This window comes from Crotalus tigris, unplaced genomic scaffold, assembly GCF_016545835.1.
Source record: "Crotalus tigris isolate CLP2741 ecotype Arizona unplaced genomic scaffold, ASM1654583v1 scf7180000018765.387419, whole genome shotgun sequence".
NCBI lineage: Eukaryota > Metazoa > Chordata > Lepidosauria > Squamata > Viperidae > Crotalus > Crotalus tigris.
The window spans coordinates 110,001-387,419 of record NW_024097188.1 but is presented as its reverse complement, the minus strand read 5'-3'; the positions used below and the strand labels follow the sequence as shown (position 1 = coordinate 387,419).

Genomic DNA, 277,419 nt, shown 5'->3' with positions numbered 1-277,419 from the left:
ACTATTGGTACTACCCTTGCTTGCTATTGCCACAGTCTTTCTATTTCTATTTGTAGGTCTTTTTATTTTGTTATCTTCTCCAGTTCTTTCTCTTCTATTCTGCTATCTCCAGGCACTGCCACGTCCACTATCCAGACTTTTTTGTCTTTCTTATCGACAATTGTTAAGTCTGGGTGTTATGTTGCAGGTGCTTGTCTGTTTGAATTCTGAAGTCCCAGAGCAGTTTAATTTTATCATTTTCTATGAATTTCTCTATTTTATGATCCCACCAGTTTTTGCTTACAGGCAAATGATATTTTTTGCAGATCTTCCAATGCACCATTGTTTCTACTTTGTCATGCCGCTGCGTGTAGTCAGTCTGTGCAATCTCTTGCAAACAGCTTAAGGTGGTTCCACTGTTTTCTCAGCTTCTTTGCATAGCGCCGGCACCTTACTTCATTGCTGTCTTCTCAATTTGACTTTGTATGCATTTGTCCTTAAGGCTTGGTCTTGTGCAGCCAGAATTAGTCCCTCGGTCTCTTTCTTCAATTTTCCTGCTCTTAGCCATTGCCAGGTTTTATTATTATCTGCTTTCCCAGCTATTCTTTTCATGTATTGGCCATGTAGTGCTTTGTCTTCCCATGCCTCTATTCTGTTCTTCATTTGGTCTTTCTTGTAGGCCAGTTTGGTCTCTCCCGTAGTTAGTAAGCCTTCCTGATATACTAATTCAGGAATCGAATTTTAATTCTTATTAAATAAAAACTTTATTATTATTAGTATTATGGATCATCGCACAGTCAGCCAGATGTTCAGACTGGATTTGGCATTTTGTCTACCTAGCGAGTCCTTACCCAGGACCTGGGATAGGCAGATGTGGATGTTTGATGGTATTCCAGATATCGTCGCAGGATGGAAGCAGTTCCTAGTAAGGCCGCCTTTTGCAATTGACGAATAGCAAATTTGTCAATGCCAATGGTGTTCAAGTGGTGCTCCAGTTGTTTTGGGATTGCACCCAAGGCGCCTATGACTATTGGTACTACCCTTGCTTGCTTTTGCCACAGTCTTTCTATTTCTATTTGTAGGTCTTTGTATTTTGTTATCTTCTCCAGTTCTTTCTCTTCTATTCTGCTGTCTCCAGGCACTGCCACATCCACTATCCAGACTTTTTTGTCTTCCTTATCGACAATTGTTAAGTCTCGGGTATTATGTTGCAGGTGCTTGTCTGTTTGAATTCTGAAGTTGTTGTTGTTGTTATTAAGTTGGAAGGGACCTTGGAGGTCATTTAGTCCAACCCCCTGCTCAGGCAGGAAACCCTTGACCATTTCAGACAAATGACTGCCCAGGCTCTTAGAACAGAACAGAGCTGGAAGGGACCTTGGAGGTTATCTAGTCCAACCCCCTGCTCAGGCAGGAAACCCTATATCATTTTGGACAAATGGCTGCCCAGTCTCTTAGAACAGAATAGAGCTGGACGGGACCTTGGAGGTCACCTAGTCCAACCCCCTGCTCAGGCAGGAAACCCCATACCATTCCAGACAAATGGCTGTCTAGTCTCTTCTTAAAAACTTCCAGTGTTGGAGCATTCACCACTTCTGGAGGCAGGTGGTTCCACTTGTTCTCACTGTCAGGAAGTTTCTCCTTCGTTCTAGGTTGCTTCTCTCCTTGATGAGTTTCCACCCGTTGCTTCTTCTCCTGCCTTCTTCAGGTGCTTTGGAGAATAGCTTGACTCCCTCTTCTTTGGGGCAGTCCCTGAGATACTGGAAGACAGCTATCATGTCATCCCCCCCCCCCGCTCGTCCTTCTCTTCCTTAAACTAGACATACCCAATTCCAGCAACCGTTCCTTATATGTTTCAGCCTCCAGTCCCCTGATCCTCTTTGTTGCTTTTCTTTCATCTATTGCTATAGATGATTCAGTAGTTTAATAAATATTTGATTCCTCCCTGCTGAATTATCCTCAGCCAGAATGAGGGATCAAAGGGAGAATCTGCCCTTGCTCCACTGTCTTGTTTTGTTCCTCAGCTATCTTTCTATGGAAAATTTGCTAGCTAGGCCCAGCTTGTCGAGAAGGGGAATAACGTCTGTCAATGGGGGTTTGGTTTTCATTGTTATTTCTCAAATTTAGATAGCCAGCTATCTCACACAAGTTGACTCTGGGCAGCATACACAGTGAAAATATAAAGTATTTTTCTTTTAAACGATAAGGAGTCAGTCTTGTTTACAGGATGTCTGGCCTGGCCCAAGGTCTCCTACGCTGAGGCTCTGGAATCAGCTACTATCTGAAGCTACTGATCCCTGGATCACTTTGCAAGAAAAACGAAAAAGATCACGTGAAGTATTAATACCACTCTTCAAGGCCTTGGTAAGGCCACACTCGGAATCCTGCATCCAGTTTTGGTCACCACGATGTAAAAAAGATGCTGAGACTCTAGAAAGAGGGCAGAGAAGAGCAACAAAGATGATCAGGGGACTGGAGGCTAAAAAAGATAAGGAACGGTTGCTGGAATTGGGTCTGTCTAGTTAAGTGGTTCTCAATCTGTGGGTCGGGACCCCATTTGGGGTCGAATGACCATTTCACGGGGGTCACCAAACCATGCTGTCCGCCGTTTTTTTCCCTTTTCCCTAGCTGTCCTACTCCCTCTTATTGGTGGCCACGCCCACTTGGGGGTCACCACAACATGGGGAACTGTATTATGGGGTCACGGCATTAGAAAGGTTGAGAATCACTGGTCTAGTTTAACGAAGAGAAGGACGAGGGGGGACAGGATAGCAGTATTCCAATATCTCAGGGGCTACCGTAAAGAAGAGGGAGTCAAGCTATTCTCCAAAGCACCCGAAGGCAGGACAAGAAGCAACGGATGGAAACTAACCAAAGAGAGAAACAACCAGGAACTAAAGAGCAACTTCCTGAATGAGAGAATAATTAACCAGTGGAACCACCTGCCTCCAGAAGCTGTGGATGCTCCAACACTGGAAGTTTTTAAGAAGAGACTGGACAGCCATTTGTCCGAAATGGTGTAGGGTTTCCTCCCTGAGCAGGGGTTGGACTAGATGACCTCCAAGGTCCCTTCCAACTTTACTACTATTACTACTTTCGGTCACTTTTGCCAAGTGCCCATAGGTGGAGGTAAGTGCTAAAGCAAACCTTCGCAATGCACAACATTTGCTGAGCAGTAAATAATTGATCCTGTGTAAAACAGTTCATTAATGAAGATTTCCAAAACAAACACGCTATTCCAGACTGAGCACAGTACACTAATTCAGACAATTCTATTTAAGTTAAGTTGATCCCTATATCAGTGGCCTCTTTCTTTCTCCCTACCAGCTATCTACAACAATGCCAAAAAGCTTCCCATTTATTATGCTTTGGTATGTGGGCCATTGTCAGGTTCAAAACTTGTTAAGGTGCCAGTTAAAATTTTTAACTTGTTTTCAGCTTATTTTCTGGATAAGCAATAATTTAGGGAGGGAGGGAAGGGAAGAAAGGAAATAGGGAGGGAGGGAAGAAGGAGAGGGAGGGATATGAAGAAAGGAAGGTATATGAAGATCCATCCCATGGGCCAAACACTCAAACTTAATAATATAATAGTAGTAAAGTTGGAAGGGACCTTGGAGGTCATCTAGTCCAACCCCCTGCTCAGGCAGGAAACCCTACACCATTTCAGACAAATAGCTGTCCAGTCTCTTCTTAAAAACTTCCAGTGTTGGAGCATTCACCGCTTCTGGAGGCAGGTGGTTCCACTGATTAATTGTTCTCACTGTCAGGAAGTTTCTCCTTAGTTCCAGGTTGCTTCTCTCCTTGATGAATTTCCATCCGTTGCTTCTTGTCCTGCCTTCAGGTGCTTTGGAGAATAGCTTAATTCCCTCTTCTTTATGGCAGCCCCTGAGATATTGGAATACTGCTATCCTGTCCCCCCTCGTCCTTCTCTTCGTTAAACTAGACATACCCAATTCTAGCAACCGTTCCTTATATGCTTTAGCCTCCAGTCCCCTAATCATCTTTGTTGCTCTTCTCTGTACTCTTTCTAGAGTCTCAACATCTTTTTTACATCGTGGTGACCAAAACTGGATGCAGGATTCCAACTTACCGTAGTTTATTAAACTGAGATATGACTGCATGACAGCATACTCTTAAAATGCCTTACGTGCCAAAGAGAAAAAAAACTCTGTTACTCCAGCACAAAAGACTGAAACACTCAAGATGTATATAATTGTGTATTTGGGGACCAAGAAAACCAAGATCATAGCATCCGGCCCTCTCAATTCCTGGCAAATAGATGGGGAAGAAATGGAGGTAGTGACCGATTTTATCTTCCTGGGCTCCAAAATCACCACAGATGGGGACTGCAGCCAAGAAATTAAAAGATGCTTGCTCCTGGGGAGGAAAGCTATGGCAAACCTAGACAGTATACTAAAAAGCAGAGACATCACCCTGCCAACAAAATTATGCATAGTCCAGGCCATGGTTTTCCCAGTTGTAACGTGTGGCTGTGAAAGTTGGATCTAAGAAAGGCTTAGCGCCAAAGTATGGAGGCCTTTGAACTCTGGTGCTGGAGAAGACTCCTGCGAGTCCCCTGGACTGCAAGGTGATCCAACCAGTCAGTCCTGGAGGAGATCAACCCCGACTGCTCTTGAGAAGGCCAGATCCTGAAGTGGAAACTCAACTACTTGGGCCACCTAATGAGAAGGAAGGACTCCCTGGAGAAGAGCCCAATGCTGGGAAAGATGGAGGGCAAGAGAAGAAGGGGACGGCAGAGAAGAGGTGGCTGGATGGAGTCCCTGAAGCAGGAGGCGTGAGCTTCAATGGACTCCAGAAGACGGCAGAGGACAGGAAGGCCTGGAGGAACGTGGTCTATGGGGTCGCGATGGGTCGGACACAGCTTCGCAACTAACAACAAGAACAAAGCCAGGCAAGCAACGACTTCACATTCCAACTTCTAATTTTCCAGGGAGAGATTTTAATCTATCTTCAACATAGTGGTACTTTCGGTCAGCAGGAGACCTAGTGCCTGGATCTTTACCACACTTAGCTGCTTGCTCAATACGTCTGCAGTGCATAGTCCTTTTCTTGGAACTGGCTGCAACGTGGATTAAACCCGAAACACTAGAGAAGGGGTGAAAAATGCATAGGTAAAATGCACAGGCCGTCCTTGACTTATAACCATTTGTTTAGTGACCATTCAAAGTTACAACAGCACTGGAAAAAGTGAACTAACGGCCGTTTTTCCTGCGACCGTTGCAGCAGTTAGAACAATTAACCAGGGGAACCATTTGCCTCCAGAAACGGTAAACACTGGAAGTTTTTAAGAAGAGACTGGACAGCCATTTGTCTGAAATGGTTTAGGGTTTCCTGCCTGAGCAAGGGGCTGGACTAGATGACCTCCAAGGTCCCTTCCAACTCTATTCTATTCTAAGAGACTGGACAGCCATTTGTCCAAAATGGTATGGGGTTTCCTGCCTGAGCAGGGGGTGTGTTATGTTATGTGTGTGTTATGTATGTGTACACTTTTGAGAGCAGGCAACAGAATTTCATTTTTAATGTGTGCCAATATGCCCACAGTAAAAACTGAAGATAAAGGTTATCTTAACTCACTGTCCCGTTTTCTAGTCTGGTGTTGGCACGTGTGCAGTCTCCCCCCTCCCTCTATGTATAAAAATACTATATGTATGTATGTATGTATGTATGTATGTATGTATGTATGTGTTTGTTTGTGTGTGTGTATACACACACACACCACACACATACACAGATGCATGCATACATAAGGATTTGTTCATAACCAAATAACCACCACAATTCTGCTAGATCAAAAGAACAGCCACTGCATCAGAGAGAAAGGAATGTGATATGTAATTTTGAATATATATTAGTAAGAAGAAGAAGAAGGCTATGGAGTGATGAATTAACCTATTGTTTATGACAATTAACTATATCTATTATTGTTAGTTAAATGCGTGTACCCAGACATTGTGCCGTTTGCTAAATATTGAAAATGTTATTTGGAAAAAAACCCAACCCCAACCCTAACTCCAAGCCAACCCTATAAAAACTAATAAACTCATAAAATCTACACAGAAAAAAGAAAAAAAGAACAGCCACAGCAGAGAATGCCCACCCGGGCAACCCACAAGAATTAGGGAAGCAAACATCGAGCAGCGCAGAACTTCGTCCACAAAACAGAACGCAGCCACGGAGATTCCCTGGTGCCTGAATTTGAACTTTCTTCCAAAAACGCCTATTATGATTTATCAGCCCATCTCAAACTGGCTGCGCATTCTTCCCAGCGAACCAAAACACAAAGTCAGCACGTGCAGGGCAGGCTTTTGGAGCATGACCAACTCTGACTCAAGGAGAAGGAAGTCCAGAGTTGTTTGCGTGCTTCCAAGGTGATCCACGATCTCTTGACCTGCTCCGTTCTGGTTTCTATTAGTTCGTGTTGATATTACTGTACAGCAAGTCCTGCTGGAGACAGCTTTTCAATCCTGGGCGCACAAACACAACCTCTTCATATTTCAAATACTCAGAATTAAGATTTTTTTAATAACTCCACACACGGGCAATTCAATGAAAAGAGGAGAATGAAAGTCTACGGGACTTGGGTTTGGCTAGTCTAAAGAAAAGAAGAAACAGGGGAGACATGGTAGCAGTATTGCAGTATTTGGGGGGCTGCCCCAAAGAAGAGGGGGTCAGGTTGTTCACCAAAGCCCCTGAGGGAAGGATGAGAAATGATTTGAAACTGATCAAAGAGAGAAGCAACCTGGAATTAAGGAGAAACTTCCTGACAGTGAGGACAGTTAACCAGTGGAACAGCTTGCCACCAGAAATCGTGAGCACTCCATCACTGGAGGTTTTTAAGAAGGGGGTAGACCAGTGATGGTGAACCTTTTAGAGACCGAGTGCCCAAACTGCAACCCAAAACCCACTTACGTTATCGTCGGGGGCCGGGTGGGCGTGGCCCATTGGATGGGTGTGGCCCATTGGGTGGGCGTGGCTTTGGCGGTAACGGCAGACTGGGTGGGACTAAAAAGTTCAATCAATCGATTCCAAGATCTTTTTTTTTTTCCTGTGAGAGGTTGAAATTGACTGATTGATTGAACCTTTTTTTTTTTTTTGCACACGCGGCGGAGGCCTAAAGCGAAAAGGTTTTATAAAACCCAGCTGAAGGCCTAGGACTAGGGTGACGGCGCACGTGCCCACAGAGAGGGCTCTGAGTGCCGCCTCTGGCACCCGTGCCATAGGTTCGCCACCACGGCCCTATTGCATCGCTGTCACAGACTTCCTTGGAATATTCCCCTTTGCCCAAGATTAAAAAAAAGGGAAAAAAAACAGATAAAACAGACACGCTCCCTTCGCTGGCAAGGACAGCACTTCCCGCGCTGAGCATGGCTGTTTCTTAACAGGGCCACGCAACCGTCCTTTGAGTTCATTCCTAAATGGGTTTCCTCAGGGGTTTACTCCACTTAAATCTTTTTTTTAAAAAAACAAACAAACAAAGCACCACTTAATATTCTAGCAGTCTCAGGAAAAAAAAAACAAATCTTCTCTATTGTAATATTCCTCCAGGAAGCTCAGAAGAGCAAGCCTTTTATTGTTTTATTCTGTAAGGGAGGTGAAGCCAAGTTCACCGGTAACCCCGAGCACTTTTTTTTTTTTCTGAGAGCTACTTAACAAGATTGGGCAAATCTGTTTCCTTGAACGCTGGGTGCCTAGTCAACAGGAAGGAGCTTGTTGACATTCTCCACAAGGCCAACATTTCCAAAACAGTGCCAGCTCTTGCTTTCTCCCTCAGATAAGTGGCCCTTTAGGGTAAATCCCTGGTTCTTCTAGGCTAGTGAAAACCTGCCCGCAACCCAAGGTGAAAGGGACAGAACAGCAACAGCAAAAAAAGAGAGGTTGAGACCACTTTAATACCACTGGGCTGGGCTGCATTAACAAAGGGAGAGAATCAAGATCACGTGAAGTGTTAATACCACTTTACAAGGCCTTGGTAAGGCCACACTTGGAATACGGCATCCAGTTTTGGTCACCACGATGTAAAAAAGATGCTGAGACTCTGGAAAGAGTACAGAGAAGAGCAACAAAGAGGATCAGGGGACTGGAGGCTAAAGCATAGAAGGAACGGTTGCTGGAACTGGGTATGTCCAGTTTAACGAAGAGAAGGACGAGGGGGGACATGAAAGCAGTCTTCCAGTATCTCAGGGGCTGCCCCAAAGAAGAGGCAGTCAAGCTATTCTCCAAAGCGCCTGAAGGCAGGACAAGAAGCAACGGATGGAAACCCACCAAGGAGAGAAGCAACCTGGAACTAAGGAGAAACTTCCTGACAGTGAGAACAATTAACCAGTGGAACCAGCTGCCTCCAGAAGCGGTGAATGCTCCAACACTGGAGGTTTTTAAGAAGAGACTGGACAGCCATTTGTCTGAAATGGTAAAGGGTTTCCTGCCTGAGCAGGGGGTTGGACTAGATGACCTCCAAGGTCCCTTCCAACTTTATTATTATTATGGACTTCAACTCCGAGAATCCCCAGCGTAGACTTTGTATATAGATGCAACAAAAGCGGCAACTTTTCAGATGTGTGGACTTCAAGTCCCAGAATTCCCCAGCCAACCATGCTGGCTGGGGAATTCTGAGACTTGAAGTCCACACATCTGAAAAGTTGAATTCTGAGAGTTGAAGTTATAATAATAAAGATGGAAGGAACCTTGGAGGTCATCTAGTCCAACCCCTTGCTCAGGCAGGAAACCCTACACCATTTCGGACAAATGGCTGTCCAGTCTCTTCTTAAAGACTTCCAGTGTTGGAGCATTCACCGCTTCTGGAGGCAGGTGGTTCCACTGGTTCATTGTCCTCATGGCCAGGAAGTTTCTCCTTAGTTCCAGGTTGCTTCTCTCCTTGGTTAGTTTCCCTCCGTTGCGTGTCTAAAGTGGAATTCTGGGAGTTTGCTAAGTCCACACGTCTTCGTGTCGAATTCTGGGATCTGAAGCTCGTGCAGCTTCAAGTTGCCACGTTTGAGAAACACGGCTTTAGACGCCCCAAGGATGTATCAGAGGCAAACGTGGTATTAAACCATGGGTCTTTTTTGTTTGTTTGTTTGCTTTTCCAAATCCAGGTTAGGGCTTTCCCACCCTGTGGGGCAATGATGGCATCTGAGGTCATACGAGGGGGGGAGAGGACAGAGGGGGGGGCTAGGGGGAGACACACCGCTTTGAACCTTCACAATGGCTCTGACACTCACCTGGGTGGACTGGATCACGGTAAGATCGTTGATGTAGCAGAAGCCGGCCCCCATGGCGGAGCGCAGGCCGGCGGTCCCAAAGGTCAGCCGGCGGCAGAGACGGTCCCGTAGCTCCTTATTCTTCCCATTCCGTAACAGGCTTTCGATCTGCTCTTTGGTCTTAGGGTTCTGCGAGGGAAAGGAGGAGCAGGGTCAGACTTCGCAGGGGCTCGGGAAAATGGGGAGGCGCGCACTCCTGGAGGGCTGACGATCTGGTGAAGGAACTCATGCTATCTGGGAGAGACGGTGCTAGGGGGGAATATCTGTAGCTCAGGGTTGAATGGTGGGCTGCCTGGTGCTCTCGGAGCTTGGCGGTTTTCTTGCAGACATTTCATGACCCAACTAGGGAACATCAGCAGTGCTAGAAGGGAGGAGGAGGAGGAGGAGGAGGAGGAAGAAGAAGAGGAGGAAGACTGTGGGGTCCCTGGTGCTCTCTGAGCTGGTGGCTTTCTTGCAGACCTTTCATGACCCAACTAGGGAACATCATCAGTGCTAGGAGGAGGAGGAGGAGGAGGAAGACAACGACGACTGTGGGGCCCCAGGTGCTCTCTGAACTGGGTGGTGTTCTTGCAGACGTTTTGTGACCCAGATAGGGAACATCATCAGTGATAGAAGGGAGGGGGGTTTGCACGCACACACACACACACACACACACAGAGAGAGAGAGAGAGAGAGAGAGAGAGAGAGAGAGAGAAGGAGGAGGAGGAGGAGGAGGAAGACTGTGGGATCCCCGGTGCTCTCTGAGCTGGGTGGTTTTCTTGCAGACCTTTCATGACCCAACTAGGGGACATCATCAGTGCTAGAAGGGGGGAGGAGGAGGAGGACAACGACTGTGGGGTCCCAGGTGCTCTCTGACTAGGTGGTGTTCTTGCAGACGTTTTGTGACCCAGCTAAGGAACATCATCAGTGATAGAAGGGAGGGCGGTTTGCACACACACACACACACACACAGACAGAGAGAGAGAGAGAGAGAGAGAGAGAGAGAGAGAGAGAAGGAGGAGGAGGACGACGACTGGGGGGGGTCCTTGGTGCTCTCTGAGCTGGGTGGTTTTCCTGAAGACGTTTCATGACCCAACTAGGGAACATCATCAATGCTAGGAGAGAGTGGGAGTTTATAGAAAGGAGGAGGAGGAGGACTATGGGGTCCTTGGTGCTCTCTGAGCTTGGTGGTTTTCCTGCAGACAGTTCATGACCCAACTAGGGAACATCATCAGTGCTAGAAGGGAGGAGGAGGAGGAGGAGGAGGAGGAGGAGGAGGAGGAGGAGGAGGAGGGAGGAGGAGGACAACGACGACTGTGGGATCGCTGGTGCTCTCTGAGCTTGGTGGTTTTCTTGCAGACATTTCATGACCCAACTAGGGAACATCATCAGTGCTAGAAAGGGGGCCCTTGATGCTCTCTGAGCTGGGTTGTTTTCTTGCAGACATTTCATTAGCAAACCAGGTAACATCCTGAGTGCTAGAAGGAAGTGAGGTTAAACAGCGAGCAAACCCTACATCCTTCTAACACGGATGATGTTACCTAGTTTGGCAATGAAACATCTGCAAGAAAACTGCCCACCTCGGAGAGCACCAAGCACCCCAGAGAAAGCCAGGCTATCTAGTAACTCGGCCACCTACGATCGAGCAAGCAAACCACTTCAGCCAACATCAGCTTCCGTTGTTATATCCCACTGCTTGGAAGAGTGAGGGGGAAGCAGGTCTGACTCAACCCAGCTTCCAGCTTCCCCAGCTGTGCATCAGCCTGAAAACCTCTGGAGCTATTGTAAGGTTTGTCTCCGTTGACTCTTCCACACTGGCCTTTCCCTTCATTTATTCAAATTTGTTATAGCCGTCCAAATCCGACGGGACCTTGGGCGGCCTGCAAAATAAAATAAAATAAAATCCATTAAAAAAAGAGATAAAACATAAAAATACGCAGAGAGCCTGGAACTTAAACGATCTTAAAGACAGGATTTTATTATTTTCCAAAGCTCCTGAAGGCAGGACAAGAAGCAACGGGTGGAAACTCATCAAGGAGAGAAGCAACCTGGAACTAAGGAGAAACTTCCTGACAGTGAGAACAATTAACCCGTGGAACCACCTGCCTCCAGAAGCGGTAAATGCTCCAACACTGGAAGTTTTTAAGAAGAGACTGGACAGCCACTTGTCCGAAATGGTCTAGGGCAGTGATGGCGAACGTTTTAGAGACCGTCCAAACTGCAACCAAAACCCACTTATGCATTGTTGGGTGCCGGGTGGGTGTGGCCCATTGGCTGGGTGTGGCCCATTGGCTGGGCGTGGTTGCGGTGGTGACAGCAGACTGGGTGGGACTAAAAAGTTCAATCAATCAATTCCAACTTTGCAAGATCTTTTTTTTCCCCGCGAGAAGTTGAAATTGACTGACTGACTGAACCTTTTTTTTTTTTGCACACGGCGGTGGAGGCCTAAAGCGAAAAGGTTTTATAAAATCCAGCTGAAGGCCCAGGACTGGGGCAATGGCGTGTGTGCCCACAGAGAGGGCTCTGAGTGCTGCCTCTGGCACCCGTGCCATGGGTTCACCACCACTGATCTAGTTGAATCATGAAACATCTGCAAGAAGACAGTCAAGTTCAGAGAGCACCAAGAGAGAATGAGAGAGAGAGAGAGAGAGAGAGAGAGAGAGAGAGTCCTAGTAGACAATCACCAAAATTTCTTAAAAAAAGGAAGTTTTTAAGAAGAGACTGGACAGCCACTTGTCCGAAATAGTGTAGGGTTTCCTGCCCGAGCAGGGGGTTGGACTAGATGACCTCCAAGGTCCCTTCCAACTTTAGTAATATGAACAAAATATGAGCCAGCAATGTGCTGCAGCTGCCAAAAAAGCCAACTCAGTGCTGGGCTGCATTAACAGAGAATCAGGATCACGTGAAGGGTTAGTACCACTCGACAAGGCCTTGGTAAGGCCACACTTGGAATACGGCATCCAGTTTTGGTCACCACGACGTAAAAAAGATGTTGAGACTCTAGAACAGTGGTTCTCAACAGTGGTTCTCAACAGTGGTTCTCAACAGTGGTTCTCAACAGTGGTTCTCAACCGCGACCCCATAATACAGTTCCCCATATTGTGGTGACCCCCAACCACTTATACATCACCGGGTGCCAGGGGCGTGGCCAAAGAAAAGGGGGAAAAAATGGCAGACAGCCTTGTTTGGCGACCCCCGTGAAATGGTCGTTCGACCCCAAATGGGGTCGCGACCCACAGGTTGAGAACCACCGCTCTAGAAAGAGTGCAGAGAAGAGCAACAAAGATGATTAGGGGACTGGAGACTAAAACATACAAAAAACAGTTGCTGGAATTGGGTATGTCTAGTTTAATGAAGAGAAGGATGAGGGGGGACATTGATAGCAGTCTTCCAGTATCTCAAGGGCTGCCCCAAAGAAGAGGGAGTCAAGCTGTTTTCCAAAGCCCCTGAAGGCAGAACAAGAAGCAACGGATGGAAACCGATCAAGGAGAGAAGCAACCTGGAACTAAGGAGAAACTTCCTGACAGTTAGAACAATTCACCAGTGGAACAACCTGCCTCCAGAAGCGGTGAATGCTCTAACACTTAAGAAGAGACTGGACAACCATTTGTCTGAAATGGTACAGGGTTTCCTGCCTGAGCAGGGGGTTGGACTATTTGACCTCCAAGGCCCCTTCTGACTTTATTATTATTATTATTAACCATATGAGGTGGGTTGGGCCGAGAGAGAACCACAGGCCGAAAGTCACCCAACCAGCATTTCATGCCTAAGGAAAGATTGAGAGAGAACAGTCCAGCACCTTCATCACCGTACCAAATCAATTACATCCCTCACGGGCTAACACTACTGTACAACTGGGCAAGGAGAAGGAAGCACAAAACACATCACAAAACCGTCTACAATTCCCCACCAAACCCCGCGTTAACGATCAATTTGGTAACCAACGATCGTTCAAATGTCAGACTTTGTAGAAGTCTTATGAAACCGCTTTGATTGCGGTTCAATAAAAGACCAGAACAAGCCAGAATTTGTTATAATATTTTTTGCTGCCGATCTCAGAAAGCCTTAATACGTGCTATTCTTTGCTTTGCCAAATTCTTTCCGCGAAACCCGGGACGATTTGCAGAGCTGCAAGCTCACGCTTTCATCTTTCTGCCAAACATGAAGATGGCTGGCTGATAGCGGAGCAGGGGGAGCGGAATTTACATTGCATAACACGCCCTGCAGCTTTCGATTTATGTGCTGTTGCTGAAGCACAAGCATGCGTGATAAAATCGGCTGTGGATCATGCGAGCTGATCTTTGCAGCTCCCGGCCTCCTCGCAGGTCACTTTAGAAAGGCGATGGAATCTAGTAATCCCAGGGATGAGTGAGAAGCTTGACCTTTACCACAAAGAGGTCAGCCAGGGACTGCCAGCTATTGATCAGCTGGTGGAAATTGAGAAATACAGTTCTTTCAAAGACAGAACGTTTTCATTTTATTTGTTAATTAAATTTATTTGCTGCCCACCGCTGTTTCGCTGAGTTATTTGGGGTCCGGATCTGGCTGACCTTCTCTGAACAACTCCACCGACATCAGCCTTGAATAAAAGGACATTCTCTCCTGTTTAAATCGTGAAATTTGATGGAGCTGAGCATGACTCAGGGTATCATTTGCACATGAATGAGATGAAGTAAACAGGCTCTATCCAATTCATCTGCAAATGATGTTCTGAGTCATGTTCGGTTCCGTCAAATTGAAGTAAAAATGCACGCTGCCTTGAACAGGGAAAAGAGGAGAAAATACATTTTACCTCCGAGTGCGTGATCAAATCTAAATAACTCAAGATTCACGTGTTTCTGTCTGGGATGGCAGAAGAGGGGGGTTCAATTCGATCACAGAACAATGTGTGTTTCCAACAGAAAGAAACGCTGTTCTATTCTTCAACATTTCTTGCAAAAAATAATAATAATAATAATAATTTGGAATTAATCTGTGCAAAGATCCATAATCTCAAGTTTTCTGTTTTTCTATCAGTTAGCAATTCTTCTTGTTGTTGTTATGCCATATCCGTTATGGGACGTTGGCGATCCTGTTGGCGATCCTGTTTTTATCAGCAGCCGCACAAAAAAGTGCTGCTGAGTTTTGTCCAAACCGGTCCCTTAGATTTTGAAGCCACGATGTTCTTCTTCTGCCTGGACCTCGTTGGCCTTCCATCTTTCCCTGGAGGATTAAATGGAGTAGGCCGTATTTTTCTGGGTGTCGCATCATGTGTCCGAAATATTCTAATTTTCGTCTTTTAATTGTTTTGATGATTTCCCTGGGCTTTCCCAGGCGGCTTATCACCTCGTTTCTGATCTTGTCAACCCAGCTTTCTTCGTAACAGCCTGTCAATGCACATTTCCAATGCTTCTCCTCTCTTCAGGTGGCCTCCTGTCAGAGACTGTCAGCAATTATATAGTTTAAACGTGCAACTCATGGGAAACCTTGCCCATGGAGGCATGAAATAATACCTCTTTCTCTCTGAGAACTTAAGGGAAAGTAGACGGTGCCTACCAATCGGACGGCGCTTTAAAATGGTGCTTTTTCCTCCCATTTCCAAGAATCACTGAAAAAAGCAGATGATCGAAGAAAAGGAGAAGAGCACAGGTGGCCCTCGACTTAAAAGACGTTCGTTTGGTGACCATTTGAAGTTGCGTCATTGAAAAAAAAAGGGACTTATGACTATTCGTCAAGCGGACGAGGTTGCGGCATCCCCAGGGTCACGTGATCAAAACTGGGATGCTTGCAACCGGCTTGTATTTATGCCAGTTCCATGAATGATGTCCTGGGGTTCAAGTAATAGTAGTAAAGTTGGAAGGGACCTTGGAGGTCATCTAGTCCAACCCCCTGCTCAGGCAGGAAACCCTACACCATTTCGGACAAATGGCTGTCCAGTCTCTTCTTAAAAACATCCAGTGATCGCCTTTTGCGACTTTCTTTCTTTTCGACTTCAGACCATCCTGATAAGATTTGGCAGATCCTAAATCTCTTATCTGGGGTTCGACATAACGATATGTTTAGCCAGCAACAAAATTCCAGCTCCTGTGAAAAGAATGCCCCCACTGGCACTCGTACAGAGTTCTCTGTCCAAATATTAACAACATGGGAGAATTCAGCCTCTTGTTGATAAGGATAGTAGCTGAGCCTCGTTAAGTGTGGCAAAAGTATTAAGCCAGCTTGAATTTCCTTATTAGAAGAATATATAAATAGGCCTTCCTTCCCTAAGAAATGCAGGTAAGATTGCAACACAGGTGGTCCTCCACTCACGTCCGCAGCTGAGACCTGGATTTCCATTTGCTAAGCAAGTGCACTATTTTACAACCTTTTTGACCACGGATGTTAAGCGAATCGCTGCAGATGTTGTGTGAATCACACAGCCAGCTAAAACATATAAGAAAAGGCTGCTGGAATTGGATATGTCTAGTTTAATGAAGAGAAGGACGAGGGGGGACATGATAGCTGTCTTCCAGTATCTCAGGGGCTGCCATAAAGAAGAGGGAGTTAAGTTATTTTCCAAAGCACCTGAAGGCAGGACAAGAAGCAACGGGTGGAAACTAATCAAGGAGAGAAGCAACCTAGAACTAAGGAGAAACTTCCTGACAGTAAGAACAATTAATCAGTGGAACTACCTGCCTCCAGAAGCGGTGAATGCTCCAACACTGGAAGTTTTTAAGAGACTGGACAGCCATTTGTCTGAAATAATAATAATAATGATGATAATGATAATGATAGTAGTAGTAGTAGTAGTAATAGTAAAGTTGGAAGGGACCTTGGAGGTCATCTAGTCCAACCCCCTGCTCAGGCAGGAAACCCTATACCATTTCAGACAAGTGGCTGTCCAGTCTCTTCTTAAAAACTTCCAGTGTTGGAGCATTCACCGCTTCTGGAGGCAGGTTGTTCCACTGGTTAATTGTCCTCACTGTCAGGAAGTTTCTCCTTAGTTCTAAGTTTTAAGTTGCTTCTCTCCTTGATTAGCTTCCATCCGTTGCTTCTCATCCTGCCTTCAGGCGCTTTGGAGAATAGCTTGACTCCCTCTTCTTTGGGGCAGCCCCTCAGATACTGAAACACTGCCACCATGTACTCTCTCGTCCTTCTCTTCATTAAACTAGACATATCCAATTCCAGCAGCCTTTCCTTATATGTTTTAGCTTCCAGTCCCCTGTTGCTCTTCTCTGCACTCTTTCCAGAGTCTCAACATCTTTTTGACATCTTGGTGACCAAAACTGGATGCCGTATTCCAAGTGTGGCCTTACCAAGGCCTTGTAAAGTGGTATTAACACTTCACGTGATCTTGATTCTATCCCTCTCTTGATGCAGCCTAGCACGGTGTTGGCCTTTTTGGCAGCTGCAGCACAGTGCCGGCTCATATTTAAATGATTGTCCACTAGGACTCCGAGATCCCTCTCACAGTTGCTACTATTGAGCAAGGTACCCCCTTATACTATACCTGTACAGTTGGTTTTTCTTGCCTAAATGTAGAACCTTCCTTTTTTCACCATTGAACTTCATTCTGTTAGATAGCGCCCAGTGTTCAAGTCTGTCCAGATCCTCCTGCAACCTAAGCCTGTCTTCTGGAGTGTTGGCTACTCCTGCCAGCTTGGTGTTATCTGCATATTTGATGAGTTCCCCATCTATCCCCTCATCCAGATCGTTGATGAAGATGTTGAAGAGCACTGGGCCCAGAACAGAGCCCTGAGGCACCCCACTACACACTTCCCTCCATGTAGATGCGGTTCCATTGAGGACCACATGCTTGTTTGTGCGGCCCAGTTGCTGGCATGCCGCGCCCCGGTACCAGCCCACAGACCAGGGGGTTGGGGACCCCTGAACTAGAATCTAACAAGCTAAGCCAAGATCCGAATCTATGATTAGCTGCACATTAAAAGTCAGTTCTCTGCGTCTGCCAGCATCCACGAAATCCCAAGCCATGGCTTTCACTTTCTCCTCTATCTGTGCATCTGGTGGCATGTTATTAATCATTTCCTGTATCCCATTTTAGAGACAGCTGCAGCCTAAAATAGGCTTCCCAGCCGGAGGGAAGTTCTTGAAGCAAGCAAATTGAACAGCTCCACAGTTTGAGAAGATGTCACTTGGGTGGCCCCTCCCTTTGGGTTCATAATCTCTGAAAAGATCCAACACTGATATAGGATTCAGTAGAATGCTAAGCATTTGGGGAACTGAAGTCCACCTATCTTAAAGTCGCCAAGCTGAGATACACCGTATTAAGCATTCTCTCCAATGTTTCCTTAGGAAAACATCAGCACACAACGTAACAAGATTGGTAATGGTGCCAGCCAATTCTGCAACCTGTAAGACATTTTTTTTTTCCACATGAAGAAGCTACACAGTTCATGGAATTTTTCTAGTTATTACAGAATGTCTAGGATTCCTACAGGTCTAGTCTTCTCAGCATCCTAAGATGTAAAAGTCAGCAGCACCAAAGGCTATTTTTTTTTAAATCCATAACATTCAATAACTCTCATTTAAATCCCTCTAATGGCAGCTTTTTAAAAGCATATATATATAATTTGCTCCTAGAAGCACGAAGCCGAAAACACCAGCCTGAAGATGACGAATGGGACCATCGAAACGTCGCCAAGACACTTCAAATTTGATGCGGGAGAAAATCCGAATAACCAAAGACCTACAAACCTCAGAAAACACACACACACACACACACACACACACACATATATAATGCTATTAATGCTATTACACACACACACACACATATTTGTGTGTGTGTGTGTTTTCTGAGGTTTTCGCGGGTGTTTGTATGTAGGTCTTTGGTTATTCGGGTTTTCTCCCGCGTAAAATTGGAAGTGTCTTGGCGATGTTTCGACGAAGTCCCATTCGTCATCTTCAGGCTGGTGTTTTCGGCTTCATGCTCCTAGCTTGCTTCTAGAAGCACAAAGCCGAAAACACTAGCCTGAAGATGACAAATGGGACTTCGCTAAAGGGGTTGGTGTCGCCAAGAAAACTTTGGTTTCTGGATCATGGACTGCATTTCCTTCGCGAAGGATTCTCGGCAAGCGACGGGCTGCACCTCACAAAAAGAGGGGGGAAATGTACTCGGAAAAAGACTGCCCCAACTCATCAGGAAGGCTTTAAACTAAAATTGAGGGGGGGGTGACCAATCTTTAGAATCTCTAGAACCCACAACCAATTATAAATCCCAAGAAAACAAATCAAACAAAGAGGTGGGCAGGGACAAGAAAAAAGAAAAACTCAAACAACATTCAGGAGATGCAGGAAACACACCCACAGACAGGCATAAAAGTCTTAAATGCTTATATACAAACGCTCAAAGCTTGGGGAACAAACAGGCTGAACTAGAAGCAATAGTACACGAGGAAGGGTATGACATAGTTGGCATTACAGAAACCTGGTGAAATGAAACCCATGAATGGAATGGACTAATGCAGTGGTTCTCAACCTTTTTAATGCCGCGACCCCCAACCGGTCGTAAGTCGAGGACTACTCAACTGGTCGTTAAGTCGAGGACTACTCAACGGGTGCAGCACCTTTTGCAGAATGGGACTTTTGGCGGGCTCAGCAGGGCAGAGACAGCCTGGACAATTCCTATTGGCTTTTGAAAGCCAATAGAATGAGACTCTATTCAAAAGAGTTTATTCTATTGGCTTTCAAAAGCCAATGGAATAAAAGGGAGTAGCACAGCTAAGGAAAAGGGGGAAAAAATGGTGGACTGCGTTGTTTGGCGACCCCCGTGAAATGGTCGTTCGACCCCAAATGGGGTCCCGACCCACAGGTTGAGAACCACTGGACTGATGGATGGATACAAATTGTTCAGAGGAAACAGGTCTACAAAAAGAGGAGGGGGCGTTGCCCTATATGTAAGAGAACATTACATATCTCCCGAAATGCACATGATCAAAGATAGTCTCTCCAGAATGCATATGGGTCAATATAAAAGAGGGGGGAAAAACCGGCATCACCATAGGTGTATATTACAGACCACCCCACCAATCAGAAGAAATAGAGGAACTCTTTGCCAACCAGTTAATAAATGTATGTAGGAAACATACCGCAGTAGTAATGGGAGACTTCAACTATCCAGATATCAACAGGGAGACAAGCTCTGCAGTGATTGGGAGATCAAACAGATTCCTAACCAACCTAGCCAACAACTTTGTCACTCAAAAGATGGAGGAAGGAACCAGATGTAAATCCATACTGGACTTAATCCTTACTAATAGAGAAGAAGCGATAGCTGAAGTTGCCGGAACCTTGGGTGAAAGTGACCACGTCATACTGGAATTTAATATAACGCAAACACTAGCAACAGAAAACAATCCAACCAGCGTCTTAAACTTCAAAAGAGCTGACTTTAACAAACTCAGAGAGAACCTAGGAAAGATCCCATGGATGAAAATCCTAAAGGGCAAAACAATCCAAGAAGCATGGGAAACTCTGAAAAAATGCAATCACAAAAGCCCAGTCTAGCACAATACCACTGAAAGACAAAAACAAGAAATTCAAGAAGAAACTAGCAAGGCTGCACAAAGATCTCTCTGACAAACTGAAAGACAAAAAGGACAAATACAAAAAAAAAATGGAAAGAGGGTCACATAACTAAGGCCAATTATCAGCCAGAACATGCAAAGATGAAGTCAGGAAAGCAAAGGCTCAGAACGAACAAAGACTTGCAACAGAAATCAAGAATAATTAAAAAAAAAGTTTCTTCCAATATGTGAACAACAAGAAAAAGGACAAGGAAACTGTGGGTCCACTAAAGAGAAAAGATGACAAGGAAATAACAGGCAACAGGGAGAAAGCAGAACTGCTTAACTCATACTTTGCATCAGTCTTCACACAAAAAGAAACCATAGCACAACATACCAAAAAAAAAAAAAACCACTGCAAAAGAGAAATTAGAAACAAAAATTAAAATAAGCAAGAAAATGATAAGAGAACACCTATCCAACCTTGACGAATATAAATCACCAGGACTTGACAGATTACATCCCAGAGTTCTGAAGGAGCTGGCAGATGTTATCTCAGAACCATTGCACCACACATCTTTCATAAATCCTGGAGCACCAGGGAAATACCCGAAGATTGGAAAAGGGCTGATGTGGTCCCCATCTTCAAAAAAGAGAAAAAAAACAGACCCAGGAAACTACAGACCAATCAGTCTGACATCAATACCTGGGAAGATCCTGAAAAAGATAATAAAAAAAACAGATCTGCGAACAACTAGAAGCAAACAAAGTTATAACTAGTAGCCAGCACAGCTTTATCAAAAACAGATCATGCCAAACCAATCTCATCTCATTCTTTGATAAAGTGACTAAACTAATAGACCAGCGAAACGCAGTGGACGTAGTATATTTAGACTTCAGTAAGGCATTTGATAAGGTAGACCACAACCTATTCCTTGGTAAGCTAGAAAAATAGACAACATCACCATCAGATGGAGCTGTAGCTGGCTGGCAAACTGTACTCAGCGAGTAGTCCTCAACGGCACTACATCTATATGGAGAGGAGTAAGCAGTGGGGTACTACAAGGCTCCGTCTTAGGCTCAGCACTTTTCAATATCTTCATCAATGACTTAGATAACTGAAGGGGAACTCATCAAATTTGCAGATGACACCAAACTGGCAGGAATAGCCAACACCCCAGAAGACAAGCTCAGGATCCAAAAAGATCTTGACAAACTTGAACAATGGGCCCTATCCAACAAAATGAGTTTCAATGTGGAGAAAAGCAAAGTCTTACATTTAGGCAGGAAAAACCAAAGGCGCAAGTACAGATTGGGCGAGACCTGGATTAAAAATAGCCACTGTGAGAGGGACCTTGGAGTCCTAGTGGACGATCACTTGACCGTGAGCCAGCCGTGTGCAGCAGCAGCCAAAAAAGCTAATGCAATCCTGGGTTGTATAAACAGAGGCATAGAATCAAGATCACATGAAGTATTACTACCGCTTTATAAAACCCTAGTGAGGCCACACCTGGAATCCTGCAGCCAATTTTGATCACCATATCACAAAAAAGATGTTGAGAGTTTGGAAAAAATTCAGAGAAGAGCAACTAAGATGATCAAAGGCCTGGAGACTAAAACATATAAAGAAAGGCTGTGGGACTTGGGTTTGGCCAGTCTAAAGAAAAGAAGAAATAGGGGAGACATGATAGCAGTGTTCCAGTATTTGAGGGGCTGCCGCAAAGAAGAGGGGGTCAAATTATTCTCCAAAGCACCAGAGGGAAAGACAAGAAATAATGGATGGAAACTGATCAAGGAGAGAAGCAACCTGGAATTAAGGAGAAACTTCCTCACAGTGAGGACAATTAACCAGTGGAACAGCTTGCCACCAGAAATCGTGGCGCTCCATCACTGGAGATTTTTTAAGAAAAGGCTAGACAGTCACTTGTCTGAGATGATATAGGTTCTCCTGCTTAAGCAGGGGGCTGGACTAGAAGATCTCCAAGGTCCCTTCCAGCTCTATTCTATTCTATTCTATTCTATTCTATTCTATTCTATTCTATTCTATTCCATTCCATTCCATTCCATTCTAAAATGATGGCACTAAAATGTGGGATATGGACAGACTAATGGACTGCCCATTGCCAGATACCGGAATTTTAATATTTGCTCTCCAGTTTTACTTTGCAATGCAGGCACACAGATCCTTCCTTCTGCCAGTTATCCACAGATAATGTCCATTAATTTCCAAAATGCAGACTCCTGACTTTTAGACAGCTCTCATTCCTATGCATATATTTTTTTTCCCTCTTCCATACTAACAGCTTTCCTATGAGGTCATCAAACAGGCTGGAAAGGAGAAACCTGAAACAAGGTCGCCAAAAAACTAGAAATGGATGCCAATTGGAGGTTATTTCCAAAAGAGGGGGGGGAAAGGAAGCATGCAAAAGGTTATAAATAGATAGCATAGAAAGCACGAATTCAAGATACATATTTGCTATCCATTTCTAAAATGTCCTTAACTTCCAAAAATGAGATGAAACAATAGGTTTCTATATAGTCTCTAGATTTAATACATTTAAATATTGAATTAATCTTGCATTAATATTTTATACAACTTATTCTGTCCTGGTTTTTTTTTTCAATTTATGTACACTTGTAACACATGCAAGGGGTTTTTTTTAACCATACAAGATCTGATGTATTTTTTTATATTGTAATAAAAAAGTAGATTGAGTTGAATTTTGTAAGGAAAGGAGCTTTAAGACAAAGGCTGTAGGGTGTGTGTGTGTGTGTGTGGGTGGGTGGGTGTAACTTTTTTATACATATGTTCTATTCTTCCAGAGAGATGTCATAAAACCTGTGAGCAGCTTAAGACAAATCGACTTAATCTCATGTTATTTCATAGCACCCCAAAGGCAAATAGCATTTTAAAAAAAAAATACTAGCTATCTCCTGCTAGAAAAAAAAATAGATTTTTTGTTTGATGCGGAGAACTGCAAAGCATCCATTCCCCCCTCAGACATTTTCCCTCACTGCCTATCCTCCTGATAAGATTAACAAGGCTACATTGCACTGTGTATTTCTTAAATAATACCCTTTCAGGATGTGGTGTTGCAATCACATAAAGCCGGTTTTGAGTCGCTCTGGAGAAAGAGGAAAGCATTTCCAAACATATTACAATCTCCCCCACACACAACCCAAATCAGACAGTCTGTAGCTCCTTTTTCCTCTGTTAAAAGGGATGGAAGCTTTTGCATACGATTTGATGGGTCAAAAAAAGGAGGCACAGAGACCTTGATTTTTTTTTCAGCAAAGGAGAAAGCCCATTTTGGCACAAACAAGCCATTTGTAAAAGATAACAACAACCTGCTGTGGTCCTGGCTTGGCGGTCGTTCCTCCAACATCCTTCCCACTTCAGACTCTGCCAGGTAGACTGGGTTGGCATTGCCAATGCCCACCTGCCCCCCCCCGCACTCAACCCCCCCAAGGCCAGCTAGATAACCTTTATTGTCCTTTTTTTACTGTGGGCACACTGGCACACATCCAAAACGAAATTCTATCGCCTGCTCTCAAAAGCGTACACACACCTAACACGCATATAGACACGCTATATGCACACATATGTATACACCTATACCCTTATCTATAAATAAATCTCCATATGAATCCCTGTGTGTAATTTATGCAACCTGCTGCGGTCCTGGCGTGGAGGACCTTCCTCCAACATCCTTCCCAGGCTGGATTCTACCAGGTGGGGGCTGATGCCCAGGCTGGGTTGGCATTGCCAATGCCTCCTGCCCCTCCCCACTCAACCCTCCCCCCCAAAAGGCCACCTAGATAACCATTATTGTCTTTTTTTTTACTGTGGGCACACTGGCACACATTCAAAACGAGATTCTATCTCCTGCTCTCAAAAGCGTACACACACCTAACACACATATAGATATGCTACATGCATGCACACCTATAAATAAATCTCCATATGAATCCGTGTGTGTAATTTATGCAACCTGCTGCAGTCCTGGCGTGGAGGACCTTCCTCCAACATCCTTCCCAGGCTGGATTCTGCCAGGTGGAGGGCTGGTGCCCAGGCTGGGTTGGCATTGCCAGTGCCCATCTGCCTCTCCCCACTCAACCCCCCCAAAAGGCCACCTAGATAACCTTTATTGTCCTTTTTTTACTGTGGGCACACTGGCACACATTCAAAACGAGATTCTGTCGCCTGCTCTCAAAAGCGTACACACACCTAACACGCATATAGATACGCTACATGCATGCACACCTACATACCTATAAATAAATCTCCAGATGAATCCCTGTGTGTAATTTATGCAACCTGCTGAGGACCTTCCTCCAACATCCTTCCCAGGCTGGATTCTGCCAGGTGGGGGGCTGGTGCCCAGGCTGGGTTGGCATCGCCAGTGCCCACCTGCTTGCTCTTGCCAGGACCCCCCCACACACACACCCTACACACACACACCCCAAAAGGTCACCTCTCTTTCCTGATCGATGTATTCCGTGCAAATTCTTATTTTTGGCCAGCTGGGGAGGGTCTCTCTCTCTCTCCCCCCCCCTTGCAAGGGGTGGGGGGTTTCCCTTCCCCCCCTCCGTGCCCACACCCACCTTGTCCCAGCTCAGCCACTGCCCCACCGCCCGGTCCAGCTGGGCGTCCCCGGTGCTGCAGCCGATCAGCAGGTTGGAGTTGACATCCCCCACCCGCACGTCCCGGGGGTCGCCCATGGCTGGCTGGCTGGGTGGGTGGGTGTCTCCAGCGGGCAAAAGAGGGAGGAAAAAAAGGGGTGGGTGGGTGGTCAGGTCGACCCAGCTGCGGCGGCGCTCCCGCTCACACGTGCAACTGCGGGCTGCAAACCTGCGGGCGGGGGGGTGAGGAGGGAGGGAGAGGAGGGAGGGAGGGAGGGGGCGGGGGAGGGAGAGAAAAAAAAGGAGGGAGGAGTCACGTGACCGCCCCGCTCCTCCTCCTCCCCGCCCCTCCCCCGGCCTGGCGGAGGGGCTCTCACAGGAAGGGCGGGAGGCGGCCGAGCGAGGGGAGGGGCTTCCCTAAAAAAAAAAAAAAAATGGGCGGGGGAGAGGCCTCTCTCAAAAAATAAGTAGGGGAGGGGGCTGTCAATCTCCCCTCGGCCCACCCACCTCCAGACTGTGTTTTCTGCTCTTTTTTCCTCAGAGGGATTGTTTTGGGAGGGGGGTGGGGGGGAAAGGGGGAGGCCTCCAGAAGCGTTCCGAAAATATTTATAATATTTATAGAGGTAGCCAAGACCCCCTCCTCATCGTAAAGGGACCCTCCTCCTCGTTTCCACCCCACCCACCCCCCCCGCCACACGACCACCGGCACCGCCGCGCCCCTTTCGGCCGGCAAGTGCCGCTGAGGCGAAAGCGGGCGCGCATGCGCGCTGCCGACAAGCCCCAGCGCGCGCGCCCAGCGGGCGGCTTAGTAAGTGAGAGCGGTGGGTGGGCGGAGAAACCCGAAGGCGCCGCCGTAAAGCCGTGAGGTCCCGCCCACCCGCGCCTTCGCCCGCTCGACCCGCGGGGGCTGCTGGGAAATGTAGTCGGGGTGTGTTTTCCCCAGCACATCTTTCTGTGCTTTCTTTCATTTTCTTTCTTTCTTCTTCCTTCCTTCCCTTTATTTTCTTTCTTTCTTTCTTTCTTTCTATTAAATTTTTATGCCTCCTATCTTCTCTAGAAGGTAACTGGGTGGATTACAAGTTCTTTCTTTCTTCTTTCTTTTATTTTCTTCTTCCTTCCTTCTCTTTATTCTTTCTTTCTTTCTTTCTTTCTTTCTTTCTTTCTTTCTTTCTTTCTTTCTTTCTTTCTTTCTTTCTAGTAAATTTTTATCTCCTATCTCCTCTAGAAGGTAACTGGGTGGATTACAATTTCTTTCTTTCTTTCTTTAATTTTCTTCTTCCTTCCTTCCTTCTCTTTATTTTCTTTCTTTTTCTTTTAAAATTTTATGCCTCCTATCTCCTTCCTTCCTTCCTTTCTTCTTTTCTTTCATTTTCTTTCTTTTTCCTTCCCTTTATGTTCTTTCTTTCTTTCTATTAAATTTTTATGCCTCCTATCTCCTTTAGAAAGTAAGTGGGCGGATCACAAGTTCTTTCTTTCTTTCTTTCTTTCTTTCTTTCTTTCTTTCTTTCTTTCTTTCTTTCTTTCTTTCTTTCTTTCTTTCTTTCTTTCTTTCTTTCTTTCCATCATCAAACAGAAAACAATACCCTAATCAAGGCACTATCAAGCAGAAACCCACAATCCCAACCATACTGGCTGTGTGTAAAGGTTCCACCTGTATCTCTTGAAAATCCAAATCCCGACTCTGCATTCAGAGTCCATCGATCGCTAAAAAGCTTAGAAAGCTAAAAGCTTTAAAAGCCCCTCCTCACTCAGCTTTCTTTTATCTCAGACACGCGATTGCAAAGGACATGTTTGATGTCGGGCGATGGGAGTTGTAGATCAAGGCACCTGGAGGGGCGCCAGCTTAAAGCTTGCCTCTTTTTTTCCAGACCTATCTGATGACTTGAGCGCATTCGAAAAGCAGCTGGTGAATGAAATGGGCACGAATTGCCCCTATAGCTGTATATTTATTTTCCAGGCTGGTTGTTTTTGTCTCTTTCTTCATTGCTTATTTAACAGGGCCCGTCTGTGTTTCACCTGCCCGCTCAGGTGACACACGATCAGAGTCCTTTGCTGTTGCCCCATCTTTCCGGCAGCGGCCTCTTTGTCATGTTTTCCAGTGTAATTTTAAACCTATGTTGTGATCGAAGGACATCCGGATCTCCTTGCAACCAGAATACAGAATAGAAGAACAGCATAAGAGTATAGGAAGGGACCTTAGAGGTCTTTATAACAATCCCTAAAATATTAGCAAACTGTTATATCATGTCACCCCTGGTCCTTTTTTTCACTAAACAAAATAACAGAGTTGGAAGGGACCTTGGAGGTCATCTGGTCCAACCCCCTGCTCAGGCAGGAGACCCTATACCATTTCAGACAAATGGTTGTCCAGTCTCTTCTTAAAATCCTCCAGTGATGGAGCACCCACAACTTCTGGAGGCAAGCAGTTCCACTAGCTAATTGTTCTCACTGTCGGGAAATTTCTCCTTAGTTCTAGGTTGCTTCTCTCCTTGATTGGTTTCCATCCGTTGCTTCTTGTCCTGCCTTCTTCGGATGCTTTGGAGAACAGGTTGAACCCCCCCCCCTTCTTTGTGGCAGCCACAACGGGTGCCGTAGAAACTCCCGCCAGATGTGCAGATGCCAAAGAGTAGTGAAGTTCATGGAGTGTGGTTCAACCATCAATTCGGACGTCTACTGTGAAACGTTACAAAAACTCAGATGAGCCATCCATAACTAGCGTAGGAGCATGCTGACGTCTGGTGTGGTGTCTGTTTACGACAGTGCTCGTCCGCACATCACTATTATTATTCTGTTGGAATTATAGTAGTAGTAGTAGTAGTAGTAGTAGTAGTAGTAGTAGTAGTAGTAGCAGGAAAATTGAAGAAAGAGACCAGGGGACTAATTCTGGCTGCACAAGACCAAGCCTTAAGGACAAATGCATATAAAGTCAAAATTGAGAAGATAGCAACAGACAGTAAGTGCCGCCTACGCAAAGAAGCTGAAGAAACAGTGGAGCACCTGGTAAGCTGTTGCAAGAAGATTGCACAGACTGACTACAAGCAGCGGCATGACAAAGTAGCAACAATGGTGCATTGGAAGATCTGCAAAAAAAATCATTTGCCTGTAAGCAAAAACTGGTGGGATCATAAAATAGAGAAAGTCATAGAAAATGATAAAATTAAACTGCTCTGGGACTTCAGAATTCAAACAGACAAGCACCTGCAACATAACACCCAGACTTAACAATTGTCGATAAGAAAGACAAAAAAGTCTGGATAGTGGACGTGGCAGTGCCTGGAGACAGCAGAATAGACAAGAAAGAACTGGAGAAGATAACAAAATACAAAGACCTACAAATAGAAATAGAAAGACTGTGGCAAAAGCAAGCAAGGGTAGTACCAATAGTCATAGGCTCCTTGGGCGCACTCCCAAAACAACTGGAGCACCACTTGAACACCATTGGCATTGACAAATTCCCTATTAGTCAATTGCAAAAGGCGGCCTTATTAGGAACTGCTTCCATCCTGCGACGATACCTGTAATACCATCAAACATCCACATCTGCCTATCCCAGGTCCTGGGTAAGGACTCGATAGGTAGACAAAATGCCAAATCCAGTCTGAACATCTGGCTGACTGTGCGATGATCATCAATAATAATAATGTAATAATAATAAAATTGGGAGGGACCTTGGAGGTCATTTAGTCCAAATTTTCTGGCAAAAAATCCATCAATCGCAGGGACTTGATCACGGTGTGCCAGTTGCTGAGTGCCCAAAATGCAATCACATGATTGTAGAAGCAGCGTGTGGGGGGGGGGTAATGTCAGACCTTTGAGACCAAGTTGTAAGTCCCTTTTAGGGAGTTCCATCATAGCTTCAAACTGTTTGTGAATGGCCAATTCAGTGTACACAGAATTGTGTTTCTCAACCTTCACAACAACAACAACAATAATAATAAAGTTGGAAGGGATCTTGGAGGTCATCTAGTCCAACCCCCTGCTCAGGCAGGAAGGCCTATATCATTTCAGACAAATGGCTGTCCAATCTCTTCTTAAAAACTTCCAGCGATGGAGCGCCCACGTCTGGTGGCAGGTTGTTCCACTGATTAATTGTTCTAACTGTCAGGAAATTTCTCATTAGTTCTAGGGATGTTTCTGATCACACACACACCCCGTAGCCCAGATTTGGCACCGAGTGACAACTACTAAGGAATTTCAAATTGCGTTATGACAAGTATGTCGAAAAGTCATGTCATGTTGCAGTTTTCCAACGTGGCTAATAAAAGTTCTGTATCCGCGAGTGTCTGTCACAGATAACCAAATGGAGGTTTATTTTAGAATTGCCCTCGTATCTCTTTCTTATCCATGCTATGCAAAGACAGCGTAATTCCATGTGTTCAATGTTTCATTTAAAAATTGAGGTGAATTCTTCTTTTGAACACTCTATAACACATTTGTTATATACAGTATATATATATATTCATCATTTATTTATTTATTAAATGTATATGTTCTGATGAGGCTGTTCTTTTTTCTCCCCTATTTTTAATTGATATTTATTTACTTACTTACTTACTTACTTACTTACTTACTTACTTACTTACTTAAAGAAAAACCAAATGCACAAGTACAGCATAGGTGGCACCATGCTCAATAGTAGTAACTGTGAGAGGGACCTCGGAGTCCTAGTAGACAATCACTTAAATATGAGCCAGCAGTGTGCTGCAGCTGCCAAAAAGGCCAACACAGTGCTAGGCTGCATTAACAGAGGGAGAGAATCAAGATCACGTGAAGTATTAATACCACTCTTTAATGCCTTGGTAAGGCCACACTTGGAATACTGCATCCAGTTTTGGTCACCACGATGTAAAAAATATGTTGAGACTCTAGAAAGAGTACAGAGAAGAGCAACAAAGATGATTAGGGGACTGGAGGCTAAAACATATAAGGAACGGTTGCTAGAATTGGGTATGTCTAGTTTAACGAAGAGAAGGACAAAGGGGGACAGGATAGCAGTATTCCAATATCTCAGGGGCTGCCATAAAGAAGAGGGAGTCAAGCTATTCCCCAAAGCGCCTGAAGGCAGGACAAGAAGCAACGGATGGAAACTCAGCAAGGAGAGAAGCAACCTAGAACTAAGGAGAAACTTCCTGACAGTGAGAACAATTAACCAGGGGAACAACCTGCCTCCAGAAGCAGTAAATGCTCCAACACTGGAAGTTTTTAAGAAGAGACTGGACAGCCATTTGTCCGAAACGGTGTAGGGTTTCCTGCCCGAGCAGGGGGTTGGACTAGATGACCTCCAAGGTCCCTTCCAACTTTACTATTATTATTATTATTATAAATGATTTCTATAGCCAGCCATATATATTATAGTTAAATATATTATATATTACAAACATATTACACTCTATAGCCAGCCATATATATTACAGTTAAATATATTATATATTGCATACATATTACATTCTATAGCCAGCCATATATATTACAGTTAAATATATTATATATTGCATACATATTATACTCTATAGCCAGCCATATATATTACAGTTAAATATATTATATATTACATACTACACTCTACAGGCAGCCATATATATTACAGTTAAATATATTATATATTACATACATATTACACTCTATAGCCAGCCATATATATTACAGTTAAATATATTATATATTAGATACATATTACACTCTACAGCCAGCCATATATATTACAGTTAAATATATTATATATTACATACATATTACACTCTATAGCCAGCCATATATATTACAGTTAAATATATTATATATTACATACATATTACACTCTATAGCCAGCCATATATATTACAGTTAAATATATTATATATTACATACATATTACACTCTATAGCCAGCCATATATATTACAGTTAAAATATATTTTAAAAAGAATAAAACCACTAAATGCTATGTCTTTTTTGTCTTTCTTCCCCCCCCCCCCCATCGTCATAGGTAAGCAATAAAAGGAATAAGGGTGGAATAACTAGTTGAATTGACCCAGAAAAATCCTCTCCTTTTTCATATTTTGGCTGCATGGAAACTCATAAACCAATTTTTTTAATTAAGAAAAAAAAATTAAATGAGAAATGCAAGGTCTGATGTCAGCCACCCCTCCTCCTGGCTTAATACGGGGAGCTATCATTATCAATAAATCAGAACTGAATTTCAACTCTACTTGGCAATCTTTGAAGGCCCTGTTGGTTTCCATCTTGGAGCCCTCTGCCTTGAGCCCCATACCTCTTGGTCCTTCCTTTATTACCTGTGTAATTATTACCTAGCAACTCTGCCCTGTGGTTTCCAGGGTGACCCACATCTGCCTTCAAAATGTGGTGGGACCAAAAGCTTCTGAGCCAATTGGCTGGACTCATCTGAAGAAGACCAGATCTTCTGCTAGCAGAAAAGTAAGTGTTGGTTCCATTCTTCGTTTAATGAAGAGAAGGACGAGGGGGGACAGGATAGCAGCGTTCCAATATCTCAGGGGCTGCCCCAAAGAAGAGGGAGTCAAGCTGTTCTCCAAAGCGCCTGAAGGCAGGACAAGAAGCAACGGGTGGAAACTCATCAAGGAGAGAAGCAACCTAGAACTAAGGAGAAACTTCCTGATAGTGAGAACAATTAACCAACAGAATGGAAGTTGCCTCCAGAAGTTGTGGGTACTCCTATCACCGGAGGTTTTTAAGAAGAGACTGGACAGCTATTTGTTTGAAATGGTATAGGGCAGTGGTTCTCAACCTGTGGGTGGGGACCCCATTTGGGGTCGAACGACCATTTCACGGGGGTCGCCAAACAACGCAGTCCGCCATTTTCCCCCCCTTTTCCTTAGCTGTGCTACTCCCTTTTATTCTATTGGCTTTGGAAAGCCAATAGAATAGACTCTCTTGAATAGAGTCTAATTCTATTGGCTGTCAAAAGCCAATAGGAATTGTCCAGGCTGTCTCTGCCCTGCTGAGCCCGCCAAAAGTCCCAGTCTGCAAACGGTGCTGCCCCAGTTGAGTAGTCCTCGACTTACGACCGGTTGAGTAGTCCTCGACTTACGACCAGTCGGGGGTCGCGGCATTAAAAAGGTTGAGAACCACTGATCTAGGGTCTCCTACCTGAGCAGGGGGTTGGACCAGATGACCTCCAAGGTCCCTTCCAGCCCTATGATTCTAGGATTCTATGATATATAGGTAGGTAGGTAGGTAGGTAGGTAGGTAGGTAGGTAGGTAGGTAGGTAGGTAGGTAGGTAGGTAGGTAGATAGATAGATAGGTAGATAGATAGATAGATAGATAGATAGATAGATAGATAGATAGATAGATAGATAGATAGATAGATAATATATACAGGGATTAGATAGATATATGGATAGATGGATGGATGGATGGATGGATGGATGGATGGATGGATGGATGGATAGATAGATGGATGGACAGATGATGGGTGGGTGGGTACATAGGTAGATAGATGATAAATAGATAGAAGATATAGAAAGATAGATAGATAGATAGATAGATAGATAGATAGATAGATAGATAGATAGATAGATAGGTAGATAGATGGAGAGACAATAGATACATAGAGATAGATGATAGATAATATATACAGAGATTAAATAGACAGACATACAGACGGATGGATGGATGGATGGATGGATGGATGGATGGATGGATGGATGGATAGATGGATGGACCGATGATGGGTGGGTGGGTAGATACATAGATAGATGATGGGATAGATAGATAGATAGATAGATAGATAGATAGATAGATAGATAGATAGATAGATAGATAGATAGATGATAGATATAGATAGATAGATAGATAGATAGATAGATAGAGAGAGAGAGAGAGAGAGAGAGAGATAGGGAGGGAGGGAGGTAGGGAGGTAGGTAGGTAGATAGATAGACAGACAGACAGAGATATGGATGGACGGACACACCATCCTTGACTCCACTGTTTGTGGATGATGGGAGTTGCAACCCGGCCCGCTCTTGGCAGAGCATATAAGAGAAGCCTGGATCGACCTATTGGGGTGCATCTCCAAAAGGTCTCTCAAACCCCCCACCCACCCACCCACACTCCCCCCCCCGTCCTTGTCTCCATCGCAGAATGGATTTGTGCAGCTTCCTTGAGGATGACGATGACCTCCTGAAGCGGATGGTCCCGTTCCGGTGGGAAGACTCGGACCTGTCCCTAAACAGCCTGGAGCTGGGGCAGGAGGATTCCCAAGAAGACATCCCGGGGGACAACGGCGGGCCACTCCTCCGCTGCCTCAAGAGGATCTACCGGAAAACCAAGAAGGAAAAAACAAGACGGAGGAAAGCTCTCAGCTCGGGTAACGGCACGGGGCAGGATCGGAATCTGGGGTCCTCGCGGGTCAGCCCTCTCCTTCCTACTGGAATTAGGAATTCCTGGTAGTCCTCGACTTAACGACACAATTGAGCCCAACATTTCCGTTGCTAAGCGAGACGGTCGTTAAGGGGGTTTTGCCCCGTTTTACGACCTTCCTTGCCATCGTTGTTAAGTGAATCACTGCCGTTGTTAAGTTAGTCGCACGGTCATTAAACGAATCCGGCTCCTCCGTTGACTCTCCTCGTCAGGAGGTCGCCAAAGGGGATCACGTGATCCCGGGGCACTGCGACGGTCGTAAGTGCGAGTCAGTTGCCAAGTGTCCGGATTTTGCTCATGTGACCACGGGGAGGCGGCAACGGTCGTAAGTGTGAAACATGGTCCTAGGTCACTTTTTTCAGGGCTGTTTAACTTTTGAACGGTCACTAAACGAAAAGTCGTAAGACAAGGACTATCTCTAGTCCAGGGCTTTTCAACCTTTTCACCCATTGTACCACTTTTAGGATGTGGCAACATCCGAGTACCACCAGTCGCCTAGCAAGGGGTCAAAAACTTGATGACCCCCCCCCAAAAAGGAAAAAAGTGATGAAGTACAGGTAGTCTTCAACTTACAACAGTTCACTTAGTGCAGTGGTTCTCAACCTTTTTAATGCCGCGACCCCCAACCGGTCGTAAGTCGAGGACTACTCAACCGGTCGTAAGTCGAGGACTACTCAACGGGTGCAGCACCGTTTGCAGAAGGGGACTTTTGGCGGGCTCAGCAGGGCAGAGACAGCCTGGACAATTCCTATTGGCTTTTGAAAATCAATAGAATTAAACTCTATTCAAGAGAGTCTATTCTATGGGCTTTCAAAAGCCAATAGAATAAAAGGGAGTAGCACAACTAAGGAAAAGGGGGGGGGGGAAATGGCGGACTGCATTGTTTGGCGACCCCCGTGAAATGGTCATTCGACCCCAAATGGGGTTCCGACCCACAGGTTGAGAACCACTGATCTAGCCCAAAATGATGACCAAAAGAAAAAAGTGATAAAGCACAGGTAGTCCTCGACTTACAACAGTTCGCTTAGTGACTGTTCGAATTTACAATGGCACTGAAAAAAGTGCCCCCTAGCCACAGCCGAGCAAAATACCGGCCTGCCCGCCCGGTGGCGCTCTTCCTCCTGTCCGAGGTTTTCATTGTTGTGAGCATTTCTGTTGGGGATTGGCAGTGGGGGTGAGGTGGGGAGTATTTGGTTTTTATTCCCCCCGTCCGCTGGGTGGTTGCAGCAGGTTTGGGTCCCTTCACATGACCCTGGGACACTGTGACCGTCATAAATATGAATCAGTTGACAAGCATCTGAATGTAAATCACAAGACCCTGGAGAGGCTGCAACATTCCAGCTGATCGGCGCTTCTTCTGGGCTCAGCAGAAGCACCAGGATCAGCGCCGAGCTCCAGCTGGATCCTGGTGCTGATCCTGGCGCTTCCACTGAGCCCTGACAGCCCCGTAGGAGCGCCAATCAGCTGGAAAGCGGCACTAATCCTGGCGCTTCCACTGAGCCCCGACCGCCCTGCAGCTCCAGCCGTCTCTCGCTCAGGCTTGTGTGGTGCTGCCCCCAGTTCAGCTCATTCCCTCCCCTGCTAGCACTTTTCTAGGATGTACCCCCTGCCAGGGGCCAATGGACCACAGGTGGTACCCGTACCACTGGTTGAAAAGCCCTGCTCTAGACTTACCGAAGAGACGCTTCCCCACAATATGTCCTGATTAATAAAACATTGCAGGGAGCCTTGATTATTATTATTATATTATTATTGTCTCCTGCGTTTTGATTCCACAAAGGTCTCCACCATCTTTGCATGGAGTTGGTGGCATCACGTTCCTCACGACAGGGCTGGCCCAAGACTTGAAACATCCCTTGTCCCGTTTCTTCAGCTGCTTGTGCATCTGAAGGAGCTTGGAGAAGTCCTCCAAGTCTACAGCTCCCAGCCCAGAACTTCTGGAATTTGCCTCTGGGACATCCCCTGGTTCTCCTGGCGAGGGGGCCGTTCCCACCCATTAGAGCAGTATTTCTCAACCTTGACCATTTTAAGGCATGTGGACTTCAACTCCCAGAATTCCACAGCCAGCATTGCTGGCTGTGGAATTCTGGGAGTTGAAGTCCACATGCCTTAAAATGGTCAAGGTTGAGAAACACTGCATTAGAGGAAGGAATTAATGCCATTTGTTTTCTTCCCTGCTCCCTTCGTCGCTGTAGGGTTGGTCCCTGACCTCTCAGCCATGGCGACGATTTGGGAAGAAACGGATGACCCTCAATCTGCCCAGGAACCTGAGCTCTTGCTGGCCTCGTGGAGGAGCAGCATGGAGTATTTCCACAGCAAAAAAGAGGTATGGAAGATCTTCACCTTTTTTAGAACATAGAATAATAGAGTTGCAAGGGACGTTGGAGATCACCTAGTCCAGGGATAGGCAACCTCGGCTCTTTAATGACTCGTGGACTTCAACTCCCAGAATTCCTGAGCCAGTATGAGGGAACTATGGCCCCTTCATGACTCGTGGACTTCAACACCCAGAATTCCTGAGCCAGCATGGGGGAACTATGGCCCCTTCATGACTCGCGGACTTCAACTCCCAGAATTTCTCAACCAGCATGGGGGAACTATGGCCCCTTCATGACTTGCGGACTTCAATTCCCAGAATTCCTCAGCCAGCGTGGGGGAACTATAGCCCCTTCATGACTCGTGGACTTCAACACCCAGAATTCCTGAGCCAGCATGGGGGAACTATGGCCCCTTCATGACTCGCGGACTTCAACTCCCAGAATTTCTCAACCAGCATGGGGGAACTATGGCCTCTTCATGACTCGTGGACTTCAACTCCCAGAATTCCTGAGCCAGCGTGGGGGAACTATAGCCCCTTCATGACTCGTGGACTTCAACTCCCAGAATTCCTGAGTCAGCTTGGCTGAGCTTGGAAACCTCTCCCTTTCCCCTCAGCATGGCTGGCTCAGGAATTCTGGGAGTTGAAGTCCACAAGTCATAAAAGAGCCAAGGTTGCCTACCCCTGGCCTAGTCCAACCCCCTGCTCAGACAGGAAACCCTTTACCTATTTTAGACAAATGGCAATGTCTTCTTAAAAACTTCCAGGGTTGGAGCACCCACAACCTCTGGAGGCAAGGAGTTCCACGGGTTAATTGTCCTCGCTGTCAGGAAATTTCTCCTTATTTCTACGTTTGTTTCTCTCCTTGATGAGTTTCCATCCATTGCTTCTTGTCCTGCTGCTTTGGAGAATAGCTTGACTCCTTCTTCTTTGGGGCAGCCCCTGAAATACTGGAAGACTGCTATCATGTCCCCCCCTGGTCTTTCTTCTCATATCCAGTTCCTGCAACCGTTTGGGCCTCCAGCCTCCTAATCATTTCTGTTGCTCTTCTTTTGGTGTTCCCAAAAGTCCCTAGAAGATTTAAGCAGAAACAAGGAAGGAACACCTAATGGGTCTTTTCATCCTTATTATATCATCATGGCCATGATGATGGCGGTGATAATGATGTTTCCACCAATAGATGTAGACTAATCAAGGAGAGAAGCAATCTAGAACTCAGGAGAAACTTCCTGACAGTTAGAACAATTATCCAGTGGAACGGAAGTTGCCTCCAGAAGCGGTGAATGCTCCAACACTGGAGGTTTTTAAGAAGAGACTGGACAGCCATTCGTTCAGAATGGGATAGGGTTCCCTGGCTGAGCAGGGGGTTGGACTAGATGACCTCCAAGGTCCCTTCCAACTCTGTTATTCTGTGTTATAAGGAGAAGGAAAGAGGGATAGATGAGCAAGGAAAGAGAAGGAAGGAAGGAAGGAAGGAAGGAAGGAAGGAAGGAAGGAAGGAAGGAAGGAAGGAAGGAAGGAAGGCCGGACTGTGGGGTCCTGGATGCCCTCTGAGCTGGGTGATTTTCTTGCAGACGTTTCATGACCCAACTTGGTAACTTCATCAGTGCTAGAAGGAGGGCGGTTGTGGAAAGGAGGAGGAGGAGGAGGAGGGAGGGAGGGAGGAAGGAAGGAGGGAGGGAGAGAGGGAGGGAGGAAGGGAAGGAAGGAAGGAAGGAAGGAAGGAAGAGGAAGGAAGGAAGGAAGGAAGGAAGGAAGGAAGGAAGGAAGGAAGGAAGGAAGGAAGGAAGGAAGGAAGGAAGGAAGGAAGATTCTATGTTCTAAGCAGTGTTTCTCCACCTGTGGGTGCTCCATCACTGCAAGTTTTCCAGAAGAGACTGGGCAGCCATTTGTCCAGAATGGTATAAGGTCTTCCGCTATAGCAAGGGGTTGGACTAGATGACCTCCAAGATCCCTTCCAAGTCAGTTATTCTGTTATTCTGAATGACTTGCCTCCAGAAACGGTGAATGCTCCATCACTGGAGGTTTTCCAGAAGAGATTGGACAGCCATTTGTCTGGAATGCTAGAGGGTTTTCTTGCTTGAGCAGGGGGGTGGACTAGATGACCTCCAAGGTCCCTCCCAACTCTGTTATTCTGCTCCGTTCTGTTACCATCATCGTTGCCGTCGTTGTCATCCCCACCACTATTATTATAATTCTTCTTGGGCCTGCGTTTTCTATTATGAGTTTTCCCCCCCTCAAAGAATGCTCAATGGACAGAAAGATATCTACCGCTCGCCTAAGCCAAAAAAAAAAAAAAGTAATTTTCTTCTTTTAACTCGCTCTTTTTTCTCTTTCTTTTTCCCCCTCTCTCCCCCCCCCCTCTACTCCCAAACCCCTTCCAGGATGACGTGATGAAGAAAAGTTTCTTTAAATTCTTATCCGTTCTCAGCAAGACGATTAACTGGAAGAACATGACGGAGTTCTTTCTAGACAATTTCACTTCGGATGTCGTGGGAGCCATAACTGTACGTCTTGGGTCTTTACGCCCTTCTTCCGGGGCTGTCCGCAAGGCGTGGTCAAAAAAGTCAAGATAATAAAAGGAATAGAAGTTAATAAAAAAGAATATAAATTAAGGGCCTTCGCAGATGATTTGGTGGTTACCTTATCCCAATCTACTTATTCTGTAGTAGAGCTACTACAATTGATACATCAATATGGACGGGTTTCGGGTTTAAAAATTAATAATAATAAGACTAAAACATTGCCCAAAAACATGACTAATTTAGACAAGCAGACTTTGGTTAACCTGACAGATTTTGAGGTTGTTAATAAGGTAAAATACTTGGGGGTTATTTTATCTGTTTCTAATGTAAAATTGTATAAAAATAATTATGAAAGGCTGTGGGTCAATATACAAAGAGATTTGAAAGATTGGAAGAAGTTGCAATTATCTCTTTTGGGAAGAATTGCGGCGATTAAAATGAATGTTTTGCCAAAGTTTCTTTTTTTATTTCAAATGATACCTATTTTAAAGAATGAGGTTAATTTAGATGAATGGCAGAAAGGTATTAATAAATTTATCTGGGCAGGGAAAAAACCAAGAGTAAAACTTAAAAATTATACAAGATATTCGTGAGAGAGGTGGACTCAAGGTACCGAATTTGAAATTGTATTATGACGCTGTGGTCTTAACATTAATAAGTGATTGGGTCAATTTAACAAATGTAGAAATACTCCTCTTGGAGGGTTGGGATCTACTTTTTGGATGGCATGCCTATTTAATTTTTAACAAAAAGGTCGATAGGGTCTTTAAATCTCATATTATAAGGATTTCTTTACTTTGGGTTTGGAGGAAATATCATAGAAGTGATTTTAAAATTCCATTATGGGCCATACTATGGCATGCGATAGAAGGGATAAGGAGAGGAGTTAAGATGGATAGTGCTTCTTACGCACAATTACTTAGATGGGATGGTAAAAATTGGCAGTTAAAATCTTTGGAAGATCTAGCACAAGAAAATATTATTTACTCATGGTTCCAGTATAGACAAATAGTGGATAGGTGGAAGATAGATCGTAATGTGGGTTCGCTTAGAGAAGATGAGAATTTGTTAAAACAAATAAAAGATCAAAGACGAACTCATATCAAGAGAATTTATGGGGTGTTAGTAGAATTGGACTCAGAAGTAGAATTAGTCAAAGAATGTATGATTAAATGGGCACAAAATTTTGGTGAACCAGTTCTACTAGATACTTGGGAAATTATTTGGGTGAGGAATGTCAAATTTACACAAGCCCAAAATTTAAGGGAGAATTTTTACAAAATGTTTTATAGATGGCATCTTGATCCACAAAAAATCTCTCGTATGTATCCTGACTTACAGCCTAAATGTTGGAGATGTGGATGTTTGGATGCTACTTACTATCATATCTGGTGGTCGTGTAAAAATATAAAAGCTTTTTGGATTAAGATATGGTGGAATATTCAAAGAATTTTTAGAAGGAGGGTAAAATTTACCCCACAATTGTTTTTGTTAGGTATTGTTACTGATTGTGATCCTAAAGAGACTATATTGATGTTAAATTTAATTACAGCCGCAAGGTTGTTAGTAGGGCAATGTTGGAAGAAGGAATCTTTGCCTACTTTGCAAGAGTGGTTCTTTAAAGTTTCTTATTTGGCGGAAATGGCAAAGATTTCGGCTTTCTTGAAGGATCAATCGCAAGAGAAGTATTTTGTGGTATGGAAAAAATGGATAGATTTCATACAATATAAGTTGGATATAAAAAATATTATTTAGTTTTTCAATAACTTATATTTAAAATTTAAAATATTTCATAGATTTTATTCTTTATTTTTATTTTATCTTTTTTATCTTTTTCTTTTTTCCTCTCCTTTATTCTTTTTTTCTTTATGCATTTTTTTGTACTTATGTTTTTTTATATATATATTATTGTTAATTATCTTATAATTTGTTTAATTAATGTATTTAGATTTATTTATGGTTTACATCTTTTTTAAGATTTTTTGAAGAAATTTCAATTAAGCCTATATTCAGCTCTGGGAAGGTCGGGGGAGGGAATGGGAGGGTTGGGGAGGTTTGGGGAAGGGTTGTTTTGTTTTTGTAAAACTTTAAAAATTTTCAATAAAAAAAAAGAGTCAAGATGGCCCCCATGGGAGCGCAGGAAGAGCAACACACACACAGCAAAGAGGAAGAGTTTAGATCCCACAGGGGGTTGGACTAGAAGACCTCCAAGGTCCCTTCCAACTGTTATTCTGTTCCAGTGGTGGCGAACCTATGGCACGGGTGCCAGAGGCAGCACTCAGAGCCCTCTCTGTGGGCACGCGTGCTGTCGCCCCAGTCCTGGACCTTCAGCTGGGTTTTATAAAACCTTTTCGCTTTAGGCCTCTGCCACCGTGTGCAAAAAAAAAAAAAAGGCTCAATCAATCAGTCAATTTCAACTTCTCACGGGGAAAAAAAAGACCTTGCAAAGTTGGAATTGATGGATTGAACTTTTTAGTCCCACCCAGTCTGCAATTACCACTGCAGCCACGCCCACCCAATGGGCCATACCCAGCCATACCCGCCCACCCGGCACTCAACGATGCACAAATGGGTTTTGAGTTGCAGTTTGGGCACTCAGTCTCTAAAAGGTCCGCCATCACTGTTCTATTCTCTTCTCTTCTCTTCTATTCTATTCTATTCTATTCTATTCTATTCTATTCTATTCTATTCTAATCTCTTCTCTCTTCTCTTCTCTCTTCTTTTCTCTTCTCTTCTCTTCTATTCTCTCTTCTATTCTATTCTCTATTTGCTATTCTATTCTATTCTATTCTATTCTATTCTATTCTATTCTATTCTACTCTCTTCTATTCTATTCTGTATTTCTATTCTATTCTCTATTCTATTCTATTCTACTTTCTTCTCTTCTCTCTTCTCTTCTCTATTTGCTATTCTATTCTATTCTACTCTGTATTTCTATTCTATTCTATTCTATTCTCTATTCTATTCTACTCTCTTCTCTCTTCTCTATTCTATTCTCTATTTGCTATTCTATTCTCTTCTCTTCTATTCTATTCTATTCTATATTTGCTATTCTCTTCTCTTCTCTTCTCTTCTATTCTATTCTATATTTGCTATTCTATTCTATTCTCTATTCTATTCTATTCTCTATTCTATTCTCTATTCTATTCTATTCTACTTTCTTCTCTCTTCTCCACTCTTCTATTTTCTATTTGCTATTCTATTCTATTCTCTTCTACTCTATTCTATTCTATATTTGCTATTCTATTCTATTCTCTATTCTATTCTATTCTATTCTATTCTATTCTATTCTACTCTCTTCTCTCTTCTCTACTCTTCTATATTTGCTATTCTATTCTATTCTCTATTCTATTCTATTCTATTCTATTCTATTCTATTCTATTCTATACTATTCTATATTGAGGTGGGTGGGAGATTCGTGAAAGAGGGAACTCCTTCCATTGGTCAGAGGTGGCAGGCTGAGGAATTCTGGGAGTTGAAGTCCACAGGTCTTAAAGTTGCCAAGGTTGAGGACCCCTGCCCTAACTAACCCAAACTAGCAGAACCCAAAGTTATCTGCTCAACCTTGTACCCTCAGCAGAATCCTAACTAGCAGAACCCAAAGGAGGTGGGGTCTTCAACCTTTCGAAGTTCTCCTTAGCAGAGCTGAGGTCGTCTGACAGGCGACGCGTCTTTCTCGTTGACAGGAGATGGTGAAAGAAGAACTTCCAGAGCCCAACATAATCTGCCTCCAAGCAATGAACACCGTGACTGACTTCAGGTACGTTTGCTTCTCCCTCGATCTCGTACATGACTTCATGTTGGTGGTCCAGAGTGGTCAAGCCATCTGCCTCTAAACTTCTCGCTCACCTTCGTAAAAAAAAAAAAAAGTCTACTTGGGTGTCCAGGAAAGTAGATGGCCAAAGGTTGAAAACAGTTGCCATGACAGATGTTCTGTCTCCATTGATTTACTGTGGGGAGGCAGTTTGGTCTAGTGGTTAAGGTGCTGCCCTAGAAACTAGGTGAGTTCTAGTCCCACCTTAGGCATGACAACCAGTGGGGTGACTTTGGGCCCATTGCCAGGAGACGGTGAGTTCTAGTTTGCCTTAGGCATGAAAGCCAGTTGGGTGACTTTGGGCCAATCACTAGGAGATGGTGAGTTCTAGTTTGCCTTAGTCATGAAAGACAGCTGGGTGACTTTGGGCCAATCACCAGGAGACGATGAGTTCTAGTTTGCCTTAGTCATGAAAGACAGCTGGGTGACTTTGGGCCAATCACCAGGAGATGGTGAGTTCTAGTTTGCCTTAGGCATGAAAGACAGCTGGGTGACTTTGGGCCAATCACTCGGAGATGGTGAGTTCTAGTTTTGCCTTAGGCATGAAAGACAGCTGGGTGACTTTGGGCCAATCACCAGGAGATGGTGAGTTCTAGTTTTGCCTTAGGCATGAAAGACAGCTGGGTGACTTTGGGCCAATCACCAGGAGATGGTGAGTTCTAGTTTTGCCTTAGGCATGAAAGACAGCTGGGTGACTCAGGACCAATCACCAGGATATGGCGAGTTCTAGTCTAGCCATGAAAGCCAGCTGGTTGACTTTGGGCAAGTCTCTTTCTCTCAACCCAGCCCACCTCACAGGGTTGATGTTTTGGGGAAATTAGGAGGAGGAAGGAGTATTAGGTCAGTTTGCCCCTTTGAGGTATTTCTAAAAAGAATAAAGGTGGGATATAAATTAAAATAAACAATTCCTCCAAAGTCAACGCAAAGGGTGTTAAGGATGGTGCCTCCCAGTTGCTGTAACCCTTGGGTCCTGTTTCAAAACAGTGCAATCATACAAAATTCCTTGCTTTGTCCTCAGCCAAGATTTCTGGCTGCAGGTAGCTTCGACTAACACTTAATTGGCTAATAAATTCAAATAAATAAATAAATCGTGGCAGATTACAGACTGATGATCTGCCCCAGTTGCCGAGCGCCCCCCTCAAATGCGACGTAACCCCAGGACTGTCTCTGATAAATCCGTCACATTTATCTTGTCCTGCTAAAGGAATAATGATGATGATGATGATGATGATGATGATGATGATAATAATAATAATAATAATAATAATAATAATAATAATAAAAAGTTGGAACAGCATTGGCATTGACAAATTCACCATTAGTCAATTGCAAAAGGCAGCCTTACTAGGAACTGCTTCCATCCTGCGACAATTTCTGTAATACCATCAAACATCCACGTCTGCCTATCCCAGGTCCTGGGTAAGGACTCGATAGGTAGACAAAAATGCCAAATCCTGTCTGAACATCTGGCTGACTGTGCGATGATCAATAATAATAATAATAAAGTGTGAAGGGACCTTGGAGGTCATCTAGTCAAACCCCCTGCTCAGGCAGGAAACCATATACCATTTCAGACAATTGACTGTCCAATCTCTTCTTAAATATCTCCAGTGTTGGAGCACCCACAGCTCCTGGAGGCAGGTTGTTCCACTGGCTAATTGTTCTCACTGTCGGGAAGTTTCTCCTAAGTTCTAGGTTGCTTCTCTCCTTGATTAGTTTCCACCCGTTGCTTCTTGTCCTGCCCTCAGGGGCTTTGGAGAATAGCTTGACTCCCTCTTCTTTGGGGTAGCCCCTGAGATATTGGAATGCTGCTATCATGCCCCCCCCTCGTCCTTCTCTTTGTTAGAGAGCCTCTGAGTCATAAATGGCTTTGGGAATAATTTAGGAATCCTTTCTGGAAACAGGATGTGGGTTCAGACAAGGACAACCGTGTTTGTTCTCCTGGTTATCATTAAGAAATTCCCTAAGCAACAACTGCGTCATGGGAAAAACTGGAAAGATGCTGTTAAACAGTTAACAAAATATTTTAATTTCTGCTCCGGGTTTATTTCTTTGGCTTAGAAGCCAGAAAGAGAATATCAACCTTGTTACAGAGGACCACAGTCCTGGTTAGTTCAGCCACTTTCTTCCAGTTTGGAACAGGGCTTTCCAACTTTAAGACTTGTGGACTTCAACTCCCAGAATTCCTCAGCCAGCACGGACACTACGGCGGCTGAGGAATTCTGGGAGTTGAAGTCCACAAGTCTTAAAGTTGCCACGTTTGGAGAGTCCTGTGTAAGATCCTCACAGACTTAATCTGGTTTTAGCTAACTGTCATAGGAACCCAACCGTCACCTTTGCAAATTATCCCTTCAAAGGATCCCAGCCCTTGTGATTCTTTCCCTCAAACCATGGCTTAGAAAGATGGGCAAACTCAGTCACCGTCTCCTTCCCAGAATGGGGACATGGAGATAGTCCATGGATGTATAAGGTACTGATTGCCACTGGACCATGATTGGTGTCTTCTGTTCATACCATGTCATGCTGGCTGGGAAGTTCTGGACATCAGAAGTCCACCATCTTAAAAGTTGCCAAGTTTGAAGAGCACCTAAACCAGGGGTAGGCAACCTTGGCTCTTTTATGACTCGTGGACTTCAAGTCCCAGAATTCCTGAGCCAGCCGTGCTGAGGGGAAGGGAGAGGTTTCCAAGCTGAGCCATGCTGGCTGAGGAATTCTGGGAGTTGAAGTCCACGAGTCATGAAGGGGCCATAGTTCCCCCATGTTGGCTCAGGAATTCTGGGAGTTGAAGTCCACGAGTCATGAAGGGGCCATAGTTCCCCCATGTTGGCTCAGGAATTCTGGGAGTTGAAGTCCACGAGTCATGAAGGGGCCAAAGTTTCCCCCATGCTGGCTCAAGAATTCTGGAAGTTAAAGTCCACAAGTCATGAAGGGCCAGATTCCCCATGCTGGAGGAATTCATGAAGAGGGCCATAGTTCCCCCATGTTGGCTCAGGAATTCTGGGAGTTGAAGTCCACGAGTCATGAAGGGGCCAAAGTTTCCCCCATGCTGGCTCAAGAATTCTGGAAGTTAAAGTCCACAAGTCATGAAGGGCCATGATTCCCCAATGCTGGTTCAGGAATTCTGGGAGTTGAAGTTCATGAGTCATAAAAGAGCCAAGGTTGCCGACCCCTGCACTACACTATCCAAATTACACCGTCTCCATTCCTAGATCCAGATTCTGAAGAGACCACTTCAGAGCCTAAAAAACTCACACTGGAGCTTTTGTGGGGTTTTGAGAATCTTCGTCCTTCAGCAGGAGTAGCCAAAAGAGGCCATTTTTCATTCCAACTTCTTCTAACTTGGCCAACACGGTCAACGTGATGAACTCTGGTGTGTGTTTTCCATTGTCCCCATCAGATTGTCCTACGGCGTCCCAAAACAATTACGATTTCTTTTCATTTCCTTCAGCAAGAAGCACATCATGAAAACCATGGGGTCCTACAAGAAAGGTCTTCTCCTCCGGACTTTCTTCAAGAGTGTCTTCTCGTTGTCACCTGTGAAGGCAGGACAGGAGGAAGAAGGAGTGGAGTCTTCTACTGTTCAGTACACAAAGGTGCCCTGGGTTTTCCTTTTCAGATCCAGGATTTGATCACTTGCTTACTATCATGCATGGATGTCTTCTTCTCTCTCTGCTTTGCTTCTAGCAGCGGCTTCGGTGCAAATGTATGTGTTGATGGCTACTCTGTTCAATGTTCACCTCTAGCACAATGAACTAAAAAGCCAATCCTTCCTCAGCCACAGATTAACAAAACAACCAGTCCAGGACACGAGAGTTAGCAGCTCCATGGTGTTCACAGAATCAGAGAAGTGTAGAGTTGGGAGGGACCACAAAGATCCACCAAGATAATCCATCTAATCCAGGGTTGGGTGATTTTGTCCCCTGTGGACTTCAACTCCCAGAAGTCACCTGTGGACTTCAACTCCCAGAATTCCTGAGCCATGCTGGCTCAGGAATTATGGGAGTTGAAGTTTATAGGAGATTAAGGGGCCATAGTCACCCACCCCAATCTACTCCAATGTTTCTCAAACACGGCCTCTTTAAGACGTGTGGACTTCAACTCCCAGAATTCCCCAGCCAGCGTTGAAGTCCACACAGCTTCAAGTGGAGAAGGTTGAGAAACACTGCACTACATTTTGTTTTGAGGAAAGCTATCTGGATTTTGAAGGATCTGGAAACTAGGCCCAATGAGGAGAGTTACAAGACCAGGAACAAGACATTGTCTAGATTTTTGGGAGAAAGATAAAGTTTACCCCACAATTATTTTTATTGGGTGTTATTGTAGATTGTGATGCTAAAGAAATTAATTTGATGTTGAACTTGATAACAGCTGCAAGGTTATTGGTAGGGCAATACTGGAAGAAGGATTGCTTGCGTACTATAGATGAATGGAGGCTTAAAGTGTCAAATTTAGCAGAAATGGCAAAAATTTCTGCTTACTTGAAGGATCATTCACTAGACTAGAGCAGTGTTTCCCAAACTTAACAATTTTAAGGCATGTGGACTTCAACTCCCAGAATTCCACAGCCAGTGTTGCTGGCTGTGGAATTCTGGGAGTTGAAGTCCACATGCCTTAAAATTGTCAAGTTTGGGAAACACTGGACTAGAGAGATATATTTCAGTTTGGAGAAGATGGATAGACTATATTCAGAATAAATATAGGACTAAAAAGTTCCATTTAGTTTATGAGTAAATTTTAGAGTATTATTATTATTAATAGTTTATTATAGTTGAATTTTTATTAGTTTTATTATTATTTTTAGTATTAGTATTGTTTAACTATTTGGATATTGTATTGTTTAATAATATCGACTTGTTTATACTATTATATTTATTTTTAATTTGTTTATACTTATGTTAAAGGGGAGTTAAAGCGCATTATGGACTTGGTTATTTATACAGTTGGTTAATGTTAGTTAGAGTTTGATTATTATATTTTTTAACCCTGTACTCAGCTCTGGGAAGTGGGGGAGGGAGAGGGGGGGCTAGGGTGGGTGGGTTTTGGGGTGTATACTGTAAGTTTTATAAAACTTTTCAATAAAAAAAAAGACACGTCTAGCTTACACACAAGAAGATGGAGATTTGAGATAAGACTGGTCTTCCAATATCCTTAAAGGGCAAGCTTGGGTGTGTGCTGTTGAAACCAAGAACAGGAAATGTTTGATGGGTTGAAAATAAAATAATGGAGATACAAGCCAAATCTCAGCAGGAATTTTGGGTGGGAGTTGTTGAGCAATCAAACAGCCCACATAAAATGCAGGGGAGGTGTCTTGGCTGGAGGTTCTCAGTTGGGGACTGGATAATCACTGGTCAAAGATGCTTTGCACAGAGGTTGGGTTAGAGGACCTCTAAGGTCCCATCCAACACAGACAACTTAACATTTTTTGATTACCTGGGTTGATACTTTGAGTTAGTTGTTAAGATCAAGAGCGTGACCCAAACCATCAAGCTATGATGGCTGGGGACTTCTGGGGGTTGAAGTCTACCTGTCTTAAAAAAGCTAAAAATAGCTGAAGTAGACACACACTAGCACAGGGGTCTTCGCGCTGGCTGAGGAATTCTGGGGGTTGAAGTCCACCAGTCACAAAAGGGCCAAGTTTGAAGACCCCTCCACTAGCGGACCGTTTTCTCCTAGGACAGGAGTAGGCAACCTTGGCTCTTTTACGACTTGTGGACTTCAATACCCAGAATTCCTGAACCAGCCACTCTGACTCAGGAATTCTGGGAGTTGAAGTCCACAAGTCATAAAAGAGCCAAGGTTGCCTACCCCTGGCCTAGGAGATCTTTGACACCATCTGAGCCGAGGTGGCGCAGCAGTCAGAGTGCAGTACTGCAGGTCACCGGCTCAAGGTTAACTCAGCCTTCCATCCTTCCGGGGTAGGTAAAATGAGGACCCAGATTGTTGGGGGCAATGTTATATATATATATATATATATATATATATATATATATATATATATATATATATACACATTGCTTACTGGTGTACACCGCTTAGAGAGTGCTTGCACTGAAAGCGGTATATAAGTCTCATAAATAAATAAATAAATAAATAAATGACCATAGTTCCCCCATGCTGGCTCAGGAATTCTTGGAGTTGAAGTCCACCAGTCATGAAAGGGACATAGTTTCCCCATGCTGGCTCAGGAATTCTGGGAGTTGAAGTCCACAAGTCATGAAGGGGCCGTATTTCCCCCATGCTGGCTGAGGAATTCTGGGAGTTGAAGTCCACAAGTCATAAAAGAGCCAAGGTTGCCTACCCCTGGCCTAGGAGATCTTTGACACCATCTGAGCCGAGGTGGCGCAGCAGTCAGAGTGCAGTACTGCAGGCCACTTTAGCTGACTGTGTTCAGCAGGTCAGTGGTTCAAATCTCACCGGCTCAAAGTTAACTCAGCCTTCCATCCTTCTGGGGTAGGTAAAATGAGGACCCAGATTGTTGGGGGCAATGTAAATATATATATATATATATATATATATATATATATATATATATATACACATTGCTTACTGGTGTACACCGCTTAGAGAGTGCTTGCACTGAAAGCGGTATATAAGTCTCATAAATAAATAAATAAATAAATAAATGACCATAGTTCCCCCATGCTGGCTCAGGAATTCTGGGAGTTGAAGTCCACGAGTCATGAGCCGAGGTGGTGCAGCAGTTAGAGTGCAGTACTGCAGGCCACTTTAGCTGACTGTGTTCAGCAGGTCAGTGGTTCAAATCTCACCGGCTCAAGGTTGACTCAGCCTTCCATCCTTCCGGGGTAGGTAAAATGAGGACCCAGATTGTTGGGGGCAATGTAAAAATATATATATACATTGCTTACTGGTGTACACCGCTTAGAGAGTGCTTGCACTTAAAGCGGTCTATAAGTCTCATAAATAAATAAATAAATAAATAAATGACCATAGTTCCCCCATGCTGGCTCAGGAATTCTGGGAGTTGAAGTCCACGAGTCATGAAGGGGCCACAGTTCCCCCATGCTGGCTGAGGAATTCTGGGAGTTGAAGTCCAGGAGTCATGAGATGGCCATAGTTCCCCCATACTGGCTTAGGAATTCTGGGAGTTGAAGTCCACGAGTCATGAGGGGGCCATAGTTCCCCCATGCTGGCTCAGGAATTCTGGGAGTTGAAGTCCAGGAGTCATATGAGCCGAGGTGGCGCAGCAGTCAGAGTGCAGTACTGTAGGCCACTTTAGCTGACTGTGTTCAGCAGGTCAGTGGTTCAAATCTCACCGGCCAATGTCCTTCATTAAACGAGGGATGGAAATTTGGTCTTGGGGAAGGGAGAGAAGTCCACACGGGGTGGAAAGATCTCATCAGACTTGTGGGTAGACTTGGGTTGAGACGTTGGGGACATTTCATTTATTCATTTATTTTTCATTGGCTAGGGTTGATGTAGAAGACCTCTAAGGTCCTTTCAACCCTATGATTCTACGTACAAAGTCTACGCTGGGGATTCTGGGAGTTGAAGTCCATAATAATAATAAAGTTGGATGGGACCTTGGAGGTCATCTAGTCCAAACCCCCCCCCCCCGCTCAGGCAGGAAACCCTATACCATTTCAGACAAATGGTGTCTCTTCTTAAAAACTTCCAGTCTTGGAGCATTCACCGCTTCTGGAGGCAGGTAGTTCCACTGGTTAATTGTTCTAACTGTCAGGAAGTTTCTCCTTAGTTCTAGGTTGCTTCTCTCCTTGGTTAGTTTCCATCCGTTGCTTCTTATCCTGCCTTCAGGTGCTTTGAAGAGTGGCTTGACTCCCTCTTCTTTGGGGCAGCCCCTGAGATACTGGAAGACTGCTATCATTTCCCCCCTCGTCCTTCTCTTCATTAAACTAGACAGACCCAATTCCAGTAACTGTTCCTTGTATGTTTTAGCCTCCAGTCCCCTGATCATTCTTGTTGCTCTTCTCTGCATTCTTTCCAGAGTCTCAACCTCTTTTTTTCATCGTGGTGACCAAAACTGGATGCAGGATTCCAAGTGTGGTCTTACCAAGGCTTTGTAAAGTGGTATTAACCCTTCACCTGATCTTGATTCTCTCCCTCTGTTAATGAAACCCAGCACTGTGTTGGCTTTTTTGGCAGCTGCAGCACACGGCTGGCTCCTATTTAAGGGATTTAAAGTTGTTAACATTGAGGAACACTGCCCTACAACATCTGGAGATGATGTTGCCCCCCCCCCAGGCTTCTTGAATTGTTTGCAGAAGACACCATTGGCCAAAAACCTTCAGGGCTGACCAGTGGGTGGACATTTGATAAGGAATTCAGTGGTCTCTCTCTCTCTCTGGACTGCTCATAGCTTCCAAAGTCTTTATTGCCTCTGTCCTGAAACTTGCTATTTGTATCTCCTAGAATCTCTTCATTGGGACCTACCAAGCCTTCAGTGAAATGCTCCAGCAATTAATGGTGGAGAATCCAATTCCTTCAGAGCTGGAAAGGATCTTGCAAGTAAGATTACATTTGGGAGGAAAATCTTATTATTGGTTCCTCACTCGTATCGCAATGAAGACTCCCTGATCCAGGCCAAAAGTCTCCAAAAGGTGAAGTCATGGGAACTGAACCAAAATAATAATAATAATAATAATAATAATAATAATAATAACAAACATCCACATCTGCCTATCCCAGGTCCTGGGTAAGGACTCGATAGGTAGACAAAATGCCAAATCCAGTCTGAACATCTGGCTGACTGTGCGATAATCCATAATAGTAATAATAATAGAGGCATGGGAAAACAAAGCACTACATGGCCAATACGCGAAAAAAATAGCTGGGAAAGCAGATAATAATAAAACTTGGCAATGGCTAAGAGCAGGAAAATTGAAGAAAGAGACCGAGGGACTAATTCTGGCTGCACAAGACCATGCCTTAAGGACAAATGCATATAAAGTCAAAATTGAGAAGACAGCAACAGACAGTAAGTGCCGCCTATGCAAAGAAGCTGAAGAAACAGTGGACCACTTGGTAAGCTGTTGCAAGAAGATTGCACAGACTGATTACAAGCAGCGGCATGACAAAGTAGCAACAATGGTGCATTGGAAGATCTGCAAAAAATATCATTTGCCTGTAAGCAAAAACTGGTGGGATCATAAAATAGAGAAAGTCATAGAAAATGATAAAATTAAACTGCTCTGGGACTTCAGAATTCAAACAGACAAGCACCTGCAACATAACACCCCAGACTTAACAATTGTCGATAAGAAAGACAAAAAAGTCTGGATAGTGCCTGGAGACAGCAGAATAGACAAGAAAGAACTGGAGAAGATAACAAAATACAAAGACCTACAAATAGAAATAGAAAGACTGTGGCAAAAGCAAGCAAGGGTAGTACCAATAGTCATAGGCGCCTTGGGTGCAATCCCAAAACAACTGGAGCACCACTTGAACACCATTGGCATTGACAAATTCGCTATTAGTCAATTGCAAAAGGCGGCCTTACTAGGAACTGCTTCCATCCTGCGACGATATCTGTAATACCATCAAACATCCACATCTGCCTATCCCAGGTCCTTGGGAAGGACTCGATAGGTAGACAAAATGCCAAATCCAGTCTGAACATCTGGCTGACTGTGCGATGATCCATAATAAAGTTGGAAGGGACCTTGGAGGTCAGCTGTTTCTTTTCCTTTCAGAGGAAGAGAACTTAGATCCTAGCATGTTGTTATGGTTCCGGCTAATGAAACACTTCAAAGTACTTCCAGGCATTTATTTTCCTAAAAGTCAGTGATTGTTACAAAATGTCGGCACGGGCATAATGGAGGGATGCTAGGATCTAAGTTCTCTTCCTCCGAGCAGTTCCCTCCCTAAATTAGCCATCATATATCACATTATCCAATTAGTGTGAAGGTCATAGGTTTTCTTCCTCTTTCTTTCCCGGGCTTTACCCCCACCCCCCTTCTGCTCTGTATTAACCCCATAAATACCAGACAGTTCTGCATATTGTCAAAAGCAAGAATATACAATATCTGCAGCGTTGACATTCACTCTGTTTTTTGTTTTACTTCTGTACCATCAATACACAAAATACAGAATTATGAAATTGCATGCAGAGTTTTGATGGCCCCGTCCTGGCTCCCTTCAATGGCACCTTTCTGGCTGCCATCTTGACTTTTTTGACCACATGCTGCAGAAGCACACCTTGGCTGCTTTTGTATCCCGGGGATTGCTCTTTGCTTCTTTTCCACGGGCACTGCGTGTCTGGTTGGATCTTCAGTGTGTCAACATCCAGCTCAGGAATCCAAATAATCACCAGGATCATTTTGGTTCCGAAATTCTGACTGTTTATTGAATACACGGCATAGTATCGTCGAAGCAAAATTCACACTGAGGTTCCAGACACCAGATCAAAGAATGAAACAATTGCTTCTTCGCCCAGGCCCCCCGCCCTCTCACTTTGTAAACAATTTCCCTTTGTTATGGGAACCGTCTGTTTTTCTTCCACACTTGCTTCAGTGTCCTTGGAAGTGAGTCAGGCTCTCACAGCAGAATCAACAAGACTAAAAGAAGAGATGCGTAGCTGCCAAAGTTTCATTCTTGACACAGGGACCGCTACGAGTGCCCAAATGAGCTGGGACACCCCCTCTAAAGTTCTGTGTTTTTTCTTCCTCTTTCCTTTCCTTTACTCCCATGTAGCTCATGGTTCCTTGGCTGCAGGCCCCGGAGGCTGACCTGCGTGAGAGGGCCATCTGGAGCAGCGCCTCGCTCCTCAACTTTGTCGCCAACAAATTGCAGCTGGAAGTGAGTCACCACGAATTTTGTAGTTTATTGATTACTCTTTTGTAATTTATTTCATGCATTCATTATTCTTGGTTTATTGTTGCATTATACTATTGTTTAAGGTGGTGTCGCTCAACCTGGCAACTTTTAAGAGTTGCGGGGTGGACTTCAGCTCCCAGAATTCCCCAGGCACCATGGCAGTTGCTAAGGTTTCTGGGAATTGAAGTCCACATATTTCCAAGTGGCCCAACTGGAGAATTCTGAGAGTTTAAAAATCTGCAAAGATTTGGACCTATTTTGAGTCTGCTACGTTTTACCCCAAACACACTGCTGGGTAGAAATGATAGATCCCAGTTCACTTAGAATAGCAGAGCTGGAAGGGACCTTGGAGGTCTTCTAGTCCAACCCCCTGCTTAGGCAGGAAACCTACACCATTTCAGACAAATGGCTGTCCAGTCTCTTTTTAAAAACTTCCAGTGTTGGAGCATTCACCACTTCTGGAGGCAGGTGGTTCCACTGGTTAATTGTTCTAACTGTCAGGAAGTTTCCCCTTAGTTCCAGGTTGCTTCTCTTCTTGATTAGTTTACATCTGTTGCTTCTTGTCCTGCCTTCAGGTGCTTTGGAGAATAGCTTCATACACACACACACACACACACACACACACACACACCTCTTTGTGGCAATCCCTCAAATACTGGAAAACTGCTAACATGTCACCCCTGGTCCTCCTTTTCATTGAAATAGACATAACCCATTCCTGCAACCGTTCTTCATATGTTTTGGCCTCCAGTCCTTTAATCAGAATAGGGAATGCCAGAGCTGGAAGGGAGCTTGTAGGTCATCTAGTCCAACCCCTTGCTCAAGCAGGAGACTCAATACTATTACAGACAAATGTCCAGTCTCTTCTTAAAAACCTCCAGTGTTGGAGCATTCACTGCTTCTGGAGGCAGGTTGTTCCACTGGTTAATTGTTCTAACTGTCAGGAAGTTTCTCCTTAATTGCAGGTTGCTTCTCTCCCTGATTTAGTTTCCATCCATTGCTTCTTGTCCTGCCTTCAGGCGCTTTGGAGAAGAGTTTGACTCCCTCTTCTTTGGGGCAGCCCCTGAGATACTGGAACACTGCTATCCTGTCCCCCCTCATCCTTCTCTTCATTAAACTAGACAGACCCAATTCCAGCAACCGTTCCTTATATGTTTTAGCCTCCAATCCTTTAATCAGAATAGGGAATGCCAGATCTGGAAAGGAACGTGGGGGTCATCTAGTCCAGTGGCTCTCAACCTGTGGGTCGGGACCCCCTTTGGGGTCGAACGACCATTTCACGGGGGTCGCCAAACAATGCAGTCCACCATATTTTTTCCCCTTAGCTGTGCTCCTCCCTTTTCTTCTATTTGCTTTTGAAAGCCAATAGAATAGACTCTCTTGAATAGAGTCTAATTCTATTGGCTTTCAAAAGCCAATAGGAATTGTCCAGGCTGTCTCTGCCCTGCTGAGCCCGCCAAAAGCCCCATTTTGCAAACGGTGCTGCACCAGTTGAGTAGTCCTCGACTTACAACCGGTTGGGGGTCGCGGCATTAAAAAGGTTGAGAACCACTGATCTAGTCCAACCTCTCCTCCCTTCTTCTTTGTGGCAGCCTCTCAACGCCACGTTCAGTACGGTGCAAAATCAGAGATCACCCCTCTTTGCTTCTAACCCTCTGGTCATCTCTCTCCTCTTAGACCAAGTCCAAGTTCTCCCACCTCGGTCATCTGGTAGCCATTTTGGGAATCTGCTGCGGTGACCCGATCAAATCGATCTGTTCGAAAGCTGCCAAGAGCATCCATCTTCTCCTTTCCATCGTGCTGGGGCAAAAAAGTAAGAGGGTTAAGCGGGAATGGATGTCCACCAAATCCCCAAGATTGCAGGGGCGCCTAGAGACCATCGGGTCCAGCCTCCCCGCTCAGTCCAGCTTAAATCCCAAACGGATCTGGACTCTCATAAGTACTAGCCAGTTGACCGCGGGGACGCTGCAACGGATGTAAACGTGAAAAACGGTCCTTATTTTTAGTGCCGGCGTCATTCCAAATAGTCACTGTTGCAAGTCGAGGACTAACTGGGCTGGTCCTTCTGTGGGCTCCTGGTGGGGGGCCTCTGCCAGCCTCTCAAGCTAGCTTGCAAAACCCCAGGGAAGTGGTGAAGGGTGTTGTGCGAAGTCAGCCCGCTCGTCGGAAAAGTCCGAGAGTAACGCTGGATTCTGCTCTGTGTGCCAGTTGCAAAGTTAGACCAGAAGAACGTCCACACCGAAGTCATCAAGTGGAAGCACCAGGAATTTCTGGAGACCTGGAATCCCATGGTTTTTCTCAAAAATCCTTCCAGAGTCGCTGAGGTAAATGGGATGGATGAAGGCCCACGTTGGGAAGGGGAAGGGGAAGGGGAAAGGGGAAAGGGGAAAGGAAAGGAAAGGAAAGGAAGAGAAGGGAGAGGAGAGGAGAGGAGAGGAGAGGAGAGGAGAGGAAGGGAGGGGAGGGGAGGAGAGGAGAGGAGAGGAGAGGAAAGGGGAAGAAAGGATAGGATAGGAAAGGAAAGGAAAGGAAGAGAAGGGAGAGGAGAGGAGAGGAGAGGAGAGGAGAGGAAGGGAGGGGAGGGGAGGAGAGGAAAGGAAAGGAAAGGGGAAGAAAGAAAAGGAAAAGAAAGGAAAGGAAAGAAAAGGAGAGGAGAGGAAAGGGGAAGAAAGAAAAGGAAAAGAAAGGAAAGGAGAAGAAAGGAAAGGAAGGAAAGGAGAAGAAAGGATAGGAAAGGAAAGGAGAGGAAAGGGGAAGAAAGAAAAGGAAAAGAAAGGAAAGGAAAGGAAAAGAAAAAGGAAAGGAAGGGAAGGAAAGGAAAGGAGGGGAGGGGAGGAGAGGAGAGGAAAAGAAAGGAAAGGAAAGGAAAGGAGAGGAGAGGAGAGGAAAGGGGAAGAAAGAAAAGGAAAAAGGAAAGGAAAGGAAAAGAAAAAGGAAAGGAAGGAAAGGAAAGGAGGGGAGGGGAGGAAAGGAAGGGAGAGGAAAGGAAAGGAAAGGAGAGGAGAGGAAAGGGGAAGAAAGGAAAGGAAAAGAAAGGAAAGGAAAAGGAAAGGAATGGAGAGGAAAGGAAAGGAAAAGACCAGAAAAGAAAGGAAGGGAAGGGAAGGGAAGGAGAGGGGAGGAGAGGAGAGGGAAGAAAAGGAAAAGGAAACGGGAAGGGAAGGGAAAGGAAAGGGAAGAAGCCAAGCCAAGCCCCTCCTTCCTGCTCTCCCTTCTCCAGGTGTTCAGTGTCTACTTCAGCCCCAGAGAGAAGACGGATTTCCTTCTGACCGTCCTGGATGGGCTGACCGAGGCCTGCAGCAATTTCTCTCTGGCAGCTACAGAGTCTCTTCTCGCCAGCATCGCGAGGACCTGCGGTCCAGAAATAGAAAAGGTAAGTGAGACCCCCACCCCCACCCCAAAGCCAGGGGAAGCTCCTGGATGCCTCCCTCGCAGCACCTATTCCCAGATGCCTCGGTGACCCAGCTGCACCTGTTGTAGAAATCAAAGACTTGAATCAGCTCTTTGAGGAAAGGGAAGTTTATTGCATGCAGGTTCAGAGAGCCATCCTGGCTTAAACAGTCTGAACTCAGATTGTACTTTGATGACCACTTTTATAACCCTTTCTGGCGGGGGTTATTTTCGGGTCACATTACATTCTATAGGTCCTTATTCTAACATAGAAAAACTACTAGACAGATCTATAATCGATAGCTCCTCGTTTACATTGGAATGTTTTTAGCAATCAGCAATATATCAAGTGTTAAGCAATTGAGATATACCATGTGACAGGCAGTTAGTAATATATCATGTGCAGAGCTGGGAACAGGATGTCTGGCCATCCTAAATTTAAGAGTTGTCTTGTAAGCAAAACAAACCCACATTTTTGTTGGGCCATCTGCTTTTTATACACATCCTTTGTCGGACCAGTATTTTTCCAGGTACCACTTTACACCCACTGCTAAATTGGGCTGTTTTCTCAAGGCCATTTATATACAGAGCATTGCATAACTTCAAGAGGGCTGAACGCAGGGATTCCTTTGCGACTGGATTGAACGGAAGAACGAGAGGGATCTCGGAGTCCTACTGGACGATCCCTTCAATAGGAGCCAGCCGTGTGCTGCAGCTGCCAAAAAAAGCCAACACAGTGCTGGGCTGCATGGCTGGCTCAGGAATTCTGGGAGTTGAAGTCCACGAGTCCTAAAAGAGCCGAGGTTGCCTAGCCCTGCTATATACTGTAGTAAGCAGTGCTCAGTCCTTGCAGGGTGCAAAAAATGGCGACTCACACGTAGCAGTTTATTGTTTATATAGTGTTTTCAAGCAGCAAACGTTTCTACGTGACAATAGCATTTCATTGGCTAAACTCCCAACCAATCCTCAAGAGTATAGAAGCCAGAGGCCAGAAACAGGGAATAGTAATGGCAATAACATCTTGTTGATGCGAGCTAGCTGTTATCAGACAGGCAAGGTCAAACAGAGCTGCGCACTTTCACATCGCCATGGTAATGTGAAGGGGGGAGATAGATCTAGAGCAGTGTTTCCCAACCTTGACAATTTTAAGGCAAGTGGACTTCAACTCCCAGAATTCCACAGCCAGCATTGCTGGCTGTGGAATTCTGGGAGTTGAAGTCCACATGCCTTAAAATTGTCAAGGTTGGGAAACACTGCTCTAGAGAAGAAGAAGCACACAGGCGTTGGAGGGGCAGTTTTCCACATACAACCTTTGCCTGGCCCCCACCTTTACAATATACCATTCCAGACAAACAGCTGTCCAGTCTCTTCTTAAAAACTTCCAGTGTTGGAGCATTCGCCGCTTCTAGAGGCAGGTGGTTCCACTGGTTAATTGTTCTCACTGTCAGGAAGTTTCTCCTTAGTTCCAGGTTGCTTCTCTCCTTGATGAGATTCCATCCGTTGCTTCTTGTCCTGCCTTCAGGCACTTTGGAGAAGAGCTTGACTCCCTCTTCTTTGGGGCAGTCCCTGAGATACTGGAGGACTGCTATCATGTCCCCCCTCGTCCTTCTCTTCATTAAACTATATTCCAGTGGTTCTCAACCTTTTTAATGCCGCGACCCCCAACCGGTCGTAAGTCGAGGACTACTCAACCGGTTGTAAGTCGAGGACTACTCAACTGGTGCAGCACCATTTGCAGAATAGGACTTTTGGCGGGCTCAGCAGGGCAGAGACAGCCTGGACAATTCCTATTGGCTTTTGAAAGCCAATAGAATTAGACTCTATTCAAGAGAATCTATTCCATTGGCTTTCAAAAGCCAACAGAAGAAAAGGGAGTAGCACAGCTAAGGAAAAGGGGGAAAAAAATGGCGGATTGCATTGTTTGGCGACCCCCGTGAAGTGGTCGTTCGACCCCAAATGGGGTCCCGACCCGCAGGTTGAGAACCGCTGCTATATTCAGTGGTGGGATTCAGCCAGTTCGCACCACTTCGTTAATTTTTTGGTTGCCCAGGCCCACAGAATGGACTTCCGGAAGCGGCGTCCACACAGAGAACCGGTTGTTCACATATTTGAATCCCCACACTGAATATATTGCAATAGCAGAACTTTTTGGAGGAAGCTGAGTTTTGAGGGAAGCAGTGATTTCTTGGATGAGGGACAGGGCTACATTCAAAAACTCCTCTTGAAGCTTTCTCCGTTCTCGTCCTCTCCTTTCAGGTCCCCGATATTATAGAAGGGATCTGCAGCCGTCTGAACCTGATCCGTCGACCCAGCACCAGAAGGCTGTTGATGAAGCTGGTGGGGCTGTTGGCGGGCAGGACCGAGCATTTAGACACCGTTATCTCAACTCTTCTGGAACATTCCTTCTCAGCAGACAGGTGCCAAATGCCTCCTTCCAGCCCTCGTACGGAAATTGTTGCAATTTCTGCGTTTCTGTGGCAACTTGTGTTATTCCTCATTTGAGTTTCCCAAACCTGGCAATTTCCAGGCATGGGGACTTCAACTCCCAGAATTCCACAGCCACTGTGGCCATGGAGGAGAATTCTGGGAGTTGAAGTCCCCACGCCTGGAAATTGCCATGATAAACAGGGCCTACATCAATCCCAAGCATAAGGCTCGGCCTAAGACCTCCTTCAGAGGTGTGGTGGTGATAACTCCCATAATTCCCAGCCTGAACTGCCCAGGATGTTCAGGAGTTGTAGTTTAGGATGTATTTGGAGCCCCCCCCCCCTCAGGAGAAAACAAGATTAGACTGGGATTTAATTCATTTAGAGCAAGAGTCCTCAACCATGGCAACTTTAAGACTTGTGGACTTCAATTCCCAGAATTCCTCAGCCAGCTTTGCTGAGGAATTCTGGGAGTTGAAGTCCACAAGTCTTAAAGTTGCCATGGTTGAGGACCTCTGATTTAGAGTCTTCTTGGATGCCTTAACACAGGGGTCTTCAAACTTGGCCCTTTGATGAGTTGTGGACTTCAACTCCCAGAATTCCTAAGCCAGGCACGTGTCATAAAAGGGCTAAGTTTGAAGACCCCCTGCCTTAACAGATCCAACCAATCAATTTAGGAGGAAACATGTCTCATTGTGACCCATACATGTAATTTGGGTCACTAGTAAGGAATGTTATTGCTGGTTTCAGATATGTTAAACCCATATTACTTGGAGGGGGGGGACAACAAAGTTGAGTTTTCATAACATTGGCACTACATTAAGTACTTCTACTAAGTATCTCTGTATGTCTAAGGTCCATGTGTATTTACCCATGTAGTATGGCTGTAGTATTATTGTTTATGCTTCTTATTATCTTCTTTATCCCTCCCCCTCGTAACTGATATTATTCTGCTGTCTTGTGTGTACATTAAGAGCTTTTGCACTGGAGGCAAATACCTTGTGTGTCTAATCACACTTGGCCAAATTCAGTTCAATATTATAAGCTTCAAAACCATGTGTAGGTTGAGCTCACACAACATGCTGGTCTAAGCTACTATGAGGCTGGATTACTAATGGATGTGAGAACCTGAACATTGTCTTAGTATGGGTGTGTGAACTACCCCATCACCATTAGCTATTTTTTTAATTAGCTTTTTTTAAAAAAAATCAGGTCACTTCCATCCATTGGGAGGGATGTGTTGTGATTCCTGAGTCTGAGGACTCAGAGGAGGAGGAGGAGGAGGAGGAGGAGGGGTCTGGAGTGACATCAAAGGAGGAGGAAGGCTCTTCCAGACTTACAGTCTGACAAGGAGCCTGGCCCGTCTACTCGCCCTCTGGCTGAGACACAGCTTTGCTGGGAGTCTGAATTGGACAGTGATGAAGAACAGCTGGGACAAATCCCGGATGCACGAAAGCGCCGGCAGGCAGAGAGTGTAGGACAGAGGGATGCAATGGGGCGGCTCCAAAGGCAAAGGAGAAGGCATTAGGAAGCCACACCTTGGCTGCATCATAAAAGGGAAGGTGTGAGAAGTGCTGACTGCCGAAAGCAACCGTTAGTGTTGCGGATCGAGTTTGTGTGAGCTGTGTTTGTTTGCCTTGGACGTTGACTCAGGTCTGTGAATAATAAAAGGGGACTGGTTTTTTCCCGCGGTTCCAGCCTGCTTGTTGGAAGAGGGGCTTCTCCTTGTGAGCTTAACACTAGGCTGGGACAGAACGGGTTGTGAGTGACATGCCCCTCAAGGAGAGAGAGACCAAGTTCTAACAAGCATTCAACTTTGGCCCTTCCTTCAACCTTCCTCCCATTGGCAGCAGTCCATCTGAGCTGTGGCGATCTCTTTCCACGGAGGAAATGATCGAAGAACAACTTCTGGAGAACTTGCTCACCAGGCTGCAGAGCCAACATAAGACACAGCTGCAGCCTCCATCCTTCTCCCTCTCTGTGAGTTGGACCTTGCCTTTCTTTCAGGGAGAGCTGGGTTCTAAGTCCTGGTTGCACTGAGAGAGTGCCATCAGTTGGGCTTCTTTGGGCCAAATTCAGGGTCACCGAAATGGCTGACCGTTGATTTGTTCTTCTCTTGTAACTAGTGGACCATCCCTTAAATAGGAGCCAGCCGTGTGCTGCAGCTGCCAAAAAAGCCAACACAGTGCTGGGCTGCATTAACAGAGGGATAGAATCAAGATCACGTGAAGGGTTAATACCACTTTACAAGGCCTTGGTAAGGCCACGCTTGGAATACGGCCTCCAGTTTTGGTCACCACGATGCAAAAAAGAGGTTGAGACTCTAGGTCAGGGGTAGGCAACCTTGGCTCTTTTATGACTCATGGACTTCAACTCCCAGAATTCCTGAGCCAGCCATGCTGAGGGGAAAGGGAGAGATTTCCAAGCTGAGCCATGCTGGCTCAGGAATTCTGGGAGTTGAAGTCCACGAGTCATGAAGGGGCCATATAGTTTCCCCCGATGGCTCAGGAATTCTGGGAGTTGAAGTCCACGAGTCATGAGGGAGCCATATAGTTCCCCCATGCTGGCTCAGGAATTCTGGGAGTTGAAGTCCACAAGTCATAAAAGAGCCAAGGTTGCCTACCCTGGCTCTAGGTCAGTGGTTCTCAACCTGTGGGTCAGGACCCCTTTTGGGGTCGAACAACCATTTCACGGGGGTCGCCAAACAACGCAGTCCGCCATTTTTCCCCCCTTTTCCTTAGCTGTGCTACTCCCTTTTATTCTATTGGCTTTTGAAAGCCAATAGAATAGACTCTCTTGAATAGAGTCTAATTCTATTGGCTTTCCAAAGCCCATAGGAATTGTCCAGGCTGGCTCTGCCCTGCTGAGCCCGCCAAAAGTCCCATTCTGCAAACGGTGCTGCACCCGTTGAGTAGTCCTCGACTTACGACCGGTTGGGGTTCGCGGCATTAAAAAGGTTGAGAACCACTGCTCTAGGTTCTCCTGCTTGAGCAGGGGGCTGGACTAGAAGACCTCCAAGGTCCCTTTACCAGCTCTATCCTGATGGAATTACATCCCGCTTTCCTTGTCCCCCGTCCCCCTTCCAGTTAACCCAGGCTCTCTACGAGGTGATCTCCGTCCTGGAATCCAGGGACACCATCCGAGGCCTTTTTCCGGAGCTCCTGGTGACCTTCCTTGTCGAGCTTCATTTCAGCAGTCAGAGGGACGCCCTGCCCGACGTGGACTTCCTCCAGCAGTGCGGGCAGGTCAAAGGTCAAGTCAGGTGCCACTTCCTAGGGAATCCTCATCTCCCCATCTCCGTTCCCAACCTTTGTGGCGTTATGAGCAGTCCTTGACTTACAACAGGGTTTGTTTAGTGACCGTTTCGAAGTTACAACAGCGTTGGGAAAAAAAATGACACACGACCGTTTTTCACGCTTAACGACCGTCGCAGCCTCCCCGTGGTCACGTGATCAAAATTTGGACACTTGGCAACCGATTCCGATTTACGATGGTCACAGTGTCCTGGAGGGGGTCACGGGATCCCCTTTGGCGACCTTCTGGCAAGCCAAGTCAATGGGGGGAAGATGGATTCACTTAACAACTGTGCGACTGACTGAACAACTGCGGTGATTCATTTAACGACTGTGGCAAGAAAGATTGTAAAATGGGCCAAAATCACATTGAACAGCTGTCTCTCTTAGCAATGGAAATTTTGGGCTCAGTTGTGGTTGTAAGTTGAGGTAGTCCTTGACTTTGCTTGTCTGAAGGCCACAAAAGAGGATCACGTGACCCCTCGGGTCATGGCAACCGTCGTAAATATGAGTCAATTCATTGCCAAGTGTGTGGATGTCAATCTCCTGACGGTCATAAGTCACTGTTTTTAGTGCCGTTGTAACTTCGGTCACTCAGTGAACTTCAGTGTCGAACTTTGAACGGTCACTAAATCAACCGTTGTAAGTCAAGGACTACCTGTTGTGATTCCTCGCCGGCCAGTGGACCCAGCAGCTGAGTCTGAGGAATCAAAGGAGGAGGAGGAGGAGCGGCCTGGAGGGTCATCAGAGTCAGAGGAAGACTCTGAGGAGCTCCAAGACTTACAGTCTGACCAGGAGCCTGGCCCCTCTACTCGCGCTCAGGCTGAGACACAGCTGTGCTGGGAGCCTGAGTTGGACAGTGATGAAGAACAGCTGGGACAAATCCCGGATGCACAAAAGCGCCAGCAGGCAGAGAGAGTAGGACAGAGGGATGCAATGGGGCGGCTCCAAAGGCAAAGAAGAAGGCATTAGGAAGCCACACCTGGGCTGCATCATAAAAGGGAAGGTGTGAGAGGTGCTGACTGCCGAAAGCAACCGTTCGTGTTGCGGAATCGAGTTTCTATGAACTGTGTTTGTTTGCCTTGGACATTGACTCAGGTCTGTGAATAATAAAAGGGGATTGGTTTTTCCTGCGATTCCAGCCTGCTTGTTTGGTAGGGCTTCTCCTTGTGAGTGTAACGAAGACTCATGTGGGCTGGGACAGAACAGTCCCTGTATAAGGAACAGCAGCCCTGAGCGAATCCTTCTCTGCCCCTTCAGTTTCGCCGTGGAGGCCATCAAGATGCTGCTCATCCGGATCGGATGCCGGTACGAGGTGACCTTCATGGAGAAGACGCGAGGCTGGTCGATGCTGCAAAGCGGCCGGGAACTCCTCCAGGGAAGCACCCTCCTGGCCAGGTGAGTCTGTCCCCCCCCCCCAAAAGACGGTGTGGTTCTTTGATTCAGAAAGTGGACATCACCTCCACCCAGTTGTCTGTGCAGCTAAGCAACCCAGGTTGAAGACCCGAGCATGCTGAGAATGGGTGAGCTCCCGTCTTCACCTCAGCTGTTGCCCACCTAACCTAGCGGTTCGAAAGCGTGCAAAGGTGAGTGGATAAATACAGGTAGTCCTCAACGCACGACAGTTCGCTTAGTAACATTTTGAAGTTGCAACGGCACCGGAAAAGGAGGCTTAGGGCCAGTTTTTCACAGTTACGACCGTTGCAGCTGCACGTGATCAAAATCCAGATGCTTGACAGCTCGTTCATATTTACGACGGTGGCTGTGTCCCGAGTCACACGATCCGCTTTTGCAACCTTCTGGCAAGCAAAGTCAATGGGAGAAGCCAGATTCACTTAACAAGGGTGTTACTAACTTAACAACGCAGTGACTCACTTAACAACTGTTAACGGATCTTTTGTCTTTTTCAGAGCCATGCTCCATTTTTGCTGCCCGGAGATTATCAGGGTCCTGGATTTGCTATTCTCTGTCCTCAGCAAAAGCAGCGAAATGCACAAGCCGACAATCATTGCCTTCTTTGTCGAGGTAAGGAGCGGGTGGGAAAAATCAGGTGTGTGATTTCTAGCTTACTTTGCACCGCGCACAGGCCTCCTCACAATCCACCTCACTATTCAAATCAGAACACATACACAGATCGTTCAATTCAGCGAGCAAAAATAAGCTTGATGTTTATTCACGCAACCTGAAGTTGAAGTCCACCCCTGGTCTAGTCCAGGGGTAGGCAACCTGGGCTCTTTTATGACTCGTGGACTTCAACTCCCAGAATTCCTGAGCCAGCCATGTTGAGGGGAAGGGAGAGGTTTCTAAGCTGAGCCATGCTGGCTGAGGAATTCTGGGAGTTGAAGTCCACGAGTCATGAAGGGGCCATAATTTCCCTATGCTGACTGAGGAATTCTGGGAGTTGAAGTCCACGAGTCATGAAGGAGCCATAGTTCCCCCATGCTGGCTGAGGAATTCTGGGAGTTGAAGTCCACGAGTCATGAAGGAGCCCTAGTTCCCCCCATGCTGGCTGAGGAATTCTGGGAGTTGAAGTCCACGAGTCATGAAGGAGCCCTAGTTCCCCCCATGCTGGCTGAGGAATTCTGGGAGTTGAAGTCCACGAGTCATGAAGGGGCCATAGTTCCCCCATGCTGGCTCAGGAATTCTGGGAATTGAAGTCTGTAAATCATGAAGGGGCCATAGTTCCCCCATGCTGGCTCAGGAATTCTGGGAGTTGAAGTCCGCGAGTCATGAAGGGGCCATAGTTCCCTCATACTGGCTCAGGAATTCTGGGAGTTGAAGTCCCCCAGTCATGAAGGGGCCATAGTTCCCTCATACTGGCTCAGGAATTCTGGGAGTTGAAGTCCCCAAGTCATGAAGGGGCCATAGTTCCCCCATACTGGCTCAGGAATTCTGGGAGTTGAAGTCCGCGAGTCATGAAGGGGCCACAGTTCCCTCATGCTGGCTGAGGAATTCTGGGAGTTGAAGTCCACAAGTCATGAAGGGGCCATAGTTCCCCCATGCTGGCTGAGGAATTCTGGGAGTTGAAGTTCCCGAGTCATGAAGGGGCCATAGTTCCCCCATGCTGGCTGAGGAATTCTGGGAGTTGACGTCCACGAGTCATAAAAGAGCCAAGGTTGCCTACCCCTGGCCTAGGGTGATGAAAAAAAGATCTCCAGATCATGCCTTCTTGCATTTTACTCTCCCCTTTCATGATTTTTCTCACTCCCTCACCCAATCCCAACTCAATCCTCCTCTAAAGAGTGATTTCAGCCCTGAAGACCAAAAAGACAATTTCTTCTGGTGGTTCCTTGACTTTGAGAAGATGTTCTTCCAGGTGAGGCCACCAAAATAAATTCGAACCGTGGGAAGACATCTCCTATTGACCACTACGGATCCTGTCCATCCTCAAGTTGCTTTTTTCCCTGAGGAACTTGATCCTCTTCTCATCCCTTCGGTCTCTCGTGACGGATTCTCACTTTGACCTTCAGCTACTTCACTCCCAAGACATCGACCAGTTTCCCACAGAACAGATCTTTGAGAACCTGGAGGAATGGACCCAAAACCCCAGCCCAGATGTTCGCTCTCTTGCCCTACGGGCCCTTGGCATCCTGGTCATCCATCCAGACAAGGTGAGGAAGCAGCTGAGAAGTGACCCCAATGGTTGGGAGGGGTTTTTCATTCCAGATTATAGACCCATAATTTGGTTTTTCGGCAAAAGACACTTTGGCCCCCGTTCACAAGTTACTCTTCCCTGTAGATCTAGGTGCCAGGGAGGGCTTGAGAAAGGATGTCCCCCCCAAAAAAAATGGAGATGTCAGAAGCTGTTGAGATGTTTCTCCTAGCCTACCCAACGTCTACGTAACAACCTGGGAAAAAAAGCAACTTATTTATTTATGAGACTTATATACCGCTTTGAGTGCAAGCACTCTCTAAGCGGTGTACACCAGTAAGCAATGTATATATATATTTACATTGCCCCCAACAATCTGGGTCCTCATTTGACCTACCCCGGAAGGATGGAAGGCTGAGTCAACCTTGAGCCGGTGAGATTTGAACCGCTGACCTGCTGAACACCGTCAGCTAAAGTGGCCTGCAGTACTGCACTCTAACTGCTGTGCCACCTCAGCTCTTATGACTGTTTTCCACACTTAACAACCGTTGCGGCCTCCCACCGTATTCAAAATTGTGACACTTGGGCACCTGGCTCATATTTATGACGGTTGCAATGGTCCCGGCTTGACGTGATCCCTTTTTGTGACCTTCTGACGAGCGAAGTCAATGGGGAAGCAACTCCCGTAACAATTGCAGTTTTTTCGCTTAGTAACTGTGAGAAGAAAGGTCCTAAAATGGGGCAAAACACATTTAACAACTGCCTCACTTAGCAAACAGAAATGTTGGCCTGACTCGCAGTCGTTAAGTCAAGGGTTACTATCTGGAGATCCATTCCAGAGCTAGCTAAGTTATTTATGTGTTGAGAACGTCATTTGGAGAGTCAGATGAAAATCTGGATCAGTGGTTCTCAACCTTTTTAATGCCGCAACCCCCAACCGGTTGTAAGTCGAGGACTACTCAACCGGTCGTAAGTCGAGGACTACTCAACGGGTGCAGCACCGTTTGCAGAATGGGACTTTTGGCGGGCTCAGCAGGGCAGAGACAGCCTGGACAATTCCTATTGGCTTTTGAAAGCCAATAGAATTAGACTCTATTCAAGAGAGTCTGTTCTGTTGGCTTTCAAAAGCCTATAGAATAAAAGGGAGTAGCACAGCTAAGGAAAAGGGGAAAAAAATGGCGGACTGCGTTGTTTGGCGACCCCCGTGAAATGGTCGTTCGACCCCAAATGGGGTCCCGACCCACAGATTGAGAACCACTGATGTAGATCATTTGACAGATCAATCAATCAGTAAGGCACGGACGACGATGGGCACTTCCTGTTTGCAGGTGGAGGAAGTCAAAGCCTTGATGCCCACCCTCTTGGCTGGCCTGGAGGAAACGGACAACGGGGTCATCCTGGAAGCCATCACCGCCCTCCAAAATGTTCTGAAGTTCATGCAGAGGAGCGACGTTGTAACTCTGGCAGAGAAGCTCCTTCCGTTGTTTAGCGCTGTAAGATGATTCACCCAGGTGGATTCCCAAGACCTTATCACTGTGATTCTCAGCCTTGACCACAAGGGATGGACTTCAACTCAATCAATCAATCTGTTCAATCCCAGCCTATTGCCGTTAAAGGCACAAGGACCAAACCCCTGTTGATAAAGTAGACCAAACCCCTTTTAATATGGGTGACAAACTTGCCAAATAGTCCAAAACACAAACAGCAAAACTCAATCCAAATGAAGGAACTAGTCCACAGGAAACCCGATACAAACAGAAGAGTAGTCACAAGCAAGACGAACAAACCAGGATCCCAAGAAGCACTTTGCAAACGGTTGCCTTCAGCAACCAGCACTGCCCACACCTCCTCTTTTTATACAGCAGTCCCAAGGCGTTGCCTCTCAGTGCCTTCTCCTTTTACTCTGGAGTTGCCGTATTGACTGCTGCTGATTTACTCTCGCTAATTGACGACGTGTGCGAGCATCAATTAGCAGGTCCATCAGCTGTGAGTTCTCCCAGTCTGACTCATTCTCCTCACACAGCTGAGCTTCATCAGGAACACGACTGGAGGGCCCAGGCTCTGCATCAAACTGTGAGTCCTGTAATTCATCCGAGCCTCCCTCTGCCCCCGATGGCCCTTCAAATGCCTCCTCCACCTCTTCCTCAGATTCCTCGGACTCCGCTGTTGGGAGCACAGGCTGGCACGGAATCACAACACAATCTAGAGCTGGAAGGGACCTCGGAGGTCTTCTAGCCCAACCCCCTGCTCAAGCAGGAGAGCCTGTACCCCTTCAGACAAGTGGCCGTCCAGCCTTTTCTTAAAGGTCTCCAGGGATGGAGCACCCACCACATCTGTTCCACTGGTTAATTGTTCTCACTGTCAAGACGTTTCTCCTTAAATCCAGCTTTGCTGGCTGGGGAATTCTGGGAGTTGAAGTCCACCCATTTTAAAGGTCTCTTTAAGACTTGTGGACTTCAGTTCCCAGAATCCCTCAGCCAGCCATGTTGGCTAGAGAGTTATGTGAGTTGAAGTTGACAAGTCTTAAATTCTGGGAGTTGAAGTCTATCCATCTTAGCGGTCAAGGCTGATGAACACTGTCCTCTCCCCAGTTCTGTGGTTCCTTGAGTCCTCTTTCCTCTGAGGTCTTCTCCTGTGGTTGGCTTTCCTTGGTCTCCTCTCCCATACTAGCCACTACAAAAGGAGACACAGGTCAACAAACCACCATAAGACCCAGATGCACAATAGATTGAATCAATATTTAGAACCAGAACAACAGAAACCAGATTTTCAACTAAAAAGACATCTCCTGGAGAACATCGGGCAGAAATTGAGGTGGGAATGACCGCTTCCCTAAAAAACAGAGGTCTCCAAACTTGGCAACTTTAAGATTGTGGACTTCAATTTCCAGAATTCCCCAGCCAGCCATGCTGGCTGGGGAATTCTGGGAGTTGAAGTCCACGAGTCTCACATTCTGGCGATTCTGGGAGTTGAAGTCCATGAGTCTCAAAGTCTGGGAATTCTGGGAGTTGAAGTCCATGAGTCTCACATTATGGAAATTCTGGGAGTTGAAGTCCACAAGTCTCACATTCTGGCAATTCTGGGAGTTGAAGTCCACAAGTCTCACATTCTGGCAATTCTGGGAGTTGAAGTCCACGAATCTCAAATTCTGAGAATTCTGGGAGTTGAAGTCCACAAGTCTCACATTCTGGCAATTCTGGGAGTTGAAGTCCACGAGTCTCAAATTCTGAGAATTCTGGGAGTTGAAGTCCACGAGTCTCAAATTCTGAGAATTCTGGGAGTTGAAGTCCACGAGTCTCAAATTCTGGGAATTCTGGGAGTTGAAGTCCACGAGTGTCCAATTCTGGGGATTCTTGGAGTTGAAGTCCATGAGTGTCCAATTCTGGGGATTCTGGGAGTTGAAGTCCACGAGTCTCACATTCTGGGGATTCTGGGAGTTGAAGTCCACGAGTCTCAAATTCTGGGGATTCTAGGACACGAGTCTTAAAAGTTGCCCCGTTTGGAGAGCCCTGCCTTAAAGTATCACAAAGTTGTTGCATTGTCTGATTCTCAGGGATGCTGGTGTTTGCATGTTGGGACCACAAGACAGAGTGGTGTGGTTGTCGTTAGGAGGATAGGTTTATCTGCTTCCCTGCTACAGGCCAAGTTATGCCGGTTAGGGCAAAGGCCACAGGCATCATAACACTCCACGGTGCTGCTGATGCTGCTTCTTTTTCGCAGGCAGACCCTAAAGTACGCAGTTCCGCCATCTTTCTCTTTTCTGAGCTTACGAGTTTGGTGAAGAAGAAGGAGAAGTATCTAATCCAGGAGCAAGTTAATCAAAGTCTGGTCCCACTGTTACTTCACCTGCAGGACGAGGAGCCGGATGTTGTGAAGGTGAGTGGAGTTGAGGAACGGAGTTGGGGAACGCTGCGGGAATTGGGGGTGTCTAGTTTAACAAAAAGAAAGACTAGAGGGACGGGATAGCAATGTTCCAATATCTCAGGGGCCGCCCCAAAGAAGAGGGAGTCAAGCTATTCTCCAAAGCCCCTGAAGGCAGGACAAGAAGCAATGGAGGGAAACTAACCAAGGAGAGAAGCAACCTAGAACTAAGGAGAAACTTCCTGACAGTGGGGACAATTAACCAGTGGAACTACCTGCCTCCAGAAGCGGTGAATGCTCCAACACTGGAAGTTTTCAAGAAGAGACTGGACAGCCATTTGTCTGAAATGGTGTAGGGTTTCCTGTCTGAGCAGGGGTTTGGATTAGATGACCTCCAAGGTCCCTTCCAACTTTATTATTATTATCGATCATCGCACAGTCAGCCAGATGTTCAGACTGGATTTGGCATTTTGTCTACCTATCGAGTCCTTACCCAGGACCTGGGATAGGCAGATGTGGATGTTTGATGGTATTACAGATATCGTCGCAGGATGGAAGCAGTTCCTAGTAAGGCCGCCTTTTGCAATTGACTAATAGCGAATTTGTCAATGCCAATGGTGTTCAAGTGGTGCTCCAGTTGTTTTGGGATTGCACCCAAGGAGCCTATGACTATTGGTACTACCCTTGCTTGCTTTTGCCACAGTCTTTCTATTTCTATTTGTAGGTCTTTGTATTTTGTTATCTTCTCCAGTTCTTTCTCTTCTATTCTGCTATCTCCAGGCACTGCCACGTCCACTATCCAGACTTTTTTGTCTTTCTTATCGACAATTGTTAAGTCTGGGGTGTTATGTTGCAGGTGCTTGTCTGTTTGAATTCTGAAGTCCCAGAGCAGTTTAATTTTATCATTTTCTATGACTTTCTCTATTTTATGATCCCACCAGTTTTTGCTTCTTCTTGTTGGACTTGATCTGTAGTAACAGATCATTATTTCTTTGTTTTCCATCACTGTGTATCTGCGACGGGTAAACACCTTTTCTTCCAGTAGTTCTGCAGCTGCTGGCCCTGGTTGCTCAGCCAACAGTCCTGAGTCCTGTAACCCATTTTTCACCAGATATCCAGGAACTCCAATATCTAGTGCGGACCTTGTTAACCCGGGCGACGTCCGAGCCGGTATGGCATTCTGAAATTTACGTCTCACCATATTTTTTATGGGAGAGACACTCTTTGTCTGACTCCTCTGATGAGACCTGTCCAGTATGGTTGAACCTCTGGCATAGCTCTCATCTTCCTCAGAGTACACAAGCCCCACAACCACGTCAAGGTAGTGCCTCACTGGGGGCTTATTATTATTATTATTATTATTATTATTATTATTATTATTATGTCTAGTCTAATGAAAAGAAGGACGAGGGGGGACAGGATAACAGTCTTCCAGTATCTCAGGGCCTGCCCCAAAGAAGAAGGAGTCAAGCTATTCTCCAAAGCGCCCAAAGGCAGGAGAAGAAGCAACGGATGGAAACTCATCAAGGAGAGAAGCAACCTAGAACTAAGGGGAAACTTCCTGACAGTGAGGACATGAAATGGTGTAGGGTTTCCTGCCTGAGCAGGGGGTTGGACTAGATGATCTCCAAGATGAGAGAAGAGCAACAAAGATAATCAGGGGACTGGAGGCTGAAACATACAAGGAACGGTTGCTGGAATTGGGTATGTCTAGTTTAACAAAGAGAAGGACGAGGGGGGACAGGATAGCAGTCTTCCAGTATCTCAGGGGCTGCCCCAAAGAAGAGGCAGTCAAGCTATTTTCCAAAGCCCCTGAAGGCAGGACAAGAAGCAACGGATGGAAACTCCTCAAGGAGAGAAGCAACCTGGAACTAAGGAGAAACTTCCTGACAGTGAGGACAATTAACCAGTGGAACCATCTGCCTCCAGAAGCGGTGAATGCTCCAACACTGGAAGTTTTGAAGAAGAGACTGGACAGCCCTTTGTCTGAAATCCGTTGCTTCTTGTCCTGTCTTTGGGTGCTATGGAAAAATAAGTTGACCCCCTCTTCTTTGTGGTAGCCCCTCAAATATTTGGAAACGTGCTGTCATGTCATCCCTAATGGAGAGTTAATATCAGTTCTACAAACCTTTCAAGGGCTTCTACAACATAGAATCACACAGTTGGAAGGGACCTTAGAGGTCTTCTAGTCCAGCCCCCTGCTCAAGCAGGAGAATGTCTCAGACAGGTGGATGTCTAGTCTCTTCTTAAAAACCTCCACCGATTTCTGGAGGCAGGTGGTTCCACTGGTTAATTGTCTTCCCTGTTAGGAAGTTTCTCCTTAATTCCAGGTTGCTTCTCTCTTGGGTCAGTTTCCAACCACTGTTTCTCGTCCTTCCCTCTGGTGCTTTGGAGAATAGCTTGACTCCCTCTTCTTTGGGGCAGCCCCTCAGATACTGGAAGGCTGCTCTCATGTCTCCCCTATTTCTTCTTTTCTTTAGACGAGCCAGACCCAAGTCCCGCAGCCGTTCTTCATATGTTTTAGCTTCCAAGCCTTGGATCATCTTTGTTGCTCTTCTCTGGACTCTTTCAAACATCTCAACATCTTTTTTGTGGTACGGTGACCAAAACTGGTTCCATTTTTTTTCTCCGTGTCCCCACAGGGTTGTCAAGATGCTCTTGTCAAGTGTTTCCGCTTTCTGGGTTGGTCACTTCCGAAGAAGGTCAGCAGCAAGAAAGCCTGGCACGATCACCCCTTGATCCCAGAGACCCTCTGCCGTCAAATCGTGAGTCACGCTTCTCCTCCATTTTTTTAAAATCATTATTACTAGAACAATTAACCAGTGGAACTGCCTGCCTCCAGAAGCGGTGAATGCTCCAACACTGGAGGTTTTTAAGAAGAGACTGGACAGCCATTTGTCCGAAAGGGTGTAGAGTTTACTGCCTGAGCTGGGGGGGGGTTGGACTAGATGACCTCCAAGGTCCCTTCCAACTTTATTATCATTGTTACAGTGGTAGCTCGGGACCATCTCTGGAGGCTTTTAAGAAGAAACTGGACAGCCATTTGTTTGGAATGGCATAAGGTCTCCTGTCTGAGCAGGGGGTTGGACTGGATGACCTCTCGGGTCCCTCCCAACGCTGTTATCCTGATTCCATGGCGAGAAAAATTATTGTTTCCTTTCTCTCTCGTGTCCTTTGATAGTCCTGGAAGGTAAAGACCATCCCCGCCATCTTGCTCCAGTGCCTGGATCATCTCCAGTGTCCCCAGGTTGCTATCCGGAGAGCGGCGGCCATCTTTATTGGTGAGCTGGGGAATTCTGGGAGTTGAAGTCCATCCACCTCAAGCCATTTAGCCTGGGGGATTCTGGGAGCTGAAGTCCACCCCCCTCGAGCCATTTGGCCCAGGGAATTCTGGGAGTTGAAGTCCACCCACCTCGAGCCATTTGGCCTGGGGAATTCTGGGAGTTGAAGTCCACCCACCTTGAGCCATTTGGCCTGTGCTGTATTGGATTTATCCCAAATGACCATTAAGGGCCTAATATTATTTCGGTCTGCACAGCCCCGACTTGAAATCTTCCAGCTGTGGGCGCAAACATCTGGGTATCCTTCCCTGTTCCCTTTCTCTCTATTGCAGGCTGTGTTGCTCAGTGTGCAGATCCTGTGGCCATCACTGAAGAGAACCGGGACTTGATATTCATCTGTAAGTACCTGCAACAAGTCTCTTTCTTTCTTTCTTTCTTTCTTTCTTTCTTTCTTTCTTTCTTTCTTTCTTTCTTTCTTTCTTTCTTTCTTTCCTTCCTTCCTTCCTTCCTTCCTTCTTTCCTTCCTTCCTTCCTTCCTCCTCCTCCCTTCTAGCCCTGATGATGTTCCCTAGTTGGGTCATGAAAGGTCTGCAAGAAAACCACCCAGCTCAGAGGGCACCCAGGACCTCATAGTCTCTTTCTTTCTTTCTTTCTTTCTTTTCTTTTCTTTCTTTCTTTCTTTCTTTCTTTCTTTCTTTCTTTCTTTCTTTCTTTCTTTCTTTCTTTCTTTCTTTCTTTCTCTCTCTCTTTCTTTCTTTCCTTCCTTCCTTCCTTTCCTTCCTTCCTTCCTTCCTTCCTTCCTTCCTTCCTTCCTTCCTTCCTTCCTCCTCCCTTCTAGCACTGATGATGTTCCCTAGTTGGGTCACGAAACGTCTGCAAGGAAACTACCCAGCCCAGAGGGCTCCCAGGACCCCTGGGGTCGACTCCCCTTCTCCGTCAGCTGCTGACCTCCGCCATTTCCCCTCCTTCAGCCCTTTCCAAACTGCAGCACGATCCGGATCCTTCGGTCCGGGTGGCCGCCATGGAGGCCATGCAGATGGTCCAGGAGGCCTGCGGGGGCCCCTCCATCGCGCTGCGAAGCCAGACCCACTTCAGCCTGGACAGGGAAGAGCGCCTCTTCTCGCAGGGACACTGGGAAGTGCCGGATCCAGCCCTGACCCATCGCTGGAACCCATCATCCCCCGTCTCCCACCGGATCGTCACTAGCCACGTCAGGAGGCGACAGTCGGGGCCCGCCCGCCAAACCTGACCCACAGCCGGGGGGGGCAGAAGGCAGACCACGCCAGGCAGCGGATTCTCCGAGAGGCCGGAGGGCTGCAGCAGAACCGATCCGGAACCTCCGATCCAGAAGGGATCCCCGCGGGAAAGCCGGCGATGGAGGTGGTCCAGTCCCGCGGTTGTGTCTAGATCTGCGAGGGTGAATTTTGCGGCGATGCGGGTCAATGTCCATGCTGAGTGGCGCTCACTCCTTTACATTTCTTCGGAAAAATGTCCGCTTTGCTCCTGCCCCAACTCGGAGCAACTTACAAGGGCGAGGAACGAATTGAGAGGAGAATGGAAACGACCGGAAAGAATCGGGACGATTGAAAGCCGCCGACTCAGACTCAAATTCAGGTAGGTCCTCGGCTTACAATCTTTCGTTCAGTGACCGTCCCAAGTTACAACAGCGCTGGGGAAAAAGGGACTCAGGACCAGTCCTCACACTTACGACCCTTGAACCCTCCGCGTGGTCACGGGATCAAACTTTGGGTGCTCGGCAACTGACGTGTACTTATGACGGTTGCGTCATCCCGGGATCGCGCGATCGCCATTCGTAAGCTTCCCAGCCGGCTTCCACCAAGCCAAGTCAATGGGGGAGGGGGGGAAAGTAAGTTTCGCTTAACAACCGCACGATTCACTTAACAACCGAAGTGATTCGCTTAACAACGGTGTCCAGAAAGGTCCTAAATCGCTTAACAACTGCCTTAACGTTGGAAATTTGGGGAGCTCATTGGGGCCGTAGGTCCAGGGCTACCTGTCGCGGTGGCCATTAAGTGAGACACCCCCTCACCCCGTTTTCCCTGATGCGGTCATTAAACAAATGTGCAGGTCGTTAAAGGGAGCTTTCCGCAGCACTGGGCAGAACAGATCAGACAGCCACGTGGTGTGATTGCAGAAGTAGCTGCCATAACCCAAACTAGACTGTTGTTTCTCTGTGTCATATAATATATGTGGGTATATGCATAATTCTGTATTTATTTATTTATTTATTTATTTATTTTTGTCATATTTATGTAGTGAATATCAGAGATAGTGACCCTTTGAGAGCTGAATGCAACGAAATTTCATTTTAATATATGTCAATTAGTGTACACTCAAAGTGACAATAAAGTTATTGTTCTATTTTATTCTATTCTGTTCTATTCTGTATTTGTATTCTATTCTATTCTATTCTGTTCTGTTCCGTTCCGTTCCATTCCATTACGTTCTGTTCTGTTCTGTTCCGTTCCGTTCTGTTTTGTTCTATTACATATTTCTATTTATTCCATTCCATTCCATTCTATTCTATTCTATTCTATTCTATTCCATATTTTCTATTCTATTCTATTCTATTCCATATTTCTATTCTATTCTGTTCCGTTCCGTTCCATTCCATTCCATTCCATTCCATTCTATTCTATTCCATATTTTCTATTCTATTCTATTCTATTCTATTCTATTCTATTCTATTCTATTCTATTCTATTCTAATTCTATTCCATATTTTCTATTCTATTCTATTCTATTCCATATTTTCTATTCTATTCTATTCTATTCTATTCTATTCTATTCTATTCTATTCTATTCTATTCTATTCTATTCCATATTTCTATTCTAGTCTATTCTGTTCCGTTCCGTTCCATTCCATTCCATTCCATTCTATTCTATATTTTCTATTCTGTTCTGTTCTGTTCTGTTCCGTTCCGTTCCGTTCCATTCCGTTCCATTATTTTCCGAGTGACCGGAAGTCAATGCAGCCAATCGACCAATGGCCGCCACATCTGGAGTAACACCACATGGGTGCCCAGATTGCAAAGTGCTGCAGAAAACTCTGGAGCTCCAGAAATCCTGATGGGTGATGGTGGGTAAAGAGAAGGCTACCTGGGGACCCAGGGATGGGGAGGCCTCCGGGACCCCATGGGAGATGGGAGGAAATAGGCAAGTTGCAGCATCTCTGTGGTCAGTTGTAAGGGGAAATGACCACAAGGGGCATTGCAGTGGTCCTAACTTTGGAACTAGGTCATAAGTAGCAACCGGTTATTAAGTGAGGACTACTGACAGCTGCAACGAGCAAGGGCTTTCAGAGTTGTGATGCAATTCTTGCCCTTCTTTGCTAGAGAATTGGGAACCGCAGGAAGTTTTTTGGGAATTAAAACAACTGGGAATCTGCTGGCGAGCAGAGCAAGGAACTTCATCGTGGTAAGATCAGCTTCATGGTTTCCTGTGTGCCTGCCCGCGCGCGCGTGCACTCACACTCACACACACACACACACAAACACAAAGTAAAGAAAAGAAGAAATAGGGGAGACATGATAGCAGTGATCCAATAACTGAGGGGCTGCCACAAGGAAGAGGGAGTCAAGCTATTCTCCAAAGCACCAGAGGGAAGGACAAGAAACAAGGGTTGGAAACTGATCAAAGAGAGAAGCTAACTGGAATTAAGGAGAAACTTCCTGACAGTGAGGACAATTAACCAGTGGAACAGCTTCCCTCCAGAAATCGTGGGCGCTCCATCAAGAAGAGACTGGACAGTCATTTGTCTGAGATGATATAGGTTCTCCTGCCTGAGCAGGGGGCTGGACTAGAAGACCTCCAAGGTCCCTTCCAGCTCTATTCTATTCTATTCTATTCTATTCTATTCTATTCTGTATTTCTATTCTGTATTTCTATTCTATTCCTATTCTATTCTGTTCTATTCTGTTCTGTATTTCTATTCTGTATTTCTATTCTATTCTATTCTATTCTATTCTGTATTTCTATTCTATTCCATATTTTTTATTCTATTCTATTCTTATTTCTATTCTATTCTATGCTATTCTGTACTTCTATTCTATTCTATTCTGTATTTCTATTCTATTCTGTATTTCTATTCTATTCTATTGTGTTCTATTCTGTATTTCTATTCTATTCCATATTTTCTATTCTATTCTTATTTCTATTCTATTCTGTATTTCTATTCTATTCTATTCTTATTTCTATTCTATTCTATTCTGTTCTAATTTCTATTCTAGTCTAGTCTAGTCTAGTCTATTCTAAACACCAAAAACACACAAACAAACAAAAAAATCTGGAAAATAACAAAATTAGTCATTGCTGCCCTCGTGTGGCCAATCCAGGAACAGCATGTAGTGGTTATAAAAGCTACAACTCTTTTCCCCAAAAGTGCATTATTATTTTTTTTAGGAGGCAACTGGGTTTGTTGTTTTGCTTTGAAGCCATTTCCCTTCTTATCCAAGAAGCTTCTTCAGTTCTGACCGGATGGCGGAGAGTGGAAGGATTTATCCTTCTTGCAGACAGCTGGTCATTTGCATCCTTTTAGAGAGTCGTTGAGGCCATTTGGAGGCTTATCTGTCCCCTCAGGGTCACCTGAGTGGTGTAAATGGGTGTGGAGTCTTTTCTTTGAAGACGTTTCACTTCTCCTCCAAAGAAGCTTCTTCAGCTCTGACTGGATGGTGAGGAATGGCAGGATTTATACTCCTTGCAGAAAAAGTGGTCATTTGCATTCTGTTAGAGGGTCATTGAGGCCACTGGGAGGTTCGCCTGAGTCCTCAGGGTCACCGGAGTGGTGCAAATGGGCGTGGGCCTCCTTGGGACTGCTGAAAGGACCGTGTTGTAGACTGGAGATAGAGGATGTCATATCCCCCACCCCTCTATTGAGGGAGGTCTGCTCCATTTTGACCTCTTGCACCCCTCTTTCAAACCAGCGGTCCTCTCTGTCCAAAATGTGGACTTTGCTGCCCTCAAAAAAAGTGGCTTTTGTCTTTTAAAGGCAGACGGACGGACCGCTGATGGGTTTGTTCCCCGATGTGGCGCTGTGCGTTTGTGAAGTGGTCGTTTCGTTTCCCCAATGTGCAGATCTGCACGGGGCTCGCTGCATTGTACAGCATACACCACGTTGCTCGGTTTGTGTCTGGGCGTTCTGTCCGTGGGGTGGACAAGCGTCTGCCTTAGTGTATTCGTGGATTTGAAGTGTGCATGTGTGTTGGGGGAGGGATACAACACCACTTATCTCTGTTTACAACACAGACCTTTGAGCAGTTCCGAGAAGGCTCCACACCCATTTGCACCACTCAGGTGACCCTGAGGACACAGGTAAATCTACAAACTCTCTAAAAGAAGGTAAACGACCAGCGGTCTGCAAGGAGTATAAATCCTTCCATTCCCCACCATCCAGTCAGAGCTGGAGAAGCTTCTTTGGATGAGAAAGAAAAGAAAGAAAAACAACAAGGAAGTCCAGTTGCCTCATGGAAAGAAAAACAAAGCACCTTTGGAATAATCATTTCCATAGGCATTTACAACTCTTTTTATTTCTTATTTGTTTGCTCTGAAACGAATATTGATCCCTTCGTTCTGTTTTCCAGCCAAAGGCCCCAGATTGGGCCCTTTGTCAAATTGGGGGTGTCTAGTTTAATGAAGAGAAGGACGAGGGGGGACAGGATAGCAGTCTTCCAGTATCTCAGGGGCTGCCTCAAAGAAGAGGGAGTCAAGCTATTCTCCAAAGCACCCGAAGGCAGGATTAGAAGCAACGGGTAGAAACTAACCAAGGAGAGAAGCAACCTGGAACTAAGGAGAAACTTCATGACAGTGAGAACAATTAACCAGTGAAACCACCTGCCTCCAGAAGCGGTGAATGCTCCAACACTGGAGGTTTTTAAGAAGAGACTGGACAGCCATTTGTCGGAAATGGTATAGGGTTCCCTGCCTGAGCAGGGGGTTGGACTAGATGACCTCCAAGGTCCCTTCTAACTTTATTATTATTATTATTATTATTATTATTATTATTATTATTATTATTATTATTATTATTATTATTTAAGTTACAATTATAATCAAAATTTGGCCATCAATGAAACAATTCAATAAATAAAATATTGAATAAATATTACATTATCGACTTAAAAAGCCCAACTTGCTTACTACAAAGTCATCTAGTCCAACCCCCTACTCAGGCAGGAAACACTATACCATTTCGGACAAATGGCTGTCCAGTCTCTTCTTAAAAACCTCCAGTGTTAGCGCATTCACAGCTTCTGTAGGCAGGTTGTAAATAATAATAATAATAATAATAATAATAATAAAGTTGGAAGGGACCTTGGAGGTTATCTAGTCCAGCCCCCTGCTCAGGCAGGAAACCCTGTACCATTTCAGACAAATGGCTGTCCAGTCTCTTCTTAAAAACTTCCAGTGTTGGAACATTCACTGCTTTTGGAGGCAAGTAGTTCCACTGATTAATTGTTCTAACTGTCAGGAAATTTATGTATGTATGTATGTATGTATGTATGTATGTATGTATGTATTTATGTATGTATATAATTTCTCTCTCTCTTTTTTCCTTTAATTAGAAGCAGCCTCCTGAAGAACAGATCCAACCGAGACTGCAAAACCTTAATAATAAGTGATAGAAAACCCAGAAGAATTCAGAAGAATACCCTATAAATAAAGATTTCAAAAGTATTCACGGATTGCAGCTGCTTAGATGGGCCTAGGGCAAAATTTGCTAGTTTTTTAATCCTGCTCTTTTGCAGACAGGAATCACGGGCTGATTCTACTTCGCTCCCCTTCTCTTTATCCCCAAAAATTTATTTCTTCATTCATTCAAGTTGGAATAAATCAATTCCATCCTCCAGGCAACTGTCAGTGCCAACCTTTGACACATCGAAAGAAACAGAAGGAAAAGCATAAACTAGCTGCCAACTTCTGGAATAAATTGACTTTGAGTTGGTTCCCAAGATGCATAAATCAATTGGGTTGTTCTTTTCTTTGATCCATGCATGGGGGAAAGTTTTAAAGCAGGTAGATTTATGAGTCCCCTGTTTTCTAGAGTTTTCCAACATGCAGGCTGAGGAATGCCAAGAACTTGATCGGGTTCTGTGAGATATTACAAAAAAATTAAAAAGTGCATCCGAATGCAGACTGTTTACTACCATAGGCACTTCGTCCCTTACTCTTCAAGTCTTGCAATCTCATTTTTAACTAGCTAACATAGGGGTCTTCAAACTTGGCCCTTTGATGACTTGTGGACTTCGACTCCCAGAATTCCTCAGCCAGGCACGCTGGCTGAGGAATTCTGGGAGTCGAAGTCCACAAGTCATCAAAGGGCCAAGTTTGAAGACCCCTGGACTTCAACTCCCAGAATTCTTCAGTCAGGCACGCTGGCTGAGGAATTCTGGGAGTCGAAGTCCACAAGTCATCAAAGGGCCAAGTTTGAAGACCCCTGGACTTCAACTCCCAGAATTCTTCAGTCAGGCACGCTGGCTGAGGAATTCTGGGAGTTGAAGTCCACAAGTCATCAAAGGGCCAAGTTTGAAAACCCCTGAGGTAACAGGTTCTGCGGTCTGAAAAAACTTTAAAAATTCCTGCTCTTCCTTTAGTCCTCAGGTTACGACCATAATGGAGCCTGGCCATCATTGGGGGGTAATGTGCGACAGTTGTAAAATGGCTCGCTTGACAACGTTCTCTGCCACGGTCATTAAGCAAATCAGCAGGATGGTGGCATTTTAGGCTCAGAGGCATCTCTGTGTGGTATGTGTAAGTGAGAGAGATAGAGAGGGAGAAAAACACACACACACACCACAATCTTGTTCCAGTATCTCAGGGGCTGCCCCAAAGAAGAGGCAGTCAAGCTATTCTCCAAAGCGCCTGAAGGCAGGACAAGAAGCAACAGACGGAAACCAATCAAGGAGAGAAGCAACCTGGAACTAAGGAGAAACTTCCTGACAGTTAGAACAATTAGCCAGTGGAACAGCCTGCCTCCAGAAGCGGTGAATGCTCCAACACTGGAGGTTTGTAAGAAGAGACTGGACAGCCATTTCTCTGAAATGGTATAGAGTTTCCTGCCTGAGCAGGGGGTTGGACTAGATGACCTCCAACGTCCCTTCCAAAGTCGTCGTTGTCGTCGTCCTCCTCCTCCTCCTCCTCATTATTATTATTATTATTATTCTCCTGTCCCAGTAACCCACCCCAATTTTTAAAGGTGGGGATTGCGGTGACTCAGAAACGGGTCGACAAATAAATACCTTGAGCTCTTCCTCCTTTCCTACTGGTTTATTGATCGGAAGAGGCAGATCAATCAAGTTTTCCATTAGGAAAGTTTTTAAAACTTTATCCCTGGCTAGTTTAAGGCAGGGAATTTCAGGCTGGGCCTCTTTGCAGGCCCTGCTCTCCGAATCCCCCAGATTTTCATGTTCCTGCTCAGACGTTGCTCAAGCCCTGAGTTCGAGACTCGACACACGCTGCAAAAGAGCTCCCCGTCATTCCCAAAAGGCACGGAGGGAGGAGTCCGTGGCTCCTTCTCCTTCCCTCCTCCTCCTCCTCCTCCCCCTCCTCCTTCAAATCATGGTCACCCGGTTCTTGATGTACATGTGGTAGGGATCGCTCGGCTTGTCCACTTCTCGGGACCGCGTGTAGCTGAGGATCAGGCTGCCAACGGTCAGGGCGAACAGGAGCATCATGAAAAGGATGTACATGTAGGCGTAGCTGTCTTTCTCCTCCTCGTCGGCGTTGCTCAGTCGAGGACAGGGCTCCACGCGGGAGACGGTACGGTTGAGGGCCTTCAGCATCACCTCCAGCATCTGGAACCAGGTCTCCGTGTAGTTAGCTGCCATCGTGCTCTTGGGCCGATGCTGGTGGAGCAAAAGAGAAGGAAATTAATGAAGAGAAGGACCAGGGGTGACACGATAGCATCTTCCAAGCTCTGAGGTTCTGCCACAAAGAAGAAGGGGGCGGGTGTCAATCTGTTCTCCAAAGCACCAGAAGGCAGGAGAAGAAGCAACGGATGGAAACTCATCCAGGAGAGAAGCAACCTGGAACCAAGGAGAAACTTCCTGACAGTTAGAACAATTAACCAGTGGAACAACCTGCCTCCAGAAGCGGTGAATGCTCCAACACTGGAAGTTTTTAAGAAGAGACCGGACAGCCATTTGTCCGAAATGGTATAAGGCAGTGATGGCAAACCTTTTAAAGACCGAGTGCCCAAACTGCAACCCAAAACCCACTTACGCATCGTCGGGTGCCGTGTGGGCGTGGCCCATTGGGTGGGTGTGACCCATTGGGTGGGCGTGGCTGCAGTGGTAATGCCAGACTGGGTGGGACTAAAAAGTTCAATCAATCAATTCCAACTTTGCAAGATCTTTTTTTTCCCCTGCGAGAAGTTGAAATTGACTGATTGATTGAATCTTTTTTTTTTTTTTTTGCACATGGCGGCGGAGGCCTAAAGCGAAAAGGTTTTATAAAACCCAGCTGAAGACCCAGGACTGGGGCGACGGCGCGCGTGCCCACAGAGAGGGCTCTGAGTGCCGCTTCTGGCACCCGTGCCATAGGTTCGCCACCACTGGTATAGGGTTTCCTGCCTGGGCAGGGGGGGGGGTTGGACTAGATGACCTCCAAGATCTCCCTCAATTCTGTTATTCTATTCTATTCTATTCTATTCTATATTCCTATTCTGTTCTGTTGTGCTCTGTTGTTTTCTATTCTCTATTCTATTCTATTCTATATTTCATTTCTATTCTATTCTATATTTCTATTCTATTCTATATTTCATTTCTATTCTATTCTATATTTCTATTCTATTCTATTTTATATTTTTATTCTGTTGTGCTCTGTTGTTTTCTATTCTCTATTGAATTCTATTCTATTTTCTATTCTATTCTATATTTCTATTCTATATTTCTACTCTATTCTATTCTACTTCTGTTCTGTTATTATCTAATTCTAGTCTATAATTCTATTCTGTTCTGTTTTGCTCTGTATTCTACTCTCTCTATATTCTATTTTCAGAATATCAGCCACTTCCCGAGAGAACAGTACTGACTCCCTAGTCACGTAGGGGTTCTCAACCTTGGCAACTTTAAGACTTGTGGACTTCAACTCCCAGAATCCCTCAGCCAGCAAAGAATTCTGGGAGTTGAAGTCCACAAGTCTTAAAGTTGCCAAGGTTGAGAACCCCTGCGCCTAGTGAGTATTTGGGGGGAAGGGCCTCCGCAGCCACCTGGAGGTGGGCAAGACCATAGGCCTCCTCTAGGGAGCCCCCCCCCCCCAAAGTTTGACCATCTTCCTCCTTTGTGATCCTCAGGAGATATTCAAACACAGGTAGTCCTCGACAAACCATCACAACGGAGCCCACAATTTCCAATGCCAAGCAGGGCAGGTCTTAAGGTTTGATCCAGTTTATGACCTTTCTTGCCGCAGTCGTTAAAGGAATCACTGCCGTTGTTAAGTGAGTCACAGGGTTCTTAAGCAAATCTGGCTTCCCCATTGACTTTGATCGTCAGGAAGTCGCAAAAGGGGATCATGTGACCCTCCGGGACACAGCAACGGTCGTAAATACGAGTCAGTGGCTAAGCGAATGAATTTTGATCATGTGATCACAGGGATACTGCAACAGTCATAAGTATGAGAAGTGGTCCTCTCTGTGTCACTTTTTTTAAGTGGGTCTAGGTTGAGCAATACCTGTACTATTTTATTTCACTGGATTTTCAACCTTAGCAAAGTTTTATTAGTCTACATCAGGGGTCTTCAAACTTGGCCCTTTGATGATTTGTGGACTTCAACTCCCAGAATTCCTCAGCCAGGCACGCTCACTGAGGAATTCTGGGAGTTGGTCCATCCATGCTGACAGGAATTTTAGATGAAGTCCATCCATGTTGGCTGAGGAATTCTGGGAGTTGAAGTCCATCCATGCTGACTGGGGAATTCTGGGAATTGAAGTCCATCCATGCTGACAGGAATTTTACATGAAGTCCATCTATGCTGACAGGAATTTTAGATGAAGTCCATCTATGCTGACAGGAATTTTTAAATGAAGTCCATCCATGCTGGCTGGGAAATTCTGGGAGTTGAAGTCCATCCATGCTGACAGGAATTTTAGATGAAGTCCATCCATGCTGGCTGGGGAATTCTGGGAGTTGAAGTCCATCCATGCTGACAGGAATTTTAGATGAAGTCCATCCATGCTGGCTGGGGAATTCTGGGAGTTGAAGTCCATCCATGCTGACTGGGGAATTCTGGGAATTGAAGTCCATCCATGCTGACAGGAATTTTACATGAAGTCCATCTATGCTGACAGGAATTTTAGATGAAGTCCATCTATGCTGACAGGAATTTTTAAATGAAGTCCATCCATGCTGGCTGGGAAATTCTGGGAGTTGAAGTCCATCCATGCTGACAGGAATTTTAGATGAAGTCCATCCATGCTGGCTGGGGAATTCTGGGAGTTGAAGTCCATCCATGCTGACCGGAATTTTAGATGAAGTCCATCCATGCTGGCTGGGGAATTCTGGGAGTTGAAGTCCACCCATGCTGGCTGGGGAATTCTGGGAGTTGAAGTCCATCCACGCTGGCTGGGAAATTCTGGGAGTTGAAGTCCATCCATGCTGACAGGAATTTTAGATGAAGTCCATCCATGCTGGCTGGGAAATTCTGGGAGTTGAAGTCCACCCCATGCTGGCTGGGGAATTCTGGGAGTTGAAGTCCATCCACGCTGGCTGGGAAATTCTGGGAGTTGAAGTCCATCCATGCTGACAGGAATTTTAGATGAAGTCCATCCATGCTGGCTGGGAAATTCTGGGAGTTGAAGTCCATCCATGCTGGCTGGGAAATTCTGGGAGTTGAAGTCCATCCATGCTGACAGGAATTTTAAGGCAAGTCCATCCGTGCTGACTAGGGAATTCTGGGAGCTGAAGTCCACAAGTCATCAAAGGCCAAGTCTGAAGACTCCTAGTCTACATCTTGATAGAACAGGCTTGATTATTCCTGATTTACTGTTATTATTGTTTTCATGCATTTGATTTTTTTTTGTATGGTTGCGATAAGGATTTTGTTGTGACTTTTGGAGTAAAACCGGCTATATAAATACCAAATTAATGCAATTTTAAAGAAAACTTCCAGGTCACTCATGATCTTTTTTTTTTTTTACTCTCCGTGTTTATTTATTTTCCAATATTGTTGTCCAACTGGGGAGACTGCTAGCAGGGTACAACAGAGGCTAGCGATAAAATGGGGGAAAAAAGAATTTACCTTGCCATAAAACCGAAGAACAGAATAACGGTGTTGGAAGAGACCTTGGAGGTCATCTAGTCCAACCCCCTGGTCTGGCAGGAAACCCTATCCCATTTCAGACAAATTGCTGTCCAGTCTCTTCTTAAAAACCTCCAGTATTGGAGCATTCACCATTTCTGGAGGCAGGTTGTTCCACTGGTTAATTGTCCTCACTGTTAGGAAGTTTCTCCTTAGTTTCAGGTTGCTTCTCTCCTTGATTAGTTCCCATCCGTGGCTTCTTGTCCTGCCTTCAGGCGTTTTGGAGAACAGCTTGACTCCCTCTTCTTTGGGGCAGCCTCTGAGATACTGGAAGACTGCTATCCTGTCCCCCCTCGTCCTTCTCTTCGTTAAACTAGACATCCCCAATTCCAGCCACCGTTCCTTATATATTTTAGCCTCCAGTCCCCTGATCATCTCTGTGGCTCTTCTCTGCACTCTTTCTAGAGTCTCAACATCCTTTTTACATCGTGGTGACCAAAACTGGATGAAGGATTCCAAATGTGGCCTTACAGTGGTGCGGTGGTCCTCTCCACCTTGTGTTAGAGGAAACCTCGACTTACAAAGCACTCAGAGGAGCTTATAACAGATCCTATTTTGTTCCTGCATTGTGCACTGGAAGCACTACTCCTTTTTCTTTTATGCCTAATCTCAAGATTGTCCACCAAAGTCTTTTTTTTTTTTCCCCAGCCGATCCGGTTCCTGTTTACCTCGCTGTTCTTTCCCAATCTTCTTAGTAACCCGATAACAGTCATACCTGGCCTCCAGGTGTGTGTTTGGAAAACTTGCCCCCTCTTGCAAAGCATTACAGCTTTTAAGGGTGTAGGGTTTGTTCCCCTCTTAGTGTGTGTTTCTGAAACTTGGCCACTTTAAGGCCTGTGGACTCCAATTCCCAGAATTCTGGGGAATTCAGAAGATGTGGGTGTTCCACCACGAGAGATTTTCAAGAAGAGATGGGACATCAGTTTGTCTGAAATGGTATAGGGTCTCCCGCCTCTGCAGAGGGCTGGACTAGATGATCTCAAGATGCATTCCAACTCTGTTACTCAGTTATTCTGTTAAGACGAGGGGGGACGAGGGGGGGACATGATAGCAGTGTTCCAGTATCTCAGGGGCTGCCCCAAAGAAGAGGGAGTCAAGCTGTTCTCCAAAGCCCCTGAAGGCAGGACAAGAAGCAACGGATGGAAACTAATCAAGGAGAGAAGCAACCTGGAACTAAGGAGACACTTCCTGACAGTGAGAATGATTAATCAGTGGAACCACCTGCCTCCAGAAGCTGGGAATGCTGGAAGTTTTTAAGAAGAGACTGGACAGCCATTTGTCCAAAATGGTATAGGGTTTCCTGCCTGAGCAGGGGGTTGGACTAGATGACCTCCAAGGTCCCTTCCAATTCTATTATTATTATTATTATTATTATTATTATTATTATTATTATTATTATTATTGATAATCGCACAGTCAGCCAGATGTTCAGACTGGATTTGGCATTTTGTCTACCTATCGAGTCCTTACCCAGGACCTGGGATAGGCAGATGTGGATGTTTGATGGTATTACAGATATCGTTGCAGGATGGAAGCAGTTCCTAGCAAGGCCGCCTTTTGCAATTGACTAGCGGCGAATTTGTCAATGCCAATGGTGTTCAAGTGGTGCTCCAGTTGTTTTGGGATTGCACCCAAGGCACCTATGACTATTGGTACTACCCTTGCTTGCTTTTGCCACAGTCTTTCTATTATTATTGCTGTTGTTTTATTATTATTGTTATTATTGACAAACAGGACACCGGGGAAAAATATTTTTTTCTCCTCTAAGAGATCAGCCTTAAATATTATAATTCATGCCTTTCCTGGACTAGGCAGGTTGTTATGAACCAGCTTGGTGGGAACACTTAAGGTTCCTGCCAGCCGCCAAACAAAAGCTGATGGATCACTTGGTGCAAATTTGCACAACTGGGTGAGATCGGTTACACACCGACACAAAACGCTGTTCATTCCTTCAAACCCAAGTCCCGTTGCATTCAATGCGACTTGCTCTTTGCAGGCTAAAACGCTCCCTTTTATGACTACTGAACCGCAAGATGCAATTAACCTCAAGATTTTGTCGACTTCCCTAATAGCAAAAGTCTAGTTTAGGCTTCTTATTACAAAAAAACAACAACAAGAAAAAAAAACTAGTCCGACGAGTTTCAGATCTTAAAAGTTTCATTTCTGCCAATCGCTTCCTGATGGCTGCAAGAATCAAGGGCTCTTTTGTGCAATTCAACACACACACACACACACACACACACACACACACACACACACACACCTGCTAACTTTCCATCTTCCCCTCAACAACTGCATGGGTTTTGTTCAACAACCGTGGCCCCAAAAAATAAATAAAAAAAATAAGATCACAAAATCAGCACGACTCACTGAACCAACCGCCTCGCTTAGCAACGGAAATGCCGGTCCCGAGCCAAGTCGTATCTGGAGGACTGTCTGTGCTTCTGCTCACCGAAGAAGGGACGGGTGAGAAAATTATCTCTGCCGTAGGCAAAGCCCAAAGCAGAAACCTGCGTAAAATGAAAAGCAGAAACGGTGAGGGAGGCTTTTTATCTTCCAGACAGAACTAGATCCTCCCTCCAGGCAATTGTCTGTTTTGGTTAAATGCCCTGGAACACCGGATCGTCGGATCGCCGAATGAATTATCCTGGCGAGCTTCTGATATGTCATTAAAGGTTTAAGCCAGTCAAGATTCTGTCAGACTCCGCCTGATTTCTGGTTACCCTAACGCGGCTCTCTTTCTACAAATGGTTGCAAGACTTGAGTATCTCAGGATAAGAGAAGAACAGGGTGGGAAGGGGCCTTGGAGGTCATCTAGTCCAACCCCCTGCTCAGGCAGGAAACCCTATACCATTTCAGACAAATGGCTGTCCAGTCTCTTCTTAAAAACTTCCAGTGTTGGAGCATTCACCGCTTCTGGAGGCAGGTGGTTCCACTGATTAATTGTTCTCACTGTCAGGAAGTTTCTCCTTAGTTCCAGGTTGCTTCTCTCCTTGATGAGTTTCCATCTGTTGCTTCTCGTCCTGCCTTCAGGCGCTTGGGAGAATAGCTTGACTTCCTTTTCTTTGGGGCAGTCCCTGAGATACTGGAAGACTGCTATCCTGTCCCCCCTCGTCCTTCTCTTCATTAAACTAGACATCCCCAATTCCAGCAACCGTTCCTTATATGCTTTAGCCTCCAGTCCCCTGATCATCTTTGTGGCTCTTCTCTGCATTCTTCCTAAAGTCTCAACATCTTTTCTGCATTGTGGTGATCAAAACTGGATGTCGTATTCTAATAATCTCCTTCGCTCGGATATTCAGCCATTCAGCCATTTAACAAGATCACTGATCTTGCAGAGACCTGTTTGTTCATTTTTAAACGCTGCCTTCGGGATCGCGGTTGAAGTAGCTCTTTCGTTTTCAGCGGTTGGTCGATTGGATGGATGACCATGTGTCCATTTATTGACTTATTGTCAAATTCTCTTTCTCTCCTTGATTTCGCTTGGGTGACAACTGTGGTCCCGGTTAGATCAAACATGTGTCCTTCTGAATCTTTGTGGACAGACATGAGGGACAGTGGGTCATGTCTTTGGACAGCCAGGACGTGTTTGCATATTGCTTGAGCAGGGGGCTGGACTAGAAGACCTCCAAGATCCCTTCCAGCTCTATTCTATTCTATTCTATTCTATTCTGTATTTCTATTCTATTCTATTCTATTTCTATTCCATTCTATTCTAATCTATTCTACTCTATTCTATTCATCATTATTCTCTTCTCTTCATTATTTTCTTCTCTTCTCATCTCGTCTCTTCTCTTCTACTCTACTCTACTCTATTCTATTCCATCTTCTATTCTATTCTACTCTCTTCTATTCATCATTCTTCTCTTCTCCTCTCCTCTCCTGTCCTCTCCTCTCCTATACTATTCTATTCTATTCTATTCTATTCATTCTTCTCTTCTTTTCTATTATTCTATTTTATTCTATTCTGTTCTGTTCTGTAAATTCTCACCGTTTTTGTAAACTATTTCTATTTATTTATTTATTTTACAAAGACTGATGGAGCCAGCAGAGGTAGCTAAACTGACTGAACGGATTAAAGAAAAAAAAATACAAATACTTTTATTGGCACATGGAAACCACTTCTAGATTTTGTTCTTGAGATGAGGGGGGAAAATGAAATTTTGATTGTGGACTTTACCAATTATTGACAGAGTCGATTATACTGAAATGGCTAGTTTATGTTATTTTGCAAAAGTAAGACTTGGTGGAGGTTTAAAGTTGTTATTCTATTGCACTACAGAAAGCCCAAAGTCAGTGCCTTTTTTAAACACTTTTTTTCTCCCTTACCTCACTTTTCTACTCCCTTTCCTCTCCCCCATCTTTCCAGCTGTTTATTTTGCATTTCGATTGTATCGTGTGTTATAAACTAATAAAACTTTGTAAAAAAAATTCTGATTTTCCAGAAATCTTCAGATCATCCATATAAGGCAAATGGGAGATTTTATTAGCTTTTTTTTTTTTTTTGCTATTATCAAGGTTTGTTTTCTGCAAAGTTACTGAAACTGGGATCAGGGCAATGACAAACAATACGGTTGATGCCTCTCCTGATCTTGACAATCCCATATTTTTCACTTCCAACCACCTATTCTGATTTCCACCGCTTTGTTGCTTTTTCTATAAACATGCTGATGTTTTTAGTGACACTGGCTATTTCCAAACATTTGATGGTCCAACTATGGGCTAATGAATCAAATGTCTTTCTTTCTATTGTTTTAGCTCACATGCTGTTCCATTTTGGAGCACATTGCCTCAAGACAAAATGTTTTTGATAAACATTAAGAACACAATACACACACACATACCCACACACACACACACACACACACACTCATATACACAATGCACTGCCGCTTGGGAGCAACCTCACATCCACGATTGGAGGGGGCAGAAGGACAAATGAAATCATAAGCTCAATGCAAATTGGGATGATGTTCCTAGAATATGAAATAACAGAGTTGGAAGAGACCTTGGAGGTCATCTAGTCCAACCCACCACTCAGACAGAAGATGAGACCATTCCAGACAAGTGGTCGTCCTGTCTCTTCTTAAAAACTTTCAGCGATGGAAAACCCACAACTTCTGGAGGCAGGTGGTTCCACTGGTTAATTGTTCTCACTGTCAGGAAGTTTCTCCTTAACTCCAGGTTGCTTCTCTCCTTGATTGGTTTCCATCCGTTGCAGGACAGAGAGACAGAGAGAGAAAGGAGGAGAGTGAGAGAGAGAGAAAGCAGAGAGAAAAGACAGAGAGAAAAGAGAGAGAAAGAGAATGAGAGACAGAGACAGAGAGAAAGAAAGAGAAAGCAGGAGAGTGAGAGAAAGAGCGAAAAGAGAGAGAAAGAGAGAGAAAGAGACGAAGAGACAGACATAGAGACTGAGAGAGAGAGAGAGAGAGAAAGAGAGAGAGAAAGCAGGAAAGTGAGAGAGAGAAAAGAGAGAGAGAGAGAGAAAAGAGAGAGAAAGAGACAGAGAGACAGAGAGACAAGAGAGACAGAGACAAACACAGAGACAGAGAGAAAGAGAGGGTGAGAGAGAAAGAGTGAAAGAGAGAAAGAGAGAAAGAGAGACAGACAGACAGAGAGACAGGGAGAGACAGAGTGAGAGAGAGAAAGCAAGAGAGAGAGAGAGAGAGAGAAAGAAAGAAAGAAAGAAAGAGAGAGAGACACACACAGAGAGAGTGAAAGAGAGAAATCAGAGAAAAACAGAGAGAAAGAGAGAGGGTGAGAGAGAAAAGGAGAAAGAGAGACAGACGGACAGACAGGGAGAGACAGAGAGAGAGAAAGAGAGAGAAAGAAAGAAAGAAAGAAAGAAAGAAAGAAAGAAAGAAAGAGAGACAGAGACAGTGAAAGAGAGAGAAATCAGAGAAAAACAGAGAGAGAGAGAAAGAGAGAATCCCTGTCCCCAGAATTAATCCCTCTCATGAGCTTCTTCAGAGCTGCAGAGGTCAGCGAGTCCAGAGGTCAAAGAAGCCGATGGACAGATTGCACCTTCCTTTCTGGAACCCCGCAGGGAGTCCAGAAGGAACAGCCACACCTGCCTTTCTCGGGCCCAAAACCCTTCCTGGCACCTGGGGGGGGGGAATTAAAAAGCCACTCTTTTGCAGAGGACATTGGTGCCCACCTGGCTGGTGGTCAAGACGTTGGCCTAGCTTGAGGAGACCCACCTTGGAAACAATCCAAGGGAGAGCCCACCTGGCAGGGTCATTGTTCCAGAAACAACGTGAAGACCGATTGCCACAGAAACCACCCCAAGGTCCCGGTGAAAAGCTGAAATCTAGGGAGTCCTCAACTTACGTCCACTCATTTAGTCACCATTCAAAGCTACAACAGTAACCGTTTTTCACACTTACGACTGTCACTGCACCCCCCCCTTCACGGTCACGTGATCAAAATTCGGACGCTCGGCAACTGACTCACATTTACGGCGGTCGCAGCGCCCCGGGGGTCACGTGATCCCCTTTTGCGCAAGGACCACCTGTACAAGAGCCCACCCACCCACCAAATCTGTAAAACAGTGGTTCTCAACCTGTGGGTCGGGACCCCATTTGGGGTCGAACGACCATTTCTCGGGGGTCGCCAAACAACGCAGTCCGCCATTTTCCCCCCCTTTTCCTTAGCTGTGCTCCTCCCTTTTATTCTATTGGCTTTTGAAAGCCAATAGAATAGACGCTCTTGAATAGAGTCTAATTCTATTGGCTTTCCAAAGCCAATAGGAATTGTCCAGGTTGTCTCTGCCCTGCTGAGCCCGCCAAAAGTCCCATTCTGCAAACGGTGCTGCAGCAGTTGAGTAGTCCTCAACTTACGACCGGTTGAGTAGTCCTCGACTTACAACCGGTTGGGCGTCGCGGCATTAAAAAGGTTGAGAACCACTGCTGTAGAATATTAGCCTGGATGTAGAACATCGATCGAAGAAAAATCCCGTTTTAAGAAATGCATTTGCGGTTGACGCAGCAACTCTTAAACTAACAATATCTAAAAAAAAAAGCCCTGGGAAATGGGAGGCAAATTTCAGCCTTCTGAGATATATTGCCCTGTGTTCTTAAGAGAACCGGAGACAGGATGTTCACCCACTGGTTGCGCAACTTGTGACTGCTCAGGTGAACTTGACACCCACACCAAGTTTCGTAACTTTTTGAAAAACGTCTGACTTGAAAGGTACAATTTCTCCTTTGCCTGTCCCAAGAGATTAGCTTTATTGCCATCTCTCTAGAACAGGGTTTCTCAACTTTGGCTGCTTTAAGCCTGCTGGACTTCAAGTCCCAGAATTCCCCAGCCAGCCTGCTTTAAGACAGATGGACTTCAAGTCCCAGAATTCCCCAGCCAGCCTGCTTTAAGACAGATGGACTTCAAGTCCCAGAATTCCCCAGCCAGCCTGCTTTAAGATGGATGGACTTCAATTCCCAGAAATCTCCAGCCAGCATGCTTTAAGACAGATGGACTTCAAATCCCAGAATTCCCCAGCCAGCCTGCTTTAAGACAGATGGACTTCAAGTCCCAGAATTCCCCAGCCAGCCTCCTTTAAGATGGATGGACTTCAAGTCCCAAAATTCCCCAGCCAGCCTGCTTTAAGATGGGTGGACTTCAATTCCCAGAATTCCCCAGCCAGCATGCTCTAAGACGGATGGACTTCAATTCCCAGAATTCCCCAGCCAGCATGCTTTAAGACCGGTGGACTTCAAGCCCCAGAATTCCCCAGCCAGCCTGCTTTAAGACAGATGGACTTCAAGTCCCAGAATTCCCCAGCCAGCCTGCTTTAAGATGGGTGGACTTCAATTTCCAGAATTCCCCAGCCAGCCTGCTTTAAGACGGATGGATTTCAATTCCCAGAAATCTCCAGCCAGCATGCTTTAAGATGGGTGGACTTCAATTCCCAGAATTCCCCAGCCAGCCTGCTTTAAGACGGATGAACTTCTATTCCCAGAAATCCCCAGCCAGCTTGCTTTAAGATGGATGAACTTCTATTCCCAGAAATCCCCAGCCAGCTTGCTTTAAGACGGATGAACTTCTATTCCCAGAAATCCCCAGCCAGCTTGCTTTAAGACGGATGAACTTCTATTCCCAGAAATCCCCAGCCAGCTTGCTTTAAGACGGATGAACTTCTATTCCCAGAAATCCCCAGCCAGCCTGCTTTAAGATGGGTAGACTACAACTCCTACAATTCTCCAGCCAGGATGTTTTAAGACAGGTGGACTTCAACTCCCAGAATTCCCCAGCCATCATATCTGGCTGAGGAACTCTGGGAGTTGAAGTCCACCTAAATTAAAGTAGCCAAGATTGAGAAACATTACTCTACAAATCTAAGAGACTTCCGTTTTTTCCTCCAGTGATGTGAACCAGGACCAAAGCTGGCTTGTCTGTGTGCTATTTAAAATTTTTAAAAATCCACCACATGTGTGCATCCGTTCACCACTATCACAACCTCCCTGTTATCACGCCCGTCTGTTCTGTGAATGGCCCCTGTTCATAAAGTAATTATTACAGCTTCTGTTTCCTGCTTTTCCTCTCTGGCTGACCTCAGTGTTTACAATTTCCACTCATTCCAGGACGGGTGTGTAAATACAACCTCAAGGTGCCTCTAAATGCACCGACAGCCAAAGAGAGCTGGAAAAGGGTCCCTGCAAAGAGGCTGATGCCAAAGATGGGGGGAGCAGAGTATTCCATAATAATCAGAGTCATTGGGCCCTTTGCAAGTTTATAATTTCCTATCAAACCCAGAAGCAGAATCCTTTGCAGAGGGTGTTCATTAGCTGTCCAGAGTTGCTCTGAATAGCCACGTAAATAAAATAAGGCAAAATATATAAATGTAAATGAAAGTAGGATCCAATGAAATACGAATGAGATAAACCAAAAAAGTAAGTCAAACAAAACAAATAAAATTAAGTAATATGAAAGAAAAACAGCTTGCATCCTGCAAGGATATCAGTAACACCCTCAAAGGTCCACATCTTGCCCATTCTGGACCCTTTGAGAAGGACACAACAGATGGACCTAAATGTCAAATCCACTCTGAACATCTGGCTGACTGTGTGAGGAACAACGAAGTAAAATAAAAATAAAATTACGTGAAACGAAAAGCAAAGCAAAACAAAAGAAAACGAGATAAAAGAAAATAGTAAAATACAATAAAACGTAACGTAAAATAAAATATGGTGGAAAGGCTGCACAATTTCTGCACAGGGGATGGATGGATGGATCGATGGATGGATGGAGAGAGAGAGAGATAGGAAAGAGAGAGAGAGAGGGAGGGAGGGAGGGAGAGAGAGATCAATAGATAGATATAGATATGGATGGGAGGGTGGATAGGGATAGATAGATAGATAGATAGATAGATAGATAGATAGATAGATAGATAGATAGATAGATAGGAAAGAGAGAAAGGGAGAGAGGGAGGGAGAAAGAGAGCAATAGATAGATATAGATAAGGATGGATGGGTGGACAGAGATGGTAGATAGATAGATAGATAGATAGATAGATAGATAGATAGATAGATAGATAGATAGGAAAGAGAGAGGGAGGGAGGGAGGGAGGGAGGGAGAGAGAGATCAATAGATATAGATATGGATGGGTGGGTGGATAGGGATAGATAGATAGAGATAGATAGATAAATGATAGATAGATAGATAGATAGATAGATAGATAGATAGATAGATAGATAGACAGATAGATAGATAGGTAGACAGATAGATAGATAAAGATAGGTAGATGATAGATATAGATAGAGATAGAGATAGATAGATAGATAGAGAGATAGAGAGATAGAGAGATAGATGAGAGAGGAGAGATGATAAATAAATGATAGATAGATAGATATAGATAAAGATAAGTAGATGATAGATAGATAGATAGATAGATAGATAGATAGATAGATAGATAGATAGATAGATAGATGAGGAGAGATGATAAATAAATGATAGATAGATAGAGATAGATAAAGATAAGTAGATGATAGATAGATAGATAGATAGATAGATAGATAGATAGATAGATAGATAGATAGATAGATAGATAGATGAGAGAGAGAGAGAGAGACAGACAGACAGACAGCTTTCTGAACAGGTTGTAGCCTCTTTCTCACACACACATTGCTCACTCTGAGCTGGGAATCCACTGACCTCAGTCCAGTCCTGATTGTAAGGAACCGTCTAGTTTCCCACGGGTGCTTTTTAATCCTCCACCTGGCTCCCTCCCCATCCCTGGATCTGCCTCGCAAAGAGACCCTACCTGGCTTCCGTTCCAGTTCACACGACCTTCTAAGGCTGGGAGTTCCCGTCCCTTGGCAACTTCAAGACGGTGGGGGGGGGGACTTCAGCCCTCAGAACCCCCCAGCCCTGGGAGTCGGAGTCCACCTGTCTGAAAGTTGGCCAGGTTGAAGAACCCTCTTCTACCTAAGCCAGGGGCTGCGTTCCCACAACCCTCCCCCAAACTAGACCGACTCGGGTTCCACCTGACCATCTGCGGAGCCTCTGCGGGCAACCGGATCAGCACCACCCCCTCCCCGAGGCTTCTCGCCTGCAGACCCCGGCCCGGGCCGAGCAAGCGAGGGGCGCTCTGCACGTGCCCAGAGGCGCCCTGGCCGGACCGCCCAGGCTGTCCTCCGGCTCCGATCTACTCACCCAAGCGCCGGACTGGGCGCTTGGCCCCTCCGACCCGGATTCGCACTCACCTCTGCCCCGCGGCGCCCTCCAGATGCGACTGGCCCAGCCCCGTCCGCGGGCGCCGCCTCGGAGCGCAGGGCGTGGGGGGGGGGTGGAGAGGCGAAGCTCCGCCAGCCCTTCCTCCGCCGGCGGATCGGGGATCCCGGATCAACTTCCCCGGTGGAACTCCTGCCTGGCGGGCTGCAGGGACGGGGGGGGGGGGGAAGCCCACGGGCGCCAGGAGCAGGCGGCGAGCACGAGCCGCGGGCGCAGGTTGCAGATCTATCAGCCAGCCGCTTCGTGTCGGTTCCCAGGGGTCTTCGCACGCCCGCCCTGCAAGGTAGGCCAGGTGGCTCAAAAGACCTGGCTTTGGAGGAGGAGCTTCAGGTTCGGGGGTGGATAGATTCGTAACAGATCCCCCCCCCGTTCCCCTCCCCTTATTCTACAGTCCTCGAGTTACGTTAAGTTAGTGTCCATTGACTTGTGACCGTTTTTTCACACTTACGACCGTCGCAGTGTTCCCCCCCCCAGGGTCACGTGATCAACATTCGAACGCTGGGCCACTGACTCGTAGTTATGACGGTCACGGCGTCCCGTGGAGGGGGGGGGGGTCGCACCTGATCCCCTTTGACGACTTTCCGACCGGCAAAATCAATGGCGAAGCCAGATTCGCTTAACGACCGTGTTTACTTAACGTCTGCCGTGATTCACTTCACAACTGGGGCCAGCAAGGTGGGGAAAAACTCACTTAACAAAAGGGTCTCGCTTAGCAACAAAAAATTGGGGCGCACTCGTGGTCGTAAAGCCGAGGACTGCCCGTGCCCCCTCCCACCCCATCTTTCAACTAGGGCCGTAAATCACATTTTGCATTTTTCCAATCTTTTACTTAACCCGTCTCTATTGTTTCATATTGTAAGTCGCTCCCAGCTACTTTGTGTGTTAAGTGTAATAAATAAAATAAAATAGGTCGGCAGGGGCGCTTTGGGGGGATAAAGGGGGGCTTAAAGCTGTGAATTGCAACTCCCCCCCCAAATTGATTGGGCACATTCCCATCCCCCCCAACCCACTCCTCCGGCCTCTGGTCTCTGGTTATTCGAGTTTTCTATAATAACCAAAGACCTACATACAAACACTCGCGAAAACCTCAGAAAACAATATCTATGTATGTATGTATGTATTTATGTATGTATGTATGTATGTCTTTGGTTATTCGGGTTTTCTCCCATGTAAAATTGGAAATGTCTTCGTGCTCCTCGAAGCACGAAGCTGAAAACACCAGCCTGAAGATGACGAATGGGACTTCGTCGAAACGTCGCCAAGACACTTCCAATTTTACCCCGGAGAAAACCCGAATAACCCAAGACCTACATACAAATACCCGCGAAAACCTCAAAAAACAAATATCTATCTATCTACCGTAAATGCCGGCGTACAAGGCGACCCGGTGTATAAGACGACCCCCGTCTTTATAGCCGGGCCGCATTCCTAGAACGTCATCTTATACGCCAGAAACTACCAGTATTTCCGGCGTATAAGACGACTCGGCGTATAAGACGACCCCCGTCTTTGGCGCCGATTTCAGCGCTCGTGGAAGTCGCCTTATACGCCGGCATTTACGGTATCTATCTATCTATCTATCTATCTATCTATCTATCTATCTATCTATCTGTCTGTCTTTGGTTATTCGGGTTTTCTATAATAACCAAAGACCTACATAAAAACACCCGCGAAAACCTCAGAAAACAATATACATACATACATATATGAAGCATTGGACTACAAGATCCATCCTCCCCAGACCACACGGCAGGAGGGGAGCTGAAAACCATCCAGTCCCTCTGCATGGTAGCTGATGGTAAAGAGAGACAGACAGACAAGACAGTGGTCCACCCTTCGTGAGACTACAGTTCCAACGATGCTGATTCTTAGCAGGCCTGGGCAGGGAGCATGGCCATTGTAGTTGCTGGGAGTGGGGGGGAGGGGAATCAATACTGGGCAACAAGGGATAATGCATCTTAAGTCCTCCAGCCATTTGTCCAAAATGGTATAGGGTTTCCTACCTGAGCAGAGGGTTGGACTAGATGACCTCCAAGGTCCCTTCTTCTTCTTCTTATTCCTTGGGAATGCAAAAATGGCTGGACTACAACTCCCATCAGCCTCAGCTGACGGCCCACCTGTCCACCGTGCAGCACGTTGACAGGATGAATATGGTCGCTGAAATAAATTGTTTTATGTCGAATGGATGAATTATTTTAATCCACGCATTTACGTCGAATGTACAAATCGTTAATAAATAGAACTTTTTATGTCGAATGGATAAATGTTTAATAATAAATATGCTTGTGCTGAGGCTGCCGCCATGTTTGTTGCGGATTTTTAATGTTTTCACCTGTGAGTTGGGAAGACCGATATATTTAATTATGAATAAATTGTGCTTCGTAACTTTTCTGCCCCTTGCACCCTGCAGCATGAAACCGCAATTAATCCACCACGCTGAGTTGATGCCACTTGCTTCTCTTGTCGCCAACAGATCCAGGTTTAGAACTAACCAACCTTGATAATTAATTGAGGGGTCGCAGAAACGGTGGGGGAAAGCCATTCTTGATTTTAAGTCAAATGGGTGTCTTGGAACTCAAAAACTGTATTTTAATGAGTTCCAAGCAACAACAAAAAAATTCCCAAAAGGCAGGAGAAAAGCAGCTCTTTGGTTAATAAGGAACTAATTAAACATATAAGGAACAGTTGCTGGAATTGGGTATGTCTAGTCCTGCTGGCTCAGGAATTCTGGGAGTTGAAGTCCACGAGTCATAAAAGAGCCAAGGTTGCCTACCCCTGGTCTAGTCTAATAAAGAGAAGGACGAGGGGGACATGATAGCAGTCTTCCAGTATTTCAGGGGCTGCCCCAAAGAAGAGGGAGTCAAGCTATTTTCCAAAGCGCCTGAAGGCAGGACAAGAAGCAACGGAGGGAAACTAATCAAGGAGAGAAGCAACCTAGAACTAAGGAGAAACTTCCTGACAGTTAGGACAATTAGCCAGTGGAACCACCTGCCTCCAGAAGCTGTGAATGCTCCAACACTGGAAGTTTTTAAGAAGAGACTAGACAGCCATTTGTCTGAAATGGTATAGGGTTTCCTGCCTGAGCAGGAGGTTGGACTAGATGACCTCCCAGGTACCTTCCAACTTTATTATTATTATTATATTTGGATGTACAAATGCTTCCATTGTTGAGAGCCATCCTGGAATCTTCAAACAGATCTTACATTTTATTTTATTTTATTATTATTTTGTTTTTTATGGTATGGAAAAATAAAATAAAATACGTAAATACTTCCAAAACCACTATGTTAGAAAAGCACTATTGCCAACAGGCCAAATTTAGGTTTTTAATCACATAAGCGTTTTTTCCAGTGCCGTTGTAACTTTGAAACGGTCACTAAATGAGTTAAGTCGAGGACAGGCTTCAACGGGGCTCCTCCCTGGAGGGAAATTCAGGTCAAACGTGTGTCGATGCCCCCGGGGAAGTGCCGAGTTCGAAAGACGACTCGGTTTCTTCCAAAGTCCTAAATCGAAGCTGGGCAGACCTCATTCCATTCCTGTCCAGACAGAAGCAGTTAAAGAATTTGAACTGGTTTCACTTCACTTTCGTCCAAAGTCAACCACAACGTTGGCGAAACAACCGGCCTGCGTGAAACATTTATCTCCTGCACCAGGTAATCCTCGCTTTACGATCCCAATCCAGCCCCAAATTTCTGCGGTTAAGGGAGACCTGTCTTCAGTTGGTTCTGCCCCGTTTTACGACCGTTCCTGTCGCCGTCGTAAAACGAATCACTGCAGCTGATAGTCAGTCACCTGGTCGTTAAGCGAATCGGGCTTCCCCTGTTGACTTTGCTTGTCAGGAGGTCACAAAAGGGGGTCACGTGACCCCTCCTCCCCGGGACACTGCGACCGTCGTAAATATGAGTCAGTGGCCAAGCGGGTTTGAATTTTGATCTCGTGACCCTGGGGGTGCTGCTGCAAAGGTCATTAACTGTGAATAATGGTCATAGGTCACATTTTTCAACGCCGTTGTAAGTTTGAACGGTCACTAGTTGAGGACTGCCTGTATTGTATTGTCCACATACTCTCTCTCTATTTGATGATGCTTTATTTAAACTAAATCTCTATATATCAATGACTGCATAAGCTCTGGAGGTGGATCTTGTGGTCTCCTTTCCTTGAGGCCGTCTGCTCCACGGCCCACTCCAGGTTGGGCACATTCGCAAAGTGTGGTTTTATTTATACAAAGCCAAAGTGTGTGATTGAGAGGCAGTTTGGCTTAGTGCAGGGGTAGGCAATCTGCGCTCTTTTATGACTCGTGGACTTCAACTCCCAGAATTCCTGAGCCAGCCATGCTGAGGGGAAAGGGAGAGGTTTCCAAGCTGAGCCAGGCTGGCCCAGGAACTCTGGGAGTTGAAGTCCACGAGTCATGAAGGGGCCATAGTTCCCCCATGCTGGCTCAGGAATTCTGGGAGTTGAAGTTCCCAAGTCATGAAGGGGCCATAGTTCCCCCATGCTGGCTCAGGAATTCTGGGAGTTGAAGTCCACGAGTCATGAAGGGGCCATAATTCCCCCACGCTGGCTGAGGAATTCTGGGAGTTGAAGTCCACCAGTCATGAAGGGGCCATAGTTTCCCCATGCTGGCTCAGGAATTCTGGGAGTTGAAGTCCACTAGTCATGAAGAGGCCAAAGTTTCCCCCATGCTGGCTCAGGAATTCTGGGAGTTGAAGTTCCCTCATGCTGGCTCAGGAATTCTGGGAGTTGAAGTCCCCGAGTCATGAAGGGGCCATAGTTCCCCCATGCTGGCTCAGGAATTCTGGGAGTTGAAGTCCACCAGTCATGAAGGGGCCACAGTTCCCCCATGCTGGCTGAGGAATTCTGGGAGTTGAAGTCCACCAGTCATGAAGGGGCCATAGTTCCCCCATGCTGGCTGAGGAATTCTGGGAGTTGAAATCCGCGAGTCATGAAGGGACCATAGTTCCCCCATGCTGGCTCAGAAATTCTGGGAGTTGAAGTCCACGAGTCATGAAGGGGCCATAATTCCCCCACGCTGGCTGAGGAATTCTGGGAGTTGAAGTCCACCAGTCATGAAGGGGCCATAGTTTCCCCATGCTGGCTCAGGAATTCTGGGAGTTGAAGTCCACTAGTCATGAAGAGGCCAAAGTTTCCCCCATGCTGGCTCAGGAATTCTGGGAGTTGAAGTTCCCGAGTCATGAAGGGGCCAAAGTTCCCTCATGCTGGCTCAGGAATTCTGGGAGTTGAAGTCCACGAGTCATCAAGGAGTCCATAGTTCCCCCATGCTGGCTCAGGAATTCTGGGAGTTGAAGTCCACCAGTCATGAAGGGGCCACAGTTCCCCCATGCTGGCTCAGGAATTCTGGGAGTTGAAGTCCGTGAGTCATGAAGGGGCCATAGTTCCCCCCATGCTGGCTGAGGAATTCTGGGAGTTGAAATCCGCGAGTCATGAAGGGGCCATAGTTCCCCCATGCTGGCTCAGGAATTCTGGGAGTTGAAGTCCACGAGACATAAAAGAGCCAAGGTTGCCTACCCCTGGTCTAGTGGTTAAGGTGCTGGCTTAAGAACTAGGATACAGCTTCTAGTCCTGCCTTAGACATGAAAGCCAACTGGGAGACTTTGGGCCAATCAGCAGGAGACAGGGTTCCAGGCCTGCCTTAGGCGCGAAAGGTTGCTGGTGGCTTTGGGCCAATCACCAGGAGATGGTGAATTCTAGTCCCGCCTTAGCTATGAAAGCCGGCTGGGTAACAACCGACTCACATTTATGACGAGTCCCGGGTCATGTGATTCCCTTCTGCAACCTTCAGACAAGCAAAGTTATTGGGAAACTCTGTTCCTAACTTAACGGTGGTAGTGATTCACTTAACAACAAAAAGCCGTGAGAAAAGTCGTAAAATGGGGTAAACCTCACTTAACAAATTCCTCCCTTAGCAGCAGATTTGGGGGTATCTTGTGGTCGTACGTTGAGGACTACCTGTATCCGAAGACCTTGCGTCATGTCCACCAGGAAGAAAACCCACTAGCCGGAAAAATCCAGAGTTTAATCATTTCAGAACAGACAAGCCAGGATCCCGCGCCGCAACCGGCCTCTTCGTCCCTCATTCCTCCAAACCAGGTTCCTCGCTTAAACTACAGTTAAAGACTTCCTGGAAGACTTCCAGGAAGGGCTGCGTGGCCTCTTCCACCGAGACGTGTCTCTGGAGTTCCTGGCTGAGGGAGGTGACCCCCAGCCCCTCCAGGCCACACGGGACGATGTGGTCAAACCAGGTTAAGTCAGTGCAGCAATTGAGGGCCAATCCGTGCGAGGTGATGTGTCTCCCGCAATGTACACCTGGAGGCAAGCAGGAGAGATGCAATATTGCATTTAATATTTTAATTAATATTCCTACCATATTAATAATCCTTGACTCACAACAGATCATATAATAATAATAATAATAATAATAATAATAATAATAATAATAATAATAATAATATAGTAATAAAATAATAATAATAATAATAAAGTTGGAAGGGACCTTGGAGGTCATCTAGTCTAACCCCCTTGCTCAGGCAGGAAACCCTAGACCAGTGGTTCTCAACCTGTGGGTCGGGACCCCATTTGGGGTCGAACGACCATTTCACGGGGGTCGCCAAACAACGCAGTCCGCCATTTTTTTCTCCTTTTCCTTAGCTGTGCTACTCCCTTTTATTCTATTGGCTTTTGAAAGCCAATAGAATAGACTCTCTTGACTAGAGTCTAATTCTATTGGCTTTCAAAAGCCAATAGGAATTGTCCAGGCTGTCTCTGCCCTGCTGATTCTGCCTAAAGTCCCATTCTGCAAATGGTGCTGCACCCGTTGAGTAGTCCTCGACTTACGACCGGTTGAGTAGTCCTCGACTTACAACCGGTTGGGGGTCGCGGCATTAAAAAGGTTGAGAACCACTGCCCAAGACCATTTTGGACAAATGGCTGTCCAGTAATGACCATTCAAAGTTACATCACTGGAAAAAAAAAAGCGACTTAGGACCGTGTTTCACACTTACGACCGTCGCAGCGTCCCCATAGTCACGCGATCAAAAGTCGGACGCTTGGCAACTGACTCGTACTTAGGACGGTTGCCAAGTCCTGGATTTACGCGACTGCCTTTTGCGACTTTCTGACGAGCCAAGTCAAGGGGAAGCTGGCTTCACTTAACAACCGACTTCACCCCTGCAGTGATTCACTTAACAACGGTGGCAAGGGCAAGGGAGGTCGTAAAACAGAGCCAAGCTCACTAAACAACGGTGTTGTTTAGCAAATTGTGTTTGTTAAGTCAAGGATGTTGTTTGCAAATCACAATCTGTGTCATTTGGGGGGGTGGGATGACTTCAGTCGGCCCCATAAGCTGTCCCAAAATTGCCTTTCCCTTCTCTGCTCCCTTCCGGAGTCCTGGGAAGGAGTCTGCGGGATGAAAGGGAGGGAAGCATGGGTAGGGTAGTCCCCTCTCCATGGGCATAGCAGTCCCTTCTCTCCCAGCACTGGAGAAAGCCAGAAAGGCTGAGGTCAAAGGGCAGGGTAGTCCATTCTCCATTCGCAGCCTGCAGACATGGCTGGTTGGGCACCATGGGCCTGGTAGTCCCTTTCTATCACCTGTTCTGAAGCCCCAAGGTGGCTGAGTCCACAGGCATGGTAATCCCCTCTTCATTTGCAACATGCAGACAGGGCTGGTTGGGCACCATGGGCTTGGCAATCCTCCTATCACAGATTATGGAGCCCCAAGGTCGCCAAGAACCATGGGCACGGAAGTCCCCCTCTCTGTTGGCATCCTACAGAGTGAGCTGGCCAAGCACCATGGGTCTGGCAGTCCACCTATCATAGATTCTGGAGCCCCAGGGTGGCCAAGAACCACAGGCACGGTAGTCCCATCTTCATTGGCATCGTACAGACTGAGCTGGCCAGGCACTATGGGCCTGGCAGTCCCTTTCTATCACCCGTTCTGGAGCTCCAGAGTGGCCGAGAACCATGGGCACGGTAGTCCCCTCCCCATTCGAAGGCTGGGCACAATGCGCCTGGCAGTCCCTTTCTATCACCCGTCCCGGAGCCCCAGGGTGGCCGAGAACAATGAGCACAGTAGTCCCCTCCCCATTCAAAGGCCGGGCACCATGGGCCTGGCCGTCCCTTTCTATCACCCTTCCCGGAACCCCAGGGTGGCCAAGAACCATGGGCACAGTAGTCCCCTCCCCATTCGAAGGCCGGGCACCATGGGCCTGGCAGTCCTCCTCCTATCTCCCGTCCTGGAGACCCAGGGTGACCAAGAACCATGGGCACGGTAGTCCCCTCCCCATTCGAAGGCCAGGCACCATGGGCCTGGCAAGTCCTGGAGCCCCAGGGTGGCCGAAAACAATGGGCACGGTAGTCCCCTCCCCATGGGCCTGGTAGTCCTTTTCCTATCCCCCGTCCCGGAGCCTCAGGGTGGCGGAGAACCCGGTCCCCGAGCCGTCCGGGCCCCGCGGGCTCACCGATGGCGCAGAGCTTGCGGTCTCCGAGCCAGACGCCGGTGCGGGGCGGCGGGAGGGCGCGGGCGGCGGGCAGGCCGAGGCGGCGGCAGGCGTCGCGGCCCAGGCGCTCCAGGGCGGCCACGTAGGCGCGCAGGGCGAGGCGGCGGCGGCGCAGGTCCAGCACCGGGTAGGCCACCAGCTGGCCCGGCCCGTGGAAGGTCAGCCGCCCGCCGCGCCCCACGCGCGCCACCTCCGCGCCCAGCGCCCGCAGCCGCGCCGCCTCCGCCGCCTCCGCCGCCGCGCCGCCGCCCGCCCCGCGCAGCCCCGCCGTGTAGAGCGGGCCCCGCGGCTCCCACAACACCAGCCGCTCCGCCGCCCCAACCCCCGCCCGCAGCAGCGCCGCCGCCCCCGCCTCCTGCGCCCGCAGCGACTCCGCCAGCGACGCCCGGCCCAGCCGCACCAGCCGCACCGCCGGGCCCCGCATGGCAGCCGGGCCTTTTGCAGCCGGGCGCCCGCGGGCCACGCCCCCCGGGCCACGCCCCCCAGCACGTGTCTGCGCCCGGGGAGGGGAGGGACTTTCTCTTTCTTCATCCCGCCCCTCCCTTCCGTCCTCACTTTCACTTTCACTTCACTTTCGCCTTCCTTCTTTGCTTGCCTCCCTTCCGTCGTCCTTCCACCCTTCCGCTTTCCTTTCACTTTCTCCTTCCTTCCCTCCCTCCTCTTCCTTCCTTCCTTCCTTCTATCTCTCTTTCCCTTCCTCTCCATTCCCTTCCTCAATCTTTCTCCCTCCCTTCCCTCCCTCCCTCTTTTCCTTCCTTCATCCCTTCCGCTTTCCTTTCACTTTCTCCTTCCTTCCCTCCCTCTTCTTCCTTCGTGCCTTCCTTCCTTCTATCCCTCCTGCCCTTCTTCTCCTTTCCCTTCCTCAATCTTTTTCCCTCCCTCCCTCTTTTCCTTCCTTCATCCCTTCCACTTTCAATTCACTTTCTCCTTCCTTCCCTCCCTCCCTTTACTCTACTCCCTTTCCTTCCTTCCTTCGACCCTTCCACTTTCCTTTCACTTTCTCCTTCCTTCCTTCCTTCCTTCCCTCCTCTTCCTTCCATTTCCTTCCTTCCCTCCTTCCCTTCCTCAATGTTTCTCCCTCCCTTCCCTCCCTCCCTCTTTTCCGTCCTTCCTTCCTTCATCCCTTCCACTTTCAATTCACTTTCTTCTTCCTTCCCTCCCTCCTTCCTTCATCCCTCCCTCTACTCTACTCCCCTTCCTTCCTTCCTTCCTTCCTTCATCCCTTCCACTTTCATTTCATTTTCTTCTTCCTTCCTTCCTTCCCCCCTCTTCCTTCCTTCCACTTCCTTCCTTCCCTCCTTCCCTCCTCTGCCTTCCTTTCTTCCTTCCTTCCCTCTCTCTGTCCACTTCCTTCCTTTTTTCCTACCTTCCCTCCCTCCACTTCTTTTCCTCTCTCCTTCCACTTCTTTCCTTCCTTCCTTTCTTCCCTCCCTCCACTTCCTTCCCTCCCTCCTTCCACTTCCTTCCTTTCTTCTACCCTTCCACTTTCCTTTCACTTTCCTTCCCTTTCCTCTTCCTTCCCTCCCTTCTTTCCATCTCTTTCCTTCCTTCCCCCTTCCTCTTTCAACGTTCCTCCTCCCCCCCACCTTCCTTTCCTTCCCCTTTCATTTTATCTTCATTTTCCTCTCCTTTCCCTCTCTCTCTCTCTCTCTCTCTCTTCCTTCTTTCCTCCCTCCCTCCCTCTGCAGAACTCAGCCCAAGTTATCATAAACCTTCTTCCCCCCTGTGTGAACAATCTCCGGTCAACCTGGCAGAAACGCCACTGTCTCCAAAAAATACAATGCCCTCTTTGTATTTTACAATAATGCAATAAAACAGCATAAAGGAGGGGGTGAAGGAAGGATGGCAGGTGGGGCGAAGACGGACCCAGTCACCTCTGAGCTGCCAACTTGGGAACAAGAGTCCCAAAGGAGTTGCCATCACAGGGCACAGTTGCTCTTAGCATTTGCTGACTTTCTCACTTGTTAAAACTTGAAAAAAGGATCACGGTGGCGGAATATGCTTCACAAACCACGTCAGTAACGCAAGATGAAGAGAGACCGGGTTCCTATTTGTGCTTAAACCAGCTGCTCGCCTTTGTGGGCTGGCCAGGTACATTACAACTCCAAGTCCCAGAATTCTCCTGCCTATGGCTGCCCAATGAGTTCTGGGAGTTGAAGTCCACACCAAGTCTTCAAGTTGCTACGGCTGAGAAGCAGTGCATGAAGGTAATGCAGGCAACATTTGATTGGTATCTCATGATTATATAGCTTTCTTGTCTGTGTGTATACTGAGTGCTTAAGCACTGGAGACAAATTCCTTGGGTATCCAATCATTCTGTTCCGTTCCGTTCCGTTCCGTTCCATTCCATTCTATTCCTTCTTCTGTCCTATTCTATTCTATTCTAGTCTCTATTTTTATTCTATTTTATTCTGTATTTCTGTTCTGTTCTGTTCTATTCTGTAATTCTATTCTATTCTATTCTGTAATTCTATTCAATTCTATATTTCTATTCTATTCTGTAATTCTATTCTATTGTATTCTGTATTTTTATTCTATTCTGTTCTGTTCTATTCTATTCTGTATTTCTATTCTGTATTTCTATTTTATCTTATTCTATTCTATTCTATTCTATTCTATTCTATTCTATTCTATTCTATTCTATTCTGTATTTCTGTTCTGTTCTGTTCTACCCTACCCTACCTTAGATTAGATTAGATTAGATTAGATTAGGATTACCTTTATTGTCATTTTTTTTCCTGTGGGCACAACGGCACACATTAAAAATGAAATTTAGTTGTTGCTTTCAAGTGTACACATACATAACACACATTTAAAACATACTATATACAACATATGTATAGACCTACACCCTTACGTATAAGTATTTTATTCTATTCCATTCCATACTATTCCATACTATTCTTATTCTTATTCTACTCTTATTCTATTCTTATTCTACTCTACTCTGTTTCTATTTTTATTTCTTTCTCTATTTCTATTTCTTTCTCTATCTCTATCTCTATTTCTATCCCTAGGTTCCACCTGAAGGCCTTAGTCCCAACTGCACTATAAATTCTGAGCATGCACTTGCATAACACACTCACCTTGTCCTGATTCCTTTGGGATGCGTGCATTCAGCACCCCCATCTTTCCAGAGGATACACGACCCATTTATTTCGGGAGAAGGAAAAAAACCATTTTTTTCCTTCTTGGCCTGCCGTGGCACAGCCTTAGGAGCTGGCAGGAAGTCCCACTGACTTAATAAATCCGTTTCCTTTTGGAAATACGACAAGGAAGCCAGCTCTGTCTCAATCATGCTTCATTTACAGCTGTTTTCCGGTCTTTAAATCTAAGAATGGAGTTTAGCAAACAATTCCCAGCCATCCGAAGGAATTGCCTTGTGCCTCAGCTGCGGCAGAGTTGCGACAAGGTGTAGAGGCAATCCTCGACTGACGACCGCAGCAGTCGTTGCTAAGCAATACAGTTGTTAAGTGAGTTTTGCCCCATTTTATGACCTGTCTTGCCGCAGTTGTTAAATCAGGCACAATGCATTTAACAACCACTTTGCCAGCAGAACCACAGAACCACAATCAACAATCAATTATTATGGTTTTCTGTCAATAATAATAATAATAATAATAATAATAATAATAATAATAATAATAAAGTTGGAAGGGACCTTGGAGGTCATCTAGTCCAACCCCCTGCTCAGGCAGGAGACCCTACACCATTTCAGACAAATGGCTGTCCAATCTCTTCTTAAAAGCCTCTAGTGATGGAGCATTCACTGCTTCTGGAGGCAAGGAGTTCCACTGTTTAACTGTCCTCACTGTTAGGAAGTTTCTCCTTAGTTCCAGGTTGTTTCTCTCCTTGATTGGGTTCAATCCGTTGCTTCTTGTCCTGCCTTCAGGCGCTTTGGAGAATAGCTTGACTGCCTCTTCTTTGGGGCAGCCCCTGACATACTGGAACACTGCTGTCATGTCCCCCCTCGTCCTTCAAGCTTTAACTTGAAACTTTTTGCTGTTTCCCAATAAGGACATACTATTTGCAATCTGCTGAACTTCGAGCAATATAAATTGCAAAATTGGTAGTTTTATAATAATGATGATGATGATGATGATGATGATCTTGGAAGGGACCTTGGAGGTCATCGAGTCCAACCCCCTGCTCAGACAGGAAACCTATATACCATTTTGGACAAATGGCTGCCCAGTCTCTTCTTAAAAACTTCCAATGTTGGAGCATTTACCGCTTCTGGAGGCAGGTGGTTCCACTGGTTAATTGTTCTCAATGTCAGGAAGTTTCTCCTTAGTTCTAGGTTGCTTCTCTCCTTGATTGGGTTCAATCCGTTGCTTCTTGTCCTGCCTTCAGGCGCTTTGGAGAATAGCTTGACTGCCTCTTCTTTGGGGCAGCCCCTGAGATATTGGAACACTGCTGTCATGTCCCCCCTCGTCCTTCTCTTCGGTAAATTAGACAGACCCAATTCCTGCAACCGTTTTCTTTTTCTATATTGATTGCTTGTCGCAGCTTTTTTAAGTGGCAAGACATACTTTGAAATAGGTCCTTTGAAACTAAAACATACAAAGAACGGTTGCAGGATTTGGGTTTGGCTAGTCTAAAGAAAAGAAGAAATAGGGGAGACATGATAGCAGTCTTGCAGTATTTGAGGGGCTGTCCCAAAGAAGAGGAGGGGGTCAAATTATTCTCCAAAGCACCAGAGGAAAGGACAAGAAACAATGGTTGGAAACTGAACAAGGAGAGAAGCAACCTGGAATTAAGGAGAAACTTCCTGACAGTGAGGACAATTAACCAGTGGAACCGCTTGCCACCAGAAATCGTGGGCACTCCATCACTGGAGGTCTTTAAGAAGAGGCTAGACAGTCATTTGTCTGAGATGGTGTAGATTCTCCTGCTTGACCAGGGGGTTGGACTAGAAGACCTCCAAGGTCCCTTCCAGCTCTATTCTATTCTAAACAAATATACAGTATTTCTTTTACTTGTTTATGGCTCAGATTTATATCCTGGCTTTTCAAGGCCTTTGGGCAAGTAAAGCACAGACAAACAGCAACATCTCCAAATGAGGCCAGAGCATCAAGGAAAAACATCGGAAGTGTTTGTATTCCGGGTTGCATCACTTTCCTCCAGCTGTTGGCAGGGGGAATTCCAGAGGATTTTTTTGCATCCTGCAGCGCAAGGAGCACATTCTGACGCAAATCAGCACTTCCTGGTGTTTTCTCTCTTCATCTCCCTCCAGCTAATAATAATTTGGGGTCGGAAGGAAGCAAGTCAAGTCCAAGCTAACTGTTTTTGTAAAGTAGGACTCCGTGCATCCTTCGACAGAATAACAGAGCTGGGGGGACCTTGGAGGTCTTCTAGTCCAGCCCCCTGCTCAAGCAGGAGAACCTATAGATCTCAAATGATCAGAACTGAGCCCAGGATCTCTGTTGCTAAACGAGACATTTCTTAAGTGTGTTTTGCCCCATTTAACGACCTTTCTTGCAGCAGTTGTTGAGTGAATCACTGCAGCTATTAAGTTAGTCAAACAGTTGTTAAGTGAATCTGTAAGGTGACCAACCGTCTTCCTTTAGGGCAGTGGTTCTCAGCCTGTGGGTCGGGACCCCATTTGGGGTCGAACGACCATTTCACGGGGGTCGCCAAACAACGCAGTCCGCCATTTTTTTCCCCCTTTTCCTTAGCTGTGCCACTCCCTTTTATTCTATTGGCTTTTGAAAGCCAATAGAATTTCTTGAATAGAGTTTAATTCCATTGGCTTTCAAAAGCCAATAGGAATTGTCCAGGCTGTCTCTGCCCTGGTGAGCCTGCCAAAAGCCCCATTCTGCAAACAGTGCTGCACCAGTTGAGTAGTCCTCGACTTACGACCGGTTGAGTAGTCCTCGACTTACGACCAGTTGGGGGTCGCGGCATTAAAAAGATTGAGAACCACTGCTTTAGGGAGGACAGTCCTCCTTTTGTAAGTTCTGTCCTCCCTCAAAAAGTGTCCTCCTTCATGTCCTCCTTTTCGATATTTGAAGACTAATCTGCAGGGCTTTTTTTTCTCATAGAACGCTCAGAACGGCATTCCGGCACCTTTGTTTGATGGTTTTTTTCCAACTTTTGCATGAGCTGTGCTACTCCTGCTATTGGCTTTTGAAAGCCAATAGGAATTGCTGCTGAACGCACCAAAACACCCGGCTGGCAAACTTTGCACGTGCAAGTTGTCTGTATTATTGTTGCAATGAATAAAATGTTTCTTTTATTTACGATATTTTTTTCTTCAATTTTTTTGTGCCCTCTTTTTCATTGTAAAAAAGTTGGTCATCTTAGAATCTGGCTTCCCCCCCCCCCATTGACTTTGCTTGTCAGAAGGTCGTAAAAGGGGATCACGTGACCCTCCCCAGGGGACACGGCGATGATCGTAAATACGAGTCAGCTGCTAAGCGTCTGGATTTTGATCACGTGACCGCGGGGCACGGCCACGGTCATAAAAATGAACCGGTTTTCGAAAGCAACGTCTGTCTGGTAAACTTGTAAGATTCATTTTTCTCGCCACGGACAAGTTATACATCACCCAAACTAGACTGTTGTTTCTCTGCATCATATAATATATGTGGGTATGTGCATAATTCTGTATTTATTTATTTATTTATTTATTTATTTATTTATTTATGTCATGTTTATGTAGTGTATATCGGAGACAGTCTCCCTTTGAGAGCTGTAGGCAATGAAATTTTATTTTAATGTATGTGGATTAGTGCACACTCAAGGTAACAATAAAGTTATTATTCTGGTCTATTCTATTCTATTCTATTCCATTCCATTCCATTCCATTCCATTCCATTCCATTCCATTCCATTCCATTCTATTGTATTGTATATATTCCTATTCTATTCTATTCTATTCTATTCTATTCTATTCTATTCTATTCTATTCTATTCTATTCCATTACATATTTTCTATTCTATTCTATTCTATTCTATTCTATTCTATTCTATTCTATTCTATATATTCCTATTCTATTCTATTCTATTCTATTCTATTCTATTCTATTCTATTCTATTCTATTCTATTCTATTCTATTCTATTCTATTCCATTCCATTCATTCCATTCCATTCCATATTTTCTATTCTATTCTATTCTATTCTATTCTATTCTATTCTATTCTATTCTATTCTATTCTATTCTATTCCATATTTTCTCTTCTCTATTCTATTTTCTATTCAGTTCTATTAATTGTGATCATTTTGACCCAAAGGGATGCTGCAAAGGTCATTCCGTAGGAGAGGAATATAAACACACCTCTCAAAATAGCCTTTTCCAGGGTGGAAGACAAACACGCCCCCCCCCCAAAAAAACTGGCACATTCCAGCTGTGCCAGCAGAAAAAAAAAAAACGTCAAAGCAGCAGTCAGCGCACGCAAGGCCCAAAGAGGCGCACGTAAACTGTGCAGGAAATTGGCCCAAAATTCACAAAACAGGAAACATCCAGAGGAAAGCCGCAAAGGGGGCTGCTGAAAGAGAAGGAAGGGGAAAAGGGAGAGAGATTCAGCCTTCCTAGATTGTGCATCGGTGTTTGTGCTTGTGTGTGTGTTTGTGTGTGTGTGTAAAAGCCATTTCGAACACATGGACCTAAGAGAGAAGGGGGGGAGGAGGATGGGCTGGAAATCGAAGGGAGAAGGCAATTATTTTTAATACAGGTAGTACCTGTACTTACAACAGGTTGTTTACTGACCGGTCCAAGTTACAACCTCATTGAAAAATGTGACTTATGTCTGTTTTCCACACATAATGACGGTTGCAGCATCTTCATGGGCCACGTGATCAAAATTGGGACGCTTGGCCACTGACTCCTATTTACGACGGTCGCAGCCCCTTTTTGCCACCTTCCGACAAGCAAAGCGAATGGGAATTCACTTAACGACCGGGATGTTAATTTTAACAACTGTCGTAAAGTGGGGCAAAGCTCACTTAACAAATGTCAACAGGAATGTTGGGCTCAGTTTGGGGTCCTAAGTCCAGGACTTGCCCGCAGGGGCCTTCCAGCCCCCCCTCCCCAAATCCCATCATCCCCTGCCCTCCATTGGTAGGCAAAAACCCCATCGGGCCCGAGAGCGCCAGGTTGACGATGCTAAAGGAGCGAGCGCTCCTTTGCCCCGCCCACTCGGGGACGGGGCGCATGCGCTTTAGCGGCGGCGGCGGTTGCAGGGAACTGTCCCCGCGCGGCCCCCGTAGCTCGCTGAGGCCGACGTTCCGCGTGACGTAAATTCCTCCTCTCGGCCGCCGTAGCGCGCGCGCCCGCGCGCGCGCAAAAGCCGAGAGGCGCGGCCTGCCGTTGCCATGGCGGCGGTGGAGGGTCGCGGAGGGCAAGGGGCGCTGTGGGGCTCTCGCGGCCCGGCCCGGCCCGCCATGGAGGACGAACTTTACCTGGAGAACATCGACGAGTTCGTCACGGACCAGAACCGAGTCGTGAGTGCGAATGATGCCGGGGGTGTGGGGGGGGGAGTGCGGGGGTTAAATGGGGCGGGGGGAGGGGCTGCGTGTCCAGGAAAAAAAAAGCCAATTATGCGTTTAATTGCTTTATTCGGGCTCCGCGGCCCTTTCGGGCCTACTCCTCTCCGACACCCTTTCCCGCAACGTGCTCTGCTCCAAGTCCCATCATCCGCAGCGGGTGGTAGGGATGGTAGTAGGCCGAGGGTCTTGAGGGGGGGACCCGGGAAGGGGGAGTCGAGGGGGAGGCTCTTCGAAGGGATCCTTATTACCCTGGTCTAAGTCTGCCAGGGACCCCGCATCCCATAATACTTCTGGCCTTTTGGGCCTGGCGTCCCTCCAAGAGCCAGAAGCTGCATGCATCCCCCCCCCAACATTTTAGGGGGGAAGGGCGGCTGAGCCTTCAAGTGGCAGGCCTGGTTAGGCTGTGCCCCCCCCCCAATCGTTCTTGCATTAGGGAATAGGATGATAAATGGTGATAAATGTATTTTTCTCTCTGTGTGTGGGATGACCTTTCCAGAAAATATTTACATATAAACTATATATACAAACACACTATCTATATCTATCTATCTATCTGTCTGTCTGTCTATCTATCTATCTATCTATCTATCTATATGTTTGTATGTATGTATATATGTATATATATATATATACATGTATGAGTGTTTATGTAAGTGTATGTAGATAGAGATAGGTGGAGATAGGCAGGTATGTAAGTAGGTAGATATGGATGGAGATTAGATAGATAGATAGATAGATAGATAGATAGATAGATAGATAGATAGATAGATAGATATGGATGGAGATAGATAGAGAGGTAGGTAGGTAGGTAGATATGGATGGAGATAAATAGGTAGGTAGATATGGATGGAGATAGATAATGGATGGAGATAGATAATGGATGGAGATGGATTAGATAGAGAGGTAGGTAGGTAGATAGATGTAGGTAGGTAGATATGGATGGAGATAGATAGGTAATGGATGGAGATAGATTAGATAGAGAGGTAGGTAGGTAGGTAGATATAGATGGAGATAGGTAGATATGGATGGAGATAGGTAGATATGGATGGAGGTAGATGATAGATAGATAGATAGATAGATAGATAGATAGATAGATAGATAGATAGATATGGATGGAGATAGGTAGGTAGGTAGATATGGATGGAGATAGGTAGGTAGATATGGATGTAGATGATAGATAGATAGATAGATAGATAGATAGATAGTTAGATAGATAGATAGATAGATAGATAGATAGATAGATAGATAGATAGATATGGATGGAGATAGGTAGGTAGGTAGATATGGATGGGGATAGATGAGAGAGAGAGAGAGAGAGTAAATAAAAAAAGATTGTGGTCCTCCAGAACAATAAATATATATATAAATATATAAACTATACACACACACACACACATTATGTACATACATAGAGAGAGAGTGTCTAAATGAGAAAAGAACACGATGACGTATCCAGAACAATAAATCGTCCAAACAATAGTTGGGAGCACCTCCTGTTTATATAGTAATCTTATTTATGCCTGCATAGTTGCCTGCAAACCCCACTCAAGTGACTTTCTCCAGCCGAGGTTTGTGGCTCCCCCAAAAGTCAGCCCAGAGGTCCAGCAAGCTATTCTGAATAATTGCATTGTGAAGAAACAATACGTGTAGCGTCAGTTACCTGTACAGGTGTCAGCTCTGTCTTCAAGCAGAGGCTGGAGAGGTCCGTCTTGGACTCCAGGACTCTTCCCAACTCTGGGATTATTGCAGTGATGGAGGTTCATTCTGTGGTGGCTGTTGGCATTTTGGTTAAAATAATGATATGCGTTGCTTTGCAGGTAACGTATAAATGGCTGAGCTTTACCTTGGGAGTTCATGTGAATCAAGCCAAGCAGTAAGTATCGATCTCTCTTGTCTGTACTTACAGTAGTAGTCCAGACTACTACTCATCTCTGACACAGGTAGTCTTTGACTGATGACTACAATTGAGTGCAAAACTGCTCTTGCTGTTGTTAAGTAAGTTTTGCCTCATTTTACAGCCTTTCTTGATACACTTGCTAGGAATCACTGCACTTGTTAAGTTAGTCACACAGTTGTTAAGTGCACCTGTCTTTCCAACTGTCAGAAGGTTGCAAAAAGGGGAATCACACGACCCCAGGATGCTGTGACTGTCATAAATGTGACCTTTTGGATCAAAGTCGCCCAGCTGGCTTTCATGCTTAAGGCGGGACTAGAACTCACAGTCTCCTGGTGATTGGCCCAAAGTCACCCAGCCGGCTTCCATGCTTAAGGTGGGACTAGAATTCACTGTCTCCTGTTGATTGGCCTAAAGTCCCCCAGTTTGGCTTTCATATCTTAAGGCGGGACTAGAACTCACCGTCTCCTGGTGATTGGTGCAAAGTCACCCAGTTGGCTTTCATGTCTAAGGCAGGTCTAGAACTTATTGTCTCCTGGTGATTGGAGGAAATTCACCCAGCCGGCTTTCATGCCTAAGGCAGGACTAGAACTCACCGTCTCCTGGTGATTGGCCTAAAGTCACTCAGCCACCTTTCATGCCTAAGGTGGGACTAGAATTCACCGTCTCCTGGTGATTGGCCCAAAGTCACCCAGCCGGCTTTCATGCCTAAGGTGGGACTAGAACCCACCGTCTCCTGGTGATTGGCCTAAAGTCACCCAGCTGGCTTTTCTGCCTAAGGCGGGACTAGAACTCACCGTCTCCTGGTGATTGGCCCTGAGTCACCCAGCTGGCTTTTATGCCTAAGGCGGGACTAGAACTCACTGTCTCCTGGTGATTGGCCCAAAGTCACCCAGCCAGCTTTTGTGCCTAAAGTGGGACTAGAACTCACCATCTCCTGGTGATTGGCCCAAAGTCACCCAGCTGGCTTTCATGCCTAAGGCGGAACTAGAACTCACCGTCTCCTGGTGACTGGCCCAAAGTCACCCAGCTGGCTTTCACGCCTAAGGCAGGACTAGAACTCACAATCTCCTGGTGATGGGCCCAAAGTCACCCAACTGGCCTTCATGTCTAAGGCGGGACTAGAACTCCCCATCTCCTGGTGATTGGCCCAAAGTCACCCAGTCGGCTTTCATGCCTAAGGCGGGACTAGAACTCACCGTTTCCTGCTTTCTAGCTTGTTGTCTTGACCAAACCGCTTTTCATTTATAGCTGTTTAATCCCGAGCTGCACAGTTTAATTTGGACGATATGTGCTCCGTTTAGTTTTGCAGGGGACAGTTACTGAAAACTTCCAAAATTATCTATTTTAACTTCTAGTCTTTGCGCTCTTTTTTTTTTTTACAGAATGTTATACGATTACATAGAGAGGAAACGGAAGGAGAACGCAGGAGCCCAGTTGCACGTCACCTATTTACTGGCAGGGAACGTCGTTCAGAACGGACACACTGTAAGTCAGAACTTTCTCTTGCATTCGACATTTGGATTTAAATGTTGATAGCCGGGGTGGCAGTTGAAACCTGGAATTGCAGGCTTCAATTGCTTCCCTGAGAATTAGTTCTACCCACGTCCAGAAAACGTGTAATGGAGATGACCTATGTCAGTGGTGGCGAACCTATGGCACAGGTGCCAGAGGTGGCACTCAGAGCCCTCTCTGTGGGCACGCGCGCCGTCGCCCCAGTCCTAGGCCTTCAGCTGGGTTTTATAAAACCTTTTCGCTTTAGGCCTCCGCCGCCATGTGCAAAAAAAAAAAGAGGTCCAATCAATCAATTTCAACTTCTCGCGGGAAAAAAAAGATCTTGCAAAGTTGGAATTGATTGATTGAACTTTTTAGTCCCACCCAGTCTGCCGTTACCACCGCAGCCACGCCCACCCAATGGGCCACGCCCACCTGGCACCCGACGATGCATAAGTGGGTTTTGGGTTGCAGTTTGGGCACTTGATCTCTAAGAGGTTCGCCATCACTGACCTACGTTGACATATAACAAATATTTGCAATAACAAATATTTGCTGAAGTAATAGGCTACCTTTTCTTTGCAGTACCATAAGGTTGCAGTAGTGAAAGAAGATAAATTAGAAGGTACGTTTGCACAAAACTTCAAAATCACCTTTGAAAAATACGATTTTCTTTGTTGTTGTTGTTGTTTTTTCCCCCCCTGTGAGGTGGGCTGAGCTGAGAGGGAGATCACCCAGTTTTCCCCACTCGTTTTTGGGAGGCTTCTCTCCTGTCTTCATATGCCTTCTGCCTCCTTTTCCAGCCATGAAAGCCAAGCTCTCCACGGTGGCCAGCGTCCACGTCTATAGCATCCAAAAGGCCCTGCTGAGGGACAGCAGCCCTCTCTTCAACACCGACTACGACATCCTCAAGACCAATCTCCAGAACTGCAGCAAGTGAGTTGGCTCTTGGCCAGGGCGTCGCGGCTGACATTCTGCTAAGCCACGCATCGCAAGCTGACAGCCTGACATGAGTAACCCGGGTTGGGGGGAGGAGCAGCACTGGGGGGTAGCAACGCAGGGAGGGAACTTAGTTTTCGAGGGAGATTCTCTGTCGTCCAGGCCCTGGTTATCCCAAAGGTGCTTTTCCGCGCGGCAACTGGACTTTCTTGTTTATTTCTTTGAAGACGTTTCACTTCTCATCCAAGAAGCTCCTTCAGCTCTGGATGGTGGGGAGTGGAAGGATTTATACTCCTTGCAGACAGCTGGTCATTTGCATCCTTTTTAGAGGGTTATTGAGGCCACTTGGAGCTTTACCTGTGTCCTCAGGGTCACCTGAGTGATGTAAATGAGTGTGGAGCCTTTCCGCCCTGTCTCCCTTCATTGTTGAAGACAGACACAGGTTGTCAGTCCTTTTCCTCATAGAATAGAATAAAATAGAATAGAATTACAGAATAGAATAGAATAGAAAAGAAGAATAGAATAGAATAGAATAGAAATATAGAATAGAAATATAGAATAGAATAGAAATATAGAATAGAATATAGAATGGAATAGAATAGAATAAAATAGAATATGAATAGAATATGAATAGGAAAGAATAGAATAGAATAGAAATATAGAATGGAATATGGAATGGAAAGGAATAGAATAGAATATGAATAGAATATGAATAGGAAAGAATAGAATAGAAATATAGAATAGAATATAGAATGGAATAGAATAGAATAATAGAATAGCATAGAATAGAATATGAATAGGAAAGAATAGAATAGCATAGAATAGAATAAAATATGAATAGGAAAGAATAGAATAGAATAGAAATATAGAATAGAATATAGAATGGAATAGAATAGAATAGAATAAAATAAAATAATAGAATAGCATAGAATAGAATATGAATTGGAATGGAATAGAATAGAATAGAATAGAATAGAATAGAATAGAATAGAACAGAGCTGGAAGGGACCTTGGAGGTCTTCCAGTCCAGCCCCCTGCTCAAGCAGGAGACCCTATGCCATTTCAGACAAGTGACTGTCCAGTCTCTTCTTAAAAACCTCCAGTGATGGAGCGCCCAGGATTTCTGGTGGCCAGCTGTTCCACTGGTTGATTGTCCTCACTGTCAGGAAGTTTTTCCTTAATTCCTGACAGCAGCAATGTGGCTGCCAACTTGACAGGTAGTCCTCGACTTAACAACAGCTCATTTAGTGACCATTCCAAGCTACAGCGGTATAGGGGGGAAAGGGACTTACGACCCTTTTCTCACCCTTAACGACCGTTTCACCATCCCCTCCGGTCCCGTGGCGACCATCCCAGTCTCCCCGGGTCAGCTGGATCCCCTTTTGCAACCTCCTGACCAGTGGGGGGGGGGCCAGACTCACTTAACGATTGTGTGGCCGACTTAACAAGCACAGCGATTCGCTTAACCGTGGTAAGGTTGTAAAACTGGGCAAAATTCACTGAAACGTCTCCCTTCACAACGGGAAATGTGGAGAAATATAAAAGCTTTTTGGATTAAAATTTGGTGGAACATTCAAAATTATTTTTTAAAAGAAAGATAAAGTTTACGCCTTGACGATTTTTGTTGGGTATTATGGTAGATTTTGTTGTTAAAGAAACTAATTTGATGTTGAATTTAATAACAGCAGCAAGGCTGTTGGTAGGGCAATATTGGAAGAAAGATTCCTTGCCGACTATAGAAGAATGGACCCTTAAGGTCTCAAATTTAGCAGAAATGGCAAAAAATTCGGCTTATTTGAAGGATCATTCACTAGAGCAGTGGTTCTCAACCTGTGGATCGGGACCCCATTTGGGGTCGAACGACCATTTCACGGGGGTCGCCAAACAACGCAGTCCGCCATTTTTTCCCCCTTTTCCTTAGCTGTGCTACTCCCTTTTATTCTATTGGCTTTTGAAAGCCAATAGAATAGACTCTCTTGAATAGAGTCTAATTCTATTGGCTTTCCAAAGCCAATAGGAATTGTCCAGGCTGTCTCTGCCCTGCTGAGCCCGCCAAAAGTCCCAGTCTGCAAACGGTGCTGCACCCGTTGTGTAGTCCTCGACTTACAACCGGTTGGGGGGTCGCGGCATTAAAAAGATTGAGAACCACTGCACTAGAGAGATATATTTCAGTTTGGAGAAGATGGATAGACTATATTCAGAATAAATATGGGACTAAAAAGTTCCATTTATTTTATGAATAAATTTTAGAATATTATTATTATTATTAGTTTATTATAGTGAATTTTTCATTATATTGTATTGTTTATGAATTAGGATTTTAATTTGTTTATATGATTAAGTTTATTTGCAAATTGTTTACTCTGTGTTAAAGGGGAGTTAAAGCGCATTATATTTGTTTATATAGTTGGTTAATGTTAGTTAGATTATGATTATTATATTTGTTACCCTGTATTCAGCTCTGGAAAGGAGAGGAGGGGAGGGGGGAAGGGTGGGTGGGTTTGGGGGTATATTTTGTAATTTTTGTAAAACTTTTTAATAATAAAAAAAACAATGGGAACTTTGGGGTCGGAGATGGTCATAAGCGGAGGACTATCTGGAATGATATTTAGTCCAGCTGGCAAGGAAATGGATTGGTACACATGTTGTACACAGTATGTTTAGGTGTGTCTCATGCATGTGTTTCACTTTGAGAGCGGGCGACTCAATTTCATTTTCGACGTGTGCCATTGTGCCCACAGTAAAAAAAAATGACAATAAAGGTTATCTTATCATCTTATCTCATCTCATCTTATCTTGCTAGATTCAGTGCCATTTGCTGTGCTGCCGCCATCCCCAGGCCTGTCGCCGAAGACTCCCAGGCCGAGACCCCCGCCCAGGACCCCCCCCAACCTCCCCCCACCACAAAAGGGCCGGACGCGCCCGTGCTCAACGGCCAGGCGCCAGGCACGTCGTCCAAGCAGCCCGCCCAGCCGGCGAAAGGCATCCTGGGAATGTTTGCGGCCAAACCAGCCCCCAGACCCAAGAATGGCCACAAGGAGTCTCACCTAGACGCCAAAGAGAGCCCCGGGGTACGTTTTCCTGCTTCAGTACTTTGCAGAAGGACCTGGGCTGGCTGGGGAATTCTGGGAGCTGGCACTTTCAAGCCACCACGGTTTGAAAACCCGGAATATAGAGAAAATATAGGCAAGTCCTCGGTTTGCGACGGTTCCATGTTACAACGGCACTGGGAAAAGGGACGTGTGGCTCTTTTTTCACCCTTAACGGCCGTCGCAGCCCCTCCGGGGTCACGTGATCAAAATTTGGAGGCTCGGCGACCAATGGTCGCAGCATCCTGGGTGTGTGTGTCTGTCACACGATCAAAATTGAGACATTTGGCAACTGACTCATACTTATGACGGTCGCAGCGTCACGTCATCCCCTTTTGCGACCTTCCGACGAGCAAAGTCAATGGGGGCAAGCCGGATTCACTTAACGACCGTGTGACTCGCTTAACCACTGTGGTGATTCGCTTAGCGACTGGCGAGGAAGGTCGTAAAACGAGGCCAAGTTCACTTCACAAATGTTTCAGTGAGCAACGGAAATTTTGACCTTTGTGGTCGTAAGTCAAGGACAACAGAAGCTTCTAAAGCAAACAGGTAGTCCTTAACTTGTGTTTTTCCCAGTCCAGTTCGAGCGACGTCCTTGAGAGGTGGGACCATTTCGATATCAGCTTTTCCGTTGTGGTTGAAGGTGGGATTTGAATCCGAGTCTCCATAGCAACAACATTTAGGCTTTACACTGGCGGTCCTCGACTCACGACGGTTCATTTTGCGACCGTTCAAAGCACTGAAAAAAGGGACTTAAGACCGTTTTCCCGCAGTTAAGATCTTTGTGGCCTCCTCAACGGTCACACGATCAAAATTCGGACGCTTGGCGACTTGACTCACATTTACGACGGTTGCAATGTGATCCCCTTGTATCCTCTGACAAGCCAGATTCCTTTAACCCAGTGGTTCTCAACCTGTGGGTCCGGACCCTATTTGGGGTCGAACAATCATTTCACCGGGGTCGCCAAACAACACAGTCCGCCATTTTTTTCCCCCCTTTTCCTTAGCTGTGCTCCTCCCTTTTATTCTATTGGCTTTTGAAAGCCAATAGAATAGACTCTCTTAAATAGAGTCTAATACTATTGGCTGTCAAAAGCCAATAGGAATTGTCCAGGCTGTCTCTGCCCTGCTGAGCCCGCCAAAAGTCCCATTTTGCAAACGGTGCTGCACCAGTTGAGTAGTCCTCGACTTACGACCGGTTGAGTAGTCCTCAACTTACGACCGGTTGGGGGTCACGGCATTAAAAAGGTTGAGAACCACTGCCTTAACAAATCACTTAACTAACTGATCAACTGCGGTGATCCCCTTAACAACGGAGGCCAAAAGATCGTAAAATGGGACAAAACTCCCTAAACAAGTGTCTCACTTAACGAAGGGAATTTTGGACTGCTTGGCGGTCATAAGTCAAGGCCTGCCTGGGTAGCAGCTCATAGCCCATCACAGCGTTTTATTGGATTTGATCGTTATCTCTTTTATAATTGTTTCTTTTAATTTACTTTTAGGCTTCAACGAACAACAGCAAAGCCCCAGCGAAAGGAAACACGCTGAATAACTTCTTTGGGAAAGCTGCCGTTAGCAAAGAGGGTAAGCAGTTCTCTTTATTCTCCGTTGTAAGTACCAGGCAGTCCTCGCTGTACGACCACCCTGGAGCCTGCATGTTCTGTTGCTAAGCAAGACCGTTGTTAAGTGAGTTTTGTCCCGTTTTACGACCTTTCCCCCCACATTTGTTAAGCGAATCGTTGCAGTTGTTAAGATCGTAAGACGGTTGTTAAGTCAATCTGGATTCCCCTTTGACTTGGCTGGTTGGAAGAAGAAGGGGATCTCTCTCTCACACACACACACACACACACACACACACACACACACACACACACACACACACACAGGACACTGCAGACCTCATAAATACAGGTAGTCAACTTAGGACCAGAACTGAGGTCAACATTTATGTTGCTGTGTAAGAAATCTGTTGAGTTTTGCCCCCGTTTTATGACTTTTCTTGCCCCATTGAATTAAATCGCTGCAGTTGAAGAGAAGGACGAGGGGGGACATGATAGCAGGGTTCCAGTTCCTCAGGGGGGCCGCCCCAAAGAAGGGGGAGTCAAGCTGTTCTCCAAAGCACCTGAAGGAAGAACAAGAAGCAACAGGTGGAAACTAACCAAAGAGAGAAGCAACCTGGAACTAAGGAGCAATTTCCTGACAGGGAGGACAATTAACCAGTGGAACAACTTGCTACTAGAAGTTGTGGGTGATCCATCACTGGAGATTTTTAAGAAGAGGCTAGACAGTCACTTGTCTGAGATGATATAGGTTCTCCTGCTTGAGCAGCGGGCTGGACTAGAAGATCTCTAAGATCCCTTCCAGCTTCTATTCTATTCTATTCTATTCTGTAATTCTATTCTATTCTGTAATTCTATTCCTATTCTGTAATTCTATTCTGTTCTATAATTCTATTCTACTCTGTTATTCTATTCTATAATTCTATTCTGTTTCTATTCTATTCTGTAAATCTATTCTATTCTATAATTCTTTTCTATTCTGAAATTCTATTCTATTCTGTAATTCTTTTCTATTCTGTAATTCTATTCTATTCTGTAATTCTATTCTGTAATTCTATTCTATTCTGTAATTCTATTCTGTAATTCTATTCTATTCTGTAATTCTATTCTGTAATTCTATTTTCTATTCTGTAATTCTCTTCTATTCTGTAATTCTATTCTGTAATTCTCTTCTATTCTGTAATTCTATTCTGTAATTCTATTCTATTGTGTAATTCTATTCTATTCTGTAATTCTATTCTGTAATTCTATTCTTTTCTATTCTGTAATTCTATTCTATTCATTCTATTCTATGTTAGCTTTCCCATCTTCTCCACTCAGGTGCAGGCAAAGCCAGTGCTGAGCCCGAGCAACAGAAGGAAGAGCGATCAGCGGCCAAGCCAGCCGTTCCTTCCACCGACCCAAAATCTCCTCCAGGTCATGAGAAGCCCAGCAAGGAGGCCGAGCCGGCCAGAGGGCAGCAGAGAGAGAAGAGAAGGTAGTGGGTTTGCGTTTTTCTCGGTGACAAGGCTGCAAAGAGTTGGCCTGCTTCAGTCACCCGTGCGATTCATCGCACCACGGATACCGGTGTCGCTAAGCGAGACGTTTGTTAACTGCGCTTTGCCCCATCTTATGACCTCTCTTGCCACAGTCGTTCAGTCCATCCCTGCAGGCGTTAAATTAATCACACGGTCATTAAGCGAATCTGACTTTTCCCCCGTTGGCTTTCTTGTCGCAAAAGGGGGATCACGGGACCCCGGGCCGTTGCAACCGTCATAAAGACGAATCAGTTGCCGAGCATCCGGATTATGATCACGGGACTCTAAGGCATGCTGCAACGGTGGTGCCCCAAAAGGTCATCGGTCCCTTTTTCCCCCCCAGTGCCGTCGTAACTTCAAACGGTCGCTAAAGGAGTAGTTTTAAGTCGGGGGCTACCTGCCTTGGGCAGAACTCTTCGTTTTCCGTCCTTTTCGTCTAAGCTGATCTCTCTTTCTCCCAGAGCAAAGAGGACAGACATGGAGGAGGAGGAGGAGGAGAAAGGAGCCGGCCACTTGAAGAAGAAAAGGCGTCGGATCAAACTGCCTCAGTCAGACAGCAGCAGCGATGGGGAAGGTGAGTGTCCTGGTTCCGACAGATGAAGCTCTTCAAAGAACTTCGAGGCATTGTTTACCTTAAAGAATCTTTATTCCAGTGGCATAGCATCCAGTACATAGGCCAAGCCAAATATCTGAATTCCCCTCCCCTGAGCACATGGTATCAAAGCACAATTCCCTCCTCCAATTAACAGTCATAAATCACATTCTCCAATTAGCTTGAAATGCAGGCCTTCCCTCCAGTTCTCCAGTCCTGCCATTCCTTATCATCTCTTATTTCAAAAGCCCTGAATTCACACACGATCACAATATTGTTATGGCTAACTTAACTCCCATCACATTCCTCCTCCCCCCCCCCCAGTATCATCTAACTCGTAAGAGTAAAGCATAAGAGAGAAAAAGGCTGCATCTCCATATGTTGTCAGAGCAAGGTCATCCGATGTTAGCAGCGTTGTCAGTGAGTAGAGGCCAGGATGAGGTCCACCGACCCTTGCAGTCCACCCTTTAAGCCAATTTGAACCCTCACAAATCCTTGGCTAGGCTTCCCAACCCGCGTCTATGTGGAGGCCACCCAGCCTGGCTGAGGAATTCTGGGAGTTGAAGTCCACCCGTCATCAAAGGGCCAAGTTTGAAGACCCCCTGCTCTAGAAAGAGTGCAGAGAGGAGCAACAAAGATAATCAGGGGGCTGGAGGCTAAAACATATGAAGGACGGTTGCAGGAACTGGGCATGGCTACTTTGATGAAAAGAAGGACTAGGGTTAACATGATAGCAGTGTTCCAGTATCTCAGGGGCTGTCCCAAAGAAGAGGGAGTCAAGCTATTCTCCAAAGCGCCCGAAGGCAGGACAAGAAGCAATGGATGGAAACTCATCAAGGAGAGAAGCAACCTAGAACTAAGGAGAAACTTTATAACAGTGAGGACAATTAACCAGTGGAACAGCCTGCCTCCAGAAGTGGTGGATGCTCCTACGCTGGAAGCTTTTAAGAAGGGACTGGACAGCCATTTGTCCGAAATGGTATAGATAGGGTTTCCTGCCTGAGCAGAGGGTTGAACTAGATGACCTCCAAGGTCCCTTCCAACTCCTGTTATTCTGTTCAGTTCTGTTGTGTTCTAACTGGAGGCCTGCTGCTCAGCTTCATCCCAGACCTCCTTAATCTTAACATGGCGAGCCAGTTTCGAATCCAGGACCTACTTTGCGGCTACTTCAGGACCACAACAGAATAGCCCAACAAAAAGTTGACAAAGACAGGGAGATTGAGACAGGCTTTGGTCCAGCGTTTCTTAGATTGAGATCTGTCAGTATGGCCAAGCAAGGAAGCAGTCTCTCCTGGGAAAGTCATGTTCCGGTCCTTCTTTCAGTCATGGGTGCTCGGGGAGCGATGCCAGGAAAGGATACAGCTGAAGACACACAACAGGGGACAGCGAGTCAAAGTTGACAACCTTTTGCTTGTGTTTCTTGCAGGCGCTGCCTCCTCGCCAGCAGCTTCTGAAGATTCTCCCCCTGAGCCAGCTCAGAAGCCTCAGCCTCCGCCAGCCCCTGCACCAGTGGTGGTAAATATGCCTAAGTCCAGAGGTGTGGGGGTGAGAGAGGAGAGAAGGAAGGAAGGAAGGAAGGAAGGGAAGAGAAAGATGAGAAAGAAAGAAAAACGTCTGTCAGACAGAGAGAGAGAGAAGAGACCAAAGGAAGGAAAGAATGAGAGATGAGAGGAGGAAGGAGAAACAGGTGAGAGAGGAGAGAAGGAAGGAAGGAAGGAAGGAAGGGAAGAGAAAGATGAGAAAGAAAGAAAAACGTCTGTCAGACAGAGAGAGAGAGAAGAGACCAAAGGAAGGAAAGAATGAGAGATGAGAGGAGGAAGGAGAAACAGAAAGATGGGAAAGAAGGAGAGGAAAGGGAGGGAGGGAGGGAGGGAGGGAAGGAAGGAAGGAAGGAAGGAAGGAAGGAAGGAAGGAAGGAAGGAAGGAAGGAAGGAAGGAAAAGAGAAAGGGAGAAAGGAAAGGAACACTGAGGGTGTTTATGTAGCCCAGTGTTTCTCAACCTTGACCATTTTAAGGCGTGTGGACTTCAACTCCCAGAATTCCACAGCCAGCATTGCTGGCTGTGGAATTCTGGGAGTTGAAGTCCACACGCCTTAAAATGGTCAAGGTTGAGAAACACTGAAAATTTCGTCGTAGCTCTTTCAAACCTGGATTGGAAATTCATGAATAGTGCCTCCAGCCTCAATAAGATAAGATAGATAAGATAACCTGTATTGTCATTTTTTTTTTTTACTGTGGGCCCAACGGCACACATCGAAAATGAAATTGACTTGCCCGCTCTCAAAGTGAAACACACACATGACGCACACCTAAACATACTATGAACAACGTATGTATAGACCCACCCCCCTACATATACGTAACAAATAAGTATTAAATACTGTCCAACTTGAATAGAGAACGGAAGGAGGAAGCTTGAGAGTTCACAAGGTTAATGCTGTATGAAATGAAACTATGGCTGAATAAACAGGTGGTCCTCGACTTAACAAGCATTCATTGAGTGACTGCTGGAAGTCACAACGACACTGAAAAAAGTGACTTACAAGGGTTTTACACCAGAGGGCCTCAACCTTTGTAGGTTGGTGGCCTGGAGAGGAAGGAAGGGGGAGGCATGGGACCACAGGCATGCGTGCGACGCAAACGGGGGCGGCGTGAGCACGTGCTTGATGCTGGGGGCAGGGCTAGCGCCCACATGACACTGAGGGCACACTAGCGTGACTGGGGGGGGAGTGCGCGCATACATGTGTACACTGGCCAGCCATTCACTCGGCCCAGTGGCCAAGACGCCACGTCCCACAGGTTGGGGACCTTTGTTTTACACACTTAAAACCATTGCAGCCTCCCCCTGGTCAAAATTCAGACAACAACAACAATAATAATAAAATAAAGTTGGAAGGGACCTTGGAGGTCATCTAGTCCAACCCCCTGCTCAGGCAGGAAGCCCTAGACCGTTTCAGACCAATGGCACTCCAGTCTCTTAGAATAGAATAGAATAGAATAGAATAGAATAGAATAGAATAGAATAGAATAGAATAGAATAGAATAGAGTTGGAAGGGACCTTGGAGGTCATCTAGTCCAACCCCGTGCTCAGGCAGGAAACCCTATCCCATTTCAGACCAATGGCAGTCCAGTCTCTTAGAATAGAGTTGGAAGGGACCTTGGAGGTCATCTAGTCCAACCCCCTGCTCAGGCAGGAAACCCTATCCCATTTCAGACCAGTGGCAGTCCAGTCTCTTAAAATAGAATAGAGCTGGAAGGGACCCTGGAGGTCATCTAGTCCAACCCCCTGCTCAGGCAGGAAACCCTATCCCATTTCAGACCAATGGCAGTCCAGTCTCTTAGAATAGAGTTGGAAGGGACCTTGGAGGTCATCTAGTCCAACCCCCTGCTCAGGCAGGAAACCCTACACCATTTCAGACCAGTGGCAGTCCAGTCTCTTAAAATAGAATAGAGCTGGAAGGGACCCTGGAGGTCATCTAGTCCAACCCCCTGCTCAGGCAGGAAACCCTACACCATTTCAGACCAGTGGCTGTCCAATTGGCATGTACTTAATGACAATTGTCTGGCCTCAGGGTCACGTGATCCCCTTTTACAACCGTCCATGCTTGGGGAGCTAGAATCCCTTCACAGCCACGTTACTAACCTGAGCAACTGCAGCCACGTGATCAACGTCAACAACTGCAGCGGTCTGCTTCGCGAATGTGGCAACCCAGGCCGTACAACGGGGCGAAGCTCGCTGAAAAGCCGTCTCGCTTAGCCACGGAAATCTTGCGCCCCGTTGCGGTCGCAAGCAGAGGACTCCCCGGGTAGGTAGAAACGGGTGGTGTAAATCCGAAGGTGACGGCGTGAGCCGAGGCCTGCGGGGTCCAGCCCACAGCTGCCTTAGCCCTCTGCGTCTGTTTGTCCCAGTGGTCAGACAGACAGGTGTATCCTGGTTGTATTCCTTGCAAGACAAGTAGTCTACGAGGCACATCACCCCACTTTTATTAACCCCCGATAAAATATTGGCCTAAACCAGGGGTAGGCAACCTTGGCTCTTGTGGACTTCAATACCCAGAATTCCTCAACCGGCCGTGCTGACTCAGGAATTCTGGGAGCTGAAGTCTACAACTCATAAAAGCGCCAAAGTGGCCGGAATTGTCAGTGACTAATGATTGCACTGGTTCAGTCGGGGTTATAATAATAATAATAATTTTTATTTTGCGGTCACAGACCCAAATGCAAGTGCAACAAAAGAAAACACAAGAAAAATACGATCACAAACAGTTAACACCAGAAGCCTTGGCTAAGGGGAATTACAATGTTCTCTAATAGTTATAGCTCTTAAAAGGAATTTAGAAACCTGAGAAGTAATATACGAGGAGTCATCCCCTAGACCAGTGGTTCTCAACCTTTTTAATGCCGCGACCCCCAACCGCTCGTAAGTCGAGGACTACTCAACCGGTCGTAAGTCGAGGACTACTCAACTGGTGCAGCGCCGTTTGCAGACTGGGACTTTTGGCGGGCTCAGCAGGGCCGCCTGGACAATTCCTATTGGCTTTTGAAAGCCAATAGAATTAGACCCTATTCAAGAGAGTCCATTCTATTGGCTTTCAAAAGCCAATAGAATAAAAGGGAGGAGCACAGCTAAGGAAAAGGGGGGAAAAAATGGCGGACTGCGTTGTTTGGCGACCCCCGTGAAATGGTCGTTCGACCCCAAATGGGGTCCCAACCCACAGATTGAGAACCATTGGGATAGATAGATAGATAGATAAATAGATAGATAGATAGATAGATAAATTGATAGATGTAGATGGATGATAGATGTAGATGGATGAAGATAGATGAATGAAAATGGATGGATGGATGGATGGGTGGATGGATGGAGAGATAGATAGATAGATAGATAGATAGATAGATAGATAGATAGATAGATAGATAGATAGATGTAGATGGATGAAGATGGATGGATGAAGATAGGTGAATGAAAATGGATGGATGGATGGATGGATAGATAGATAGATAGATAGATAGATAGATAGATAGATAGATAGATAGATAGATGTAGATGGATGAAGATAGATGGATGAAAATGGGTGGAGATAGGATAGATAGATAGATAGATAGATAGATAGATAGATAGATAGATAGATAGATAGATAGATAGATAGATAGATAGAACCACTGCCCTAGACAATATAAGACCAAATTACTAACATTAGAACCAGAGGGATCAATTCCAAGGAGAGACAGTAATTTAATTCTGGCTGTGTTATACCTAGGGCAGTATAATAAGACATGCTCCACAGTTTCAACTTCAGCCCTATCACAATCGGGGTTAAATATGGCGAGGACTCGTCGTTCTCTTCCTGTCTTTCAGGCTTCCGTGGGAAAGAAGAAACACAAGCGGAAACGTGTCTTGAAGTCGAGAACTTTTGTAGACGACGAAGGCTGCATCGGTAAGTCGCCCCAGGTGTCCCTTGGCTACGAGAGATCTCAGTTTTTGACCAGCTGGTTGAGAACGTCCATCCCCTTGATCATCAGAATAGAATAGAGCTGGAAGGGACCTTGGAGGTCTTCTAGTCCAGCCCCCTGCTCAAGCAGGAGAATCTACACCATCTCAGATAAATGACTGTCTAGCCCAGTGATTCTCAATCTTTCTAATGCCGTGACCCCATAATACAGTTCCCCATGTTGTGGTGACCCCCAAGTGGGTGTGGCCACCAATAAGAGGGAGTAGGACAGCTAGGGAAAAGGGTAAAAAATGGCGGACAGCGTGGTTTGGTGACCCCCGTGAAATGGTCATTCGACCCCAAATGGGGTCCCAACCCACAGGTTGAGAACCACTGGTCTAGCCTCTTCTTCAAAACTTCCAGTGTTGGAGCATTCACAACTTCTGGAGGCAGGCTGTTCCACTGGCTAATTGTCCTCACTGTCAGGAAGTTTCTCCTTAATTCCAGGTTGCTTCTCTCCTTGATTAGTTTCCATCCATTGTTTCTTGTCCTGCCTTCATGCACTTGGGAGAATAGCTTGACTCCCTCTTCTTAGGGGTAGCCCCTGAGATAGTGGAATAAGTTAGAAAAGAAGTTAGAAAAGAAGCGTTATATTGATATGGTTATTATTTCCAGAAATATTAGAAATGTCTGTATTAAATTGTCATTCATTTAAATAATAAGAATTGTATTAATTCAAGGTTGGCAAAAGAGAATATTATTAGAAGAAGAGAAAAACCAAGCAAAGCCAGTATGGCAGTGGTTCTCAACCTTTCTAATGCCGTGACCCCATAATACAGTTCCCCATGTTGTGGTGACCCCCAAATGGGTGTGGCCACCAATAAGAGGGAGTAGGACAGCTAGGGAAAAGGGAAAAAGATGGCGGACAGCGTGGTTTGGCGACCCCCGTGAAGTGGTCATTCGACCCCAAATGGGGTCCCGACCCACAGGTTGAGAACCACTGCAGTATGGGGACTATAGAATTAAACTAATTGTTAATCGTAAATGTAAACTCAGACCACACGCTATTTGTTGTTGTTAGTTGCGGAGTCGTGTCCGACCCATGGCGACCCCATGGACCACCTTCCTCCAGGCCTTCCTGTCCTCTACCATCTTCTGGAGTCCATTGAAGCTCACACCTCCTGCTTCAGGGACTCCATCCAGCCCCCTCATTCTCTGTCGTCCCCTTCTTCTCTTGCCCTCCATCTTTCTTAGCATCCAGCTCTTCTCCAGGGAGTCCTTCCTTCTCATTAGGTGGCCAAAGTCCTTGAGTTTCCACTTCAGGATCTGGCCTTCTAAAGAGCAGTCGGGGTTGATCTCCTCCAGGACTGACTGGTTGGATGGCCTTGCAGTCCAGGGGACTCGCAGGAGTCTTCTCCAGCACCAGAGTTCAAAGGCCTCCATTCTTTGGCACTCGGTCTTTCTTATGGTCCAACTTTCACAGCCATACGTTGCAACTGGGAAAACCATGGCCATGACGATACGTACTTTTGTTGGCAGGATGACGTTTCTGCTTTTGAGTATGCTGTCTAGATTTGCCATAGCTTTCCTCCCCAGGAGCAAGCGTCTTTTAATGTCTTGGCTGCAGTCCCCATCTGCGGCAATCTTGGAACATGCTGTTTACCAAATCTTAAGGTGATTGTGTTTAAAAAAAAAATCAATAAAACATATTTTTAAAAAGAGAACGTCCATCCCCTTGCCTGCGAACGAAGAGACTTGAAAAAGAGACATTGCCTCATGAAAGAGGAACAGTTTACAAAACATTTGTATTAAAAAAAAAAAAGCTACTGTAGTTTAAAAATCTCAGAAGGCAGATTTAATCCAGCGAACAATTCTGTTGAGGATTTGGAGGCTGTCCTGGTAGAGGCTAAGGCAGCAAGCGAGAAAGCAGGAGGCCACGAGTTCAAGTGCCGCTTAGCCGTCCAAACCCACCTGGGGGACTTTGGGCCAGACCTTCTCTTTCAGCCCAGCCCACCCTACAAGGTGGTTGTTGTGAAAGCAGGAGGTGTGTTGGCTAACTTCCATCACCTTGAGTCATTTGTCAAAACGCGAAAGGCAGGACGCCAACAGGCCTTTGTGTGTGTAACCTTGTGTCTCCCCTTCTTCCCAGTGACCGAAAAGGCCTACGAGAGCGAGTCATGCACGGAGAGCGAAGAGGACGTCCGCACCAAGCCCGGCGCAGCTCGCAAGGCCTCCGTTGCGGCCGCGAAGAAGGAGCCCAAAGAGGAGAAGAAGGGCACCAAGAAAGGGGGGCTGGTCCCTGCCAAGCCCAACAAGCAGGCCTCCATCATGGGCTTCTTCCAAAAGAAATGATCCCCCGTCCTCCGACGATTTGCAGGAATCCCTACCCGGGAGGCACGGGATTGGCTGCCCAGGTGAGCTCTCGGCATCCAGACAAGGAGACTCTGGAAGCTTTTGGTTCTGGACTGTGATGGGCACCTGGTGCTGAAGGCCTGCCCAGGGCAGCCACGCAGGTAGATGTTTTAGATGGAAGGTGGCACCATCCTTGGTCTTCTTGAAGCAAAGCTATTTGAGGCAAGGTCCTCCCCACAGGTGTGGTGGCTGCTCCATACCTTTGGCTCCCATCGGTGCTCGGAGATTGAACGGATGTCCTTCCTCCTCAGCGGTGGGCTTGCAGTCCTTTCCTGGAAACTTCTTCTTCTGTTGGCTTTGGGGCACAAGTTGGCCTCGTTGACCAGAGGTCCGAGCCCCGCGTCTCCAGATGGCAGCCTGAGGAAACCAGCAGAGATCCCTCCAGGAACATCTCTGGTGGTTCCACAGGGCTCCCTTTCCAGAAGGCCTGTAGAGGACCTCGTGATCCTGCAGGGCTTGCGTCCAACTGGTGAGATCTCATGATCGGCTAGGACCCGCAGCTGGAAACATCTGGCCTGCTCTCTTAAGGAATCTCCACCGCCTGGCCCAATAAGCCCCCTTCCCGTTCTCTGGGAATAATCGCCAAGGCTGCCTAGTCAAGGCTATTGAGGGACGCTTGGGTCTTCTAAGAAGACCATCAACTTACTTTGTAGTCCTTCCAACGGATTCCTCCCGGTTCCTTAGATGGTGCAACCCCGCTTGATCCTGCCTCCAGAAGATCACCCATCTGGGACCTCCACCAAGGCCTCTACTCTTAATTGGCAGTTGTGAATTTCCCCACAAATAGAAACCCACCAGGATTGGATTAGGACCACCCTTGGGGGTTCGAAGACGCTGCTCGATTGTCAACACCGGCGCGTATCTTCCCCACGTGGTTTGCACAGAGGAGCAGGCCTTGCTCTTCTCCGTTCCAAAGAACGCCGCTTCGGCATAGACCCTCTGCATGTAGCAGCCCCCTCCATAAGCTGGGATGAAGGGATGCTTGGAAAATGGGGGGGGTCTTTTGCTGTTTTGGGGGGGCGGGGAAGGAGGGTCTGCTGAAGAAAGAAGCCGTTGATATTGAAAAGAACGAGAAGGAAGACCATTTTGGATGGAGAGGCTCAACGCCAAAGAAACTAAACGTAAAATTCTATAAAGGACTCCATTATAGGGACAGCAGCAGGTCTTCCTCTGGATGTTGTCGGCTGTGGGTGACAAAAACCACAACTGCCTCTTGGATGGTCGCTTGGCCCCTCTCTGGCTGGCCTGCCTCGGTTTTTACTTCGTTGGGAGTTTTCTGAACATTGGATAGGGTTGGTTTTATGGGTTTTTTTTCTGCTGGACTATAGGGGAGAGAAAAGGAGCAGGAATTCGAATCAGTTGTCCCCAGGCGACACCAGGCAAGTATTGTACAGACACACAAACACACAGATGAACACAGTTCAATTCTAGCGGTAGTTGATGGCGGTTTTTGCCACCATTAATGCAGGGGACTTCCAACTTGGCCCTTTGATGACTTGTGGACTTCAGCTCCCAGAATTCCTCAGCCAGGCACGTGTGCCTGGCTGAGGAATTCTGGGCGTTGAAGTCCACAAGTCATCAAAGGGCCAAGTTGGAAGACCCTTGCACTTCAATTCCCAGAATTCCTCAGCTAGGCATGCTGGCTGAGGAATTCTGGGCGTTGAAGTCCACAAGTCATCAAAGGGCCAAGTTGGAAGACCCTTGCACTTCAATTCCCAGAATTCCTCAGCTAGGCATGCTGGCTGAGGAATTCTGGGAGTTGAAGTCCACAAGTCATCAAAGGGCCAAGTTGGAAGACCCTTGCACTTCAATTCCCAGAATTCCTCAGCTAGGCATGCTGGCTGAGGAATTCTGGGAGTTGAAGTCCACAAGTCATCAAAGGGCCAAGTTGGAAGACCACCCCTGGACTTCAACTCCCAGAATTCCTCAGGCACGCTGGCTGAGGAATTTTGGGAGTAGAAGTCCACAAGTCATCGAAGGGCTGGAAGACCCCTGGACTTAAACTCCCAGAATTCCTCAGCCAAGCACGCTGGCTGAGGAATTCTGGGCGTTGAAGTCCACAAGTCCTCAAAGGGCCAAGTTGGAAGACCCCTGCACTTCAACTCCCAGAATTCCTTAGTCAAGCACGCTGGCTGAGGAATTCTGGGGGTAGAAGTCCACAAGTCACAAAAGGGCCAAGTTGGAAGACCCCCCTGGACTTCAACTCCCAGAATTCCTCAGCTAGACACGCTGGCTGAGGAATTCTGGGCGTTGAAGTCCACAAGTCCTCAAAGGGCCAAGTTGGAAGACCCCTGCGTTAAGGCTTCATGTTTGGGCATACAGATGACTCCTGGATAAGGAGGCACATCCATGCATCTCCTCTCCCCATTTGTGGTTATCTGGATTGTTTGCATCCAAATACGGTCGCTCGAGTTACAGGCCAGCCCCGAAAAAGTGGTTTCCGGGAAGATATCCCCCCCAAATAAACTTATTCTTGAAATTCCTCATGACTTCTTGGAATGAATTGGCTGCTTGGGCCACTGCAAGGCCAAAGGAGAAAGCTTTTTGCCTTTCCAACTGAAGTGTTTAGGCCTGAAAAAGCTCAACTCCAGCCCTGCGTCTAGCAAGGATGTTTAATCCCTGGCTGAAAAAAATCAAAAATCCATCCCGAAACTGCCCAGTTGCAAGAAAATGACGCTTGCTCTGGTTTGATCAGCTTCCAGGTCCATGTTTCCCAGCCTTGACATGTTTTAGGAGGGGAATTCAGGCTGGGAATTCTGGGAGTTGAAGCCCACCCCTCTTAAACCTGCCAGAGTTGATCGTGGCTCATTTTACAACGAATGCATCAGGGCAGTAATAATAATACAGATATTTTTTTGATGTGCGTCTGTATGTTAACTTCATAGCAATCTGTAATTATTACTCCATTTTTGCATATCAAACCCCAGGGCAGGAGCTGAGACCAGCTTTGTTTGGGAAAGAATTATGGGTTGGATAAGGGGTCAAGTGGCCTCTGTTGTGGACCTTCCCAAGTTCGCCCTCTTTTTATAGGCCTTTTCTCCAAACATTTTCCTCCAGGTTTTTTTTTTCCCCCTCTCCCCCAAGAAATTTATACCGGAATAGCCAAATTGAATAAAGATACAGTCTTCTGATGCTATGTTTATTTCTCTTAATTTGGGATAGGTGCACTGCCTGTACCGCTGGCTGGTCAACATCCTTCCAGGAAATTCTGTGGAGGGTTTCCCACGCAAGTGAATACTTCAAAAGCTAGCCTATCCAAAGCTGCCTTCGTTGTGTTCTTTTTTTAAAAAAAAAAAACACTCCTGTTTTAAATGGAATAACTGAGTTGGAAGGGACCCTGGAGGTCATCTAGTCCAACCCCCTGCTCAAGCAGGAAACCCTATACCAGGGGTGTCAAACTGCCGGACTGGTTGCGTCATGCGGAGGCTGTGCCCACTCCAGGTCCGGCGATGCAAAAGAAAAAAAGCTGTGATACGTTGCGACACGTGATGTAGCCAGTTTGACACCCGTGCCCTATACCGTGGCTTTTCAACCAGGGGTATGGGTTCCACCTGTGGTATATTGGCACCTGGCAGGGGGTACGCGACCATCCTAGAAAAGGGGTAGCGGGAGGGGGGGAATGAGCTGAACCGGGGGCAGCACCGCACAAGCCTGAGCGAGAGACGGCTGGAGCTGCAGGGCTGTCGGGGCTCAGCGGAAGCGCCAGGATCGGTGCCGCTTTCCAGCTGATTGGCGCTTTTTCGGGGCTGTCAGGGCTCAGCGGAAGCGCCGGGATCCAGCTGGAGCTCAGCGCTGATCCTGGTGCTTCTGCTGAGCCCAGAAGAAGCGCCGATTAGCTGGAACGTTGCAGCCTCTCCAGGGTCTTGTGATTTACGTTCAGATGCTTTGCCACCGATTCATATTTATGACGGTCACCGTGTCCCAGGGTCATGTGAAGGGACCAAAACCTGCTGCAACCACCCAGCAGACGAGGGGGATAAAAACCAAACACCCCCCCCCCCACCCCACCCCTGCTGCCAATCCTCAACAGAAATGCTCACAACAATGAAAACCTCGGACAGGAGGAAGAGCGCGGCCGGGCAGGCAGGCAGGTGTCTTGTTCGGCTGTGGCTGGGGGGGGGGCACTTTTTTCAGTGCCATTGTAACTTCAAACAGTCACTAAGCGAACTGTTGCAAGTCGAGGAGTACCTGTGCTTTATCACTTTTTTTTTTTTTTTTTTTTTTTTTGGTCATCAAGTTTTTGACCCCTTGCTAGGCGACGGGTGGTACTCGGATGTTGCCATATCCTAAAAGTGGCACAATGGGTGAAAAGGTTGAAAAGCCCTGCCCTATACCATTTCAGACAAGTGGCTATCCAGTCTCTTCTTAAAAAGCTCCAGTGATGGAGCACCCATAACCTCTGATGGCCAGCAGTTCCACTGGTTAATTAATAAAATAACAAGAATTGGAAGGGACCTTGAAGGTCATCTAGTCCAACCCCCGCTCAGGCAGAAAACCCTATACCAGTGTTTCTCAGCCTTGACGATTTTAAGGCATGTGGACTTCAACTCCCAGAATTCCACAGCCAGCATTGCTGGCTGTGAAATTCTGGGAGTTGAAGTCCCTATGCCTTAAAATTGTCAAGGTTGAGAAACACTGCCCTATACCATTCCAGGCAAATGACTGCCCAGTCTCTTCTTAAAAATCTCCAGTGATGGAGTACCCAGAACTTCTGGTGGCAAGCTGTTCCACTGGTTAATTGTTCTCCCTGTCAGGAAATTGCTCCTTAGTTCCAGGTTGCTTCTCTCCTTGATGGGTTTCCATCTGTTGCTTCTGCCTTCAGGGGCTTTGGAGAATAGCTTGACCCCCTCCTCTTTGGGGCAGCTCCTCAAATATTGGAAAGCTGCCATCCTGTCACCCCTGGTCTTTCATTTCATATGTTTTAGCTTCCAGATCATCTGTGTTGCTCTTCTCTGAACTCTTAAATACAGCTGGAATTCTTTACTTATTAGGACTTAAAGGTAGAAATTTCCCATCTTGACCTTTGATGGACAATCAAGAACATTGAGTTCAACTCTTTACTGACTGCATGGCCTCATCCGTATACAGGGAGTCCCCAGTTCTGACCACAGTTGGAATCAGAAAGTTCATTGTTAAGTGGCAGAGTCAGTAAGCGAGACATCGCACAACTATACTAAATGCACAGCCTTTTTTTTGCAACGGTCATTAAATGGATCCCTGGTCATTAAGCGACACCTCGTGATGGCACCTCGCTTCACCCATTGGCCTGTCCAAGGGTAGCACTTGCACATCTGGACGAAATGGCTTGTTCGCCCCAGGCCTAGCTGTCTTGTGTGAGCACATAACTATGCATTGTGTGTGTGTGTGTGTGTGAGAGAGAGATGTATGGCACATGCACATCAGATTTTGATGAAAATACGACAAAAATGTAAAATCTAAAATGTCAAAGTATGTCAAGATTAAAAATGTATCTTTTATGCTAGGGATATTCAAATGTGGCCCTTTTATGACTTGTGGACTTCAACTCCCAGAATTCCTCAGCCAGCATGGGGGAACTATGGCCCCTTCATGAGTCATGAAGGGGTCAAAGTTCCCCCATGCTGGCTCAGGAATTCTGGGAGTTGAAGTCCAGGAGTCATAAAGGGGCCAAAGTTCCCCCATGCTGGCTGAGGAATTCTGGAAGTTGAAGTCTATGAGTCATGAAGGAGCCAAGTTTGAAGACCCCTGTTTTATGCCCTTCCTCACAGCCATTACGGGTTCTGTTTTGGTACTCTGACAGTATATGTTGGATGCTTTGTGTGTGTGTGTGTGAGAAAGAGAGAAAGATGTAATTGTATACAGACGTACAGAAGATGCGTGTCATGGAGGCGTAATTATGCACACGTGCAAGAGACACGCATCCATCCATCCATCCATCCTTCGGGGACACGCGAGGCTCCACCTCTTCGGCCAGGAAGGCGGGGGGAAAGGCGTCGAGAAGCCCGGCGCTCATGAATATTCACCAGAAGGGCGTGGCCACCCGCCCCAACGCAGGGCGCGCGCCGCCGCCGAGGGCTCCGCTCATGAATATGGAGCAGGGGGCGTGCCCGGCCCCGCCCCCCGTCCTCCTCCCGCCGGGAGAAGATGGCGGCGGCGGGCGGGCCAGGCGGGCGGGACGCGGGGTCGTCGGTTCCGACGCTACGACGAGGCCGGGGTCGTCGTCGTCGGGTCGAGGCCTGCCCCGCGGACGCCGACGGAGCCCCGGAGACCCCGGCGCGGCGTTGGGGCCAGTGGGAAGGCCCCGCCGGAGACCCGGGCCCGCCGCGAGGTGCGTGGCCGGCCCTTGCCCGCGCGTGTAACGTGTGAACGGGAGGAGACGCGCGTCCACGTGGCGGCGGCGCCCGGGGGGAAGCGGGAAGTGCCGCCATTGGCCGCCTGGAAGCGGGGCGTGGCCGCTGGCGTCGTTTGAACGCGGACTGAGCCACCCTGCGCGGCCACCCGCCTTCCCATCATCCGCAGCCAGTCCAGAACCAGCAACAGGCCGTGAGAAACGGGCGGGGGAGTGAGCTGTCTGCGTATCCCTCGAAGGGATCGTGGGAATGCGACGGTGGCCTCTCTGGCCAACCCGCGTTGATGCTTGCAAGCTTGACACGCTAGTTAATGCATAGGTGGTCGTGGGAATGCGCGCTTGTTTTTCCTAAAAGAGGCCTCTCCAGTGGCGTTCACGGGAAAAGAAGGCAAGATCTGCAAATGTTGGCTAGATGCGAGTCTTTGTGGCAGACCAGAGATTTGTTGGCTGAGTTGTGTGTCCAGGTTTCTCAGTGTTGACGTCTGGAAGATGGCTGGACTTCAACTCCCAGAATTCCCCATCCCACAGAGAGGTGTAAAGACCACCGCGGAATTCTGGGAGTTGAAGTCCAACCAACTTTGACAAGGTTGAGAAATCCAGGGGGTCCTCAACTTACAACCGCAGTGGAACCCAATATTTCGGTTGCTAAGCAAGAGTTAGGTGAGGTGCCACCGTTGTTAAGCGAATCACTGCGCTTGCTAAATTAGTAACGCGGTCGTTAAGTGAAGCCAGCTTCCCTCGTTGACTTTGCTTGCCAGAAGGTCGCAGAAGGGGATCGCGGGACGCTGCGGCCGTCGTAAATAGGAACCAGTCGCCAAGTGTCAAAATTTTGATCGTGTGACCGTGGGAAGACCACAATGGTGTTAAGTGTGAAAAAATGGTGCCAAGTCCCTTTTTTTCCACTGCTGTTGTAACTTTGAATAGTCACTAAATGGATCGTTGTAAGTCGAGGACTACAGAAGCAGTATTTGAGTAAGGGGATTCTGGGAGTTGAAGTGCAGCCATCTTAGTAGTTAAGATTGTGAACTTTGGCTCAGAACAGCCACTGAAATGCTACAGGTCCTCTTGATTGATCAGCGGGCTGGACTAGAAGACCTCCAGGGTCCCTTCCAGCTCTATTCAAGTCTACCTTGTATTCTAGAATGTGTTGTTCCTTGTGCTTAAGGCCGAAAGAGGGACCTGGATATCCATCTTCAAGACCGCAAAGACCTGGAAACGCCTTGTCTCTCTTTGCGGCTGTCCTCACAGGGCTGTCGTACTAACCCTTTGTCACCTTGGCAAGTTTCGATCAGCTCTGTTACCCTTGCTTTATTTCAAGAGGGTCTCTCGTGTGAATTTAGCCAATGGTGGCTTGCAAATCTCAAAAGAAGATTACGGGGGAACGGGGAACCGCTATCTGTGTTCACATAACAGGTGAAATCCAGGACAGACGTAGCACATGCTTGGAGGCGGGGGGGAGGAAAAAAAAACCAGGACATTTTAAAGCAGGGGTCTTCAAACTTGGCCCTTTTATGACTTGTGGACTTCAACTCCCAGAATTCCTCAGCCAGCATCGCTGGCTGAGGAATTCTGGGAGTTGAAGTCAACAAGTCATAAAAGGGCTAAGTTTGAAGACCCCTGTTTTAAAGGGTGGACTTCAACTCCCAGCCTACTGGCAGGGAAGGTGTCTGACTGGGGAATTCTGGGAGTTGAAGTCCACAAGTCATAAAAGGGCCAAGTTTGAAGACCCCTGTTTTAAAGGGTGGACTTCAACTCTCAGCCTGCTGGGAGGGAAGATACCTGCCTGGGGAATTCTGGGAATTGAAGTCCAGAAGTGACCACCTTTGAAAAACCCTGGGTTAGAGTGCACGTGAGAAGACGCAACTGTGGTGTGTTTGGGTTGCTCTCACAGGGTTGCGATCATCTCGGCGAGACCCTTGAAGCCGTGTGATAGCCATCCCCACTTCCCCAGATCCAGAGCCAAACAGGAAGTCATTATGGCTGGGGAATTCTGGGAGTTGAAGTCCACGCCTCTTAAAATTGCCCCAATTTCGGAAACACCGGCTTAGAGACCAAACGCGAACCTTAGGTGTGAAGTGTGGTGTGTCTTTTTGCTCTGATGCAGGGATCTCCAATCTTGGCCACTTTGAAGGCGTGTGGACTTCCACTCCCAGAATTCCCCAGCCATTTAATTTCTTCCTGATAGCGTGCCTGGTTGGGGAATTCTGGGAGTCTCGAAGCCCACGTCTTAAATTTGCCAGGTTGGGAGACCCTCCGTTCTAACAGTGTTGACGTCATCGCGGTGGGACCCTCGCAGCGTTATCGGACCCACCCACCCCCCTCCCCAGATCCAGAGAGAGAAACAGGAAGCAATGAGGGATCTTGGTTACGCCAGAGGTCTCTTTTCCAGATCCGCCTGGATCGTGAGAGCTAGGAGATCCCTTGTCTGGAATCAAGAGAACAGGAGGAACCACATTTTTCTGACTTTACTAGCTGCCGGTTCTCCTCCGCCTTGGTTGAAAGGACGGCCCTTCCACCTTGACACACTACTAGTGTGTGCGTTCACAAGTGGGCAGTACGTTCAGTTGCGTAGGGTGGGCCCCGATGCTGGCTGTGGATAGTAATAGTAGTAAAGTTGGAAGGGACCTTGGAGGTCATCTAGTCCAACCCCCTGCTCAGGCAGGAAACCCTATAGTACCATTTCAGACAAATGGCTCTCCAGTCTCCAGTTTGCTTGTGAACGGGCGTGGGAGCATTAAGGGCAGACAGTCCCATTCGGCGTGGTTTGTCTTTCGGGAGATTTCGTTTGTTTGTATCCCGCTTTTATTGTTTTTACAAATAAGGCGGGGAACATATCCAGCGCGCCTCCCTCTTCCTTTTTTCTCCACAACTACAACCCTGTGAGGTGGGCTGGGCTGAGAGTCTGGCTCAAAATCAACTGGCTGGCTTTCGTGTCTAAGGTGGGACTAGAACTCACCGTCTCCTGGTGATTGGCCAAAAGTCACACAGCCGACATTCATGCCTAAGGCGGGACTAGAATTCACAGACTCCCGGTGATTGGTGCAAAGTTACCCAGTCAGCTTTCATGCCTAAGGCGGAACTAGAACTCACCGCCTCCTGGTGATTGGCCCAAAGTCACCCAGCTGGCTTTCATGCCTAAGGCGGAACTAGAACTCACCATCTCCTGGTGATTGGCCCAAAGTCACCCAGCCGGCTTTCATGCCTAAGGCGGAACTAGAACTCACCGCCTCCTGGTGATTGGCCCAATGTCACCCAGCCGGCTTCCATGCTTAAGGTGGGACTAGAACTCACAGACTCCTGGTGATTGGCCCAAAGTCACCCAGCCAGCTTCCATGCTTAAGGCGGGACTAGAATTCACTGTCTCCTGGTGATTGGCCCAAAGTCACCCAGCCGGCTTTCATGCCTAAGGCGGAACTAGAACTCACCGCCTCCTGGTGATTGGCCCAATGTCACCCAGCCGGCTTCCATGCTTCAGGTGAGACTGGAACTCACAGACTCCTGGTGATTGGCCCAAAATCACCCAGCTAGGTTTCATGCCTAAGGCGGGACTAGAACTCACCGTCTCCTGGTGATTGGTGCAAAGTTACCCAGTCAGCTTTCATGCCTAAGGCGGGACTAGAACTCACCGTCTCCTGGTGATTGGCCCAAAGTGACCCAGCACGCCTTTTGTACCTAAGGCGGGACTAGAAGTCACCGTCTCCCGTTTTCTAGCCTGCTGCCTTAAATCCCCAGACCAAAGATTCTCTCCCTCTTCTTATTCCCCATTAACATTCCATTCACAAGCCCAGGCCGTACCCTGTGGACGCTCGCTGTCTTTGTGTAACTGTGAAGGTTTTTTTTAGGAGGTTTGATTTTTATCTCAGTTACTGCCGTGTGCTACCCAGGATCTTCCGGGCTTTCGTCAATAAATAAATAAAGAAATAAAATCTTGAGGTCCAGAAAATAGCAGGGGAGCCAGGATGACTCACAGCCCATTTTTGCAGGGCTTTGCCTGCCTCAATTTGGCAAAGAGGTTTAGTTTTAATCTCGGTTTAAAAAAATCAAATAAAAGAAGGCAAGGCAGCTAGGGAGTGCCAGTGGGAACGTGTGTGTGTGTGTGTGTGTGTGTGTGTGTGTGTGTGTGTGTGTGTTTTGTGGCACGTTTAGACTCTACTGGCGTAAGGATTTTCCGACTTAGCCACATGCAGAAATGGCGAAATTCTGTGTGTGTGTGTGTGTGGTTTTTTTTTTTTTTTTTAAATAACTGCTAAGCATGAGTCACACAATCGGAGCAGGCTGGGCAACTTACACAATCAAAACAGGACGCGGAAATAAACCGGTCCTTTCCAAAATGTGGCGACTGTCCCTACGCAACCACAACCGTGCCCAACGAATTCAACAATCTATCCTAGGATATCTTAAGAGATGTCAAAGAAAGCAACAACAACAACAACACACGTTCTGGTGTCATGTTTTTAGGGGCTGTAACTGCAGTGCAGTGGGGAGGGAGGGGCTCAGCGGATTTTCCCCCCAAAGGGGGTTAGAGAGCATTTTTGGAGAAGGTTACTTCCCCCCCCACGTTCCGCCCCCCCCCCAGTGAAATAACCAAGATAAATCTCAGTTCCAATAGAAGAGAATCTTGTTAGATCAGGGTTGAACTCTGGGTCCCTGGTGTTTCTCTGAGCTGGGTGGTCTTCTTGCAGACATTTCGTGACCCAACTAGGTAACATTATCAGTGTTAGAAAGGAGGAGGAGGAGAAGGAAGGAAGGAAGGAAGGAAGGAAGGAAGGAAGGAAGGAAGGAAGGAAGGAAGGAAGGAAGGAAGGAAGGAAGGAAGGAAGGACTGTGGGGTCCTTGGTGCTCTCTGAGCTGGGTGGTTTTCTTGCAGACGTTTCATGACCCAACTAGGGAACATCATCACTGCTAGAAGGGAGGAGGAGAAGAAGGAAGGAAGGAAGGAAGGACTATGGGATCCTTGATGCTTTCTGAGCTTGGCCATTTTTTTGCCGACATTTCATGACCAAGCTAGGTAACATCATCAGTGTGCATAAATGTCACCATTGGAGCAAGTGATGCTCGGTGAATTGAATGACTTTCCAAATGTTTTGGCTCAGGTCTTCTCTGCTGGATTCCCCCAAGATTTTATATTTAACGTTGGTTTACCTAAACTATGGCCACCTTCATGACTTATGAACTTCAACTCCCATAATTCCTGAGCCAGCATGGCTCAGCTTGGAAACCTCTCCCTTTCCCCTCAGCATGGCTGGCTCAGGAATTCTGGGAGTTGAAGTCCACGAGTCATGAAGGAGCAAAGTTTCCCCCATGCTGGCTGAGGAATTCTGGGAGTTGAAGTCCACGGGTCATGAAGGGCTATACTTCCCTTATGCTGGCTCAGGAATTCTGGGAGTTGAAGTCTACTAGTCACGAAGACGCCAAAGTTCCCCCATGCTGTCTGAGGAATTCTGGGAGTTGAAGTCCACCAGTCATGAAGGAGCCAAAGATTCCCCCATGCTGGCTGAGGAATTCTGGGAGTTGAAGTCCGTGAATCATGAAGAGGCCAAAGTTTCCCCCATGCTGGCTGAGGAATTCTGGGAGTTGAAGTCCACCAGTCATGACGGGGCCATAGTTCCCCCATGCTGGCTCAGGAATTCTGGGAGTTGAAGTCCACGAGTCATGAAGGGGCCATAGTTTCCCCCATGCTGGCTCAGGAATTCTGGGAGTTGAAGTCCACGAGTCATAAAAGAGCCATGGTTGCCTACCCCTGGGTTAGGGTTTCTTTTGCTTCCAAAATAATATGCACAAAAATAGAGGCAGAATTATTTGATGATCCAAATGCATTGACTGGGAAAATTAGTTGGCAAAGAAAGACAGCTAGAGTAAGACTGAAGGAAACAGAAGCTTTGACCTATTAGAGGGGATATTATCAATTAGATGTTTGAATACAGTTAAGAATAGATTTCTAGAAATAGAAACGTTATTATAACTAGATAGATAAGATTGGTAATCAGAATATCATATTTTGGCATGAAAAGGGAAATAAGAAAATGCAAAGAAGTTTGAATAAGGGAAGTTTTGGGTTACCCAAATATAACTTGTTTTGAAACTATAAACGATTGGGATATTTTGAATATGGGTGGGAAATTAAAACTGGGGGAAAAAAGCAAAAATGGGATACTGACTGAATAAATGGATATTGAGTGCAAGTGCAATTAAGATATGTTTTGGTTAGAAAAGATATTTTAAACTGATATTACTGATATGATTAGAAACCTGTAATAAATGCTGATATTCAGCTGTGTATCTTATTAATAACAATAAGGATTGTATTTGCTTAATGTGGAAAAATGGTTTAGTACTTGAAGAAGAGAGGCGGTATATAATATTGAATTTAATTTGAAGAAGCTTATATGTACCAGGTAATTATTAATGGACCCAGTCAACATGTTGTCTGTTAAGGGCTTGTTTGTAAAAATAGAAAATTAATAAAATATTTATATATTAGAAATAAATAAAGACGAGCCAGTTGCCGAGTGGCTGGATTATTATTTTTTTATAATAGTTTATTAATTTTCCAATTTTTACATTTGAGTATTTAAAAAGCAACGTGACTAGATTAATCGATAGTTTGGTAACAAAATCTTTAGCGCAAATCTCAGGTTACAGCATCAGATATTTCTTCTCTTTTCCCCTTAACGTTTACTGTCTTGTATTCAAGCTGGTACATTTCTAATTATATCAACTCAAGTGGATAGAATGGCTGAATTTTGATCACGTGACCACGGGGACGCTGCAACGGTCGTAAATGTGAAAAATGTTCGTAAGTCCGGTTTTTCACTGTCAAAACGGTCACTAAACGAACATTTGTTAAGTTGAGGACTATCTGCATGTCGGATTCAGCTGGTCCTCAACTTAACGACCATTCGGTTAGTGTCCATTCCAAGTTAGGACAGCGCTAAAATAAGCGACTTACAACTAGTCCTTGCGCTTACGACTGTCCGAGCGTCCCTGAGATCAGGGCATTTTGGCAGCCGGCTCAATTTTACGACGCTTCCAGCATCCTGGCGGGCCCCTTCCCCATGTGATCGCCCCTTGGCGACCTTCCCAAAGGATTTTCGGGCCGGCAAAATCAACGGAGGACGAGGGATCCACTTAACGACCACAGCAGAAAAAGGGTTATAAAATCTGGTGTGGCCGTGTAATGGCCCACTTAATTGACCGCATTGCTTAGACATGCCGGTTCCAGTCTCCATGGCAGTCATAAGCCGAGGACAATCTTAATTGCCTTTTGGCGGCACTCGTGAATGGACTCAAAATGTTCCACAAACATCCTCTTTTTCTTCTTCTTTTTGCTAGATTTTATCTTCAGAACGCCCGTCACCTTGGCCAAGCATGGAGACGTTCAGGAGGAATATAAAAGCCACCTGCGAAAGGTAAATTTTATTTATCCAATGCGGGGCTGGGGAACCTGGACTCTTTTATGACTGGTGGACTTCAACTCCCAGAATTCCTGAGCCAGCATGAGTCAGCTTGGAAGCCTCTCCCTTTCCCCTCAGCATGGCTGGCTCAGGAATTCTGGGAGTTGAAGTCCACGAGTCATGAAGGGGCCAAAGTTTCCCCCATGCTGGCTGAGGAATTCTGGGAGTTGAAGTCCGCGAGTCATGAAGGGGCCCCCCATGCTGGCTGAGGAATTCTGGGAGTTGAAGTCCACAAGTCATGAAGGGACCAAAGTTTCCCCCATGCTGGCTGAGGAATTCTGGGAGTTGAAGTCCGCGAGTCATGAAGGGGCCAAAGTTTTCCCTATGCTGGCTGAGGAATTCTGGGAGTTGAAGTCCACAAGTCATGAAGGGACCAAAGTTTCCCCCATGCTGGCTGAGGAATTCTGGGAGTTGAAGTCCAGGAGTCATGAAGGGGCCAAAGCTTCCCTCATGCTGGCTCAGGAATTCTGGGAGTTGAAGTCCACGAGTCATGAAGGGGCCATAGTTCCCCCATGCTGGCTTAGGAATTCTGGGAGTTGAAGTCCAGGAGTCATGAAGGGGCCATAGTTCCCCCATGCTGGCTGAGGAATTCTGGGAATTGAAATCCATGAGTCATGAAGGGGCCATAGTTCCCCCATGCTGGCTCAGGAATTCTGGGAGTTGAAGTCCAGGAGTCATGAAGGGGCCAAAGTTTCCCCCATGCTGGCTTAGGAATTCTGGGAATTGAAATCCATGAGTCATGAAGGGGCCATAGTTCCCCCATGCTGGCTGAGGAATTCTGGGAGTTGAAGTCCAGGAGTCATGAAGGGGCCAAAGTTTCCCCCATGCTGGCTGAGGAATTCTGGGAGTTGAAGTCCCCGAGTCATGAAGGGGCTAAACTTTCCCCCATGCTGGCTCAGGAGTTCTGGGAGTTGAAGTGCATGAAGCATAAAAGAGCCAAGGTTGCCTACCCCTGATCCAGTGTATTCACAGGCAGTCCTTGACTTAACAGCTGTTCATTTAGTGACTGCTCAAAGTTACAACAGCACTGAAAAAAGGGACTTAGGACCGTTTTTCCACCCTGACAACCACTGCAGCATCCCCAACGGTCACAAGATCAAAATTCAGACGCTTGGCAACTGACTCGTACTTACGACAGTTGCGGCGTCCCAGGGTCACGTGATCCCCTTTTGCGACTTTCCGACAAGCGGAATGGGGGAAGCCAGCGTCACTTGACACGCGGGTTACACATTTAAAACGCCTGCAGTGATTCGCTTAACGACGATGGCACGGGGGGGGTTGTAAGATGGGGCAAAACTCCCTTAACAGCCGTCTCCCTTAGCAACGGAAATTGTGGACTGCATTATTGGCCGTAGGGAAATTCCTAAAACTTTGACTCCAGAAGGAACAAAGTTCTCATCCAAAGAAGCTTCTTCAGCTCTGACCGGATGGTGGGGAATGGAAGGATTTCTACTCCTTGCAGAAAATTGGTCATTTGCCTTCTTTTGGAGCTTTGCCTGTGTCCTCAGGGTCACCTGAGTGGTGCAAATGGGTGTGGAGCCTTCTGGGAACTGCTGAAAGGACCGTGTTGTAGACTGGAGATAGATAGATCACCCATTTGCACCACTCAAGCGATCCTGAGGACACAGATAAGCCTCCAAGTGGCCTCAACGACCCTCTAAAAAGAAGGCAAATGACCAATTTTAATGCAAAGAGTATAAATCCTTCCGTTCCGCACCATCCAGTCAGAGCGGAAGAAGCTTCCTGGATGAGAAGCGAAACGTCTTCAAAGAAAAACAAGGAAGTCCAATTGCCTCCTGAAAAAGCACCTTTGGGTTTTTCCTTGAAGACGTTTCGCTTCTCATCCAAAGAAGCTTCTTCAGCTCTGAGTGGATGGTGGAAGATGGGAGGATTTATCCTCCTTGCAGAAAAACTGGTCATTTGCATTTTTTGGGGAGACCCGTTGAGGCCATTTGGAGGTTTACCTGTGTCCTCAGGGTCACCTGAGTGGTGCAAATGGGTGTGCTGAAAGCAGCTCCAAGGCGGCCCCACACCCATTTGCACCACTCAGGTGACCCTGAGGACACAGATAAGCCTCCAAGTGGCCTCAACGGGTCTCCAAAAGGAGGCAAATGACCAGCTGTCTGCAAGGAGTATAAATCCTTCCATTTCCCCCACCATCCAGTCAGAGTTGAAAAATCTTCTTGGATGAGAACATCTTTGGAGACATTAAAAGGGACACCCCCCCCCCATTTACACAATTAAATTCTCATCCAAGGACTCGCTGTTGCTCCCTCTTCTTCTTCCTCCTCCTCTTACAAAATCACCTTGGTTTTCCCCGATTCCTTAGCTGAGACATGAAAAATGGGCAGAAGACAAAAAGCCGGAGGATTTGATTCACAAGCTGATGGCGGACGATGCCGAAGTGGACAGGAGAAGAATGGACGATCAGAAGAAAGAGGAATCCCTGATGGGCAGAGTCAGCCACGAACGTGTAAGTTGACCGATGGATCCGCTCGGCTTCTTTGCCAAACCGGTTAATCTTTTACCTTTTATTTATTTTATTTGTTAAACGAAATCCAGTAGAAGGGACCTTGGAGGTCATCTAGTCCAGCCCCCTGCACAAGCAGGAGAACTTATGCCATTTCAGACAAATGGCTGTCCAGTCTCTTCTTAAAAACCTCCAGTGTTGGAGCATTCACCGCTTCTGGAGGCAGGTGGTTCCACAGGTTAATTGTTCTAACTTTCAGGAAGTTTCTCCTTAGTTCTAGGTTGCTTCTCTCCTTGGTTGGTTTCCATCCGTTGCTTCTTGTCCTGCCTTCAGGCGCTTTGGAGAATAGCTTGACTCCCTCTTCTTTGGGGCAGCCCTTGAGATATTGGAAGACTGCTATCATGTCCCCCCTCATCCTTCTCTTAATTAAACCAGACATACCCAATTCCAACAGCCGTTCCTTATATGTTTTAGCCTCCAGTCCCCTCATCATCTTTGTTGCTCTTCTCTGCACTCTTTCTAGAGTCTCAGCATCTTTTTTACATCGTGGTGACCAAAACTGGATGCCGTGTTCCAAGTATGGCCTTACCAAGGCCTTATAAAGTGGTATTAATACTTCATGTGATCTTGATTCTCTCCCTCTGTAAACAGTGGTTTGTAATTAAATGATGGTTTATATGACACTATCTACAAATATACACTAGAAACAAGATAGATGTGGTGAAACAGCAAACTTCAATATACAGCAGTGACAGCAGTCAAACAGAAGAGAGAGAAGACTCCAGCAAAAAAATCTTCCCTTTTATACTCAGACTCTTAAAGGGATACACACACACACACTGAGTCATTCCTATTATTGCATCATCCACATTACATATTTACTGTTCAATCATTAAGCCTTGACCCAATCCCTGATTTTTCTTTGCTTACCGGCAGTTTCCCGAGTGCCTGTCGGATTCGGAGAACGAGGAGCCCTCCCAGGGCCGACCCGCGTATCGGTCGGCTTTCGTCTCCAAGGGCAACGCCTACCCCATCACCTCGCTGGCCGGGTGAGTCTCCCCTGCTGTGACGGGGGATCGGAAAAACTCCCGTCCACGGTAAGCAGGGCGGCCTCTACATTTAATAAAGGAATTGTGTTTTTTTTAAAAAAGGAGGCTGGTTTTCAGAAGGACTGGCTGAACAGCAGGCAATCCTTGACTTACGACGAGAAATTAACGTTGCTAAGCAGGAGGGCCGTGCAGTGAATTTTGCCCTATTTTATGACCACAGAGCTTAAGTGAATCACTGTAGTTGTTAAGTTAACAGCGCAGTTGTTAAGCGAATCCAACTGCCCCCACTGACTTTGCATTTCGAAAGATTGCAAAATGTCCCGGGACATTGCAACAGTCATAAGTACAAGCCAGTTGCCGAACGTTTGAATTTTGATCACGTGACCGTGGAGGATGCTGCAACGGTCGTAACTGTGAAAACAGTCCTAAGTCCGTTTTTCAGAGAGTCACTAAACGAACTCTTGAGGACTGCCTGTATTTCAAAGGGCAGGCCAGTGTTTTAATAATGGCAATAAATAAACTAACTTAAATGTGTGGCTTAAATAAACCAGCTAATGTTCTTCTTCCCCCCCCCCACCCCGTTTATTTTTTTCCCTTTTGCAAAAATCTCCGTAGAAATTTTAGCTCCAAAGTCAAAAGGAGTCAAAGTTGCAACGATACGCTGGGCAATCGATCGAAAAGCAGGCAGAGATCGGCGCCCGTCAGAACAAAGGTACCGGATCTTTGCGATACGTGGGGAAAGCCATTGTTGTCTTTAAAAAAATAATTAAATCTTGAGTTTTCCTCTAAAAGAGATTCTTAAGATTCCTCTAAAAGAGATTCCATGTACACTAGCCGTGTACCTGGAGACCATGGTGGAGCCTGTCCGTTATTGTTTTATGTTGGGGGGTCTTCAAACTTGACCCTTTGATGACTTGTGGACTTCAACCCTCCTCACCCGGGCACCCTGGCTGAGGAATTCTGGGATTTGAAGTCCACAAGACATCAAAGGGCCAAGTTGGAAGACCCCCAGACTTCAACTCCCAGAATTCCTCAGCCGGGCACCCTGGCTGAGGAATTCTGGGAGTTGAAGTCCACAAGTCATCAAAGGGCCAAGTTTGAAGACCCCTGGACTTCAACTCCCAGAATTCATCAGCCGGGCACCCTGGCTGAGGAATTCTGGGAGTTGAAGTCATCAAAGGGCCAAGTTTGAAGAGCCCTGGACTTCAACTCCCAGAATTCCTCAGCTAGGCATGCTGGCTGAGGAATTCTGGGAGTTGAAGTCCACAAGCCATCAAAGGGCCAAGTTGGAAGACCCCCGTTCTCTGTCATAAAGGTTGTAAAATAGATCAGTCACCCAGCCGATCTAACTTTATGACCCTTTTTGCAGTAACTGTAAACCAACAAATTCGTTATAGTTTGGATTTTACTGAAAATTTGGCCCCAAACTGGAAATAAGTAGAATGCAGTCATACGCCTATAGGACCCTGTAAATCAATGACTACTTGTCATTAATTATTTGATTTTTAATTTTGTGGGAAAGGTGACCAGAATCAACGCTGGTTCCCCCTCTGCTCTGTCCTCTGTTGTTCTGAATTTATCTCCCGTTTTGTCTCCCAAAGGTGCTTTTTTTTTCAGGCAACTGGACTTCCTTGTTATTATTTGAAGACGTTTCTCTTCTCATCCCAGAAGCTTCTTCCGCTCTGACTGGATGGTGGAGGAACGGAAGGATTATACTCCTTGCAGACAGCCGGTCATTTGCATCATTCTAGAGGGTCGTTGAGGCCACTTGGAGGTTTGCCTGGGTCCTCAGGGTCACCTGAGTGGTGCAAATGGGTGTGGAACACAGTCCTTTCAGCAGTTCCAAGAAGGCTCCACGCCCATTTGCACCACTCAGGTGACCCTGAGGACACAGACAAGCCTCCAAGTGGCCTCAACGCCCCTCTAAAAGGATGCAAATGACCAGTTTTTCTGCAAATAATATAAATCCTTCTGTTTCCCACCATCCAGTCTGAGCTGAAGAAACTTTTTGGATCAGAAGCGAAACGTCTTCAAGGAAAAACAAGGAAGTCCAGTTGCCTCTTGAAAAAGCACTAATAATAATAATAGTAGTAAAGTTGGAAGGGACCTTGGAGGTCATCTAGTCCAACCCCCTGCTCAGGCAGGAAACCCTACACCATTTCGGACAAATGGCTGCCCAGTCTCTTCTTAAAAACTTCCAGTGTTGGAGCATTTACTGCTTCTGGAGGCAGGCAGTTCCACTGATTAATTGTTCTCACTGTCAGGAAGTTTCTCCTTAGTTCTAGGTTGCTTCTCTCCTTGAGGAGTTTCCATCCATTGCTTCTTGTCCTGCCTTCAGGGTCTTTAATAGCTTGACTCCCTCTTCTTTGGGGCAGCCCCTGAGATACTGGAAGGCTGCTATCCTGTCCCCCCTTGTCCTTCTCTTAGTTAAACTAGACATGCCCAATACTAGCAACCGTTCCTTGTATGTTTTAGCCTCCAGTCACCTAATCCTCTTTGTTGCTCTTCTCGGTACTCTTTCTAGACCAGCGGTTCTCAACCTGTGCATCGGGACCCCATTTGGGGTCGAATGACCATTTCACAGGGGTCGCCAAACAAGGCTGTCCGCCATTTTCCCCCCCTTTTCTTTGGCCATGCCCCTGGCACCCAATGATGTATAAGTGGTTGGGGGTCACCACAACATGGGGAACTGTATTATGGGGTCGCGGCATTAGAAAGGTTGAGAACCACTGTTCTAGAGTCTCAACATCTTTTTTACCTGGTGGTGACCAAAACTGGACGCAGTATTCCAAGTGTGGCCTTACCAAGGCCTTGTAAAGTGGTATTAACACTTCACGTGATCTTGATTCTATCCCTCTGTTAATGCAGCCTAGCACCTTTGGGACAACCGTGACGTGGAATGACGGAGAATCTCCCTAGACTTCCCTTTTGTAGCGCCACTGCTGACTGAAACGGCTTCTCTTGCAGGTCAACCCTTCCGCTGGTGCTTCGGTTTCCCTGCTGGGCGTCCTCTCCTCCACCCAGAACAACCGCTGCCTCTCTGCTCCGGATCTGACTGCCGAGAAGCGCCTGGTGCTTCCCCCCCAGGCGCCCTCTTCCTTCCCCGTCCTGCCCAGGCAGGAGCGCTCCATCAGCCCCGAGAGCAACGACAGCATCTCGGAGGAGCTGAACCACTTCAAGCCCATCGTCTGCTCGCCTTGCACGCCGCCCAAGCAGCTGCCCGACGGGCGCGTGCTGAGCCCTCTCATCATCAAGTCCACCCCCAGGAACTTGACCAGGAGTCTGCAGAAGCCCACCACGTACGAAGCCAGCCCGTGGATCCTGAAGAAGTGGGAGCGGATCCTCCAGGATCGTCAGGTCAAGAAGACCCTCTGCAAGGCCACCTTGACCTCCTCGGCTCCCGAGCCGGGCGAACCTCCCAATCTCCCCCTCCCGGTCAAGTGTCCTTTGCCGATGTCCAGCTTGGTCTCGTTGCCGGACTCTCTCCCTCTCCTCTCTGTAGCCAAGTGCGACCGTTCCGCCAACGGTCGGAGAGACTCGGAGGCGACGGAGCTGACTCCCCACGTCCTCCCGCCGAGAGCCGCCGAGAAGCCTCCCAATTCCGGGATTTCCGAGCCCCCCAAAGCGAAAACTGCTCCCCGCCTGGCCGGGCCCTGCCTTCACTACGATGCCAAAACTTCAATGGCCCGGAAAGTCGTCCGAGTCAACTCGGCCTTGGAGAACGGCTCCCTTCCGGCCGAACGGAAGCCGCGCCGCTACTGGGACGAGAGCGAACTGCGCCGTCTCTCCAACGGCCTCCGTCTTGAGAGGGGGCTGGGCGAGGAGACCCCCTCCCTGCGGCGCGGGCAGAAGCGGCCGTGCAAAACCAAGCACCTGGACCCTTCAGTCAAGCGGCTGAGGCCGTCGGCCGCCTGTCGCAAAGGCCCTCCGGTCTCCGACTCGCGGCGACAGAAGAGGCAACGGCCGCCGAGCAGGACGGAGCAGAGACTGCAACAGGAGGAGGCCGACCGGCGGCTGGCCGTGCAGCTCCAGCGGCAGTTTGAGAGGGAAAGCCGGACACTGGAGCGGCCGAAGGGGCGAGCCGAACAGTATTTCTTACGCTCCAAGAACGTCACCGGAGCAAAGTAGCCCTTCGTCAGCTACGCGACTTTTCCGAGAGTCCTGGGTAGACATCAGTTGGTTCAGGCTGACGGAGTCTGCCGGTTCAGCCCTTCGCCAGCTACGCGACTTTTCCGAGAGTCCCGGGTAGACGTCGGCCGGTTCAGGCCGGCGGAGTCGGCCGGTTCAGCCCTTCGCCAGCTACGCGACTTTTCCGAGAGTCCCAGGTAGACGTCGGCCGGTTCAGGAGTTCTCTCCGGTCGGTGCGGGAGACAGACGGAGGCCACGATCCGGAGCCTTCCTCCCCCGAGATGACTCCGAGATTATAAATCTCACTCGCAGCGAAGGCCGTTTCGGATCTCGGATGGCCGGTCCGGCTCGTCCTGCCTCGAGATCCGAGTCAGTTACGGTAACGGGCGAACCGACGCTGCGAGCGGCGTTTGTCGTTTCAGGAGCAGCCCCGCTAGAAGGCTTGAAGGCCTGGTGGCAGAAGTGGTGGATTTGCCCCCCCCCAAATTTATTTAAATCTATAATACAGGTAGTCCTCGACTTATAACCGTTCGTTTAGTGACTGCTCAAAGTTACAACCTTATGGAAAAAAGCGAGCTGCCGCCATTTTCGCCACAATCGTTGCGGCCTCCCCAACGCTTGGGAGCTGACTCGCATTTACGACGGTCGCAGTGTCCCAGGGTTACGCGATCCCTTTTTATGTCCTTCTGACCTGCAAAGTCAATGGGGGATTCCCTTAACCGTGTCACTAACTGAACAACTGCGGTGAAGGTGGTAAAGTAGGTCAAAATTCGCGGCAGGACTGTCTCACTTAGCAACAGAAATTTTGGACGCCGTTGCCGTCGTAAGTCGAGAACTATATGACGAACTCATCGGAGGAAAGAAAGGGCACTTGCTTGCTTTGAGTCCAAGCTAAGCATCAGGGGCCAGAGAGAATTTTTGGCTGCCTGGGGGGGTATTTCCCCCCCGCCCCCCCTTGGCTCTCCAGCCCCATCAGTTCTTGGTGTGGGGTTGTGTTGCAGCAGTGTCCAAACGCACACCCTGCTCTGGGGCAGGCAGAGCGCAAAACGCAGGGCGCCCGTCGCTCTTTCTGACCAATATCTACGATGGGGCCTCTCCACAGCCAGGTGAAACATCTGGATTCGAAGCCGCCAGGCTAGGATTCCCATCTCGGTTTATTTTACTTTTTGTGGGTAGCCCAGATTTACACACAAAACGTCTGGCGCAAGAATGAGATGGTTGCAGAGTCCTCCGAAATGACTTTTGGTATTCGGGGGTGGGGTGTGTGTGTGTGTGTGTGTGTGTGTGTGTTCGTTTCGACAGAATTGTGTTCCTCCCCGATGCTGGTTTGCAGGATCTTGAGAAATGCTGGTTTTCTGGCGTCGGGAGAACCCGGTTCCGTTTTGTGGCTTGACCCAAACCCAAGACTTCTTTAAAAAAAAAAAAAGAAAGAAAGAAAGAAAGAAAGAAAGAAAGAAAGAAAGAAAGAAAGAAAGAAAGAAAGAAAGAAAGAAAGAAAGTCTGCAGGAGTTTTGAGTGGCAGGTTCGATTCCCGCTCGCTCTTGTTAAAAAAAGGGGGGGGCTGTGGGGGGCAGTTTTTCTCCCCCCCCCAGCACTTCCAAGGCCGCAGCTTTGGCTGACCCACGTGGTGGTTTGAAGCTCTTGGTGGCTAAACTTAAGTTTAAAGTTTAGAATTTAAATTAATCCTGGGAAAGTAGACACACACACACACACACACACACACACACACACACACACACACACCAAAAAAAAAAAAAAAAGCTTTTTCCTCAATCACGCAATCCCCCTCCCCCCCCGTCCGTCTGGTGCAGCATTTCTCCGCTTTGAGAATTTTAAAATCCAGACGTGTGGACTTCAACTCCCAGAATTCCCCAGCCGGCCTGAATTCTGGGAGTTGGAAGTCTACCCAAGCTGGGGCAGGTATTTGGGAGTTGGGTGGCGTTTCACCCTCCTAGCTGGGGGCATGCTGGGGGTTAAAGTTCACTCCTGCTGGGGCATGCTGGGAGTTGAAGTCCACAACTTAAATGGGCCAAGGGTCTTGACACCCAGAGTTCCCCAGCCAGCATGGCTGGACTTCAGCTTCCAGAATGCCCAGCCAGCAAGCAGGCAGGCAGGGGGATTCTGGGAGTAGAAGTCCAGATTTTTTTTTTTTTTTAAAGTCCCTGAGCTGGGAAAGGCAACTTTAGAGACTGACTTTGCTCTTCCGTTGCGAAGCCCCCCCCCCCCATTCAAGATCCTCCTTCCCAGTAATAAACTGCCTTTCGTTGCGTCCGTTCTTCGTTTGGCCTGGCTTTTGATTTGGATTGAAAGCCTTTGTTTCTTTTCTTTCTTTCTTTCTTTCTTTCTTTCTTTCTTTCTTTCTTTCTTTCTTTCTTTCTTTCTTTCTTTCTCCTTTCTTTCTTTCTTTCTTTCTTTTTCTTTCTCTTTTTCTTTCCTTCCTTCCTCTTTTCTTTCTTTCCTTCCTTCCTTTCTCTTCTTTTTCTTCCTCTTTTTTCTTTTTCTCTTTCCTTCCTCCCTCCCTCCTTCCTTCCTCTTTCTTTTCTTCTTTCTCTTTCCCTTCTTTCTTTCTCTTCTTTCCTTCTTTCCTTCCTTTTCCTTCCTCTTTTTCTTTCTTTTCCTCCCTCCCTCCTTTCTTTCTTCCTTTCTTTTTTCTGTCTTTTTTCCTTCTTTCCTTCCTCTTTCTTTCTCTTTCCCTCCTTTCTTTTTCCCTTTTCTTTTTTTCTTTCTTTCCCTTTCTTCCTTTTTCCCTCCTTTCTTTCTGTCTTCCTTCCTTCCTTTCTTTTTTCTTTGTCTTTTTTCCTTCTTTCCTTCCTTTCTTTTTCCCTTCTTTCTTTTTTTTCTTTCCCTTTCTTCCTTTCTTTCTCTTTCCCTCCTTTCTTTCTTCTTTCTTTCTTTCTCTTTCCCTCCTTTCTTTCTTCTTTCTTTCTTTCTTTTTCCCTACTTTCTTTCTTTCTTTTTCTTTCTCTTTCTTTCCCTTTTTTTTTCTTCCCTCCTTCCTCCCTCCCTCCGTTCCTTCCTTATCCCAAAGGGTAGCTATGCATTCAGCCGTTAAACTGGCATGGGTGAAAAACAGGGTGTGGGGGGAGGGGCTGCAGGGAGAGAGATTTGGGCAGGAGTGGTCGCCAAAGGCCGGAGCTGAGTGCGAAACCTCCGTTTAGCTTTTGGGAGATTGACCTCCCAAAGTTTGCTCGGACTTTGGCAGCCGGTGTCCATAAGGGAAAGGAGAGCCTCCAAAACGGGATTTTTATATTGCATCGATCCTCCCTATTGTCTCCTTTCGTTTGCTCCCGTGGGTGTGTGCCACCCGTGGAAGCCAAGAAGGGAGAAAGTGTAAGAAGCTTTAAAAAAATCTAACAAATCAGGGGTCCTCCAACTTGGCCACTTGAAGACTTGTGGACTTCAACTCCCAGAATTCCCCAGCCAGCAAAGCTGGCTGGGGAATTCTGGGAGTTGAAGTCCACAAGTCTTCAAGTGGCCAAGTTGGAGGACCCCTGCTCTAAATGACGTACTTTTTGAAAGACAGGACTAACTTCGGAGCATTGTGAGCAGAAACCGCCAGTAACGTGCTGAATATTTTGATTTTCACACCGCCAGCAACATGCCCTGCCAGGACCTGAGTGTGCACAGGGGGTCCTCGGCTCACAGCCGTTCGTTTAGCGACCGTTCGAAGTCCCAACAGCCCTACAAGAAGTGACTGACAACCGTTTTTCACCCGTAGGACCATTGCGCCATCCCCACGATGTAACGATCCAAGTTCGCACGCTCGGCAACCGGCTCATGGTTATGACGGTCGCAGCGTCCCTGCGGTCACGTGATCAAACTTCAGAGGCTTGGCAACTGACTCGTACTTACGTCCCGGGGTCACGTGATCCCCTTTGCGACCTTCTGGCATGCAAAGTCAACGGGGGAAACCCAACCGGGGGATTAACTGCAGTGATTCATTTAACGACTGTAGCGAGAAACGCCGTAAAATGGGGCACAACTCACTTAACAATTTAACCATAAAAGCTGTGGGCTCAGTTGCGGTTGTAAGGTGAGGACAACCTGCAGGGTCCCTTCGGAGAGGGTCCCCCACCCCAAATGTTCACCCTAATCTCCCTTTCACTTGGTCCCCCGAATCCCGGTCTGCCTTTTTAAATACAGGCAGTCCTCGACTCAATGACGGTTCATTTAGTGACCGCTTAAAATTAACAGCACTGAAAAAAACCGAATGAGGACCGTTTTTCACGCAACTGTTGCGGCCTTCCCACGATCCCGTGATCGAAATCCAGCCGCTTGGCAGCTGATTCATATTTATGACGGGGTCCCGGAGTCCTGGGATCCATTTCCGGCACCTGACAAGCAAAGTCCGTGGGGGAAACCAGATTCACTTAACGTCCATGTTGCTAACTTTTAACACTTGCAGCGATTCACTTAGTGGCAAGGAAAGTCATAAAGCGGGGCAAAAGTCACTTAGCGAGCGTTTCACTCGGCCACGTCAATTTTGGGCTCAACTGTGGCCGTAAGTTGAGGACTACCAGTATGGTATGTTTTTAGGAGTCTTAATGGGAGACACAAACGGGTTTCCCCGGCTGTTTAAAAACACTGCACATGCCAGGCCGGACGTTCAGGATCCACTATGCCAAGGGTCTTCCAACTTGGCCCTTTGATGACTTGTGGACTTCAACTAAGACCCCTGGAATTCAACGCCCAGAATTCCTCAGCTAGACACGCTGGCTGAGGAATTCTGGGAGTTGGTTCACAAGTCATCAAAGGGCCAAGTTGGAAGACCCCTGGACTTCAACTCCCAGAATTCCTCAGCCAGACACGCTGAGGAATTCTGGGAATTGAAATCATCAAAGGGCCAAGTTTGAAGACCCCTGGACTTCAACTCCCAGAATTCCTCAGCTAGGCACGCTGGCTGAGGAATTCTAGGAGTTGGTTCACAAGTCATCAAAGGGCCAAGTTGGAAGACCCCTGGACTTCAACTTCCAGAATTCCTCAGCCAGACACGCTGAGGAATTCTGGGAATTGAAATCATCAAAGGGCCAAGTTTGAAGACCCCTGGACTTCAACTCCCAGAATTCCTCAGCTAGGCACGCTGGCTGAGGAATTCTGGGAGTTGAAGTCCACAAGTCATCAAAGGGCCAGGTTGGAAGACCCCTGGACTTCAACTCCCTGAATTCCTCAGCTAGGCACACTAGTTGAGGAATTCTGGGAGTTGAAGTCCACAAGTCATCAAAGGGCCAAGTTGGAAGAGCCCTGGACTTCAACCCCCAGAATTCCTCAGCCAGACACGCTAGCTGAGGAATTCTGGGAATTGAAGTCATCAAAGGGCCAAGTTTGAAGACCCCTGGACTTCAACTCCCAGAATTCCTCAGGCACAGTGGCTGAGGAATTCTGGGAGCTGAAGTCCACAAGTCATCAAAGGGCCAAGTTGGAAGACCCCTGGACTTCAACTCCCCGAATTCCTCAGCTAGGCACGCTAGCTGAGGAATTCTGGGAGTCGAAGTCATCAAAGGGCCAAGTTTGAAGACCCCTGGACTTCAACTCCCAGAATTCCTCAGCTAGGCACAGTGGCTGAGGAATTCTGGGAGTTGAAGTCCACAAGTCATCAAAGGGCCAAGTTGGAAGACCCCTGCACTATGCAGGGGTCATCAAGGATGGGTATTTTTGTGCACAGTCATTATTTTATTTGGAATTTATCATCCATTTGATCTGGGACTGACCCTCGGATGGTTTCAAGGACGTTGCAAGGTCACTGCAGCGCTCTGCTTCCTTAATCCTCTACTCACGAGCCACCTCGGTCTGGTTTTCCATCTTTTTGCGCTTCAGGATCTCCACGTCTTCGGTCCCTGGAAATCCGTGCCATCCCAAGACTCGGTAAGCGGTCACTTTCGGAACCCCGCCTGGATCACCATGGCTTCGTCCAATGTTTTGATTAAAAAAAGAAATCTGTTTACTAAGAAAGGAGTTTGCGTCTGTGTGTTTGTTAAGGCTCGTGGATCTCCCGGGACTTTATTCCTAAAGTTAATTTGGGGGGCTGGATAGGATGCCCAATATTCTGATTATGACAGGAGGATATGGCGTGTTCTCTACCGTAACTACCGGACTGGTGATGTTTCCTATGGTTGATTTTGCTAAGACACCAGTGTGCAAGTGTCCTGTGTAGTTGCAGCTGGGAACAGACCAGCAAGTGAATCCGTTTGGGTCTAGTGGTGAAGGCAGCAGGCTAGGAACTGGGAGATGGTGAATTCTAGTCCCGCCTTAAGACATGAAAGCCAGTTGGGTGACTTTGGACCAATCACCAGGAGACGGTGAGTTCTAGTCCTGCCTTAGGCATGAAAGCCAACTGGGTGACTTTGGACCAATCACCAGGAGACGGTGAGTTCTAGTCCCGCCTTAAGATATGAAAGCCAAACTGGGTGACTTTGGGTCAGTCACCAGGAGACGGTGAGTTCTAGTCCCGCCTTAGGCATGAAAGCCAGCTGGGTGACTCTGGGCCAATCACCAGGAGACGGTGAGTTCTAGTCCTGCCTTAGGCATAAAAGCTGGCTGGGTGACTTTGGGCCCAACACCAGGGGACTGTGAGTTCTAGTCCCGCCTCGGGCATAAAAACCAGCTGCAAAGAGGGAAAAGAGAGCATTGGTGAATTTGGGTGGGACTCAGCCTGGTTTGGCAAGAGGGATCCCAGATCTCTTGAGGGTCTGGATTCCCTCGCTCCCCTTCCTGCAAGTCGTCACTAGAATTCAGCTGTCCCCGAATACATTTGAAAGGTACAAAAGGTTCAGGATCAAGATTCTAGGGCTGAAAGGGACCTTGGAGGTCTTCTAGTCCAACCCACTGACCCCAAAGGAAGAATCCTTATATCATCCCAGACGAATGGCTGTCCAGTCTTTTCTTGAAGCCCTCCAGGGATGGAGCACCCAGATCTCTGGGAGGCAAACAGTTCCATTGATCTCTCATTCTGTCCTCTATCTAATTTGTGTCATTATCCATCTATCTATCCATCACCCATCTTCAACTATCCATCCATCCATCTTCATCTATCTATCCATCCATCTATCCATCACCCTCATCTATATCCATCTTATATATCCATCCATCTTCATCTATATCTATCACCCATCTTCATCCATCCATCCATCCATCTTTATCCATCCATCTTCATCTATCTATCCATCTTCATCTATCTATCTATCTATCTATCTATCTATCTATCTATCTATCTATCTATCTAATCTTCCATTCATCTTTATCTATCATCTATCCATCTTCATCTATCATCCATCCATCTTCATCTTATCTATCCATCCATATCCATCCACTATATCATAAATTTATATCTATGATCTATCATCTAATCATTTATCATCTATATCATCTATTGTTTCTCTATAATCTTAACTACAATCTAATCTATCTTATCATCTATCATACCTAATATCTAGCTAGCTATCATCTATCTACCATCTAATCTATCATCTATGTTATGTATCATTTATAATCTTATCTAATTATCCCATCCATCCATTTATAAATTTATATCTATCATCTAATCATTTATCCTTATCATGTCTATCTAATATCTATGTATATCATCTATCTATCAGAATCCTAGGGTCGGAAGGACCAAACTACACTGATGCTGTTACCTAGTTGGGTCATGAAATGTCTACAAGAAAACCACCCAGCTCGGTGGGCACCGAGGATCCCACATTTCAACTCAGAGGCTGCAGAGATTCTCCTCTATTGGTTAAAATTCTGTTATTGTTATCCTTTTCCTGCCCAAATACCTCTAGGTCAGTGGTTCTCAACCTGTGGGTCGGGACCCCATTTGGGGTCGAATGACCATTTCACCGGGGTCGCCAAACAACGCAGTCCGCCATTTTTCCCCCCTTTTCCTTAGCTGTGCTACTCCCTTTTATTCTATGGGCTTTTGAAAGCCAATAGAATAGGCTCTCTTGAACAGAGTCTAATTCTATTGGCTTTCCAAAGCCAATAGGAATTGTCCAGGCTGTCTCTGCCCTGCTGAGCCCGCCAAAAGTCCCATTCTGCAAACGGTGCTGCACCAGTTGAGTAGTCCTCGACTTACGACCGGTTGAGTAGTTCTTGACTTACAACCGGTTGGGGGTCGCGGCATTAAAAAGGTTGAGAACCACTGCTCTAGGTCTTCTTAACACATAGGATCTCTAACCCCATCCTGAAGTTCAACAATCCGTTTCTTTTAAAATACAAATAAAATTTTGGTTAGCCAAGAAATACTGAGGGAAAAGTCTCAACTTTCATCCTTAGAAGGAACTCAGATCAGCTCTATAGAAAGAATCCATGGTTATCCCTCCAGATCAAAACCACAAATAGATCACAGTTAAGTTCACCTACTGGGGTAACGCTTGTGAATTAACACATTGTGAATTAACTTTGATCTAAAACTCTTCGTGGTATCTACTCCCCGAAGAGCTAAATGTGGCTGGTGAGAGCAAAACCGGAGTATTTTGACGGGTGAAATGCTTTGTGAGATTAATTTTATTGCATAAGATCTTAAGAAGGTGCCCAAAAGCATCATCAGGAAAATAAAATTAACAGCTGTCGAGATAAAAAAAGAAATTTTTCTAAGGGAATCTTTGTTCTGTGGAAGCTCCCGACGTTCCTCCACAGGGAGAGGATATGTGAAATAAGAAAAAAACAGCAAAAATGTGTGTGGAAATTGCTGGTTTTACAATAGGACACCGAAATGTGGTCTCCGTCTACTAGTGACACCTTCCTCAAGAGATCTAGAAGGCCTTGAGGGCCACTGATTACTTCTTAACATGGTCTCCATCAATGGTTTCTTCTCAAGGCTGGTCAAAGAGAGTCAGCCTAACAAACTACAGGCCCATCATTCATGCAGCAGTTTATTTGACTCTTCCCAGTAGGCCAGTCTTCCATTTTGAACGTTCGCTTCAACGTGGACCTCATGGTTTCAAGATGCACTTCAGGATTTCAAGATGGACCTCAAAGTTTCACGATGCACTTCAAAAGTTTTAAGATGGACCTCAGAAGTTTCAAGATGGACCTCAAAGTTTCATGATGCACCTCAAAAGTTTCAAGATGGACCTTGAAGTTTCAAGATGCACCTCAAAAGTTTCAAGATGGACCTCAAGGTTTCAAGATGGACCTCAAAAGTTTCAAGATGGACCTTGAAGTTTCAAGATGCACCTCAAAAGTTTCAAGATGGACCTCAAAGTTTCACGATGCACCTCAAAAGTTTCAAGATGGACCTTGAAGTTTCAAGATGCACCTCAAAAGTTTCAACATGGACCTCAAAAGTTTCAAGATGGACCTTGAAGTTTCAAGATGCACCTCAAAAGTTTCAAGATGGACCTCAAGGTTTCAAGATGGACCTCAAAAGTTTCAAAATGGACCTTGAAGTTTCAAGATGCACCTCAAAAGTTTCAAGATGGACCTCAAGGTTTCAAGATGGACCTCAAAAGTTTCAAGATGGACCTTGAAGTTTCAAGATGCACCTCAAAAGTTTCAAGATGGACCTCAAAGTTTCACGATGCACCTCAAAAGTTTCAAGATGGACCTTGAAGTTTCAAGATGCACCTCAAAAGTTTCAAGATGGACCTCAAGGTTTCAAGAGGCACTTCAAGGTTTCAAGATGCATCTCAAAGGTTTCCAGAAGCACTTCAAGGTGAGGGCCTTCCTACTGGAGGACCTCAATGAAGCTTTCAAGTCTAAGTGATTCTGTAAACAAGGGTGGTGTCTTCTCCACAGGCGGTAGGACCAAAGGTCATCGGCTGCAGGTCCTTTCAGCAAAAGTTCTCCAGGAAACCACGTCCTACTTGAAGGTCTTCTACAAACAGGTAGGTTAAGGCACGGCAACATGGGCGGGATCTCTCTTATTGGTTGGATGGAAGGGAGTCGTTCTTCTCTTGAAGGACCTGGACAGAGGTCTCGTCTAGCTTTCTCCCCACCCTGACCTCAGGAAGACTTTGGAGCTTCACATCAGCTTCACGAACCGGATCCTGACCAGCCGTCCGGGATTCGCCGATCTTGTTACGGATGGCTACCTCAGATTTGTAATCTTTCTGAAACTCCTTCAAGAGTTCCAAAGCTTCCCTGTATTCCCGCCAATTCTCCTTCCTTCTCCGCAAGACGCACACTGAGGGAAATGGAAGCGAACCACCATCAGCCGCCTTCTAACCCAGTTAGATTTGGCAGAACAACCCGCCCATCCGAACGCGTCTATATCGTGGGAGGGGGCTATCGAAAGGTGCCGATAAAGTAACCTGCTTAGTAGTTAAGTCCTCAACATATGACCGTACGTGAAGCTGGATTTATAGTGGTCGGTCATTTTGATTGTAATTTGGGGCATCAGGTGACCGGATCCGATTTTTTTTTTTTTTTGATATTTTGGCGACAGTGGTTAAGCAAATGTTGCAGCCATTAACTCAAATCAACTTTCCCCGATGGGTATTTTTTGCTTAGCAAGTATTCAAAGTTATGACCAGCCAGAAAAAAAAAGGATTCATATTCAAAATAGAGCTGGAAGGGCCCTTGGAGATCTTCTAGTCCACCCCCCCCCACTCAAGCAGGAGATCCTATACCAGGGGTAGGCAACCTTGGCTCTTTTATGACTGGTGGACTTCAACGCCCAGAATTCCTAAGCCAGCCATGCTGAGGGGAAAGGGAGAGGTTTCCAAGCTGAGCCAGGCTGGCTCAGGAATTCTGGGAGTTGAAGTCCACGAGTCATGAAGGGCCCATAGTTCCCCCATGCTGGCTGAGGAATTCTGGGAGTTGAAGTCCACAAGTCATAAAAGAGCCAAGGTTGCCTACCCCTGCCCTATACCATCTCAGACAAATGACTGTCCAGTCTCTTCTTAAAATCCTCCAGTGATGGAGCACCCATAACTTCTGGTGGCAAGCTGTTCCACTGGTTGATTGTCCTCACTGTCAGGAAGTTTCTCCTTAATTCTAGGTTGCTTCTCTCCTTGATTGGTTTCCATCCGTTGTTTCTTGTCTTGCCTTCAGGTGCTTTGGAAAATAGGTGGACCCCACCCACTTTTTTGTGGCAGCCCCTCAAATATTGGAAGATGGTATCATGTCCCCCCTCCCCCAGTCCTTCTCTTTGTTAGACTAGACTTCAAACTTGGCCCTTTGATGACTTGCGGACTTCAACTCCCAGAATTCCTCAACCAGCGTGCTTGGCTGAGGAATTCTGGGAGTTGAAGTCCAGGGGGGGTCTTCCAACTTGGCCCTTTGATGACTTGTGGACTTTAACTCCCAGAATTCCTCAGCCAGCATTGCTGGCTGAGGAATTCTGGGAGTTGAAGTCCACAAGTCATCTAAGGGCCAAGTTAGAAGACCCCTGAACTTGACAAACCTGGTTCCTGCAACCGTTCATCATAATGATTTAGCCTCCAGACCTCTGATTCTCTTCGTGAACAGACCTAGGACAGCTCCTGCCTTTCCCTCAAACAGACCTGCAGCGAATCCCCTCTTCCAGGTTTCCCCAAAGCCCCCCTAGATTGACCCATCAGCCTTGGGGGTCTTTCTCGGATGCTCTGGAGCTGCGTCCGAGCCCTTCAGCTCTTACCTAGGGGGACGTGGACAATGTTCGTGGGCTTCCTCAGCTCCAGCAGGATTTCTTCCAGCCGTTCCATTCTGCTCTTCCGAGGCTTCGGCGTAGGGACCCTCAAGACCTGTGAGAAAATAATAATAATAATAATGATGATGTTGGAAGGGACCGCATTCACCGCTTCTGGAGGCAGGTGGTTCCACTGGTTAATTATTCTCCCATTCAGGAAGTTTCTCCTTAGTTCCAGGTTGCTTCTCTCCTTGATCAGTTTCCATCCGTTGCTTCTTGTCCTGCCTTCAGGCGCTTTGGAGAATAGCTTGACTCCCTCTTCTTTGGGGCAGCCCCTCAGATATTGGAACACTGCTATCCTGTCCCCCCTTGTCCTTCTCTTCGTTAAACTAGACATCCCCAATTCCAGCAACCGTTCCTTTTATGTTTCAGCCTCCAGTCCCCTGATCATCTTTATTGCTCTTCTCTGCACTCTTTCCAGAGTCTCAACATCTTTTTGACATCTTGGTGACCAAAACTGGATGCCGTATTCCAAGTGTGGCCTTACCAAGGCCTTGTAAAGCGGTATTAACAGAAAGAACGGTTGCTGGAATTGGGTAGGTCTGGTTTAATGAAGAGAAGGACTAGGGGTGACATGATAGCAAATCTTCCAGAATTTGAGGCGCTGCCACAAAGAATTGAGCCGAGGTGGCGCAGCAGTCAGAGTGCAGTACTGCAGGCCACTTTAGCTGACTGTGTTGAGCAGGTCAGCAGTTCAAATCTCACCGGCTCAAGGTTGACTCAGCCTTCCATCCTTCCGGGGTAGGTAAAATGAGGACCCAGATTGTTGGGGGCAATGTAAATATAAATATATATATATATATATATATATATATATATATATATATATACACACATTGCTTACTGGTGTACACCGCTTAGAGAGTGCTCGCACTTAAGGCGGTATATAAGTCTCCTAAAATAAATAAATAAATAAATAAATAAATAAATTGGGGATTAAGCTGTTCTCCAAAGGACCTGAAGGGAAGGAGAAGAAGCGATGGATGGAAAAAGAGAGGAAGTATTAAATGTTGAAACAAGAGAAATTTTGGTTACTAAATTTAAGATGTTGGGAAACTAACAGAAGATAAGAAGGTTATACTGCGTTATTAATTAGTTGATATAAGAGGGTGAGAAACAGAATATATTCCAATAGATGTGTATCCTGAACATTAGATCTTGTGATGAATTGTGATAAAGGGAACTGCGATTATTTGAAACTTGGAAATTATAAATATTAAACGTTAAATTTAAATATTATGGGAAACTAAAAATTGGGGAAAACTAAATAATAATGATAATGATGATAACAACAACAATAACAATAATAATAATAAAAACGTCCTGTCACCTCTGGTCCTTCTTTTCATTAAACAGAATAACACAGTTGGAAGGGACCTTGGAGGTCATCTAGTCCAACCCCCTGCTCAGGCAGGAAACCCTACACCATTTCGGACAAATGGCTGTCCAGTCTCTTCTTAAAAACTTCCAGTGTTGGAGCATTCACTGCTTCTGGAGGCAGGTTGTTCCATGGGTTAATTGTTCTCACTGTCAGGAAGTTTCTTCTTAGTTCTAGGTTGCTTCTCTCCTTGATTATTAGGACATTGAGTGTCTACAAAGATTGAATGTTAAAATAACTAGGCTATATCTATAAACTAAAAATTATTGATAAATGTAAGAAAGTTATTTTTATTTAATCGATATAATAAGAATTGTATTAGTTTAAATATGAGACAGTAAATACTAAGGCAAAAGAGAGCAAGTATTTAATGTAATAGTTTGAGATCTGTACTAAGGATACTTGTATGTTACTGAATTATCAATTAACTCAGCCGCCATGTTGCTTTTTAAATATTTAAATGTAAAACTAGAAAATCAACACAATTTTCTTTAAAAAAAGAAGAAGCAACGGATGGAAACTCATCAAAGAGACAAGCAACCTGCGATAATAATTTAAAAAAATACTGGAATGCGCAGAGATGGATAGGTTAACGTTAAAAATGAAAGAGCAAGAAGAAACGGAATATTATATGACATGGGACTTATTTTACCAATTGGTTAGCTGATAAAAACAGAGGTTAGAAATATGAGAATATGTGGATTATGTGAGCAAGACTTATAATGGATTAGTAAATACTTTGATTGTTATATGACTAATGTTTACGTGGGTAATATTATTTTTAATAGTTTGTTTGCTATTTCCTAGCATATGATTGTATTTTGATAAGATTATCATGAATGTGATGATCATTATATTTTAATACTAGTATGCCTACCTAGAGAACATTGTTCAATGTAGAAATGGAATTTTTTAAAATAATAATAATACAACATTTTTAAAAAAAAGAGAGACAAGCAACCTGGAACCAAGGAGAAACTTCCTGACAGTGAGGACAATTAACCAGTGGAACTACCTGCCTCCAGAAGCAGTGAATGCTCCAACACTGGAAGTTTTTAAGAAGAAACTGGACAGCCATTTGTCTGAGATTGTATAGGTTCTCCTGCTTGAGTAGGGGGTTGGACTAGATGATCTCCAAGGCCCCTTCCAACTCTGTTATTCCGTTTAATGAAGAGAAGGACGAGGGGGGACAGGATAGCAGTGTTCCAATATCTCAGGGGCTGCCCCAAAGAAGAAGGAGTCAAGCTATTCTCCAAAGCGCCTGAGGGCAGGACAAGAAGCAACGGATGGAAACTCATCAAGGAGAGAAGCAACTTAGAACTAAGGAGAAACTTCCTGACAGTGAGGACAATTAACCAGTGGAACCACCTGCCTCCAGAAGCAGTGAATGCTCCAACACTGGAAGTTTTTAAGAAGAGACTGGACGGCCAGAACCAGATGTTGTGAAGGTGAGTGGAGTTGAGGAACGGAGTTGGAGAACGCTGCAGGAATTGGGTGTGTCTAGTTTAATGAAGAGAAGGACGAGGGGGGACATGATAGCAGCCTTCCAGTATCTCAGGGGCTGCCCCAAAGAAGAGGCAGTCAAGCTATTCTCCAAAGCTCCTGAAGGCAGGACAAGAAGCAACGGATGGAAACTCATCAAGGAGAGAAACAACCTGGAACTAAGGAGACACTTCCTGACAGGGATCCACTTATAAACCATGTTGCTTAGCAAGAGAAATTCTGGTTTGAATTGTCGCCCTAAGATGGGGATGTACAATGTCAGGCTAATGCAGGGGTCCCCAACCTCTGGTCTATGGACCGGTACCGGGCAAAGCGGGATGCAGGCAGCATGCAAAACCACACACACACACACACACACACACACACACACACACACACACACATACACACACACCTTTCTACGGAAAAACACCTCTCCACGGAACCGGTCCCTGGTGCCCGAAAGGTTGGGGACCTCTGGTATAGATAACACCCGTTGGTCCTTTCGCCTATAGAAGCGGTTGCTTTATCCAAATTATCCAGATTAAACGGAACACGGATTAAATTACATCTCCAGTGAGATGAGCAGCCTATCCACTGAATACATAAGTTAAATAAAGAACCAGTTTGGTCTACTAGTTAGAGGCACCAGGCTTGAAACGGAGAGAGAGTCAGTTCAGGTCCTGCCTTAGGTATGAGAACCGGTTGGGTGACTTTGGCCCTAAATCACCTAGTGGTCTTTCATCCCTAAGGCGGGACTAGAACTCCCCGTCTCCTGGTGATTGGCCCAAAGTCACCCAACTGGCTTTCATGCCTAAGGTGGGACTAGAACTCACTGTCTCCTGGTGATTGGAGGAAAGTCACCCAGTTCTCTTTCGTGCCTAAGGCGGGACTAGAACTCCCCGTCTCCTGGTGATTGGCCCAAAGTCACCCAGCTTGCTTTCATGCCTAAGGCGGGACTAGAACTCCCCGTCTCCTGGTGATTGGAGGAAAGTCACCCAGCTTGCTTTCATGCCTAAGGCGGGACTAGAACTCACTGTCTCCTGGTGATTGGCCCAAAGTCACCCAGTTGGCTTTCATGCCTAAGGCGGGGCTAGAATTCACCGTCTCCTGGTGATTGGAGGAAAGTCACCCAGTTCTCTTTCACAGCTAAGGCGGGACTAGAACTCCCCGTCTCCTGGTGATTGGCCCAAAGACATTAGGGTGCTGTGAGATATGAACCCTGCAACACAGTTGTCCTTTGCACAAAATCTAGAGGAGCATGGAGATGGCTACGCGGGCCGCGTTTTGGGTGCTTAGCCACTGGCCGGGGCGTGTGACCACGTCGCACCGTCACGGGGTCGTGACTTAGGGTATGTTTTTGCCAGTTTCTGGCCACCAAGGACCCTTGAGGACAATGGTTTCCCTTCGTGACGGCGGATTTACTTAATGAGCCATGGGGACGTCCCGCTTAACGACCAGCATGATTTACGACCATTTCACCGAGAAGCCCTGGCGGAAGCCAAAGAGAGCTGGCCGGATCCAGGATCGGGATCATCCCGCTCAACATCCCCCTCCTGCCCCCCGCCCCCAAAAGCCCCTCCGTGGGACCCCCGACCTTCTTTCGGGCAGAGACGTAAGGCTTCTGGTAGCGGTCCAGCCTGGCCTTGGGGTCGCGGTAGACGAGAGGGTAGCGAAGGGCTTTCTCCAAAGCCTGGACGTTCTGTTGTATCCCTGGTTCGAAACACAGATGGAGAAAGTCTTTTGAGGAAAAGGAAAAACGGATTCCTCCGTTATCCTCCAGGAGGGGGATCCTGAGTCGATTCTGTTCTCTTCGGGCCCTGATGAGGTTCCCTAGTAGGGTGATGAGATGTCTGCAGGGAAAACCCCAAGCTCAGAGCACACCGAGGGGCCTGCGATCCTTCCCTTCCTCCTCCTCCTCTGCAGACCCCCCTCCCTTCTAGCCCTGATGAGGTTCACTAGTTGGGTCATGAAATGTCTGCAAGAAAATAAACAAGCTCAGACAGCATTAAGGACCCCACAGTCTTTCTTTCTTTCTTTCTTTCTTTCTTTCCTTTCTTTCTTTCTTTCTTTCTTTCTTTCTTTCTTTCCTTTCTTTCTTTTTTTCTTTCTGTCTGTCTGTCTTTCTTTCTTTCCTTCCTTCCTTCCTTCCTTCCTTCCTTCCTTCCTTCCTTCCTTCCTTCCTTCCTTCCTTCCTTCCCTCCCTCTAGCACTGATGTTCCCTAGCTGGGTCATGAAACGTCAGCAAGAGAACCACCCAGCTTAGATAGCACCAAGGACCCCACAGTTCCTTCCTTCCTTCCTTCCTTCCTTCCTTCCTTCCTTCCTTCCTTCCTTCCTTCCTTCCTTTCTTCCTTTCTTCCTCCCTCCCTCCCTTCCTCCCTCCCTCCCTCCTCCTCCTCCTCCCCCTTCTAGCATTGATGATGTCCCCTAGTTGGATCATGAAATGTCTGCACGAAAGCTACCAAGCTCAGAGAGCACCAGGGACCCCACAGTCCTCCTCCTCCTCTTCTTCTTCTTCTCCGCCTCCTCCTCTGGAGACCCCACTCCCTTCTAGCCCTGATGAGGTTCCCTAGTTAGGTCATGAAACGTCTGCAAGAGAACCATCCAGCTCAGAGAGCACCAAGGACCCCACAGTCCTTTCTTTCTTTCTTTCTTTCTTTCTTTCTTTCTTTCTTTCTTTCTTTCTTTCTTTCTTTCTTTCCTTTCTTTCTTTCTTTCTTTCTTTCTTCTCCTCCCTTCTAGCACTGATGATGTTCCCTAGTTGGGTCATGAAACGTCTGCAAGAGAACCACCCAGCTCAGAGAGCACCAAGGACCCCACAGTCCTCCTTCCTTCCTTCCTTCCTTCCTTCCTTCCTTCCTTCCATCCATCCATCCATCCTTCTTTCTTTCTTTCTTTCTTTCTTTCTTTCTTTCTTCTCCTCCCTTCTAGCACTGATGATGTTCCCTAGTTGGGTCATGAAACGTCTGCAAGAGAACCACCCAGCTCAGAGAGCACCAAGGACCCCACAGTCCTTCCTTCCTTCCTTCCTTCCTTCCTTCCTTCCTTCCTTCCTTCCTTCCTTCCTTCCTTCCTTCCTTCCTTCTTTCTTTCTTTCTTTCTTTCTTTCTTTCTTTCTTTCTTTCTTCTCCTCCCTTCTAGCACTGATGATGTTCCCTAGTTGGGTCATGAAACGTCAGAAAGAGAACCACTCAGCTTAGATAGTACCAAGGACCGCACAGTCTGTCCTTCCTTCCTTCCTTCCTTCCTTCCTTCCTTCCTTCCTTCCTTCCTTCCTTCCTTCCTTCCTTCCTTCCTTCCAGCACTGATGATGTTCCCTAGTTGGGTCATGAAACGTCTGCTGGAAAACCACCCAGCTCAGAGAGCACCCAGGACCCCACGGTCCAACTCCTGAAGGAGAAACTTCCTGACAGTGAGAACAATTAATCAGCTTCCTGTCAGAAGGTGTGACTGCTTCATCCCTGGAGACTTTTCAGAAGAGACTGGACAGCCAAAACTGGTCTGAAACGGTATAGGATCTCCTGCTTGAGCAGGGGGCTGGACTAGAAGACCTCCAGGGACTCTTCCAGCTCTATTCTGATTGACTGATTTCATTTTTCATTCCTTTTATGCTCTTCCCACCAGACCAGCCCGAGCAAGCGACGATCCTGCCGATCCCTCGCATCTCAAACAAACCGAGATCAAGGCAGCAGCATCGTCTGACATTGGCCCTCTGCTTCCTTTTGAGCAGCGGTGCTCAACCTGTGGGTCGCGACCCCATTTGGGGTCGAACGACCATTTCACGGGGGTCGCCAAACAACGCAGTCCGCCATTTCCCCCCCCCCTTTTCCTTAGCTGTGCTACTCCCTTTTCTTCTATTGGCTTTTGAAAGCCAATAGAAGAGACTCTCTTGAATAGAGTCTAATTCTATTGGCTTTCCAAAGCCAATAGGAATTGTCCAGGCTGTCTCTGCCCTGCTGAGCCCGTCAAAAGTCCCATTCTGCAAACGGTGCTGCACCAGTTGAGTAGTCCTCGACTTACGACCGGTTGAGTAGTCCTCGACTTACGACCGGTTGTGTGTGTGTGTGTGTGTCTTCTGATCTTTTCCAGGTAGCCCCCCCCTGAAAAGAAGCCCCTCAAAGCTGGACAATTGGGCACCTCACTCTCAACGAAGTGCGGGGGGGGGGGTGTTTTCAGCTTACCGTTTGGCTCAACAAAATCTGAGCCGGGGTCTCCTCCGAGCAGATCTTCGTAGCCCCTCAACTTCTCCGGCAGGGGAGGGCTCAGCCGCGTCCCCCAGGAATCCAGCGATTCGTCTACCTTGCGCCCATAGAAGGAAAGAGGGGGGGAAAAAGCAATCACGACAAACTCGGGTATTTTAAAATGATGCCTTGTCACGCTGGGGAGCAGCACGTCCAGAGATTTGGTCCAATTTGCAAGGTGCAAAGAAGGTCAGAATAACAGAATGACAGAGAATCGGAAGGGACCTTGGAGGTCTTCTAGTCCAGCTTCCTGCTCAAGCAGGAGACTCTGTACCACAGGTCGGCAACCCACGGCTCTGGAGCCGCATGTGGCTCTTTGAGTCTTCTCCTGCGGCTCCCAGCCTCCTCCGCCATTTGCAGAGAGACAGAGACAGAGAGAGGCACCTGCGCTTCCCTTCCCTTCTCTCTCTCTCTGTAAAAAAGAGAGTGGCCTCACGCTGTTCTCCAACAAGCTGACAAGCTTATTGGGCGGGGCTCCTGCCTCGGCTGCGTCTCAGCAGGAAGCAGCAGCAGCTCTCTCTCTGTGTGTGTGTGTGTGTGTGTGTAAAAAAGAGAGTGGCCTCACACTGTTCCCCGACAAGCTGACAAGCTTATTGGGCGGGGCTCCTGCCTTGGCTGCGTCTCAGCAGGAAGCAGAAGCTCTCTCTCTCTCTCTCTCTCTCTCTGTGTGTGTGTGTGTGTGTGTGTGTGAGTGTCTGTGTAAAAAAGAGAGTGGCCTCACACTGTTCTCCGACAAGCTGACAAGCTTATTGGGCGGGGCTCCTGCCTTGGCTGCGTCTCAGCAGGAAGCAGCAGCAGCTCTCTCTCTCTCTCTCTCTCTCTCTCTTTCTTACAATAGCACTGAAAAACGTGACTTACGACCGTTTTTTCACACAGATGGCTGTTGAAAAAACCCCGCGGCCACGTGTTCAAAATTCAGACATCTGGCAACCGACTCCTATTTACGATGGCCACAGCGTCCCAAGGTAGGGGTCGGGCCATCCCCTTTTGCGACTTTCTGACCAAGCCAATGGGGAGGGGAGGGATTCCCGGACAGGTTCACTTAACAACCAGATGAGTAACTGAACTGCATGGGTTCATTTAACGACCGTGGCAAGGAAGCCAGTCAAATGGGGCAACAACTCGCTTAAAAACGGTCTCGCTTAGCGAAAGAAATTTGGTGCGCTCAATCATGGCCGCTAAGCCGAGGACTCCCTCCCGTCGGGCGTCTCCCCGGCTCACCCACCTGAGTGATGAAGATGGGCTCGGTGACCCCTTCTCCGCTACTCGTCAGCACCTCCTCCGCCGTGGACGTGTCCGTGTCCTCCTCCTCCTCCTCCTCTGGTTCTGGAGGCAAAGCGTAGGACTGGATCTGGGCAAAGAGTCCGCGGAGCTCTCTGGACACGGATCGGGAGGCTGGGACCAGCGGTTGCGAAGACGTTGGCCCTGGGGACGAATCCACCAAGGTCAGGCTCTGCTCCTGGCCACGGTCCACGAGAGGAGGGCTTGGAGGCTGCTCTTCTTCCTCGGAAGACGCCAAGAGATTCATATCTTGGAAGCCCGAGGTGGGAAGTTGAGAAGGTTCCTCTTGATCTTCGTCTTCTTCCGAAGAAACGGTGGGCAAGGCGGCCTCTGGGAGGCCCCCATCCTCCCCACCGGGGACGGAGATGGGCATGGATTCCTGCAGATCTTCATCTTCTGCAGAGGATTCTCCTGGCGTGGAAGGAGGCACCCCCAAGTCTTCTCCGAGGCCACCTTCAGACGATACCAACGGTTTGCTTCCTTTCCGTTCCGGCAAAGACGTCGTCACGGACGCCGACAGAGTAGGCTCTGTGCCAGAAGCGATGGAGACAAGAGTCTTGGGTCTATCTTCTCCTTCTGCTGCTGCTTCTTCTGGTCCAACAACCTGAATAAGTTCTGACTCGCTCTGTCCCTCCGAAGGTGAGTTCGGAGGGGCGAGGAGTTCCCACCGTAGCTCTGCTGGGTGGTCTCCTGGAGAGGTCCACGTGTACGGGAGAAACTCCGACAGGTTCTCTGGTAGAGCTGACGCCTCGGGCAGAACCTGGTCTGATGAAGGCAACTCTATGACCGGGGGCAACCCAGACGGTCCTCGTGAAACCGATCCGGAGGGCGGGGGAAGAACTTCGGAAGGACTTTGTCCCGACAAGGACTGAGACGCAGGAACTTTACCAGTCAGGATTTGATCTACGGAAGACTCGCAGGATACTTCGCTGTAGCGAGACATCTCGTCCAGGGAGTACCCCGGGCTCAAGGCTTCGGTGTACAAAGTGGTCAGAGAGGTGGACCTCTCCTCCCGCCGAAGGGGAGCTAGGATGGGCCGATCAGGATCGTAGGCGAGAGAAGAGGACGGGCACTCCGGAAGGTCTTTGGAACTGAGTCTTTTACTCGGATCCAGCTCGGATCCCGTCCACAGTTGCCAGAAGGTGGTCTCCACCGCCGTCTCGGCCGGCGGGGGGCGCTTTCGGACCTTGGGTAGCTGGGATTTGATCTAAAGAGACACAGAGAAAATCAGGGCAAGGCTGGGATCGTAAGGACAGAAGCCTTGACCTTCTGACGTTCCTGCACGGGTTCGTCTGGAGGCCTCTTAGGATGCTTAGAAGAGAATCTTGGTAGGGCAACGGTTTGGGGTCCCCAGTGCTCTCTGAGTTGGATGTTTTTTTTTTTGCTAGATGTTGCATGACCCAACTAGGGAACATCGTCAATGCTAGAAGGGAGGAGGAGGAGGAGGAGGACTGTGGGGTCCCCGGTGCTGAGTTGAGTTGTTTTCTTGCAGATGTTTCATGACCCAACTAGAGAACATCGTTAGTGCTAGAAGGGAGGAGGAAGAGGAGGAGAAGGAGAACTATGGAGTCCTTGGTGCTCTCTGAGCTGGGTGGTTTTCTTGCAGACCTTTCATGACCCAACTAGGGAACCTCATCAGTGCTCAAAGGGAGGAGGAGGAGGAAGAGGAGGAGGACGATGACTGTGGGGTCCTTGGTGCTCTCCGAGCTGGGTGGTTTTCTTGCAGATGTTTCATGACCCAACTAGGGAACATCATCAGTGCTAGAAGGGAGGAGGAGGAGGAGAAGAGGAGGAGGAGGAGGAGGGAAGAAGAAGAGAGGAGGAGAACTATGGGGTCCTTGGTGCTCTCTGAGCTTGGTGGTTTTCTTGCAGACCTTTCATGACCCAACTAGGGAACCTCATCAGTGCTAGAAGGGAGGAGGAGGTGGAGGTGGAGGAGGAGGTGGAGGTGGAGGAGAACAGTGGGGTCCTTGGTGCTCTCTGAGCTGGGTGGTTTTCTTGCAGATGTTTCATGACCCAACTAGGGAACATCATCAGTGCTAGAAGGGAGGAGCCATCCTACTTGTGGCCTCTAGGAACAAAACGGTCCCAACTTCCCAGCCCTTCCTGATTCCTCCCCCTGTGCCAACATTTGATAACCTCGGCCGGTCCCCAATTTTTGTTGAATTAAAGTGTTTTTTACCACCTAATCTCTCCACGTTTATACCTCCCGGTTCGCTTTGACGGGTATAAAAATGCGTGGCTTCTCCAGCTTGGGAACCTTTTTCCGAACCAGTTTAATTCCAAGTTTGTTTTGAAGAAAGCTGGTGAGCAGCGGTGGGTCGCCTTGGGGAAGAGGCAGGGGAAGAGGAGAAGGCAAGAGAGGTCAGTCTTAAACACCTGCCCCCCCAAATTTCTCTTCCTTCACAGGGAGTCCTCCACTTACAACCAGACAGAAAACGACTGTTCCAAGTTACAACACACACACACACACACACCTAAAAAAAGGTATTGATGATCTGGAGTCGAAGTTCTGACAGCTGTCTGTCACCCATCCTGCTCACAATTCACAGGATGGTATTTCGGATGCTCGGCAACCAAGCACCACAAAAAATATAGAATAGAATAAAATAGAATAGAATAGAATAGAAGAGAAGAGAAGAGAATAAGAATAGAATAGAATAGAATAGAATAGAATAGAATAGAATTACAGAATAGAATAGAATAGAATAGAATAGAATAGAATAGGAAATAGAATAGAAGAGAAGAGAAGAGAAGAGAAGAGAAGAGAATAGAATAGAATAGAACAGAATACTGTATGGAGAATAGAATAGAATAGAACAGAATAGAATACTGTATGGAGAATAGAATAGAATAGGAAATAGAGAATAGAATAGAATAGAATAGAATAGAACAGAATAGAATTACAGAATGGAATGGAATAGAATTACAGAATAGAATAGAATAGAATAGAATAGAAGAGCGGTGCAAGGGGACCTTGGAGGTCTTCTAGTCCAGCCCCCAGCTCAAGCAGGAGAATCTATACCATTTACAGGTCTGGATCTTGAAAAGAACTGATGAAATCGTTCAGGGCAATGAAAGGGAGAGACTTTAAGAAACCCCCTCTAAATTTTTTCCGTCTCTTTGCCGCCCTTCAGCTGGCAAAAAGCCGAGTGGGACGGTCCCTCTGCCCCAGGGAAGCCCCCCACCCCACCCGTGGCCCCGGGCCGGGGGTACCGCTTCTGGACGTGGTGAACGGGTTGCCGTAGAAGGTCAGCTCCGCCAGGGAGGGGAAGAGAGCCACGGCCAGCAAATCTTCTTCGTGCTCGATCTGCCAATCAATAAAGACGTGTGGGAGATGAAAATATAGCCCCCTCCTCATATAATAAGACAGGGCTAGAACAAAACCTGAAATAGAAGCGATTTAAAGCTTTAACTTGAAACTTTATGCTGTTTCCCAATAAGGACTATTACTATTTGCAATCTGCTGAGCTTCGAGCAATATAAATTGCAAAGTTGGTAGTTCTATAATAATAATAATAATAATAATAATAATAATAATAATAATAATAATAATGATGATGATGATGATGGTGGTGATGTTGGAAGGGGACCTTGGAGATCATCGAGTCCAACCCCCTGCTCAGGCAGGAAACCTATATACCATTTTGGACAAATGGCTGTCCAGTCTCTTCTTAAAAACTTCCAGTGTTGGAGCATTCACCGCTTCTGGAGGCAGGTGGTTCCACTGGTTAATTGTTCTCACTGTCAGGAAGTTTCTCCTTAGCTCTAGGTTGCTTCTCCCCTTGATGAGTTTCCATCCGTTGCTTCTTGTCCTGCTTTCGGGCACTTTGGAAAATAGCTTGACTCCCTCTTCTTTGGGGCAGCCCCTCAGATACTGGAAGACTGCTATCATGTCCCCCCCTCATCCTTCTTTTCCTTAAATTAGACATCCCCAATTCCAGTAAACATCTTTCATATCTTTTAGCCTCCAGTCCGCTAATCATCTTTGTTGCTCTTCTCTGTACTCTTTCTAGAGTCTCAACATCTTTTTTACATCGTAGTGACCAAAACTGGATACAATATTCCAAGCGTGGCCTTACCAAGGCCTTGTAAAGTGGTATTAACCCTTCACGTGATCCTGATTCTATCCCTCTGTTAATGCAACCTAGCACTGTGTTGGCCTTTTTGGCAGCTGCAGCACACGGCTGGCTCCTATTTAAGTGATGCTCCACTAGGACTCCGAGATCCCTCTCACAGTTGCTACTATTGAGTGCCAAAGAATGGAGGCCTTTGAACTCTGGTGCTGGAGAAGACTCCTGCGAGTCCCCTGGACTGCAAGGCGATCCAACCGGTCAGTCCTGGAGGAGATCAACCCCGACTGCTCTTGAGAAGGCCAGATCCTGAAGTTGAAACTCAAGGACTTTGGCCACCTAATGAGAAGGAAGGACTCACTGGAGAAGAGCCTAATGCTGGGAAAGATGGAGGGCAAGAGAAGAAGGGGACGACAGAGAAGGAGGTGACTGGATGGAGTCACTGAAGCAGAAGGCGTGAACGTCAAGGGACTCCAGAAGATGGCAGAGGACAGGAAGGCCTGGAGGAAGGTGGTCCATGGGGTCGTGATGGGTCGGACACAATTTCGCAACTAACAACAACAAGAATTTTCAGATGGGAACTGTCTTTGCCAAGTAAGAATTATGACTGGGTGGTCGGTAGCAGAAAAGTATAAAAATGTTAGTTTCAGTCTGGCTCGGGACCATTGGCCTATAGCTGTCCCTTTGGAATCTGCTATGCCATAGGGTCCTCATTGCAATGGGTTGTTAAGGTAAGGCAGTGTTTCCCAAACTTGACAATTTTAAGGCATGTGGACTTCAACTCCCAGAATTCCACAGCCAGCAACGCTGGCTGTGGAATTCTGGGAGTTGAAGTCCACATGCCTTAAAATTGTCAAGTTTGGGAAACACTGAGGTAAGGGATGTTGTGTTATTATGCTATGTTCCAAATTACTAGAAAAATAAACCTCTGAATCTTAAAGTAAAGATTTAGGGTTTTGTGTTGCCGTCTCTTGTCTTTTCCATTGGGTTTTTCCGCGACAGACGGAAAGGGCAATCTTGATTCCAGACCTGTTTATACCACCCAGGATTGTATTAGATTAGATGAGATAACCTTTATTGTCATTTTTTTTTACCGTGGGCACAACAGCATGCATTAAAAATTAAATTTGGGGGGGGGGGGGCTTGTTATCTATCCGTCTGTCTGTCTGTCTGTGTCTGTCTACCTACCTACCTACCTACCTAGCTGTCTGTTTATCTAGTCTCTCTTCTGTCTCTATCTATCTATCATCTCTCTCTCTTTCTTTCTCTATATATCTACCTACCTACCTATCTGTCTATCTAGTCTCTCTCCCCCTATCTCTCTTTATCTAGTCTCTCTCTCCCCCTACCCTCCCCCCTCTCTCTATCTATATCTATGATAGAAAAGAGAAAATATATTTGTCTCTTTATCTCTGTATAATCTATTTCTCTATCTCTATCTTATATGTCTGCCTACGTACCCACCTACCTACTTACCTACCTACCTACCTATCTATCTATCTATCTATCTATCTATCTATCTATCTATCTATCATCTACCTACCTACCTATTAGTCTGTCTGTTTATCTAGTCTCTCTCTTCCCTATCTCTCTCTCTCTCTCTCTATCTATCATCTCTCTCTTTCTTTCTCTATCTACCTACGTACCTATCTACCTACCTACCTATTAGTCTATCTAGTCTCTCTTCCCTCTCTCTATCATCTCTCTCTCTTTCTCTATCTATCTACCTACCTACCTATCTACCTATTTGTCTATCTAGTCTCTCTCTCCCCCTACACTCCCCCCCTCTATCTATATCTATGATAGAAAAGAGAAAATATATTTTTCTCTTTATCTCTGTATAATCTATTTCTCTATCTCTATCTTATCTGTCTGTCTGTCTGTCTACCTACCTACCTACCTTCCTACCTTCCTACCTACCTACCTACCTACCCACCCACCCACCCACCCACCCACCCACCCACCTACCTACCTATCTATCTATCTATCTATCTATCTATCTATCTATCTATCTATCTATCTATCTATCACAGTCAGTCTGAGGACCACAGGCTTCCCACCATTTCCAGGTGCCCGTCGCCCATCCCGTGGTTGCAAATCATCAGCCTGGCTTGGAGCAGCATCTGAAGAAGAGCCAGCTCACCTGATTGTTGGCAAGGCTGAGAAATCTCAGCTCCGGTAAGGGAAGGAGGAATTCCGTGTGGATGCTGGCACAAGGGGCCTTGGAATCCTCAAGAGGTGAAGGAGACCTTTCCTGGAAGAAAGAGAAGAAGAAATAAGGAGGAATTTTCTGACAGAGAGAACAGTCAACCAGTGGAACAGGAGCTGCCTCCAGATGTTGTGGGAGCTGCACCACTGGAGGCTTCCAAGAAGAGACGGGACTGTCAGGAGTGGGGTACGGTCTCCTGCTTCGGGGGGGGGGGTTGGACTAGATCAGAGCTCCCCAACCTTTACGGCTTGGCGGCTCGGAAAGGAAGGGAGCGGGACGGAAACGTGCTCGCACGTAGCCCCGTGCATACATGAGCACATGCGTGTGCGCACGATGGCGGCACGCCCACAAGTCATCAAAGGGCCAAGTTTGAAGACCCCTGAATTAATCAGTGGAACATCCTTGCCTCCGGAAGTTGGATATCCGGGGGGTTGGGCTAGAAGACCTCTGAGGTCCCTTCCATTTCTGTGATTCTGTTAATGTCTTTGCAGCAGAATAAACCTTATTTTCATCAGCATGCCTGGCTGAGGAATTCTGGGAGTTGAAGTCCGCAAGTCATCAAAGGGCCAAGTTGGAAGACCCCCTGGACTTCAACTCCCAGAATTCCTCAGCCAGGCACGCTGGCTGAGGAATTCTGGGAGTTGAAGTCCACAAGTCATCAAATGGCCAAGTTGGAAGACCCCCTGGACTTCAACTCCCAGAATTCCTCAGCTAGGCACGCTGGCTGAGGAATTCTGGGAGTTGTCGTCCACAAGTCATCAAAGGGCCAAGTTGGAAGACCCCTGGATTAATTGCTCTCACCGTCAGGAAATTCCTCATTAATTAACCTTAATTAACCTGACCCAACCCTTGATTATACTGCACTGATCTACAATTGCAGTGTTAATATCCGTTTCCCCCATCTGGAGCAATTCTTTGGAAACAAGGAGGGCTCCTATTTTGTTCCCACCACACACACACACACACACACACACACACACACACACACACACGCCTGGATATCCTCAGAAAATCTCGCCAAATTCCTGCTGTGAGGCACAAAAGCCCAAGCAAAGAATCGGAACCCGTTACCTGAGCCGTTTCTTCCGGAGGTCGCGTCTGAAAGACGACTTCTGTTGAAAAACGTGAAATTAGCATCAGGGCACGGGAAAAGGAGGAGGCAGTCGCTCCTAAGCTGCCAGCGAGGCTGAACATGTTTTGGACCTCGGCCGTGAGGGCATTTGGGAAGGTTTGCAACCTCCAGCCTTTCCTGCAGGGTCCGTTGCGTCGCTATATTGGACTTATAGGGTGGCCCACAAAAACTCTTGACAAGATAGTGCTACACAGAAAAGAAAATCCTGGGATTGGGGTTGTCTGTTTGTCTGATCCCTCTCTCTTTCTCTCTCTCTCTCTCTCTCTCTCTCTCTCTCTCTCACACACACACACACACACACACACACACTCTCTCTCTCTCTCTCATCTATCTATATGTATCTATCATCTATCACCTCTCTCTCTCTCATCTATCTGTCTATCTATCTATCTATCTATCTATCTATCTATCTATCTATCTATATCATTATATCTATTCTATGTATCATCTATCATCTATCTATTCTATGTATCATTATCTATATATTCTATGTATCATCTATCTATATCTATCATCTATTTATCATCTATATATCTATCTATCATCTATCTATCTATTCTATGTATCATCTATCTATCTATCTATTCTATGTAATTATCTATCTATTCTATGTATCATCTATCTATCTATCATCTATCTATCATCTATCTATCATTATCTATCTATCTATTCTATGTATCATCTATCTATCTATCATCTATCATCTATCTATCTATCTATATCATTATATCTATTCTATGTATCATCTATCATCTATCTATTCTATGTATCATTATCTATCTATTCTATGTATCATCTATCTATCATCTATTTATCATCTATCTATCTATCTATCTATCTATCTATCTAATCTATCTATGTATCTAATCTATCTATCATCTATCTATCATATATATATCATTATCTATCTATCTATTCTATGTATCATTATCTATCTATCATCTATCATCTATCTATCATCTATGTATCTATCATCTATCTATCTATCTATCTATCTATCTATATCATTATATCTATTCTATGTATCATCTATCATCTATCTATTCTATGTATCATTATCTTATTCTATGTATCATCTATGTATCTATCATCTATCTATCTATCTATCTATCTATCTATCTATCTATCTATCTAATCTATGTATCTAATCTATCATCTATCTATCATCTATGTATCTATCTATCTATCTATCTATCTATCTATCTATCTATGTATCTAATCTATCTATCATCTATCTATTGTTTTTCCTATCATCTATCTCATCTATTTGTCCGGCCATCCATCCAAATAACCAAGCTCAGAGAGCACCAAAGATCCCACAATTCTTCTCCTCCCCCTCCCTTTCTCCTTTCTCTTCTCCTCCAGACCCCAAGCCCCCTCTAGTGCTGATGATATCACCGAGTGTGGTAACAAAACGTCTGCAAGAAAACCATCCAGCTCAGAGAGCACCACGGACCCCGCTGAAGGCAGAGGATTCAATCTGGCCGAAGTGAAGGCCTTGCAGAAACTTAAAATCGGAATGCGTGATAAATATGCAGTTGGAAAGGGCCCCTTTGCAAGCCAACGATCAATAAAATGAATAAAATCAAATATATTTACTAAAATCAAATTACTTCCTTAACGACAGGGTGGACAAAACGTCTCTTCATCACTTGGAAAGGAATCCCAATGAAGGAACAGAGAAATGCACTCTGCTCTGAGTAAAATATTTAATACTTTTAGCCCACCTGTCTTGTCGGGATCCTGGGTGTTTTGTGTAATAAGGTAACTGCACTGCTGGTGTAGCCTTGGGGACTGATCCTGGTGTGGCTTTTGGGGGGCCTTTTTCCGACAACGTAAGCCTGCCCGGATGCCTGACTTGGCCGATAAAGGATGGATGGAGAAGTGGTTGTCGCTCACGTAATGGAGATAGGGGACCTCTTTAATTCTGTTTTTGTCCAGGTTCAGCTGCTTTAGCCTATAGAAACAAAAATATCAGTCCTCAGTTTACTAGGGTACAGCAAGTTTTGGGGCCAAACCCATGCCACCGTTAGAACCCTCTGCCATATTTCATCTCTTACAGAAAGCTTGAAAATCATGTGGAAGTCATCCCATTGGCAGCACCAGCATGTGGCTGGCTTTGTCAATTCCAACTGGCCAGTTTCCAATTGACTAAGACTGTCAGTTCCAGCTGGCCAGTTTCCAATTTTCTGTCAATTCCAGCTGATCAATTTTCAATTGTCTAAGACTGTCAATTCCAGCTGGTCAATTTCCGATTGACTGTCAATTCCAACTGGTCAATTTCCAATTGTCTACGACTGTCAATTCCAGCTGGCCAATTTCCAATTGTCTGTCAATTCCAGCTGGTCAATTTCCAATTGTCTAAGATTGTCAATTCCAACTGGCCAGTTTCCAATTGACTAAGACTGTCAATTCCAGCTGGCAAGTTTCCAATTGTCTGTCAATTCCAGCTAGTCAATTTCCAATTGTCTAAGACTGCTAATTCCAGCTGGCCAATTTCCAATTGTCTAAGATTGTCAATTCCAGCTGGTCAATTTCCAATTGTCTAAGACTGTCAATTCCAACTGGCCAGTTTCCAATTGACTAAGACTGTCAATTCCAGCTGGCCAGTTTCCAATTGCCTAAGACTGTCAATTCCAACTGGCCAGTTTCCAATTGACTAAGACTGTCAATTCCAGCTGGTCAATTTCCAATTGAATGTCAATTCCAACTGGTCAATTTCCAATTGTCTAAGACTGTCAATTCCAGCTGGTCAATTTCCAATTGTCTAAGACTGCCAATTCCAGCTGGCCAATTTCCAATTGTCTAAGACTGTCAATTCCAGCTGGCCAGTTTCCAATTGTCTGTCAATTCCAACTGGTCAATTTCCAATTGTCTAACACTATCAATTCCAGCTGGTCAATTTCCAATAGTCTAATACTAGTACTGGATGATTAGTATCATGTGAACCCTTAGTTTTTCTCGTTGACAGAGTAGACATCCCTAGTTCCCTCAATCAGAATACAGATCAACAGAGATGGAAGGTACTTTGAAGGTCTTCTAATCCAGCCTCCTGCTCGAGCAGAAGTTCCTGTACCATTCCAGACAAGTGGCTGTCCAGTCTCTTCTTAAAAACATTCAGTGACGGAGCACCCACAACTTCTGGAGGCAGGTGGTTCCACTGGATACTTGTTCTCCCTGTCAGGAAATTCCCACTTAGTCCTAGGTTGCTTCTCTCCTTGATTATTTTCCACGCAAAAAGCTATTGGTTAAGGCTCTTTAAGAGGATACAAACCAATCCGGTCTCCCTTACCTTCGAAGATTGGCCAAACTGACAAAGACACTGGAGTCGGAAAGGTGATTGTCATCAAGAAGCAAGACCTCCAATGCTGGGAATTTTGGGCAGCTCCTGCTGTTTACAGAAAGGAGAAATGTCTACTGGTCACCTTAATCCTTCCTTTGCCGCTTCTCCTGCCTTCCTTCCCCTTTACCCCTTCGTCTTCCGTTTCTTGGAGAACGGAGACAAAAGTCCGAGTTCCATGTCCAGAGGAAAATCCACTCAAGTCCAAAGAGGAATTCTTTATTACTTGGAAAACTCTCCTATGGTTATCTACCTACTCCTCTTTGCTGTCTTCAGATAATCTTGGTGCCCTAGAAGGAGGATGAGGATGAGGAGGAGGAGGAGGAGGAGAAGGAGGAGAAGAAGAAGACGAAAAAGAAGAAGACGAAAAAGAAGAAGAAGAAGAAGAAGAAGAAGAAGAAGAAGAAGAAGAAGAAGAAGAAGAAGAAGAAGAAGAAGAAGAAGAAGAAGAAGAAGAAGAAGAAGAAGAAGAAGAAGAAGAAGAAGAAGAAGAAGAAGAAGAAGAAGAAGAAGAAGAAGAAGAAGAAGAAGAAGAAGAAGAAGAAGAAGAAGAAGAAGAATTGTTGGGTCCTTGGTCATCTTTAAACTTGATCATTTTCTTATAGATGTTTTAGTCCCATCCAGCCCTATGATTCTGATGATACATAGATGATAGATACATGATAGATATATAGATAGATGGATAGATAGATGATAGATAGATAGATAGATAGATAGATAGATAGATAGATAGAATGGATGGATGGATGATGGGTGGGTGGATGGATAGATGGGTAGATGGGTGGGTGGATAGATGGATGGGTGGATGGATGGATGGGTGGATGGATGGATGGGTGGGTGGATGGATGATGGATGGGTGGATGGATAGATGGATGGGTAGATAGGTGGGTAGATAGATAGATGGATGGGTGGATGGATGGATGATGGGTGGGTGGATGGATGGTTGGATGGATGATGGATGGGTGGATCGATAGATGGATGGGTGGGTGGATAGATGGATGGATGGATGGGTGGATGGATGGATGATGGATGGGTGAATGGATAGATGGATGGATAGATGAATGGGTGGGTGGATAGATGGATGGATGGGTGGATGGATAGATGGATGGATGGGTAGATGGATAGATGGATGGATGGGTGGATGGATAGATGGATGGATGGATGGGTGGATGATGGATGGGTGGATGGATAGATGGATGGATGGATGGATAGATGGATGGGTGGATGGATGGATGATGGATGGGTGGATGGATGGATGATGGATGGGTGGGTGGATGGATAGATGGATGGGTGGATGGATGGATGATGGATGGGTGGGTGGATGGATAGATGGATGGGTAGATAGGTGGGTAGATAGATGGATGGGTGGATGGATGGATAGATGGATGGATGGATGGATAGATGGATGGATGATGGATGGATAGATGGATGGGTGGATGGATAGATGGATGGGTGGATGGATAGATGGATGGATGGATGGACAACCAGCTCAGAGAGCACCAAAGACTCCTCATTTCAACCCTGAGCTACAAATATTTATTGGGAAGATAACCTCACAATCTTGTAGATGCTGAGCTGAATGGAAGGTAACCAGGATCCGGATGATTAAACCAGCATGGGAAATCCTATGTAGGCTTCCTTAAGCTCAGAGAAGATGAGGATGCCCTTTGGGTTGCCCAGGAACTCACCTTTCTGAGGCAGCCAGATTGAGGGGAAGCGAAGAAAGTCCATTGGCCGTAAGGTGGAGAACTTTCAGGTGTGGTAAAATTCCCAGAATCTGCACATCCTCAGGAGATAGGTTGTTGTAGGAGAGATCCAAGATCTGGAGAAAAAGCCACATGTCAAGGGCAGGCCATTATGACCTCCTTAAACAGCTTGAGAATGGAAAGGAAAGGCGCCCACTTCAGGGGACTCTACTCCAGCGAGTATGGAAGTCAAGATAAAGATGGTTTGGTCCACTGCAGGGGTGGCAATCTGGGCTCTTTTATGACTGGGGGACTTCAACTCCCAGAATTCCTGAGCCAGCCATGCTGAGGGGAAAGGGAGAGGTTTCCAAGCTGAGCCATGCTGGCTGAGGAATTCTGGGAGTTGAAGTCCGCGAGTCACGAAAGGGCCATAGTTTCCCTCATACTGGCTCAGGAATGCTGGGAGTTGAAGTCCACATGTCATGAAGGGGCCATAGTTCCCCCGTGCTGGCTCAGGAATTCTGGGACTTGAAGTCCTCGAATCATGAAGGGGCCATAGTTCCCCCATGTTGGCTCAGGAATTCTGGGACTTGAAGTCCGCGAGTCATGAAGGGGCCATAGTTCCCCCATGCTGGCTCAGGAATTCTGGGAGTTGAAGTCCACGAGTCATGAAGGACCATAGTTCCCCCATGCTGGCTCAGGAATTCTGGGAGTTGAAGTCCACGAGTCATGAAGGGGCCAAAGTTTCCCCCATGCTGGCTGAGGAATTCTGGGAGTTGAAGTCCACGAGTCATGAAGGGGCCATATTCCCCCATAATGGCTCAGGAATTCTGGGAATTGAAGTCCACCAGTCATAAAAGAGCCAAGGTTGCCTACCCCTGGTCTAGTGGTAAGGCTAGAAAGGCTAGAAACCAGGAGATGGTGAATTCTAATCCAACTTTAGGCGCCAAACCTGACTGGATGACTTAGACATGAAAGCCAGTAGAGTGAATTTGAGCCAATCGCCAGGAGACGGTGAATTCTAGTCCCGCCTTAGGCATGAAAGCCGGCTGGGTGACTTTGGGCCAATCACCGGGAGACAGGGAGTTCTAGCCTCACTCTTGGCATGAAAACTAGCTGGGCGATTTTGGGCCGGTAACCGGGAGACGGGGAGTTCTAGTCTCGGTCTTGGCTGGGCGATTTTGGGCCAATCATGGGAGACGGGGAGTTCTAGTCTTGCTCTTGGCATGAAAGCTGGCTGGGTGACTTTGGGCCGATAACCGGGAGACGGGGAGTTCTAGTCCCACATATTATTATTAGCCATGAAAGCAAGCTACGTGACTTTGGGCCAGTCCCACTCTCTCAGCCCAGTCCACCTCACAGGGTTGTTGATGTCGGGAAAATCGGAGGAGGGAATAGTGAATATGAGCCGAGGTGGCCCAGCAGTTAGGGTGCAGTACTGCAGGCCACTTTAGCTGACTGTGTTCAGCAGGTCAGCGGTTCAAATCTCACCGGCTCAAGGTTGACTCAGCCTTCCATCCTTCCGGGGTAGGTAAAATGAGGACCCAGATTGTTGGGGCAATGTAAATATATATACACATTGCTTACTGGTGTACACCGCTTAGAGCAGTGGTTCTCAACCTTTTTAATGCCGCGACCCCAACCAGTCATAAGTCGAGGACTACTCAACCAGTCGTAAGTCGAGGACTACTCAACTGGTGCAGCACCGTTTGCAGACTGGGACTTTTGGCGGGCTCAGCAGGGCAGAGACAGCCTGGACAATTCCTATTGGCTTTGGAAAGCCAATAGAATGAGACTCTATTCAAGAGAGTCTATTCTATTGGCTTTCAAAAGCCAATAGAATAAAAGGGAGTAGCACAGCTAAGGAAAAGGGGGGGAAAATGGCGGACTGCGTTGTTTGGCGACCCCCGTGAAATGGTCGTTCGACCCCAAATGGGGTCCCGACCCACAGGTGGAGAACCACTGGCTTAGAGAGTGCTTGCACTTAAAGCGGTATATAAGTCTCATTAAATAAATAAATAAATAGTGGATATGCTTACGGCCTTGTGTTATTTGTAAAACGAATAAAGGTGGGATACAAATATGAATGAATGAATGAATGAATGAATGAATCCTTTTAAAAAAATGAAACCTACAGCTTAGCAGCAAAAGGGTCTGGGGCTGAGGAGGCCTTTCCAAGCTGAGTTTAAGAAAAATATATAGAACATGTGAACGTGTTTTTTAAACGGGAAGAAATTAACCCTATCCTCCCCGATTCCGAGCTCGGATTCGTGCAAGCGTCACTTTTGCACTTTGCACTTACTTCCAAGTGTGGAAAGTCTCCGATTCTGACTTTAAGGTTCCTCAGACCGTTTAGAGACAGCTCCAGCTCCCGAAGGCCAGGAAAGTGACGAAATGTTTCTAGACAAAGGTTAAAATAGAGACATTTTTTATTTTTATTTTTTAATTTTTTTTAAATTATTTTTCACCATACACCATACATCAAAACAAACTTAAAATACATAAACATAAGTCTTTTCTTTTAAACAGTGTTTCCCAAACTTGACAATTTTAAGGCATGAGGACTTCAACTCCCAGAATTCCACAGCCAGCAACGCTGGCTGTGGAATTCTGTGAGTTGAAGTCCACATGCCTTAAAATTGTCAAGTTTGGGAAACACTGTTTTAACAGAACCGTACTCTACATTTTAAGCATTCTTTACATCTTATTTACATTTTATGTACATCAGTAATTATGTCTTTTTCTTTCTCTCTTCTAGCCAATTATAACATTTATTCCAAATTTCATAAAATTCTGTCGCCTCCTTGTCTTTTAATTCTAACGTAAGTTTGTTCATTTCTGCGCATTCCAAGATTTTGTACATAAGCATATCATTTGTGGGTATATTTTCACTCTTCCAACATTGAGCATATGCTATACGAGCTGCAGTCAATATGTGTATAATGATGTGTTGAGAGTTGTTTTTCCATCTTTAAATTTACTATGCCCAAAAGAAATAATTCTGGTTTGAAATCCATTTGTATCTCCGTTATCTCCTGTACCCAATCTCTTATTCGTTCCCAATAATTTTTTGCTTTGGGGCACAGCCACCACATGTGATAAAATGTTCCTTTAAAATAGAGACATTTTTTAAAAGGCAGCCGTGCGAAATCAATAGTTCGGTCAAGTGATCCAGCGGCCAAGGATAAAACATTTCATAATATTTTAACGCCAGTAATTAAAATTCTCCCAGTGTGCCTCCTCATTGCCCAAAATATTGTTTAAAAAACCCCCACTCACATATGTAATTTTTATTTATTTTGGCAAAAAATATTTAATACTGGGGGTATTAAATGGGGGTGAACAGGCTTAGACTCAACCCTGACAAGACCGAGTGGCTCTGGGTCTTGCCTCCCAAAGGTCAACTGGATGGTCCATCCTTAGTCCTGGGGGGGGGGTAAATTTGCCTCCCTCAGTGCAGGCACGCAACTTGGGTGTCCTCCTGGACTCACAGCTAAATTTGGAACCACATCTATCGGCTGTGGCCAGGGGGACCTTTGCCCAGGTTCGCCTGGTGCACCAGTTGCGGCCTTATTTGGACCGGGAGGCTTTACTCACGGTCACTCATGCCCTTGTCACCTCAAGACTGGATTACTGTAACGCGCTCTACATGGGGCTACCCTTGAAGAGCGTTCGGAGGCTGCAGTTGGTTCAGAATGCAGCCGCGAGAGCGATTGTGGGCGCGCCAAGGTATGCCCACGTGTCACCTATCCTCCGCGAGCTGCACTGGCTTCCTGTGGGTCTCCGGACGCAATTCAAGGTGTTGGTTATCACCTTTAAAGCCCTTCATGGCATAGGGCCAGGTTACTTACAGGACCGCATTCTGCCGCACAGTTCCCAGAGACCGGTGAGGTCCCACAGATTGGGCCTCCTTCAGGTCCCATCGGCCAGACAATGTCGGCTGGCGGGCCCTCGGGGAAGGGCCTTTTCTGTAGTGGCTCCGACCTGGTGGAATCAGCTTCCCCCCGAGGTTCGAACTACTCCCACCCTGCCGGCCTTTAAGAAAGCTGTTAAAACTCTCCTGTTCCGGCAGGCCTGGGGTTGACGTCCCCGGGGGGGGGGGGGAGATGATTGGACACGCTGTATGATTGTATTATTTTATTGTTAGATTGTTGTTTTAATTTTGTACGCCGCCCTGAGTCCCTTGGGATTGCGCGGCATATAAATAAAATAAATAAATAAAATAAAAATAATACTTAATATTTAATGGAAGCCGGCTGGGAAGATTACAAATCGTGTGTCCCTTGGGATGTTGCAACCGTCCTAAGTAAATGCCAGTTGCCAAACGTCCGAATTTTGATCAGATGACCGTAGGGGTGCTGCCATGATCGTTAAGTGTGAAAAAAGGCTACCTTCGAACAGTCACTAACCCAGGGGTCTTCCAACTTGGCCCTTTGATGACTTGTGGACCTCAACTCCCAGAATTCCTCAGCCAGCGAGCGTAGCTGAGGAATTCTGGGAGTTGAAATCCACAAGTCATCGAAAGGCCAAGTTGGAAGACCAGAGTGACGCCCCACCCTTTGGTTTCCTTACCTAAAGTCAGCAGGTTTTCAGTGGCGTTGATGTAGGCGACAGAATCAAACTGCACAAAGTCACTTTCCCTGGCCTGGGAAACCACAAAAAGAAGAAACCATAAATGGAATAGAATAGAAGCTGGAAGGGACCCTGGAGGTCTTCTAGTCCAGCCCCCTGCTCAAGAAGGAGGACCTATATACCATTTCAGACAGGTGATTGTTTAGTCTCTTCTTAAAAAATCCCCAGTGATGGAGCACGCATGATTTGGGGGGGGGGGTAAGGTGTTCCATAAAAAAAACCCCCACAACAAATATATATATATATATATATATATATATATATATATATATATATATATATATATATATATATATATATATAAATAAAAATGAATTAATGAATAATAAAAATAAATAATAATATAAATAAATAAATAAATAATAAAAATAATAAATAAATTAAAAATAATAAAAATAATAATAAAAATAAAATAAACATAAATAAAAAACAAATACAAATAAAATACAAATATTAATAAAAATAAAATAAAATAAAAAAAATAAAAATAAAATAATATAAATAAAAATAATATAAAAATAAAAATAATGAAAATAAAAAATAAAAATAATAAAAATAAATAAATAAAAGAAAATGAAAATAAAAATAAAATACAAATAATAAAAATAAATAAATAAAAATAATAAATAAAAATAAAAAATAAAATAAAAATAATAAAAATAAATGAATGAATAAAAATAAAAAATAAAATAAAAATAATAAAAAATAAAAATAATAAAAATAAAAATAAAATAATAAAAATAAAAAGCAATAAAAATAAATGAATAATAATAATAATAATAAATGAATAATAATAAAAATAAAATAAAAATAATAAAAATAAAATGAAAAATAATAAAAATTAAAAAAAATAAAATAAAAATAATAAAAGTAAAAAAAAATAAAAATTAAAATTAAAAAATAAAAAGTCCTGGCCCCCCTAAGAGAAAAAGAAACCAAAGCAAGCCACCCCAAATGTAGCATACAGGGAGCTTGGCCTGCCTCTGTGCCCCAGTGCCTGGGGGGACCAACCAGCCCCTCCGGTCGAAGCAACCTGAGTTGCGGGCCCAAATTCCCACTCACCAAGGCAAAGTTCCGGTGGCTGATATTCACTGAGCACAAGTCGGAGGGCTTCTCCACGGCGTGGAGCTTCAGCTGGAAATCACAAGCCAGAGAAAGGGAACTCGCTGGGGGGAACGTGGGGGGGGGCAGTCAGTCAAGCAAAAGCGGGAAAAATGAAAGCCGATACTGCCAAAAAACGATTTCCTATGAATTTGTGACAGAAGACTACTCTGCTAAAATGGTGCTCTGTGCCTGTGGGTGGGCGCTGGTATTTCAATAGGGTTTGTGTCAGCTGATTGATGGACAGGATAAAGGGAAGAGGCTGTGGCCCTCCAAGAGGGGGTTGGACTAGATGACCTCCAAGGTCCCTTCCAACTTTATTATGATAATGATGATGATGATGAGTGTGGAGAAGAGCAACTAAAACGATTAAGGGTCTGGAGGCTAAATCAGGATAACCAAATTGGAAGGGACCCTGGAGGTCATCTAGTCCAACCCCCCTGCTCAGGCAGGAGACCCTAGACCATTCCAGACAAACAGGCTGTCCTGTCTCTTTTCGAAAACTTCCGGTGAGGGAGCACCCACAACTTCTGGGTGCTCCCTCATCGGAAGTTAGTCGTTCCGCTAATTAATTCTTCTCACTTTGTTTTAAGGATGCTTCTCCCCTTCTAAGAACTTAAGACACTGAAGAGTTGTGGAGCTGGAAGGGACCCTAAGGATCATCTAGCCCAACCCTCTGCAGTGGACAGGAGAACCAAGCAACGCAAGCAACACCACGCTCACCAGCTGGGCCCTATTGAGGATTTTCTCGGCCCTGGGTATCGGCACTTTCCACCAACAGTCTTGCCAGCTCTGCTGGGCAGCCCTTGTGCCAAACAACCATTTGATCTTGGTTTTCTCCACATTATGACGAGCCACCTGCCAGTGGCCGGCGCCTGGAGAGATAGGTCCAGAAACAAAATTAACAGGCACGCCCCGTTAGGAGAACTCAACTAAGGTGAGATGTAAGCTCTTTTAGTCTAGTGGTTAAACCAGGAGACGGTGAGTTCTAGTCCTGCCTTAGGCGTGAAAGTTGACTGAGCAGCTTTGGCCCAATTATCCAGAGACGGTGAGTTCTAATCCCGACTTAGGCATCAAATCCAGCTGGCTGACTTTGGACCAATCACCAGGAGACGGTGAGTTCTAGTCCTGACTTAGCCATAAAAGCCAACTGGGTGACTTTGGACCAATCACCAGGAGATGGAGAGTTCTAGTCCCGACTTAGGCTTGGAAGTTGACTGAGCAACTTTGACCCAATTATCAGGAGATGGTGAGTTCTAGTCCTGACCTAGGCATCAAAGCCATCTGGCTGACTTTGGACCAATCACCAGGAGACGGGGAATTCTAGTCCTGACTTAGCCATAAAAGCCAACTGGGTGACTTTGGACCAATCACCAGGAGATGGAGAGTTCTAGTCCTGACTTAGGCTTGGAAGTTGACTGAGCAACTTTGACCCAATTATTTATTTATTTATTTATTTATTTATGAGACTTATATACCGCTGTAAGTGCAAGCACTCTCTAAGCGGTGTACACCAGTAAGCAATGTATATATATATATATTTACATTGCCCCCAACAATCTGGGTCCTCATTTTACCTACCCCGGAAGGATGGAAGGCTGAGTCAACCTTGAGCCGGTGAGATTTGAACCGCTGACCTGCTGAACACAGTCAGCTAAAGTGGCCTGCAGTACTGCACTCTAACTGCTGCGCCACCTAGGCATGAAAGCCAACTGGCTGACTTTGGACCAATCACCAGGAGACGGTGAGTTCTAGTCCTGACTTAGGCATCAAAGTCATCTGGGTGACCTTGGACCAATCACCAGGAGATGGTGAGTTCTAGTCCTGACCTAGGCATGAAAGCCAACTGGGAGACTTTGGACCAATCACCAGGAGACGGTGAGTTCTAGTCCCGACTTAGCCATAAAAGCCAACTGGGTGACTTTGGATCAATCACCAGAAGACCGTGACTTCTAGTCCTGATTTAGGCATCAAAGCCAACTGGGTGACTTTGGACCAATTACTAGGAGACGGTGAGTTCTAGTCCCGACTTAAGCATGGACGTTGACTGAGCAACTTTGACCCAATTATCAGGAGATGGTGAGTTCTAGTCCTGAGCTAGGCATGAAAGCCAGTTGGGTAACTTTCGATCAATCACCAGGAGACGGTGAGTTCTAGTCGTGACTTAGGCATGAAAGCTCAGAGAGCATTAAGGACCCCACAGTTCATCCCTGAGATTCAAGTCTTCTCTCCTATTGGAATCTTTTCCTAAACCCCCCAGCAGGGTTTCCCAAAGGGAGCAGAGGATTCACACAATACATTTGCAGTCTGTTGCACAACTAGCTCAGCTTTTCATTGCCTCCATGTTTTGAGAGGGTGACAGGCTACAAACTGGGAGCCCTGCTCTAGAAAGATAAGCAGAGGCCACTTTGGGGAGGCGTTTCCATAACGCTCTGCTTTTTCAGCTGCGAAGATCCTTAAAATCCTTAAATCGCACATCGGGACACGTTACCTTCTTCGGATCGAGGCTGCAGAAGGCTTTTCGCAGGGAAGCAATTGGTGGGGTACCACTGTCCATCATCCAGTTTATACAGCGATGCCATGATCTTCTTTCAGCCCTTCAATCAAAGCAACATGTTTATTAAGAAACAATTGGTTAGAAGCTGGTCAAAGAGAGAAGCAGACTAGAATTAAGGAGAAACTTCCTGACAGTGAGGAAGACAATCAACCAGTGGAACAGCTTGCCACCAGAACCTGCTCCAGCACTGGAGGTTTTTAAGAAGAGACTGGACAGCCATTTGTCTGAGATGGTATAGGAGGATTTCTTCTTGAGCAGTGGTTCTCGACCTGTGGATCGGGACCCCATTTGGGGTTGAACAACCATTTCACGAGGGTCGCCAGACAACGCAGTCTGCCATTTTTTTCCCCCTTTTCCTTAGCTGTGCTACTCCCTTTTATTCTATTGGCTTTTGAAAGCCAATAGAATAGACTCTCTAGAATAGAATCTAATTCTATTGGCTTTCAAAAGCCAATAGGAATTGTCCAGGCTGTCTCTGCCCTGCTGAGCCCGCCAAAAGTCCCATTCTGCAAATGGTGCTGCACCAGTTGAGTAGTCCTCGACTTACGACCGGTTGGGGGTCGCGGCATTAAAAAGGTTGAGAACCAGTGTTCTTGAGCATTAATAATAATAAACTTGGAAGGAACCCTGGAGGTCATCTAGTCCAACCCCCTGCTCAGGCAGGAAACCCTAGACCATTCCAGACAAATGGCTGTCCAGTCTCTTCTTAAAAACTTCCAGTGCTGGAGCAGGTTCTGGTGGCAAGCTGTTCCACCGGTAATTGTTCTAACTGTCAAGAAGTTTCTGCTTAATTCCAGGTTGCTTCTCTCATCCGTTGTTTCTTGTCCTGCCTTATAGACGCTTTGGAGAACAGCTTGACTCCCTCTTCTTTGGGGCAACCCCTGAGATATTGGAACACAGCTATCATGTCCCACCTCGTCCTTCTCTTCATTAGACTGGACTAGGAGATCTCCAAGGTCCCTTCCAACGCTTCTGTTATTCTGTTAATTGATCCGTGGAACACCTTGCCTTCAGATGTTGTGGCTGCTCCATCACTGGAGGCTCTTAAGAAGAGACTGGACAGCCATTTGTCTGGAATGGCATAGGGTTCTCCTTCTTCAGCAAGGGGCTGGAGTAGATGACCTCCAAAGTCCCTTCCCATTCTATTATTCATCCTCAAATACTTTGGCTACCTCATGAGAAGGAAGGACTCACTGGAGAAGAGCCTGATGCTGGGAAAGACGGAGGGCAAGAGAAGGAGGGGACGACAGAGAAGGAGGTGGCTGGATGGAGTCCCTGAACCAGGAGGCGGGAGCTTAAATGGACTCCATAAGATGGTAGAGGACAGGAAGGCCTGGAGGAACGTGGTCCATGGGGTCGCGATGGGCTGGACACGACTTCGCAGCTAACAACAACAATTATTCATCCCCCTTTGCAAAAAAAAAACAAAACCCTGGTCCTTGCAAGCCCTGTTTTTTCCAGGGGAGACCCTCCCCACACAGACACACAGCCATGTCACTGCTTAACAAAGCAGCCAGGCCTCTGTGACATGGCAGGGATGGGTCCTTCTCAGGAGACCCTGCCAGGTGGAGACACCACCTGGCCGGACCAGCAATGAGGGTGACCCATGGCGACGTGAGGATCCAAGTCAACGTGAACCGCTGTACCAACATCCCCATCCAATGCCAGTCACCAGAGCGCTCGCCGCCCCCCTCATGTAGCTTATCATCCACCTCACGGAGCACAGCAAACGCCAGCCACAAAGTAAGCAAAGGCACCACGCAAGTTCTTGTGTGTGTGGGGGGGGGGCATTGCCGTATCACAGCTTGGCTATCAGCAATTCAAACCCCAGGCTTAAAAATCCCGAGTTTTTAAACCACTCTGGTCCATTTCTTCTGCTTCCGATCCATCCAAGAAGCAGCTGGGATAAGAAAGAATCAGAGAATCAGGGCCGGTAAATCTCCTTGAGGTCATCTAGTCCAACCCCAAGCTTGGGGCAGGGATCCAAGTGAAACCATCTCGTGGTTATCATAATCCTGTGGTCTATTTTCTGGGCTTCTGAGAAAAAGCCTTAATGAGCTTCAAATAGCATCCTTTCTCGTTTTTTTTTTTAAAAAAGGCTCCTTGACTTACGACCACACTGGATCTCAACATTTCTGTTGCTAAGCAAAGACAGTTGTTAAGTGAGTTTGGCCCCCGTTTGAAAACCTTTCTTGCCAGGATGGTTAAGAGGATCACCGCAGTCGTTAAATGAGCAACCCGGTCGTTAAGTGAACCTGGCTTTACCTCCTTATCAGGAGGGCGCAAAAGGGACTCGCGTGACCCCGGAACACTGCAACCGTCATAAATACGAGACACTTTCCAAGAGTATGCATTTTGATCATGTGACCACGGGGGAACGCTGCAGCGGTCGTAAGTGTGCAAAACGGGTCATAAATCACAATTTTGGCTGAAATGTCAAATTTAAGCAAAAAGCTAAAAGTTAAACCCCCGACTCAGATTTGTTCGCCTGTTGGGTGAATGCTGGCGATGGCCTGGCCAGGTAAAAAGGTGTCTTGTGGATGCAGCCACCGCCCTTCCCATCCGAAGGGGGCCTTCCAAGATTTCTCCTCCCCCAATCCCCAGTATGGGATGGGAGAGGACTAGGAAGGAAACAACAACAATAATAATAAAGTTGGAAGGGATCTTGGAGGTCATCTAGTCCAACCCTCTTACTCAGGCAGGAAACCCTATACCATTTGGGACAAATGGCTGTCCAGTCTCTTCTTAAAAGCCTCCAGTGATGGAGCAGCCACAACTTCTGGAGGCAGGAGGTTCCACTGGTTAATTGTTCTGAGTGTCAGGAAGTTTCTCCTTAGTTCTAGGTTGCTACATAAACCATAATCCCCACCCACCCACCCTGACTGTGTGGGGCCGGGCCAGCTGGGGGAAGGAGATGGGGACTGTAATAACCCAGAGAGAGCACCAGCTTGGGGAAAGTCAGGCCAATGAATTAATATATTAGGGGAAATATAACCTAAATTAAAGCGGATTATAAAGATGGGGAGCAAACCATAGAGCGTTGAGTCCTCCCGCGGCTAGAAAGACTCCCGCGCTTTTCTTCTCCCTCCCTCCCGCCTTAGCCCCCCACGCAGGAAGGAGGATGCTGACTCCGGCTTCGACCCCGACCGAGCTCCTTTTGCCCGTCCAGCGAACCGCGGTTCCCCACGTTCCCTCCCGGTCCCTGGGTAGCCATGGCAACCCGGGCCGCCCAGAACTCCAGCTCCCAGCCTGCTCCGCGCGCGGGCCGCCGCCGCCGCCGCCGCTTCCTATAGGGCGGCGCTGTCCCGTCCCGGCGTCCTTTGCGCGGACCTCTCCCCGCTCAGCCAATCGGCGGCGAACAGGTCGCGCAGGGGGAAAGGAGGAGCCAAGATGGCGGCGAAAGGCGGCGGAGGCGGCGGCGGGGGAGGCGGCGGCGCCAGCAGGAACGGCATCCTGGACAAGGTAGCGGCTCGGCGGGGCGGCCGCTCGGCCTGCGAGACGAGGCGGGGAGGGCGGCCGGGCTGAAGGCCACCCCGGCGCGGTTCGCCTTTGGGAGCGTCAATCCGCAAGCCGAGAAGGCCGGCCCGGCCCTCCGCATCGCCCCGGCAGCTGAGAGGGCCGCGCTGCCTTGGGAGAGAGAGAGAGAGGCCGAGCCCCGCTTGGCTCTAACCCGGCGCCTGTCAGATGCGCGGGGACTACAACTCCCAGAATCCTCAGCCGCCCGGTTGGGAGACGCAGATGGAGCGGTGGGGGAGGGGGGAGGTGGAGGAGCCTAGCCCGTTGATTGGCCAGCTGGGAATTCTTAAGTGCGGAGAAAGAATAGAGTAGAATAGAGCTGGAAGGGAACCTAGAAGTCACCTAGTCCACCCCCCCACCTTCTAGAGCTGGAGACCCTTACAGAATCACAATAACTAGAATTGGAAGGGACCCTGGAGGTCATCTAGTCCAACCCCCCCCCCCTTCTCAAGCAGGAGACCCCGTACAGAATCACAGTAACTAGAGTTGGAAGGGACATTGGAGGCCATCTAGTCCATTTCCCCCCCCCCCGCTGGAGCAGGAGACCCTTACAGAATGATAAAAGAACAGGGTTGGAAGGGACCTTGGAGGTCATCTAGTCCAGTGATTCTCAACCTTTCTAATGCCGTGACCCCATAATACAGTTCCCCATGTTGTGGTGACCCCCAAGTGGGTGTGGTCACCAATAAGAGGGAGTAGGACAGCTAGGGAAAAGGGAAAAAAATGGCGGACAGCATGGTTTGGAGACCCCCATGAAATGGTCATTCGACCCCAAATGGGGTCCCGACCCACAGGTTGAGAACCACTGATCTAGTCCAACCCCCCCCACTGGAGCAGGAGACCCTTACAGAATGATAGAAGAACAGAGTTGGAAGGGACCTTGGAGGCCATCTAGTCCATCCCCCCCGCTGGAGCAGGAGACCCTTACAGAATGATAGAAGAACAGAGTTGGAAGGGACCTTGGAGGTCATCTAGTCCAAACCCCCCCCCCGCTGGAGCAGGAGAGCCTTACAGAATGATAAAAGAACAGGGTTGGAAGGGACCTTTTAGGTCATCTAGTCCATCCCCCCCGCTGGAGCAGGAGACCCTTACAGAATGATAGAAGAACAGAGTTGGAAGGGACCTTGGAGGCCATCTAGTCCATCCCCCCCCCGCTGGAGCAGGAGACCCTTACAGAATGATAGAAGAACAGGGTTGGAAGGGACCTTTTAGGTCACCTAGTCCATCCCCCCCTGCTGGAGCAGGAGACCCTTACAAAATGATAGAAGAACAGAGTTGGAAGGGACCTTGGAGGTCATCTAGTCCAACCCCCTGCTCGAGCAGGAGACCTTCTACCCTTCGAGACAAATGGTTAAATACTGCAGGGAGGCGTTTTCCAGGCTCTCAGGACTCTTCCTGCATTGTTTTTACCTTAATTCAGTGTTGTATCTCCCATATTGTATTCCGCAGGTGTTTTTATTTTGTATGTCTATGCGTCTCTTTGTTGACGTTTTATTTAAGCTTCTGTTTGTGTTGGTATGTGTAATGGGTGTTTTATTAGTGAGGTATGTCTCTAGATGCCATATGCTAAATGAAATACAGGTAGTCCTCGACTTAACGACAGTTTGCTTAGTGACCGCTCGAAAGGCCGACACTGAAAAAAAGCGAGTTATGACTGTTTTTCGCATGACAAAACTCAGACGCTTGGCAACTGACTTGTATTTATGACGGTCACAGTATCTCTGGGTCACGTGGTCCCCTTTGGCGAACTGAATACTGCAGCCAATTTTGGTCACCATATCACAAAAAAGATGTTATGAGTCTGGAAAAAAATTCAGAGAAGAGCAACTAAGATGATCAAAGGCCTGGAGAGTTAAACATACGAAGAACAGCTGCAGGATGGAAAAGAAGAATGAGGGGAGACATGATAGCAGCGTTCCAGTATCTGGGGGGCTGCCACAAAGAAAAGGGTCAAATTATTCTCCAAAGCATCAGAGGGAAGGACGAGAAACAAGGGTTGGAAACTGACCAAAGAGAGAAGCAGCCTGGAATTAAGGAGAAACTTCCTGACAGTGAGAACAATCAACCAGTGGAACAGCTTGCCACCAGAAATTGTGGGTGCTCCATTGCTGGAAGTTTTTAAAAAGAGACTGGACAATCACCTGTCTGAGATGGTATAAGTTCTCCTTGAGCGGGGTGGGAGGGGTAGGGGCTGGACTAGAAGACCTCCAAGGTCCCTTCCAGCTCTATTCTGTTCCAAGTCTTTCTGTTGTGTTCCAGTCTCATTTCAATTTCACAGGCAGATTCTCTCACTCTGTTCAGCTTTCCTGAGATTGAAAGCAAAAATAAAATTATTTTTTGCTTACAGTCCCGTCAGATATCGGCTATTGGATCTTAAGAAACAGACTCTTCTTTATTTATATAATTCTTAGAGCAAGAAAGCTTTTTATAGCAGCCTTGACTTTACCGATTTCTTTTTGCCTGCTTCTGTGTTGAGAATAAAAGCACAATGGTGTTGCCTTGATCTGAGCCTTTCAGCTGTTGCCTCAGAGGACATTCTGGTCTGTAAGCAAGCTGACTGCCAGATTTGATTTTTTTTTTTTAAAAAAAAAAGTTAGAATTAAGTTGTCATCCCGGACAGTTGAAATTTTTTAGATATGGCCGTTGGGTTTCAGAAAGGATGATGTGTCTTTTTCTTTGAAGCTGGCAACAGGAAGTCAGCCAGCAGGAGGAAGGAACACCCACAATGAGAAGGGAGGTGAAGTGTTTTTTTTAGACATTAGTGTTACTTGATTGTGTTCATATCCAGGTAGAGTTTGACTTACAACCACGAGCCTGCAATTTCCTTTGGCAAAGCAAAACAGTTGTGTATGTTTTGCCCCATTTTGTGACTTTTCTTGCCACTGTTAAGTGAATCAGTATTAAGTTTTTTTAAAAAATGTTTTATTGATTTTCTAGTTTTATATTTAAGTATTTAAAAAGCAACGTGGCGGCTGGGTTAATAATACAATGGCATACATGTATCTTTAGTACAAGTCTCAAGCTAGTACATTAATGTTTTCCTCTCTCTTTCCTTTAGTATTTACTGTCTCCTGTTTAAACTAATACAGTTCTTATTGTATCAATTAAATAAAAATGACATTCTTACATTTATGAATAATTTTTGGCTTATGCATATCCTTATTGTTTTAACCTTCATTCAGTCTTTATAGGAAATCCATGTCCTAATTAATTCCCCCCAAATTTTTAGTTTCCCGTTAATCTTTAACATTTAATATTTATAATTTCCAAGATTAAAGTAACCGAGGTTCCCTTTATCACAATTCATCACAAAATCTAATATTCAGAATACACATCTATTTGGATATATTCTATTTCTCATCATCTTACATCAACTAATGAATCAATATTAAATCAGTCACACGGTTATTAACTGAATCTGATGTTAAGCATCTGAATTTTGATCTTGGAACCATGGATATGTGTGTCCGTGTGCGTGTGTGTACGTGCTACATCGGTTTTAAGGATAAAAAATGGTCCTAGGTCGCTTTTTTTCCACTGCTGTTGTACCTTTGAATGGTCACTAAAAGTTGAGGACTGCCTGTATCTAGTAGCTATTCAAAGTCAGAATACAAACTAACCAAAGAGAAAATCAACCTGGAATTAAGGAGGAATTTCCTGACAGTGAGAACAATTAACCAGTGGAACTACCTGCCTCCAGAAGCGGTGAATACTCCAACACCGGAAGTTTTTAAGAAGAGACTGGACAGCCATTTGTCCGAAATGGTGTAGGGTTTCCTGCCTGAGCAGGGGGTTGGACTAGATGACCTCCAAGTTTCCTTCCAACTCTTATTATTATGGATCATCGCACAGTCAGCCAGATGTTCAGACTGGATTTGGCATTTTGTCTACCTATCGAGTCCTTACCCAGGACCTGGGATGGGCAGATGTGGATGTTTGATGGTATTACAGGTATCGTCGCAGGATGGAAGCAGTTCCTAGTAAGGCCGCCTTTTGCAATTGACTAATAGCGAATTTGTCAATGCCAATGGTGTTCAAGTGGTGCTCCAGTTGTTTTGGGATTGCACCCAAGGAGCCTATGACTATTGGTACTACCCTTGCTTGCTTTTGCCACAGTTTTTCTGTTTCTATTTGTAGGTCTTTGTATTTTGTGATCTTCTCCAGTTCTTTCTCGTCTATTCTGCTGTCTCCAGGCACTGCCACGTCCACTATCCAGACTTTTTTGTCTTTCTTATCGACAATTGTTAAGTCTGGGATATTATGTTGCAGGTGCTTGTCAGTTTGAATTCTGAAGTCCCAGAGCAGTTTAATTTTGTTGTGTTGTTGTTGTTGTTGTTGTTGTTATGGATCATCGCACAGTCAGCCAGATGTTCAGACTGGATTTGGCATTTTGTCTACGTATCGAGTCCTTACCCAGGACCTGGGATAGGCAGATGTGGATGTGGATGTTTGATGGTATTACAAATATTGTCGCAGGATGGAAGCAGTTCCTATGTGCTTGTCTGTTTGAATTCTGAAGTCCCAGAGCAGTTTAATTTTATCATTGTTGTTGTGTTGTTGTATTGTTGTTGTTCTTGTTGTTGTTGTTATTATTATTATTATTAATCTCTGGCCAGTCATTGTCCAGCTTCTGCTTGCTTTGGTCAGGTGCTGTTACGGTGTTCCAGACGCTAGTGGCTTTTGCAGAAAAAGATAACTAGAAATTTGGCATTTCAGCAAAATTGGAGTATGTTTAATATTAGGTCTGGCATGAGACCCTCCATGCTATGTAGCATAGCAGACAGCAAGGGTCTTCCCATGTGACGTTTAGAGTCTTTAAGCCTTCCTTGCCATGTATTTTGAAGGTGTCTCCTTGGTGGTTTGATATGGGGGGGGGGAGTTGGTGTTCCATCTCATTGCCATACGATTTTAATGAAGAATTTGCCCAGTAAGAGCGTGTCGTGGAAAAACCCAAATGAAAAAGACCAGAGACAGCAACACAAAACAATAATTCTTATTTTAGGATTCAGAGGTTTATTTTGCTAACAATTTGGAACATAGCAAGCATCATAACACAACATCCCTTTACTTCACTGGTTCTCAACCTGTGGGTCGGGACCCCATTTGGGGTCGAACGACCATTTCACGGGGGTCGCCAAACAACGCCGTCCGCCATGTTTTTCCCCCTTTTCCTTAGCTGTGCTACTCCCTTTTCTTCTATTGGCTTTTGAAAGCCAATAGAATAGACTCTCTTGAATAGAGTCTAATTCTATTGGCTTTCCAAAGCCAATAGGAATGGTCCAGGCTGTCTCTGCCCTGCTGAGCCCGCCAAAAGTCCCATTCTGCAAACGGTGCTGCACCAGTTTAGTCCTTGACTTACGACCGGTTGAGTAGTCCTCGACTTACGACCGGTTGGGGGTCGCGGCATTAAAAAGGTTGAGAACCACTGGCCTAAACCTTGCATAAAAGAACAATGTTTTCATTTTCCACAGAGCTTTGGGTGAACGCTGGTGAAATGATCATTGAAGACGTAAAGTCCAGTACATTTAATGCTCGAATTTAAATATAGCTTCTTATTTAGGAATTAGAGAGATATAATCCACTTTCCCTCCAGGGTTGAAGTCAATATACGTAGCACCTCCTTCAACAAATACAGGTCTGACCAAAATTGGACCTCAAAGTTTCTGTGGCCAAGCAAGATTGTTTTGCCCCCATTTTACGACCTTCCTTGCCACCGTTGTTAAGGCGATCGCTGCCATTGTTAAGTGATTGACACGGTCGTTAAGCGAATCGGGCTCCCCCACTCGCTTTTGCTTCTCAGAAGGTCGCAAAAGGGCATCGCGTGACCCCCGGGGGACGCTGCAACCGTCGTAAATGCGAGTCAGTCGCCAAGCCTCTGGACTTTTGGGGGACAGTTCAACGGTCGTAAGTGTGAAAACAGTCCCAAAGTCACTTTTTTTCAGTGACGTCGCTTTCGGTCGCTAAATGAACTGTCGTTCAGATTGCTTTTATTTTCTTTTTTAAATTGCCTCAGTGGAAAATCGACGACAAACCCGTCAAAGTGGACAAGTGGGACGGGTCAGCGGTGAAGAATTCGCTGGATGACTCGGCCAAAAAGGTAAGCTCCTTTTTTTGGAACAGCTGGAGTCCTCTGCCCAATTCTGGTGCCTTTCCCATCAGTTCTCCCAGCCTCCTTCACGCTTATTTTCACGCCGGTCAGCGTGGAATTTCTGTATATATGTGTTCCTCTGCCATTGCTAAGGATCCTTTCCTCCCCCATAGCAATAGCCATAACCTGTAGATCAGGGGTAGGCCACCTCGGCTCGTGGATGACTCATGGACTTCAACTCCCAGAATTCCTGAGTCAGCAGAGCTGACTCAGGAATTCTGGGAGTTGAAGTCCATGAGTCATCCACGAGCCGAGGTGGCCTACCCCTGCCTTAGACTTATCTACCGCTTCTCAGTGCTTTACAGTCCTTTCGGAGTGGTTTACAGAGTCAGCATATTTGCCCCCAACAATCTGGGTCCTCATTTTGTTGACCTGGGAAGAATGGAAAGCTGAGTCAAGCCTGAGCTGGTCAGGATCGAACTGCTGGCAGTGGGCGCTCCTCCTCCCCCTCCCTCCCTTGCAGACCTCATCCCCCTTCCAGCACTGATGATGTTCCCTAGTTAGGTAATGAATGTCTGCAAGAAAACAACCAAGCTCAGAGGGCATCAATGACTCCAGTGTCAATCGTTCTCCTCCTCCTCTTCCTCTCTGGAAACCCCTTTCTCTCTAGCACTGATAATGTGCCCTAGTTGGGTCATGAAATGTCTGCAAGGAAGCCACCAAACTCAGCACCAAATACCCCACAGTCCGTCCTTCCTTCCTTCCTTCCTTCCTTCCTTCCTTCCTTCCTTCCTTCCTTCCTTCCTTCCTTCCTTCCTTCCTTCCTTCCTTCCTTCCAGCACTGATAATGTTCCCTACTTGGGTCATGAAACGTCTGCAAGGAAGCCACCAACCTCAGAGAGCACCCAGATTCTTCCTCCCCCTCCTTCCCTCTCCTCTTCCTCATCCTCCCTGCAAACCCCACTCCCTTCTAGCACTGATGATGTTCCCTAGTTGGGTCATGAAATGTCTGCAAGAAAACCACTGAAGAGAGCACCAAGGGACCCCAGAATCCCCCTCCTCCTACTCCTCCCTCTCTGCAAACCCTCCTCCCATCTAGCACTGATGATGTTCCCTAGTTGGGTCATGAAATGTCTGCAAGGAAACCATCCAGCTCAGAGAACACCAAGGACCCCACAGTCCGTCCTTCCTTCCTTCCTTCCTTCCTTCCTTCCTTCCTTCCTTCCTTCCTTCCTTCCTTCCTTCCTTCCTTCCTTCTCCCCCTTTCTTTTCTTCCTTCTTTCCTTTTTCTTTTCTTCCTTTCCTTGCTTTCCTTCCTTCTCTCCCTTCTCTACCTTTCCTTTCTTCTCTCTTCTTCCCTTCCTTCCTTCCCTTCCTTTCTTCCCTCCTTCCTTCCCTCCTTCCTTCCTTCCTTCCTCCTCCTCCTCCCATCTAGCACTGATGAGGTTCCCTAGTTGGGTCACGAAACGTCTGCAAGGAAAGCCACCCAGCTCTGAGAACGTTAAGGACCCCCGTGTTCCCACCCCAAATATTCCCTTCTGTTGGTAAACCTCTTCCCTCTGAGGCTGCCGCCCTGTGCTACCGTGTGCCCTTCTTTCTCTTCCCAGGTCCTTTTGGAAAAGTATAAATATGTAGAGAACTTCTGCCTGATCGACGGGCGCCTGATCATCTGCACCGTCTCCTGCCTCTTCGCCATCGTGGCTTTGATATGGGATTACCTTCACCCCTTTCCCGAATCGAAGCCGGTGCTGGCTGTCTGCGTGATCTCATATCCTTTCCCGGTGCGCCCCCCCCCCGCTTCTTTAAAAAATGTTCACTTTCCCTCTTTCGCTGCTTTGCGAAGCCCTGAGTTCCTGAGATCTTCTGTTTTTTTTTTTTTTTTTTTTGCCAGGTTGAAGGAATGCTCAGGCTGGCTGATCTTCCCAGGTTTTTTCCAGTGGAAAGAAAGCTGGTTCCATTTATCTCTTTATCCTGGGGTGTTCTGGCGGGCCGGAGTTAGTAATAATAATAATAGTAGTAGTAGTAAAGTTGGAAGGGACCTTGGAGGTCATCTAGTCCAACCCTCTGCTCAGGCAGGAAACCCTACACCAGTGGTTCTCAACCTTTTTAATGTCGCAACCCCCAACCGGTCGTAAGTCGAGGACTACTCAACCGGTCGTAAGTCGACTGCTCAACGGGTGCAGCACCGTTGGCAGAATGGGAATTTTGGCGGGCTCAGCAGGGCAGAGACAGCCTGGACAATTCCTATTGGCTTTGGAAAGCCAATAGAATTAGACTCTATTCAAGAGAGTCTATTCTATTGGCTTTCCAAAGCCAATAGAAGAAAACGGAGTAGCACAGCTAAGGAAAAGGGGAAAAAAATGGCAGACTGCGTTGTTTGGTGACCCCTGTGAAATGGTTGTTCGACCCCAAATGGGGTCCCGACCCACAGGTTGAGAACCACTGCCCTAGACCATTTCGGACAAATGGCTGTCCAGTCTCTTCTTAAAAGCTTCCAGGGTTGTAGCATTCACCGCTTCTGGAGGCAGGCAGTTCCCCTGGTTAATTGTTCTCACTGTCAGGAAGTTTCTCCTTAGTTCTAGGTTGCTTCTCTCCTTGATTAGTTTCCACCCGTTGCTTCTTGTCCTGCCTTCAGGGGCTTTGGGGAATAGCTTGACTCCCTCTTCTTTGGGGCAGCCCCTGTAACTTTGAACGGTCACGAAACCAATGATTGTAATTTGAGGACTATCTGCGTTCAATCTGAGGAGCTACAGAGGTGTCGCCTCCATTCCCTCCAGATTTCACCCTTGGTTTTAATTGAATTGAATTTTTTGATTTATGCCTTTACACAGCCACCCATCTCCTAACCTCCTCTGGGCGGCTCCCGATTGAAAATTAAAACGACATATCGAGTCATATGAAAGCTATAAACAGGTGGAAGAAAGACTAGGTGCCAAGGTACCCTTCTGCAGGGGCCGTTCTCTAATTTTATCTCAGAGCTTGTGGCAAAAATACAGCCTCTCTCTGATTTATTGCCTTCTTTTCATCAAGTGGTCTGTCAAGGGGGAACTGAACGTGTTGCTCTCCAAGATAAGAGAAACGGAAGGTGAATTCTTCCAAGGGAATTGGGATTTGGACTACGTCTCCTTGAAGCAGGGAGGTGAAGTCATTTTTGGTGGAACCACAGCACCAACCACTCCTTCCAGGTGTGTCCTCTGGTGGACCTGCTCTCTCGTTCACCAGCTTTCTAAATCATAAATTTAGATACAGGTAGTCTGGTGCTGGAGAAGACTCCTGCAAGTCCCCTGGACTGCAAGGCGATCCAACCGGTCAGTCCTGGAGGAGATCAACCCCGACTGCTCTTGAGAAGGCCAGATCCTGAAGTGGAAACTCAAGGACTTTGGCCACCTAATGAGAAGGAAGGACTCCCTGGAGAAGAGCCTGATGCTGGGAAAGATGGAGGGCAAGAGAAGAAGGGGACGACAGAGAAGGAGGTGGCTGGATGGAGTCCCTGAAGCAGGAGGCGTGAGCTTCAATGGACTCCAGAAGATGGTAGAGGACAGGAAGGCCTGGAGGGACGTTGTCCATGGGGTGGCGATGGGTCGGACACGATTTCGCAACTAACAACAACAACAGTCTTCAACTTACAATCATTTGCTTAACGACCATTTGAAGTTACAATGGCACTGTGGAAAAGTGAGTTACGGCTGGTCCTTGCAATAATGACCATTGGAGCATCTGGATGACAGACAGACAGACAGAAAGGCTAGGTAGGTAGGTAGGTGAATGGATGGAAGGAAGGAAAAGAAAGGAAAGGGAGGGAGGGAGGGAGGGAGAAAGAGAAGGAGGGGGGAGGGGAGAAGGAGAAAGAGGAATTTAGGAAGGAAGGAAGGAAGCAAAACAGGAAGAAGGAAGAAAGACAAGGAAGGAAGGGAAGAGAAAGAGACAGGGAGGAAGGAGACAATGAGATTAGGAAGGAAGGAAAAGAGGGAGGGAGGAATGAAAGGAAGCAGAATAAGACGAGGGAGGGAGGAAGAGAAGGCGGAAGGAGAACGAGAGGAATTTAGGAGCGAAGGAGGAAAGCAAAACGGAGGAAGAAGGAAGAGAAAGACAAGGAAGGAAGGAAGGGAAGAGAAAGGGACAGGGAGAAAGGAGACAATGAAATTAGGAAGGAAGGAAGGAAAAGGGAGGGAGGAATGAAAGAAGGAAGGAGAGAATGAGATGAGGGAAGGAGGGGGGAGGAGGGAAGGAGACAGGAAGAATTTAGGAAGAAAGGAAGGGAAGAAAAAGGCAAAAGGGTGAGGAATAGAATGAGAAGGAAAAAGGGAGGAAGGAGGCAATGAGATAAGGGAGGGAGGAAGGAAGGAGAGTGAGACAAGGAAAAGAGGGAGGAAGGAGGGAAGGAGACAAGGAAGGAAGGGCTTGCCTCTCCGAGTTTTGAGTGCCCTATCAAGAAAAGATGGGAGGGCCATTTGTCTGGGATGGCATAAGGTCTCCTACTTTGGAGAGAGGTGGACTGGAAGATGTCCTAGGTCCCTTAGGAGTCTGTGATTCCAAGACCCCGTGTCTTTCTTTAACCTGGCCCAACGTATTTCGTAATGATGGGAATTCTGACCATCTATACCTCATACAAGGAGAAGAGCATCTTCCTGGTAGCGCACAGGAAAGACCCCACGGGAATGGACCCCGATGACATCTGGCAGCTTTCCTCAAGTCTGAAAAGGTACCCCTCCCTCCCCCCTTCCCAGGACTCCCCAAGCCCAGCCATTGGCCCTCCCCTCCCACCCACCCACTCACCCCCACAGAAGAGAGTTAAGTTGAATGTCAGAGCGTGCGCAGTCTTATTGCGCTGAGATAAACCCAGGAGTAAACACAGTAAACCGTTGTCTAGATTAAACGGTGGTTTATCTTACGCCATCTACCATATCTTACACCAGGAACAACATACAAACACGGGGTAATGCAGCAGGATCCAACAGACCACAGTTACAGCAGGAAAAGGGAAGAGAGAGCACACATCAGCAGAGCCTTCCCTTTTATACAACGGCTCTTCAAGGGACACAGACCCTGCTGAATCATTCCCATCATTACGCCACACATTTCTCATTCTACAAGCTGGCTAGCTGTTCAATTATTACCTTGACATTGAAGTTGTCCTGCACGGATCCCGGCATGAAATAGCTTGGGTTGCCAACCTTGCAGGCTCCGTTGTGTCCTTCGGGCAGCAGCCACGTTAACCTCCGCAGAAACGTTCCCACCTTCTCTCCACCCCTGGCTAAGTGACCGGTCATTAAATGAGGATTATTTCTGTCATCAGGCGCTTGCAATTTAATTTAGTTTAATTTCATTTATCTTTTATTCTTTATTTTTATTTTGTTTCTTGTTTCTATGTTTTGTTTTGTGTTCTTATTTTATTTGCTGTTTTTTATTTTATTTTATTATTTTCATTTTGTTTTTTACCTCATATTTGAGATAAGATAGATAAGATAACCTTTATTGTCTTTTTTTTTTACACTGTGGACACAACGGCACACATCAAACATGAAATTTAGTTGCCAGCTCTCAAAGTGAAACACATACATGATACACACCTAAAACATACTATTTTACTACTTTGTTCCTTTTTATTTTACCTTATTTTGTATTTCTTACTTTATTTGGTTTTCTATTTGGTATTTTTATTTCATCTAGATTATTTAGTGGATACTTGGTTTTATTTTATCTTTTATTGTTTTGTGTTTTTATTTTATTTGCTATTTTCTATTTTGTTTGATTATTTTCGTTTCCATTTTGTTTTTTACCTTACGTTTTATTCGTTTTTATTTTACCTTATTTAGTATTTCTTAATTCTTTCTATTTTGTATTTTTATTTTATCTTAGATTGTTTAATTGATACTTGGCTTTATTTTTATCTTTTATTGTTTTGTGTTTTTATTTTATTTGCTATTTTTTGTTTATTTTCATTTTCATTTTGTTTTTTACCTCATATTTTATTTGTTGTTATTTTATCTTATTTTGTATTTCTTAATTTTATTTTGTTTTCTATTTTTATTTTCTATTAGATGATTTAGTGGACACTTGGCTTTATTTTATCTTTTATTGTTTTGTGTTTTTATTTTATTTGCTATTTTCTATTTTGTTTGATTATTTTCATTTTGTTTTTTACCTCATGTTTTCGTTGTTATTTTACCTTATTTTGTATTTCTTATTTTATTTTGTTTTCTATTTTCTATTTTTATTTTCTGTTAGATGATTTAGTGGATGCTTGGCTTTATTTTTATCTTTTATTGTTTTGTCTTTTTATTTTATGTGCTATTTTTTATTTTGTGTGATCATTTTGGTTTTCATTTTGCTTTTTTACCTCACGTTTTTTTCCTTGTTATTTTACCGTATTTTGTTTTCTATTTTCTATTAGGCGATTTAGTGGACACTTGGCTTTATTTTACCTTTCATTCTTTCGTGTTTGATATTGTCTTTTACTATTTCATTTGTTTTTAGACAGCGCCACCAGTTTTGGCTTTCCTGACGCGTCCTGTCTGTCGTTATGCCCCTCTTTTGGCAGGTTTGACGACAAATACAGCCTGAAGATGACGTTCATCAGCGGCCGCAGCAAGCAGCAGAGAGAGGCGGAATTCACCCGATCCATCGCCAAATTCTTCGACGGCAATGGGACCCTAGTCATGGATAGTTTTGAGCCCGAGGTCTCCAAGCTTCACGACAGCCTCCTGACAGAAAAAAAGCTTAAATAGGCTGCCAGCCAGCTGCCTGCTTAGATCATGCGGAGCTTAAAGCCAATAAAGCAATCAAGCAACCTTGATTGGCAAACTTCCTTTTATCCTGAGACCCCCCCCCCTCCTTTATATCTCCCTTCCTCGGCCCGTCCCTCCTTTGAGCAAAAGAGGATTTTAATTCTAGGACTTTCCGCTCTCGTTGGGGTGTAGTTAGATCACGGAGGTCCGATCGCGACCATTTGTAAGACTTGGGGACTTCATCTCCCAGAATTCCCCAGCCAGCATAGCTGGCTGGGGAATTCTGGAAGTTGGAGTCCCCAAGTCTTAAAAGCTGACGGAGGTGAGAGCCCTGGTTTAGATCGACATCCTCGGTGCTGCTTGAGCTGGGTGTGTTTTTTCTTGGAGACGTTTCGTCAACAGACTAAGTAACGTCATACTTGGCACAGGATCAGCACTGCGTGGGTGGCGTTCCCTAGTTGGGTCATGAAAGGTCTGCAGGAAAATTGCCAGAGAACACCAGGGACCCCCATAGCCGTCCTCCTCCTCCTCTCTCCTCCTGGCACTGATGACATTCCCTAGTTGGGTCATGAAACATCTACAGGAAAACTGCCAAGCTCAGAGAGTATCAAGGACCCCACAGTCCTTCCTTCCATCCTTCCTCCCTCCCTCCCTCCCTCCCTCCCTCCTCCTCTCTCCTGGCACTGATGACATTCCCTAGTTGGGTCATGTAATGTCTGGAAGAAAACCACCCAGCTCAGAGAGCACTCAGGACCCCACAATCCTTCCTTCCTTCTTTCCTTCCTCCCTTCCTTCCTCCCTTCCTTCCTCCCTGCTTCACAGCACTGATGACGTTCCCTAGTTGGTTCATGAAACGTCTGCAAGAAAACAACCCAGCTAGCTCAGGGAGCACCAGGGCCCCCCACAGTCCTCCCTCCCTCCCTCCCTCCCTCCCTCCCTCCCTCCTCCCTCCCTCCCTTCCCTCCTTCCTTCCTTCCTTCCTTCCTTCCTTCCTTCCTTCTCCTCCTCTCTCCTGGCACTGATGACATTCCCTAGTTGGGTCATGTAATGTCTGGAAGAAAACCACCCAGCTCAGAGAGCACTCAGGACCCCACAATCCATCCATCCTCCCTCCCTCCCTCCCTCCCTCCCAGCACTGATGATGTTCCCTAGTTGGTTCATGAAACGTCTGCAAGAAAACAACCCAGCTAGCTCAAGAGAGCACCAGGGACCCCCACAATCCCTCCCTCCCTCCCAGCACTGATTATATTCCCTAGTTGGTTCATGAAACGTCTGCCAGAAAACCGCCTGGCTCAAAGAGCACCAGGGACCCCCACAGTTTCAATGCTTTGTGAACCTAGATTTGCAAAGCCTTCCTGGCATGGGAAGAGCTGGCCCTAATTTTTATTTCATTTTCTTTTTAAATGGGCAGCGCTGCAGGCCTTGTCAAACAATCCACGGCGGAATCTGAACTCAGTTTTGGCAGGGAACAGCTGTTTAGTTAATTACGGTCGTGCTTTTCCATAACGCCTGTCACTTAACTGACGTTACAGTCCAGTTTTCTCTTCTTTTTCTTTTTTCTTTTTGATTTACCAAGCCACCGAAAACATTTGGGGGGGGGAATTTGATCTGGAGATTTGAAGATACCGGCAAGTCCTCGACTTAACGCCCGCCGTTCAGCCCCAAATTTCTGCTGCTCAGTGAGACGGTTGTTAATACAGCTTCGCCCCATGTTACGATTTTGCTTGCCCCGGTTGTTAATTGGATCACTGCAGTGGTTAACTTCAAACAGTCACTAAATAAATCATTGCAGCTGTTAAGTTCGAACGGTCGCTAAATGAACTGTTAAGTTGAGGAGTACTGCAAAAGGAAAACGGTGGAGATTTTTAAAATATTTTCCGTGTCTACTTCGACCCTTTTTTTTGGTGCACTTATATCCATGCAGTTGGAGAGGTGGGACACCCTCTCTTTTTTGTTCTTGGCATAAACTGCCGTTTTCTAAAAAAAATACTGTGTGTGTTTTTTTTTTCCCCAATAAAAGACAGAACACATAATTGTGGAATTGTTCATGAGTGGGATACGCAGTGTTTTTATTTATTGGTAGATTGTAGCTCTAATTATTTACATAGGCACCCACACGCGGCTGAACCGAATCACTTGGTGAATAATATATAGGGGTTTATAACAAACGTCACCCCTTTCCTTTACGGCCAAAAGTTATAAATTAATTACTTAATTATAAATATTGTAACAAAATTCTTTAAAAAGAGAGCTGATTCGGTGTGGTTAAGGCATCCAGGCAGCTGTCATCTGTAAGGTGGGACTAGAACTCACCGACTCCTGGTGATTGGCCCAAGGTCACCCAACTGGCTTTTATATCTAAAGTGGCTCTAGAATTTACTGTCTCCTGGTGATTGGCCCAAAGTCACCCAACAGGCTTTCATCCCTAAGATGGGACTAGAACTCCCCGTCTCCTGGGGATTGGCCCAAAGTCACCCAGTCGGCTTTAGTGCCTAAGGCAGGACTAGAACTCACCGTCTCCTGGTGATTGGCCCAAAGTCACCCAATTGGCTTTCAGCCCTAAGGCGGGACTAGAACTCACCGTCTCCTGGTGATTGGCCCAAAGTCACCCAATTGGCTTTCAGCCCTAAGGTGGGACTAGAACTCACCATCTCCTGGTGATTGACCCAAAGTCATCCAGCCGGCTTCCATGCCTAAGGCAGGACTAGAACTCGCTGTGTCCTGGTGATTGGCCCAAAGTCACCCAACCGGCTTTCATTCCTAAGGTGGGACTAGAACTCCCCATCTCCTGATGATTGGCCCAAAGTCACCCAACTGGCTCTTGTGCCTAAAGTAGGACTAGAACTCCCCGTCTCCTGGTGATTGGCCCAAAATCACCCAGTCGGCTTTAGTGCCTAAGGCAGGACTAGAACTCACCGTCTCCTGGTGATTGGCCCAAAGTCACCCAATTGATTTTCAGCCCTAAGGCGGGACTAGAACTCACCATCTCCTGGTGATTGCCTCAAAGTCACCCAACTGGCTTTCAGCCCTAAGGTGGGACTAGAACTCACCATCTCCTGGTGATTGGCCCAAAGTCACCCAACCGGCTTTCATTCCTAAGGTGGGACTAAAACTCCCCATCTCCTGATGATTGGCCCAAAGTCACTCAACTGGCTCTTGTGCCTAAAGTAGGACTAGAACTCCCCGTCTCCTGGTGATTGGCCCAGAGTCACCCAACTGGCTTTCATTCCTAAGGTGAGACTAGAACTCACCGTCTCCTGGTGATCGGGCCAAAGTCACCCAACCGGCTCTTGTGCCTAAGATAGGACTAGAACTCATCATCTCCTGGTGATTGGCCCAGAGTCAACCCTCTGGCTTATCTAATCTAAGCAATTCCTTCCAGTTCCCCCCAACATCTGGGGCTGGAAAGTATCTTACTTGGTCTTTAGTTTCCCCCCCCCCCGGGAAATGAAGGGGGTGGGGGGCGTGAAAAAAAGCAACCGACATTCGGACGGCATTCGTGGCTAATATTTTATACAGGTTTTCTTTCTGGAGTTCCGGATCAATTCACGGTTGAGAAGCCCCAAGTGAAAAGGGACACTGTCCGTCAAGGTGTAAAGGGCTGGGAGGGGGGGGGGCAGAATCATCCAACAAACCAAACGATCCCAATTCAGATCCGATGCGGGATCGGATCTTTCCCTGCCGACGCTTCCGTGGACTCCATCGATTCTGCTACTGATCCCTAAAAAGGGGGAAATCTGTCACTCAAAACAGCCGGATACATCCATGCGGATCGTCGATAGTGTTACGTTGTGAGTGGGGGGGGGGGGAGTCCTTGACTTAACAACCACAATTGAGCCCAAAATTTCTGCTGCTAAGCAAGTTAGTAAGTCAGTTTTGCCCCGTTTTATGACCTTGCTCATCGCAATTTGGTGACTCGCCAGAGTTGTTAAGCCATCAAGTCAGTTATTAAGTGAATCCGGTTTCCCCCGTTGGCATTGCTTGTCAGAAGGTCCTGAAACGGGATCACAGGATCCATGGGACACCAAAACTGTCACTATATGCCAATTGCCAAGCATCTGAATTTTGATCACGTTACTATGGAGATGCTGCAACGGTCGTAAGTGTGAGAAATGGTCATAAGTCACTTTCCTGAGCCAGCATGGGGAAACTATGGCCTCTTTATGAATTGAGGACTTCAACTCCCAGAATTCCTGGGCTAGCATGGGGGAACTATGGCCCCCTTCATGACTCGGGGATTTCAATTCCCAGAATTCCTGAGCCAGCATGAGGAAACTATGGCCCCTTCATGACTCGTGGACTTCAATTCCCAGAATTCCTGAGCCAGCATGGGGGAACTATGGCCCCTTCATGACTCGTGGACTTCAATTCCCAGAATTCCTGAGCCAGCATGAGGAAACTATGGCCCCTTTCTGACTTGTGGACTTCAACTCCCAGAATTCCTGAGCCAGCATGGGGGAACTATGGCCCCTTCATGACTTGTGGACTTCAACTCCCAGAATTCTGAGCCAGCATGAGGGAAACTTTGGCTCCTTCATGACTTGTGGACTTCAACTCCCAGAATTCTGAGCCAGCATGAGGGAAACTATGGCCCCTTCATGACTTGTGGACTTCAACTCCCAGAATTCCTGAGCCAGCGTGGGGGAACTTTGGCCCCTTCATGACTCGTGGACCAACTTCCAGAATTCCTCAGCCAGCATGGGGGAACTATGGCCCCTTCATGACTCGTGGACTTCAGCTCCCAGAATTCCTGAGCCAGCACGGCTCAGCTTGGAAACCTCTCCCTTTCCCCTCAGGAATTCTGGGAATTGAAGCCCACCAGTCATAAAAGCGCCAAGGTTGCCTACCTCTGGCCCAGCCCCTCTCCTGGACTTCAAGCCCTAGCACCCCATGGAGGTCCACTGCTCTGGACCTCCGTCCGCTTAGTGACTCAAGTCATGGCGAAGGTCTGCTAGACCAGCCGTGGAGGAGCTTCCAGCTTTTGGGCCAGCATCTCCAAGTTCTGCGGTTCTCCAGTCAGGACAGTTTGGGGGGGCGGGTTCTCCTGCTGTTCTTCCATCCCCACCTGGAGGGATGATACGACTCATGGACTGATGCTCCAAGGTGGGATGATATCTCCAAACCTTGGCCCTTTTCAGAAGCCTAGGCTTCTCAAAGGAATGGAGAAGCTTGGGGAGACAACCCTTGAGGAGAAGATACTCACGGTGCTTTCAAAAGCCGAATCCATGGGTTCTGGAGAGACTTTTTGCCTGAGCAATCCTCCGTATCTAATCCTGCAGGAGAGAGAAAGTGTGGTGGGACTTCCATCGAGCAGATCATGGAAGCCAAAGGTGTTAGGTCAGCAACGATATGAGGCTGGAGAAATATATTCATGGCTGGTTTATCTCCTCCATCTCCTGAAGGACCTTCATCCTCATTTTGGGGGGTGTTGGTGGAATCTCTTGGCCATTTAAAGGGGTGGGGGGGATTTCCTGTCCACTTGAGTGGAATTCTCAGGGAGAAGGCTCCTCAAATTTCAAGACCAGCTCCGTTCCTGCATGCTCCATTATTTAGGAAGGGGTCCTTGATGCTCTCTGAGCTTGGTTTTCTTGCAGATGTTTTATGGCCCAACTAGGTGACATCATCATTGCTAGAAGGAAGGAAGGAAGGAAGGAAGGAAGGAAGGAAGGAAGGAAGGAAGGAAGGAAGGAAGGAAGGAAGGAAGGAAGGACAGACTATGGGGTCCTTGGTGCTCTCTGAGCTTGGTGGTTTTCTTGGAGACGTTTCGTGATGAAACTACGTGACATCATCAGTGAAGAAGGAAGAAAGGAAAGAAGGGAGGAGGAAGGAGAGAGGGAGGGAGGGAGGGAAGGAAAGAAAGAAAGAAAGAAAGAAAGAAAGAAAGAAAGAAAGAAAGAAAGAAAGAAAGAAAGAAAGAAAGAAAGAAAGACAGACAGACTATGGGGTCCTTGGTGCTCTCTGAGCTTGGTGTTTTTCTTGGAGACGTTTTATGATCCAATTAGGTGACATCATCAGTGCTAGAAGGGAGGAAGGAAGGAAGGAAGGAAGGAAGGAAGGAAGGAAGGAAGGAAGGAAGGAAGGAAGGAAGGAAGGAAGGAAGGACTGTGGGATCCTTGGTGCTCTCTGAGCTGGGTGGTTTTCTTGGAGACATTTTGTGACCCAACTAGGTGACATCATCAGTGCTAGAAGGGAGGAGGAGGAGGAAGAGGAAGAAGGAAGGAAGGAAAGAAGGAAAGACAGACTATGAGGTCCTTGGTGCTCTCTGACCTTGGTGGTTTTCTTGCACATGTTTCATGACCTGACTAGGTGACATCATCAGTGCTAGAAGGGAGGAGGAAGAGGTCTTCTCAGGAGTCTTCTCCAACCTCAAAGATCAAACCCCTCCATCTTCTTTCTCTCCTGCTTCTTCAGAGTCCAACATTCACTTCCATTGTTGTTGTTAGTTGCGAAGTCGTGTCTGACCCATCACGACCCCATGGACGACGTTCCTCCAGGCCTTCCTGTCCTCTACCATCTTCTGGAGTCCATTGAAGCTCACGCCTACTGCTTCCATGACTCCCTCCAGCCACCTCCTTCTCTGTCGTCCCCTTCTTCTCTTGCCCTCCATCTTTCCCAGCATTGGGCTCTTCTCCAGTGAATCCTTCCTTCTCATTAGGTGGCCAAAGTCCTTGAGTTTCCACTTCAGGATTTGGCCTTCTCAAGAGCAGTCGGGGTTGATCTCCTCCAGGACTGACCGGTTGGATCGCCTTGCAGTCCAGGGGACTCGCAGGCGTCCCAAAGTAGACTGCACAGAACAGCTTGTCTTGTTCTGATCTTTGGTGGCACAGAGACTTTTGGGTATCTGAGCATCTTCTCTAAGAAGCTTCTCCAAGCATCTTCTTCAGAACCCTTCTGTCAAGCCCTAGTCTGTAGTCAGCTTCTGCCATCTCCCCGCTGTCGATTCTAACCCTGGTTGTCCACCACATAAAAACCGAAGACCATTTTGTGTTGCTTCTTTGCCTACCCTTCGATCACCAGTTTGTGAGGCAGGACCATCTTTCTCCAGTCCATCTGAAATGGATGAAGCAACAAGAGATGCTCGGTCCTCCAAGCCGCGCTGCTTTTGAGACGGAAGAGAGAAAGAATTGGGAGGAAAAACCCCTTGTTTTTTTTTTTTCCATCCTTCTTCTTAGCAAACCACCACAATACTTCCCCTCTTCTCTCAAGACAAGAAAAAAGTGGCTTGGGCCAGGATGGTCCTACTTACCACATGGGTAGGAACTTCTTCAGCATCGCCGTGAGGGCCAGAAGAAGCAATGCCACTCCGATAATCGAACCCAGCATCAAGGTTTTTTTTGATTCTGGAAGAGAGCAGCAAAAACAGGTGAGCTTCTGACCTCTAGGGCAGTGTTTCCCAAACTTGACAATTTTAAGTCATGAGGACTTGAACTCCCAGAATTCCACAGCCAGCAACGCTGGATGTGGAATTCTGGGAGTTGAAGTCCTCATGCCTTAAAATTGTCAAGTTTGGGAAACACTGCTCTACGGTGACCTCAGGACCAAGTTACAGGTAGAAGCAGCAGCAGCCAGAAGGCTGCATGGATTGATCTTCTGGGTCAGGGGTAGGCAACCTTGGCTCTTTTATGACTCGTGGACTTCAACTCCCAGAATTCCTGAGCCAACATGGGGGAACTATGGCCCCTTCATGACTTTTGGAGTTCAACTCCCAGAATTCCTGAGCCAGCATGGGGGAAAGTTTAGCCCCTTCATGACTTGTGGACTTCAACTCCCAGAATTCCTCAGCCAGCATGGGGGAACTATGGCCCCTTCATGACTTGCGGACTTCAACTCCCAGAATTCCTGAGCCAGCCTGGCTCAGTTTGGAAGCCTCTCCCTTTCCCCTCAGCATGGCTGGCTCAGGAATTCTGGGAGTTGAAGTCCACCAGTCATAAAAGAGCCCAGGTGGCCTATTCCTCTTCTGGGTCATCCCCAGTCTGGTCCCCTCTTGATATTTGGACCACAATCCCCCAAATTCTCAGCAAATAGCCATTACGATAGTCCTCGGCCTACAAGCAACGGCAGCTTCAGCACCGGTGTAACTGAACTGTCACTAAATGAACCGCTGTAAGCCGAGGACGTACCAGTCTACTGTTAGAGACAGACTGGCAAACACGATTGCAGAGATCACGACGACAAGGGTCCACTTCTTGTATTTCTTTACAAAATTGTAACAATAATAAATACAGCGAGAAAAACCGAAGCTATGACGATATAAACTTACGGCGGTTCGTTTAGTGACTGTTCAAATTTACACCAGCATTGAAAAAAAAGTGATTTATGAGCTTTTCACACTTAAGACCGTCGTGGCATCTCCAGGGTCACGTGATCAAAATTCCGGCGCTTGCCAACTGACTCGTATTTATGACGGGGTTGCGGCGTCCCGGGGGGGGGGGTGTCCCACAGGATCCCCTTCTGACGGGCAACGTCAATGGGGGAAGTCAGGCTCATTTAACGACCGTGTGACTGCCTTAACGACGGCGGTGATTCACCTAGCCGCTGTATCAATTGTGGTCGTAAGTTGAGGACTCCCTGTCATGTTGTTCCAGACGTCCATCCTTGAGATGATGGTGGGGGCAGCCAAGGAGGAGAAAAAGAACGGGGGGTTCTGGGGTACTTACTGACGCGCTCAGGAGCCGGGCCGCTGTCGACACTTCCCCCGAAACCGCGGCCGCTGCAGTGAGGGGGGGCCCATCCGTAGCTGCAGTGGCAGTTGGTTTTGCTGTTGCAGACCTGAAAATGCATCAAGGGGGTGAGCAGCCAAGAAGGGTGTTTTCCCTTTTCTGGGAGAAGAATCCTCGGAGTCTGGGGTCCTGGGTGCTCCCTGAGCTGGGTGGGTTTTTTGCAGACGTTTCATGACCCAACTAGGGGACATCATCAGTGCTAGAAGGGAGGGGGAGGAGGAGGAAGAAGAAGAAAGGAAGGAAGGAAGGAAGGAAGGAAGGGAGGGAGGGAGGGAGGGAGGGAGGAGGAGAAGGAAGGAAGGAAGGAAGGAAAGAAGGAAGGAAGGAAGGAAGGAAGGAAGGAAGGAAGGAAGGAAGGAAGGAAGGAAGGAAGGAAGGAAGGAAGGAAGGAAAGACAGACTGTGGGGTCCTGGGTGCTCCCTGAGCTGGGTGGGTTTTTTGCAGACGTTTCATGACCCAACTAGGTGACATCATTAGTGCTAGAAGGGAGGAGAAGACGGAAGGAAGGAAGGAAGGAAGGAAAGGAAGGAAGGAGGAAGGGAAGGAAGAAAAGGAAGAAGAGAGAAGGAAGAAAGGAAAGGGAGAGAAGGGAGAGAAGGAAGGAAAGAAAAGGAAGGAAGGAAAGGAAGAAGGAAAGAAGGAAGAAAAGAAAGAAAGGGGGAGAAGGAAGGAAGGAAGGAAGGAAGGAAGGAAGGAAGGAAGGAAGGAAGGAAGGAAGGAAGGAAGGAAGGAAGGACAGACTGTGCTCTCTGAGCTGGGTGGTTTTCTTGCAGATGTTTCATGACCCAACTAGGTGACATCATTAGGAAGGAAGGAAGGAGAAGGAGGAGAAGGAAGGAAGGAAGGAAGGAAGGAAAGAAAGAAAGAAAGAAAGAATGAAAGAAAGCAAGGAAGGAAGAAAGAAAGAAAGACTGACTGTGGGGTCCTTGGTGCTCTCTAAGCTGGGTGGTTTTCTTGCAGACGTTTCATGACCCAACTAAGTAATATCATCAATGCTAAAGGGAGTGGCGTTTGCAAAGAGGAGAAAGAGGAGGAGCAGGAGGAGGAGGAGCATTAGGAGCAGGAGGAGCAGGAGCAGGAGGAGGAATACCACTGTGGGGTATTTAGTGCCCTCTGAGCTGGGTGGTTTCCTTGCAGACGTTTCATGACCCAACTAAGAGCCGAGGTGGCGCAGCAGTGAGAGTGCAGTACTGCAGGCCACTTTAGCTGACTGTGTTCAGCAGGTCAGCGGTTCAAATCTCACCGGCTCAAGGTTGACTCAGCCTTCCAGACTTCCGGGGTAGGTAAAATGAGGACCCAGATTGTTGGGGGGGGGGGCAATGTAAATATATATACACATTGCTTACTGGTGTACACCGCTTAGAGAGTGCTTGCACTTAAAGCGGTATATAAGTCTCATAAAATAAATAAATAAATAAAATAAATAAATGACCCAACTGGGGGACAATATCAGTGCTAAAAGGGACTGGGATTTAGGAGGAGGAGGAGGAGGAGGGGGAGGAGGAGGAGGACGACGACGACAATGACAACGACAAAGGAGGACGAAGGAAGAAGAAGGACGAAGGAGGAGGAGGACTCTAAGGTCCTTGTTGCTCTCCGTGCTTGGTTGCTTTTGGTAGACATCTCATTACCCAAACAGGGAACGTGATCAGAGCTGTATCAGTGCTGTAATAGTACTACTTCTCCCCTCCCTTCTAGCACTGGTGATGTTACCTAGTTGGGTCACGAAAGGGGCTAAACAATGCACCCATTTCTGCTACCCAAACCTTTTCACGGGGGTCCAGCTCTTTGTTACTTACCCCCTGGTTGTTACACTTGGAAACATCGCAATCGTAATTCAAAACTTTCATCTCTTCACACGATCGGTTTATGCATATCTGGAAACAGAAAAGCATCGGGAGGGATTGAGTGAGGGATCCATCGATGGGCTACACCAGGGTAGGCAACCTTGGCTCTTTTATGTTTGGTGGACTTCAACTCCCAGAATTCCTCAGCCAGCATGGGGGAACTATGGCCCCTTCATGACTCGTGGACTTCAACTCCCAGAATTCCTCAGCCAGCATGGGGGAACTATGGCCCCTTCATGACTCGTGGACTTCAACTCCCAGAATTCCTGAGCCAGTATGGGGGAACTATGGCCCCTTCATGACTCGGGAACTTCAACTCCCAGAATTCCTGAGCCAGCATGGGGGAACTATGGCCCCCTTCATGACTGGTGGACTTCAACTCCCAGAATTCCTCAGCCAGCATGGGGGAACTATGGCCCCTTCATGACTCGTGGACTTCAACTCCCAGAATTCCTCAGCCAGCATGGGGGAACTATGGCCCCTTCATGACTCGGGAACTTCAACTCCCAGAATTCCTCAGCCAGCATGGGGGAACTATGGCCCCTTCATGACTCGTGGACTTCAAATTTATGAGCACAACTGGCCTTTTAAGAAGAGACTGGACAGCCATTTTTCTGAAATGGTATAGGGTTTCCTGCCTGAGCAGGAAGAGAAAGAGAAAGAAAGAAATAGAGAGAGAAAGAGAAAGAAGAGGGAAAGAGAGAGAGAAAAAAGAAAGGGAGAGAAAGAGAGAAAGACAAAGAAAGAAATAGAGAGAGAAAGAGAAAGAAGGGAACGAGAGAGAAAGGAGAGAAAGAGAGACAAGAAAGAAAGGGAGGGAAAGGGAAAGAAAGGAAAAGAGAAAAAAGAAAGGGTGAGAGAAAAACAAAGAAAGAAATAGAGAGAAAGAAAGAAAAGCAGGGAAAGAGAGAGAGAGAAAAGAAAGGGAGAGAAAGGGAGAAAAAGAAAGCAAAAGAACAAAGAAAGGGAGAGAGAGAGAGAGAAAGAGAAAGAGAGAAAGAAAGGAGGGAAAGAGAGAGAGAGGAAGGAGAGAATGAGGAAGAGAGAAAAAAGAAAGGGAGAGAGAGAAATAGAAAGAGAGAAAGGAAAGAGAGGAGAGAATGAGGAAGAGAGAAAAAAGAAAGGGAGAGAGAGAAAGACAAAATAGAAAGAGAAATAGAGAGAAAAACAGACAAAAGAAAAGGAGACAAAAAGGGAGAAAGTAAAAAAGGCAGAGAGAGAGAGAGAGAGAGAGAGACCCAGATTGTGGGGGGCAATGTAAATATATATATATATACATTGCTTACTGGTGTACACCGCTTAGAGAGTGCTTGCACTTAAAGCGGTATATAAGTTTCATAAATAAATAAATAAATATGTCTGCTTCTGTTCTTTAAAAAAGAGTTAATTCCACCCAAGGGTTCAAGGTAGGCCTCGGTACTGGTGGCCATGGTGATCCTACTGTGGTGGCAGAAAAGGTGGCTTGGTGGCCCACTTGATCGGCCCCGGCTCCAGATGGCAGAGGAGTCCCCTCCATGTTTTGTGCCAGGGACCTCCGACCTTGGCCCCCTTTAAGACTTGTGGACTTCAACTCCCAGAATTCCTGAGCCAGCATGGGGGAACTATGGCCCCTTTAAGACTTGTGGACTTCAACTCCCAGAATTCCTGAGCCAGCATGGGGGAACTATGGCCCCCTCATGACTCATGGACTTTAACTCCCAGAATTCCTGAGCCAGCATGGGGGAACTATGGCCCCCTCATGACTCGTGGACTTCAACTCCCAGAATTCCTGAGCCAGCATGGGGGAACTGGCCCCTTCATGACTCATGGACTTCAACTCCCAGAATTCCTGAGCCAGCATGGGGGAACTATGGCCCCCTCATGACTCGTGGACTTCAACTCCCAGAATTCCTGAGCCAACATGGGGGAAACTTTGGCCCCTTCATGAGTGGTGGACTTCAACTCCCAGAATTCCTCAGCCAGCATAGGGAAATTATGGCCCCTTCATGACTCGTGGACTTCAACTCCCAGAATTCCTCAGCCAACATGGGGGAACTATGGCCCCTTTAAGACTGGTGTCACAAGTTCCGACTAATGAAGCACTTCAAAGAACTTTCAGGCATGTTTCCTAAAGTCTTTATTTGCAGAGCTACAAATTATGCCGGTCAACATTGGACTAATTGATGCCAGAATCTGAACTTCCGGTGGCTGGCATCAAGCTTTCCTTGCTCAACCCCTCCCTTCTCATGCAGTCACAGGTCACATTATCCAATTAGTGAGAAGGTCAAAAGTTTACTTCCTCTTTCTTTCCCGGGCTTTTTTCCCCCGCCCAGTCTAAGCTAAGTATTAACCCAATAAATGCCCAACAGTTTTGCATATTGTCAAAGCAAGAATATACAGTATTTGCAGCATTGACATCCGGCCCCCCTTACAAGAAGGACAGATCCTGTAAGGAAAACAAAAGCATTTGTTAAGGGTTATCTTTCGGTTTGCTGGGGTGTTTCATATGAAACTTTTCGATCAATCTGTCAGCGTTCACTTCACTAGATTTCACCCAGGTGGCTTCAGACAATGGGTATCCCTTCCATTGTACCAAGTACTGTAATTTCCCTCTAAAGATTCTGGAGTCAAGAATACGTTTCACTTCATAGTGGGTCTGCCCTGCCACTACGAGGGGTCCAGGTGCCTTCTTTGGAGGAGGTCTCAAAGTGGAGCCCCGATAAGGCTTCAACAAACTACAATGGAAAACTGGGTGAATTTTCCCTAACAGTTTAGGGAGCTTTAGTTGTACTGTGACTGGGTTGATGACCTTTACTATGGGGAAAGGCCCCAAGAATTTTGGTCCCAATTTCTTGCTGGGCAATTTGAGGCGTAGATATTTAGTTGACAGATAGACCTTTTCCCCAACTTGGAATGTTCTTTGGGGAGCCCTCTTTTTATCAGCCTGCTTTTTATAGGTTTCAAAAGTCTTTTTTAACGCAGTTTTTGTGTTTTTCCAAACTTCTTCCCACCCTCTCACCCCAAGTGTCTGTGAAGCGGAGGGCAACTGAGGATATTCAGGTATTGGGTTGAATTCTTTCCCTGTGGCTACTTTGAAAGGCGTGTAGCCGGTGCTGCTGTGCACGGAATTATTGTATGCCACCTCCGCAAAAGGGAGGAGATCAGTCCAGTTCGTCTGTTGGTAGGAAACGTAGCACCTAAGATATTGCTCCACCATTTTGTTAGCGGCTTCAGCGGCCCCATTGGTGGCTGGATGAAAAGCAGATGATAACCCTTGAGATGATCCAATCAATGTAAGGAAATTTCTCCAAAACTTCGCTGTGAATTGCACCCCCCTGTCTGAGATTATTCGCTTAGGGGCACCATGCAGCCGGTAGATATGTTTCAGGAACAATTTGGCCAGGCGTTGGGCGGATGGGAGTCCTTTGCAGGCGATGAAATGAGCTTGTTTCGAGAACAGGTCTATCACAGTCCAAATGACAGTATTTCCCTTACTTTCAGGTAGGTCCACTATAAAGTCCATAGCTATTTCTTCCCAGGGTTGAGAAGGGTCCGCCACGGGTTGCAGTAACCCAGGAGTTTTCCCCGGGATTCTTTTCATTGTAGCACATACTGTACAACTTTTTACATAGTTTTCCACATCCTTTTTCAGCCCCGGCCACCAGAATTGCCGGCGGGTGAGGTGTAGGGTTTTCAAATATCCGAAGTGTCCAGCTTGCTTTACATCGTGGCTGTGGTTGAGAGCATTAAGACGGAGCGCTTCTGGCAAATATAACTTCCCCCCTTTGTATGCCAAGCCATCTCTGCATGTTAGGGACGATTGATTATCTTTGAACCATTGGTCAGTGAGGAGCTCTCGTTTTATTTTCTTCACTCCAGGGTCATCCGGATTGGGGACCCTGCGAGGTGTAAGTTGAGTGACAGTTTGTGGATTGGGAATAATTGCCTCGTTAACCTGCTCTCGCTCACTTTTGTACTGGGGTAACCGGGATAGCGCATCAGCTAGAAAGTTCTTTCCTCCTGGTATGTACTTTAGAGTGAAGTTGAAGCGGTTAAAGTACTGTGCCCACCGTACTTGCTTTGGTGACAATTTGCGAGGAGTTTTCAGTGCCTCTAGGTTCTTGTGATCAGTCCATACCTCAAATGGCACCTTGCTCCCTTCTAGATAGTGTCGCCAGTTCAATAGCGCCCACCTAATTGCGAAGGCCTCTTTCTCCCAGATTGCCCATCTTCGCTCGCTCTCAGTGAATTTCTTAGAGGTGTAGGCACAGGGTTGCAGGATCCCATTTTTGTTCTTTTGAAGTAACACTGCTCCAACCGCCACATCGCTGGCATCGGCTTGAATCACAAAGGGTTCTCCTGGGCAGGGGTGCTTTAGAACCGGTTCAGCGGCAAATAGTCTCTTTAAATTCTCAAAAGCTGTTTGACAGCTCATTGTCCATGCTAGTGGTTGGCCCGGTCGTGGCTTCCCGCCTCCTTTGCCTGTTTTGAGTAGTTCTGTAAGAGGAAGGGCAATCTCGGCAAAAGAAGGGATGAATTGACGATAAAAGTTGGCAAAACCCAGAAAGCTTTGGAGCTGTTTGCGAGTCCTTGGGGGTTGCCATTCGATTATAGTTTTTACCTTGGCCGGATCCATTTCAATACCCTCATTGGAAATTCGGTAGCCAAGATAGTCTAATTGGGTTCGGTGAAATTCACATTTTGACAATTTGACATAAAGCTTGGCATTCAATAGTTTCTTTAACACTTCTCTCACTAGTTTTATGTGATCATTCATGTTTGTGCTGTATATCAGGATATCATCAAGATACACCAAAACCCCTTTGTACAAGTGATCATGTAGAACCTCATTAATCAACTGCATAAATACGGCTGGGGCCCCCTGTAGTCCAAATGGCATGACTTTGAACTGATAGCTCCCCATTGGACAGTTGAAGGCAGTTTTCCACTCGTCTCCCTCTTTTATTCTCACCCGGTAGTATGCCTCTCTTAGGTCTAACTTAGTGAAGACACTCCCCTTAGCCAGGTGGGTCAATAAATCCTTTAGGAGGGGGAGGGGGTATTTATTTTCCACACTTACAGCATTGAGTCCCTTGTAGTCTACGCAGAGACGAAGAGACCCATCTTTTTTCTCTTTGAACAACACAGGGGCTCCCACGGAAGATTTGGCCCGTTCAATAAACCCCCTCGCTAGGTTCTTGTTCACATATCGCTGCATCTCCTCCATTTCGAGGGGGGACATAGCATACATCCTCGGACGTGGGAGTTTGGCTCCGGGCACCAGTTCGATGGAGCAGTCATTGGGTCTGTGAGGGGGTAGGGCATCACATTCTTTTTCACTGAACACCTCCGCCAGGTCCAAGTATTCTTTGGTTCACCTGGGGTCAGTGAGACGGCCATGTGCGCTCGCTCATTGGGTGGCCTAAGATGCCCGGTAACATCTGTTGAATCAATGGGGGGATCAGGCCCTATAGGTAGTCTCACAATTCTCATTCCTTTCTCCCACCAGATAAATGGCTTCCATTTGTCCAACCAGGCTAGTCCCAGGATCACTGCCTCGGTCATCTTTGGAGCCACCAGGAAACGAATAAACTCCCAGTGTGCACCTATTTCTAGGCGTAAAGGCTCAGTTATTTGTGTAATAAGAGTCCCTCCCATCAGGGAGCCATCGGCTTGCTCAAATCTCATCGGTTTGGAAAGCTGTTTTGCCCTTATGCCCATTTTCATGGCAAACGCCAGACTAATAATGCAGCGGGTACATCCCGAATCAATTAGTACGTTTAAGTCTATTTGTGCCCCAGACGTAGGGATTACGAGCTTGGCGGGCAGTGAAAAAGGCAGGATTTGTTGACTCACCATTGGGTCGTTTTCTCCTTCATCGTCGCTATCAAAGAAGGGAAGGGCAGGGGCAGGTCCACCTGGAGTCTTGGCATTCTCCTGTGTGTGGGGTGTAACCTGGGCGACTGGTTCTTGCGTGAGTCGATTAGATTTTTCTCTTGGTAGCCGCTGAGCAGGTTTCTTTTGCATCGCCGGTCCTGGCTTGCTCTGCAGTCGAGGGTAGGGGACTGGACAGGTGGCCGCTCGGTGTCCTCCTTGTCCACACCGGAAACACTCAAAGGAAGGGCGTGCAGGTGGCCTGGGTCTCTCAGCCCTTGCAGTGGTTGAAGGCTTTCGTGGGGGTGATTGCTGTTCAGGTAGCTCTGGTTGCTGTTCGGGTTCCTGTGGGGGAGGCTTTTTATAGCGAGAGAGCTTAACATCCAGCTTCACGGCCGTCTGGTACCACTCCTGCAGCCGATCAGGTACTTCTCGATAGATGCAAGCCTGGGAGAGGTGATCATCTAATCCCTCGATGAAGTGATGGATGAGGGACTGCTCAGGCCACCCCTCTATTCGCCCTGCCATCTTGCGGAACTCTCGCACGTACTCTAGGGCAGGCCTCCCCGCGTGTTTTATTTTGTGAATTTGTCCTGCTGCTTTGAGGCCGATGGATGGGTCTTCAAATCGTTCTCTCAGTCCTAAGAGAAAGAGATGAGGATCTTCCAATTCGGGGGCTTGCTCGCTATATAGATTGTTCAGCCATTCAGATGCTTCTCCCTCTAGGTTGGCCCCAATGACGTCAACCATGGCCCCTGGTTCCGGATAGAGATAGGCCCAGCGATTTAGATGAGAACGCACTTGGGTGAGGAAAAAAATCAGCTTCTCTGGGTCCCCATCAAACGTTGCATTGAAGGGTGGTGCAAACACAGGCTGCTGTGGCCCCCACTGGGGCTGGTTCCATGGCTGCTGCTGATCATCCATCTGCTGGGGAAACCCATCTACCCATTGCTGCAGATGCCTCAGACTGGAACTCACCCTCTCTTCAGGGTTGGGGTCTCTGGTTGGCAAAGGCAGGGTCTGACAGGCTTCCTGCTGGGCTCCCCATCGCTCTTGTGGCCACCCCAGTTGCTGTAGGCCCCAACCTGGCTGCAGATTTATGCCCAGGGTTTGCACGTTTGGGGGCTGTGGCCAACCTCCTTGCTGTGGCTGTTCTCCCCCCAGCTGCTGATTTCCTGGCTTCTGTACCACCCCAAGGCATTGCAAGGCCTTTGTTGGCTGTGGTAAGTTCAGAGGACATGGATCAGCCACTTGCTGGGGAACCCAATTTCCCCTTTGCTGCAGAGGATTCAAACTGGGATTCTCTCTCTTAGGGATGAAGGTTTCACTTTGTAGGGACTGTTTTCTGTTTCTCATTTCTAAGTTTTGAAATCTTTTCAACGACTCACCCATAACTGTGTTATCTGTCCATTCTGCTTTTGAAGTCTTCGCTCTCAGCTGGGAAATCTGCCAAATTTCTCTCTCCCCCGGCTTGCTGGCTGTCGCTTCCCCCCCCCCGGGGAGACTGTTGCAGCTACGGGGCTGGTTTCAGGCAATTTTTTTTTCTCCATAATGAGATCTCCCCCGAGGCTACTGTTGATAGATCGGGACGTAGATCGTTTGAAAAGAGTGTTGGATTCTGGCATGATGTCACAAGTTCCGACTAATGAAGCACTTCAAAGAACTTTCAGGCATGTTTCCTAAAGTCTTTATTTGCAGAGCTACAAATTATGCCGGTCAACATTGGACTAATTGATGCCAGAATCTGAACTTCCGGTGGCTGGCATCAAGCTTTCCTTGCTCAACCCCTCCCTCTCATGCAGTCACAGGTCACATTATCCAATTAGTGAGAAGGTCAAAAGTTTACTTCCTCTTTCTTTCCCGGGCTTTTTTCCCCCCGCCCAGTCTAAGCTAAGTATTAACCCAATAAATGCCCAACAGTTTTGCATATTGTCAAAGCAAGAATATACAGTATTTGCAGCATTGACATCGGTGGACTTCAACTCCCAGAATTCCTCAGCCAGCCAGGCATGGGAGTTGAAGTCCACCAGTCTGAAAGGGGGCCAAGGTCGCAGGCCCCTGGCACAGAACATGGAGGGGCACTGGAGTGCCAGCCACTCTCTCTCTTCTCCTGGCAAAGCCGACTCTGTTCCGGGCTAGCTGTCCACGTCCTGTCCCTCTGCCCTCTCTGCACCCGAACCCTCCCTCCTCTGACCTTGCGGGGACCACAGGAAGAGCCCTCTTTCGCTGCTCCGTCATCGTTCCCATCATCCCGCTGGGGAGAGATGATACTCCAGCACAGCCCTTCTTCGACGGGCGTCTGGAGGATGGAGAAGCCCGGGGGAATTCTGGGAATTTTATGGACGTTAGTGCACTGGAGCCTTCCGCAAGACGCATCTCTGAGAAGAAAGACAGGCAGGCAAGGAGACCCTTGAAGACCCCCGATGGGCTTCTGGTGGCTTTTAGAGGGAGCAAAACCTTGTCTGGGTCGGGAGCTGATCTTCAGGTTGGGAAAGAAGGAACTAGACTTCCTTCTGCACCTAGAGGGAGCCTAAAAAGAAAGTTCTCCCATCTCTAGCTGGAAATACGGAGGAGGAACGAACTTAGCAGCTGGAGAACCTAAATCGGTACTTTTCAACCTTGGCAACTTTAAGATGGGTGGACTTCAACTCCCAGAATTCCCCAGCCAGAACATGTGGACTTCAACTCCCAGAATTCCCCAGCCAGGACTTGTGGACTTCAACTCCCAGAATTCCCCAGCCAGCATAAGTGAACTTCAACTCCCAGAATTCCCCAGCCAGGACTTGTGGACTTCAACTCCCAGAATTCCCCAGCCAGGACATGTGGACTTCAACTCCCAGAATTCCCCAGCCAGCATAGGTGGACTTTAATTCCCAGAATTCCCCAGGCAGCATAAGTGGACTTCAACTCCCAGAATTCCCCAGCCAGCATGGGTGGACTTCAACTCCCAGAATTCCCCAGCCAGGACATGTGGACTTCAACTCCCAGAATTCCCCAGCCAGCATGGGTGGACTTCAACTCCCAGAATTCCCCAGCCAGGACATGTGGACTTCAACTCCCAGAATTCCTCAGCCAGGACATGTGGACTTCAACTCCCAGAATTCCTCAGCCAGGACATGTGGACTTCAACTCCCAGAATTCCCCAAGCACCGTGAGTGGACTTCAGCTCCCAGGATTCGCCAGCCAGTATGGGTGGATCTCAACTCCGAGAATTGAATTCTGGGAGTTGAAGTCCACCCATCATAAAGTTGCCCAAGACTGAAAAAAAAAATGGGGACTTAGGAGTAATCAATGAAGGACACTCTTTTTAGATAGAAGAGGGGAGAGTCTACTTTCCTACTTTTCATTTATTTTTCCAACTTTTCCTGTATGGAGAAACCCCTAGGAAAAAAAATCTTAGAAGAGAAAGGCCTTCCTTAAATTCCCTAAATCTGGCTATTAAGGCCTTGAAAGAGAAGAGTGGACAGGGGGTAATAAGAGTGCATAATTAGACTTTAATCTCACCATTCAAACAAAGGGTTTCAGAATTTCAGTTACAAATTTGCAAATGGGTCTCTTTCGAATGAGTAAAGAGAAGGGCAACAAAGAGGATCAGGGGACTGGAGGCTAAACATATGAAGAATGGTTGCTGGAATTGGGGATGTCTAGTTTAACAAAGAGAAGGATGAGGGGGGACACAATAGCAGTCTTCCATTATCTCAGGGGCTGCCCCAAAGAAGAGGGAGTCAAGCTATTCTCCAAAGCGCCTGAAGGCAGGACAAGAAGCAACGGATGGAAACTCATCAAGGAGAGAAGCAACCTGGAACTAAGGAGAAACTTCCTGACAGTGAGAACAATTAACCAGTGGAACCACCTGCCTCCAGAAGCGGTAAATAAAATAAATAAATAAATAAAACTTTATTGTCATTGTATGTGTATACACAGTACAGACATACAACGAAATTTACGTGACACCCAAAGACCAGGTCTCACACACATAATCCCCAAACACACTCCCACCCACCACAATTCCCCACCCCTAAAACCGCCCAAATGCTCCAACACTGGAAGTTTTTAAGAAGAGACTGGACAGCCATTTGTCTGAAATGGTGTAGGGTTTCCTGCTTGAACAGGGGGTTGGATTAGATGACCTCCAAGGTCCCTTCCAACATTGTTATTATTATTATTATGGATCATCGCACAGTCAGCCAGATGTTCAGACTGGATTTGGCATTTTGTCTACCTATCGAGTCCTTACCCAGGACCTGGGATAGGCAGATGTGGATGTTTGATGGTATTACAGATATCGTCGCAGGATGGAAGCAGTTCCTAATAAGGCTGCCTTTTGCAATTGACTGATTGGGAATTTGTCAATGCCGATGATGGTGTTCAAGTGGTGCTCCAGTTGTTTTGGGATTGCACCCAAGGAGTCTATGACTATTGGTACTACCCTTGCTTGCCTTTGCCACAGTCTTTCTATTTCTATTTGTAGGTCTTTGTATTTTGTTATCTTCTCCAGTTCTTTCTCTTCTATTCTGCTATCTCAGGCACTGCCACATCCACTATCCAGACTTTTTTGTCTTTCTTATCGACAATTGTTAAGTCTGGGGTGTTATGTTGCAGGTGCTTGTCTGTTTGAATGCTGAAGTCCCAGAGCAGTTTAATTTTATCATTTTCTATGACTTTCTCTATTTTATGATCCCACCAGTTTTTGCTTACAGGCAAATGATATTTTTTGCAGATCTTCAAATGCACCATTGTTGCTACTTTGTCATGCCGCTGCTTGTAATCAGTCTGTGCAATCTTCTTGCAACCGCTTACCAAGTGGTCCACTGTTTCTTCAGCTTCTTTGCAGAGGCGGCACTTACTGTCTTTTGCTGTCTTCTCAATTTTGACTTTGTATGCATTTGTCCTTAAGGCTTGGTCTTGTGCAGCCAGAATTAGTCCCTCGGTCTCTTTCTTCAATTTTCCTGCTCTTAGCCATTGCCAGGTTTTATTATTATCTGCTTTCCCAGCTATTTTTTTTCATGTATTGGCCATGTAGTGCTTTGTCTTCCCATGCCTCCATTCTGTTCTTCCTTTGGTCTTTCTTGTAGGCCAGTTTGGTCTCTCCAGTAGTTAGTAAGCCTTCCTGATATACTAATTTCAGTGCATCTTCATCATTGTTCTTCAGATATTCTTCCAAAGCCATTTTTTTCTTCTTCAACCATCTGATGTACTTGTAGCATTCCACGCCCACCTATTTGCCTTGGTAGATAAGTCTGTCAATGTCACTGCATGGATGAAGGGCATGATTCATTGTCATTATTTTTCTGGTCTGCCTATCCATTGCTTTTAGTTCTGCTTGAGTCCAGTCCACTATTCCAGCTGTGTACCTAATGACTGGGATTGCCCAGGTGTTGATTTCCTTTATGGTATTTCCTCCATTGAGTTTGGATTTTAAGATCTTCTTCACTCTCTTGATGTATTCACCTCTAATCTTTTTCTTGACTTCATTGTGCTTGATGTTGTCAGCTTGAAGGATACCCAAGTATTTGTAGTACTCTTCCTCATCCAGACTCTTAATGTTATTTTCGTGGGGCATCTTGATTCCTTCATTTTTCACTATTTTTCCTTGTTTGATAGTAAGTGTGGCACATTTGTCCAAGCCAAACTCCATTCCAATATCTTGGCTATATATACGGACAGTGTTCAGCAGCGATTCTATTTCAGATGATGTATTTCCATATTATTATTATTATTATTATTATTATTATTATTATTATTATTATTATTATGGATCATCGCACAGTCAGCCAGATGTTCAGACTGGATTTGGCATTTTGTCTACCTATCGAGTCCTTACCCAGGACCTGGGATAGGCAGATGTGAATGTTTGATGGTATTACAGATATCGTCGCAGGATGGAAGCAGTTCCTAGTAAGGCCGCCTTTTGCAATTGACTAATAGCGAATTTGTCAATGCCAATGGTGTTCAGGTGGTGCTCCAGTTGTTTTGGGATTGCACCCAAGGAGCCTATGACTATTGGTACTACCCTTGCTTGCTTTTGCCACAGTCTTTCTATTTCTATTTGTAGGTCTTTGTATTTTGTGATCTTCTCCAGTTCTTTCTCGTCTATTCTGCTGTCTCCAGGCACTGAGACAGCAGAATAGACAAGAAAGAACTGGAGAAGATATTATTATTATTATTGATATTGATCATCGCACAGTCAGCCAGATGTTCAGACTGGATTTGGCATTTTGTGTACCTATCGAGTCCTTACCCAGGACCTGGATAGGCAGATGTGGATGTTTGATGGTATTACAGATATCGTGCAGGATGGAAGCAGTTCCTAGTAAGGCTGCCTTTTGCAATTGACTAATAGCGAATTTGTCAGTGCCAATGGTGTTCAAGTGATGCTCCAGTTGTTTTGGGATTGCACCCAAGGAGCCTATTATTATTATTATTATTATTATTATTATTATTATTATTATTATTATTATTATTATTATTATCATCATCATCATCATCATCATCATCTTCATGAACTGACTGAAGCCCCAGACCTTCTCCTGGACTTCAGACCCAGCCAGCCCGTGGAGGTCCACTGCTCCGGATCTTCTGCTTATTCCCTCCAGGCGCTGCTATCCACAAGTCCTTCTAAAAATAGGAGAGAGGATATACCCTCCTATTCTTTTCATCTTTCCAATTTCCCAGTATGGGAGAAGTGAAAGAGGAACTCCTAGGAAAAACCTTAGTGGACAACGGTCTTCCTGAAATGCTTTTCAACTCAGGCTATTAAGACCTGGAAAGAGAATAGCGGACGAGGGGTACTAAGAGAGCATCATTAGACTTTAGCCTCACAATTCAGTATAGGGTGTCAGAATGAGGTACACATTGGCAGAGGGTTCGGTTCCTCCCTTTGGGAACTTGCCCCAATGGTCCAGACGGACTGAGGAATCCTGGGAATTGAAGTCCACCCGCCTGAAAGGGGCCAAGGTCAAAAACACCTGCCTAAATCTGTTTTATCAATGTGGTTTTCTTTGGTTATAGAAGCAACGGTTTAAAGAGCATTTGGGCTGAACTGGGAGATCGGAAAGAGATGAGCTGACATCCCAAAGCATCGTCAGAATAACGGGATCACCGAGCTGGAGGGGACCGTGGAGGTCATCTAGTCCAGCCCCCTGCTCAAGCAGGAGACCCTGGACCATTTCAGACAAATGGCTGTCCAGTCTCTTCTTAAAAAGCCTCCAGTGATGGAGAAGGAAGGAAGGAAGGAAGGAAGGAAGGAAGGAAGGAAGGAAGGAAGGAAGGAAGGAAGGAAGGAAGGCAGAATAACAAGAGTTGGAAGGGACCATGAAGGTCATCTAGTCCAACCCCCTGTTCAAGCAGGTGACCCTCTACCATTTCAGACAAATGGCTGTCCTTAAAAGCCTCCAGTGATGGAGAAGAAAAGAAGGAAGGAAGGAAGGAAGGAAGGAAGGAAGGAAGGAAGGAAGGAGAACAGAATAACAAGAGTTGGAAGGGACCTTGGAGGTCATCTAGTCCAGCCCCCTGCTCAAGCAGGAGACCCCCCTACCATTCCAGACCAATGGCTGTCCAGTCTTTTCTTTAAAACCTCCAGGGTTGCAGCATCCACAACTTCTGGAGGCAGGTAGTTCCACTGGTTAGTTCTTCTAACCATCAAAACCCTCTTTCACCCTTCTGATGTGCCTTCCATGCAAGCAAGGAACTTGCTAGTTGGGGCTGCTTTCTCCTTCCCGTAGGAGTCAACAAACGCACTTACTTTTCTCGGCATTTTTTGTATCCGGATCTATCCTGGCCGCAGTTACCCGTCCGGTCGCCTTGCAAATTCACCTCCTTGTAGCAACTGAATGGAGCAGGCTTTGCAGCTAAAGATTTAGGGGTTGGGCAGGGGGTAGAAGGGGGGAGGGGGTAAAAAGTCAAGACCCAGATGGAGCTGGACCCCCCCCCCCATTGAGGCAGAGGTTCCCTGAAGGCTTATTAATGATTAGATAAGCTTTATTGTCATTTTATTCCTGTGCGCACAATAGCACACCTTAGAAGATGAAATTTAGTTGCTGGCTCTCAAGTGCACACACATACATAACACATTTAAAACATACTATATACAACATATGCATAGACCTACACCCTTACGTATAAGTAACATATTCTTATGCATTTGTAATGTTTATACAGAGGATACTGATTTATCTGTAAGTATTTATATCTATAATATACCCATAATCTAACTATGCAGTGTCTATAAATGTGTAAATTTAATACAGATTTATATATAGAAATATATTTATATTTCTGGCTCAGAAACCAGGAGACGGTGAGTTCTAGTCCCGCCTTAGGCATAAAAGCCAGCTGTGTGACTTTGGGCCAATTACCAGGAGACGGTGAGTTCTAGTCCCGCCTTAGGCATAAAAGCCGGCTGGGTGACTCTGGGCCAATCGCCAGGAGATGGTGAGTTCTAGTCCCGCCTTAGGCATAAAAGCCAGCTGGGTGACTTTGGGCCAATCACCAGGAGACGGTGAATTCTAGTCCCGCCTTAGGCATAAAAGCCGGCTGGGTGACTCTGGGCCAATCGCCAGGAGATGGTGAGTTCTAGTCCCGCCTTAAGCATAAAAGCCAGCTGGGTGACTCTGGGCCAATCGCCAGGAGACGGTGAATTCTAGTCCCGCCTTAGGCAGAAAAGCCAGCTGGGTGACTCAGGGCCAATCACCAGGAGACGGTGAGTTCTAGTCCCGCCTTAGGCATAAAAGCCAGCTGGGTGACTCTGGGCCAATCACCAGGAGATGGTGAGTTCTAGTCCCGCCTTAGGCATGAAGCCAGTTGGGCAAACCTGGAGGATGAAAACAAGCCTTGAATGCTTGGGATGGGCTGGCATCGCCCCATCCAAATGCCAGCCGGACCAAACCCTGCTTAGCTACCTTGAGGGTCTGGAACCACACACACACACACACACACACCCCGCCATTCCCACCAGCTGCATCTCCATTTTGCTCCGACGCCGAGAAGAGCCCGCTTGCCTTTGCCGAAGAACGTCTGGCAGTGCTGACGGATGTCCAGGCAGACGCCCGAATAGCAGGTGCTGTCGAGGCCGCAGGGCATCCCGTTTTGCTTGAAGACATCCGGGGGGCAGGTTTCCGAGGTCCCCGAACAGTATTCATCCAGATCACAATCAGAGACGGCTGCCCGGCACACTGTCCCTTCGGTTAGCAACTATGGTGAAGAGAGAGAGAGACGGAGCTCAAACGTTAGTCCTGCCAGGCTGACGTGCAACCCTGGGGCTCGTGGGAATCTGGAAGGCATCTGCTCTGTGCCCAGAAACGGAATGATGCCTTCATTCCCATAATGGAGGAAGGGCTGCAGAAGCTGCCGGAGTTAGCATATAATAATAGTAATCATCATCATCATCATCATCATCAAACAGACAAGCACCTGCAACATAACACCCCAGACTTAACAATTGTCAATAAGAAAGACAAAAAAGTCTGGATAGTGGACTTGGCAGTGCCTGGAGACAGCAGAATAGAAGAGAAAGAACTGGAGAAGATAACAAAATACAAAGACCTACAAATAGAAATAGAAAGACTGGGGCAAAAGCAAGCAAGGGTAGTAGCAATAGTCATAGGCTCCTTGGGTGCAATCCCCAAAACAACTGGAGCACCACTTGAACACCATTGGCATTGACAAATTCGCTATTAGTCAATTGCAAAAGGCGGCCTTGCTAGGAACTGCTTCCATCCTGCGACAATACCTGTAATACCATCAAACATCCACATCTGCCTATCCCAGGTCCTGGGTAAGGACTCGATAGGTAGACAAAATGTCAAATCCAGTCTGAACATCTGGCTGACTGTGCGATGATCCATAATAATAATAATAATGCTGCTGCTGCTGCTGCTGCTGATGATGATGATAAAGTTGGAAGGCACCTTGGAGGTCATCTAGTCCAACCCCCTGGTCATAAGCAGGAAACCCTATGCCATTCCAGATAAACGGCGGTCCAGTCTCTTGTTAAAAACTTCCACTGTTGGAGCTCCACAACTTCTGAAGGCCAGACATTCCACTAAATAACAGAATTGGAAGGGGCCTTAGAGGTCATCTAGCCCAACCCCCTGCTCAGGCAGGAGACCCTATACCATTTTGGACAAACGGTTGTCCAGCCTCTTCTTAAAAACTTCCACTGTTGGAGCATCCACAACTTCCAAAGGCAAGCCATTCCATTAAATAACAGAATAACAGAATTGGAAGGGACCTTGGAGGTCATCTAGTCCAACCCCCTGCTCAGGCAGGAAACCCTAGACCATTTCGGACAATTGGCTGTCCAGTCTCTTCTTAAAAACTTCCATGTTGGAGCATTCACCGCTTCTGGAGGCAGGTGGTTCCACTGGTTAGTTGTCCTCACTGTCAGGAAGTTTCTCCTTAGTTCCAGGTTGCTTCTCTCCTGGATGAGTTGCCATCCGTTGCTGGAGGCAAACGTCTTTTCTTGGAAGACGTTTCAGTTTGAGAGGCGGACAATGTTGTGTCATCCCCAACAGCCCGCGCCCGTCTCCAACGGGGAAGGGACCCAGGGCAGAAAACACCCTGCGGCCAAGAAGACCCCACACCCATTTGCACCACTCAGGTGACCCTAAGGACACAGGCAAACCTTGAAGTGGCCTCAACGATTCTCTAAAAGGAGGCAAATGACCAGCGATCTGCAAGGAGTATAAATCCTCCCATTTCCCCCAAGCTTCTTGGATGAGAAGCGAAACGTCTTCAAGGAAAAACAAGGAAGTCCAGTTGCCTTATGAAAAAAGCACCTTGGGGACAACTATGACCTGGAAGACGGAGAATCTCCATAGACATCCAAGAAACGTCTTCAGCTCTGATTGGATGGTGGGGAAATGGAAGGATTTATACTCCTTAGAGCAGTGGTTCCCAACCTTTTTAATGCCGCGACTCCCAACCGGTCGTAGGTCGAGGACTACTCAACCGGTCGTAAATCGAGGACTACTCAACTGGTGCAGCACCGTTTGCAGAATGGGATTTTTGGCGGGCTCAGCAGGGCAGAGACAGCCTGGACAATTCCTATGGGATTTTGAAAGCCAATAGAATTAGACTCTATTCAAAATAGAATTAGACTCTATTTCAAAAGCCAATAGAAGAAAAGGGAGTAGCACAGCTAAGGAAAAGGGGAAAAAAATGGCGGACCGCATTGTTTGGCGACCCCCGTGAAATGGTCGTTCGACCCCAAATGGGGTCCCGACCCACAGGTTGAGAACCACTGCCTTAGAGAGTCGTTGAGGCCATCTGGAGGGTATGACCTTTGGGACACAAATAGGATTAACCCACCACCATTAGAATACCAGAAAGGCACACTCAGACTCAGGTCAAAGTTCATGCCACAGGAACAACTCCAAACACAAAAGCCCAAGAAGGGATAAAAAAACCCATCACTCCCAGCTCCCTGTGGTCAGCTGCCCCAGAGCCAGCTTTTTGTCTGGCTCTGCTGCTCTTCAATAAACGACCACCTTCATTCTGAAGCAGTCTGCATTTCGTTTATTCCCGGCTTGGACTGGATCCCGACGAAGATTTTTCTTTCAACAACGTGAACAAGTTGTAAGTTGAGGACTACGAGAAAATAGGAGCTTGTCACACAAAGGCCACAACGGGCTACTTGGGTCAGGCATCGTGATCCAAGGGCGGTCCTCACCATCACGGCATGACGTTGCGGCTGGCCATGGGCCACTTTATCCTGGTTTGTTGCAGACTCAAGAGGCATATAAGTTGACGGTGATGGAGCCCCCAAAGAGGGCAGAGCCAAGACCTTACCTTGCACTCCTCACAACAGGATCCCTGAAGACAGCTGGCACCGGGTTTCATTTGGCAGTCCTCCTGACAGCAGCCGTTGATTATGCATTCCTGCCAGGAAGATGGAGGAAAGGTCAATTGATCACACTTGGGGGTTTGGACCACCCACCAGGCCCAACTGCAGGACCCTCACCGAACGCTCCCCAGTCCCTAAACTGGCCAAAAGTCAGAAAGGAAATCAGAGAGATCCCCGTCTCCTTCCTGTGTAGGACCGATGAAATCTTGGCCCACCATCTCCAAAGCTGGAAGCCTCCAGAGATGTTGGGCACCAGTGGCCAGGTGTCCCCAGTGGCCTCTTGGTTGTGCTGGGGGGTGAATTTAGGTAGTTGTGGACCAGCACGTCTGGAGGAGACCAGAATGGAGAGCAGGATTTGATTTTTAACCTGATCTTTTACATATCTCTCACATGGATGCAAAAGCAGCTGGTTGGTTGTCTGTCAGAGATCTCTAGGATGGTGTTCCACAACCTTGACAACTTCAAGATGCGTGGACGTCAACACCCTGAATTCAACTTTAAGATATGTGGACTTCATCTCCCAGAATTCAATTTCAAAATGTGTGGACTTCAAAGCCCACAATTCAACTTTAAGATATGTGGACTTCAACTCCCAGAATTCAACTTCAAGATGCGTGGACTTCAATTCCCAGAATTCTCATCTCCCAGAATTCAACCTTAAGATGTGTGGACTTCAAAGCCCAGAATTCAACTTTAAGATGCGTGGACTTCAAAGCCTTAGATGCAAAAGAAGCTGGTTGGTTGTCTGTCAGAGATCTCTAGGATGGTGTTCCACAACTTGACAACTTCAAGATACGTGGACGTCAACAACCTGAATTCAATTTTAAGATATGTGGACTTCAACTCACAGAATTCAACTTCAAGATGTGTGGACTTCAAAGCCCAGAATTCAACTTCAAGATGCGTGGACTTCAATTCCCAGAATTCAACTTTAAGATATGTGGACTTCAACTCCCAGAATTCAACTTCAAGATGCGGTGGACTTCAATTCCCAGAATTCTCATCTCCCAGAATTCAACCTTAAGATGTGTGGACTTCCACTCCCAGAATTCAACTTTATGATCTGTGGACTGGCTGGGGAATTCTGGGAGGGGAAGTCTACACATCTTAAGGTTGCCAAGGATGGGAAACCTTGGCTTATAGGATAACAGATTTGGAAGGGACCTTGGAGGTCTTCTAGTCCAACCCCTGCTCAGGCAAGAAACCTTATACCAGGGGATGTCAAACTGCCAGCCAGGGGCTGGATGCGTCATGGCAAAATCACTCCCACCCCATTGCTGGCAGTGGGAAAAAAGTTGCGATACGTCACGTGAGGTTGCAAGTTTGACACTCCTGCCCTATACCATTCCAGACAAAAAAGGGCTGTCCAGTCTCTTCTTAAAAACCTCCAGTGTTGGAGCATTCACCGCTTCTGGAGGCAGGTTGTTCCACTGGTTAATTGTTCTCACTGTCAGGAAATTTCTCCTTAGTTCCAGGTTGCTTCTCTCCTTGATGAGTTTCCATCAGTTGCTTCTTGTCCTGCCCTCAGGTGCTTTGGAGAATAGATGGACCCCCCAACTCTTCTTTGGGGCACCCCCTGAGATACTGGAAGACTGCTATCATGTCCCCCCCTAGTCCTTCTTTTCATTAAATTAGATATAGTCAATTCCTGCAACCGTTCCTTATACGTTTTAGCCTCAAGTCCCCTGATCATCTTTGTTGCTCTTCTCTGCACTCTTTCTAAACATCCTTTTTACATTGTGGTGACCAAAACTGGATGCAGTATTCCAAGTGTGGCCTTACCAAGGCATTGAAGAGTGGTATTAATACTTCACGTGATCCTGATTCTCTCCCTCTGTTAATGCAGCCCAGCACTGTGTTGGCCTTTTTGGCAGCTACAGCACACGGCTGGCTCCTATTTAAGGGATTGTCCATTAGGACTCCGAGGTCCCTCTCACAGTTGCTACTATTGAGCAAGGGGCCACCTATACCAGGGGTAGGCAACCTTGGCTCTTTTATGACTCCTGGACTTCAACTCCCATAATTCCTGAGCCAGCATGGGGGAACTATGGCCCCTTCATGACTTGCAGACTTCAACTCCCAGAATTCCTCAGCCAGCATGGGGGAACTATGGCCCCCTCATGACTTGCGGACTTCAACTCCCAGAATTCCTCAGCCAGCATGGGGGAACTATGGCCCCTTCATGACTTGGGGACCAACTCCCAGAATTCCTGAGCCAGCATGGGGGAAAGTATGGCCCCTTCATGGGGACTTCAACTCCCAGAATTCCTGAGGCACCATGGGGGAACTATGGCCCTTTCATGACTCGTGGACTTCAACTCCCAGAATTCCTGAGCCAGCATGGGGAAACTTTGGCCCCTTCATGACTTCTGGACTTCAACTCCTAGAATTTCTCAGCCAGCATGGGGGAACTATGGCCCCTTCATGACTCGTGGACTTCAACTCCCAGAATTCCTCAGCCAGCATGGGGGAACTATGGCCCCTTCATGACTCATGGACTTCAACTCCCAGAATTCCTCAGCCAGCCTGGCTCAGTTTGGAAACCTCCCTTTCCCCTCAGCATAGCTGGCTCAGGAATTCTGGGAGTTGAAGTCCAGGAGTCATAAAAGGGCCAAGTTTGAAGACCCATGATTCTATACTATACCTGTACATTTGGTTTTTCTTGCCTAAATGTAGAACCTGCCTTTTTCCACCCTTGAATTTCATTTTGTTAGACAGCGCCCAAATGAAGCGCGTTGTCCTGGAGGCAGAGGCACTGACCTCATCCGTGCCACAGTCGCACTGCTCTCCATCCTCCACAATGCCGTTGCCGCACGTCTTTTTCGGTGTGACATCTTTGGGCAAATTGAGGAAGCAGTCCCTCCCTGGGCCCTGCAGGAACGCGAAGTAGGTCTCTTTGCTGCAGTTGCTCAGCGCGTAGCGTTTTCTGCAACAAGAGAGAGGATCCGTGACTTGCAGGCGGTCCTCACATTACAACTGTTCATTCAGCGACCGTGTGTGGTTGCAACGGCGCCGAAAAACGTGACTCGCACTTACGACCGTTGCAGTGTCCCCCGGGATCACGCAATCAAAATTCAGAGGCTTTGTTTTTGGTAAATTTTTATTGATTTTCTAATATTACATTTAAATACTTGAAAGCAAACGTGGCGGCTGGGTATAATAATAATAATAATAATAATAATAATAATAATAATAAGTGCCTTGGATGCAATCCCAAAACAGCTGGAGCATCACTTGAACACCATCGGCATTGACAAATTCGCTATTAGTCAATTGCAAAAGGCGGCCTTACTAGGAACCGCTTCCATCCTGCGACAATATCTGTAATACCATCAAACATCCACATCTGCCTATCCCAGGTCTTGGGTAAGGACTCGATAGGTAGACAAAATGCCAAATCCAGTCTGAACATCTGGCTGACTGTGTGATGATCAATAATAATAATAATAATAATAATAATAATAATAATAATAATACCCCCAGTGAGGCACTACCTTGACGTGGTTGTGGGGCTTGTGTACTCTGAGGAAGATGAGAGCTATGCCAGAGGTTCAACCATACTGGACAAGTCTCATCAGAGGAGTCAGACAAAGAGTGTCTCTCCCATAAAAAATATGGTGAGACGTAAATTGCAGAATGCCATACCGGCTTGGACGTCACCCGGGTTAACAAGGTCCGCACTAGATGTTGGAGTTCCTGGATATCTGGTGAAAAATGGGTTACAGGACTCAGGACTGTTGGCTGAGCAACCAGGGCCAGCAGCTGCAGAACTACTGGAAGAAAAGGTCTTTACCCGTCGCAGATACACAGTGATGGAAAACAAAGAAATAATGATCTGTTACTACAGATCAAGTCCAACAAGAAGAGGATATCTAAAACGAATGCACCAGTTCTGGAAAGAACAACATCCAGAATCAGAAATAACAGAACAGAGACTAGCAGATCAACGCCGATTTATAACACGAAATAAAATATTCACAGAAACAGAATTGGACGAACTGCAAAGGTTTACCCAGGGCAAAGAAATCAAAGCCTTACCAGAAGTAATCCAGAATGTAGAGGCAAACCAGGGGGAGTTGGCAGTGAAGGAATCCAGCAGAGATATACAACTGTTCTCATTTGGAAACCAGGCACCTCTTCCTCAGGAAGAACAAAACCCTCTAACTAAAGAAATAAAAGAACTGAAACAAAGAATAACTGAGCATCTAGAACAGCACAAAAACAACAGAATAAGGCTACCTGCATTGAAGCTTGTTCCAAAGAAACAGCTAGCACAAGCATTAAAAGATGCAAATACTGCAATATCAAGTATAAGCACCAATTCACTGCAAGAAACAAACCAACTAATGTACAGCACAGCTGCAGTTATAACAGAATACCTGGGATGCAAAATCAACAAAAAGAAAAACAAACAAACAGTGCACCAGAAAAATGGAAGGTTAGACTAGAAAATAAGATCAGCAAGTTAAGATCACATGCAAGCAAGCTAGAACAGATGAAAGAAAAGAAGCTGAAGAACAAGAAGACCAAAGAATACCTAATCAAGAAATACCACTTAGAAACAAGGAAGATCAAGGAAGCACTGGAAATAATAAAGCAACAAATAACAGCTATAGCCAGGAAAATCAGTAGATATGAAGCTCAAATTGCAAACTATAGGCAGAACCTCCAATTTCAATCCAATCAGAAACGTTTCTACCAATCCATCAATGGAGAAACTGCAAGGAATCAGTCAGTACCTGACAAGGAAGAAACAGTGCAGTTCTGGAAGCAGATATGGGATAACCCAAAGAAATACAACAAGGATGCGGCTTGGTTAAAAGAGGTGGATGCAAATAAAACAGAAGTTGAAATGAAAGAACTAGTAATAACAACAAAAATGGTAGAAAAAAGAGCAAAGAAAATCAAAAATTGGTCAGCACCAGGTGAAGATGAACTGCATGGGTTTTGGTTGAAACATCTAACTGTTATACACCCACTCATTGCCAAACAGTTCAACAATATACTACAAGGAGGAGAAATTGAAAAGTGGCTAACAACTGGGAAAACCTACCTAATAATGAAAAATCCAGCAAAAGGGGCAACACCAGGTAACTACAGGCCAATTACCTGCTTACCAACAACTTTCAAATTACTAACTGGTGTGGTAGCTGATGCAGTACAACAGCATCTAGTTGAAAACAATCTCTTTCCACCTGAGCAGAAAGGAAACCGCCCCAATAGCAGAGGAACAAAAGATCAACTCCTAATAGACAAAATGATCTTGGAAAACTGCAAGAGAAGGAAGACCAACCTGAATGTGGCATGGATTGACTACAAAAAGGCATTTGACTCTCTGCCACATGATTGGATAATAAAGTGCCTAGAAATAACAGGAGTCAGTAGAAACATCAGAAAATTTGTGCAAAGATCGATGGCACAATGGAAGACACAGTTGCAGATCAATGGTGAGAGGCTGGGAGAGGTTAATATCAAGAGAGGAATATTTCAAGGAGATTCATTATCACCATTACTATTTGTTATTGCACTGTTTCCTCTGTCAACAATACTGAATAACTCAGGACATGGCTATCAAACATCAAAAACATCTGCCAGACTATCCCACCTCCTTTATATGGATGATCTGAAGCTGTATGGAAAAACATCATCTGAAATAGAATCGCTGCTCAACACTGTCCGTATATATAGCCAAGATATTGTAATGGAGTTTGGCTTGGACAAATGTGCCACACTTACTATCAAACAAGGAAAAATAGTGAAAACTGAAGGAATCAAGATGCCCCACGAAAATAACATTAAGAGTCTGGATGAGGAAGAGTACTACAAATACTTGGGTATCCTTCAAGCTGACAACATCAAGCACACTGAAGTCAAGAAAAAGATTAGAGGTGAATACATCAAGAGAGTGAAGAAGATCTTAAAATCCAAACTCAATGGAGGAAATACCATAAAGGCAATCAACACCTGGGCAATCCCAGTCATTAGGTACACAGCTGGAATAGTGGACTGGACTCAAGCAGAACTAAAAGCAATGGATAGGCAGACCAGAAAAATAATGACAATGAATCATGCCCTTCATCCACGCAGTGACATTGATAGACTTTATCTACCAAGGCAAATAGGTGGGCGTGGAATGCTACAAGTACATCAGATGGTTGAAGAAGAAAAAATGGCTTTGGAAGAATATCTGAAGAACAATGATGAAGATGCACTGAAATTAGTATATCAGGAAGGCTTACTGACTACTGGAGAGACCAAACTGGCCTACAAGAAAGACCAAATGAAGAACAGAATAGAGGCATGGGAAGACAAAGCACTACATGGCCAATACATTAAAAAAATAGCTGGGAAAGCAGATAATAACAAGACCTGGCAATGGCTAAGAGCAGGAAAATTGAAGAAAGAGACCGAGGGACTAATTCTGGCTGCACAAGACCAAGCCTTAAGGACAAATGCATATAAAGTCAAAATTGAGAAGACAGCAACAGACAGTAAGTGCCGCCTATGCAAAGAAGCTGAAGAAACAGTGGACCACTTGGTAAGCTGTTGCAAGAAGATTGCACAGACTGATTACAAGCAGCGGCATGACAAAGTAGCAACAATGGTGCATTGGAAGATCTGCAAAAAATATCATTTGCCTGTAAGCAAAAACTGGTGGGATCATAAAATAGAGAAAGTCATAGAAAATGATAAAATTAAACTGCTCTGGGACTTCAGAATTCAAACAGACAAGCACCTGCAACATAACACCCCAGACTTAACAATTGTCGATAAGAAAGACAAAAAAGTCTGGATAGTGGACGTGGCAGTGCCTGGAGACAGCAGAATAGAAGAGAAAGAACTGGAGAAGATAACAAAATACAAAGACCTACAAATAGAAATAGAAAGACTGTGGCAAAAGCAAGCAAGGGTAGTACCAATAGTCATAGGCTCCTTGGGTGCAATCCCAAAACAACTGGAGCACCACTTGAACACCATTGGCATTGACAAATTCGCTATTAGTCAATTGCAAAAGGCAGCCTTATTAGGAACTGCTTCCATCCTGCGACGATATCTGTAATACCATCAAACATCCACATCTGCCTATCCCAGGTCCTGGGTAAGGACTCGATAGGTAGACAAAATGCCAAATCCAGTCTGAACATCTGGCTGACTGTGCGATGATCGATAATAATAATAATAATAATTAACAGAAAAATAATGACAATGAATCATGCCCTTCATCCACGCAGTGACGTTGATAGACTTTATCTACCAAGGCAAATAGGTGGGCGTGGAATGCTACAAGTACATCAGATGGTTGAAGAAGAAAAAATGGCTTTGGAAGAATATCTGAAGAGCAATGATAATAATAATAAAGTTGGAAGGGACCTTGGAGGTCATCTAGTCCAACCCCCTGCTCCATTACACATAGATATCATTAGTACAGATCTCAAACTGTTACAACCCCCATTCCTTCTCTTTCTCCTTTAATATCGACTGTCTCCTGTTTTAACCAATATAATTCTTGTTCTGTCAATCAAAGAAAAGGTAACTTTCTAACCTTTATCCATAATTTTAAGTCAACATATATCTTAATTGCTTTAACTTTCAATCCTTAGACAATCAATGACCGAATCAGTTTTTCTCAATATTAATTTCCCATTAATATTTAAATTTAACGTTTAATAATGATCATTGCCACACTTCAAATGACCCCCACTTCCTTTATCACCGTACCTCCCAAAGTCTAATATTCAGAATACACATGTTATCTATGCAGGTTCTCACCATCTACATCAACAAATTAATAATAATAATAATAATAATAGTAGTAGTAATAAAGTTGGAAGGGACCTTGGAGGTCATCTAGTCCAACCCCCTGCTCAGGCAGGAAACCCTAAACCATTTCAGACAAATGGCTGTCCAGTCTCTTCTTAAAAACTTCCAGTGTTGGAGCATTCACCATTTCTGGAGGCAGGTGGTTCCACTGGTTAATTGTTCTGATAACTCTCAGGTACTTTAAAATCTTAAATTTATTAACCAAACATTTCTCTTATTTCCACATTTAACACTTTCTCTCTCCTCCTCTTTATATCTACTATCTCATATTTAGAACTAATATTTTTTTTTCTCCTTGCTGCTAGGCTTGGCAACAGACATGTACTTACGACGGTTGCAGTGTCCAGAGGTCACCTGATCCCCTTTTGCAAACGTTTGGCGAGCAACATCAATAGGGGAAGCCTGACTCCCTTAACGACCGTGTTACAGAGAGTCCCTGACTTATAACTGTCCATTTAACGACCATTCAAAGTTATGACCGCATTGAAAAAAGGGGACTTAAGGCCATTTTTCACATTTATGACCCTCAAAGTGTCCCGGGGTCACGTGATCAAAATTCGGGCACTTGGCCACTGATTCATAGTTACGACGGTCGCGTCGTCCCGGGTGTGTGTGTGTCACGTGCTCCCCTTTTGCGACCTTCTGACGAGCAAAGTCAACGGGGGGAGCCGGATTCGCTTAACGACCGTGTTAGTAACTTAATATCTGCAAGGAGAAACTTCCTGACAGTCAGAACAATTAACCAGTGGAACCACCTGCCACCAGAAGCGTTGAATGCTCCAACACTGGAGGTTTTTAAGAAAAGACCAGACGGCCATTTGTCTGAAATGGTCTAGGGTCTCCTGCCTGAGCAGGGGGTTGGACTAGATGACCTCTAAGGTCCCTTCCAACTTTATTATTATTATTATTGTTTTTATTGTTGTTATGAAATGGTATAGGGTCTCCTGCCTGAGCAGGGGGTTGGACTAGATGACCTCTAAGGTCCCTTCAACTTTATTATTATTGTTGTTGTTGTTATGAAATGGTATAGGGCAGTGGTTCTCAACCAGTGGGTCGGGACCCCATTTGGGGTCGAACGACCATTTCACGGGGGTCGCCAAACAACGCAGTCCGCCATTTTTTTCCCCCTTTTCCTTAGCTGTGCTACTCCCTTTTATTCTATTGGCTTTTGAAAGCCAATAGAATAGACTCTCTTGAACAGAGTCTAATTCTATTGGCTTTCAAAGGCCAATAGGAATTGTCCAGGCTGTCTCTGCCCTGCTGAGCCCGCCAAAAGTCCCATTCTGCAAACGGTGCTACAACAGTTGAGTAGTCCTCGACTTACGACCGGTTGGGGGTCGCGGCATTAAAAAGGTTGAGAACCACTGGTATAGGGTCTCCTGCCTGAGAAGGGAGTTGGACTAGATGACCTCTAAGGTCCCTTCCAACATTATCATTATCATCATCATCATCATCATCATCATCATTATTATTATTATTATTATTATTATTATTATGTCATTCACTTAAAAAAGCTGGCGAGCTAGGTCATAAAATGAGACAAAACCCATTCAACAAACGTCTCATTTAGCAAAAAATTTGAGGCTCAGTTGTAGACGTAAGTTGAAGACTACCTGTACTAATTTAACAACTTGTAGTGATTCCCTTAACGACCGTGGCAATGAAGGTCGCAAAACAGGGGAAAACTCACTTAACCCCCGTCTTAGTTGGCGTGGGAAAATTTGGGGGGGGGGCTACTCACGCCGTGGCCGCATGCATGAGGCAGTGGCCGGCTTGGGTGGTGGCGTTGCATCCACAGGGCCGCCCGTCCGCCCGTGGGAAGTCATCGTGGGCGAAGCCAAGGGCGTGGCCCAGCTGGTGCGCAGCGGAGACCCCGACGTCCGTGGCAGACGGAGAAATCTGGGCCCGGCAGGGCAGGGAAAGGGAGGGAAGAGGAAGCGGTGAAGCAGACCTAAGTGGAATCCCAGAATGGCAGTATCCCAGGGCTGGGAGGGACCCTAGAGGTCTTCTAGTCTGACCCCCTGCTCAAGACAGGAGAGCTTAATGCCATCCTGGTCAAAGGGTTCTCCGATCTTTTCTTGACAACCTCCAACGATGGAGCAGCCACGACTCCGGGAGAGTTCCCTCCCTCCCCCTCTCCATCCATCCATCCCATTTATTTGCACAGCTACTCACCTCTACCATCTTTCTCTTTTTCTCTCTCTCTCTCTCTCTCTTTCTCTTTTACCCTCTCTTTCTCTCTTTCTCGCTGTTTCCTCCCCCTCTTTATCTCTTTCTCTTTCTCTCTCCCTCTCTCCTTCTCTCTCTCTCTCCCTTTCTCTCCCTTCTTTCTTTCTCCCTCTCTCCCTCTCTCTGTCTCTCTTTCTCTCTCTCTTTATCTATTTCTCCCCCTCTCTTCTCTCTTTCTCTCTCTCTTTCATTCTCCCTCTTTCTCCCTCTGTCTCTCTTTCTCTCTGTCCCTTTATCTATTTCTCTCTCCCCCTCTCGTCTCTCTCTCCCCCTCTCTCCTTTTCTTTCTCTCCCTTTCTCTCTCCCTCCTCCCTTTCTCCCTCTCCCTCTTTCTGTCTCTTTCTCTCTCCCTTTATCTATTTCTCTCTTCCCCCTTTCTTTCTTTTTCTTTCTTTCTCTTTCTCCCTGTCTCTCTCTCTTACTCTCTCTCCCTTTATCTATTTCTCTTTCTCTCTCCCTCTCTTTCTCTCTCTCTCTCTCTCTCTCCCTTTATCTATTTCTCTCTCTCCTCCCCCCTCTTTTTCTACCTGTCACTGGGGAATTCTGGGAGTTGAAGTCCACAAAGCTTACAGTGGACCTATTTGGAGAGCCAGGGAATTCCCTGGCCCAGTCTGAGCCCCCCACTCCCTTTGCCCCACGCGCCCCTTTCCTTACTTTGACCACAGAAACGGAGACCTGTTTCTGAAGACACTCGGGCGACTTCCACGTCTTTGCGAACAGGTCGTCTTGAGCCACATTCCTGCAAGGCGGAAAACACCCCGTTCGACTCAGACCGTTCCAACGTTGTTGGCTGTTTTTAAGTTTTTCACTGGCTTTTATCGTCTTAACCTGATTTTAAGCATTCGCATTGAAATGCAGGCAGTCCTCGACTTACGGCAATTCATTTCAACCCGCTGGGAAAAGTGACTTACGACCCTTTTTCACACTTAGGACAGCTGCAGCCTCCCCCCTGTGGGGGTCACATGATCAAAATGCAGACGCTTGGCAACTGGTTCCTATTTACGACGGTCAGAGTGTCAGGGACTCCAAGTAGGAGGCGGACAACGGGGAGCATGGCGACCCCAATTGCTGGGGTCCTCCAAGGAAGAGGAGGACCCCAAGATTTACGTCTCTCCCGCAGCAAACTCCGCATTCTCACGTGAATAACGTGGCGTGGTCAAAGTGGGTCTGGCGCTGAAGCTCAGAATTGGCGTAGTGCTGGAAGGCTAGCACCCTTTCCCCGAACAGTTTGCTGAGGGGCAGGGGGTCCTTTACGGTCCACACCTCCATGCCTGTCAGGACTATGTGGAGGCCGATGTCGCTGTACACCTGCGAGGGGAAAGGTAGGCGTGGCCATCCTCTTACCTGCCAGGTGAGTCACACTGGAGATGGATGCCTTACAGCAGGCATGGGGAACCAGGTCCTTGGATGACCTGCAGACTTCAATTCCCAGAATTCCTGAGTCAGCTGTGATATAGATGGATGGATGGATGGGTGGGTGGGTGGGTGGGTGGATAGATAGATAGATAGATAGATAGATAGATAGATAGATAGATAGATAGATAGACAGACAGACAGACAGAGATAAATATGGCATGATAGATGATAGACATATTTGGATGAGATATATAGATATTTAGATGATAGATAGATAGATAGATAGATAGATAGATAGATAGATAGATAGATATAAATATAGCATGATAGATGATAGACATAAGAGATATTTAGATGAGATAGATAGATAAATAGATAGATAGATAGATAGATAGATAGATGATAGCTAGATAATAGATAGATAGATAGATAGTTAGATAGATAGATAGATAGATACAGACAGATATAAATATGGCATGATAGATGATACATAAGAGATATTTAGATGATAGATAGATAGATAGATAGATAGATAGATAGATAGATGATGTATAGATAGGCAGATAGATAGATAGATAGAGAGATAGATAGATAGACAGGTAGAGATAAATATGGCATGATAGATGATAGACATATTTGGATGAGATATATAGATATTTAGATGATAGATAGATAGATAGATAGATAGAGATAGATAGAGAGACAGGTAGAGATAAATATGGCATGATAGATGACAGACATATTTGGATGAGATATATAGATATTTAGATGATAGATAGATAGATAGATAGATATAAATATACCATGATAGATGATAGACATAAGAGATATTTAGATGAGATAGATAGATAAATAGATAGATAGATAGATAGATGATAGCTAGATAATAGATAGATAGATAGATAGATAGATAGTTAGATAGATAGATAGATAGATAGATAGAGAAGATATAGATAGATAATAGACAGATAGATACAGAGCAGATATAGATAGATAGATAGATAGATAGATAGATAGATAGATAGACAGACAGACAGACAGACAGATATAAATATGGCATGATAGATGATACATAAGAGATATTTATATTAGATAGATAGATAGATAGATAGATAGATAGATAGATAGATAGATAGATAGATAGATAGATAGATATAGATGATGGATAGATAGATAGATAGATAGATAGATAGATAGATAGATAGATAGATGATGGATGGATATATAGATAGATAGATATACGTATCCAGAGAGATAAATATGGCATGATAGATATGTATGATATAGATATGCATATAGATATGCATATGGAGATATGGATATAGATATATGGATATGGATATGGAGGGAGGGATGGATGCCCCTGGAGTTCTGGGTGCTCAGTTGCTGGAGGCCCTCAAGAAAATACCAGACAGCCATTTGTCCAGGATGGCATAGTCTTCTGCCTTGGGCAGGGGGCTGGACTAGAAGACCCCCAAGGTCCCTTCCCGCCCTCGGATTCTGGGATTTACTTACATGGTGAACCACCGAGAGAATCTGAAGCACCATCAGCATCTCTTGAGTGACATTCTGCTTGGCCCACTGGAACTGAGGATGGAGGAGAGAAGGGCCTTTGCAGGGGTGCTGTGTGCGCACCCATCCTGCCAGACTCCTTGCGTGGGTTTTTCGGGACCCCCGGGATGGTGGCTCTTTTCCAGACCGACCCCCTTCTTCCTGGGGCTTCCCTCGCCCCCAGTCTCTGGTTGCAGATCTCCCTCCCTCACCCGCCCATTCGGGGCCTTTCATTCGGGGGAGGGGGGGATACTTAAAGAACAGGCAGTCCTCGACTTGCATTCATTTAGTGGCCATTTGAAGTTGCAACCGTTTGAAGCAAGGCGGTCGCTAAGCGGGCTCTGCCTCTTTTAATGACCTTCCTTGCCATCGTTCTTAAGTGAATCAATGCAGAGGTTGAGCGCGCCAGATGGTTGTTAAGCGAATCGGGCTTCCCCCATTTTGACTTTGCTGGTCGGAAGAGGGTCACATGACACACACACCCCCGGGCTAATGCAACCGTCGTAACTACGAGTCAGTTGCCCAGGATCCGAATTTTGATCACGTAACCATGGGGACGCTGCAAAATAATGTGCAAAATAATGTGCAAAACGGATCACCAGTCCCTTTTTTAAGTGCCTGTTGTAACTTTGAACGGTCACTAAACGAACGGGTTGCAAATTGAGGACTACCTGCTTGTGGGGGCTTTTCGTTTTTACTTCTCATGGAAAGTTGTCCAGGAGAATATGATTTTGGCCATGGACGAGAGATTTTGGGCCGTCATGGAGGACACTTTTTGTGCCCTTCTACTAAAGGATTGATAATGGGGCAGCCTATTAGTTGAACTAATAAATTAAAGAAATAAATATTAGGGTGGGAAGGGAGCACCAATTAGTTCCCGGCAATCCGAAGGCGAAAACTCTTATGCCAGAAAAGATGAAACGGGCATCACCGTGGCATAGGTGCTACTCTGCCCCTTGTGTGCCTGTTTCCTAATGTGGCACACACATTAGGAGAGTTTGAACTGAAGACAATTGCACATTGGGTCAAAACCTCTGGATTCTCCAGATGTGGGTCTGAGTGTCCTGCTGAGTGCCGAGTCTGTGACTGTAGAAGAGAGAACTGTGTGGAAGGGCTAAATGATACTCAACCTCGGTCACGTTGAGATGGGTAGACTTCAATTCCCAGAATTCAACTTTAAGATGGGTGGACTTCCACTTCCCGAATTCAAGTTCAAGATGGGTGGACTACAACTCCCAGAATTCAACTTCAAGATGGGTGGACTTCAACTCCCAGAATTCAACTTCAAGATGGGTGGACTTCAACTCCCAGAATTCAAGTTCAAGATGCGTGGACTTCAACTCCCATAATTCAACTTCAAGGTGTGTGGACTTCCACTCCCAGAATTCAACTTTAGGATGTGTGAACTTCCACTCCCAGAATTCAACCTTAAGGTGTATGGACTTCCACTCTTAGAATTCAACTTTAAGATGCGTGGACTTCAACTCCCAGAATTCAACTTTAAGATGTGTGGACTTCCACTCCCAGAATTCAAGTTCAAGATGTGTGGACTTCAACTCCCAGAATTCAAGTTCAAGAGGTGTGGACTTCAACTCCCAGAATTCAACTTCAACATATGTGGACTTCATCTCCCATAATTCAACTTCAAGGTGTGTGGACTTCCATTCCCAGAATTCATCTTTAGGATGTGTGAACTTCCACTCCCAGAATTCACACTCAGGATGGGTGGACTTCAACTCCCAGAATTCAACTTCAAGATGTGTGGACTGGCTGAGGAATTCTGGGAGTTGAAGCCCGCCCATCTTAAAGTGGTGGCGTTTGAGAACCAATGGGCTACAGAGTTAGTAGAGCAGAACAGGAGGAAGGAGCAAAATGTTCTGCAGCTGCTTCTGGAGAGGCTAACCGGGATCTAACCCGGTTAACCTATGGTGGTTGCTTACCACAGAATGGTCACAAACGGCAAAGTATTCCAGGTATCTCGATGGCGTGTTCTTCCCCGGGAAATGTGGCTGAAAGGAAAGTAGAGACCTCAGGGGTGGGAGGCAAAAGAAAGGTGACTTGGGGACCATCACCAGGAGACGGGGAGTTCTAGTTCATGTTTTAGACACCAAAGTTGAAGGGGTGACATTGGGCCAATCACCAGGAGTCGGTGAGTTCTAGTCCTGCCTCAGGCATGAAAACTGACTGGGTGACTTTGGGCCAATCGCCAGGAGATGGTGAATTCTAGTTCTGCCTCAGGCATGAAAACTGACTGGGTGACTTTGGGCCAATCGCCAGGAGACGGTGAATTCTAGTTCTGCCTCAGGCATGAAAACCGACTGGGTGACTTTGGGCCAGTCACCAGGAGACGGTGAATTCTAGTTCTGCCTCAGGCATGAAAACTGACTGGGTGACTTTGGGCCAATCGCCAGGAGATGGTGAATTCTAGTTCTGCCTCAGGCATGAAAACCGACTGGGTGACTTTGGGCCAATCGCCAGGAGACGGTGAGTTCTAGTCCTGCCTCAGGCAGGAAAGTAGCTGGGTGATGGGCCCGTCATCAGGAGACAGTGAATTCTAGTCCTGCCTCAGGCATAAAAACTGACTGGGTGACTTTGGGCCAGTCCTTCCCTCTCAGCCCAGCCCACCTCATAGGGTTGTTGTGGGGACAACAGGAGGAGGGGGGGAATGATGACCTTCGTCTCCTTGAACGATTGATAAAAATAAACAAATAAGTCAAGCTCCCCACATCTTAACGTTGCCCAAGGCGGATCAGGGAGGAGAGAACTTACTACGGCGTCCTTCGGCTCCGGTGCGTGGACCGTTGTCGGCCTGGCCCCCAGGCCCATCTCTTCCACCACCACCACCCCTCGGCACGGAGGATTCGGCTCCGGAGCCTTGCGATAGAGGAGGTGCTTGAACCCGCTGAAGTTGTCGATCGGCTGGATTTGGTAGGTCAGGTTCCCGATCTGTACGTAACCCCTGGACGTTGGAGAAGGAGATTGCAGGACATCACACCACAGAACAGCCAGGACCCGAACGAGGGTCTCCGTCGCTGGAGGTCCTCCAGAAAAAATTGGACAACCGTCTCCCCGGGACGGTCCAGGTTCCTCTGGACTTCGAATCATTCGTTTAGTGTCCGTCCGAAATTCGAACGGCGCTGAGAAAGGCGACTTACGACGGACCCTCAATTCACATCTCAGCAGAAGTAGTTTTCATAGAACAGAACAGAACGCTGGAAGGGACCTTGGAGGTCATCGAGTCCAACCCCTTGCTCAGGTAAGAAACCCTATGCCATTTCAGACAAATGGCTGTCCAGTCTCTTCTTCAAAACTTCCAGTGTTGGAGCATCCACCGCTTCTGGAGGCAAGGAGTTCCATTAATTAATTGTCCTCACTGTCACGAAATTCCTCCTTAGTTCCAGGTTGCTTCTCTCCTTGATGAGTTTCCACCCGTTGCTTCTTATTTTGCCTTCAGGCGCTTTGGAGAAGAGCTTGACTCCCACTTCTTTGGGGCAGCCCCTGAGATACTGGAAGACTGGAACACTAAATATTTTAAGGACTAAAATAGTTTTATTCTCCAAAGCAACAGAGGGAAGGACGAGAAACAATGGTTGGAAACCAATCAAGGAGAGAAGCAACCTGGAATTAAGGAGAAACTTCCTAACAGTGAGGAAAATTAACCAGTGGAACAGCTGGCCACCAGAAATCATGGGTGTTCCATCACTGGAGATTTCTAAGAAGAGGCTGGAGAGTCACTTGTCTGAAATGGTATAGGACCTCCTGCTTGAGCAGGGGGCTGGACTAGAAGACCTCCAAGGTCCCTTCCAGCTCTATTCTATTCTATTCTATTCTATTCTATTCTATTCTATTCTATTCTATTCTATTCTACTCTACTCTACTCTACTCTACTCTACTCTACTCTACTCTACTCCATATATTCTACTCTACTCCACTCCATTCCATATATTCTACTCTACTCCACTCCACTCCACTCCACTCCACTCTACTCTATTCTAATTCTAATTCGATTCCATATATTCTACTCTACTCTGCTGCACTCCACTCTGCTCAGCTCCTCCACTCCACTCCACTCCATTCCATTCCATATATTATCCTCTCCTCTCCTCTTCTCTCTGCTCCGTTCCTCCACTCCACTCCACTCCACTCCACTCCATTCTATTCTATTCTATTCTATTCTATTCTATTCTATTCTATTCTATTCTATTCTATTCTATTCTATTCATTCCTATGTCTATTCTACTCTACTCTACTCTACTCTACTCTACTCTACTCTACTCTACTCTACTCTACTCTACTCTACTCTACTCTACTCTATTCTATTATTTTCTTGTGCAGCTGATTTCATTCCAGGAAATCTAAAAGGTTCAGGCGTACAAGAAAATGTACACTTTCCAAAGTGGTTGGTATCTTTCCAAAGACGGAATTATCTCAGATGGGAGCCCCTTGCTCAGTCCCTGTGTATTTCACTTCTCTAACTGATCAAGTCTGCCACTTTCCCCGCAGGCCCAGCCTCCCCTTCCCTGCATCCAGGACCCACCTGTATTTCCCACCCACCCAGCCTATCAGTCAGGTGCCATTTTGCAGAGCACGGGACCCACAGCCAAGCCGTTACCAAAGACCGTTGCAGGTGGAGATGACCACGTCTGAACTGGGAAGATCTTCCACGTAGCCACTGTAATAGCAGTCAATCTGCAAAGGAGGAGGGGAAGGGGGCAGAGAAAGGCCGTGTCCTGGTTCCGACAGATGAAACTCTTCAAAGAACTTTGAGGCACTGTTTACCTTAAAGAATCTTTATTCCAGTAGCATAGCATCGGCACGTACATAGGCCAAGCCAAAATCTGAATTCCCCTTCCCTGAGCACATGGTATCAAAGCACAATTCCCTCCTCCAATTCACAGTCACAAATCACATTCGCCAATTAGCTTGAAATGCAGGCCTTCCCTCCTTTATTCCAACCTGCCATTCCTTATCATCTCTTATTTCAAAAGCCCTGAATTCACACACTATTGCAACATTGTTATGTCTAACTTAACTCCCATCACATTCCTCCTCCTCCTCCCCCAGTATCACCTAACTCTAGGAGTAAAGCATAAGAAAGAAAAAGGACGGGTCTCCATATGTTGTCAAAGCAAGAACATCCGATGTAACGCAGCGTTGACATCCTGCTTCAGAAGTGATTAAAAGGCATTGCGGGGAGTGGAAACCGAGGTGCGAGGGTGTGTGTGAGAACGACCTTGGGGGGAACAGTGGCAGCCGAGAGGTGAAAAAGTTATCTCAGCCTTTCAGAAACAGAGGAGACACGGGAAGATGTTGAGACTCTGGAAAGGGCCCGGAGAAGAGCAATAATTCCTGATTGCAGGAATTGGGTATGTCTGAAAAGAAGGACTAGGGGTGACATGATAGCCATCTTGCAATATCTGGGGGGCTGCCATGGAAAACAGGGGGGTCAACCTCTTCTCCAAAGCCCCTGAAGGCAGGACAAGAAGCAATGGATGGAAACTCATCAAGGAGAGAAGCAACCTGGAACTAAGGAGAAATTTCCCGACAGTGAGGACAATTAACCAGATATAGCTAGCTAGCTAGCTAGATTGATTGATTGATAGATAGATAGCCAGATAGCCAGATAGATAGATAGATAGATAGATAGATAGATAGATAGATAGATAGATACATTGATAGATAGCTTGATAGCTTGATAGATAGTTAGATAGATAGATAGAGATAGATAGATAGATAGATACAGATAAATGATAGATAGATGAGATGAGAGAGAAAGAGATGATATATAGATAGCTAGATAGAGATGATAAATAGAGATAGGCAGATAAATATGATAGATGATCAATAGATATAGATAAATAGAGAGATAGCGATAGATAGATAGATAGATAGATAGATAGATAGATAGATAGATAGATAGGTATATAAGTCTCATAAATAAATAAATAAATAAATATTGATAAATATAAATGATAGATGATAGAGAAATGAGAGAGAAAGAGATGATATATAGATAGCTAGATAGCTAGAGAGAGATGATAAATAGAGATAGGCAGATAAATATAATGATAGATGATCACTAGATATACATAAATAGAGAGATAGCGATAGATAGATAGATAGATATCGATAAATATAAATGATAGATGAGAGAGAGATGAGAGAGAAAGAGATGATATATAGATAGCTAGATAGCTAGAGAGAGATGATAAATAGAGATAGGCAGATAAATATGATGATCAATAGATATAGATAAATAGAGAGATAGCGATAGATAGATAGATAGATAGATAGATACATTGATAGATAGCTTGATAGCTTGATAGATAGTTAGATAGATAGATAGAGATAGATAGATAGATAGATAGATAGATAGATACAGATAAATGATAGATAGATGAGATGAGAGAGAAAGAGATGATATATAGATAGCTAGATAGAGATGATAAATAGAGATAGGCAGATAAATATGATAGATGATCAATAGATATAGATAAATACAGAGATAGCGATAGATAGATAGATAGATAGATAGATAGATACATTGATAGATAGCTTGATAGCTTGATAGATAGATAGATAGAAATAGATAGATAGATATAGATAAATACAGATAAATGATAGATAGATGAGATGAGAGAGAAAGAGATGATATATAGATAGCTAGATAGCTAGATAGAGATGATAAATAGAGATAGGCAGATAAATATAATGATAGATGATCAATAGATATAGATAGATAGATAGATAGATAGATAGATAGATAGATAGATAGATAGATAGATAGATAGAGCGGTATATAAGTCTCATAAATAAATAAATAAATAAATATTGATAAATATAAATGATAGATGATAGAGAAATGAGAGAGAAAGAGATGATATATAGATAGCTAGATAGCTAGAGAGAGAGATGATAAATAGAGACAGGCAGATAAATATAATGATAGATGATCACTAGATATACATAAATAGAGAGATAGTGATAGATAGATAGATAGATAGATAGATAGATAGATAGATATCGATAAATATAAATGATAGATGAGAGAGAGATGAGAAAGAGATGATATATAGATAGCTAGATAGCTAGAGAGAGATGATAAATAGAGATAGGCAGATAAATATGATGATCAATAGATATAGATAAATAGAGAGATAGCGATAGATAGATAGATAGATAGATAGATAGATAGATAGATAGATAGATAGATAGATAGAGGGATGGATGGAGGGATAGAGGGATCGATGACTGATGGATGAGGATCATAGATAGAGAGGGAGGGAGAGAAGCCCACATTTTATTACAGGGAGTGACTTACTCTTGGTTTAGGATGCTGGATCGTTCTCCTTCCTTTTAAATCCAGATAGTAAATAGGCATATTCTGAATCACAAAGGACCTGCATACGAAAAGATAAAAAAAAGAAGTGGTATTTGCTCTGTAACAGCTGTTCCTTGACTTAGCAAAAGAATACAGAATAGGGGTCCTCTTTGGCTGTGCAGTGGGGACGTCTGCTTTGACCCTCTAAATCAAGAGTCTTCAAACTTGGCCCTTTGATGACTTGTGGACTTCAACTCCCAGAATTCCTCAGCCAGGCACGCGTGCCTGGCTGAGGAATTCTGGGAGTTGAAGTCCACAAGTCATCAAAGAGCCAAGGTGGCCTACCCCTGGTCTAAATGCAAAAAATGGATAAGCATTATGCAGCTAAGATGTCTCTATTGCAAGCAAGTCATTTTAAAGGTAAAATGAGTGGTGGGATTCGGCAGAACCGGTAGCTAATTTTTTGTTGCCCAGGCCCAGAATGGACTTCCGGAAGCGGAATCCACAGAGAGGGCCGCTTGTTCACCTATTCACCACTGGGTAAAATGCTTAGAATCAAAGCTAAAGTTATACTTCAACTCATGAAACGTCAACTTCAAGCATGCTTATCTTTCTTAAGAGAATCACAGAGGTGGAAGGGACTTTGGAGGTCATCTAGTCCAACCCCCTGCTCAGGCAGGAGACCCTACACCATTTCAGACAAATGGCTGCCCGGTGTCTTCTTAAAAATCTCCAGTGATGGAGCGTTCCCCGCTTCTGGAGGCAAGTAGTTCCACTGGTTCATTGTTCTCACTGTCAAGAAATTTCTCAGACTATACTTGGATTCAGTTTTGGTCACCGCAATAGAAAAAAGATGTTGAATTCCCAGAAGTCATTAAGTCACAGATAGTCCTCCATTTATAATCCTTTGTTTAGCACCATTTGAAATCACAACAGGGTTGAAAAAAGTGACTTACAAAACACTAATAATGATAATGATGATGATGATAATGATAATAATAATAATAATAGTAATAATAAATAAATAAATAAAGTTGGAAGGGACCTTGGAGGTCATCTAGTCCAACCCCTTGCTTAGGCAGGAAACCCTACACCATTTCGGACAAATGGCCATCCAGTCTCTTCTTAAAAGCTTCCAGTGTTGGAGCATTCACCGCTTCTGGAGGCAGGTGGTTCCACTGGCTAATTGTCCATGATAATGATGATGATGTTGGAAGGGACCCTTGAGGTCATCTAGTCCAACCCCCTGCTCAGGCAGGAAACCCTATTCCATTTCAGACAAATGGCTGTCCAGTCTCTTAGAATAGAATAGAGTTGGAAGGGACCTTAGAGGTCATCTAGTCCAACCCCCTGCCCCCCTATACCATTTCAGACAAATGGCCGTCCAGTCTCTTCTTAAAACCTTCCAGTGTTGGAGCATTCACCACTTCTGGAGGCAGGTGGTTCCACTGGCTAATTGTCCTCATTATCAGGAAGTTTCTCCTTAGTCCTAGGTTGCTTCTCTCCTTGATTATTTTCCACGCAAAAAGCTATTGGCTAAGGATACAAACCGTCAAATTGGATGAAATTTGAATTCCGTCTAATGGATTGAAATGATTTAAGGTCTGATTTTCTTCTGTCAGCTTAAAGAGACTGATTAATTGATGGATAAGACATGTATAGGATAGATTAATATTTTATTCTAATTAAGGGATATTAGTGGAAGAAGAAATAAATAAGAATTATGATAAAATTAAGGAACTAGAACATATTTGGAAGGGATACCCAAATTGATAATGTTTGTACTTAAAGTTAATTTGATTATGGTAGTGTAAATTTATAAAGCTTTAAAAACAGGTATCGGTTGAATAAATTTAAGCTAGAATTGGACTATTTTAAATAAATTATGTTACTTAAGGGAAAAAGAGGGAATACTTGATGTATTGATTGAATTACGTATATACATTTTGTCTTTGGATGTTTGACTACCCTAACACCATGGTGTGTCTTGAGCACTTGGTCTTAAAAATTAAAAAAAACAATAAAATTTGTTTAAAAAAAACTTCCAGTGTTGGAGCATTTACTGCTTCTGGAGGCAGGTGGTTCCATTGGTTAATTGTCCTCACTGTCAGGAAGTTTCTCCTTAGTTCCAGGTTGCTTCTCTCCTTGATGAGTTTCCATCTGTTGCTTCTTGTCCTGCCTTCAGGTGCTTTGGAGAATAGTTTGACTCCCTCTACTTTGGGGCAGCCCCTGAGATACTGGCAGACTGCTATCATGTCCCCCCCTCGTCCTTCTCTTCATTAAACTAGACCTACCCAATTCCAGCAGCCGTTCCTTATGTGCTTTAGCCTCCAGTCCCCTAATCATCTTTGTTGCTCTTCTCTGCCCTCTTTCTAGAGTCTCAACATCTTTTTTACATCGTGGGGACCAAAACCGGATGCCGTATTCCAAGTGTGGCCTTCCCACTGAACGCAGGCAGTGTCTAATATCCTTCCCCTCAAGACTTGGGGAAAGGTGGGGAAAAAAATTACACCATCCTAACCACTTACTTCTGATAAAGGTGAAGAATCCTGTGAACCCCTTCAATTTTCATCAGATAAGATATTTCTTTCTGGAATGTACAAAAAAGATGTCTAATTAAACTCCTTGGACTGTGTATCCACAGGTTTCCCCCCTGTGTCAGGAGTTTGCTTTCTCGCTGTTTGGTTCACCTAAGGCTAGCAATGTGAGACCCAAAGATTGTGGGTGTCCTTGGTGCTCTCTGAGCTGGGTGGCTTTCTTGCAGATGTTTCATGACCCAACTAGGGAACCTCATCAGTGCTAGAAGGGAGGAGGAGGAGAAGGAAGGAAGGAAGGAAGGAAGGAAGGAAGGAAGGAAGGAAGGAAGGAAGGAAGGAAGGAAGGAAGGACAGACTATGGGATCCTTGGTGCTCTCTGAGCTGGGTGGCTTTCTTGCAGACGTTTCATGACCCAACTAGGGAACATCATCAGTGCTTGAAGGGAGGAGGAGGAAGGAAGGAAGGAAGGAAGGAAGGAAGGAAGGAAGGAAGGAAGGAAAGGGAAGGGAAGGGAAGGGAAGGGAAGGAAGAAAGGAAGGAAAGAAGAGAGAAGGAAGAAAGGAAAGGGAGAGAAGGGAGAGAAAAAGAAAGGAAGAAGAAAAGAAGGAAGAGGGAGGAAAGAAGGAAGAAAAGAAAGAAAGAGGAGGAAGGAAGGAAGGAAGGAAGGAAGGAAGGAAGGAAGGAAGGAAGGAAGGAAGGAAGGAAGGAAGGAAGGAAGGACAGACTGTGGGGTCCTTGGTGCTTTCTGATCTTGGTGGGTTTCCTTGCAGACGTTTCATGACTCAACTAGGGAACATCATCAGTGCTAGAAGGGAGGAGGAGAAGAAGGAAGGAAGGAAGGAAGGGAAGGAAGGAAGGAGGAAGAAAGGAAGGAAAGAAGAGAGAAGGAAGAAAGGAAAGGGAGAGAAAGGAGAGAAGGAAGAAAGGAAGAGGAAGGAAAGAAGGAAGAAGAAGGAAGAAAAGAAAGAAAGGGGGAGAAGGAGGGAAGGAAGGAAGGAAGGAAGGAAGGAAGGAAGGAAGGAAGGAAGGAAGGAAGGAAGGAAGGGACAGAATGTGGGGTCCTTGGTGCTTTCTGATCTTGGTGGGTTTTCTTGCAGACGTTTCATGACCCAACTAGGGAACATCATCAGTGCTAGAAGGGTTGGGGGTTTGTGGAAAGGAGGAGGAGGACTGTGAAGTTTTGGGTAGTCTCTGAGTTTGGTTGTTTTCTTGCAGACATTTCATTACCTGACTACGTCACATTATCAGTGTCAGGGAAAGTGGGGGTCTGCTCTCTATTTATACAAAATAGCTTGCCCTGCTGGTGTTGCTGTAGGTATGGTTTTCTTCTTCACAGTTCTCTGATTAAGGTATTGTTTTCTGCTTGATTGTTTGTCTGGAGTTAATCCCTGCTTATCTGGGTATGGGCTGCAGAGGAAGCCATTCTTTATAAACAGGGAGCAAACGCCACCCTCACTTGCACTGATGATGTTCCCTAGTTGGGTCATGAAACATCTGCCAGAAAACCACCTAGCTCAGAGAGCACCAGGGACCCCACAGTCCTTCCTTCCTTCCTTCCTTCCTTCCTTCCTTCCTTCCTTCCTTCCTTCCTTCCTTCCTTCCTTCCTTCCTTCCTTCCTTCCTTCTTCTCCTCCTCCCTTCTAGCACTGATGATGTTCCCTAGTTGGGTCATGAAACGTCTGCAAGAAAACCACCCAGCTCAGAGAGTACCAAGGACCCCACAGTTCTTCTCCTCCTCCTCCTCCTCCTCCTCCTCCTCCTCCTCCTCCTCCTCCTCCTCCTCCTCCTCCTCCTCCTCCCTTCTAGCACTGAAGATGTTCCCTAGTTGGGTCATTAAACGTCTGCAAGAAAACCACCAAGCTCAGATAGTCCTCCTCCTCCTCCTCCTCCTCCTCCTCCTCCTCCTCCCCCTCCTCTGTTCCCATCAGCCCCAGCCTTTGTGAGCACTAATGGGTTTGTGACTGGAGGAGCTTCAGTGCACACCCTCTGAATGGACCTGGGGCGGGGAAAGCCGCTCTTCAACCTTCAAGGATTTTCCTTACTAGCCAGGATCGGGCAGCCATTCCACTGGTGAAGCACCATCCAGATTACCTTACTGTAGGCACCGTGGGGCTGTTCCAGCAAAGTAGGCACCGTCACCTCAGAATAAAGGTAGCTGGGAGATTCCATTGATCCTAGAAAGAAAGGAAACAAAAATGGCCTAGTCTCAGGTTGGCATGGCGGAGGGGTGGGATGGATAGCCTCGGGAGATCCCCAGTCCAGTCACCAGCTCAGATCCACTAAGTGCCATTTGTCAGGACTGTGAGTAAAATCTCCTTCTGCCTCTCCTTGCGTCTGACAAAAGAATAAGCTGGCATGACACCTGCTGACGGAAAAACCCGGCTCCGTCTTTATGACTGAGATTAGACAACTGTTTGTCTCAGATATTATAAGGACTTCTGCCTGGACACGGAGGCTGGACTAGAAGACCTTCAAGGTCCCTTCCAGTCCTAGGATTCTATGAGGTACATAAGATACATATGATAGATATAGAGATGATAGATAGATGGATGGATGGATGGATAGATAGATAGATAGATAGATAGATAGATAGATAGATAGATGGTAGATAGATGGTAGATGGTAGATGATAGATAGATAGAATAAGGATAGATAGTAGATAGATAGATATAGAGATGATAGATAGATAGATGATAGATTATAGATAATGTAGATAATAGAAGACAGACGATATAGATAGAGACAATAGATAGAGATGATAGATAGATAGATATAGAGAGATAGAGATAGATAGATAGATAGATAGACAGATAGATAGAATATAGATAGAGATGATAGATAGATAGATAGATAGATAGATAGATAGATAGATAGATAGATAGAAGATGGATAGATAGTAGGTAGATAGATAGATATGGAGATGATAGGTGATAGATAAATAGATAGATAGATGATAGATTATAGATAATATAGACGATAGAAGACAGACAATATATAGAAAATAGATAGATAGATAGATAGATAGATAGATAGATAGATAGATGATAGATAGATATAGACAGACAGACATAGATTATAATGATAAATGGTAGGTGATAGATAAATATGATTAGAAGATAGAAGATAGGTGACAGACAGAAAGACAAATGATAAATGATAGAAAATAGATTAAAAGATAGATGACAGACAGACAGCAGGAAAAGCCTGCCTCCCCTAGATATTTTGGGATCTAGAGGTCTAGGATTTCCATCTTAGTTACAAAGACTATGCAAAGGGCAAAGCAGATGCTGATTTGCTTCCTTTGGTGCTGGGAAGGCACTCTGGATGTCGAATAGAACCTAACAGAGCTGGAAGGGACCTTGGAGGTCTTCTCGTCCAGCCCCCACCTCAAGCAGGAGACCCTACACTGTCTCAGACACGACGACAGAGCGCCCACGACTTCTGGTAGCAAGCTGTTCCACTGGCTAACTGTCCTCAGTGTCGGGCAGTTTCTCCTTAGTTCCAGGTTGCTTCTCCTCTCCTTGATGCTCAGAGGCGTCTCGTCTGGTTGATTCCTTCCGATCCTGCCAGCCCGAGGCACCAACTCGGTGAGCCGAGGTGGCGCAGCAGTTAAGAGTGCAGTACTGCAGGCCACTTTAGCTGACTGTGTTCAGCAGGTCAGCGGTTCAAATCTCACCGGCTCAAGGTTGACTCAGCCTTCCATCCTTCCGGGGTAGGTCAAATGAGGACCCAGATTGTGGGGGGCAATGTAAATATATATATATATATACATTGCTTACTGGTGTACACCGCTTAGAGAGTGCTTGCACTTAAAGCGGTATATATAAGTCTCATAAATAAGTAAATAAATGAATAAAACTCAGCGTTTGGAGCTGGGCACCTGCTTGTCTTCTTCCAAGGGACTCTGGAGTCTCCGGGAACGGGGGAACTACAACTCCCAATACCCCTCAACTTGAGCCTGGCTGGCTGGCTTCTGGGAGTTGTAGTTCAGCCGCTCTTCCCCCCCCCAGTCTGGACACCTTGCCCCCCCCCAAGTATTTCTACCCACCCAGTCTGAAGAGCACCCAAAGCAGGTGCAGCCAAGCGCCCGTCATTCTTCGCTTCCAGGCCAGAAAAGAGGGGAGACAGACCCCCGGGGTGTCCCCTCCCTCAATTCCTGCCAGTGGGTGCCCCCAGGGCTCACAGCCTTAACTGCCACCCAAGTCTAGTTCTCAGCAGTCTTTCAAGGGCAAGGTCCCTCCTGATTGGCTCCCTCTGGCTTAAGTCCCACCCCCCTAGCTTCTGTCAAAGAGCGCTTCACAATTCCAGCTGCTCAGAATGCCAGCCATCAATCAGGCACCGGAGCCCGCCCCTTTTCTCAGACAGAGGGGAGCTCCTCCCCTTTCTTGGCCACAGTTGCCTGGGGGCACTTTGAGCCCCGCCCCTTCCAACGCTCCCATTGGCTGTTGTTGGTGCCTGTTCTGTTTGTGACATCCTCCACAGGGGGCGAGGGAGGGGTTGAAGGGTGAGGAGACCCTTAGAGAGTAACAGAATCCCAGAGTTGGAAGGGGACTTCGGAGGTCTTCTAGTCCAACCCCTTCATGGCTGGCTGAGGAATTCTGGGAGTTGAAGTCCACGAGTCATGAAGGGGCCAAAGTTCCCCCATGCTGGCTGAGGAATTCTGGGAGTTGAAGTCCACCAGTCATGAAGGGGCCAAAGTTTCCCTCATACGAGCTGAGGAATTCTGGGAGTTGAAGTCCACGAGTCATGAAGGGGCTATAGTTCCTCCATGCTGGCTGAGGAATTCTGGGAGTTGAAGTCTGCGAGTCATGAAGGGGCCAAAGTTTCCCTCATACGGGCTGAGGAATTCTGGGAGTTGAAGTCCACCAGTCATAAAAGAGCCAAGGTTCCCTAGCCCTGCCCTAGACCCTTTCAGACAATGGCCGTCCGGTCTCTTCTTAAAAGCCCCCAGTGTTCCTGGTGGCCATTCTGTGGATTTTGCAGGTGTCCACAAGGGAGGGTCCAAAACCCCAAGATGGTGTTTCGAGGCCCATAAGTCAAACCTTGGGACCGACCACCTGGACATTTGGAGCCCACCTTGTGGACCTCCCTGCTGGCTGTTGTGGGTTCTTAGGCGGCCCTGAGTTCTTGATCCAAGCCTTGTTTGAAGCCAACCCAGCTGATGGCCATTTCAGGAATTCCAGAGTGGGATGAAGGGGTGTGTATGAAAAGTTCTTTTGTCCTAATTCTTCCATTATTCAATTTCCCCTTCCTTCCTTCCTTCCTTCCTTCCTTCCTTCCTTCCTTCCTTCCTTCCTTCCTTCCTTCCTTCCTTCCTCCCTTCCTTTCCTCCCTCCCTCCCTCCTTCTTCCTTCCCTCCCTCCTTTCTTTTTTCTTTCTTCCTGCTCTCCTTCCTGCCTTCCTTTCTTCCCTCCCTTCTTTCTTTCTTCCTGCTTTCCTTCCTTCCTTCCTTCCTTCCTTCTTTCCTTCTTTCCTTCCACCCTCCCCTTCTTCTCTTCTTCCTTTCTCCCCTCCCCCTTCCTTCTTTCCTTCCTTCCTCCCTCTCTCCCTCCCTCCTTCTTCCTTCCTTCCCTCCTTTCTTCTTTCTTTCCTTCCTGCTCTCCTTCCTTCCTCCCTCCCTCCCTCCCCTTCCTCCTTCCTCCAGTCTCCCCCTTCCTTCCTTCCTTCCTTCCTTCCTTCCTTCCTTCCTTCCTTCCTTCCTTCTTCCCTCTCTCTCCCTCCTTTCTTCTTTCCTTCCTTCCTGCTCTCCTCCCTCCCTCCCTCCCTCCCTCCCTTCTTTCTTTCCTTCCTGCTCTCCTTCGTCCCTCTCTTCCTCCCTCCCTCCTCTGCCCTCCACAGGAGCTCTGCCCTTCTCTGTTCTCCCAGAAGCCCACCTCCTGCCCCAGGAAGCCCACAGTCTCCCAGCCCGTGGCCTTCGCTCCCCTCAAGGTCGGGGGGGGGGGTCTGGGGATTATCTACGGGATTCAAGTTCACAGGGCAGAGACCACCTTGGTTGACTGGACGGTGGCTCTGCTGGAGACCCGGAGAAGGTGGCCCGTCCGTTCCTCTCCCTTGAGACGTCTCGTTGATGTCCTTCTGGAAGGCCCGCAAGCCTTGGGGCTCCACCCTGTAGAGGTTCTGCTCTTTGGAGGAGGAGAGGAGGGTCCTGTGTGAGATGTCTGGGCTGCCCTCACCCCGTCCCAGGTCCAGGGCACCCCAAAAAGGCGTTCAGATGACAGGATGGGAAACCCAACGCAACTTTACTAACCCTTCCTCGTAATGAGAACCTCTTGACCGTGGAACCCGTTGACCAGAGAGAGAGAGAGAGAGAGAGAGACGGTGGACCTCTCCTCCTGGGAGGTTTTAGGGGCTCCACAGCTTCTGAGGAGGCTTCTGCTTGGAGCACGGAGCTGGACCTGGTGGCCCCAGCCTCCCTTCTGACCTTCTGATCTTGACGGACATATTTCTGGGTTCTGCTGCTTGTCGGGGTTGGGTTACCCTTTGGGATCATCTTGCTTGAACCAGGGGTGCCTCCTCCCTCCCTCCCCCCCCTCTCTCTCTCTCTCTCACACACACACACACACACACACAGAAGGTCTCAGAGCTTCAGAAAAGGATATCAGAGATGATCAAGGGATTTTTTCCCCACATTGTCACATTCCTTCCCACCCTCCTTCCTTCTTCCTTCCCTCCTTCCGTCCCTTTCCTTCTTCCTTCTCTCCCTTTCTTTTCTTCTTCCTGCCATCCTTCCTTCCTCTCCCTTCATCCCTCCCTCTTTTGCTTGCCTCCCATTTCTCTTTCCTCTTCCTTCCTTTTCTCTTCTCACCTCCCTTTCCTTCCTTCCTCTCTCCCTCCTTCCATCCCCTCCCTCCCTTCTTCCTTCTGTCCTTCCTTCTCTCCCTTTTTCTTCCATCCTGCCTTCCTCTCCCCCTTCCTTTCACCCTCCCTCTCCCCTTCCTTCCTTCTTTCTTTCCTTCTTGTCTCTCTCATCCCTTTCCTCCCTCCCTCCTTCCACCCACCCTCCTTTCCTTCTTCCCTCCCTCCTTCCCTCCCTCCTTCCCTCCATCCCTTTCCTTCTTCTCTCACATCCCTTCAATCCCTTCCTTCCATCCTCCTCTTCCTTCCTTCTGCCCTCCCTTCCTTCTTCCCTCCCTCCCTGTCCCTTTCCTTCTTCCTTCTCTCCCTTCCTTTTCTTCTTCCTACCATCCTGCCTTCCTCCCTTTCTTCCTTCCTGTTTCTTTCCTCTCCCACTCTTCCTTCCACCCTCCCTCTCTCCCCCTCCCTCCCTTTCATCTTCTCACTTCCCTTTCCTCCCTCCCTCCTTCCACCCTCCCTCCTCTCCCCCTTCCTTCCTTCCTTCCTTCCTTCCTTCCTTCCTCTTCTCACTTCCCTTTCCTCCCTCCCTCCTTTCCTTCCTCCCTCCCCATTCGGGTTTTGAGCTGACCTGCCTGTTTGCAAATCTACTCCTCCTCCTTTAAAAAAAAAAAAAAATTTAAATTAAAACAGAGACATGAAGACATTTGCATATGAAATTTATTGGAAAAGAAAATACTCAGTATCCCCTTTTGCCAAACCCCTAAAACCGGAAGAGTCAAACGACTGTTAAGAAAAGACAAGGAAAAACCCGCAGAGAGATTTGTGTTTTTTTTTTTTTTTACACGCACACGCCAACATTTATATCCTTATCAAAAGCACACCCTCTTTCCCCCCCCCAAAAAAAATCAGGTTTCCTCCCAAAAAGCGGTTTATTTCCACAATGCTGAGAGACCCAGGTTGGGCAAAGTTAAAAAGCTTGACTCTTTCAAACAGAATCTGTAGATAAGATATGTACAGAGATATATTTATTTATATACACTCACTCACACGCACACACACACACACACACGATGGCGTACACACACACACACACACACACACACACACGGGAGAGAAAGTGGGATCACATACACACTCCACATTAAAAACCAGAAAAGGCTGAGCAGGGGGGAACCTCTGCAGCCCAAAACACATCAGTTGCTACTGGGAATCTATAGGAATTAAAAGTGGATTTTTCAACCTGAACCGCTGTAAGGTAGATGGACTTCAACTCCCAGAATTCCCCAGGCCTGGAGAATTCTGGGAGTTGAAATCCACCCATCTTAAAAGGGGCCACCGCTGATAAACACTGTTCTAAAGATAAATATTTGGCCATTCGCAACTCGAAAGGAATCTGTGGCAAACTCTACACAATTCTTGGGAGCCCTTACTCAATTGTGTGTGTGTGTGTGTGTGTGTGTGTGTGTGTGTGAGAGAGAGAGAGAGAGAGAGAGAGAGAGAGAGAGAGAGAGATGATTTATTCATCGTTTTCTTTTTTTTTTTTTTTGTAAAAATAATGACCCGTTTTTCTAAGTTGGCAGTGATGAAGGAACTTTGCAAAGCGAGGGCCAGCCGAAGCCACGCTGCTCCGTAGGCACCCTGGGAGCAAAAGGGTTGCGGATCAGAATTTGAACCCGGTACCCATGTCTAAGCCAAAAGGAAGGAACCGAAATTTAAAAAAAACAAAAATAAAAATCAGTTTGAGCAAGGAATCCTTTCCCCGGAGACTAAACCTTGCCGGGGGGGGGGGAGGGAACTAAGAGATCAGAAATGAGATTGAGGAGGGTTTATTAAATTTACAGGCCACCCATCTCATCAATTGGGTCACTTTCGAATCAAAATAGATCCCTGGAAATTCAAAATAGCCAACCTTTCAGACTTGACCCTTACAGATCAGAGTACGTGAAAGGGGCAAAGGGGATTTTTCCCCATCAATTCTCACTTTAACGCAGTGTTTCTCAACCTTGACAATTTTAAGGCATGTGGACTTCAACTCCCAGAATTCCACAGCCAGTGCTTTAACGTGAGTTTTGAAAGTAGATTCTTGAATGCCTCCAAAATACATTAAAAAAAAACCCCGTGCAATGTTTTGCCTTCACTCCATGGGGTTAAATCTGGTTCTTCTTCTTCTTCTTCTTCTTCTTCTTCTTCTTCTTCTTCTTCTTCTTCTTCTTCTTCTTCTTCTTCTTCTTCTTCTTCTTCTTCTTCTTCTTCTTCTTCTTCTTCTTCTTCTTCTTCTTCTTCTTCTTCTTCTTCTTTTCTTCTTCTTCTTCTTCTTCTTCTTCTTCTTCTTCTTCTTCTTCTTCTTCTTCTTCTTCTTCTTCTTCTTCTTCTTCTTCTTCTTCTTTTCTCCTTCTTGACCCACCTTGGGTTTTAAACATCTGGCAAGCCCCAAATTTGGCCTGCAAAAATGGTCTGGTTCTTCCATGAGATTGGAAGGAGCGTTTGAGGACCATCTCAAAAGGAAGAGCCAACGTGGGGGGAAATGCGAAGGAGACGAAGGGCGCGAGATGTGGTGTAGGATCTTCAAAACCCTGGAAGATGTTCACCACAGAAGCCATCAAGCTAAGAAGGAGTTTAAAAAAAAAGGGAGGGGGGAATCCTAAATTAAATTCTCAGCAAAGAGGGAGGTTTTGTTGAGCCCTAGTTAACACAAGATTTTTTTAGATCTGTCACGTCACGTTGTGAAAGACCAGCCTGGGTACACAAAATGGCCCTCAGGCAGAAGAACATCAGCGTTCACATCACTGTCCAATGTTTGGGTCTTGCGGCTGGTCCAGAAATGGATGAGTCAAGCCTGAGAATATGCACAAAGTCACTTCTTTTGTTCGTCGGTGGGCAAAATTTTGCTCCAATCTGTTGTCCAGTGTCCAGGATGGTAGCGGTTCATACAACACGCGGAATCTGAAGCTCCAGGGTTGGTTCACACCACGCTGTACTCCAAGAAATAAGCCAGATTTCGGTTTTAGGGGGGGGGGGTCCCCTGGTTTGCAAGATGCCAAAACCAGGTTGACCCACCTGGAATCCCATCCCCTCGGCGAGGGGGTTGCGGATATCCAGAGTCACCCCCGTTCCTGATTTCTGGAATCTGTATTTACAAGTAGAAATACTTCATCTCTGAGAATGGATCCGGTTTTGATCCCAGAGGTCCGCGGAGAGGAGATACTCACAAAGAATCCTGTCTTCCAAGCAAGAGTGACAGTCAGTCGGTTTCTCTCGAGGGTCCTTCAAAATCGCGACGGTGCCTGGATTACGGCTCGTCCTCAATTTACGATGGTTCGTTTAGCAACTGTTCCAAGTTACGACACCAAAAAAAAGGGATTCGGGATCGTTGTTCACACTGACGACCGTTGCAGCATTCCCCAGGGTCCTGTGATCAAAATTCAGAGGCTTGGCAACTGACTCGTATTTATGACGGTTGCAGTGTCTGGGGGGGTTGTCAGGTGATCCCCTTTTGTGACCTTCTGACGATAGGGAAGCCACATTCACTTAACAAGTGTCACGAAATTAATAACTGCAGTGATTCAATCAACCCCCTGTGGCCAGAGACTGGACTGCCATCTGTCAGGAATGGTCCAGTTCAGGGGCCTTCAAACGTGGCCCTTTTATGACTTGTGGACTTCAACTCCCAGAATTCCTCAGCCAGCGTTTGAAGACCCCTGCTTTAGAACAAGGGTCTCCAACCTTAGCTACTTTAAGACATGCGGACTTGGCACGTTGGCTGAGGAATTCTGGGAGCTGAAGTCCACAAGTCATCAAAGGGCCAAGTTTGAAGACTCCTGGTGTAGGGTTTCCTGCCTGAGCAGGGGGTTGGACTAGATGACCTACAAGATCCCTTCCAACTCTGTTTCTATTCCATTCCATCCCACCCCATTTCTGTTCTATATTCTACTCTATTTCTGTTCTATTTCTATTCTATTCATTCCTATGTCTATTCTATTCCATTCTATTCCATTCCACTCCATTCCATTCTCTTTGTAATTCTATTCTATTCCATTCAATTCTTTGTAATTCTATTCCTTTCCATTCCATTCTATTCCATTCTCTTTGTAATTCTATTCTATTCTATTCCATTCCATTTCTATTCTATTCCTTTCCATTCCACTCCATTCCATTCTCTTTTTAATTCTATTCTATTCTATTTCTATTCTATTCCTTTCCATTCCACTCCATTCCATTCTCTTTGTAATTCTATTCTATTCCATTCAATTCTTTGTAATTCTATTCCTTTCCATTCCATTCTCTTTGTAATTCTATTCTATTCCATTCTATTTCTATTCTATTCCTTTCCATTCCATTCCACTCCATTCCATTCTCTTTCTAATTCTATTCTATTCTATTTCTATTCTATTCCTTCCCATTCCACTCCATTCCATTCTCTTTGTAATTCTATTCTATTCCATTCAATTCTTTGTAATTCTATTCCTTTCCATTCCACTCCATTCCATTCTCTTTCTAATTCTATTCTATTCTATTTCTATTCTATTCCACTCCATTCTATTCTCTTTGTAATTCCATTCCTTCCATTCCATTCCATTCTATTCTATTCCATTCCATATTTTCTATTCTATTCTATTCTATTTCTATTTCTATTCCATTCCATTCTGAAAAGTGGTAAAAGGGGGCACAATTCACTTCACAAACGTTTCGCTTAACAACATAAAGGTTTGGGCTCAATTCTCATCATAACTTGAGGACGACCGTCTTAACAGGGAGCACAAGCGTCATTCTGGGTTCACCATCCACGGAAAGACAGGCCCCCAATCCATCCTCATCCTCGCCTCCACCCGAGGAAGACTGGGTCTCTTAGCCCTGCTTAGGTTTGCGAAAGGGGGTTGTCTCCCAAGTCCAACGGGCCACCTCCTGGATCCGAGTAAAAGAACGAACTCTCCGGAAGTCTCCATCCGCTGGAGACGATGGTTGTAAATTTTGCAAGGTCACCCACTCCCGTTTCTCCCTGGCTCCTTTCAAGGGAGGCCAGAAGCAAAATAAAGATGGTTGTAATATCCACCTGGGAGCGACCTTGAGTGTTAAAAACATTCATTTTGGTAAGTTGCTCTTGGAGGGAGACACAACGCGAGGCGCCCAAAGCGTCATTCGGAAGGCAACGTAGAAAAACGTAAGGCAAACGAAGAGTAGCGCGTCCTGCTGGATTTGTGGCCCGGGGTCAACAAATCCACCACCCATCGGTTGGACGTCAAGATGCTGCAGGGTCTTGGTGATGCCCATAAACCTGGTGGAGTGAAGGGTGGTCTCCTAATAGCCCAAGGATGAGACCTACTACGGCATTGAAGATGAGCCGGTTGGTGAAACGAGAAGCGTTCTCCAGTCCAACGGTTGAATCGAGAAAGGAACAAAAGACTCCACAGCTGTAACAATTGCAAAAATACAAACTGGGCGGGCGGCTGGGCTACACGTTACACCCACCGTGTCCAAAAGCAGCTTGGATGGGGGAGAAAGAATAGTCCGGGGTTGTGGAGAAAAGCCATTCCAGATGGCAAAGAACGGATGTTCTGGAGAAGGTTCGTAAGGTTCATCCTTGTCTGAGATTCTAAAGTGGGGTTTCCCAACCTTGGGCCACTTGAAGACGGCGGGACGTCAACTCCCAGAATTCCCCAGCCAGCAGAGCTGGCTGGGGAATTCTGGGAGTTGACGTCCCGCCGTCTTCAACTGGTCCAAGGTTGAGATCTATGGGTCTAAAGGCACCTGTTTGGTTCTTCTCTCCATGCAATGATCAAATTCTCCTGGCTTGGTCTATTGAAAGTTGGAGGTGTGGTTTCCGGACTATTGTGGTGGAGAAACACACAAACTCCCCAACAGAGCTAAAGTGTTTTCTCCCCCACCCAAAACGAATTGAAAAAAAAAATAATGGTGTAAACCTTCCGCTCTTATTTCTCTACCCATGTTTTAAGAGCAGTTCTGGGCCACCTCAAGGTTTTCTGCTGCTGACGGAGTTGTTTAAAACTGGGTTGGGTTGTGCGGTCTCTGGCGTTGTAGTTGTGCACCACTACGAAACAATGCAGGTCACAATTCCTGGTTAGGGATGGGGCAAGTGCCGGTGGCTACGAGGTCCTTACTCCACTTGACAATGAAATAGGGGGCAACAGGGGGCCTGTTGAAAGGAACAGCCACTTCTGAAGAAGAAGACCTTGCTTAGAGGATCTTCCTCGCTCATCTGGACACTCCCTTCTAGCACTGATGGCGTTCCCTAGTTGGGTGATGAAACGTCTGCAGGAAAACCACCCAGCTTAGAGAGCATCAAGGACCCCACAGTCTTCCTCCTCCTCCTCCTCCCTTCTAGCACTGATGGCGTTCCCTAGTTGGGTGATGAAACGTCTGCAGGAAAACCACCTAGCTTAGAGAGCATCAAGGACCCTAATAGTTCTCCCCCTCTCCTGTCTTCCACTTTGCAAACCCCCTCCCTTCGAGCATTGATGATGTTCCCTAGTTGGGTCCTGAAACATCTGCAAGAAAACAACCCAACTCAGAGAGCACCAAAGAGCCCACAGTCCGTCCTTCCTTCCTTCCTCCCTCTCTCTCTCTTTCCTTCCTTCCCTCCCTCCCTCTCCCTCCTTCCTTCTCTTCCTCCCTCTCTCCGTCCTTCCTTCCTTCCTTCCTTCCTTCCCCCCTCCCTCTCTCCCTCCTTCCTTCCTTCCTTCCTTCCTTCCTTCCTTCCTTCCTTCCCCCCTCCCTCCTTCCTTCCTTCCCTCCCTCCCTCCTTCCTTTCTTTCTTCCTTCCTTCCTTCTTCGTCCTCCTCCTCCTTTCCACAACCCCCCTCCTTCTAGCACTGATGAGGTTCCCTAGTTGGGTCATGAAACGTCTGCAAGAAAGCCATCCAGCTCAGAGAGCACCAAGGACCCCACAGTCCTTCCTTCCTTCCTTCCTTCCTTCCTTCCTTCTTTCCTTCCTTCCTTCCTTCCTTCCTTCTTCTCCTCCTCCCTTCTAGTACTGATGGTGTTCCCTAGTTGGGTCATGAAATGTCTGCAAGACAACAACCAACTCAAAGAGCACCAAGGACCCCACAATCCTTTTCCTCTCCTCCTCCTAGCACTGATGATGTTACCTAGTTGTGTTATGAAACGTCTTGAAGAAAACCACCAAGCTCAGAGGGCACCAAGGATTCCAGTGTTCCTCCTCCTCCTCGTCCCCTCCACAGCATCCCCCCCTTCTAGCACTGATGATGTTCCCTAGTTGGGTCATGAAACGTCTGCAGGAAAAGCACGAAGCTCAGAGAGCATCAAGGACCCCATAGTCCTCCTCCTCCTCCTCCCTTCTAGCACTGATGATGTTCCCTAGTTGGGTCATGAAACGTCTTGAAGAAAACCACCAAGCTCAGAGGACACCAAGGATTCCACAGTGTTCTTCTTCCTCCTCCTCCTCCTCCTCCTCCTCCTCCTCCTCCTCCTCCTCTTTTCCACAGCATCCCCCCTTCCAGCACTGATGATGTTCCCTAGTTGGGTCACCAAACGTCTGCAGGAAAGCCACCCAGCTCAGAGGGCGCCAGGGACCCCCACAGTTCAACCCTGAGCAGAAATATTTTCTCCTATTGGTTGCAAAACGGGGTAAAACAACCACCGTCTTGCTTAGCAACAAAAAATTTGGGCTCAACCGCGCGGTCGTAACCTGAGGACTGCCTGCGTTTAGTACAAACCCACTTTCTCGAGATGAAAAAAAAAAAGCAGCACATGATTTGCTCATTCAGAGTTTTGCCCTCATTCCTCGCCCATTTGGGTAGAATTCCGGAGATAAAATGTGGAGGAAATGAATATATATTCTGGGGTCTAGTTTCCCCCCTCCCTAAAGTTTCCAAAGCTGTTTTGGGGAGGGGGCAGCCCCCCTCTTTCCTCCCAGGAGAACCCAAGGCTTCCTTTAGTCTTGCATTGGAAAAGGCGCCAGGCCAGAAATTCGGATATTCTTGCAAACTGGTGACTTTTGAGGGAGCTTCAGAAACGGCCTCTCCAGAGCCAAAGGTACAAATTGGGTGGGTGGGAGAACCTGAGGGGGCTTTTCAAAAAGGAAATGGACTTCCTGGTTTTGTGTTTTTTTTTTTCTCTAGCTCTTTGGAAACTTTTTGGATGAGAAGCGACACTTTTTCAAGGGAAAAAAAAACCCAGGAATGTCCAGTTGCTTTTTTGAGGGGGGAGGGAAAGCAGCATTGGGATCAACTGTGACCTGGAGCAGGGGTCTTCAAACCTGGCCCTTTGATGACTCGTGGACTTCAACTCCCAGAATTCCTCAGCCAGCATGGGGGAACTATGGCCCCTTCATGACTGGTGGACTTCAACTCCCAGAATTCCTCAGCCATCGTGAGGGAACTTTGACCTTTTGATGACTTGTGGACTTCAACTCCCAGAATCCCTCACCCAGCGTGAGGGAACTATGATACTTTTATGACTTGTGGACTTCAACTCCCAGAATTCCTCAGCCAGCAACTGGCCCCTTCATGAACTTCAACTCCCAGAGCCAGCATGAGGTAACTATGGCCCCTTCATGACTTGTGGACTTCAACACCCAGAATTCCTGAGCCAGCATGGGGGAACTGTGGCCCCTTCATGACTCGTGGACTTCAACTCCCAGAATTCCTCAGCCAGCGTGAGGGAACTATGATACTTTTATGACTTTTGGACTTCAACTCCCAGAATTCCTCAGCCAGCATGGGGGAACTATGGCCCCTTCATGACTGGTGGACTTCAACTCCCAGAATTCCTCAGCCAGGCACGTGCCTAGCTGATGAATTCTGGGAGTTGAAGTCTGCGAGTCATCAAAGGGCCAGGTTTGAAGACCCCTGGACTTCAATTCCCAGAATTCCTCAGCTAGGCACGCTGGCTGAGAAATTCTGGGAGTTGAAGTCCACAAGTCATCAAAGGGCCAAGTTGGAAGACCCCTGGACTTCGACTCCCAGAATTCCTCAGCCAGCGTGTCTAACTGAGGAATTCTGGGAGTTGAAGTCCACAGGTCATCAAAAGGCCAAGTTTGAAGACCCCTGAGCTGGAGGTTTGAGAACCCTCTCAGATGTGGGTGGCAGAACCGTGTGGGGGGGTCAACCGAGAGCAGAACCGGTGTGACTCCAGAGCGAGCAGACCAAGCCGGATGCTAAAATGCAGACTGGGGATGAACTGGGATGAAAGGGGAGAAGTGGGGAAAGGGAAATGTGGTTTGGTGGATGGGGGGAGGGCTGGGGGGTGGGCCGGGGGGGCCTCATTCCAGCTCCGGATCCCCGTGCCCGTCCTCCCCGTCCAGGCAGCCGTTCATCTTCAGCCCCCCGTCCTTCTCGGCCATGGCCTGCAGGTCGTACTCCTCGTCCAGGAAATCCAGGGAGTTGTTGCTGGGAAGGCCCCGCAGGGTGAACTTGTGTGAGACTTTGGTCCAGTGCTCCCGGTTGCTGGCCACCCGCTCGTACAGCTCCCTCGCCTTGGGGAAGAGCTCCTGAAGCAGCCTGGGAGGGGGGGAGGGAGGGAGGGAGGGAGGGAGGAAGGAGGGGAGGAAGGAGGGAGGGAGGGAGGCAGAGAGGGAGGGGAGGAAAGCAGGAAGGGAGGGAGGGAGGCAGGGAGGAAGGGAGGGAAGGCAGGGAGAAAGGAGGGAGGGAGGAAGGAAAGGAAGGGAGGAGGGTAGGAAGGAAGGAAGGGAGGGAGGAAGGAGGGAGGGAGGGAGGAAGGAAGGAAGGGAGGGAGGGAGGAAGGAGGGAGGAAGAAGGAAGGAAGGAAGGAAGGAGGGGAAGAAGGAAGGGAGGGAGGGAGGGAAGAAGGAAGGGAAGGAACGGAAGAGGTAGGAAGGAAGGAAGAAAGGAAGTGAGGGACGAGAGAAGGAAGGAGGGGAGAAGGGAAGGAGGGAGGAAGGAAGGAGGGGAGGAAGGAAGGAAGGAGGGGAGGGAGGGAGGGAGGAAGGAAGGGAGGGAGGAAGGAGGGGAGTAAGGAAGGAAGGAAGGGAGGGAGGAAGGGAGGGAGGGAGGGAGGGAGTAAGGGAGGGAGTAAGGGAGGAACGAGGGAAGGAAGGAAGGAAGGGAGGGAGGAAGGAGGGGAAGAAGGAAGGGAGGAAGGAAGGAAG

General features: G+C 46.5%; 10 protein-coding genes across 23 annotated transcripts in view; 4 read left to right on the top strand and 6 right to left on the bottom strand.

The window, feature by feature from the left end:
• Nucleotides 1-1,817: 1,817 nt before the first annotated feature.
• Nucleotides 1,818-24,572, bottom strand: PGM2L1 (phosphoglucomutase 2 like 1). Of its 2 annotated transcripts, none has more exons than XM_039355891.1 (3): nt 24,320-24,572; nt 9,213-9,380; nt 1,818-2,406 (listed from the first exon to the last, which is right to left on the bottom strand). In XM_039355891.1, exons 1-3 carry the CDS (start codon nt 24,434-24,436, stop codon nt 2,377-2,379), a joined length of 315 nt encoding a protein of 104 aa, XP_039211825.1. In that variant the 5' UTR covers nt 24,437-24,572; the 3' UTR covers nt 1,818-2,376. The 2 variants fall into 2 exon arrangements, with proteins under 2 accessions (XP_039211825.1, XP_039211824.1); XM_039355890.1 differs by lacking the exon at nt 1,818-2,406 and adding an exon at nt 7,979-8,032.
• A 27,260-nt stretch (nt 24,573-51,832) lies between these two features.
• LOC120313717 (maestro heat-like repeat-containing protein family member 7) lies at nt 51,833-79,256 on the top strand. 4 transcript variants are annotated; one of them, XR_005558235.1, is made up of 17 exons: nt 51,833-52,142; nt 53,838-54,484; nt 55,381-55,533; nt 57,807-57,967; nt 59,827-59,956; nt 61,063-61,238; nt 62,530-62,667; nt 63,180-63,294; nt 64,740-64,880; nt 66,190-66,354; nt 68,582-68,737; nt 71,365-71,487; nt 71,904-72,003; nt 72,336-72,401; nt 72,975-73,617; nt 75,359-75,440; nt 78,584-79,256. XR_005558235.1 is itself a non-coding variant. In XM_039355893.1 (15 exons), the coding sequence occupies exons 2-15, from the start codon at nt 54,449-54,451 to the stop codon at nt 73,250-73,252; spliced, it is 1,938 nt and encodes a 645-aa protein (XP_039211827.1). In that variant the 5' UTR covers nt 51,833-52,142; nt 53,838-54,448; the 3' UTR covers nt 73,253-74,286. The 4 variants fall into 4 exon arrangements, 1 of the variants encoding a protein (XP_039211827.1); XR_005558236.1 differs by lacking the exon at nt 75,359-75,440; XM_039355893.1 differs by lacking the exons at nt 75,359-75,440; nt 78,584-79,256 and having other exon boundaries at nt 72,975-74,286.
• A 1,014-nt stretch (nt 79,257-80,270) lies between these two features.
• Nucleotides 80,271-95,146, bottom strand: KCNE3 (potassium voltage-gated channel subfamily E regulatory subunit 3). The gene is made up of 2 exons (XM_039355895.1): nt 95,015-95,146; nt 80,271-80,863 (listed from the first exon to the last, which is right to left on the bottom strand). Exon 2 carries the CDS (start codon nt 80,843-80,845, stop codon nt 80,570-80,572), a length of 276 nt encoding a protein of 91 aa, XP_039211829.1. The 5' UTR covers nt 80,846-80,863; nt 95,015-95,146; the 3' UTR covers nt 80,271-80,569.
• A 5,909-nt stretch (nt 95,147-101,055) lies between these two features.
• LIPT2 (lipoyl(octanoyl) transferase 2) lies at nt 101,056-103,998 on the bottom strand. Its single transcript, XM_039355892.1, has 2 exons — nt 103,517-103,998; nt 101,056-101,366 (listed from the first exon to the last, which is right to left on the bottom strand). Exons 1-2 carry the CDS (start codon nt 103,977-103,979, stop codon nt 101,134-101,136), a joined length of 696 nt encoding a protein of 231 aa, XP_039211826.1. The 5' UTR covers nt 103,980-103,998; the 3' UTR covers nt 101,056-101,133.
• A 7,827-nt stretch (nt 103,999-111,825) lies between these two features.
• Nucleotides 111,826-132,461, top strand: POLD3 (DNA polymerase delta 3, accessory subunit). The gene is made up of 12 exons (XM_039355885.1): nt 111,826-112,000; nt 113,863-113,918; nt 115,325-115,427; nt 116,019-116,058; nt 116,237-116,369; nt 119,176-119,443; nt 120,964-121,045; nt 122,341-122,497; nt 122,999-123,111; nt 124,556-124,644; nt 128,490-128,568; nt 130,712-132,461. The coding sequence occupies exons 1-12, from the start codon at nt 111,872-111,874 to the stop codon at nt 130,912-130,914; spliced, it is 1,452 nt and encodes a 483-aa protein (XP_039211819.1). The 5' UTR covers nt 111,826-111,871; the 3' UTR covers nt 130,915-132,461.
• A 4,612-nt stretch (nt 132,462-137,073) lies between these two features.
• RNF169 (ring finger protein 169) lies at nt 137,074-156,311 on the top strand. 2 transcript variants are annotated; one of them, XR_005558234.1, is made up of 7 exons: nt 137,074-137,281; nt 144,635-144,711; nt 147,086-147,229; nt 148,163-148,275; nt 148,891-148,987; nt 151,243-153,226; nt 156,122-156,311. XR_005558234.1 is itself a non-coding variant. In XM_039355882.1 (6 exons), exons 1-6 carry the CDS (start codon nt 137,098-137,100, stop codon nt 152,401-152,403), a joined length of 1,776 nt encoding a protein of 591 aa, XP_039211816.1. In that variant the 5' UTR covers nt 137,074-137,097; the 3' UTR covers nt 152,404-154,678. The 2 variants fall into 2 exon arrangements, 1 of the variants encoding a protein (XP_039211816.1); XM_039355882.1 differs by lacking the exon at nt 156,122-156,311 and having other exon boundaries at nt 151,243-154,678.
• Nucleotides 156,312-157,906: 1,595 nt separating this feature from the next.
• On the bottom strand, nt 157,907-196,337 carry XRRA1 (X-ray radiation resistance associated 1). Of its 6 annotated transcripts, XR_005558231.1 has the most exons (19): nt 196,160-196,327; nt 193,063-193,168; nt 191,295-191,446; nt 190,533-190,604; nt 189,411-189,483; nt 187,141-187,238; nt 184,842-184,975; nt 183,106-183,204; nt 181,541-181,770; nt 179,753-179,793; nt 178,616-178,726; nt 175,616-175,709; nt 174,606-174,724; nt 172,344-173,606; nt 171,059-171,176; nt 168,472-168,587; nt 163,964-164,069; nt 161,971-162,529; nt 160,891-161,662 (listed from the first exon to the last, which is right to left on the bottom strand). XR_005558231.1 is itself a non-coding variant. In XM_039355880.1 (18 exons), the coding sequence occupies exons 2-18, from the start codon at nt 193,151-193,153 to the stop codon at nt 158,274-158,276; spliced, it is 2,949 nt and encodes a 982-aa protein (XP_039211814.1). In that variant the 5' UTR covers nt 193,154-193,168; nt 196,160-196,333; the 3' UTR covers nt 157,907-158,273. The 6 variants fall into 6 exon arrangements, 4 of the variants coding, with proteins under 4 accessions (XP_039211814.1, XP_039211813.1, XP_039211812.1 ...); XM_039355880.1 differs by lacking the exons at nt 160,891-161,662; nt 161,971-162,529 and adding an exon at nt 157,907-158,305 and having other exon boundaries at nt 196,160-196,333; XM_039355879.1 differs by having other exon boundaries at nt 160,891-162,529; nt 183,106-183,201; nt 196,160-196,329.
• SPCS2 (signal peptidase complex subunit 2) lies at nt 194,707-209,528 on the top strand. 2 transcript variants are annotated; one of them, XM_039355883.1, is made up of 5 exons: nt 194,707-194,871; nt 202,658-202,741; nt 204,340-204,500; nt 207,300-207,434; nt 209,274-209,528. In XM_039355883.1, the coding sequence occupies exons 1-5, from the start codon at nt 194,722-194,724 to the stop codon at nt 209,458-209,460; spliced, it is 717 nt and encodes a 238-aa protein (XP_039211817.1). In that variant the 5' UTR covers nt 194,707-194,721; the 3' UTR covers nt 209,461-209,528. The 2 variants fall into 2 exon arrangements, with proteins under 2 accessions (XP_039211817.1, XP_039211818.1); XM_039355884.1 differs by lacking the exon at nt 194,707-194,871 and adding an exon at nt 196,446-196,590 and having other exon boundaries at nt 209,274-209,460.
• A 3,162-nt stretch (nt 209,529-212,690) lies between these two features.
• LOC120313714 (disintegrin and metalloproteinase domain-containing protein 9-like) lies at nt 212,691-264,717 on the bottom strand. Of its 3 annotated transcripts, XM_039355887.1 has the most exons (22): nt 264,589-264,717; nt 262,632-262,714; nt 260,532-260,593; nt 258,004-258,082; nt 255,295-255,371; nt 253,452-253,641; nt 252,623-252,691; nt 250,647-250,718; nt 248,914-249,083; nt 248,430-248,514; nt 247,288-247,445; nt 240,486-240,651; nt 237,671-237,760; nt 234,880-235,072; nt 233,625-233,730; nt 228,075-228,258; nt 219,980-220,057; nt 218,118-218,229; nt 216,707-216,800; nt 216,464-216,559; nt 214,664-214,733; nt 212,691-213,181 (listed from the first exon to the last, which is right to left on the bottom strand). In XM_039355887.1, exons 1-22 carry the CDS (start codon nt 264,632-264,634, stop codon nt 213,110-213,112), a joined length of 2,352 nt encoding a protein of 783 aa, XP_039211821.1. In that variant the 5' UTR covers nt 264,635-264,717; the 3' UTR covers nt 212,691-213,109. The 3 variants fall into 3 exon arrangements, with proteins under 3 accessions (XP_039211821.1, XP_039211822.1, XP_039211823.1); XM_039355888.1 differs by lacking the exon at nt 216,464-216,559; XM_039355889.1 differs by lacking the exons at nt 248,430-248,514; nt 248,914-249,083.
• An 11,853-nt stretch (nt 264,718-276,570) lies between these two features.
• The window catches only part of PDE2A (phosphodiesterase 2A), an 89,327-nt gene continuing 88,478 nt past the window's right edge, over nt 276,571-277,419 (bottom strand). Inside the window, exon 30 of the mRNA XM_039355877.1 lies at nt 276,571-276,811. Within this exon, the coding sequence (XP_039211811.1) occupies nt 276,574-276,811 (238 nt within the window). The 3' untranslated portion in view covers nt 276,571-276,573. The remainder of the gene's footprint in view (nt 276,812-277,419) is intronic.

Bases quoted from the DNA above. Each gene is read 5' to 3' on its own strand.
- XRRA1 (XM_039355878.1), bottom strand. From the start codon at position 193,153: ATGGCATCGCTGTATAAACTGGATGATGGACAGTGGTACCCCACCAAT. The intron at 190,605-191,294 runs GTGAGCGTGGTG...TGTGATTTCCAG, and splicing joins TCCTCAATAGGGCCCAGCTG to CTGAAGCTCCACGCCGTGGA. The intron at 174,725-175,615 runs GTACCCCCGGCC...CTCTTCCCCAAG, and splicing joins GTTCACCACGTCCAGAAGCG to GCGACCCACCGCTGCTCACC.
- LOC120313714 (XM_039355887.1), bottom strand. From the start codon at position 264,634: ATGACGGGCGCTTGGCTGCACCTGCTTTGGGTGCTCTTCAGACTGG. The intron at 237,761-240,485 runs GTCAGTGCCTCT...TCTTCCTGGCAG, and splicing joins GCGACTGTGGCACGGATGAG to GAATGCATAATCAACGGCTG. The intron at 233,731-234,879 runs GCAAGCGGGCTC...CTAAATCTTTAG, and splicing joins CCAGACGTTCTTCGGCAAAG to CTGCAAAGCCTGCTCCATTC.
- SPCS2 (XM_039355883.1), top strand. From the start codon at position 194,722: ATGAGGGTGACCCATGGCGACGTGAGGATCCAAGTCAACGTGAACCGC. The intron at 194,872-202,657 runs GTAAGCAAAGGC...AAATTGCCTCAG, and splicing joins CAGCAAACGCCAGCCACAAA to TGGAAAATCGACGACAAACC. The intron at 202,742-204,339 runs GTAAGCTCCTTT...TTCTCTTCCCAG, and splicing joins TGGATGACTCGGCCAAAAAG to GTCCTTTTGGAAAAGTATAA.
- PGM2L1 (XM_039355891.1), bottom strand. From the start codon at position 24,436: ATGGGCGACCCCCGGGACGTGCGGGTGGGGGATGTCAACTCCAACCTG. The intron at 9,381-24,319 runs GTGGGTGTGGGC...TTTCCCTCGCAG, and splicing joins AGTGGCTGAGCTGGGACAAG to AACCCTAAGACCAAAGAGCA. The intron at 2,407-9,212 runs GTGAGTGTCAGA...CCCTCTTTCTAG, and splicing joins CCGTGATCCAGTCCACCCAG to AGTCTCAGCATCTTTTTTAC.
- LIPT2 (XM_039355892.1), bottom strand. From the start codon at position 103,979: ATGCGGGGCCCGGCGGTGCGGCTGGTGCGGCTGGGCCGGGCGTCGCTG. The intron at 101,367-103,516 runs GTGAGCCCGCGG...GCTTGCCTCCAG, and splicing joins CCGCAAGCTCTGCGCCATCG to GTGTACATTGCGGGAGACAC.
- LOC120313717 (XM_039355893.1), top strand. From the start codon at position 54,449: ATGGTTTTTCTCAAAAATCCTTCCAGAGTCGCTGAG. The intron at 59,957-61,062 runs GTGAGTTGGACC...TCCCCCTTCCAG, and splicing joins CTCCATCCTTCTCCCTCTCT to TTAACCCAGGCTCTCTACGA. The intron at 72,004-72,335 runs GTGAGCTGGGGA...TCTCTATTGCAG, and splicing joins AGCGGCGGCCATCTTTATTG to GCTGTGTTGCTCAGTGTGCA.
- POLD3 (XM_039355885.1), top strand. From the start codon at position 111,872: ATGGCGGCGGTGGAGGGTCGCGGAGGGCAAGGGGCGCTGTGGGGCTCT. The intron at 113,919-115,324 runs GTAAGTATCGAT...TTTTTTTTACAG, and splicing joins CATGTGAATCAAGCCAAGCA to AATGTTATACGATTACATAG. The intron at 119,444-120,963 runs GTACGTTTTCCT...ATTTACTTTTAG, and splicing joins ACGCCAAAGAGAGCCCCGGG to GCTTCAACGAACAACAGCAA.
- KCNE3 (XM_039355895.1), bottom strand. From the start codon at position 80,845: ATGGCAGCTAACTACACGGAGACCTGGTTCCAGATGCTGGAGGTGATG.
- RNF169 (XM_039355882.1), top strand. From the start codon at position 137,098: ATGGCGGCGGCGGGCGGGCCAGGCGGGCGGGACGCGGGGTCGTCGGTT. The intron at 137,282-144,634 runs GTGCGTGGCCGG...TCTTTTTGCTAG, and splicing joins AGACCCGGGCCCGCCGCGAG to ATTTTATCTTCAGAACGCCC. The intron at 148,276-148,890 runs GTGAGTCTCCCC...AAATCTCCGTAG, and splicing joins CCCATCACCTCGCTGGCCGG to AAATTTTAGCTCCAAAGTCA.